General features: G+C 40.1%; 3 protein-coding genes and 1 long non-coding RNA gene across 7 annotated transcripts; 2 read left to right on the top strand and 2 right to left on the bottom strand.

Annotated features, from left to right (window-relative positions):
* Nucleotides 1–9675: 9675 nt before the first annotated feature.
* Nucleotides 9676–65545, top strand: NAB1 (NGFI-A binding protein 1). The gene is made up of 8 exons (XM_032222092.1): nucleotides 9676–9949; nucleotides 20926–21759; nucleotides 32455–32588; nucleotides 34001–34052; nucleotides 46369–46485; nucleotides 58622–58763; nucleotides 60254–60403; nucleotides 62533–65545. The coding sequence occupies exons 2-8, from the start codon at nucleotides 20941–20943 to the stop codon at nucleotides 62622–62624; spliced, it is 1506 nt and encodes a 501-aa protein (XP_032077983.1). The 5' UTR covers nucleotides 9676–9949; nucleotides 20926–20940; the 3' UTR covers nucleotides 62625–65545.
* A 73298-nt stretch (nucleotides 65546–138843) lies between these two features.
* On the bottom strand, nucleotides 138844–141861 carry LOC116520783. Its single transcript, XR_004256842.1, has 3 exons — nucleotides 141690–141861; nucleotides 141241–141309; nucleotides 138844–139210 (listed from the first exon to the last, which is right to left on the bottom strand). It is a non-coding gene; the product is annotated as an uncharacterized LOC116520783 (long non-coding RNA).
* A 13241-nt stretch (nucleotides 141862–155102) lies between these two features.
* On the top strand, nucleotides 155103–230243 carry GLS (glutaminase). Of its 3 annotated transcripts, XM_032217358.1 has the most exons (18): nucleotides 155103–155591; nucleotides 167555–167645; nucleotides 167987–168108; nucleotides 168427–168556; nucleotides 172390–172469; nucleotides 174387–174550; nucleotides 178448–178506; nucleotides 186953–186985; nucleotides 187463–187521; nucleotides 188671–188737; nucleotides 190174–190224; nucleotides 191117–191293; nucleotides 191648–191779; nucleotides 192505–192597; nucleotides 221415–221476; nucleotides 224219–224295; nucleotides 224385–224448; nucleotides 228284–230243. In XM_032217358.1, the coding sequence occupies exons 1-18, from the start codon at nucleotides 155236–155238 to the stop codon at nucleotides 228438–228440; spliced, it is 1974 nt and encodes a 657-aa protein (XP_032073249.1). In that variant the 5' UTR covers nucleotides 155103–155235; the 3' UTR covers nucleotides 228441–230243. The 3 variants fall into 3 exon arrangements, with proteins under 3 accessions (XP_032073249.1, XP_032073263.1, XP_032073255.1); XM_032217372.1 differs by lacking the exons at nucleotides 221415–221476; nucleotides 224219–224295; nucleotides 224385–224448; nucleotides 228284–230243 and adding an exon at nucleotides 197482–198693; XM_032217364.1 differs by lacking the exons at nucleotides 221415–221476; nucleotides 224219–224295; nucleotides 224385–224448; nucleotides 228284–230243 and adding an exon at nucleotides 194353–197571.
* A 1726-nt stretch (nucleotides 230244–231969) lies between these two features.
* STAT1 (signal transducer and activator of transcription 1) lies at nucleotides 231970–278216 on the bottom strand. 2 transcript variants are annotated; one of them, XM_032220111.1, is made up of 24 exons: nucleotides 278131–278216; nucleotides 276041–276169; nucleotides 274874–275018; nucleotides 273222–273320; nucleotides 272883–272972; nucleotides 272117–272195; nucleotides 269645–269736; nucleotides 266929–267080; nucleotides 266191–266349; nucleotides 264739–264831; nucleotides 262521–262580; nucleotides 260402–260431; nucleotides 260221–260311; nucleotides 257265–257303; nucleotides 255550–255633; nucleotides 249250–249348; nucleotides 247111–247246; nucleotides 245060–245109; nucleotides 242733–242827; nucleotides 240841–240980; nucleotides 237242–237427; nucleotides 235816–235888; nucleotides 233015–233111; nucleotides 231970–232383 (listed from the first exon to the last, which is right to left on the bottom strand). In XM_032220111.1, the coding sequence occupies exons 2-24, from the start codon at nucleotides 276166–276168 to the stop codon at nucleotides 232360–232362; spliced, it is 2241 nt and encodes a 746-aa protein (XP_032076002.1). In that variant the 5' UTR covers nucleotide 276169; nucleotides 278131–278216; the 3' UTR covers nucleotides 231970–232359. The 2 variants fall into 2 exon arrangements, with proteins under 2 accessions (XP_032076002.1, XP_032076009.1); XM_032220118.1 differs by lacking the exon at nucleotides 262521–262580.
* Between the last annotated feature and the right edge of the window lie 324 nt (nucleotides 278217–278540).

Here is a 278540-nt window from a genome sequence, read left to right as displayed (position 1 = left end):
TTTGTTTGTGTGTGTGTGTGTGTTTGTGTGTGTGTTTGAAAAGGCAACGTGGCTCTGCATGCAATCAAACTTTTTGAATTCCTCCCCCCTCCCCATACACGAACCTTTTCCAGAAATCCTCGTTTCAGCGAGGATTTCAACTCTGCTCTTGCCTGCCATCATGAAAAGGAAAAAAAACTGTAAAAGGAAAAAGGCATGAGCTCTGAGGTCAGACTGATATAGCTGCTCCTAGAGCCTCTAAAAAGCCCCCTCTACAGGAGGCAGGAGGAGGACGTGCCTCATTACGTCAGGAATTTTTCGGCTTTTAACCCTTGCTTAGCTCTGCTCAAGTGATCATAAAGTCAGACTAAATGAGGCATCTCATTCTCCTGCCACCCCCTGTAGAGGACACTTTTTTAGAGGCTTTTTTACAGTTAAGCACTAAGCAGAGTCATCCACTGTGACTCTGGCAGCAACTACCTCAGCCTTTTTCCTTTTACATTTATTTTTCTTTTCACGATGACGGTGGTGAGGCACTGCTTCCCCTGCCTCCCCTGACTGCACGTCCCTACTTAGGCTGTTTATAGAACCACACAGAACCACTCAATTGAAGGAACTATTCTAGTCTTTGAAATAGGGGTATCTCCAAGGGGTCTGGTCATGTGCAACAGTAGTCAACAAAATGGTAGTCACAACAGGGGTAATCAAAGCAGGGTATCTTAAAAAGAGATGGAGCTTTGTTCGCTCATTTGCACTTACCATTTTGATGCTGTTGGCTCTCCATGGACACTTCTGTCTTGAACTCCACAGGCTATAAATCTCTTTTGGATACAAATGGCATTTGATTGATTTCTCTTCTGGATCAATCCCATAGTAAATTGTCTTGAACACCAGTCTGACTTTTTATAAAGCACTTTCCGTTTATGGGACAGGTGCAAGTGCAGTAGAACTGAGAATTGCCCAACATAAACCCCTTTGTTATTAATTGTATTTTGTGATGTATGCTGGGTGGGAACTAGGAAGGAAGAGTACCAAGAAATATTAGGAGAGTAGACTAGACTGGGAAAGCAGAAGAAGACCACGGGGAAAAGCACTTTTATATTATTGCCAAGACTCCAACTTGACTAAAAGAGATTGGAAACTATGAATAGCCAACCAGTTTCCAACATATGCCAAGGCTTATGTTGTTTCATATGATGTTGCTTGGAAAGAGAATCTGGCATTGCAGGATTAAAAATACTGGGAAAAACTTGCTAGGAGTTTCATGGTGATGAAAGACATTAAAGCAAGGAAGCAGAAAACTTAGGACATTTTTTTAAAAAACCAAGAGGGAAAATGAAGATGAAACTCAAGTACAGCCAGTGTTCTCCTTAAAAGCATTACAATGTTTTTTAAATAAAGTATAGCCACAATTAACAAGAAGACCAATCCTCTCGGTATTTCTTTGATGCTGCCAAAAGCAGCATTCAGGAGACAAGAAAAATGCAATTGTTTGTAATGTAATATTTTTCTAGAAATATTAAATGTACAGCTGTACTTCAGAGAGTTTTAAAGAACCCCTATCCTCTTTTAAGATTATTTTTATTGAAAATTTTTAGAAAAAAAACTTTTGCAAATGTTTACCTCTCCCCCTGCCCCCCCAACCCTCTCCAACCTTCCCCCCCCCGACTTCCCAGAACAAATACAGGGTATAAATCTTTAACAAAGATGTTCTAAAATAAACTTAAAGAAAGTTAGTATCATCTTTCATTTGAGCTTTAACTCCTCTTTTGTTAGGCTAACTCTAAACAGATTATATCATTCCTTGTTTCTTCAGTCATAAACTATCTGGAATTTCTTAGTCCCATATTTATTTTGAATATAGTCAATCCATCTTCTCCACTCCACCCTCTTTTAAGATTTACTACTCATTTTTTTGGTCAGTGATAATTACTAAGAAAATTGTTCCTGGGAAAAGGAGTAACAGGGAGACAGGAGTCAGGTTACTCTCACAGAATATGCCCTGGATATGGGTGTTCCGGTGGTATATTCCAGCCCTCTGATCTCAATGCTACATCTCTATCAGTAGACCTCTGAGGAACTGAGTTCTTGGCTGTTGCTGTTGAATGCCAGTTCAGTCAGTAATAAAGCCTCATCCATGATTTGATCGGGGAGGGGGGAGACGACCCAACACCTGAAGCTTGGCTGGGCTTGGAGGGGGATATTTCTCCGTAGGAGTTATGCCTAGTTCTTCTCTAGGTGGCATTTCCCTCCAGGAAATATGCCTATGCGGTGGATGTGGCATCAACCATGTTCTCTGAGTGATCATCATGATTCTTCCAGAAGCTATTCCAGAGATTGTCAGGTGTAAGACCCTGTTTGCTAAGCTGGGTTCCAGGGTAAAGTTGGGACTGTTGCCAATGTACAAACCTCCAGGCTGGAATTTCCCTCCTTGGTGGTGCAAGGTCTGAGGAAACGTGAATGTTCATGGCCACCATCACAACCATGAACTTGTCTCAGGTCATCCAAGGCCTGATCTAGGTGTGAGAGTAGTGGTAATGTGATCTAGAATTGGGAGAGACTTGGTCCCATCATGGTCAGATGACTCCCTGGCGGCACTCTAGTTCTCTGATGCTTCCCTTTACTGCAGGGAGGTCAGACTCATCAAACTGGCCAAGATGACCAACAGACCTAATTGGGTTCCAGAGGGAACTTGGGCTTGTTCCCAAGAATCTGCTACCTAGTTCAGCTGAAGCCCTGATGGCCACCTGCAATGAATGGGCACTAGAGCTTTGGATTGGATCCCTAGGTGCTCAAGAAAAACAAACAAGCAAACAAATAAATCCACACTTTGCTAAGTGCTGTCATCTGCTGTGACACCGTGGCACGACAAAACCGCGCTGGTCAAAATCGCGGCGATAAAATTGCAGCGCTAAAGCCGCAACGTCATCGCCGCACGTCATCACCGCCACGACAACAGCACGGCAACAGAAGGGCGCTTTAAAATGGCGCCGCGGCAGAAAGCCGGCTTCATTTAAGGTAAGCGTTAGGATTAGGTTTAGGGGGTTGTTTTAGGGTTAGGTTTAGGGTTAGCGTTAGGGTTAGGTTTAGGGTTAGGTTTAGGGTTAGGTTTAGGGTACTAAGTGCTTGGGAATGCGCGATTTTGCCCTCCGCGATTATGTCATTGCGGTAGGGTCGCGTTTTCCTTAGCGCTTAGAACGGCGCGAATTAGTCTTCGCGCTTATGTCTCCGTGAGAAGGGCTTCGCAGATTTGTGGTGGAACCCTGTGACACAACCCTATCAGACAATATTCAGAAAATTGCCAATTGATTTCACTATGACTCTTGCAACAATTTATGTACAGTAGAACCTCTGGTTACAACCATAATTTGTTCCATAACTTTGGCCACAAACCGATTTGGTTGTGACCCGAATCTAATTGTGGAAATTTTGTGCTTACAAAAAAAAATGGCACAGAAGGGAAATTGGCCCTGAAAAATATATATGAATTCGTCAGATACAGTATAGATGGGATGCGCCATTTGGCATCATATTTACATTTGATAAGCAAAGGTACCGCCTCAACTCTGCATGGAAAGCCCGAGATTTTTATTATAATATATTGAAGGCCGGACACCCTGCACCATCTGGACCCAGAGAAAGACCACAAGAAGGACAGGATAGACAGCAAACTACACAACCACCAGACAAGATGGAGCATCTCTCTTCTCTAGAAGTGCAAGGTGCTATGGAACTAAGACCTAGCCGCATGACTACTAGACGTATGGAGAAACAAGCTAAAAAGCAACAGCATCAACAATCATCGGCCATCGATCAAGGAACTACAATAACAAATCTGGAAGCAGTGGGAGGAGCTAGACCTAAGGTTAAACAGGCCGTGCAGGAAGCTCTAAAAATGCTTCAACCAACCAAAGATGACAACTAAGATTTTAACATGGAATGTCAACGGACTGAATTCTCCACAGAAGAGGAAGAAAATATTTCATTATCTCAAACAGTTTAAGAACGATGTAATTTGTTTGCAAGAAACTCATATCAAGTCAACTGATCAAAAATATTTGATCAACTCAAAACTTGGTCAACATTTTGCAGCTTCTGCTATGGAAAAGAAGAATGGTATAGTTGTATACTTAAGAAAAGATATGAAAGCTGAATTAATAGAAGCAGATCCCTTCGGAAGATATATTGCTTTAGACTTAATCTTAGAAGGGAAAAAGACATTACTTTTGGGAATTTATGCTCCCAATCAACAGCAAGATAGATTCTATAGAAATCTTCATGCTAAATTAGTACAGTGGGACTATAGTTCCTGTATACTATTGGGTGACTGGAATGGAGTGATAGATACTAAGAGAGATAAGAAGATTTCCCGCCTAAATACCAAGATGCGAGCAAAGTTACCCAAATCTTTCTTTGACATTATGGATGATTTTGAATTGAGAGACATTTGGCGAGAAAGAAATGCAGAGGAATATGACTTCACTTTCTTCTCGGACAGGCATCAATCCCTTTCAAGGATTGATTTTATCCTAACCACTAATGATTTGCTTTCTAGGGTCAAGAAAACAAAGATTGCAGCTAGGGTCCTTTCGGACCACAACCCAGTTTGGATGGAGTTGGGAAGGGTAGTGCAGGCAAGAAGGTCTTGGAGATTGAATGAAAACTTATTTAGATATGAAAAGTATATTAATGATTGTAAAAAATTACTATCTGAATATTTTGTTTTGAATATGAATAAGGGTACATCTATGGAATTTGTATGGGACGCAAGCAAAGCGTATATGAGAGGAGTTTTGATGAATATAAATAAAACACATAGAAATAAGCAAGGGTTAAAACGAACAGAACTGGAAGAGGAAATTAAGAGAAAAGAGCTGGAGTTAACAATGAACCCAGACGATACAAAGGTTAAGGAAGCTATTAACATATTAAAATCTCAATTTGACATGTTGATCTCTGACCAGGTAGCTACTAATTTATTATATGCAAAACACAATACTTTTTGTAATGCAAACAAACCTGGCAGATGGTTAGCTTATCAGATTAGGAAAAAAAGGAAAACTCGAAATATATCTAAACTGATTTACAGAGGGAAGGAGGTGTTTCAACAGGAAGAGATTCAAAAGGCTTTCTGGGAATTTTTTACAGAACTGTATAAAGGGGATAAAATTAATGGTTTAGACATAGACAAATATTTAGACAAAGAGAAAATACCTTCAGTTAGAGAAGAACACAGGCAAAAATTGAATCAACCAATAACCTCGGGGGAAATCCTGCAGGTAATTAAGCAATTAAAGTCAGGGAAAGCACCAGGTACAGATGGCTTGACAGCGGTTTACTATAAAAACTTACAGTTAGAAATGGTAGAACCTCTTAGAGAATTATTTAATATGATTCAAACGGAAGGTAAAGTCCCTCCATCTTGGAAGACAGCGTTTATATCTTTGATACCCAAAGAAGATCAAGATACTACTCAACCCAAAAATTATAGACCTATTTCATTACTGAATGTAGATTATAAAATTTTTACTAAAATATTAGCAAATAGGTTAATGTTGGTCATTCAACAATTGATACATACGGACCAAACAGGTTTTATACAAGGGAGACAGATGAAAAGTAATGTTAGATTAATTATTAATGCATTAGAATATTTGGGAAAGAACAACCAGATCCCTGCTGCGTTTATATTTTTGGATGCTGAGAAGGCCTTTGATCGAGTTAACTGGCAATTTCTGCTGAAGATACTGCAAAAAATGCAGATAGGAGATAATTTTTTACAGTCAATTAAAGCAATATACCAACAGCAAACAGCACAAATTATAGTCAATGGAAATTTAACAGACTCTTTTCAAATTGGAAAAGGTACAAGACAGGGCTGTCCTTTGTCCCCATTATTGTTTATTATAACTTTGGAAGTATTGTTGAATAAAATACGGGGCTTGGATGGTTTAAAAGGGATCAAGATTAGGCAGCAAGAATATAGAGTCCGCGCTTTTGCGGATGATTTGGTCATAATATTGGAACAACCGCAGGAATCCAGTATGGTTTTAATGAATACGATTAATCAATATGGTCAAGTGTCGGGTTTTAAAATAAACTTAGGAAAAACCAAAATATTAGCTATAAATATGAATATTAAACAAAAGGAAGAATTAGGAGTGATGCTAGGATGTGAGGTAGTTAAAAAAGTCAAATATCTTGGAGTTAACATTTTAACTTCAAATGGGAAATTATATAAGCATAATTATGAACCACTTTGGCATAGCATACAGACAGAGATGAAAAAATGGGAGAAATTGCACTTATCTTTGCTGGGTAGGATAGCGGCAGTGAAAATGAACATTTTACCAAAATTTTTATTTCTTTTCCAAATGTTACCTATACTTAAAAAAGATGCGAACCTTTTAGAATGGCAGAAGGGTATCAACAAATTTGTGTGGGCAGGAAAGAAGCCGAGGGTAAAGATGAAAATAATGCAAGATGTACGTGAGAGAGGAGGATTGAAACTACCTAATTTAAAACTATATTATGATGCAGTGGCATTATCTGTAATTAGTGATTGGACTCATTTAACCAATGATAGAATATTGAATATTGAGGGACACGATCTGGTATTTGGTTGGCATGCTTACCTGTTATTCAACAAAAAATTGGATAAGAATTTTAAAAGTCATATTTTAAGAAATGCTTTATTGCGGGTTTGGAAGAAATACCAATATAAATTAAATGACAAGATACCCATGTGGGAGGGAGGGAGGGGCACACACAACAACAAAAAAAATTGTACTTCAATGTCTTAATGATTGACAAATGATGACATATTTGTGTTTTTTTTTAAAGAAAAATAAAAAAGTTCTGTTTTAAAAAAATATATATGAATTTTTTGGTCAGAACCCGATTTGGTCGTGGTCAGAAGCGTTCATGACCAGAGGTTCTACTGTATATGGATTGGAAGAGTCTCAATGGAATCACATAAAATCATTTGGAAAATACATTTGGAAAAACAGTGAAACTTAGCAGGTTCACATGAACAGGAGTTTTGTTAACGAACTCATTGTTTCATGGTGTGCTCTATAAATGACAGGTTATATTAATTTTTGGAATATATTTGTCATTATTTTATTTTAAACCAAGTTAATGAAAATCATCATTTTCTCTCTTTTCAAAAGGGATGTTTTTTTCAGATGCTGCAACTTTACTGCCCCATAAACATTTCTGCTTTAATTGGAAGGTGGTGGCTTTATGACTTTATGCCAGAATAAGAAGATAAGAATATTCAGAAACAAAATTAGAAAGAGTTGAAAGAAGCAACTAGTTAAAAATAAGAAACTGAAAGCTGGACAAATAACTGAAAAATACAATGCAGAAACAGGCACAAGCTTGAAAAGACCAAATAATATATTATCTGGGGTTAATATGAGCATAAAACCTTTAGCCTGTTGCTAGAATCTGTGCAACTTGTATAATTAGACATGTGCTACAAATGTATGCATTGTTGGATAAAGTGTTTGAATTCTTTCTCTGAAAGCATTCATAAGACGAGAAGCAGAGGGATAAAGGGGAAACGAAGAAGGAACTGCAATTCTCTACTCATTTTAGGTCAGCGGCCCCCAACCCTTTGGGCACAAGGGACCAGTTCCATGGAGAGAGGGTTTTTCATGGACCGGGTGTGTGTGTGTGTATGGTTTCTTGTGCTGCCTGCATCGCTGGATGGAGTTTCTCTTGTTCACGAGGCACAGTTTCTGGCATGTGGTGGACCACTGCCAGGGGTTGGGTACCCGTTTTAAGCAAGAATTAAAAATTCACCTTTGAACAGCCCTGGATAGGACTCCTCAAATAAATCAACCACTTATGTCTATTTTCTGGGAACAAATACTACTGACGTTTATTATTTGCATGAACATACTACATCTTAACTAACCTGCAGAGACACAAATGCTCAGAAAATTGGCAACTAAGATCTTTAAGAAGAATTCAATACATATGAAGGCCAAGCCAGTCGTGACCCGACAAATGCGCGAACGTCAAAAGCGCGCCGACAAAACCGCGGCGCTAAAACCGCGATGTCAAAAGCGCGCCGACAAAAGCGCGATTTAAGTTAAGGTAAGGTTTAGGGTTAGGTTTAGGGTTAGGGTTACAGCGCACTTCTGTCGGCGTGCTTCAGCGCTCATTCATCGGCGCGGTTTTGTCACCGCGGTTTAGTCAGGCGCGCTTTTGTCGTTCGCGCATTTGTGGTGGAATCAAGCCAGTGGGCAGTGGATCAGGGAAAGCCCTTGGAAACAATTTCTATGCCTTTTCTATGACTATAGAAAAGAAGCAATTGAATACAGATCTGCTCATTGGAAGAACCACCCAACAAAGAATCAAAACTTGAAAGAAAAAGAAAAGGTGACCACCACCACCCCCCCAAAAAAAATCCACCAGGGAGTTGGTTAAGATCAGGAGTGTTAAAAAAAGAAACTGAAGGCTTTATTTTAGCAGGTCAAGAACAAGCTTTGCCAATTAATTGCATAAAAGTGAAAATTCAACATGTAACGAACAGCAAATGTCAACTTTATAGTAAAAAGAATAAAGCAACTGTCCATTTGATCAGTGGCTGCAGCAAAATTTCACCAACTGAATTCAAGCAACATTATGACTAAAGTTACCAGAATTCTTCATTGAAAACTTTGCCTGAGGTTTGAATCTGAAAATGTCGTAAAACTACTGGGATCCATCAAGTAGGAAAGGTTTTGGATAATGAATAGGTAAAGATCTTATGGGACTTTAAGCTCCACATAGGCATCTTATTCATAACAAGTCTCATATCAGTTATTGAAATGAAGAATGCCTGGTTCATTGACGATGCTCTTCCAGGCGACCCTAGGATAGATGAAAAAATAATTGGAAAAAATGATGAACTACCAGGGCTAGCAGATTGAAGTTGAACACTTATGGAAAAAAGAAATCCGTTGTCATGAGAGCAATTGATATCTGGACGTATGGAATTTATCAGACCCAAACACCCTAATTTTACACACACAAAAACACCTTGCTTGAAACTGATTCTTAAGACAGTACCTTAATACTAATTCTTAGGCCCTTGAATTATTAAGTTTCCACCAGTCTTAGATTGAGAATCTAACTATAGAAGATTACCCACCCAAAATAATAATAGCCCTGAAAATAAAACCCATTAGGAAGCTGCGGTTCTGCTGGGGCGGTGACTCAACGCGGGCATCCAAGCATGGCCAAACTTTAAAACCGTCCCGCTGCTGAATGAGACCTCCCCCCATTCGACATTCTCCCACAGGGAAGAGGAGCCCACGCCACCGCCTCTCCCCAGAAGCTGGGCGTCCTTTCAACGCCCTCCCTGCTCCCCTGAAGTAGAGGCAGCCAGCCGCTTAGGGGCTGGCCGCCGGCCGCCGCTCCCTCCTCACTGGCGAGCCCCCTGGGGCCGCCTCTCCCTTTTGCTCGGCTGCCAAGCGCTTCCTTCGGGGCGGTTTCTGCCTTCTGTTCCAGGCAAGGGCCGCCGAGCCAAGGAGGAGCAGCCGCCGCCCCCGGCCCCGCGCTGCCCACGCCAGGATCTGCGTCACGCGGCCGCGAGTGGGAGGGAGGAGCAGGAGCAGGCGGGGAGCAAGAGCGGAATCTCCCCATGTGACGGCGCGCGGGAGGGGGCCGTGGATGCGCAGGCAGAGGAGAAGGAAAGGAGGAGGCGGCGGCGGTGGCGGCGGTGGAGGAGGCGGAGGCTGCTGCTTCTGCTCCCGCCGCCGCCAGAGCGGCAGCCATTCCCGCGCTCCGGGTTTGCGGGTCAGAGCGAAGCCTGAGAGGCGGCGGAAGCAGCACACCCACTGATGGAAAGGGAAAAGCTTGGCCGCAGGCGAGGGGGACTTCGGCCGTAACTTCAGACCAACAGCCTCCTCGGCCGAGACGTCAGTCAGGAACAGTGGCGGCGGCGGCGGCGGCTGCGAGGACGTCCTGGAGACAAGTAAGGAAGGACTTGGATCTCACCTGGTGCTTGGCGATCGCCCGGGAGTTTCCAGGCGGAGCGGCGGCTTCGCTCCGCTCCAACTCCGAAGGCGTGGGGCGGCGCAGTCCGAAAGCTCCGCCGCGGCGCACCCTTTGGCGCCGCGTGCGCTTTTTCTCTCGCTCGCCTGGTCGTTTGCCTTCGCGCGACTTTCCGAGGCTCCGGCGCCCGCTAAACACACAATGCGTTGTGGGGGTCGCTGCGTGTGCCGGAGGTTTCGGCTGGCATCTTTCGAAACGAGCATTGCAGGACCGGGCGGGGAGGAGGGGTGGGAAGAGCTCTTTTAAGCCAAAGCTGCGTTCAGTCGTTGCAAGTTGCTGGGAGTAGTGAAATTGCCCTCCCCCCCCCCGTGGGTTTAATAATGATGCACTCCGGAAGAAATAGCATGAAAATCGCAGATCTCGCTTTTCATGGTTTTTCAGCCGCGATCCTTACTTTTATGCTAAGCATCATGTTGATCGCTGGAGTAGGGGGCGTGTGTGCGCGCTTCGGGTTTCTAAACTGAAACGGGTTGTCTTGAATTCGGCGTCTCCTCCTGCAGCCCGATTTGCGCGGCTTGCAAACTTGCGCGCGTACTTCTTAACTCGCCCCGAGTTAAGTCAACGTCCGGTTAAAAAAAAAAAATGCGCGAACCAGCTTGGGTGGCAGGTGGGGATGAAACCTTTCTAGATGAAACCCGGACGGGCAACGTGCACAGGTAACATCCGTGCGAGTTTCTTTGAGCCGTGCTCTCGTATTTAATCAGAAGCGAAACTGATGGGGACAGCGGCCTGTCTGAAACGGGGCCGCAATTCCTCTGCGCATTTTACCTGGGAGCAAGTAACAGGGAGGCTAAGTGGGGGATTCCTTCTAAATTAAATAGGTGTATTAGGCAGAGTTGCGTTTGTAAGAGGAGGGGGGTGGGAAGGGCGAAGGGAATATAGAAGCGCCCTGCCTCTTTCTCGCCTAGCAGGCTGTTTGCACCACTCCGGCGCTGCAGTTGGTTCCTGCCGCTGTAGATTGCCGGAAGGAGAGCGAGGATGCGTGTGTGGGTGGGTAGCGTGTGGATAATTCCCAGAGAAATCCAATGCAAAAAGAAGGGGGGGGGGAAAGGGTGAGGGCGTGGGCGGAAAGTACTGAAACATTCTTGCATTGTCTTCACTAAAAGTTGGGAGAGATGGTATACAACCCAAACATTGCAAAATAAGGAGCTTTTACCACATTATGTAAATAGTATAGATAAGGATGTGCTTGTCTGTGATCCAATAAACCTTTGACTTGATATGGATAGCGAACCTTAGTTAGTTGCCGATCTGGTTAACATTTGTTTGAATAAGCTTTGAACATCTTCAGAATTAGGAAACTTACCTTTGGTGCACATTTTTATATATTTAAAACTTGGGGTGGGGATTGCTTTTGAGGCTATCTTCCCAAATATATATATATCTTTGCCTAGTATGCCTAGTGTGCAATATAGCCCAGGTTCAAATCCCAGTAAGGGTATGGCTAGCTGATGAGAGCTAAATAGCTTGAAATAGATCTATACTAGTCTCCCTTTATTTATCAGCACAAATAAAAAAAAAACATACATATATATATATATATATATATATATATATATATATATATATATATATATATGTGTGTGTGTGTGTGTGTGTGTGTGTGTGTGTGTGTGTGTGTGTGTGTGTGTGTGTGTTTATTTGTGCTGATAAATAACAGATTGACAGATGATGGAAGCAGTTAGCTTCCTCCCATAATTGGGGCTTACCAGGGGTTGTGACACTAAATATATGTATGTATGTATGTATGTATGTATGTATGTATGTATGTATGTATGTATGTATGTATGTATGTATATATATATATATATATATATATATAATATATTTGTAGGAACATCTTTAATTCAGTTTTAAAACTTCAGTTCCACTATCAGTATGGTACTCAGACATGTTTCAATAGGTATGGTGATACTGCTGTCCCCTTGCAAATCAAAACCAAGATAAAATGCTTTCTTGAGAAAATTCTGATTTCTTGCCCCCCCTCCCCTTCTCTCCCTTAAGTGTCTGGGGACATAGCACAACTAAAAGTGTGATAGAAAATGATATACACAGTTCAGCTTTTCAATTTAGGAGGTCTTATTTACAGTACTTGAATACTTTGAGTATTTGAAATATTTAAGGTAGGGACTCTTGGATATATTACCAAATTACAACCATAGTTGAGGTAATTGGTAGGTAATAGATATTTGAGCTGTATCTTAGTGCACGTTCAGGCATAAATATAGAAAGGTTATTACTGTATTCTGCTACAAAAATAATATTGCAAAAATATGCAGTGTACAAAAAATGTAATACAAATTTGGTAGACAGTTGAAACTATCATTACATTTAAAGATCTCTGGAGAATTGTCAGTAAATCTTAAAATTGCTTCATCCTCTCTTCATATTGATTTCATTTGTTAAAAGAATCTTATTTTTGTACTGAGTAGCTTGCTATTTTGTGGAGAGGAGGAACACTGGTGGAACCCAGGTTTAAATACCGTGTTTCCCTGAAAATAAGACAGGGTCTTATTTTCTTCCTCCTCCCAAAATAAGCACTTGGTCTTAGAGAGAGAGAATGAGAATGAATGGATCGAGATATCACTCTGACCCCTGCATTTGGAAATAAGTTTGATTGGTTTTAAGGTAAAGGTTCCCCTCGCACATATGTGCTAGTCGTTTCTGACTCTAGGGGGCGGTGCTCATCTCCGTTTCAAAGCCGAAGAGCCAGCGCTGTCCAAAGACGTCTCCATAGTCATGTGGCTGGCATGATTAAATGCTGAAGGCAAATGAAGTGCTGTTATCTTCCCATCAAAGTGGCTCCTATTTTTCTACTTGCCTTTTTTCGTGCTTTCAAACTGCTAGGTTGGCAGAAGCTGGGACAAGTAACGGGAGCTCACTCCGTTATGCGTGCTAGGAATTTGAACTGCCAACCTTTCTAATCGACAAGCTCAGAGTCTTAGCCACTGAGCCACCGTGTCCTTTAATTGATTTTAGTACTGTGTTTATAAGTTTAGAGGAAAAATATGCACACTGTTCTTTACATCTTGAGGCTGAATGAAAGGGCATGAGTTTAGCAATAAGATATCAGTGTCATATAAAACTGATTCTTGTCCGTTTCGGGGCCAAAAGCCCTTACATTAATAGTCATCCACTTGGAATATTTAATTCAAAAATATGAGGCTGCTGAAAGGTTGTTAAAATATGTAGCTTCTAATTATTGTGGAAAATAAACAACTGTCCAAAGCATACTCACTTTAAAGAGACCTTTTGGAGACATGTACTTGCTGAAATCAATATTTTGGGAAAGTTATCTTGGGAGATAATTACTCTTTTAATAAAGGTGAGAGGTTCTGATCTTGTGCCAGGGTAGTAAAGCTAAATGGCTGTGGGGAAATATTGCTGTACTATTCCTTCTGAAATAGGTTCAGCTCATTTTATGGAGAAATTATTCATTTGTATAAAACCTCATTGGTATTAGATTGGGAAAGCAGTCGGCTAGTAGGATTATTCATTATTAAAGCTTGGAATTTGCTCCCCTCTCTGTGGTAGTACCAAGAAATATTTATTGGCATTTGATACCTCTCCGTATCAAGTGGAATCTTCCCATAGCAGTCCTATATTAAACGTTTGCTTTCTAAGCACTTATAGAAAAATCTGTGTCACTTAAGCTATTGCTGTTAAGTTTTGCTTGTTATCTTCCATTTAACTTAAGTTTCCTAACTAAGGCGGGAGAAGTGAGCCAAATTAAAATGGAAATGAACTTTAATTTGTCAACCAACACCTGTACAGATCTGGGGGGAGGATGGGGGGGGAGATACAAACCTTTTATCTGTTTTGTTTCCTTCCCTTTCCCCTCTGTCCTCAGTCATTCCTATTACAGATGAATCAGAGGAGAATCTGATCTGAAACATCTTAACGATGCAAAGATTTGCCGCTGGAACACATTTGAAGACGGATGCTTTTATGTTAGCTTCTTTTTGTGGAGTTTGGGGTCAGGCTTCACCTTTTGAAAGGAAAAAAAAAGTCCTTTTAGTGGTATTTTCTTTCTGAACTTTGATGGCAAATTTTCTAGCATTTCAAACAGCATCTCTTGCCACCATGAAAGACTTAGAAGGCTGATTAATGTATGTTCATCCCACTGCTAGCAACCCACACCAAGAGTTCTTCTTCTCAATAATTCGCCCACATGAGCCACATCGCAGCAGAAACGCCTCCTCCCTCCAGTTTTCACACACAACATGCAAGCACCTTTATTTCCTACAGTCATCTTTTGGCTGAAAGAATTATTATTATTATCCTTAAAAATGGTCATGCTAGAGGTCTTGAGAAAGGATTGGTGGGAGGATCTCTTCTTTTCATTTGATAACACCAAGTATTTCTACCACTATTGGTTAGATAGCTCCTACCTGTCTTTTTGCAACCATCTACAGAACCTGGGATGTTCCAACTTAACTCTTTTAACTTTGGAATAGCCACTTTTAGGACAGTACTATCAGAATGTTACTATAACGTGTGTGTTATTTTGTTTTATTAATATTTGTCTTGTAACATAGTTTAGAAGCGTCCGATTGATCTTTGCACTTGACAGTCTGATTTAGACTAATTATTTCAGATTTTTTTTGCTCCTAACCTTATTTTTGCTGTTGCCTCTCAAAATCAGTAGAAAGACAACAAAATTAACAGCAAAAAGGTCATACAAATTGGGCAGAAGTAGGGCCTGGTATGTATCTTTTCATCTGGAGGAAACTATCTACTCAAAATATCTCAAATACTTGTTCCCCTCCCTCCCCCCCCTCTCTCCCTCCCCCCCCCTCTCTCCCTCCCTCCCTCTCTCCCTCTCCCTCTCAACAGAGTGAGAGGGGGGATTTTTCCAAAGGCTGATTTGACAGGATAAGCATGCATGTAGCAGAGTTTATCACTTCGTCTCTAAGGCAGTGTTTCTCAACCTTGGTAACTTGAAGATGTCCGGACTTCAACCAACTCCCAGAATTCGCATTCGCTGGGGAATTCTGGGAGTTGAAGTCCGGACATCTTCAAGTTGCCAAGGTTGAGAAACACTGCTCTAAGGGTTCAAGCAATTTTTTAAAAGGTGGCTTACAGGAGCATAAAATGGTGTTTGAGGTCCTGTGAATGTATAATTGATAACAGAGGTGGTCCCCCCCCCTTATTCTTATGACCCAGAGAATGTTCAGACAAGCTGCAAGGGCAAGTTTTTATTTATGCCCCTCTTGTGTTACAGCTTTTCCTGGATCCATCCTACCTTTATTCTACGAGACTTATCTTAAATGGGGAAGCTGGGAGTGGAGACATTTGCATGTGGTCCATTATTAGGAATTTGGGAATCTGTATAAAGGTTTTTAGTGTCAGGCAAAATCTTTATGCCTGAAAGTTTAAATGTAATTGCCTTCTTTTCGATCAGCAGAAACTGTTCAGCATCAGGGCAGCAGCTAAAGATAGGAGTCTGTTGCTCTTTTGAATGTGCTTTTCCCCCCCTTCATGCAGAAATGTGTGAAAAGAATTTGGATGACAGCTAATTCACACATACATGTAAGACACTTGATTGTTAATTATCAGTGAATCCTGTCATTGTCTTTGGTTGACAGGCGTTGCTCTTGAGAGATGAAAGTCTGCTGAGCTGGTATAGATGTAGGTTTCTTTCCAGCACTTTGCAGTTTAGAACACAACTGTAGAATAACACTTAGGTTCGAATAATGACTGCTTTTGTGCTTCTGAGCAGGCGATGAGTGGTGTCACCATGGGGTTTCCACTGTCAGACCTATATCTGACAAAGATAAGCCATGCCCAATCTTCAATGCAGCTATCAATAGTTATGCGAGGCGTCTTGGCATAGCTTCTTCCTTCGTGTTTTGGGAGTTCTATCTGCTCTGAGTCAGCCAATGGTAGAGATTTGGTTCCCAGATCCTGGCATGGCACAGCTTGACATTCTTGGAGTCATCCCCCCCCCCCACCTTATTGTATATCTTCTTCTTTTTCCATCAAGAAACTTTGGGGCGAATCACAAAGGTAGGCTGTGTTGTCATGAAATGAGGTAAATGATTACTTGATGTGTTAAATGTGGGCCCTTAGTTGTTAATCATATTTTCCTAGGGCATCTGGTAAATTCTTCTCCGTATTTAAAATTCTGAATTGGAACAACAGCTTAGCTTCAAATTTATTTGGCCAAAAATGTATTGCTAAAAAATTGCTGCTTAGCCTTGTTATACATACTGAACAGTGGTGGGATTCAAATAATTTAAGAACCGGTTCTCTGCCCTAATGATTTCTTCCAACGACCGGTTCACCAAACTGCTCAGAAAGTTAACAACCGGTTCCCCCGAAGTGGTGCGAATTGCCTGAATCTCACCACTGATACTGAAGATAGGCCTGAACCTAGAAAAGACAGAATAGCAAATCTACAATGCATATGACACTTGCAGTGCAATTGCCACAGTTATCATGAGGCCCACAACACACCTCTGTTGTATCTGCTGGACTCCCAAATTAGTAGAAATTAATCTTGAAGTAAGAGCTTATTTCAAATCCAGGCAGCCCTCATTTAATGTCTATTTATTCAGCACTGTAGTTTGGTCATCACAGTGTCCCTGTGATCATGGCCTGTGATTCTGATCTCGATGTGAGCTGTAGTCACATGATCATAATTTTCGACACTCCCTGCTGGTTTCTCACAAGCAATATCCATGGGGAAGCCTGCAGAAACTTGGGAGTCCCAGTCACATGCAGTCCTTGCTTAACTAGGTGTGTGGTCCTCATTTTGGCAACCAGAAACTCCTGGTTTCTGCCATTGCTAAGCAGTGTGATCATGTGACATTACAATTGCATTGCTTAGAATGGCAATTTCAGTCCCAGTTGTCATCACAACTTCAAGGTGCTACTTACCACCCATAAAGCCCTTCATGGTAGTGGATCTGGGTACTTGAGAGACCGCCTCCTGCCAATTACCTCCTCACGACCGATTAGATCACACAGATTAGGCCTCCTCCGAGTTCCATCTGCCAGCCAGTGCCGACTGGCAACTACGCGGAGGAGAGCCTTTTCAGTAGTAGCTCCGACCCTTTGGAACGACCTCCCCGTGGAGATTCGTACCCTCACCACCCTCCAGACCTTCCGCACAGCCCTTAAGATCTGGCTATCCCGCCAGGCCTGGGGTTAAAGATTGGGATCCGTCCCCACCCGAATGATGAATGAATGTTGCTTCTATTTTTAATTTTGTATTGTCTGTATATGTCATTACGTGTATCCCCTCCCTATAGGTTGTAAGCCGCCCTGAGTCCCCTCAGGGAAGAGGGCGGCCTATAAATAAAAGCAATCTAATCTAATCTAAATACTACCTAAACATCAAATTTATGAGACAAGCAAAAGTGGTTTGATTTAAAAAAAAAGAAACAACACCACTAGCCATCTTTCAAAACCTTCATCTATTAATTAGCATAACTAGGAGCTGAGATCAGTTAGAGTTGAGCAGTCTGGCGTAATGATTGAGATAACTGGTTTGGGACTTGGACAATACTTGAGCATGCTACTTTGCTAAATATGGTTGACTCAGTCACTCTCTCAGCCAAACTATGTCAGAGCACTGTGAGTGTGAGGCTAATTGAGAGGACTTTGAGTTCCAATAAGAAATGCAAGTTAGAATTGTAATTTTAGAAAGGAATTAAATAAAGATGATATTTGGTTTACGCTCTGGATCAAATTTAGCACAGTGATATAGTTAGTCCTCAGGTTATGAACACAGTTGAGCCCAAAATTTCTGTTGCTACGTGAGGTATTTGTTAAGTAAGTTGTATCCTATTTCCCCCCCCACCTTTCTTGCTACAATTGTTAAATGAATCACTGCAGTTATTAAGTTAGTAACATGGTTGCTAATGGTTAAATGGCTTCCCCATTGACTTTGCTTGTCAGAAGGTCACAAAAAGTTGATTGCCATGAGCAGAGGACACTGCAGCCATCAGAAATATGAGTCGGTGGCCAAGCACTTGAATTTTGAACATGGGGAATTTTGAACATGGGAATGCTGCAACTGTTGTAAATGTGAAAAATTACAGCTTCTGTGTTGTAACTACGAACTTGTCACTAAACAAACTTTTGTAAGTCGAGAACTTCGAGAAACACCATTCAGTCTACTTAGAATTTGAATAGACCCGTGTAGGTTTATATATTTAATCGTTTTCAAAGTTCTATTGATTTCAGAGAAAAATTACAGATGCTTAAATTTCTCTCATTTGCACTATTTTTTCTTCTGAATTTAAATAATCTACCTTTTCACACACATTTATTGATTGTCGGCAATAGCAAAAAGCCAGAATAGTCCCCTAATTTACTCACTTCTTCAATAGTTTCCAGTCTTTAAAAACCTTCAGCCAAGAGATACATACAGATATTGTTGCACACTTTTAAGAATAGATCTGTAAAAAGCCAATTTTTTCTTCTTCTGTAGTTGGGTTTGTCTTGTATAAAGAAAGAACAGAATCAAATAGGAACAGAGGGTGATGTTGCATTAAGTCTGATGTAAATGGCTTTAGGTTTGACCAGATTTTAGCCTCCACCTTAATTCATATTTGTAAAGGAGGATCTATGAATGTGGATGACTGTTCTTCTTTTCAGCACTATATGTAATTTCAATCCATTTTAAAGGAATGTCTGCACAAAGCTAAATTTGCTTTAATGATAAAGTTCTCCAGGTTATATATTTAATACTATGTACTATTAATAAAAGTCTTCTCTATTAGATTATTTCTATTTACAAAATGCAGAAATGAGAGTTAGAATGAAAATATATTATTTGCTCTTCCATCATCTGAGCAGTTCCCCTCTGTGTTTAAAATCCTACAATCGAATGCATATTAAAACTTAGTTAGCGTTATGCATTGCTCACCTCAGAGCCTATTTAATTAAATGGAATTTGTTACTAGATTAAAACCTTATTTTTATATGTAAGTATGTTTAGGTTTAATCTACCAGGATTTAAATTTTGTCAGGTGACACTTAGACGTATGCTCTTAATCCATCAGACACAAGTTGAATCTGGTTTTAATGTCTTATAAATGTATTTGGTTTCATTAACTTTTGTACCGGTTTTGAAGTCTTTTTGAAATTCTTCATTTTCTGTATTTAGATGAGTCTTTATTTAATTAGCTGATTAGGAGAAATAGATGGGAAAAAGGTAACGTTTTACAACTGTTTCTCTTCACTTTATAAAATAATACATTTTTATTCTTCAATTTTCACCTCTTTTCTTATCTCTAAGTGGCAACATGTTTATAGGGAAAAGTACTTGAAATAGTGGTTCACTGTGGCATACAGAACTGTAGCTATGCAAGCAGAACACTTATCACTACTAATTAGAGGGGATTGAGAATTTATTTATTTATTTATGTTTATAACATACCTTATTTTTCGGAGTATAAGATGCACCAAGATTTTGAAGAGGCAAATTAAAAATAAAGGGTTTTTGCATTCTGCAGACCTCCCCAAAATCACCCGTTTTTTTGTGAGAACGGGCCCGTTTTTTGTCAAAAAAAGGGCATGCATAGCCTTTAGGAGGCATATAGAGTGTTCGGGGGGGGGGGGAATTGAGCAAAAAACAACCCATTTTTTGCTCATTTTTGCCCTTCCCACCACCCAGGGGCACTCTGAAAGCTTCCTGAAGGCTATGCACAGCCATTTTGAAGGGGGCAGGGTTTCAGGAGGCCAAAATGATGTATTCAGTGTATAAGGTACACCCAGATTTTCAGCCTCTTTTTTGAAGGAAAAAGGTGCGTCTTATACTCTGAAAAATACGATATCTATCTCCTTCATAAAAGCAGTTTAAATAAATCTTTTCAAACATTGGTTACAGGTACTGGAATAGCTCTTTGGAAAGCTGGAATTAATATTTGGAGATTATTGAGAATTCTTTTTTTGCAGTGTTTTTATATGGCTATAATCTAGCGTAGCTGTATCATACCGGTACAGTATAATAGCATTGAAGATATAGTGAAATGGAAGGGAAAGATCCTTTTGGCTTCTACGATATTTGTTTATTTAATTTATAGATCATATTTGTATAGCTGTCCATCTCATAGAATGTGACTCTGGGCAGCATGCAATAAAACCATAAAATAATACTAAAGCAATGCCATTAAAGTATTAATGTTATTATTAACATCAATAGTAGCAAACTCTAAGGCTAAGCAAAAGTGTTAGATATTATGAACAGTGGAGTCATTTTAGGAGATCACAATAAGCCTTGAAGTTACAGTTTACACATTACCTTTACCTAATGTAATTTGGTAAGTTATTTATATTTTACAAATAATAGATCAGAGGTACAAGTGTGGGGAAAAGCCCTCTATTTCCCAATCTAACAGCTGTCCTTTTCTTTATATTTATGGGCCATACCTATTGTTAGATATTAGGGCTGTGCAAATCCTTTGAAAGAGTTGCTTTGCGATGCACCGATTCTCTTTTTGAATCAGTAAAGCAGTTATGTCATTTTCAAGGTTTGTGTGATTGTTTCATAAGCTACTGTTAGCTGGCTCTGCGGGTTGGTAAATATATATCCACTGCATGAGCCAGGCTGCAAATAAAAGCTGAGAACAATTTATGAAGTGGTTGCAGGAGTCTGCAAAAAGACAAATCTGCTTTAATGAGACACTTCACCATTTTTGAAAGACTTTTTACTTGCTTTATTTTGTTTTTCTTATAATTGCCCTGTTAAGTAGTCCCCCCCATAGATGAAAAATTGAGACATCAATTTGCCAAATACTACTTGGTCAGTTCAACACAACTTTAACCAACTTTAATCCTGTCCTCCTTCTGCTAAGCCCACCCATAAGGAATGCATTTACATTGAATAAAAAAGCCTATCTGGAAATTGGTATTCATTTGATTGCTCTTCTGCTTCTTTTGCAGGGCATTGGGTCCACAATGGCCACAGCTTTGCCCAGAACCCTTGGTGAATTGCAGCTTTATCGCATCCTACAGAAAGCCAATCTCTTGTTCTACTTTGATGCCTTCATTCAGCAGGGAGGGGATGACGTTCAGCAGTTATGTGAGGCAGGTGAAGAAGAGTTCCTTGAGATCATGGCCTTGGTTGGCATGGCTAGCAAACCTCTTCACGTCCGAAGGCTGCAGAAAGCTTTGAGAGACTGGGTCACAAATCCAGGCCTTTTTAACCAGCCTCTCACTTCCTTACCGGTCAGTAGCATTCCAATATATAAGCTACCGGAAGGATCACCAACTTGGCTGGGAATATCTTGCAATAGTTATGAACGGAATAATAGTACCCGGGAGCCTCATGTGAAGATTCCAAAATGTGCCGCCACAACCTGTGTTCAGAGTGTGAGCCCCGGCAAATCTGATGGAGTGGGGAATTTAGTGCCGCAAAACAGTAGCGAGCAGAGACTCTGGCAAGGACACCATGGAACCGAGAGCGAGCACAGCCTTTCCCCTGCTGACATTGGTTCTCCACCTTCACCAAAGGATAACACAGAAACTTTGGATGCAGCTGCAGCTCTGTCAGTCACCGAGTGTGTGGAACGCATGGTTTCCACTCTCCCCAAAAGTGACTTGAATGAAGTTAAAGAAATGCTGAAAATCAATAAAAAACTGGCTAAGATGGTTGGTCATATCTTTGAAATGAGTGATGAGGACCCTCACAAAGAAGAAGAGATTAGAAAGTACAGTGCAATATATGGGAGGTTTGACTCGAAGAGGAAAGACGGCAAACATCTCACCCTTCATGAGGTAAATTGGGGACTAATATTCTCTGCTAGCTTTTTTTCAAAATCTTTTTCTTTCAAAAGTTTTATTTCTTTTAAGGCAAACATTTCATCATTCCTCAATCAGTAAGACATCGAAGTACAATTTCTTGTATATCAAAATAATTCTAGTTTACCATCAAATTCTTGTCTAGCCTAATATATACCCCTCCCTCCCTCCACCCTCTCCCCCAACCCCCCTCCACCTTCCCCCCCCGACTTCCCAGAACCCGTACACGGTATGGATTTCTAACAAACACAGTCTAAAATCTATTGAGAAAAAAAAAGAAATAAAAAAATAATAATAACATTCTACGTTGACCTTAGCTGCTTCTTGCTGAACCAACTTTAAACAATTTAAATAATTTCTGATCTTAAGCATAGGCTAACTGGAATTTCTTGGTCCCATATTATTTTGTATATAGTCAATCCATTTTTTCCAGTCTCGTTTATATCTCTCATTTGAGTGATCTTTAAGATATACCGATATTTTAGCCATCTCGGCTAAGTTTGTAACTTTCAATGTCCATTCTTGAGTTGTAGGCAAGTCTTCCTTCTTCCAGTATTGCGCCACCAACAGTCTTGCTGCCGTTATTAGATGCAGAATCAAGTTAGTCTCTACCACTGTAAAGTCAGCTTTTTTTCAAAATCTTAAGGGTTTTTTTCACCACCACCTCAATCAAATTTGCTAGGGCTGCGATGGCAAACCCATGGCGTGCGTGTCAGATGCAGCATGCAGCGCCTTCCCTGTGGGCACGCACATCGTTGCCAATTGCTCTTCTGGTTTCAGTATGCACATATGCACTGGCCAGCTGGTCTTCGTAGGCGCCACAAAATGGCCTGAAAACAGCCTGAAAAATGACCAAAAACCAGGCATGCACATGATGGCCAGCTGGTCTTCGGTGCTCCGGCGTGCACACATGCATGTGTATGCACACACATTCCGATTTGGGCACTCGGGGCCAAAAAGGTTCACCATCACTGTGCTAGGGGAACATTGATACTAATCAGAATTTTATAGGCAGGAAGCACTTTTATTAAATTACTTTTTATAGATGTATTGTGAAATATTTTTAATGAAATGTAATACATTAGGTCCTTTCATGGAGGACGTATTAAAGAAAATAGTAATTGAAATGAAAATTGACTGTTCACATTTAAATTCACATTTAGATTATTTTAAATATCTTCCTTGAAAGCACGCGTGTCAAACTCACTGCGTCATATTGCCATCACGTCACATACCTTCGTGGAGCTGCGGTTGGCGTGGCCTGTGCGTGACGTGTTCAGCCTGTGGGCTGCCAGTTTGACACCCCTGCTTTAAGGAGATTTTATTATAAGGAGCTTGATTAGTAATTATCTATTTTCAAGTGTGCTCTGAAGTTAGTTTTTCATGCATTTAGATTTTTAAATATGCTGGTAAATGATGAAAGGATCTTCAAGAGTTTTGATTTCTCTCCAAACAGAACTTTTGTATTCCTAAGGAGATGGTCAGCTGTTCATTGTATATTTTTTAAGCTTTCATTCACTTCAGCTGTAGCTCTTTGAAACCATATGTCTGTATGATATATTGCAGCATTTAAACCCAAGTTCAAGATAATTACGCTTTGAAATACCTATTTATATTGGATGTTGCTGAACAGCAGTAAAACAATTGAGTAAATGTATATTGTTCAATTGTATAAGCACAATCTTAATGCATTTATTTCTCTTTGAGAATAAGAATAAAATATTTCCTTTGGAAAAAGCAAGAGAACAAATAATTGTAACTGTATCTAATAGAGTTAAATATGTCTATTGACATTGGTGATTTTGAACATGTTCAAGCGTTGTTGAATTTGTGAACAAAATTATGAACATTTTATATAAAAATGTTTCTCTTTCAGCCTCAATCTTTATCTTTACAGGCACCATGTAGTATATGTTAAAACACTTGAGGTTTTGATAATTTCCCGGTGTCTACTTAGCTTAACTGGCTTTCAAAAGCTGGCTTTTATTCATTTTTTTCATAGAGTGTAGTATGCTGTTGTACATAGTTACTTTGATTGTTTTTCATTAGCAGTACATTCATTTATTAATTGGCATAAAATTAATATTATTCTCAGTGTAACATTTACTAATTAAAGATACAATTTCCTATGCATTTTCTTGTGAGTTGGCATTCACTAAACTCAGTGGGGCTTAACTTCTGACTAGGCATATATAGGATGGCACAATTAAGAGTATTTCCTCAATTTTGGATAAATGACAGACTAGTTTACTAGCTCTTTTGATGATTATCTGCTCAATCCTAGTTAAATTTCTTGTAACAGTTCTTTTTGTAAAAGAAAGGGATATAGATAAGTTGATAGGTGCTGGACATTGGTGCATATTTTATGTGCATGAAACCTGTGGATTTGCCTATATAGGGCTTTTGAATATTGGAAATTTTATTGCTTGAATTTGTAATAAATGATCAGTGTTAAGGAAAGGCCAGCAGCAGAACTTCCTTGGATTTGTTTTGTCAGAGGGTGTTTCTTGCAGTTACGTCATTGCTAGTGAGCAGTAGTTTCAAGCTGATGGGGTAAACCAGGGGTGTCAAACTCAAGTCGTCATGACATCATGTGACATATTGGGACTTTCCCCCCCCTTCACTAAACCACGTGACGCATCTGGCCCAAGGGCCAGGAGTTTGACAGCTCTGGGCATAGGCCCTTCTATTACTTTCATGTGATCTCTATAAAAAATATAGCTTACTTCAGTAAAATAAAAATTCAGAGCCAACAAGCATTTGTTTTTCTGGTCTATTTTTTTTTTTATGGATCACAAAGCTTGAAAAATATGCCCTATTTTACTTGTTACATATTTTTCCATCACTTTACTTCTGAACAACAAACTTATCAGATCTTAAGATGATTTACAGTACTGCTTAAGTATGAAAAACATGGTCTTCCTTATTTACCATAGGAAGGATAAATAAAAGTAGCTGTGGAAGTAATACACACAATGCTTGTTCTTTAGCTCCTCCCTCACATTTAAGGTTATTGTGGAAGGATCTACAACATGGATTCTTCCTCTCAGACATCATATTTCCCTACTTTTAGCATTAATGAGCTTTTTCTAGTTATTTTGTTGACTTTCATTACAAATTTGTAGGGTGGATAGTTTTTCTGAAGTTATCTAAATAATCCAGTAATTTAATATGAATTAATATGGAGAATGAGGACTTTGTCTTGCATTAAATTTCTCTAACTGGCTTCTAACAAACTTTCCTCTTTCATTTCCTCTGATTTCCAGCCATTATTTTCTTTGTCCCACTAGTGATGGCTTCTGGTTCACCGACAAATGCGCGATAGCCATATGCGCGCTGACAAAACCATGCCGACAAAACCGTGACGTCAAAAGTGCGCCGACAAATGCGCGCCGACAAAATCGCGTCATCAACAAACTACATAGTGGGACGCGTATACGTACGTTATAACCCTAACCCTAATTGTGCTTGTCATCGTCCTTTTGTCGGTGCGCTTTTGTCGGCGCGCTTTTGTGGGAGCGATTTTGACATCGTGGTTTTGTCGTTGCGGTTTTGTCGGCGCGCATATGGCTATCATGCAATTGTCGGGTCACGATGGCTTCTCTGTAGATAGTTGAAGAGAACTCCATCTTTCTGAGGTTTAGAGTCATGTGCTAGAAACAGAGAGCTCATGTCAGATAATGATTGTTCAATCTTCTTGCTTAACTTTCGTCTTTAGAGACAAAGTTTGGGATATCTCAAAGAGTCATGGAGAGATATCTGGAAATTTCCAGTACCATGCCATGCATATTTTAGCTGGTGTTTACTTGTAGGATGAGAAAGGAACGTCTTCCTCCACAATCACGTATTTGCAAATTGAGAATAATAAATTTCTGCTATTGTGGAAAGCAGTTTATTATGTGTGCGTATGTAGCTAAAACCTATTTAAGCAGATTCCAGGATGTATGTGACACAGTTTTTACAATCCAAATTACCTCTCTTTATAAACATATGATTGTCCAATATTGGGGTAAGCTAGATTGATTTGAACATGTAGATATTTTTCATCTGATAGCCTAAATTTCTGCCCATTTGACTGACAGGAAAAATCTGTCTGGTTCTAAATGTAGGACATGTGAAAAAAAGGAGTTTCAAAAGAGTTGGCTGCCACAAATTCTGTCAATTACCATAGAAATTCTTCACTGAAGAATGTGACATACAAGCCCACACAATGTTTCTGTATTTTATATTAATGAAACGTTAAATGTTTAATAATAAATATATATTATTAAGTTTTATTTTGGGGGGAAATGGAATAATATTTTTTATACCTGAATGAATACATTTTAATCCATCTTATTAAAATCGGTAGAATGTAAATGGGAAGCGTTATTTTAAAATACTTCATTCTCATTTGCAAGAGAATTAAGTTAGCTAAGTCACAGTAATTATTTCCAACTTCCTGAGGACCACAGCATCTGTTTTAGTATGGGAGGATGAAATGACAGTTGGAGTAACGGTGTTCATTTGGTCAATTGTTGACAGCTTTAGAGTTTTAGAGTGAATTGGCTGACTCGGAATGCATTTCAGTGATTAGTGGCTTCAGGCTTCAGTTTAAAATTTCAGCTTATTGGAAATTTAATTGATCATGAAATAAACATTCTGTTTCTTGTGCTGGTAAAAACTCACTCTTAAATGATCTAAACACAAACACCTCTGTTACTTTATGTATTTATTTATCCACATTTATCAAGTTTATGTGGCTTCCCCTCTCACAAGAAATGACTCTAGGCAGCGAACAGCAAAATAGTATAAAAGATGTCAAACGCACTGATTTAAAAATGTTGAAGTAAAGAGCACAGATGAGATTTGATCAGTAATGGAGCCATTACTGGCTACTGGTCGCCTGAGACCCAGCAGGCCTGAGGCAGCAGGTTTTATTGATGAAAAAATAAGGGATTGAACTGACCTCACTTGGGGATGATGGGTGGGGGATAATGGCCAGGGGTGGGTTTCAAAACTTTACTACCTATTCTGTGGGCGTGACCTATTTTGTGGGTGTGGCTTGGTGATCATGTGACTGGTTGGGTGTGGCCAACTTGATGACACTCACCAGAAGATGTCGTGGATTGGGTAAAATGTGGTGAAGCTCACTTAACAATGTTCTGGCTTTGCAACCAAACTTTTGGGCTCAATTGTAGTCATAAATCAAGGACTATCTCTGCCTTCCTCTGCATGGCAGTCTTGTCCTAGTAAACTCCTCCTTTCTGGCAATTTTCCTCTCTGTTAGAGGCATCAAAATAGTCCAGACAATGTAAGGTTTCCTGCTGCAGCAGGGGTTGGATTAGATGACCACTGAGTAGCCTTCTAGCCCTACATTGCTATGCTGTCTTTCTTTCTTTCTTTCTTTCTTTCTTTCTTTCTTTCTTTTTTTCTTTTTTTCTTTCTTTCTTTCTTTCTCTTTCTTTCTCCCTCCCCTCTGTGGGAAGCAACCAACACCTCCCCCCCCCAAAAAAAACCTGCTGAATGTCACTTTGCAAACCTGAGCAACTTTTCAATTTAAAGCAGGACTCAAAAGTTTGCAGCTTTAAGACTTGTGAACTTCAACTCCCAAAATTCCACAGCCAGGCATGCTCAGTTCCAATTTAAAGCGACAGCATTTGTTTTTCTCCTTTGCTGAATCTTGTGGAGGAAAAGTGACTTTCCTTCCTTTTTTCTTTCTCTTTCTTTCTCCCTTCCCTTCCTTCTTTCATTCCTTCCTTCCTCCCCCCCTCTCTTTTTAAAGTGTTTTTAAAGCTTCTGATGGGAAAACAGGTTCGGGGGCATGGCCAAGCCACCATTTTTACTACTGGTCCTATCTGGTATGCCAGATTTTCACTACTCTTCTGGCATGCCAGACCATATAGGGAGGAAAACACCTCTGATAATGTCCCATGAGGTGGGTGCAGGGCAAAGAAGCCTCCTCTTTTGGGATATGCCAAGTGTAGTCCCTGAGAGACAAGAGCTGCAGCATGCCTCCCTTGCTAAATCTGATGGGATAAGCCAATGTAATCAAAAGAGAGACAGTGCCTCAGATAGCCCATTCCATGCCATGAAAGCCAGCACCTTGAATTGGACCTGGAAGCACACTAACAACTAAAGCAGCTCGCAGACAAGACGCATAACGTCCTGTTTTATAAGCACACATAACTGCTTGCACCATTGCATTTTGCATCAGCGGAAACTTTTGGATACCTTTGAAGGGCATTACGGTAATCCAATCAGGAGGTGACTAGAACATAAGTAACCCTAAGCTCAGCTTCCCGATCTAGGAATGGGTATAACTGATGCACAACTTGAAGCTGCGCAAAGGGCTTTCTAGTTACAATTGCCATTTGCTCTTGAAGCAGGAGTTGCGAGTCCAGGAGGACCAAGATTATGTGCTGGGCCAGTCCAGGGTTGAATAGGGTTAGATAGTCCTAGAACCGGAATGGTGAACCTATAGCACACATGCCACAGGTGGCACGCGGAGCCATTTGTCAGGGCACGCGAAGTGTTGCCCTGTTAGCTGGTCAGTGTGCATGCGTGCGCTGGCCAGCTGAGTTCAGCTTTTTAACCCCCCCCCCGCAAGGCTCCAGAGGCTTTATAGGAGCCTGGGGAGGGTGAAAAGAACCACCCCACCCCCCTGGAGGCCCTCCAGAGGCTTCAGGAGCTTTCCTGAAGCCTCCGGAGCGCAAAAATCCCTGGCCCTATGGGCAAACTGTAAGTTTGGGAACGGACTTCCAGTTTGCTCGTAGTGTTGGTTTAAGCTTTCTGGAGGCTTTAGGGAAGCCTCCTGAAGGTCCCTGAAGCCTCCAGAGGGCCTCGGGGGAGGAGACTGTTTTGGCCCTCCCTAGGCTCCTATAAAGCCTCTGGAGCCTGCGGAGGGCGAAAAAAGCATGCAAAAATGTGGGGGAACACCTCTCATGTGCGCATGTGCACTGGGGGGGGTCGCATGTTGCATTATGGGTGCAGCACGACTCCCCTGCGCTCCACCCTTATGGCACATGAGCCAAAAAAGGTTCGCCATCACTGTCCTAGAATCATCAGGCTCCCAGATCCGAACCTACTCAATCTTACCAGGGTTCAGCTGATAGCTGTTGTTCCCCATCCAAACTGTCACAAACTCCCAATACCAGATGTATTGACTAGGTTCACAAATTATGCTAAGTCAAGATTTGTTGAATTATGCATTACTAAATAAATTAGATCTGAAGTACTTGAATTACAGGGGATTCTTTTTGTGAGTCTATCTAGAACCAAGCAGAGGTACATTCTATTTATTAATTCTATGGAAAAGTATCAATAGAATGGAATATATGTAGCTCAGTGTGAACTGTGGATTCCTTGGTTCTCTCTGAGCTTGGTGGTTTACTTGCAAACATTTCTTTAACATCTTCGGTGCTTGTGTGTATGTACGTAGTTTTCTTTCTGGTAGCTCTTTGATTAGGGTATTGTTTTCTGCCTGTTTGTCTGGTGTTAATCCCTGATTATCAGGTTGTTGTTGCTGGCAGGGCATGCTACTATATATATACACAGAGAGCAAACCCACACTCAGTATATTGACAATGTTACCTAGTCAGGTAATGAAATAATCATTCTCACATAACACCAAGGTGAAAAGTATTTTCTGATTGGGAAATTACTTTCGGTTTGCGGCATTTTAAGAAAATGAGCCATTTCTTTGCTATCCAGCATGAGTCAAAGGTTTTTCTTCCTAGGATCAGTAAAATTAATTTAGCTTCTTCACATTCTATTTAGAGGGGGAAAAGCTTCCCCAAATTAATTTGTTTGTTACAAAATAAATTAATTGTGCACTGAAGGTCTTAAATTGGTAGTCTAGTCTTACTGTCATTTCCATTCCTGGTTAGATGCATCAGTTAATCTTAAGCATTTAACTTTTCTAAAACTTTATTTTTAAAAATAATATATTAACAGGAAGTATAACTAACTTGTTATTTTAGTGAGTCTTAATATAAAGCCATTTTACTCATCTATTTCATTTTATTAGCTCTTTCTTAATAGATTGTCAAATCGGCAATTGGAATAATTCTTTTGTCCATGCCTAATTTATACATTTGTGGCAGCACTGAAATTCCATAGACTATTTCTGGTAACATAGGTTAGATGTAAGATAGATGTCATTGCTTCCAGTTGCTTCATCTTTTCTTTTATATGAATTAGTGTTCTGTTGAAGTACTGGTTTTGAAAAGTAATGAGTACTTGAACATGTTGGAATAAAGATAAAAAATTAAAATGAATTATGTTTGAATTTGGGCAAAATATGACATATTTCTGGTTTCTTAGGTGTCAACAAAACATATTGTTCATAATAGAATCCTGTCTTTGCTAATAAACTCTTCATTTTCCTGGGCACTGCTCTGGAGAGTCCAAGCATCGGTTAAATACAGCCAATCTGCCCAGGACTGAATTGAAACTTTAAGCCACGCCTCTGGTGCTGACAATCTTCAGTTTTCTTCAATTCAGTCAGCCCAATGTATGCGCTTTAAATTTCTCTTCAATCCTTGCAGATAACTTGGACTTTCCATTTTACCATAAGAAGATTTTTTCTTGCCTTCGTTGTGAGCAGGCTGGGTGAGCAAAATTTCTCTGTTTCTTTAATTGGACGAATCACCTTTCTCAGCCTCCCCAATGTCCTGGGCATGCCTGGCTGCCGCGAGGCTGCAGGGAGCTGTTGAGGGAGGCACGTGGGTCGGAGTGCCGATGCTAGCATGATTGCAGCCCCGATACGATCATGCTCCCCACTGAGGTCTCCACTGCCTTTGGCCGTGCTTGTTTAAAGGAGCTGGTGATCGGCGCGATGCTTCAGGGCTCCCAAAAGTTCCGGTGGCCATTTTGGGTTGTTGGACTGGCATGGTGGCCATTTTGAAGAGGTCTAAAGTTCTGGCTGCCATTTTGTTTCCTACTTTTGGTTTCCTGTGCTTCTAGCCGCAGCTGCCTAGTTGCCTAGCTCAGCAGGTCGCCGCATGAAGCCTTTTTGTCCAGTTTGCCAGCGGCTTGGCTCCTTTTCCTCTTCTTGAGAGCAACTGAGGTGGCAGCAAAGTTTCCACTAATATCCAGGTCATTAGCCAAGAAAAGCTTTAAAACTGACAAGTAGCACCTTTGATCACACCTGGAAGGAAACTGGTAACTTCTGTAGCTCTCAGAGCAGAGATGTTGCACGGGCATTTTGCCTTGTTCCCATAACCTCTCAAGCCACTGCATTCTGAGCCAATCTCAGTTTCAGGATCTTCAAGGAGTAGCTTCATATAGAACAGGGGTCTCCAACCTTGGCAACTTTAAGACTTGTGGACTTCAGCTCCCAGAATTCCTCAGCTAACTGGCTGAGGAATTCTGGGAATTGAAGTCCTCAAGTCTTAAAGTTGCCAAGGTTGGAGACCCCTGATATAGAACACGTTGTAGAAATCTAAATAGAAGGTGTTCGAGCCTGATTAACTATGCACAAAGCTTCTCTCTGTGCAAGTAAAGCAGCAACAAGTGCTTAAAGTAGACCCATCCGAAGCTCTCCCTAACTATAGGTGCCACCTGTACTTCAAGCAGGAACTGTGAATCCAAGAACACAGATTACAAACCAGCACTGAATGGGGGTTATGCCATTTGGTTAAGGTACTCTATTTTGGGGGAATTAAATCCAAAACTGTTGTTTCCCATCCAAACCTCTGCAGTTTCCTGACATTGTGATAGAACATCCAACACATCCCTTGTCTGGGCTGGAGTTAAGATATCCAACTAAGTATCAGCTACGTATTGATGATATTTGATTCCATGCCAGTGAATGACCTTCACGAGTAATTTAGGCAGATATTAAATAAGTGGTAGGTAAGTGTCAATCTATACGGCATTCTGTAGTGGAGGGCTTGATTTCCCCCCCCCCAATTATGCTTGATTGGATCCACCTGCTTTGGAAGGAGGAAAACCCCTGAGAACAAGGATTCCCCACCCCAAATTCCAGCCTTTGCACATGGTCCAGGAGGTATTGAAAACTGCTAGGAGATAAAGCAGAGGGTTATTCTTTTAGTGATTCAGTACTAAAACCCTAACTCTAAACTCACATTACACTTGTTAAGATTTTGGGAATATGAATATTAATCTAAAGTAAAACTGCTTGGAAGTTTTGAAGAGAGTTTAAATAGTGAGTTCAGAGCTTTAGCCAAATCATTTCATCTCCTTCCCTAACTCTATCATTAATTGAACATAAGACTGCTTTGCACTTGGCTACAGTTGGTGGACAGGATTCTAACAAAAATTGGATCTCGAAAATCTGATTACTTCCCATCACTGCTTACTCACACACTAGCACATAATTAATATCAAGTAAGTCTGGACTTTCTTTAAAAAAAACCCAGCCTGTCTCAGTCAGAACTAGGTTTTAGTTGATATTGAATTGTTTCAGTAGGTATCTAGTTATTATAAATACTGATCTATTTTTTTTTTTTTTAAAGTAAACTTAAGACCTGCTGGGTGAGTGAGTGGAAGGACTGCTTCCTTCCATGAAAAAAGTTATTAGAAAATTGTAACAAAGCTGGACGGTGATCCAGCTTCCTATAGATACCACTAATGTTTTGAGCAGTGCCACGGGTATTACAGGCTGAGATAGCTTTTCCAGGACTGATGTGCTAATGAGTCAAATTTTTTTGTATGTTGTTTCTGTAGCTCACAGTAAATGAAGCAGCTGCTCAGTTGTGTGTCAAGGATAATGCACTATTAACCCGGAGGGATGAACTCTTTGCTCTGGCACGGCAGATTTCTCGAGAAGTTACGTACAAGTACACTTACCGGACCACCAAGTAAGCTACATTGTTTTAAAAACCACAACAATAACAACAACTTAACTTGAAATGGGTACATTACAAAGCATTAGAAGTCAGTTTCCAATCTTTCTGCCCTATGGGTGTCACAGGCCCGATACAAATATACAGTATGAACCAGATGGGAGGTGTGAAAGCTGGGGCATTCTTGTTAAGACTGAGAATGTTACCTGTTTGATATCATTCTGCGTCATATCTCAGCCTTTTTTTGAGCGCAGATGATTGGACAATTTAACTGTAGACAACTGCATCATACTTCTCTGTTGGGAACATGGAAACATTCACATATGGTTCAAGGTTCAAGGTTCATTTTATTTATATGCCGCCCTATTCCCGGTGGGACTCAGGGCGGCGCACAAACCCAAGGGAGGGGAAGGGAAACCCAAAGAACTACAACAAAAAAGTACAAGGGAATTTAAAACAACCAACAGCCACACGATTCGAGAGGGGAAGGGAACTCATCGACCCCAGGCCTGCCGACACAGCCAGGTTTTAATGGCTTTTCGGAAAGCCTGGAGAGAGGTGAGGGTCCGAATCTCTGCGGGGAGCTCGTTCCAAAGGGCCAGAGCCGCCACAGAGAAGGCCCTACCCCGGGTAGTAGCCAGATGACATTGACCAGTAGACGGAACCCAGAGGAGGCCTAATCTGTGTGATCTAATGGGTCTTTGGGAGGTAATTGGCAGCAGGCGGTCTCTCAAGTATCCACAGCACTTTTTTTAAAATCAGTGTTGTGGAGAGTTGTATTTTTTTTCCCATCGGAAGACTACTTGGGTATTCGCAGAGAGGGTAAAAATCTTTCTCATCTGTCATATGTTTAGGGAGTATGGCTTATAGGAACTCACTTTCTCTCCCCTTGTCATAGATGGTGCAATCCAGTGTTAGTGAACATATTGAAACATGTGAGCAGAATGGCTATGAAGGACAGGAAGGTGAATCCCAACCAAGAGAGTGTTTAGTTAAAAGAAACCCAAGTCCAGAGTAGAATTGTAACCTGAGAAAATGTAGACGAGACCTACCCTAATCTGGTCTACCTTGAAGTCTCAACGTGCTTCCCCCCCCCCTTTATCTTCATAAGAACTAGGGAGAGTTTTGTCTGAGATGTTTTCTCAAGTTAGAATTATATATCAAAGTTAGATTTTGTTTATCTGGCCATTGTCTTGGTAGCAGCTCTTCCTCTTGTCTCTCAAGGCCACTACATGTAATTTGCCCAACTATGAAGCTGCCTCAAAATTAAGAGTCCCAGATTGAGATAAAATTTCTGCAAATGAACAGACAAGCATATGAATAAATTAAATGAAGATAAATTCAGAGCAGCATGTTTTCCAAGGCAGGTGTTTTCCAATAGTTTTTCTGAACATATTAAAATATATATTATTATTTTCATTTTCTAGGTCTAAATGTGGAGAAAGGGATGAACTGTCACCAAAGAGAATTAAGATAGAGGTATTGTACTTTTAACTCATTCTGTCTAGCTGTGGCTACTAAAACTGACTTTTGTAAGAGGAAGCGAACAAATACATAACAGTCAAACAGGTCACTTTACCAAGATACCTGTTTCACTAAAATATTCCCCAAAATATTCTGAAGTAAATAAAATCCAATTTTTTCCTGGGCGCTGCTTTGGAGAGTCCAAGCATGGGTTAAATACAGCCAATCTGCCCAGGACTGAATTGAAACTTTAAGCCACGCCTCTGGTGCTGACCATCTTCAGTTTTTTTCAATTCAGTCAGCCCAGTGGATGCGCTTTAAATTTCTCTTCAATCCTTGCAGATAGCTTGGACTCTCCATCTTACTATAAGAAGATTTTTTCTTGCCTTCGTTGTGAGCAGGCTGGGTGAGCAAAATTTCTCTGTTTCTTTAATTGGACGAATCACCTTTCTCAGCCACCCCAGTGTCCTGGGCATGCCCGGGTGCCGCGAGGCTGCAGGCAGCTGTTAAGGGAGGCGCGTGGGTTGGAGTGCCGATGCTAGCGCGATTGCAGCCCCGATACGATCAGGCTCCCCACTGAGGTCTCCACTCCCTTCGGCTGTGCTTGTTTAAAGGAACCAGTGATCAGCGCGGTGCTTCAGGGCTCCCAAAAGTTCCGGTGGCCATTTTGGGTTGCCGGACTGGCATGGTGGCCATTTTGAAGAGGTCTAAAGTTCTGGCCACCATTTTGTTTCCTACTTTTAGTTTCCCGCGCTTCTAGCCGCAGCTGCCTAGTCGCCTAGCTCAGCAGGTCACCGTGTGAAGCCTTTTTGTCCAGTTTGCCGGCGGCTTGGCTCCTTTTCCTCTTCTTGAGAGCAACTGAGGTGGCGGCAAAGGAGGTCATGGCTCCCCTGGGTCATTCTCCAACTTATACTGACCTGTATAAGTTGGAGAGAAATAGCAACGTATTGATTTCATATCCAATCTTTTTATTTTGGACAAATGGCATATATAATGCATATATAATGCTCCTACCTACTATTTTCCACACAACAACCTTGTAAAGTGGGTTGCATTGAGAGAGAATGATTGATTCGAAGTCATCCAGCCACACTTTGCAATCAAGCTTTAATTAATGGCAATTAAGTTGACACTTGTTTACTTACCAGTATGTAGCATGAAAAGGACTGTTAAGCTATTGCAGGCTAATTCTGCTAATTGCTGACTGCCAGCAATTTGGCAGTTCGAATCTCACCAGGTTCAAGGTTGGCTCAGCCGTCCATCCTTCTGAGATGGGTAAAATAAGGACCCAGATTGTTGGGGGCAATACATTGACTCTGTAAACCACTTAGAGGGGGCTGTAAAGCACTTTGAAGCTGTCTGTAAGTCTAAGTGCTATTGCTACTGCTAAATTGGATTCTCATGTAGGCAGTCCCAATGTCTTGGGGCTGCAATTCCTAGAGGGTGAGAGTTTGAGAAAGCTGTGTTGAATGATGAACTGAGTTGAAGTATTGCTCAATAATCATATGGCATAATTGGAATTAAAGTTCTTTATTTTTCAGTGGAAATAAAACAACCTTGCTTTTGTTCAGATAATTCAAACAGCTGCATTTCATCATTCAGATTTTCTGAATTTTAGGAAACATTTTAGACCGCCTTGGAGAGAGTATTTCCTGAGTCCCTGAAGAAATACCGTATTTTTCAAAGTATAAGATGCACTCCCTCCCCCATAAAAGTGGGTGAAAATTTCAATGCATCTTATACAGTTGGGGTTGGTGCGACACTGATTAGCTGTTCTAGAATGGGCCATGGTGGCAAATGGGTTGCGGCAAACAGGCTGTGGTGGCTGCGAATGGGTGGCAGCGAACAGGTGGTTGCGGTGAATGGGTGGCAGCAAATGGGCCGTGGTGGTGGCAAACGGGCCAGATGAATACTGGATGGATGTTGGGAGGCAGAGGCAGATTTTTTCCCCCTTGTTTTCCTCCTCCTAAAAGGTAAGTGCGTCTTATAGTCCAGAGCGTCTTATATTCTGAAAAATACTGTACTTTTTTCTCTTTGGGACTTTTACTAAATATAGCAAGCCAAAGGAGATTTAGTCAGTATTTCTCCTTTAAGATTTACTTTTAAAGAACACTTGTTGATGTTAAATTTTAGAAACTGGAGTGCACAAATACAGAGATTATTTTATTTTCAGTAAAACTTCAAAGTGTTAGACTTGTGCCTGCCTCACGTATCAGGTGAAATGGACCAAATGTATGGTAAAAGGTGGAATGTCTCAAACATATCAAGACAGTGGCTCTGTTTTTTGAACTCTGTTCCTTTTTTTTGATGTCTGTCATATATGTATCAATTATGACAAACAAGGAAACATAATATAGCCCACAGCTAAAGTATCACAAACTGCTGATCTTGCTAAGTTTTTTTTAACATAAACAACCATTTCTGTCAGTAGCTACTATTATTTATTAATCAAATTCATGTAGATTTTTATGAATTAAATTCAGACCAATTTGTGCACACTCAATATTCACATTAAACGATATTCTTTTGACCCTCCTACTCTTTGAATAGTGGAACTTCTATACTGTATTATGAATTGGTCTTGAAAGTCTTTTGTTTTGCTTGTAGTATGGAAGAGGGATATACATGTTCTGAGAATTAATATATTATAATTAAAAATAATGGGAAGTGGGTTCAGCATTTTTGTTTTGTTTTTGCTTTTTAGGAAGGCATAATTTAATTTGATTGCTTTGTTCTGAGTGGACCTTTGAGAAAAATGGGCTAAAAGGAGTTGGGATGAAGAAAAATACATAGTTAAAACTTACTTATTTCTATCAAAGGTGATTTTTCAACAGTATAGAAGAGGTGTGTCAAATTTGCAGCCCGCGGGCCAGATGTGTCACATGCTGGCCATGTCCAGCCCCATTTTAGCAAGGGGGAGGAGTTGCAATACGTCACGTGATGACACAAGTATGACACACCTGGTATAGAACATCAGGGTTGGAAGGGACCTTGGAGATATTCTAGTCCAGTGTTTCTCAACCTTAGCAACTTGAAGATGTCTGGACTTCAACTCCCAGAATTCCCCAGCCAGCAAATGCTGGCTGGGGAATTCTGGGAGTTGAAGTCCAGACATCTTCAAGTTGCCAAGGTTGAGAAACACTGTTCTAGTCCAACCCATTGCCTATGGCAGGAGATCCTATTGCCCAGTCTCTAATTGAAAACTCCAGTGATGGATCACCCATAACTTCCAGAGGCAAGCTGTTCCACTGATTGTTCTCTCTTTAAAAGTTTTTTTTTTCATTTATGTACTCACTTTAAGGATTTACTCCAATACTGCACTGAACAGAAAGTCTTAAATATAACATCTATCTAAGTAATTGTGCTGTGTACAATGTTGCTTTCTAAATATATTTCCAGTGCCCCCTTTTTTTGTATTTTTTACAGTCACAAATAACAAATGTTGCCAGTAACATCAGTATATCGCCTCACATATATTTGATTTTAGTTTTGCTGGATGCATTTTGACTCATGTTTTTAACAGCTTATAATTATTTATACAAGCCTGAAATAGATCCAAATAGACATGCTTCAATTTTTCAGGCTTCTGATGCTTGGCAGCTGGCCACATGTGTTAATTCAGATACATCCCGCCTCCCCTCCCCTCTACCATTTGAATTTTGCAGGGTTTAATATGCTTTAAATGCATTACTTCCTCACCTCTAAATTTATTAATATAAGGATTGAAACTGGTAAGGCAGGAATCACTTAATTCTCAGGCCAGGGAGAATTGCCATACCAACATAGGATAAATACTGGTAAGTTTTCAACTTACAACTAGTTGCTTAACAACTGTTCAAAGTTACAAAAGACTTCTCCAGAGCTCCTTACAATCCTTTTTGGCAATATGATAGTTGCAACATACATACCAATACACATACACACTGCAGTTAATTGCATTTTGGATGCCTGGCAACTGGCATCTTTATAGCCATTTGCAGTGGATACAACTACAATTTGCAAAATTTTTTTTGCTGGTTTTCAGTTTAAAAAAAAAAAAGCCTATTGAGGAAAATGGATTTCCATAATGACTGTGGCATTCACTTCAATTTAAAGCAGGACATCAGATGAAATATGAAACAAATTAGTTTGTCAGGTCTCCCAGAGATTTTGATTTCAGGTCTGTTCAAATATCAGTGGAAAAATTGTACCAGAATATGGGTGGGAAGGGAAGATACCAGGAATATCGTTGTTCTTTTCAGTTGCCTCCTGCTCATTAAAGTTGAGCCTACATATCTGTTGGAGAAAAGTTGCAGCATTGTGCACAAAGCCCGTGTTTATATTAAGAATTGAGCCACTGTGCATCAATGCCAGGTTGAACCTTCCCTGTCCTGTTGCAAACCACACAGGTGTGCACGCACATCCACACCCACACACACCAGTTGCAAGGTGAGAACACCAATTTACTCAAGGCTGAGTATATAAGTGACAGAAAGGGAAAGAAATGTATAAATCAAAACAGTCTTTGGGAAAGAAAGCTTCCCTGGGTAGCTTTGCTTTCAACAAGAACAAGCAGACATGAAGTCAGAATCTTGTCTGAATTTCAAAGAAACAAATCAAGATTCACACAGTCTGAGAGTTTCAGAGGTTGTAAACAGAATTCACAGGAATGACATAACAGGAGATCGTACTGCTGTTTGGGACCAAGAAATGTGGGTTTAGGTTGCCTCTTAAATCAGTCTGCAACCAGCTAATTTTCATTAGGTTAGTTATTCCTTGCTTGGCAAGAAGCCTCATTGAACGTCTTTGTTCTGCTCTCCACTCTTATCACTGAGTACTCCAGTTACTCTGATACTGCCTCTGTTTGAGCAACCTCAGGTGAGTCGTAGTTTGTCTCCTGAAGCTGATTATCTACAGGTTCAGCTGGAGAAGCTTCTTCAGAGCCTGAATACTGGACCATGACATTTCTTTTCCAAAATATGAATTAAATGACATACTTCTGGGGAAGTGCAGAAAGTAAATGACTTTGATGGAGACAACCAAAGCAATGGGGAGTGGCAGGTGAAACACATCTTCAGTCCATAACAGATAGATAATATTGAGTGTAATGAGAAGGTGCAACATAATAAAATTTAACAAGTACCATATTTTTCGGAGTATAAAACGCACCTTCCCTCCCCTCCCCTCCCCTAAAAGTGTGGAAATGTCGGTGCGTCTTATACACCAAATACAGCCATTTTGGGCCTCCCAAATCCCTGCCCCAGCATCCCATTTTTGTGAAAAACAGGGTGCTTTTCGCAAAAATTGAAGCGTTTTGGCCTTCCCCCAGCCTCCAGGAGTGCTCTGCAGGCTTTAGCAGGGCTGGGGGAAGGCAAAAATGCCCCCATTTTTTTTGCAAAAATAGAGGTGTTTTTGCCTTCCCCCAGCCTTGCTGAAGCCTGCAGAGTGCGCCTGCGGGCCGGGAAGGACAAGAACTTTTTTTCCTTACTTACCTCTTTAAAATCTTGGTGCATCTTACAGTCTGAAAAACACAGTAGTTTTAGCCTCCTGAGGAGTTGATGTCCTGGATCCAGTCTTCTGAGTGAAGCTGACAGAAAGGGGAACAATTTTGAAAGTAAATGTGCCATATGCTCCAGATCCGGCCAATTGATAAAAAAAAGTTGGTCCCAGCTTCCAGGGGTTCAAAGACACCCAGAAATTAAATGGACCACACCTATCCAGAGTTTCATGTCATTCCTGTTACTCTACAGCTCAAGGTAGTTTTGAAAATACAATTGCAGGTCCAACTAGAATTTGGCATCTTTCATTGAGCCTCCTAAGATGATCAGGCATACTTTCTTCTCTTGCCTCATCTAAACTCATCTTTGGGTTTGAGACTACTCTGAATCTTTCTCTCTTACTATCAGCAATTGTCTGGAATCCCAGGAAATTTAATTAGCCTTTCTTTGTCATTTAGTCTTGGGAGTGGACTAGGGTTCATATTCACAATCTGGTTACCCTTGGGATGATACAACATTTGAATTGACAATTCAGTCCAGCGGTAGGGCCTTAGGTGCATCAAAATATGAATCCTACCTTGGGTGCAAAATATATGATCTTTTTATTATTTTTTTATGTTGCCCATCTCCTCTGCAAGGTGATTCTGGGTGGCCTACAAGTGATATGTGAATGGAGAAGGAAACATGGAGTCTCCCATAAATTTCTCTCTATGTCCCTGACCAGTGTTTCTGTCTTGTCCTTTTTTTAAAGAGAAAAGTAGTTCATTATTATTTCCTAATTAGGAATCTGTATCCCTGGTTTCGCAGCTCTTGCAGTGATGATGCTGAAGAAGGCATGCATATTTAGCTAATTAAATCTCAAGCAATATTAAAATCTGATTCATACAAGGAAGGGCATGTGTACTATATTGGATTGCATTATATATTGGGTGGCTTTGGTAACAAATGTTTGGATATATGGTAATGTTATTCAGATCAGGAATTAGTCCCTCAATTTTCATGCAATTTATTAAACTTTATTATTTCTCATTAATTCTGAGCTGATCTCTGCAGTAAACAAGTTAGGGCACTCCTTATGTGCCTTTGTGACTACAGTCTCTAGACTAAGCTAAAGAAATATGCCTTTTACCTGCCTAGTCTGTTTGGGATATAATCTTTTCTTGAAAGAAATTCAGGTGAATCTCTTCTTTTTGGGAAGGACTTTCCACCCGTACACTGCAAAGAACCTCTTGAGCTTTGCCATTTTTAATAGTAAATCTATTTCTACTTTACTGCACTGACAACATCATGCATTTATCTTACCCATACAGGGGCTTTTAAGTGGGATTCTGATGCACAATTCCCATTTCTTCTACTTTTTAATAAAGAAGAAGCACAGAAATAAACGAAGGAAGAAAGAGAAAAGAAAATACAGAATGAGAGAAAGAAATAGGAAGAAGCTCAGGTTTTCTATTCATTTTTCCCCAAATCATCAAAAAACACAAATCATGAGTGCATTTTTTTCTGTTTCATGCAAAAAGAGCTTTCCAGCCAGACGTAAATATAGATTAATTTAGCCATCTCTGCAAGTTCTGTCATCTTCACTAATTATTTCTCCACTGTGGGTACTGTTGAACCTCTCTTCATTTGAGCGTGCATCACTCGCTACGATTATCATATATAAAAACAAAGTTCCCCAACATTTTTCTACAATAGTCCCAAGAGAAAAATATCTGGTTTCAGCTGTACTTTAACCTTCAAAATAGTTTGGATTAATGTATGTATTTGTATCCAATTTTTAAAGCTTTTTGCATATACACCAAACATGATAAAAAGTCCCTTCGTATTGTTTGCCTTTCCAGCAAAGATTTGAAATATTTTTATATATTGTAGACAGATTTTTCTGGTGAGAAATACCAAACCACATTTTCCCCTTGATCCATTTGTACATTATAGCCAAAGATTTTATAGTACATTCATTTCACTTCTTCTTCTGTCCCATAGTTTTTTAAAAAAGTATACAATTAGCAACAACATGAATATCATTTGTAGATTAATTTTGTTTCAAACTCAGTCCTACTTTGTTTAAAACCATAACGTTTTGTTATCCACATTAAACCTTTCTGAATTGTACATTAGAAAACCATCGGCATTCTTCTGTTATCAGATCTTCCTGATTTCATTTTACAATCCTGCTGAGAAAATGATAGTACATCATGGTAAATTATCCATTTATATTCATCAAAGGCTGTGCCCTGAAAGCCACAAAGTGTTTTTGGGCAAAACCTAATTTTATATTTATTCCATACTCTTAAGCATAGCTATCAAACATGAAGATGTTTAAAGTCTATGTTCACCTTAGCTTTTGTTTTCCTCCTCCTGATAGAGCAACGGTGGTTAAAACCACGTGGCTTATTTTCTGTTTTTAAGGAGAACCTAGAAAATGAAAAAGGACATATTTCTCACTGAGAACTGGTAACTTGGGCATTTCAGCCTGTTCAAGGGGGAAATGTACCATTCTGTGGCAGGTGTCTTTTTAAACATTTATGTTCTGGGAAGTGTAAATAGCTGCTTGATATGTGCTAAACTATTTTTCTCTGCCTTCAGGAAATATTTTCTTTAGGTAAAGAGTGTGAAACTTGAAATCTAGGTTCTCACCACTTCTGATTCTGCTCTCTGCATTTCTACATTGGTGGGTGTAAAACATTGCCGTTTTGATCTTGCCAGGGCATTTTAATACCTGTTGGAAACGAATGCCTGAGGCACAATATGGAATTATTTTTTTTTTTACTAAAGTAACCTACACACACACACACACAAACATACACACACACAGTTCAAGTGTGAGGTGCCTTAACAGAACTGTGTAGGCAAACCTCCCAATGCATCGCTTCAGCCATAAACATGGCAAAGGTTTAATAAATGCAGTGGGAGCTCACCAATTACATCCAATTACTCCTGAAAGGCGCTCCTACTTCCTGCTTGCTACGCCTCCCTTTTTGTTGGTCGGTGGCAGGGTGGGTAGAGAGGTGGGCCATAGGAGGAAGGCAGGCAGGGAGAGAAGAGGGGGCGGGAATCTAGTCAAACAACAATCCCTGGGAGCAGAGGGGGGTGAGTGAAGGAATGCAAGGAAGGAGAGTTGGACTCCATGAGTGGGCGTCACTGTCAGTGCTTGCATTCCACACAAAAGCTGTCCCTTTTCCTCCAACCAGCTATTTTCTCAAGCGTGGGTGGTGAGGGGCTGCTTGTCTTTTGGAAGCGCCCCCTGTTCTCACCACACGTGAATAGGGAACCCTTCCCACAGCGTCCTCACCTGCGTGCAGGCTGTTGGTGAGGAGACATTAGGAGAAAGCAGAAGGAGTTACTGGCCATGCAGTGAAAGCAAGGGTTCCTGGGATCCACTTTATTTGTTTGTGTATCTGCTGTGTGGGTAGAGGTTTCCTTTCCAAATTTAGTGTTGGCAGCTGGGAAGAAGTGGAAAGGTGTGTGTGGGGGTGTGTGTGTATGTGTGTGTGTAAGCATGATTTGAAGGACTGGGGACTTCGGCGTGCTTGCCCTCCTATGGACTAGAGGTACAAAGGCATTGTGAAAACAGCTAGCTGCAGTGGAGGGGTGGGTGCGTGGGAATCTGATGCAAAGTTCAGTGCCTGAAAAGCTCAGTGGGAATAAGAGACCTAGAGGGAAATGGGAAAGTGAGGGGTGGGGGAGCAGGAGAGAAGCTCGGCATGAATGTCAGCCTTAGATAGGGTGGGAGAGAAAGGAAAGAAAGAAGGTACGAGCCTGCCCACGCCACTGTCAAGCCAGGCTGCAAAGGGAGAGTGTGGGATTTCTTTTGCTCCCTGAAGATTTTTTTTTTTAAAAAAAAGCAACAATCCAGATGCCCTGCAGTCTGGTGTGTATGCAGTGGGAGCAGGGTTAGCAGAGGAGGAAGAACAGCGCCTGTGGTACTGAGAACATCTGCTCTAAGAAATCGCTGTTAGAACAGCCAAGCTGGAAGGAAGCACGGCATGTGTGCATGTTTTCACAGGCCAGACCTTTAAGCACCCATAAGGATAAAGGAATGCTATGTTCATAGAGGCTCTCTCTCTCTTTTAGGTTTTTAAAAATTACCTTTGTTTATTTTAGTTAGCATCTCAGGAAGAAGGTGTTGTGCAGCAAAAGCCTGATAAATAGTTTCTACTGACAGCTAGGCCTGCCTCAATTTTATCTCTGAGGGAGAAGCCCAGGTATTTCTGTCTGATCCCAAGGCAGCCAAGAGAGCAGATGTGATGCTACAGCTAATAGTTGCAGTGGTTTTCTTCAATCAATCAGCCGTGTTTATTCATTGCTGCACTTCTCTAGCTTTACATATTTCTTGAAGGATGAAGTTCATCAGGAATTATAATTACCTGCATTCACACATAACGCCCTCAAATATTCAGTCACATTTTATTGAACAAAGTGGGCAGGTCTTAAATTGCGACGCACACATACACTGTCCAAAACGAACAAACCGTATTTATAATTTAGTGCAATTAATCATTTGTTGTGTATGGTGACCATTTCTGTTGGAGTGGAGCAATTTGAAACGGAAAGACGAACAGACATAGCATTCAGAAAAACGTCTGCTTGAGGCGTTTGCTATTTAGAACATAAAAATTTATAGATGAAGACAAAAGTTTAAAAATTGTGACCTATTTTTTTTTAAGAAAATAGTTGAGAGCAGGAGTTCCATGTAGTCCACATTTTAGAATGATGCCTATAATCATTTGATATTAAAGCTATGTTTACTTTTCTTTTTCTAAAATCATCTTTCATTTAATTATGGGGGGAAATTGCAGTGGCCTTTATGAATTAAGTTGACCCAAAAGTACTTTGGAGCCAAATTGGAAACCTATTTTTTGGTGCTATTATATCAATGTGCAAAATAACAAAATGGCTCCTTTTAGGGTTGTGGATTGGAGGGGGGTTGAAACATTGCTTTTGTTACAAAGTTTTTGAACGGGATTCGGTGAGAGTAGAATAGAACCTAACAAAATTTCTCTTCCATACCACTTTAAAGGTATTGCAGGAATGCTGTCTATTTTTAGTTCTAGCAATTTTCTATTTCCCCCCCCCCTCTGTCCTCCAAAATAAATCTCCTCTTTGCCAATTTACACCTTCTGTCCAAAGCACCTGGCTCTTTTCTTTCACAAGTCCCCCTCCTGCTCTTCCCGTAACTCGGTTCCAGTTGCTATGACCCCTTGTTTGGTTCGGACCCTTTTGGGGAGTTTCATTGTCTCCAGGCACTTGTCCATCTGTGGTTTCCTTCAAGACTTCAGTTCGTCCTACAGATCAATCCTTCTTCATAGATATTATATGTATATTGACGTTGACTTGTCTCCAAAAGTGGAAACCCTGCAGTTCTCCTAGCAGAGAACATATTGGGTGTTAGCACCAGTTGGTGTCAATGACATCATCACCACAAATGCAGGTACTACAAGAGATAATCAGCATAGTATTCACTTGAGAGTCGTACTTGCTATCCGTTTGAAGAGGCTCATTATAGCTGCTTCAAGGCCCTTCTTGAAATTCCAACAATCAGATCAATTTTTGAAAGGCTCTTGGCTGGTAGAACAAAGCCACAAGGTTTTTTCCCCCCACTGTAGGCTCTTACTAGTCTAGGCTCTTACTAGTCTAGCTATTGCCTTAAAGAAGGATGTTTAGTTCTTTTACTTTTGCTTTCAGCTTAATTGGTATGCTTGTTTCACCTTTTGTAGCTTCCTTTGTGTTTTCAAAAATGTTCTCTCTTTCTGCATTGCTCAGATATAAAGATATATTTGTATGGCTATTGTGTGCCTCTCAAAAAGATAAGACATTGTCTTATTTTTTTTTACCCTTTGCAATAACTCATTGGTACAGATAGTCCTTGACTTATGACCACAATTGAACCCAAAATTTCTGTTGCTAAGTGAATTTCCCCCCATTTTACTACTTCTCTTGCCACGATTAAGAGAATCACTGTAGTTGTTAGTCAAACTGCTGTTAAGCAAGCTGGTTTGCTTATTGACTTTGCTTGTCAAAAGGTTGCAAAAGGGTCTCATGTGACCCTGGGACACAGCAACCGTCATAAATACAAGCCAATTGCCAAGCATCTGAATTTTGATTATGTGACCATGGAGATGCTGTAAATGTAAAATCTTACGATTTATATTATTTTATTTAACATCCTAGTATGATTTATGTTGATTGCTTATTTAGTATCCTGTTGTGACTCAGCAGAATTTTGCTGTCAGTTGAGTCGGGATGCAGGAATAACAATGCAGCTGGGGCTCGTTAGTGTGGTCTTCTGGAGATAAAAGGACTGATGGTGCCACGCCCTGGTTGCAGAAGTCAACGTTCACTCGTTCGTTCGTGGTTCGTCGTCCATCGGTTGTGGTTTGTTTGTGAGAGGCACTTGGATAAGTGATTTGCTTTCTGTAACCTTGATTCAAAGAGACATTTGGAGAAGTGATTTGCTTTCTTTCTGTAAAACCTTTTTGTCGGAGACTTTATTTATGTTTATTTTTGGGCTCGCAGCCAGCGTGAGCCAAGACTGATAAAGTTCTTTCCTTTTAAGTCTGTCTGACTGTCGCCTGTTAACGAGCGAAAAGGGGGGTCAGAACAGTATCCTATGACTATCACTAAGTGTTGTATCTTATGATTTACGATGAATGTATTTTTATGATGACTATGATCATGATTTATCAATTATTGCTTGCATGTACACTGAGACAAATTCCTTGTGTGCCCAATCACACTTGGCAGTTAAGAATTCTATTCTAGAGCTAATATAGGGAACTGGTTTTTTTCTGTGTTACAAGTAGAAAACTTCTGCTGTACTAAATGCTTCTTTTCTCCATCTTCCATGTTGGTAGGTTGGCTTTCCTGATTTCCAAGATGCCATCCAGAGTTTTTATCAAGAAGATCCAGTCAAACTACAGCAAGCATTGTCAAAAGGGAAGTGTGAAGACCTAGCATCGCTTGGTTCCCAGGTAAACAAATGATGTGCCACGGGGAGTCTGATTATAGGTAGTCTGGCAGACTTACAACTGCAATTGAGCCCCAAATTTTCATTGTTAAGTCAATTGCGCCCCATTTTATTACCTTTGTTGCAACAGTTATTAAGTCAGTGTTTCTCAACCTTTGCAACTTGAAGATGTCTGGACTTCAACTCCCAGAATTCCCCAGCCAGCATTTGCTGGCTGGGGAATTCTGGGAGTTGAAGTCCGGAAGTCTTCAAGTTGCCAAGGTTGAGAAACACTGTATTAAGCAAATCACTGCAGTTTTTAACAGTTGTTAAGCAAATCCAACTTCTCTCATTGACTTTGCTTGTCGGAAGCCAGCTGGGAAGGTTATACATGATGATCACATGATCATAAATACATGCCAGTTGCCACGTGCCTCATCATGTAACCACGGGGATGCTGCAATGGTCATGTGTCATAATTATTTTTTCCCACTGGCATTATAACTTTGGATACTAAATGAAGGGTTATAAGTTGATGACTCCTGTTCCTTAACGGGACACTTCTTTCTTTAACAGGATATTCTGTCATAGAGCTGTACAAAAGATTTCAAATTCAAAGTAATTGAAATCCAAAATAGCTCAGACACGTCTGTTTTGACTCAGAACACCTACAGTGTAGTCACAATGGCATCAGTGTGTTTCTGATAAAATAGTAACAGCTGCTTTCAACTTAAAACAGAAGAGTTTGATCTTTGCACATCCCTATTATTCCCTAATCCTACAGGGTTTTTTTTTTAAAAAAATCCTTATGGTGGGCCTAGGAGCTGTTATTCCCAATGTAAGTATATAACTCATACAATTATTCTTTTTAGAAAGACGATCGGTTATGACTTCTAAATTGAAAGATGGGGGAGGAATCATATCTACTGAAGCCGAGGGAATGTTTAAATGCCTTTCATATTACATTTGGACAAAAAGGAAGCCTATTAAAACAGACATGGTAGGAGGTGAACCATTTTAGTCTACAGTGGCAAAAAATCTGAAGGAGTTTGGTATGACTTTTCCCAACTAACACATTTGGTTAAAAGGCAGACTCTTTTCATGCGCTGCAGCTCACAGTGCATCTGAAAAAGTTGGCTGTTACCAGATATTTTTTTTCTGATTTATTAAAACGAGTCTCCATAAATTGTCATATTAGCTTTTCTTGTCATGATGAACAAGTCTGCAGTGAGATCAAAAAGAAAAACAAATACAGGTAATCCTCATTTAATAACCATTCACTCAATGAGCATTTGAAGTTACGATGGCGCTGAATGAGGAGACTTATGGCTGGTCGTTGAAATTGCAGCTATTGTAACATTCCTGTGTTAATATGAGTGGAATTCAAGAACTTAACAATTGGCTCACAATTATAGTAGTTACAGGGTCCCACAGTCACATGATCATCATTTGTCACCTTCACAGCTGGCTTCCGACGAGCAAGTCAATGAGGAAACCAGCAGGAGGTTGCAAATGGCAATTGTGCGATATTGGACCTAACCACCACAACTGGAACTGCTGTCAGAAGTTGGCATAGCCACCTGACGTCATGTTTTACTACTGTGTCACTTAGCGATAGAATTGGCAGTCTTAATAACTGTTGTTAACAGAAAACTACCTGTAATCACTATTGCAGTATATACCATTAAGTATAAACTTGTTAAATAAAAATAATTTACTTGCTGGCATCTTTATAGAAGTAATGAGTAACTTGAGGGGAAAAAAAACCATGAAAACCTGGAATTCTGTAGTTCTAACACCCACAGAAGCTTAATTTCAAAATTGGGTCATATTGAAACTTCGTAATTCCTGTCCAGCATTCTCAATTTCCATAGCACGTGCTGTTGCAAAAAAGTGAAAGTGTGATTTAAGTGCCTTAAAATCAAATTCTTTCTGTAAATTCTGCCATGGGCCAGGGGCTGGACTAGAAGACCTCCAACCTCCCTTCCCACCTTATGATTCCATAATTCTAAATCAGAAATGATTGCTACAAATTCTTGAAGAGATTTAAGTGCATCCTTACTTAAGGACTTCAGAGTTGGGAAATGGACCAAATTCCCAGCTGCTAGATGTTCTGCCTGTCTCAGAGATTTAACACCATCATACATCTGTTCTATGGTACCTACATTCATAGTTGAAACCATGGACTCCCCAACTCCAAATGTCCTGTCCTGTGTAGCAACTGATGCCATTAATTTTCACCTGCTTTTTCCCCTTTACTCCAGTTTCATGAGCTCTCCAGTCTTGGGGGGGTGGGGCAGCATAAGGCTTCAGTAAAGTCAAGGTTGATGTAAAGTGATCAAACACAAAACAAGTAAACAACTGTGCAGGACAATCCTTCCTTCTAGCCAGGTTGAAAGTAGCCTACCAAATACTGTAAGAAGACTCTCTTTTTTCTTCTGATTAATCAGGTATGGAGCTGCAATGAGGCGTAATTGGGAAAATGCTTAATTTGGAGCTTGGGAATTCTCTGAAAATCAGTATAGCTGAAAATAACTTTCCTAACAACTCCAGATTAGGAGGGAGCTGGAAAAGATCAGAGACATTGCACTCGAGATCCAGCCTTCTAATTTGGGGACATCTCTTTGGCTGTTTTTCTGCCTGCAGAATTACTTCTCTTTTTTATCACCTTAATTTGTCAACGCCACCACCTCCAGATGTTGTGACAAACCATTTGTACCAACTAACTGTAACATGATTGGAAAAAAGTTAAATGAGAAATGGATAAAAACTTCACATAAATAACATTTTGAAGTTGTTTGCATTTGTAAAGTTCCTGGCTTTTCCTTTTGTTTTCCTCATTTGATGACAAAGTGGATTAGATGTGTTTATTTAGCTGTAATTTGAAGGGTAATGGTATCAAAATAAGAGAGTGGTTGAATTGTTTAAGCCTTTCATACTACTTTTCTGCACCTTCTTGAAGCATCTATTTGTATTTATTCATACATTAATTTATGAAACCTTTAGAGTGTGCAGTTTTCCCCCCTCTGACCTGTCCACTATATACCCTATTCATTTTTCAAGTGTATCCCAGCCTTGATTTCTCAGAAATACAAAACGTTGAATAAAGTGCAATCCAGGATATGTGTTACTGTGTGCATATAATTAGAGCTTAATATGGCAGTTAACACATAGTTAGTATAATGGGGCTTATACCTGAATAAATATATAGAGAAAATTGCTTTTACTTTCTTTGTTACATTTATACTCACCCCAATCTGATGAAAATACTTTGAAAGGAAACAGCTGCAGCTCCTTTCTGGATTTTTGAAATGTAAAACAAGATACTTACAGGTTCAGCTGACCTCTCTGGTTTAATAACAAATGATTACAGCGCTCCGTGGTTTTTCTTTGCTCCGCATTCTTTCAGCCATTCAAATCTAACAATCTCGGATGAATCAGTTGCAATTTAATTGTGGAGATGATCATATGTCCAACCGATTTTCTGATATACAGTCCTTATTACATGTATTGTTTAGATGGCAAAATTAGGAAGGGGGTCTAATGCTATCCTTGGTGCATTTGTTTATTTATAATGGGCGTATGCCACTTCAGGTTTTTTTTATTCTGGGTGGCATGTGAAATAATTAAACAATTAAAAACAATATAAGCAGGAAAAGAAAATTACATGGCAGCTCTTAATCTTCTTATCTGGAGGGGGGAGGTCCATGAAAAAACAATGATTTAAAACATTGCATTCCGTGTCCCTCAAAAGGTACACTAGTTAGATAATCTGCAACCCTATAGAGCACGGGTATAAAACTCCCCACATCCCGTTTCCATCACGTGATGTTTTTCCCATCCGCAGAGCTGGGGTGGGCATGACGCATCTGGCCTGTGGGCCGCCAGTTTGACACCCTGGTATATAGTAAGAAGAAATGGATGGAAAGAAGAAATCAATAACTAGCCACTGCACTCTTCAATAACTAGCTATGTGATGGCATTTACCCAACCTGAACTTGAAAAGCTAAGCAAGATTGGACTTATAGCAATAGCAATAGCAGTTAGGCTTATATACCGCTTCATAGGGCTTTCAGCCCTCTCTAAGCGGTTTACAGAGTCAGCATATTGCCCCCACAGTCTGGGTCCTCATTTTACCCACCTCGGAAGGATGGAAGGCTGAGTCAACCTTGAGCCGGTGAGATTTGAACCGCCGAACTGCAGATAGCAGTCAGCTGAAGTGGCCTGCAGTACTGCACTCTAACCACTGCGCCACCTCAGACTTGGTTTGTACTAGAATGGGAGATCATTAAAAAAAAATGACAGGGCTGCAAGCTAGGTTGGCAATTTGAAGGAAAAACAAAACTCCTGGAAAGGATAACAGCAGATTATTGTGCCGTTGCATAAATATATGGACATGTCCATGACAAATACCAGCAGCTGAAATGATCCTGCTTTTGTGAAGAAGAAAAGCATGCCAAGTCTTTCAGCCTGCATGCGGTTTGAGAGATTTTGACCTAGTGTGGCTGTTCGCTCACAGGCTGTGTTGTTAAAACTTGACTTTCCTGCATTGTAGACAAAGGAGGATCTTGGAGAGAGAGGCAGAATTCAGTAGAACAAGCAAAATTGGAGGAAATTTGCTGTTGTATCCTATTGTGATTGATTATTTGTCTTCAAGGGTTTTTTTTTTTTTTACTCCTAGCAACCACATAGATAGATTTTCTCCATGACAATCTGTCTCCAACTTGGTCTTCCAGTGGTGCCACTATAATTGAGTCCATCCACTTTTCTTCTGGTTGTCCTCTTCTTCTCTTTCCTTGCCAGCATTAGAGCCTTTTCCAGAGAGTTCGGTCTTCACGTAATATGTCCAAAGTAGGATAATTTGAGCCTGCTCATTTGTGCCACCAGTGCAAGCGCTGGGGTTGTTTGTTCAATATTTGATTTGATTTGATTTAATAAATTTATAGGCCGCCCAATCCCGAAGGACTCCGGGCGGCTTACAGAAAATAGATTTTAAAAAGTGAAAAGTTAAAAAAAAAACGGAGGAAAACAGATTAAAAAAACCACACCATGCACCCAGTCTAATCAGGGCTGGACCTCGGTCATGAGGTCAACAGCCTCAGGCCTGTCGGAATAGCCAGGTTTTGATAGCCTTTCGGAAGGCCATGAGAGTGGGTAGGGTCCGGATATCTGGGGGTAGTTCATTCCATAGGGTCGGAGCGGCTACAGAAAAGGCCCTCCCCCGGGGAGCCGCCAACCAACATTGTCTGGTTGACGGCACCTGGAGAAGGCCCACCCTGTGCAATCTTATCGGCCGTTGGGAGGTATGCGGCAGAAGACGGTCTCGCAGATATCCGGGTCCTAGGCCATGTAGGGCTTTAAAGGTAATGACCAGCACCTTGAATCGTGCTCGGAGACCAATAGGGGGCCAATGCAGCTCGTGGAGGATAGGTGTAATGTGGGTGTATCTTGGTATACCCAGTATCGCTCGCGCGGCTGCATTCTGGAGTAGTTGTAGACTCCGAACACTTTTCAGGGGCAGCCCCATGTAGAGCGCAATAACCCACAGCTTGCTTTCTTAGCTGCCTGAGGTATTCTCAGAAGTCTTCCTCAACACCAAAGTTTAAACATGGCAATACTCTTCCTATCCCTACTTTATTTATTCCTTTTATTCTAATTTATTTATTACTAATGAATTACCATGTTTCCCCAAAAATAAGACAGGGTCTTATTTTCTTTTGATCCCCCGAAATAAGCACTTGGCCTTATTTTTGAGGAGGTCTTATTATTTGTGAGGCGCAGGAGGCAGCAAGCATGGTCACCTCATGGCTGCTGCTGTGTTGCAATATTTTCAAGGAAGGCTTATTTTGGGGGAAGGCTTATTTTAGCACATGCGCTCAAAAGCCCGATTGGGCTTATTATCCAGAGAGGTCTTATTTTCAGGGAAACAGGGTGGAAACAGATTATCTGAATAAATTCTTATTAAAAATTCAATTTCTGTCCTTGCCTAATCCCATTTTGTATACTTTGTCCTTTTACATAAAGTCAGCAGAGACAGTGAAGATGGTTTACACACTGGTATAGAATATGACTATATAAGGAATGTTTACATTGAGTGGTTTCAGTGTCCATTACAGAAGAGTTTACATTACAGATACATTTCTAAAACACCTCGATAAGGGATATATACCTAATATACCCAGAGTTATACAAATACGGTCATGAAATCAAATTACTCCGGGCTCTTTAGTTCAAACATGCTTTTCACATTCTTCACAAAACTGTTGCCTTCCATATATATGGGCTTACAGTTTCCAGATCTCATGAAGGATAGCGCTCACAAAGTCTTCTTAGAGTTGTTCACAGCATCTGGCAGGGAGCAACTCAAGAGCTGTTGCTTTCTATCTTTAGAACGCAATAAAATATCTCGGGTGAGGAGTTCCACGTTTAATGCTATGAGCAGAATTGCAAAAACTCCATGGTGCCAGGGATGTGTTGATTTAGCCTGTTACGTTTAATGTGGTTGTGGTTAGAAACTGGATTTTTTTTCCCCCATTCCATTACTGTGTATTTGTTTTCTATCCATTTTCCTTCCAACATTGTGTGTTTCATTTAAATTGGTTGTTTTCTTTTCAAACTGATGAACTGTTCCTGTAATTAAAAATAGCACTATTTAGAATATAGTATTCTCTCAGCTCTGTTCATTTAGACTATATTCTAACAGGTTCTGTGCCCTCTTAATTATATTTTCCTTGTAGTCCATAAGGCCTGTTTCTTTATTCGGGCAAATTTTGTGCTTTATTATTATTCACAAGTAAACTGTCGTCCTACACTTTTCAGAATGACAGATTGTTGAGATTTTTTTATTAAGTGGATAGTACTGTATCCAGAAATAAAGCATGAGTGAAGTGTTGTCATTTTTCCTATGGTGGTGGTGAATTTTAAACATAAATTATTAAAATCCAATGATCCTTTTGAAATGATCCTGTGTGTATATACACAGAGAGAATATTTCAAGAGCAGCAACAGCATCTGATTAAAATAATTATTTAAAGAACAGAGAATTATGTCATGAATTATACCAGCCATATTTTTAGAAACAAAACTAAGTTTAGATAAACCTCAGGTGCTTTAGAATCAGTGTAGATTATTATGCTAATGTGGCATATTCTATTAAGAAAAATAGTGATGCTTATTGATGGACTTTCAGAAGTGTGAGGATAGAAATACCCCATCAGGATGTGTGTGTATGTGTACACTTTTGAGAACAGGCAACAGAATTTCATTTTTAACATGTGCCAGTGTGCCCACGCCAGGTGACTCAGTGGCTAAGACACTTAGCTTGCCGATCAAAAAGTTCAGCAGTTCAAATCCCTAGTCCGTGTAATGGAGTGAGCTCCTGTTACTTGTTCCAGCTTCTGCCAACCTAGCAGTTCGAAAGCACGAAAAAAGGGAAGTAGAAAAATAAGGACTAATTTGGTGAGAAGGTAACAGCGCTTCATTCACTTTCGGCATTTAGTCATGCCGGCCACATGACCACGGAGAGGTCTTTGAACAGCGCTGGCTCTTCAGCTTAGAAACGGAGATGAGCACGCCCCCTAGAGTCGGTAACGAGTAGTACATATATGCGAGGGGAACCTTTACCTTTTAGTGTGCCCACCATAGTAAAAAATGACAATAAAGGTTACCTTATCTTATTTCTAAGCAGTACTCAGGTTTTACTTTAAAGAGAGAGGGGAATGCTTTCAGGAGAGACAAAGGGCAATCTGATTAGTATTGAGAGAATAGTCAACAATTAACATAGAATAGTTAACAATTTTCATTGGATTACCTGATGTCTTCCTATTTTGCCTTTTGGCTTTCATAATTTCCCCAAGACAGACAGTTTGTTGTAGTAGTTAAGGCAGCAGGCCAGGGACCATAGGTTTTAGTTCTGTCTTTGGCACAGGGTCAGCCAGTGGCTTTGAATCACTCACTTTATCTCAGTCCTAGAAAAGATGCAGTAACAAACCACTTTTGAAAAATAATGCCAGGAAAACTGCAAGGCAGTTGCCAAGAGTCAGAATTGGCTTGAGAGTGCATGCATACGCATGCACGCACGCCCACACATCCTAAAGGATCAAGTTGTTATCTGGTGGGATGCTTGCGCATTGATCTTAAATGGCTTCTGGGGATTGAATCGCTTTTTAGCACCTTTGACAGGTCCATGATTCCCTAATTAGTTTGCTTCAAAAATACATGCCCTGGTCATTTCTAACTTGGAAGAGCTACTGTGTGTGATACTGCAGGAAATTTGTCTTATTGTAATCAGAGGGCTGCTTTGATTCTCAGTGCCCTTCAGAGCTTTGTGCTTAAATGATTCTTTTCCTCCCATTTATAGCTATGGCTTTAGATCACATGAAGGCACTTTTTCAACATGCCTTTGTAGGTGATGTTAAAACAGGTGCCTGTAATGAAAAGTTCCCTTTGGTATAGATTTCTCTGTTGTGGAATTTTACTTATTTACTTATTTGATTTTTATCCTGCCTTTATTATTTTTATAATTAAATCTAGGACATCTCCAAGGAAAGGTTTCTGACATTTCCTCCCTGGTTGGCTTTCCGGTGCCATCAAATTAATTTAATTTTCCAATAATTAATTTATCTCTTCGGTTTTGTTTGTCATTTATGTGGGATTTAATGTTGCATCTCATTTTGCACCATCATCATTATTGTGATGATGATGATGATGATGATGGTCATAAAGCCGCTAGATGTTTATATTGAATTTGGCATTATTCTCCAGCTTTAGAGCCCTTCCAAAGGAATTGAGATAGGCAGATGTTGTTGTTTAATAATATTAAACATATTGTCCCAGGATGTAAGCTGTTCCAAGGAAAATTGCCTTTTGTAATTGACTGATGGGAATATTGTCAATGCCAGGTGTTAAAGTGGTGCTCCAGATGTTGTAGGATTGCACCCAAAGTGCCTATTGCTGTTAGTACTATCTTTGCTTTTTCTTGCTGCAGTCATTTTATTTGTAGATCTTTGTATTTTGTGATTTTTCTCAAGACTTTCTCTTTTTCTTTTCTTCTGCTGTCTTTCGTTGCTCCAGCATACACCATCCAGACACCATCTTGTCTTTCTTTTCAACAATTGTTAAGTCTGGGGTGTTATTATTATTACCATATTAATTTATTTTGTGCTTTCAAATCATTGTCTAGGCAACTGCCTAGAGAAATCCCTGCAATTTTCTTTTCAAGGTTTTTCAGAAGTGGTTTGTCATTGCCTGCTTCCTAGGACTGAGAGAAAAGGATTAGCTCAAAGTCATCCAGCTGGCTTCATGCCTCAGGCAACACTAGAACTCAGGGTCTCCCAGTGGCTAGCTTGAAGAACGCCAAGATATTTGTAGTGATCTTCTTCATCCATCCTGTTGGTGTTATTTCCATAGGGCATCCTAATTCCTTCTGCATTCATCATTCCCTCTATTGATGGGAAGGGTGGCACATTTCTCATTGTAAATGTGTTTTTATTTTTCCATTTCATTTTCGTACAGTCACATATATACTGTGCATAACCGGGGCCATATAACATTAAACAATAAACACAGTCATTCCTCTTGTCGACAATACCCCCCAAAATAGAAACCCAATGTACCTCTTCGACCCTCCATACACCCTTTCTTTCGCCCCCCTCCAACTTCCCTTCTTCTTGGCACATTTCTATAGTCCAAAGTCCACTGTGGTATATTGGGTATGTATTTGGACAGTTTTAAGCAGCAATTCAATTTCAGACCCTGTTTTTCCATGCCGCTTTGGATCTTCTGTGTAAAGGGGGGGAGATAGTCTAGCAGATGTTTGATAGGCAAGTCATGAATTGTTCAGTATTGTTGACGGAGGAATCAGTGTAACTACAAACAGTAGTGGTGATAGTGAGCCTTTTAAAAAAAATGTCCTTTGTTGATATTAACCTCTCCCAGTCTGTCACCATTGTCTTCCATGGTGTTATTGGTCTTTGCACCAAGCTTCTGATGTTTCTGCAGACTCCTGTTAGCTTCTAAGCATTATCCAGTCATGTGGCAGGGAGTCGAATGTCTTCTTGTAATCAATCCAAGCTACATTTAAGTTGGTCTTCCTTCTGTTAAAGTTTTCCAAAATCATTCTGTCGATTAGGAGCTGATCTGTTGTCCCTCTGCTGTTTGGGCTTAGCTGAACAAAGAATTGCATTGTTTCTTCTTTGTCAGGTGTTGGTTGATTTATTGCACTCTCTCCGTTGTTGAATTAGTAGAAACATTTCTGATTCAACTGAAATTGGAGATTCTGCCTGTACTGTGCGGTCTGCTGATTTTCTTGGCTATGGCTGTTATTTGCTGCTTTATTATTTCCGGAGTTCTTTTGATCTTGCTTGTTTCTTGATTGGATAATCTTTGGTCCTCTTATTCTTCAGCTTTTCTTTCATCTGTTCCAATTTGTTTGCATCTTAGCATATTGATCATATTTTCCAACTTGATCTTTTGGTGATGCACTGCTTGATTTTTTCCCCCCGTTTTTGATTTTGCATCCAAAAGTATTCGGTTAAAACTATGGTCGTGCTATTACATTAGTTGGCTTGTTTCTTGCAATGTGCTGATGCTTTTATTTAATACTGCAGTACAAATAGTCCTTGACTTACAACAGTTCAATTAGTGACCGTTTGAAGTTACATCGGCACTGGGGAAAAAATGACTTATGACCATTTTTCACTTATTACCATTGCAGTATCCCCATGGACATATGATTTGACAACTGATTCACATTTATGGCGGTTGCAGTGTACCGAGATCACACGAATACCTTTTGTGACCTTCTGGCAAGCAAAGTCAAAGGGAAAACCAGATTTGCTTAACAACCATGTTATTAACTCAACAACTGCAATGATTCACTTAACAAATGGGGCAAGAAAAATCGTAAAATGGAGCAAAACTCACTTAATATAATTCTTACTTAGCAATATAAATTTTAGGCACAATTGTGCTCTACCTGTATGGGCATTTTTTAAATACTTGTAGGAGATTTTTTTTTTTTAAACAAGCTTCAGTGCAAGCAAATTTTGTTATTTTTCTGCTGTTCTAGATGCTCAGTTATTCTTTGTTTCACTTCCCATGATTATTATTATTATTAAATTCATTGCACAAGCATCTTTTTAGTGCAATAGCATATATTTGGAGTTATCATAGGACTGTTCCTTAAATTCACAGGTCTTGTGTCCTGTGTCCCAATCTGAAGAGTTTAAATAGCATGCAACTAACTAAAGCCATTTTGACGTAGTGGTTAAAGCACAAGGCTAGAAACCAAGAAATTGTCAATGCCTGTACCACAAAGCCAGCTAGGGTGGCTTTGGCCTAGTCACTTTCTCTCAGTCCTCCCCCAACCCACCACCCCAACAGAGTAAAAATGGAGAATAAAAACAGAAAAGAAAATCAACTAATATTCAACCAATTCACCGCAGGTGGCCGTTAGAAACATTTAATCCTGGTTAAAAGCAGAGGTGGGTTCCTACCAGTTTGCACCAGTTCGGTAGAACCGGTTTGTCAAATCTACCGAACAGGTTAGAAGAGGTTCCACCAGTGGACCTACAGAAGAGGTTCCAAAATTTTTTGAAACCCACCACTGACACACACACACACACACACACACACGCACACAGACTCACAGAGAAAGAGAAAGAAAGAAAGAAAGAAAGAAAGAAAGAAAGAAAAAAGTGAGAGAGAGATGAAAGAAAAAAAGGAAAATGGGACAGAGAGACAAAAGGAAGGAAAGAGAGAGAGAGAAAAAACACATGGCTGGCCACTCCCACTAGGTCACATGGCCGGCAAGCCACTCCCACAAAGGAGGCCACACCCACAGAGTAGGTTCAAAAAATTTTTGAAACCCACCACTGGGTTAAAAGCATGGCAAAACAGCAGCATTGTTTTAACAGGTTTATGAGATACCAGAAAGGAGGTTTGAAAATGGTTGAGTGTTCTAACCGTTGGAGCTTACTCTTTGATTCCTCTTGCTTTTGGAGATCCTCAGCAGAGATTCTGCCTCCACTGCTACTTGTCAACCTTTCAAAGTGCATGGCCACGCCCGTGCTGGTTTTTAGGCTCACAATTTCTGTTTGGCAAGTGGCTGGTGGTACAGTATAGTAATTCTGCTGTGTGCATACATCTCTGCTTCATTTCAGCCTGAAAAGATGATGGCCAAACAAATGGAGTTCCTTTGCAGCCAAGCTGGCTTGGAAAGACGACTCTCCACAGGTCTTTACAGGCAAAGTTCAGAAGAAAGCAGTCCCAATGGATTGACGCCAGATCCTCTGGATGGACAAGGTAATGTTGCTTTTCCAGGCAGATATTTGCCATAATGCATTTCATTTTGAGGTAGATGCGGCAGTGATAACTATTACTATTATTATGGTTGATTGAAGTGTTAATCAGATGTTTAGCATGGATTTGGCATTTTTATCCACCTGTCAGATCCTTCCCAAGGACCTGGGATTGGCAGATGTTATTTGATGATGTGAAAGATATTGTCCCAGGATGTAAGCTTCTCCAAGTAAAGCTGCCTTTTGCAATTAATTGATAACGGTTTTTGTCAATGCCGATGAATGGTGTTCAAGTGGTGCTCCAGATGTTTTGTGCTTATTACTATTGGTACTATTATTATTATTCCAACCTTTTTATTTATAATTCAAGACCGCAGACATGCCTAGTATTCCTACCTCCTATTTTCCTGACAATAAAACAGCGCTGTGTTATATATCATACAGTATAGAAATACCTCTGTATATAGAATGGAATTTAAAGAGTGATTCAGAGGGCACAACTGATTTTCCAATGTCCAACCTTTGCCTTAGGAAAAACAAGTTGTCTGAAGTTTATGATTGAATTTATTCAAAATGCTCTAGAGGCAAAGTAATTACAATTGTTCCTATTTTGTGTGTTTATGCACACATCCTATTCCCAAGTGCTTTAATTTGTGGGTCCCATGCTTTTGATGACTATGGAATCAAGAAATGCTCTACATGGGGCAGCCCTTGAAGAGCATTCGGAGACTTCAGCTTGTCCAGAATGCAGCCGCGCGAGCGATCGTGGGTGCACCTCAGTTCACCTACGTAACACCTATCCTCCGCGAGCTGCACTGGCTGCCTATTGGTCTTCGGATACGCTTCAAGGCGCTAATCGTCACTTATAAAGCCCTTCATGGTATTGGACCTGGGTACTTGAGAGACCGCCTGCTGCCAATTACCTCCACTAGACCGATTAGATCCCACAGATTAGGCCTCCTCCGAATTCCATCCGCCGGCCAATGCCGACTGGCGACTACCCGGAGGAGAGCCTTCTCTGTGGCTGCTCCGACCCTCTGGAACGAGCTCTCCATGGAGATTCGAACCCTCACCACCCTCCAGGCCTTCCGCAAAGCCCTTAAAATCTGGCTGTTCCGACAGGCCTGGGGCTAAAGAGCTGTTGCCCCCCGCCTCGAATGGTATGACTGCTGTGTGTTTTTAAATTATGTATTGTTATGTTTCGTCTTTTTTATTTCCTGTTTGTACCCCCTTCCCTGATTTGAATTGTGAGCCGCCCTGAGTCCCCTTCGGGGAAAAGGGCGGCATATAAATGAAATCAAATCCAAATCCAAATGGTTGAAAATGTGGTTTGGATGAAAGGCTTATATTGTGAAGAAGCAAGCAGAAAATAATCACTTGTGTAAATAACATCCATGTGATGCTACTTACAATGGGCTTGTCTCTTGGAAGATAGAGTTGTTCCATTTCTGTTATAACATGCACATGGTTTACACCTGTGCTGATATCTTTTAGGTGAAAGGCCTTTAAATCTCCGTATATCGGGTCTATCAAACAGACATATGCCACACATTTCATTAGATGGAGAAGCTCCTGGAATGAAACCCCTTTGCAGTGATCTGAGCCGACAGTATGCTGGCGGTGAGGCAAAATCACAATTGCCAGGTAAAGATTCCCCCCTCCCCTTCATGCTGTATCTTGAATGTTCTGGGAAACATATCTTTAAAATAGTCTATAATTAATTAACTTATAAATAGGGAGATTTATTTGGATTGGGACTGCAACTCCCGTAACTGTCATCCATGATGGTGAGAGAGGTCCCTTTCCAACAATCTTGTGCAGCTTAATGAAGTTTTGTACCTGATTGATAACTACCTAAGTAATATCGTATCCACTGATACTTAGCATGCTCAGAGTCAGCCTTTTAACAGGAAAATGTGTGGAATTCCAGCGTGACCCGTCAAAACCGCGGTCCACTAAAGCGCGCCCGATTAAAGAGCGTACCTGACGTCATCAGCAGCGCGACAAATACGACCGCGGAGAAAAAAGGGCGCTTTAAAAAGCGCTTTTAAAGCAAGCCGATTCACATAAAGGTTAGGGTTAGGGTTAGGTTAAGGGTTAGGGTTAGGTTTAGGGTTACGTTAAGCATTAGGGTTAGGTTTAGGGTTAGGTTAAGGGTTAGCGTTAGGTTTAGCGTTAGGTTAAGGGTTAGGTATAGGGTTAGGTTTAGGGTTAGGTTAAGGGTTAGGGTTAGGGTTAGGTTTGGGGGGGTTAGGTTTAGATTTACACTTTAATTTTAAGTTTACCGCTCACAGCTTGCTGTTTTCGTCGCGCTGTGATGACGTCACATACGCGCTTTCGTTGAGCGCGCTTTAGTCTACCGCGGTTATCAGATGACCATGCTATCTGAATTTAGAAGGAAGTGTCCCTGAGTTCCTTTATGCCCAGTAGGCAGTCTTCTGGACAACACAGTGTATATATTTTGTTAATTGACAGACATTATTTGCCAATGTTAGCCAATAGATACCCATATCTGCTGGTGCTTCATACCTTAAAATCCAATACCAATGCTACTGTTTTCAAAATATTGCCTTTTCTAGCATCATTATATATTTATTATATATTATATATTATAATTATATAATTTTAAAAAAGAAAAAAGAATGCACTTTTGAAAGTTAGAACTGGCAAGACTGGGTTAATTACTCTTAATGGAGAGTAGAAAGATTGACTTTATTCTGAATAGTTGTGAAAATGTTGCTTCAATCGATGCTTTTGGAGCTCGGCTTAGAGCTGAGAAAACTTGGCTTATAGCACTGTTTTTTTTATCTTGGCTTCCGATTATAGTGGTTTTAATATTTTTAATATTGTTATATTGTATTTGTTTTTTTATTTGCAATTTGCTTATTGCATTTTGGTGATTGTTGTGAGCTGCCCAGAGTCATATATGTGAGATGGGCAATTATAAAAATCAACTGAATGGATAAATAAATGAAAATGGTTGTTTTTTAATACAAAGTGAGCCAACTTAAGCTGCCTTTGGTTATGAAGGAATCTGGAGCTGTCATCTTTAAATCTCACCATCATTGTAATCTTTCCAACCATTTTAAGATCTCAAGTTAGAAGTTTGGATGTTTGCAGTTTTCACTACCAGGACTTGTTCCTCCAAAGACCTGAAGCCTAAGTTTCAAAGGTCACTGATTCTAAGAATGTGCTGTGACCTCTTTGGTCATAGAGATACCGTATTTTTCAGAGTATAAGATGCACCTTAGTTTTGGAGGAGGAAAATAGTGGGGGGGGGGGGAATTCTGCCTACCAGGTATCCATCTGGCTAGCATCCTTAATCTGGTCAGCTTCAGCATATATGTTTGTTGGTTTTGAGTGCGGGTGCTTTATATCTCCTAGTTGGGGATAAAAACAGCTTCTAAAGCACAGCTGATCATCGGAGGAAGCAGCAATGAGAAAAACAGGCAAAGCACGTAAGATCGTTTCACTGGTTTGTGCCTCATTAGGACTAAAAAAAAAGCTTCGAAAAAGCTACATTCGGAATATAAGATGCACCCATATTTTCAGCCTCTTTTGGGGGCGAAGAAAGTGCATCTTATACTCGGAAAAATATGGTATTTGCTCCTTTTCTCTCATAGTATCTCCACCATGGTGGTTTTAATATGCTTCCAATTTTTCGCTACTACAATATAGTAGGTAAGATGCTACCATGGTTTTATATGCTAGCCATTGGTTACCATTTGTACTGCTTTTCAACAATACTAATTTATTTTTTATGGTTATTGCAGAAGGTCTTGGTATTTTAAAAGATTTTCCTCACTCGGCTTTCAACAACTTTGATCGGAAGGTCATAAAAACCGAGCCAGAAGATACAATATAGACCTACTGCTGTTGGAAAAGAGTTCTTTCCAGATAAAGCTTTGAATGGAAAACAAATCAAGCCTTAATAACCAGCGTTGCCTCATTGAAAAAAAAAGGGATTTCATAGCCAAAGCCTAAGAACTGGAACCAGTCGTAAGTGAGGAGCTGAGAGACAAGCGGAACTGCAGCAGAAGCAGCCGTGGGTGCAGACCTGAGAAAGGAGATTTCTAAGTGGGAAAGGCTCACAAAGTAATACTGTGGGGCCTTGTTATTTAAGAATGTATTATACGTATGAGTAACGTAATGTTTTTTTAAAAAGTGTCACAATACGTATTATGTCGAGTAAAGGTGGCTGCCATTATTTTTACTTGAAACGTCAGTATCTACTTTCAATAGTTACAAGTCCAATTTTGTTTTTGTTTTTTTAAAAAAAACAACCTTAGTTTAGGTCATGGGTAGAGAAAGGTACGGGGAGGGAACATAGTGTAAGACACTTAAACCGCAGGTTCGACAAGTTTATTTTTTAAAGTGAAAAACAAAAGCAATTCCATAAAATGTTATAGGAATATAGCATTTCAAAGAGCTGACTGTATTATAACAGGAATTTTTATGCTCGGTGTGTAACATTCTCAGAGACTTCAGGAATGTCTATCTGTAATGTATTTATTTACACTGTATGCTTGTTTGCTATTTAGGGAGACGAAGAAATACAGTATTGTTTCATAGTATAAATTAAGCAGGGAAGGAAGAAATAAACAAAAATTCATCCCGTGGAAATTGCTTGAGTAGACACTGGCAGAGCACCTGAAATGTTGTCACCAGTTTTTGAACATTCCTTTTAAATAAATTTCTCTTTTAAAAGTTGGAATGCTTCCGATAAATATAATGCCAAAAAAGCAATCCAATGAATTTACATGCCATGTAATAATCGGAGAAAGAGGAATAGTGGATAGATATTCTGGTACAGGAGGATATAGGATCAACTTTACCAATCTTGATGACATTATTCATATATCATATCCTGCCTATCACAAACGGATACATTTTGTTTTGTATGGATGAGGAATTGGGGTAAGTATTTATTTAAAGAGGACTTCATTTGTATGAATGATGGTGCCCTATTTGGTTTACAGTAATGAAGAGACATCTATTTCTATTCCAGGCTCCTGCAAATTAAATATGCTACCAGTAGGACATCTGGATTTGCATAAGAAGATCTCTCTATTCAGGGCACATAAATTCTGTAGTTATATTAATGCAATTAAATAAGATTTTGTTCAATCTTCCCCAACCTAGTGTGTGATAGCAATTAGAAGCCAGTATTTCTGGGGGGCACAGAGTTGGAAAGATTACTTGGGTTTATAAAAAGCTGACTTTGTCTACTGTGGATTTGTTGTGAAGAGGGGTGTTGGTGGTTGGTCATGGAAGTGCCACATATTCGTGTTAATTTTCCATGATGCAATATTGCTCCTCATATGTGAAGATTATGATCTATATATTAGCAGTTACAGAATCATTCCACATACCATGTTGAAGCTATTAACGTTGTGCGAGGTGAACCTTGTCATTCTTCAATTGGGCTCAATTGTAAAACATGTTTTAGTAATTATCTGTTTTGATTTATGGGGAAAGGCTTCATGGTAGAAACATCAGCACACATTCCTATTTTGCCTCAAGAAAACCTTTTTTTAAAGCAAATGTTTTTTTGAATTGAGTTGTACCATTTGATAACAAAATATATTCCAATAAGAATGTGCATTTAATGGATCAAAACACTACATTTGACTTCAGTGGCCAGTTTCATTATTGCGTGAATTAATAACATTAATATATGTCCATGTTTCCAATTGTACTCCTCGATTTTAGTGACATCACAAGGTATAGCAGTAATAACAGGAGAATAAGCACATGTAACTATCAATAGGACATTCGTTCAATAAAAGCCAATATAATGTGATGTAATAGAGAACTTTCTTTTTAGTTGTATTGACCTAATGTAGTTATAATATTTAAAAAAATGAGGTATTTGCTTTTTTTTAACAGTTGAGCAAATCATTTCATGCCCCAAATACAGACAGTTTACTTTGCCTTTTTGTTTTTAAAAAAATGTGCAGTATATTGAATAGAGCCATGTTTATTTCTATGAAAGCAGGCCTAAGCATCTTAGTATGGTAACTGTGTTTACACATTGTTTTACATTATTACATGATTTGCTTATTTATGTCTTATGTAGTCTGTAAGAACAGCCATTGTGCTTTGTAAAACGTAGATAAATGGCTAAGTGTGATCTGTGAAACCAGACATTTGTAGTTTATTCAACCAATCATAGCTAACAATATTGTGGATTAGTGCAATGTAGGAATCCAACACTCAACTCTTTACTATTTGATGTATACTATTATAGAAATAAGAACTTGATTACAATACTCAGAACCCTCCACTCAAGTTTATAAAATCAGAAAGTACACGGAGACCTGTTTGTAAGCTCACTTCCCTCAACCCTAAATTTATCTTCCAGGAAGAAGTGTGTGTTATGAGTTCAACATGCACTTTTCTGAATGCATATATGAAAAGGCTCCGAGTCAGCCTTCCCCAACCTAATGCCTTCCAGATGAGTTGGACTAAAGTTACTTTTCCACCTGAGCAAACTGATTGGAGGTGATGAGAATGATAATCCCGCCTTCTAGAAGCCACTTGACTGTATTTTGTTTTTTTAAAAAAACATTTTCACCTTTGAAGCCAGTTGATAGGTTCTTTGTAGAAATTAAAAATGAAGAGATCGGTTGACGGCAATAGAGCCAAATGTCTTGTTTTTAAACTTTTTGACGGTGGTGGTGATGGTCGTGGTGGTAATGGTGTAGTATTAAAGAGATCTGGGGGAGGGGGGGTAAAGGAAGTGTGATCTATGTTTGTCTGCATTTGTATTCTTGTTTTCTGAATTTTTTTGTGCCTTGTTGATTATAAAATAAAAATCGCTTTGGTGAATTTTTTTTCCTTGTCTATTCTTTTTTTTTTTTAAAGGTGAAACGAACCAATTAGTGTATGTTTCAGGAATTTCAGATTATCATAGAAGACAATTGATGTCCTTCATCAAACAGCAGAATTTTCAACACTGTTTCATGGGGTGCTTATTTAAGTTGCCAAATGACCCCCCCCCCCCCAATGAACAGGAATTTGCTTACAATTTCCAGATTGATGAATTTTGGAAGTTCCACTTTCTGGTAAATGGAACTGCTTGTTTCAATATTGGTATTATAATGCAGCTTCAATGAATGAAACAGAAAAATTAAGAACACGTTATTAGATTTCCCTGGCTGTCTCGTAACATGCACATATATACATCCGCATTTCCAATATCCAGTCCACAACTGTTTCTTAATCGTAGCCTGAATTAATGAAAACTTCTATAAAGTATTTGATAGGTATAATTTAAATTATTGGCTTTTTAATACAACTATACTTTAAATTGCCATTGCTTGATTTACAGCAAACTCTCGTTTAGCCTTATATATACATTTTACTAACAAAAGGTTCCCTAAAAACCATTTTCCAGTCTAACATAACGGATTAGATTGTATAGCTTTTATTAGATGATGTTCTTTCTAGAAAATCCAGGATCATGTCTGTAGAAATGAACACATTCCAATTTGATTTAAATCTTTATTACTTTGAAGTTATTCTGATCTTTCATAATACATTAAAAATTCTTAACTCTTACGTGGCATTTTTGTCTGGTTAAGGAGCATGCATTTCATTCGATACTTCTTAAAAACACCATTTTTCAGGTGTGTACGAAAGACTAAAAAATAACAATTGCTTTAATTGATAAAAGAGATTCTATCTCTTGATCTATGGATCTATTCAAGAGCCAAATCTTCCCAATCATTTTTAAGCAGGTACAGTCCTAACATGTCTAATGAAAATAGCTGAATCTAACCTCACTTTTCACCCAGAGATCTGCTCACAAATCAAGGATTCTCTGCTACAGAAGGCAACTGTGGCCTTTCAGAAGTTGATGAACTGCAGCCTCAGGGAACACATTGCCAAGGGAGAGGAATGGCGTGGATTGAACATCAGCAACATCTCGGATGCAAGACAGAGCTATCCAGAGGCTCCAATAGTTTCATCAAAATAAGAGGCCAGGGCAATACAAACTTCACTCCTTTCACCCATGGGCAACATCACAAAGTCTGTCCAAGGAGGGCAGAGTTTGTCTCATGAGACCAGAGGTGGGTTCCTACCAGTTCGCACCTATTCGGTAGAACCGGTTTGTCAAATCTACCGAACTGGTTAGAAGAGGTTCCACCAGTGGACCCGGAAAGCAGGCCACACCTACAGAAGAGGTTCCAAAATTTTTTGAAACCCACCACTGCATGAGACTGATGTTGCTTTCGTTATCTGCTCCCCTTTGATCCTCCCGTAGACTTCTGCAGTGCCAGGTTCCCAAAATCCAAATACTGCTGCAATTAGGCTTACTAGTATTTTATGGAATTGTCCATACAGCTAGCTTAAGACATTTTGGCATCCAACTAAGGGATATAGACAGTCAAATATTCTCAAGAAAAGCATTTCCCAAAGCCAGGATTGCAGTTTATAGGAGGCAAGCGTAGCATATTTACTAATCTTAGCTTCCTAGCATTCCAAAAATCTGCTGTTTGAGGAAGCTGCCTTACACTGCTTGATTATTACTGCTCTTGGATTGCTGTAACACACACTATATGGGGCTGCTCTTAAAGACCACATGGAAATTACAGGTAGTCCTTGACTTGTGATTGGTCACTTAATGACTATTCAAATTCATAAGGGTACCTTGGGGTTACCTGAGTCCCCTTCGGGGAAAAGGGCGGCATATAAATGCAATAAATTCAATTCAATACTTATGACCCATATTCAAAGTTCCAAATTTTGGGTCCACCAAAGAGAGGGGGGAGAGAGAGAGAAAAGAAAGAAAAAGATAAAAAAAGAAAGAATTAAAAAAAGAAAAAAAGTAGAAATCCCTTAAGAGATCATTTGCATGAAACAGAAAAAAGACACGTGATTAGTGGATTTTGATGATTAGGAAAAAATATCCCTGAATAATAGGCACAAAATGAAGCCTCTTTTCCTGTAATCCTAGAATAAGAGATAATTTTGAATTGTGCCTACATTTGCTGCAAAGCTGTTTAGTAATTGGTGATAGTTTTTATGTGCTTTGTAAAACTTTAATAAAAATATTTTAAAAATAAGTATTATTTTTATATTGCATATTTATTTAAATGTATTAGCTCCCCAAGCCCAATGGATTCTAGAGGGCCTATAGTGTTATCGGCAGCAAAGGTAGTGATTAAAAAAAGGCAGTTCAAATCTGCCTTTGAAAGCCTTGTAAGGCTTAAGCATCTGCTCTCTCCGCGCCTGGGTTCCTTGGCTGCAAGATGGAGATAATCATCTCTAGATCCACATTATGAACCTTTTGTATGGCCTGTTGAAATGGTTCAATAAGAAAAATGTTCCAGCTCTTCAAAATACTCAGCAAAAGTATTAGTAGATTGCCCACTTTCTATAGATCAGTATCTGAGCTAGGCTGTAAACAGAAGCCAATTTAACCAACCAAACTCAACTTTCAAACTTTTTTCTCACGTCGCTAATTGAATTGTGGTGGCTGATATAAAACATTTATTTCTTAGGACTATTATGTCTTCAAAATGTATGTTTTAATTTTCTTAAGTAATGCAATTTCAGAGAAGCTTCTTTCTTTCGGTTACTTAAAAAATTAGAGATAATTGCCTCACTGAAAGAATGTGGTGAGGGAGAGAGAAGATGTTCTCCGTTAATTTTTCTCCCTTCAGCAAAATGTCATCATTTTAGTAGTAAATGGTCAGCTTTCCAAATCTCTTTAACTTCAGGAAGTCAGAGAAATTCTGGTTTAAAAAAAAAAAAAGCAAGGAATTCTACAGTACTGTATCTCAAAAGGTCTTTTTGGACTTCACACTCAGAAGACCTCCCAGGAATTAGCGTTGAAGCATCCAAGGCAAATTGAGTGAATTTGTGCACCATATTGACACATTTAAAAATCCTGCAATGATTCATTTATACTCCTTGAAAAAGTGTACACTTCTTACGTTTGGAGTTTAACTGCTTCAGAAATGCCATGTTACACCCACGGGTTTCTAGGAAGGCAGGCCCAGTCTTGTGTTCTTTCTTTGTATTGTCCCAACTGATTGCTCACTCAGGAATAAGTGCGTGGGACCAAGCTGAGTAATAGGCCTGTAGGCGGAATCTCACTGCTACCCACCGTCGATTTGTGCGGCCACACATAGCTGCTAACCACAATAAAACCAAGCAAGTTTAACTATAGGAAGAGGTGCGATGCTTTTGTCAATCTGTTTCTCCTGCAATCACAATCGCACTAGGGACCGTGTCCAACATGTTGGCAGTAGGGGTGGGAATTGCAATCCAACATTATTAAAGGTTGGGTTGTGGCAGAATCTGCTTAATGGATTTGTACATTGTGTTCTGTTTACCAGTTAATATGTGGGCATTAAGTTACAAAACATGCTTCAGCTGAGCAACACAACCATAACTACATCTGGGGCTGAATTTTAGGTGGGTTGCCACCTTGAAACTAACAAAAAAAGGAGGTGAAATAATACTATTATGATCTGTAGTAGAATACAGAAGTAGTGGGGTAGTATTTGATTGGTGGATCATTTTGTCCAGTCTGATCCCAAGTTCCGAAATAATTGACATTGTCTCTTTACTGAATTCAAGTTTCTCAGAATTTTGCCTTTAAACTCTGTAAAAGAAGTGTAAAATGAGAAGCATTTCCAGAAGGAAGAGTTTGAAGTGGGAAAGCAAAGGGCATGAAAGGGACTAAAAAAAAACCCTGAAGAAATCTCCAGAACTTTAGAATAAAATGAAAACAAATTTAAAATATGTTTCACTTTCACAAAGCTTTGTACAACAATGTCAAGAGCCACAAAATCTTGTGAAATGTGATAACCTTGTGAATTATAACTACATGCATAGACATAAATTATAACCATGGTGCCATTACAAAAAATAGTGTCTGATGTCTGAAAAGATGCCTGGCCCTGGTTTAATCCAGTGTGTGATAATGCATTGCACCATGCATTCATATAATACGATAATGAATTCATTGGTCATAAGCCTTTCTGTTATCTCTGTTGTCTGTCAACATCTTATAATGAAACCTGATTATGTCTTTTATTATGCTTATGCACAAAAGATACTTTGCAGCAAATATTATATTTATTTTGTATTGTTTCCTTACTTAAAAAACCTAAATATTCTCAGTATTTCCCTTTTCTATTTGATTCTCATCTCTTGATGGGGGAGTTTATGACTGACCTGTATGCATATATTATATGTGCATGAAAACATTTCCTTTTATTGCTTGAAGATAAGAGTTCAATTTTATTTTATAGCCATTTCTTTAGCATTCACAATAGAACCCAAAATCTATTTCTTCTATTTCTCATTTATTTCTTCTTTCTTTTTCATTTCTTGTTAAACTGGCAGCAATCAAAAGTCAAGACTGATTGCATGTTTTGACATGATGCAACAACAAATCTTTGATGTTGTCAGGAATATCTGAAGAGCTGGAAGCAGCAGCATTTCTCCAGGTCCAAGTTCTGCTGAGGTCATCCCTTTGCAAGTAGTTCTCCAGATTCATGTCTCATTGAGCATCTTCTCTCCTGTTTCAAAGACACACAGGGATGTCAATGAAGAACCAACGCAGAGAGATCACCTGCAATGGATGACCTGCAAAAATTAACTACTTAAAACTCTGCACTGTCCCCAGGAAGATTGACAGCCAAGTAGCATGATTGGTATGATTTAGAGAAGATGGGTGCTCTAAGTTTTACTTTTGGAGAACTTCACATAAAGGACTCTCCAGGACAGGACTGAAGAATGATTGTACGAATGTCCACGAATCAGTGTTTAGTTTTGTCTGCTTAGGCCAGGGGTGGGTTTCAACCGGTTTGTGGTGGTCCCCGCGAACTGGTTGGTCGGCGAACCAGGAGGTAAGTAACTTCCGGGAACGGCGAAGGGCCTACCCGCCCGCCCGCGCTCCTTACCGGTCTTTGAAGGCTTCTGCGCTTCCACGCAGGGGCATGGGATATACAGCACCTGCGCGATTCTCCGCGAGTAGCTGGAGCATCGCGCAGGTGCTACGGCGCATGCGTGAACTGCGCGCGTGCATGAGGACGCCGCTGGCCCCGTTCCAACCGAACCAGTTGGAACGGGATAAGCAACCCACCACTGGCTTAGGCACAAATATGCATCTCTTTTTTGCTATTCTGCAGGTAGCCAAAGATAGGCTTTGCTTGTAATGAAAAAGGCAGGGATAAAATATTTTCCTTGACACTGAGACTGTTACTCTGTTTTTAAAAGTGCACTGGGATCATGACACACTAAGAAAGGAAGAGGGGGAAGGAGAGAGCACAATTGTGATTACTCTACTGTGAAAGAACACCTGAGCCCTTTTGCTTACAGCAAGTTCATTCTTTCAATAGGATTCTTCTTTCAATCCTTTCAGCTTCTCCAACGAGTGCCTAACACAGCTACCAAACATCAGATGTGGAAGCAGATTCTTCCACCCAGGTGAAGAGGTGGGGAAAGATTGCACTGCCAAAATGTTATCTTCCAGACAGCTGTTAAATACCCAGGAGCACAGCCAGAAAAAGAATGGATAAACACTGTCTGTGCTATAGATAGGAAGGGTAGCAGCTCCCTGTTTGCTGGGCTGCATATGTGACCCTTCAAAGGACAAGAAGTTTAAGAAATGTATGGTGTTTCCCTCCACCCACCCAAAAAAAACCTATACACCTTTCCGCTGTTCACCACTCTGCTGCACTTATGGGATTGTAACTAGTTATGTATTGATTGTAAGCAGTGGTGGGATTCAAATAATTTAACAACTGGTTCTATGCCCTAATGACCAGCTGGGTGGGTGTGGCCATGGTAGGCGTGGCCAGGGGGTGTGACAGGCAGCTCTCAACCTCTTGCACGCCACTGGGAGCAAAAATGGGCCATGGGGGGGACGCTCCACCCCCTGCATCCCATTTTGAGCCTAGTAGGCCTCCCTGTACTTACCTGGGAGCCAAAATGGGGCATGTGAGGACCCCTGGAAGGGGTGGGGCAAGAAGGGGCGGGGCCATCCAGCAATTTAACAACCACTTTGCCCAAACCAACCCAAACCAGCTGAATCCCACCACTGATTGTAAGCATCCCATCAAAGAAGCGTTTCATTAACAGTGGCTCTGAACTTTTTGTTACTTTTCTTTTCATGTTAAGATCACAGTACCATAAGATCACAACAGGAAATGCCAGCTTCATGGTTGGTAGTATCCGTTCACAAAGAGTTAGTATGCCAGGGGGATTGCACATCGACTGGGAAATCTTTTTTGAATTAACACTACCACTAGATAACACCCTCTCCTCCCACTTTTCATATTCTAAGATGTAAATCTAAACAGAAAATAAGAAGTGTGAACCATTGTTTTGCCATAATACAGAATTCTAAGCATTATATAGTACTGTGCATTGTGTCTTTCTGTTTTGAGGACTATATAGATGCAGCATAAAGCAATGCTTGGATTTTCATTCACAGAATTTAAACTAGGAGCATCTGTGGGGAAAAAAACATTTCAATATTTCAGATAATATTAGGGAAGGTTAGTTCTAGATCAACTGCTAATCTGGCAGACTAGGTGACTTCTTCTAGAAACAATTAAGTGGTTACATGAAAAAGGGTTATAACCTCCTGTTAGGCCACTGCTTCTGCATGTAGAATTCTTCATATTGCATGTGTGCCAAAAATCCTAATTTGGCTGGACTGATCTATGATTCTCAGGATCCTATAAGACAGTGATGATGAACCTTTTAAACACCCAGTGCCCAAACTGCATGAGCACACATGCCCAAACTTAACATGTGCATGCATGCCCATGTGTGAATTGCGCATGTGCAGAAATGTGTGAATTGCACATGCATGGACATGTGTGAATTGCGCAGGCATGGACGTGTGAATTGCGCAGGCATGGACATGTGTGAATTGCATATGTGCGGACATGTGCATGCACTGACATGCATGCATGCACAGCAGAGACCTGAAGATCAGCTGGCTAGTGGGAGGCAGGGCATCCCAACACTGGCAGCACGGCAAGAGGTAAGATCTTTTTCTCTCGTGAGCTTCTGTTTCGTCATCTGCAGGGAAACAGAAACTCACAAAAGAAACACCACGGAGATCTGACCTGGGGTGATAGCACATGTGCCAGTAGAGAGTGTTACCTCTGGCAGGCTTGCCATAGATTCGCCATTATGGCTATAAGATCTGTCTATATGTGTTCATGAATCAGCATTCAGTGGCCTCTAAAATGTTCTGGGTGAAGATAAATTCCCCGTAGTGATGTAAAATAGATTTTAAAGGGCATAAAGTATTATGGTAATTCAAAAAAAGGTTTTCTTTTATGTTTACCACTTACCCGAGAGAACATTTTAAAAGTGTTTGCTGTCAACTTCATTATGCTGAAGTATAAAGTATATAAATTGACTAAAGAAATTATTGTATGATGTTATCTTATCCACTGTTGCCCCATTTACATGTAATATTTCTCAATATATTAATAAAAAGTTACAAAACTCCTTATGAATTAATGATGCAGATATATTTTTGAATGATATACCAAGAATGTATCATTGTACAAAGAATTATGAATTAACTGAGCAGGGAGTGAAACAAAAAAGATTTCTCTTTAATATTGGAAGGGCAGTGCTTACAAACTGAATTTATGTTCATTTTTGATACATGAATTGGTAAAACTATGATTAAAGCCAGGAAAAAACCAGGAAATCAAGGTTCAGTGAAGTATTTAAAACTTGGGATGAAATATTTTTCTTGATATGTGACATAATATGTTTCTGATGTTTTCTCAGTTTTAAGTGGTTTTTTTTTTTTTTTGCTTTTTATTTTTAATTTCTTTCATTTTCTAGAATACTATAATAAAGCGGCAAAATTAGAAGGAGAATTCAAATCATAAGAGAAAGACTATGCAATTAATGAAGTTTAAAAACACTCCATTTTGGAAACTGGTATGCAGGATTTGAATTTACACAACCCAGGGAATTGTGATTTAATTAATAAACATTGTGCAAATAATGTTTAGCTTGAAAACTTTCAGCAGCAAATTCTCTTATGGCAATATTGTGCCAATTGTGTCCTCATCTTCTTCATTTCTTTATGTATTGCTCATTTCATGCGCATACTTACATCAGTTTTGCTTGTGCAGCCACATGATTATATCCCTTCTCTTCTACCTGAAATAGATTCATACTTCTTAACACAAAGTTCTTTGGGTCAGATATGAATAACCACCTTCAGAAATGAGAGATTTCTACTGTTGGAAGAAATGTCCTTCTGGGTTCAGTTCCAAGTGGGCAAAAAGACACTGGATTCATGGAAGTTGCTTGGAAAGAAGGCTTATTGATGGTGGACAGGACCATGGTTTAAGGTCCAGGGAAAAAAGGGGGTCACATGCCTTGAAGATCTTGAAGAAAAAGGGAGTCCCTGGGTTTTATGCCCTCTCTGGGCTTTGAACTTCTTGGGGCACAGGAAGAATATCTTGATTGGTAGCTGTCAGAGGTTATAGCTAGCTTTGTAGGTTGTCTGTGTGCTAAGTTTGGTTGATACTTGGTGGTTGGTGCAATGAAGGGCAATGAAATGGCTCTGCCTGAAGTGGGGACATTTTTGTTATATAGAATTGACTGGCTCAGACCTTAATGACCCATTGACAAAGGTGGGGGGGGGGGCTATTAAGAGTGAGTCTGTTTCCTGCCTATAAACATGTTTCTCCATTTCTCATCCAGGGAAATATCATATTCTGCCTTTTTAATATTTCCTAGGATATTTCATTCTTCTAGGAGAGGGGTGGATGCTCACTTCCCACACAAAAAGGTCAAGAGAGCAATCAATCTTTCAATATGAAAAAAAAATCCCTTTTTGGTTGGATTTTTTTTTCAACACAGGTGAGTGGATCAAAGAATTTAAAGGAAACATGGACCCAGATTGCTTTATTAAATTTCTTTCAATTACATTTAGCTGTAGGATTTTCTTAATTGATAAAAAGGACAGCTATATTCTTTACCCAATATGAGACATGCAGGTACATACATGTGCTCCAAATATTTCTTGGGGCTGAAAGGTGTGGTGAAGGGAAAGTATATAATTTAAGGCAGGATATGCCTAGCTTTCCCCTGATGTTTCATTATATTTTCCCTTGAACTACTCCTTCTTACAAGTCTGGACACATCAGGATGCACCAACATATAATTAACACATATATAACGATTTTTTTTTCTTAGTGACTATATGGCTACCTGTTCAAATCATTTCTCCCCCAAATGACAGATATAGCTCTGTTCACTTGAATGTTCATCTAATCATATCAAGCCAGATTAGGCCAGTGTGGAAAATAATTAGATTTATTTTGCCTTTGTGCTTTCTTATTATAAAGAACTCTGTGAAGAAATAATCTATAGGATATTCTAAACACACAGAATACAAATTGGCTTGGCTAAACAAACGAGGGCTTGTTTTTGTCCGAACACTCCTCATTTTAATGCCATGAGAAAAAATCCACTTAAATTCTCATAGACACAAAGAAGAAAAGAAAGAACACTATGTATGGCTCCAGACCAATGGTGGGTTGCAGGCGGTATGCCCGGGACGTTCCGGTAAGGTGCTCCGAAGGGCCTGCCCGCCTGCTCGTCCTCCTTACCTGTCTTTAAACTCTTCGGCACTTCTGCGCACGAACATGGCACATACAGTGCCTGCGCGATGTTCCGCCAAGCAGCTGGAGCGTCGCAGAGGCTTTCTGAGGCGGTTCCACCACAAAACCGCGCTCGACTAAACCGCGGCCGACTAAACCGCGTTACTGACATCATCAACAGGGCGACAACAGCACGGAGACAGAAGCACGCTGTAAACCTAAACCAAAAATTAACCCCTAAACCGAAACCTAACTCCCCTAAACCTAATCCTAACCCTAAACCTAACCCTTAACCTAACCCTAACCCTAACCCTTAACCTAACCCTAAACCTAACCCTAAAGCTAACCCTAAAGCTAACCCTTACCTTAAGTTGAATCGGCTTGCTTTCAAAGCGCTATTTAAAGCGCCCTTCTTTCTCCGTGCTGGCTGTTGTCGCCCTGTTGATGACGTCAGCGACGCGGTTTAAACGGGCGCGGCTTAGTCGAGTGCGGTTTTGACGGGTCACGTTCTGAGGCATCGCTGGATGGTACTGGTTGCAACAAGGTCCGGAACCCACCACTGTTCCAGACCTTGGACTTTATTAAGGATAAAGCTCTCTTCACCTTCTTTTTTGTTAATATTCTTTTATTTTATAGAGAATTTTTTAAAAAAAAGCAAAACAAGAATTACCAACAAAAGAGATAAAAGTGTATACAAAAATATAATATTAAAATAAACATATGACCACCATCCCACTTGAATGCTGATACTGGTATCTCACACAAATCTAATAGCCTCGTTCCCCTGCATCATGGGTCTACAAATAGTTATACATTTTTCATTTATGCTTACTAAAATACTATCACCTTTTCTTAACAAATATCTCAAATATGCAAATCTATCAAACAAATTCACCCAATACCTGTAAAAGAAAACCTGTTATATTAAACTCCAAATAGCTATTGCTATTGCTTGACAATGGGCATATATTTATAGTGGTTGCAGTCTTCCTGCGTCATGTGATCACCATTTGCAACCTGCTGGTTTCCGGCAAGCAATGGATTGAAGCAGTGGATGGAAACTAATCAAGGAGAGAAGGAATCTAGAACTAAGGAGAATTTTCCCGACCATTAAAACAATCCGTGGAACAACTTTCCTCCAGAAGTTGTGAATGTTCCAACACTGGAAGTTTTTAAGATGAGACTGGACAACCGTCTGTCTGAAATGGTATAGGGTTTCCTGCATGAGAATGGGGTTGGACTAGAAGATCTCCAAGGTCCCATCCAGCTTTGTTGTTCTATATTCTATAAGTGAAGGGAAAGCTCAACAAACACTGATTCATTTAACAATAAAAGAAAATCTCCTAATGGACCTGGTGTGAAATTCTGGCGTGACTCACCGAACAACTGCCTTGCTTAGCAACAGAAATTCTGGTTGTAGTTGCAGTTGGAGGTTGAGGATTACCTGTGTCATCCTTCCTTGAGAAGGAAGCCCTGGTAACAGTATACCGTATTCTAGCAACTTCCTGGTTCAGTTCCTACAACACATGAGGCTGCTTTTGAAAACTACATGAATGCTTTGATTGACCCAAATACACCAGCCTATTGGTGGAGAGCTACTACATACCAAGCTACTATATACCACTCACTTTGATACTGCTCTTTAGATTCAAGGAGGAGCAACGGATGTTGTTATCATTAGCTGAAAGTTCCAATAGATGTAGCTATGATACAGAGGTGGGTTCCTACCAGTTCGCACCTATTCGGTGGAACCGGTTCGTCAAATCTACCGAACCGGTTAGAAGAGGTTCCACCAGTGGACCCGGAAAGCAGGCCACACCTACAGAAGTGGACCCAAACTTTTTTGAAACCCACCACTGCTATGATAGCATTAATTATGACTACAGTAGAAGAGCTCTCCCACTCCTGCCGCATGGAAAGCAGATTACTAAGGAATAACAGGGCTTCAAGGATGTGCTTCAATAATAAAGTGCAGGAAGTATACAGGGGCAGCATTCTACCAGTTTAATAACCGGTTTGCTGAGCGCATATGCCAGGACGTGCACTGCGTGCGTGTGCACTGTTCAGAGAATACTTACCTTTCCTATTGCTGCTTGGGAAGGAAAACAGTTGAGGCGCAGTACTCTGCTGTATGACTCAGCTGAGAAGATAAAGGTAGGTAAAGCGCAGGGGTGGGAGGGTGGGCCCACTTGATCGTCGGAGCTTCCGATTCGAGTGAACTGGTCTGAACTGGTAGGATCCCACCCCTAGAAGTATATCCTGAGCTCAAATTCCAGCTTCTCCTAGGAGGGTTGGGAAAATTTCCTAACTGAAAAGCTACAGAGCTACTTCAAAGTAATGTAGATCTTTGATAACGTTGGGGCAACTTGAATACGGTGCCATTCACATGGGGCTTCTTCCATAATATGGGGGTGGGTGGTTATCCCCATTATTGTTTATCATAACTTTGGAACTATTGTTGAATAAAATACGGGGTTCAGATGATTTACAGGGAATCAAGATTAGGCATCAAGAATATAGAGTACGTGCTTTTGCGGATGACTTGGTTATAACATTAACACAACCGCAGGAATCTAGTAAGGTTTTAATGAATATGATTAATCAATATGGCCAAGTGTCAGGACTTAAAATAAATTTAGGGAAAACAAAGATGCTAGTTACAAATATGAACACTAAACAAAGGGAAGAATTAGAAGGAACGACAGGATGTGAAATAGTTAAAAAGGTCAAATATTTAGGAGCCTATATTTCAACTTCAAATGGGAAGCTATATAAGTATAATTATGAACCACTATGGCATACATAGCATATAGACAGAGATGAAAAACTGGGAGAAATTACAATTATCTTTGCTGGGAAGAATAGCAGCAGTGAAAATGAATATTCTACCTAAATTTTTATTTCTTTTTCCAATGATACCAATACTTAAAAAAGATGTGAATTTGCTAGAATGGCAGAAGGGCATTAATAAATTTGTATGGGCAGGGAAGAAGTCGAGAATAAAACTAAAAATAATGCAAGATGTGCGTGAAAGAGGAGGCTTGAAATTACCCAGTTTAAAACTATACTATGAAGCAGTAGTTTTATCGGTAATTAGTGACTGGATTAACTTAACAGATGACAGAATACTTAATATCGAAGGGCATGATTTGGTATATGGTTGGCATGCTTACTTGCTATATAACAAAAAGGTAGGTAAGAACTTTAAAAATCATATTTTAAGGAATGCTCTACTGCGGGTCTGGAAAAAATATCAATACAAATTAAATGACAAGATACCCATGTGGGCAATTCCTAGACACGCAATAGAAAACATAAATATAGTACAAAAACAGGATGTAACTACTTACAGACAGCTTCTTACACTAGAAAGGGGTTGTACTACAATTAAAACCCTTGAATGTACTAAAAGATGAAAAGGAGCTTCCGATTCGGGTGAACTGGTCTGAACCGGTAGGCTCCCACCCCTAGAAGTATATCCTGAGCTCAAATTCCAGCTTCTCCAAGTAGGATTGGGAAAAGTTCCTAACTGAAAAGCTACAGAGCTACTTCAAAGTAATGTAGATCTTTGATAACGCTGGGGCAACTTGAATACGATGCCATCCACAGGAGGCTTCTTCCAAAATATGGGGGGGTGGGGGGGTGGGATGGATGGAAGGAGAGGCCATAGTATGGCAGTTGCCCTCAGTGATGTAAACAAGCTGCTTGAGAGTTTGGAAGTAGTAATATCTTGGCAACCATCTGGAGTAGCGGGGTAGGACAGTAGGAGGAATGTTGGTTGGATTGGATAACTATCATAACTTATTTATGTACCATGGCACTTCAGCAGCTTCTGTTTTCCCTTCTTCTTCTGGTGTTGGCCTCCTTGCTCAGCTAAGTAACAATTAATGGCCCAGAACACAACAAAGCTGTTGTGCAAGGGCACAAGCATCTTATGATACATTCTTACTGCAAACCTCTGCTCCCACATGCTTCTTGGCACCATTGCAAATCCTCCCACTCGCCTGCCCACCCATGCTCACAGCCATACGGCCACCCACGCACATATGGAGTGTTTGTTCCATCTTGTGGAAAGTCTCTCTGACTATGGGAAATAGTTAATCTTCACAATACACAGATATACATCGCGAGGCAGCCTATAAAATCTAGCATTATAGGCGCAGAGGGAGAGACAGGCACCTCTCGCAATCAGGCAAGTTGCACAGAAATGAACAATAACAGTTAACAAAGAAAAGGGGATTAGAAAAGCCATTCTTCTTTCTCTCTTTGGGCTCATCAGATTTTTATGTGGATTTTTGGCTAGAAATGGACTATGTGGAAGAAAATGTTTTAAGTCTGCACAGAGGCTTTTTCTTCCAGAGTTATGCTATGCTATGCTGACTCCATAAAACTTAAGTAAGGCTATCGGTATAATGAATGTACAATATATATATTCATGTTGCAAGAGACCTGATTTTCCTATTCTGTCTTATGAAACTGCTTTGTCCATTCTAAGGAATGGTGCTCATTCCTTCTTGGCATTCCAGTAAAGACACTTTTCTGAATTATTACAATTACAATTATATATAATTGTCACCATTGTTTTGCTTTGGAGTTTTATATACTGATATGACTTTATTTTTGGTTGAATTATACTGAGGATTGTTCCCCATTATCTCTTGAAGTAGGATTAGTTTATTTTGTATATAACTTGAGTTTCAACTTTGAATGCTTAAATTTTTAATTATGATTATTTGGATGTGTAAAACAATTTTCTATAAACTGTTATCTCTGTGGCTGATTTCGTGGATTGCTAATATGAGAAGTAAATAAACAATCACCAGGGACACTAGAAATGTTGCTTTCAAACAGGAGGTTTTCTCCGCTCTTGCTAAGATGATAGGAATTAAAAATAATTTCTTCTCCATTCAGGTATCAGGTTGACCCTACTATAATATCAATCTCTGGATGTTACCTGACACACGTCTATTTTTTGTGGACTTCAGACCTCCACTGATGTCTTTTCAGACAATAATGAATCAGTAACCAAGGCCTTGTAGCCAGTGGTGGGATCCTACCGGTTTAACAAACGGTTCGGTGACCATGCACTTCGCAGTTTTGAGACAATTTGGCTTCCACACTACTGCTGGGGAGAAAAACAGCTATGGTGCAGCAATCCACTCTGCCACGCGACTCAGCTGAGAAGATATAGGTGAGTAAAGTGTGGGGCGTGGTGGTAGGCTTAATCGTGGGAGAGAACCGATTCGCTCCAAACTGATCGTCAGAGCTACCAGTTCAGGCGAACCGGTCCTAACCGGTAGAATCCCACCCCTGCTTGCACTAAGATGATTGAATTGATTGATTGATTGATTGGGCATTTCACACAATGGAGCCAAAGCTATTGACTTCAGCAAGTCAACACTGATATCCGATAGCCAAGGTGGCGCAGTGGTTAGAGTGCTGTACTGCAGCCACTTCAGCTGACTGTTATCTGCAGTTCGGCTGTACAAATCTCACCGGCTCAGGGTTGACTCAGCCTTCCATCCTTCCGAGGTGGGTAAAATGAGGACCCAGACTGTGGGGGCGATATGCTGACTCTGTAAACCGCTTAGAAGGGGCTGAAAGCCCTATGAAGCGGTATATAAGTCTAACTGCTATATCAGCTGCAAACAAGAGGTGGGGATTGCTTGAATCTTGGTGAAATAAAACTTTGCACAGGGCTAATAGAGATTCTTCAATACTGTAGAGTCCCAGTGTTTCTCAACCTTGGCGACTTTAAGTCCCGTGGACTTCAACTCCCAGAATCCCCCAGCCAGAGCTGGCTGGGGGAATTCTGGGAGTTGAAGTCCACGGGACTTAAAGTCGCCAAGGTTGAGAAACACTGCTGTAGATCAATTAGTAGAGTTTCTTTATGTCTTCTGTTTGTTTTTGCCAAGTTGTCTCCCACATGACACCTGTGGGGTATACGGATTGGACTGTGGTAGGGGGTTACCAATGGGAGGGGGTTGGGTCATTTATTGATATCTATGATTACGCGCGCTTTTGCCTCAGATCTTGCTTTGCCTACTCTTAATTCTGCAAAATGGAGTTGAGTGGTTTTTTTCTTGGTTATTGAGAGAAGCAGCCCTGACAGCTATCATTGTACTAGTTGAATAGCTGAGGCCATAGGATGGAAGGCTGGAGGATACTGGGAGAAAGTTGGTTTGAATAACAGGACTTTGTTCTTTTCCCTCCCTGTTTCTAGTTTCTGACCAATGAAGTTATTAACATGAGAAGACAAGACTTTGTGGGACCTGTGACTTGACAGAGAGATTCCCAGAAGATGTCAGAGAGATTGAACTCTGCCATTATGTCCATTACATGCTGTTCTGATAGATTAAGATCACCTGATGTGGAAAGACCTCGGCGGTGTCTTTTGCCTGCCTGCCAAGGTGACCTAGAATAAACTCTCACTAAGGTGTCACTTTTCCTCTCTCTCCTTTTATTCTTACCCAAATACTTGCAACAGGATTACTAGGCTCTAGTACCTGAAGTTCTTTGCAACTCTGTTCATTTTATTTATGTACAGTATAATATTAGCTCATATGCTCACATGCTCATTCTATTACAGCTACATTTGGAACTGAATTCTACCATATTGTTACCATTATTACAGACCAATCACTCAGTTAAAACTCTTCTTGGTTACATCCAGTTCTCAGAATCTGTAAAAGACAGAGGGAATAGCCAAAATAATTATTTTAGAATATTAAACAAATAAATCTTTACTTGATTGGCAGGAATGGATTCCTGATATCTATGGTCTGTCAGGATTCTAGCTAAGATCAAAGAAAGGATTTGATTACTGTAGATTTAAATCAGTGGTGTGTTTTAATTTTTTTTAGAATCTATTCTGTGGGTGTGGCCTATTTTGTGGGTGTGGGTTGGCAGTCATGTGACCGGGCAGTATGGCCGACTTGACATCACTCATGCACACTCAGTCACATGACCACCACCCCCAAGCCATGTGGCAAAAAATTTGGGACTCCTATGGAAGGTGGGGGGCGAAGAGAGTGGAAAACCTCCCAAAAATAGACAACTGGTGGATTAAGGGCTGAAATTAGGGAGATCGGAGAAGGCAGGACAGAGAGGAATCCAGTAGAAAGCTATAACACTCTGGGGAAAGAACTTTGGGAGAACAGAGGAAGCATGACAGAGGGCAATCCAGTAGAAAGCTACCACACGCTGGGGAAAGAACAGAGGAGAATCCAGGACAAAACTATCACACTCTGGAGAAAGAACTTTGGGAGATCGGAGGAGGCATGACAGAGAGGAATCCAGTAGAAAGCTACCACACGCTGGGGAAAGAACAGAGGAGAATCCAGGACAAAACTATCACACTCTGGAGAAAGAACTTTGGGAGATCGGAGGAGGCATGACAGAAAGGAATCCAGTAGAAAGCTACCACACGCTGGGGAAAGAACTTTGGGAGATCGGAGGAGGCATGACAGAGAGGAATCCAGTAGAAAGCTACCACACTCTGGGGAAAGAACTTTGGGAGATCGGAGGAGGCATGACAGAGAGGAATCCAGTAGAAAGCTACCACACTCTGGGGAAAGAACTTTGGGAGATCGGAGGAGGCATGACAGAGAGGAATCCAGTAGAAAGCTACCACACTCTGGGGAAAGAACTTTGGGAGATCGGAGGAGGCATGACAGAGAGGAATCCAGTAGAAAGCTACCACACTCTGGGGAAAGAACTTTGGGAGATCGGAGGAGGCATGACAGAGAGGAATCCAGTAGAAAGCTACCACACTCTGGGGAAAGAACTTTGGGAGATCGGAGGAGGCATGACAGAGAGGAATCCAGTAGAAAGCTACCACACTCTGGGGAAAGAACTTTGGGAGATCGGAGGAGGCATGACAGAGAGGAATCCAGTAGAAAGCTACCACACTCTGGGGAAAGAACTTTGGGAAATCGGAGGAGGCATGACAGAGAGGAATCCAGTAGAAAGCTACCACACTCTGGAGAAAGAACTTTGGGAGATCGGAGGAGGCATGACAGAGAGGAATCCAGTAGAAAACTCCTGAGCTTGCTGCTGCTGTCTGGTGGATTCGTTCACCACCTCCACTCCCAGGTATGGGACTTGACACCGAATTGGACTAGGATAGTGCGGACAGGTGTGGGGAGCGAGCGATGGAGCAGCTTCCAGATGGGTGGGGGTGAGTGAGGAGCAACAGGGCCAGGGCAGGCATTCCAGAAGTTACTTCCAGGTCCACCGGATGAACCTCCTTTCACCGGATCGGTAAATTTCACCAGCCGGTTCTCCTGATCCGGTGCGAACCGGCAGAAACCCACCACTAATTTACATTGAAGAGTTCAAGGCAGTTTAACATTTCCCTTCATTTTACCTCAACAACAACTCTGTGAAGTAGATTGGAGAGAGAGGAAGATAATCCCAATCTCCCAGTAGGTTTCCATGGCCAAACATCCCAATACCATGGGACTCTGAACATCCTTCCTGCCCCTGCATATGTTAGTATTCCAACAGGTACAAGGAGGAGAGATGCCTTCTCAAGTATCCTAAACTGTTGGGTATAAAAAATTTATAATCTAATGAGGATTGTTTTATAGCACCAGTGTTATTAGGCTTCTGAAGGATATTCTTTGCAATAGTCTTACTCTTGTATTCTGCATTAGATGGGCTTGTTGCATTCAGTGGTAGACATACCCACAAAACATCAATCCAAGTAAAAGGTTATCAAAGCATGGACTATTATGGCCTGGCCATTTCAGTCCAGGAAGCATTGTAATTGGTCAAATGCACTCTGGAGCTTCAGTGGTATGAGTCAAATCACCCTATGAGTAAGATGAGTGGTTTCTAAATTGGATGGATGGATGGATGGATGGATGGATAAATGAATGAATGAATGAATGAATGAATGAATGAATGAATGAATGAATAAATAAATAAATAAATAAATAAATAAATAAATAAATAAATAAATAAATAAATAAATAAATAAATAAATAAATGAGAAACATTAACCTGAGCTCTGAACCTGCTACTCCAGAATCAGATCTACTCAGCTTCTGGATTAGTGAGGCAACAATCTATAGTGCTTTAATCCTACTGAGATTCAGCTTCAATTTACTGGTTTTCATCCAAAGATGGAGATATGAAAATTGGATACCACTAAAATACTGATGGTGCCTAATTCTAACCTCTCTGGTTATTTTAAATAAATATTAAAAGATATTCCTTGGAAAACCATAGCTTTGGTTCCATAGTGTCAACAAAATCCTGAAGATAGGAATGAAACCATTGTAAATAGTGCTTATTTCAGCTCCAAATAGTTAATTCAGCATGATTAATGGTTTTAAAAGATACTGACTATCAACAGGAGGATCAACAGAAATATATTCTCTCCATCTCTACTGTGGAACAGGTCCCCTGATGACCAAGGTAATTTTAGTGTCAATAACAGACTTGAAACACAATTAAAGTGGGACCAAACCAGGGGTGAAATTCAGCAGGTTCTGACAGGTTCTGGAGAACCAGTAGCAGAAATTTTGAGTAATTCAGAGAACTGGCAAATGGCTACCTCTGGCTAACCCCAGAGTGGGGAGGGAATGGGGATTTTGCAGTATCCTTCCCCTGCCATGTCCACAAAGCCACGCCCACAGAACTGGTAGTAAAAAAAATGAATTTCACCACTGGACCAAATAATCTAGATATTAATAGCTAAGAAATATAAGGATTGGAGGTTGGTATGATATGCCAGGCAGATGCAACCTTAGAATTAGAAAGTGAAATTGATCCCAGCAAACATGACCAACCAGTACTCTGGATCAGCAGTGGGTTTCAAAAATTGTTCGAACTGACTCTGTGGGTGTGGCCTCCTTTGTGGGAGTGGCTTGCCGTCCATGTGACCGGATATGAAGATGCGGACGACACTTGTCAGAACCACCTTAAATACCTCAAACACAGCACTGGCATGCATAAAAATATGATGTAAACTTGTTTTTTAAAGGCATCTTTGGTTTGCGTTAAAACAACTTCAACACACTCAATGCTCTGATTGCACCACAAACGCAGTAGTCATCCTTACCTTTCACAGAGGCACTGAGTTTTATAAATATGAGCATGATAGTGTAGAATAATCATATCCATGGACCAGTGGTGGGTTTTAAAACATTTTGGAGCCTCTTCTGTAGGTGTGGCCTGCTTTCCGGGTCCACTGGTGGAACCTCTTCTAAACGATTCGGTAGATTTGACGAACCGGTTCTACCGAATAGGTGCGAACTGGTAGGAACCCACCTCTGCTCTGGATCTTTCCTCAGATACTGGTAAAATAATGGAAAGTTCCACCCAGTTGTGACTTTTTCCTCAAAGTACTTAGAATATTCATCCCAGAAGCTCTTTAGGAGCTATCAGTACAATCAGGCACCTTACCAATTTATGCGCACATCTTATTGATATGTGGGAGTTGCTCATAAAGGACCAGTGACAAGTTCAAACAAATTGCCTAAATGAGCACATGTCAACATATGTCTGTTACACATTAACCCACTGTATCTAAAAGCAGCAATGTTTTATGGTAATTGCTGCTAGAAGTCATCATTTTAATTAGCAGTGATAGTCTGTCTAATATACTATGATGAAATTCAAATTCAAGCCTCATTGACTACAATGGGATTTTAAAATAATCATCATCCCACTCTGCTCCTTGTCTGTGATGTGTTGTGCATTACCCTAGCTAAGAAGTGACAGCTTGTGTTTTTATTGGCAAGTATGTTTGCAACAATGCTTCCTTTCTCTTTCTGTTTTAGTAATAGCAACATTTGAAATAATTACCTATTAAGAGATGGAACATGTCGGTAAGACAGACTGAAAGATTATTTATACTGCATTTATACTGCAGCCCCAAAATGCAGCCCTCAAAGTCTCTGATCTATTAAAAAATGATTTCTCCTTTGAGAATGTATTCACCAAAAAAACATAACCCCATATATACTAGGCTTGCTGCAATCTCTCCTTCCTTCCTTCCTTCCTTCCTTCCTTCCTTCCTTCCTTCCTTCCTTCCTTCCTTCCTTCCTTCTTTCCATAGCCCATCCCAATCCACAGAGCTACTCAAGGGGTTTTTTTTTGGACAGCTTTCTACTCAATGTATCTGCTAAGGAAACAATTTTCCAGATATTAGTTTTTGTGGGTAAAGAGTGCTGTTTTCTCATGTCAGCTTATCAGGGATTATATTGGAGATAGTTCTTTATCACTCTGAAAACTCCTCCCAACAATATTTTCTGGATATTAATGCAAAATTTCCTTTACAGCAAACTCTGCTTTTTGTGATAACATTGTTCGAAGAACCATGTATGTGAACATCAAGTCACCTAAATTTCTTTATACAATTTCTCTTAGAAATCAATGATTATAATGAGATTCAAATCTAATGCCACATCTTTTAAAAACTAAATTAAAACCAGAATCATGAATAGCTGTCATTAAAAACATTTAAAGTGGCCTCTTAGCACAAAAATGTTGCTGTTTACTGATATCTAGTACATACTGGGAAAACACTCTACTGCATTGAAGCCTGCGCACTGTAAGATTTTAGCAACATTTACATTCAGTGATCATGATAATGTTCTCTGCTTTAGATTAATTTTGAGAAGAATCCAGAAATTGCAATTGCCCCAAAATTGCCCCATATTAATGGCTGTTAATATCATGGTTCTTCTGGAACCAAAAATGTTGCTATGTGCATCGGTGTCTTTATTGATGATGCACCCTGGATAATGAGAAAGCCAAAGAACACCAAAGAAGAACACCAAAGAAGAACACCAAAGAAGAAGAAGAAGAAGAAGAGGTAGTCAATGATTGAAGCACAATTTGAAAGGCCTTTGATGGTGTCCATCATGTCAAACTGTGGAACATCATTAGGAAAATGGGAATCACAGAACTTCTCATTGTCTTTATGAGGAACTTATTTACATGGCAGGAAGCCATAGCATGGACAGAACACAATGAAACAGATTGGCTCCAGGTTGCCCAAGGAAGGAGACAAGACTGTACACTCTCTATTTCAGTGTTTCTCAACCTTGGCAACTTGAAGGTGTCCGGACATCTTCAAGTTGCCAAGGTTGAGAAACACTGCTCTATTTATTCATCTTTTATGCTGGGATATGGATATTAAGAGGTATATTAAGATGTTACATAGAAGACAATTGGCGTAGTTTTAAAATTGGGGGAAAATATATAATAGCCGGCACTATGTTGATGACAACTATCCTGATACTCTGAGAATGCAAAGGGTAGGGAATTTTGAGGGTTTTCTAGAATACAAATGATGCTTGGTGGGATTAACAGTGCCACTTTAGGTGAAGAACAATAAAGTATTCTTATATGCTTTGCGGTGTGTGTCCCACAGTGCGGTAAATTCAACCACTTGCAATATAGCCCGATTCGTGCAAAACATCACACATGTATCTTCTGCGTCCCCTGGATTTAGATCAGAGATGGATCAGATGACTCACATCAAAACATAGAAGGAGATTTAAAAAAAAACAAAAAAACCACATATCTGAGAACTGTGTTTGCATGAGGCAGGGAGTGGGGGATTTTTCTGACAACTATTTGGCATATGAGTCAGAATGGAGGTTAGTGTGGATGGCTTTCTGTGGGTGACTGCATCTGTGGGTGTCAGAGTGAGACAGACATGGATAGATGGCTGTAATTAAGTAGCTGGTGGAATGACTATAATAGTCAAACAAATGTAAAGATACAAATTTTAAATGGCGCACCATTAAAAAAAGCAGATTTTCAACAAATCTTGAGATATTTATTTTCAATGCATCAAAGACTGATTCCATTTTGCTTGAATCATCTGGCTGCAGATGACTCACTTGAAGTTCATTTTAATTTCCTTCTTGTTGTTCTTATTTTGGGTGGGGTGGGCAGGAGAAAGGGTCATTGATCAATGGTCCTGTTCTTTGGGAATGTTCTCCTTTGGCCCCACAATCTGGTTAGAAGAGAAGTAAAATAAGAAAATTAGAATAGAATGGAATGGAATGGAATGGGAAGGAATGGAATGGAATGGAACGAAACGGAACAGAACAGAAGAGAACAGAACAGAATATACTTTATTTGGCCAAGTGTGATTAGACACACAAGGAATTTGAAATGAGGTATGTAGATTTGGTAAGGTGACACATGTTCAGTTTTATTATTCTTCCTTTCCAGAAACTTCTGCCTGGGTTTAAGTCCCGTTAGTTTGGGATTGGGTGGGTGGAACAATGAAAACAATCTCTCCCTGCAGAGAGATTGCACTTGAAAAGCCTCTAGTTGAATCACCGTCTTATTCAGTCTTCATGCTCAAGGAAACACAAAATAAAACATTTTTTTAAAAAAAGCTAGAGCTCACGATATCTGAACAATAAAGGACCACTAGGCATATGCTTGCTAACAGCAGTCAAATGTAATGCAACAATAACAATCAAACAGGATTTTTCAGAATCAAACTTTTTTTCCCCCCAGAAAGTTATGGTTGTTTAGAGCAGAGCTTATAATGAGTAGAACGCCTCAGGCAACAGTACTTTCCTATTTTAGAAATGGTTTCATCAACCAGGATACTTCATTGAATTATTAATATTCGGTTCTGACCTGCTAAACGGAGAAGAAATGAAGAGCCTTATTCCATGACAACGGAACACATGGAATAGATTATTGAGTCCTATCACAGAAGGTGTTCTCTGAGCTTTCCTCATCCATATTGCCCTATAGAGATTGCTATGTTCTCTTCATCCTCTTAACTCAATGGCTTGAGTGGGAACAATGTACAATCTGCAGAAGATCTCTTCTTGCATAAGAACATTGGGAAGAAGAATGGAGAACAGTAAGGTCTGTAAAGGGCGTGCATAAGCGCACGAACGTGCCTACCCTCCCTGTCCTAATGTTCCCTTTTATTCGTATCCATCTCATGTATTCAAAATCATGCTTGTACTTATACTAATGCATCAGGGGTGGGTTTCTCGCCCCGTTCCAACCGAACCGGTTGGAACTGGGCCGGCGGCGTCCTCGTGCACCTCGCGCGGTGCATGCATGCGTACTAGCATCTGTGCGACGCTCCAGCTGCTCCTGGACGATCGCACAGGCGCTGTATGCGTCCTGCGCATGTGTGGAAGCGCAGAACTCGTCAAAACCGGGTAAGGACCGCGGGCGGGTGGGGCGGGGCCCTTCGCCGTTCCGGAAGTTACTTACTTCCGGGTTCGGCGACCAACTGGTTCGCAGGGACCGCCGCGAACCGGTTGAAACCCACCTCTGTAATGCATGCTCGACGAAATAAATAAATAAATAAAATAAAATAACAGTTCCTTCAAAGGGATGCAACATTGATGCCTTTTCCTCCCCTGAAATATCTAAACAACAACCACCACAAAGTCATTGTTGTATGCTTTGGATTTTGGGATTTGCAAAACTGGACAAATATTCCAGAAGAAAGGATTCTTTTTTTTAAAAAAAATTGGTTTGAAAGTTGGGGAATAAATATTTCTGGGGAAATTACAAGTCAGGCCAAAAATTACTTGACAGCACCAACTATAGTTACATCCGTTTGTTTCAGTACAATTATATACATACATACCCATCATCATAAACAAATGCATGACAGATGGTCTTACTGGTAAACAAACAGCAAAGAAATTAATAAAGCAAATATTTTGCATTTTTCAAAGCATTGTTAAATTTGTACATCCTTTGAAAGATAAATATGGCAAACCCAACCAATGCAGAATACAATATTCTGTGGGCATACAAGATGCTCCCAGTGACTTAACCAGAGATGGTGAGGGAATCTCTGAAATATATGGAGAGATTGTAAATTTTAAAGGTGAGAAAAGAGAGTTGACAAACTTAACGAACACATATTAAGAGATCATTTTAAGTTAACCTACATATGCATATATACCGATCAAGCTGTACTCTTCTGAGTAGGCAACATTACACAAAGGCAGAAAAAAGGAGGAAAAAATAATAAGCAAAGAAAATAAAGACATGAGTTAAAGGATTTTTTTGTTTAAATGAAATCTAAATCTAATCTATGCAGAGAGTCCCACTTAGCAACCATTCAGTGACTATTAGAAGTTGCAGAGAGACACTGAATAAGTGGTACTTATGGCTGGTCCTCAAAGTTCTAGCCATCACACCAGGGGTGGGTTTCTCGCCCCATTCCAACCGGTTAGGTTGGAACGGGGCCGGCGGTGTCCTCGTGCACGCGCGGCAGTGCATGCATGCGTACTAGCGTCTGTGCGATGCTCCAGCTGCTCCTGGAGGATTGCACAGGCGCTGTATGCGTCCTGCGCATGCATGGAAGCGCAGAACTCGTCAAAACCGGGTAAGAAACACGGGCGGGCGGGTGGATCCTTCGGCGTTCCCGGAAGTTACTTACTTCCGGGTTCGCCAACCAACCGGTTCGCGGGGACCGCTGCGAACCACCTGAAACCCACCCCTGCATCACACCATCCCACAGTCATGTGATCATGATCTGGACATCTGGCAAATGGCTCACACTTACAATAGTTTGCAGTGTCCTGCTTGCCATAGAATTGTCATTTGTGACTTACTCTGTTGGCTTCCCATGAGCAAAATCAATGGAGAAGCCAGGAGAGAAAGTCACAGGTTGCTTGGGTAACACTACTGCACTCAGCAGCAGTCCGCCCTGAACCTGAAATCACTTGAGCTCATGCAACTGCAAACACACACACACACAAAAAACACCACTCACGCACACCAGTGGTGGGCTTCAATTTTTTTTAGAACCTATTCTGTAGATGTGGCCTGCTTTGTGGGAGTGGCTTGGCAGTCATGTGACTGGGTGAGAGTGGCTAATTTGATGTCGCTCACCAGGAGATGTCATGCATTGGGTAAAATGTGGTGAAATTCACTTAACAATGCTCTTGCTTAGCAACCAAAATTTTGGGCTCAATTGTAGTCATAAGTCAAGGACTATCTCTACCTTCCTCTGCATGGCAGCCTTGTCCTAGTAAACTATTTCTCCTTTCTGGGCAATTTCCTCTCTGTTAGAGGCACCAAAATAATCCATACAATGTAGGCTTCCTGCTGCAGCAGGGGATTGGACTAGATGACCTCCTAGGAGCCTTCTAGCCCTAAATTGATGTGCTGTTTTTCTTCTTTCTGCTAACAAAGAAACCTGCCTGAAGCTTATTCCACATGCCTGCCAGATAGAGATAATGAGATAATGACCCTAGAGAAAGTTTGGCTCCATACACTAGCAGGGAATCATCCAAACCCTTTTAGAAACACAATGCTCATGTTGGACAAACCCCAAAACTTTAAAAACATAAAACCATTCAACATATAACCATATATAACCATATAATCAATTTGTTCTTTCCTGCACCTTTTCAATTTAAAGTTATTAAGACTTGTGGACTTCAACTCCCAGAATTCCACAGCCAGGTATGCTCAGTTCCAATTTAAAGCGACAGCATCTGTTTTCTCCTTTGGGAAAGAAGTTTCCTTTCTTCTTTTTCTTCTCCCTTCCCCTCCTTCCTCCCTCTTCCCTCCCTCCTCCTCTCTCAAAACACACACAGACAGAAGTTGGGTTGGATTATCTCTCCTACCACCTTCCCTCTCTCACTCTCTCTCTCTCTCCAACACACACACACACACACACACACACACACACACACACACACCCCTTCACTGATTACAAGTTGGATTGGATATCTTTTCCAATGGCTTGAAAGCAGCTCCTCTGCCATCCCCCCCATTCCCCCGTTGCCTTCCCCAAACACCTCCCTCATTGCAAATGCAGCCTGCTGTCTGGGTGGGAAATGCCTGGAACACAATAAAGCCCAACCACTCACCTCCTGCTGGCAGGCTGGGGTGAGAAGAGAGGCAGAGAAGCTGGAGGGGAGCGATCTGAGCCTTCCAAAAGAAGGGGCTGGAGGAAAGTGTGTGGTGCTATAGCATGCCTCTTGGCCTGGCTTCCTGCCTCCTCCTGTGGTCTCCTCAGTGCTCACTTGTGCTCTTCCTCCTCAAGTGTAGTTTGATTGCAGGCGGAGCCACATTGACCTTTTCAAAACTTGTAATCAGTGAAGCTGGGCTGGATTTTTACATAGCTTTATTCAGGTGTGGTGTGTGTGAGAGAGAGAGAGGGGGGGGAGAGGGAGAGAGAGAGAGAAAGAGAAATGGATCGGGGCCTGGGGAGAAGTCACTACACTTGGGATGGAGAGCACGAGCAAGCACTGAGGAGACCACAGGAGAGGCAGTAAGCCAGGCAAAGAGCCATGCTGTAGCACACACACTTTCCCCAGATCAGCTATGTAAAAATCAAGCCCAGCTTAACTGATTACAGGTTTGAAAAGGCAACGTGGCTCTGCCTGCAATCAAACTACACTTGGGGAGGGAGAGCACAAGCGAGCCAGGGGTCCTTCCCTCCAGGCTTGGCTAAAGCCCCGCACAGCACCAGGAGGATGAAGTTTGAATTACTCCCCCTACCTTCGACCCACACATATCTTTCCAGCTGCTTCAGAGAGGGCTTCAACACTGCTCTTGCCTTGGGTCCTCTGAAGAAGCCCCGCCCTTCCTTCCTTGCTTCCTTCTACAGCTGGAATGGGTTCTAACCGGCACGATAGATTTGTGGAACCTCTTCTACTGAACCCACCCCTGACACATACACACACGATGGTTGTGAAGTGAATCTGACTTCCCCATTGACTACCTATCATAAGGTCGCAAAAGGTGCTCACTTTAGCTGCCTGCCAGCCTGCTTCTGAGCCATCTGGTACTTGCAACTTCCTGCCGACTTCCCCACTGATTTTGATTGTCAAAAGCCAGCAGGACGTTGCAAGGAGTTCCTTGCTTAACAACCTGTGTTTCGTGCTTAGTAATGGCAATGGCACTTCTGGGATTGTCATTGCTAAGGGATGCAATCAGATGACATCAACTTTATGATTTCATCACTTAGCATGGAAATTCCAACACCAATGAACATTGTTAAGTGAGGACCACCTAGATCAGAGTGTCAAATTTGTATTGTCACAGCGTCATCACATGATGCATCATGACTTTTCCCCCTTCACTAAACTCGGCATGGCCCAGAGGTGGGTTGCTGCCAGTTTGGCCCAGTTTGGCCGAATCGGTAGTGGAATTCAGGCCTGGGCCATAGAATCAGCATCAACCCAGGTCTTCCACATCCTCAAACCAGTTCCCTCGCTGCCGTTTGGCTGCCGCCATTTTGGATTTTAGTAACTGCACATGCGCAGTTCACTGTAAATTGTTCTGCGCATGCACGCAGAAAAATTTACATTGAACTGTGCATATGTGCGCAGCATGCATCTGGCGAACCAGCAGTAATGCTGGCAGCAATCCACCCCTGGTGTGGCCAGTGTGTGATGTAGTGGTGGGTTTCAGGTGGTTTGTCCCAGTACGGGCATACCGGAGCCTGCCTGGAGCACTGGGTACCGTTCTGGTACGGTGCTCTGGAGGCCCCACCCACCCACCCGCCTGAGCTCCTTACCTGTCCTTTAAAGCCTTTGGTGCTTCCGCGCATGCATATGGCATATACAGTGCCTGCGTGATGGTCTGCCGAGCAGCTGGAGCATCACGGAGGCTTGCGGAGGTGTCGGTGGGAGGTACGATGCATGTGTGCGCCATGCGTGTGTGCACACACACCACGCATGTTCATGTGGAGGATGCCAGGCCCCGTTGCAACCATACCGGTTGCAATGGGATCTGGAACCCACCACTGGTGTGATGTATCCAGCTCATGAGCCACAGGTTTAACAGCTTTGACCTAGATCATTCACTATGCAAATAGCAGTATCTATGATCTCGTTGGTTTCATCTCAGTAAATGTTTAACTGATATATTCATGGTTTTCAGCCTTGATATCCAGCTTATTTTCTCATATAACAAAATGGACAGAAGTCTTATACATAGACACTCTTACTACTTTGACAAGTGTTCATACTTCACAACAGACCATTCATTATCTCTTTACAAGCAGTTCTTTGTCTTACAAATTATCTATCCATATTCCCATCTTTCGCAAAGCTTCTACAAGTTATGCAAATTTAACTACTTGCTCAGATTTTCTGTCATTTAAGTATAATTTGCAGTCACTCAATTTTCCTTATCAAACTCATTCTACTAATATTCAGAACACATTCCTTGTTGTATATTAAAGTTTCACCCAATATTTGATGCAAATGATTTGGGTTCTCACCCCACAACATGGCATCATGTACATTAGAAATATATTGTCATTGATGTCCCCAATCAATGCTTCTTTATGTTATTTCATTCATGATTTCAACTATTATAGTTGTATACTCACAAACATTCCTTATGTATTTATCTGTAAAATATTTATTTGCAGTCAATAGCATAATCCTTATCTTATTCTGTGCTCATTGCTGAAACATTCATTATTCTCTCAATAAAATGCAATACAAAAAGATTACTTATTTAAGGTTCTTTTTTTAAAAACTCATGGTAAAGAAGCAATAGAGCAGGAAATAAGAGGCAACTGCACAGGGGATCGAAAAATCAAATGATACATATAAAAAGTGGGTAAGGCTTCAGTCACTCATCATAACTTCCATTTTGACTTTTTGGAGCTTCCTACCTCAAAAAGATGCCTTCAAAACTGCAAGATTTCAGATTAAATATGTCTTGAATAGAAAAAGAAGGGCAGAAGAAGTATGTTGAGGTGGTTCGGTCTAGAGGTGGGTTCCTACCAGTTTGCACCTATTCGGTAGAACCGGTTCGTCAAATCTACGGTTAGAAGAGGTTCCACCAGTGGACCCGGAAAGCAGGCCACACACCTACAGAAGAGGTTCCAAAAAATTTTGAAACCCACCACTGGCAAGGATCTTGTAACATGACAGCTTTAAGACTTGCATGCTTCAATGCCAGAGTTTCTGAATAACTACTTGGACCGACCTAAGTACTAATTCATAATTTCATATCCGGTCACATGGGCGGCAAGCCACTCCCATTCAGTCACGTGGGTGGCAGGAGGCCACACCCACAGAGTAGGTTCCAACAATTTTTGAAACCCACCACTGGTTCGGTCATATAGATAGAATCAATAAAGGCCTCTGAAAAGGAAGGGGAAGTGGTAGGTGAATGGAATGGAGAATTTTAGAAGCCCAAATAACTAAAACAGACAAGAAACTTATAACTGCCTTTTAATAGGATAAAAGGTGGATGGCCTTTAGGCTATAAATCAGAAGGATAGACAATAATGATATCATCTTGTCCAGTTTCTTGTTCCAATTTCATAGCATATTGTGGCATAGTTCTGGTCATTCTTGCCAAAGATAAGAATACAAAGATCATTTCCTGCAATGAATAAAACATTTGAGATTTACTGTATATAACCAGTTATTACACAACCATTTACCATGAAAAGGTAAAAGGGCTGTTTGATTAAAATCATACACTTTGTATAACTCCAGCAAAATATCCTTTTTTTTAAAAAGCACAGGCTTTGGATTATTTTAGTACAATTGCCTGCACAACAATAGACATAACTTGCAGCTATCATTCTGACTCAGTTTGCTTCATTTTTCCTCCCCCACATGTTTCTGTTGCTGTGGTTTGATGAAATAAAAATATCACACACACACACACACACACACACACACACACACCAGAGGTGGATTCCAGCAGGTACAATTGCCGGTTCACTCATGTGCTGCGCCACTCGCGTGCTTGATGCATGCTGTGCGCACATGCACAGCACAATTAAAAATGGTTCTGCACATGCGCAGAACTGAAAAACAAGATGGTAGCACTTATGGGCAATCCAGGCCGCCAAACCACTACCGGTTCAGCCAAACCGGTCCGAACCGGTAGGAACCCACCACTGACACACACACACTGCTGAACCACAGCTTTTATAAGGCCCAATGGATACAACAAAGACACAATCACATATGTTTTAAATAGAAGCTGTCCTCGGTCGGACCCTTTTATAGATGCTCTAAGCAGGAACCTTGCAAATCTCAGTTTAACTTTAAACAAAGCCTAAAGCCAAATCCTCAACCAGTGGGAAAGTGGGCTACATTTCCCACTTTGTAAAGTTGAAAGTAGAACTTTCAACCTCCCCTGGAGCATTCAATAAGGGGGGAAAAAGTCAACTTCTAATTTGGAACAGATAAGAACAACTTTATTACCTGTATTACAAAAGCTGCAATCATACTGATCTACAGACTGTATCACTGTATATCACACGGATATATAAATTTTAAATAACACTCAAAGAGGTTTGTTTGACACTGACAATTCATACACAACAGACAAAGCTTGTTTCTCAATTGCGGAGTACATATATAAGCAGAGGTGGGATTCTGTATATAAGCTATGCGATTGTCCCCCTGTCATGGCAAAATGCCTACTGTAACTCCTATAAAAATCAAATGTAGCTGGTTTCTCTAGTGCTCTTTATTTGTTTATTGAATTTATTGGCTGCCAATCTAACCACAGGGGCTTGGAATATTACAACATTAAACCACCCAACCACTTCTCTTCCTGACTACTTCATCCCTCCTTTGTTCTCCCTCCCCCCATTCCCCAGCTCTTCAATTTCTACTCTCTTCTCCCAGCCAGTTCAATGCACTGTATCGTATCTGATGAAACTTGCCAGCTTCTCCACTTCATGCTGGCTGCCCACTGTCCCTCCTGAATCCTTTAAATCCTTCTCCAAGCTGCTTTCTTTCCCCTTCATAGCTGCAAAGAGTTGAATTCCAGCTGGGCAAAGCACTGCACAGGGAATAGATAGATTTTCCTCTTGTTTATTTATGAGTAAGCTTCCTACATTGGTTGGCTTAAAACACTGCCTCGCCCAACATCCCTACTTCTGCCGGTACCCTCTTGCCAGTTTGTGCATAATATTAACTCCTCTGCTATTTTATTTTATTGGTACATTGCCTCAGTTATTCCATCTCTGGGCTGTGACCCAAACACACACACACACATAAAAAGAAATAAGACAAACAACATAATATAAATAAGATTTCATTGAATTAATGTTTCATGTAATTAACATTCCTGTGACAGGGGTAATGTGCTTTTCTCTCATCATTAAGGTAAGAGGAAATGGTGCCTCCCCCCCAAAAAAGAAGAAACCATTGGCTCCCAGTTTATTATTCACCATCCCTCAGTAATAAGCCACAAATTGTTGCTTTCATGGGACAGAAATTCAGTCCCATGAAAGGAGGAGACAAGGGCGATGTATTTTGCAAAACTAGTTAAGCTGAACAGGGAGGGAGGGAGGGAGGGAGGGAGGAAGGAAGGAAGGAAGGAAGGAAGGAAGGAAATGAAAGTGATTCCAGAAAGTTAGCAGTCTTCTGAATTTCCTGTACCATGTTCAGATGAGTAATCTTCTGCTGTAATATATAGGAAAATACTCATTTCCTGCCAGAACACCTTGGACCAGCTCTACAATGAACTGGTATGAGATAGAAGCTATGTGTCAGGCATGTCATTGGGGATCAGAAAGTGGGATTTCTTTGCACCACAGAAAACAATTTGTGTGATCAAGTCTAGGGGCCAAAGGCCCATTAGTTTGCCAAATAAGCAGAAGAGGAGGAGAGGAGACTTCACTGGGGCTCTACTAAGGGTTGCAAGGAGAGGGGAAAACAGCATATTATATGTGGAAAGAAGGATGACCCATGGATCATGGCTTGTCTAGTTTCTATTATTAGCTGGATTTTTGAAAAGATGCAAAATTGTAAAGTTCTCTTTTTATTTGGTAAATGCATTACAGTAGTGACCGCTGGTTATTTTAAATCGTGCAAAGAACAAAGCTATGTCAGATTAATCAGAAACATTTCTACTTTTCTTTCTGGTACATAGTTATATTTGAATAAGCTCTCCCACAGTGTAAACCGAGTTTCATGTCTCCCTCTGGACTGCCAAGTATTTAGATACCTGGTTCTGCATCACCTCACATGCCTATAATTTAGAAGCTTCTTTTCAAGTGACACTCAGGTTTCCTTAATTACAATGATCATTCAATCTGGAATGAAGCTATTAAAATGTGACAGGGGCTCTGTTTCCAGCATCTGATCACTCTGAGTTGTGAAGCATCTTGTGAGTACAGAATATGTGAAATTGAATGTTGCTCATGCTTGTAATGGTTGAGTTGTTTTACCTTGCTTGACATGCACAGTTTTGTTGGCTATTCAAATGATGCCTCAAATCGTGACATTACTGCATTCTCTCTCTTAAAACTCCACAACACAAACATTGTTAATAACTAATAATTTAAATCAAGTCACAGTGCTGAATGATTGGATTTATACAGCCCACAAGATATTGTTAAAGGCTATATCCACAATTACAGTGCTGAACTAAATATATATTTCTATATCAGCATTTTATAAGCTATGTTTATTGTTATCTAATTATTGCGGAATAATTGAGACAGACAAATATTTGTTTCATCAATTATATTGATGTGTGGATCATTTCAAACTATGAAATGTTTCAAAGAATGCAACTTACAGAATATCTCATTGTTCTCATGAGAAACCTGTATACAGGAAGCCACAATACTGACAGAATTGCAGGATGGCAAAGAAAATGAGATAAGGCTGTGTATTCTCCACTTATGTGATTACTGTAACGCGCTCTACATGGGGCTGCCCTTGTAGAGCATTCGAAGACTTCAGTTAGTTCAGAATGCAGCCGCGTGAGCGATTGTGGGTGCACCTAGGTACACCCACATTATACCTATCCTCCGCGAGCTGCACTGGCTGCCCATTGGTCTCCGGATACGCTTCAAGGTGCTAGTCATTGCTCTAAAATGGCATTGGACCTGGTTACCTGAGAGACCGCCTCCTGCCAATTACCTCCCAAAGACCGATTCGATCGCACAGACTAGGCCTTCTCCAGATTCCATCTGCCGGCCAATGTCGGCTGGCAACTCCCCGGGGGAGGGCCTTCTCTGTTGCAGCTCTGGCCCTCTGGAATGATCTCCCCGTTGAGATCCGGACCCTTACTACCCTCCCGGCCTTCCGCAAAGCTACTAAGTCCTGGCTGTTCCGGCAGGCCTGGAGCTGTTGAAACATCCAGCCCCACTTTAATTGTGAATGTTCTTGTATTTTAAATTTTGTATTGTCTTATTTATTCCCCTTCCCTTTTTACTGTAAGCCACCTGGAGTCCTTCAGGAGTGGGCGGCCTACAAAACTAATAAACTAAACTTATCTATTTAATCCATATGCCTCAAGATATATTAAGGGAAGCTTGATTGGAAGAAGGTTTTCTAAAATTGGAGGAAGAAATATCAATTACCTGTGCTATGCTGGTGACGTAACCCTGATAGTAAAAAATGCAAAGAATCTACCAAGCTCTAGTAATAAAATTCAAACAGCAGAGTGAGAAAATGGGACTAAGATTAAATATGAAGAAGTCCAAACTAATGGAAACGGGTACAGTATCCAACCTTAAAATCAACAAAATCATCAACAAAAAAATATTGACATAGAAATATCTATCTACCATTTAGGATCAAGCATCAGTAGTAAAGGAACAAGCAGCCTAAATATACTCCACAAATTAGCACTAGGTACAAGTAGCCATGAAGGCCTTAGAAAAGGTATTTGGATGCCATAATACATCGACACCAGTGGTAGTCAACCTAGTCCCTACCGCCCACTAGTGGGCGTTCCAGCTTTCATGGTGGGCGGTAGGGGTTTGCTTGTAACTCTGCTTTATAAATTTTATAAAGTAAAGTTACTTCCCTACTTTATAAATCACTGTTACTGTGGAACCGGTGGGCGGTTAGAAAATTTTACTACTAACAGAGATACAAAAGTGGGCGGTAGGTATAAAAAGGTTGACTACCCCTGGTCTATACCTATAAAGATCAAAATAATGCAGGCATTGATATTCCTTAATGCACTCTATGGAAGAGAAAGTTGGACTTTAAACAAGCAGCATAGAAAAGGTATTGAAACTTTTGGAATTTTGGTGGAAGAAAATTGACAATACAAGAAAGCAAACCAATGGATCATTAAATCAAACCTGAGTTGTCATTCGAGTCACAAATGATCAAATTATGCTACTTTGGATACATTATGTGAAGAAGATCCACTTTTCTGGAGAAGGAGCTGGGAAAAATGGAAAGAAAGAAAAGGACACCCAACAAAAAATAAGATGAAGTTTCTCTTTTATTACATTTGCCACAGATATGGATTCTGGCAGATGGCCCCTACTGCTTTAAGTCAAAACATTGGGGAGCTGGTCCATCTTTCTCTTCTTCCTGCACTTTCTCTCATGAAGAAAAAGTTGGAGGAAATCCAGGCTTTCAAGCTAAACTGAGCCCAGAGTCCTGTTAAATGTCCATGTATGAAGCAAATCAACTATATCACTTGACATCTCGTTGTGAAACAGCTATGTTCTTTGCGATGTTGTCCATTATTATTTGGAACAAAAAATACACAATGAAGATGTCCAAATCATAACCTCCCTGAAGCTCTGGTCATCTTTCTAAAGTTGCTGTATCTTATCTGCTTTCCCCCAATAATTATCCTATCAGTAGTTAGCTGCAGGAATTAAAAAGTGCTCAGGCTCAGCTTATATTCACTAACTCCAGCCTGTTGAGGCATATGGATCCCTCACCCTCATCCCTGCACTCAATTTTCTACCTGGATGGTCCAAATAATTACATATAGAACACACAGTTCTGGTTGACCTTGGGGAAAAAAACCTGGAAAAACACCTGGGCAATTAAGGTTCTTTAGGATACCCAAGAACCTGGCAATCTAAAGCCAAAATGTTGCTTTGTTGATTTAAAATCTGCAATTACTTATTTGCTCATTTGTTTCTCATCTTACTCAACTAAGTTGGCCAAGTCATAGCTAGAGGAATAGATGTCATCAAACCTGGACTCTACATGTCTTAATGTGTAAGTGTTCCCTAGGTAGGGCCCTTTTTCACCCCTAAAAAGACTTGATCGTTGATTTGCAAATTCAGTAGCTGAATCCCCCCAATGGGATTGAGGTCCCCTTGGCTTCTAACCTAGCTTCTCTTTGTCTCTGATGGCACTTCTATTGCATGTCTTATATCACTTAACAACTTGGTGCCTTATCTATTTTCCAAAGGGATCTCTTTTTTTCATTTTAAGTGGTTTTGACCAATTTCTGACCTCTGTTCATTTTAAAGTTTTGGTTACAAATTTCACTTTGCTTATCTGTGGCTAATGGGTTGATGAAGCTAATGGTCAGGGAAGTAGCATTATTTAGTTTGGGAAGTAATCACCCAGCCCTCTCACAGAAAAATGAAATATCCTAGGAAATATTGAAAAGGCAGAATATTTCTCTGGATATGAAAAGAAAGAAACATGTTTTAAAAGACAGAATAGTTGCCTGTAGCTTCCTGCCCATCCCCATTGTTAATGGGCCATTAAGAAGGCCAAGCTAGTCCCTTTTACATAATAAAGACTTCTCCACTGCAGCCCCAGGGGAATGGGAGTAAAGGCATGATAATATTGGCCCTTTACTCAACTGACCACATGGCATCTGAGAACTCAATTAAACCTGGATTCAAAACACAGCCCAGAGAGTTGGCCCTATGGGAGTCTGACAACCAATCAGAATACATTTCTTACACAGGAACAGGAAACAGAGAGGTGGGACTGAACAGGCTATAAAAAGCCTAGCAAGCCCCTCCCTCGGCCCTTCTCTTCTTCTCCACCAACATTGAAGCATGTGATCACCTTTTCTGTTCAGGGCTCAAGCCATGTGGCCCTGTCCAACAATAAACCATCTTTCCAAGCAGCCTCCATGTCTCCAGTGTCTTTTTCCCCACTTGGAGCCGAACCCAGAAGGACATTTCTTTCATCATTAGGAAGAGAGGAAAAAGGAGAGTGGTTTCACTATTTTTCTTCTCTCCTACCCTTGAGCAGAGTTGCTGAGATGCAGGGAGAGATATGCCCTGTCACGCCACGCAGAAAGGGAGGCCTCAATATGGCACCAGCAGGGATCCCAAAGTTGCCTGCCTTAATATATGAGCAAAAAGGGAAATTTGCCAACATGTTACTCAAAATAAACCTCTCCCATTTGCATTATTTAAAATACTAGGCTGTGTATTTATATTTATAGGGAATGTTTACAGCAGTTTCAGTTTTGTATAGAGATATTTATAAGTGCATGTAACTAGAGAGAGAGAAGAGGTGGGCATGAGGCTTAATCATACTTGGGGTAGAAAATATTGGGATTTAAATTAGTCACCAAAAAGTGACTGATGTCCCATTTTCCCTGTTTTGAGATTCAGAGACGAGAAACTGAGGATGAATTCTGAAGAATTGGACTTAACCACCCTAATAAGCTTTTCATAAAGCCTCCCTAAGGTAAGCATTAAACAGATTTAAACTTAGCGCTTGGAAAAGATGCAGACCCTTTCAAAATAAGTAACAATTGAAGCATAAAATAAATAATAATAACAACAGTGACAGCAGCAATGATCTAGGCTATATTTTAAACAGAAAAAAGATTGCATTTATTCAAGTAATTCAAGGAATAATTTTCAAGGCGACCCACAGCTGCTGAATAACATCCCATTTCTTCCTCCTCTGCTTTGCTCTGAATGTAAATCTAATTTGCTGTTCTCTGGTGATACTCAGTCATAATAACCACCTACTTCCACTTGTGTGCAGCAAGTCCTTCTCACAGCTAACACCACTGCCTGGTCATACTGAATCATCCTCTTTCTTTGGGACCCATCTTTGTAGCATTTATTGTCACTTGTCACTTATAAAGCCCTTCATGGTATTGGACCTGGGTACTTGAGAGACCGCCTGCTGCCAATTACCTCCCAAAGGCCCATTAGATCCCACAGATTAGGCCTCCTCCGGGTTCCATCTACTGGCCAATGTCATCTGGCTACTACCCGGGGGAGGGCCTTCTCTGTGGCTGCTCCGGCCCTTTGGAACGAACTCCCCGCAGAGATTCAGACCCTCACCTCTCTCCAGGCTTTCCGAAAATCCGTTAAAACCTGGCTGTGTCGGCAGGCCTGGGGTTGATGAGTTCCCTTCCCCTCTCGAATCGTGTGACTGTTGGTTGTTTTTTAAATTCCCCTGTACCTTTTCTGTTGTAGTTTCTTTGTGTTTACCTTCCCCCCCCTTGGGTTTGTGAGCCGCCCTGAGTCCCTCAGGGAATAGGGCGGCATATAAATAAAATAAACCTTCAACCTTCAACCTTCCATTTATGTATGCGCACTTAGATGGATACAAGCCTAAACTGTGTGTGTAGCCTAAAATAACAAGGGCTACTTTTCTTGGGTTGGCCTGGGATGTGAAAATAGTATTTTGACTGTGGCAGGGACTATCTCCACCACCTCTGTTAAAAGCTTTAGATCTTGTTCTTTCAGTGGATGGATTCTAAGCCTTGAGTAGTTCCAATCTGCTTATGTTTTTTTCTTTCTTTGCGGAATTATTTTCAGCTCTTGATAACACCGTTGTGTTCTCAGAATAGGATGCTACAAGACAATGCAAAACTTCAGGCAACAGACTGGAGAGGTGGCAAATCACACATCTATCCATAGCCTGGCTTGCTCCTACTGTGACCATCTGCAGTGTTGAGCAAGGGTAATATGAGCCAAGTTGCTTACCACGATTTGCTCTGTGGGTTCTCAGCAGGAGACCTTGGGACACATCCTCACGGCATCGTTTCCATGTCTCGGCATTTGAAGTTGCTATATGATCGTTCATTCTTGCCTCTTTGGAATGCTGGCAGGAACCCACCCCTGTCCTTTGGAACAGGACAGGGGTGGGTTCCTGCCAGTTCTAACCTCTTCTATAGAAGAGGTTCCACAAATCTACAGTGCCGTTTAGAACCGGTTCCAGCTCCCTCCCCCACCCGTCCGCACATCATCACGATAAAGAGCAAGAGTTGAAGTCCACAAGTCTTAAAGCTGTCAAGTTTGAACACCCCTGCGTTTTTTTTCTAAAGGGTTAGGGGTGCAAGGGTCTTGTAACTTGACAGCTTTAAGACTTGCACACTTCAATGCCAGAGTTCCTGAGCCAACATGACTGGAGGAGAAATTCTGGGAGTTGAAGTCCACAAGTCTTAAATCTATCAAGTTTTAACACCCCTGGGTTTTTTTTTTCTAAAGGGTTAGGGGTGCAAGGGTCTTGTAACTTGACAGCTTTAAGATTTGCGTACTTCAAATGCCAGAGTTTCTGAGCCAACATTTTGGTTGCTAAGCAAGAGAGTTGTTAAGTGAATTTCACCACATTTTACAAGTTGGCCATGCCCACCCGGTCACATGGCTGGCAAGCCACTCCCACCTGGTCACATGGCCAGCAAGCTACTCCCACCCAGTCACATGGCCAGCAAGCTACTCCCACAAAGCAGGCCACACCTACAGAAGAGGTTCTAAAAAATTTTGAAACCCACCACTGGAACAGGAGGACACCTTAGCTGACTGTTACCTCCAATGACAAAAATCAGTATTCAGAGAGTGCTCCACCCCCTGAGCTGCAGAAGCTCCTGGAATAACAAAAATCATCATGTTCCACACAGAAAGAGGATAAATTCATTGCCGGCTTCTCTCCCCGTTCTTCCTCCTAACATTGGCAGAGATTCCTGCTTCTCTGAAGGGAATGGATATTGAGACTTCATTCTTCCAGCATATATTCCCATCGAAACCTGTGATGATGGCATAACATTACAGTTTTGCAGCCAGGCACTTTTCCCCAACAGCTACAACATAAGTTGTAGGTTGTAGTGTAGAGCCTATATGTACAGTTGATGTGAGAGTAGAGAATTATGATTTATCTCAGTCCAGTGCCAAAGAATAAATGTATGTTTAGAAAAGCAGGGAAATATTAGTCAAAGTCTTTAATTTTTTTTATTATAAGCAAGAAAAGTCAAGCTAGACATGTTTTTTTTTTCTTTTCCAAGAATTGTGAAACGACCTAGAAATGGGCTACAGGGATTTAAGATACATAATCCATCTATAAAATTTGCTCGAGAGCTCTGAATTCAGTTACCTGGGAGGCAAGAGAAGGGGAGAATTCCTGCAGATGAAAATGCTTCAAGCAGAGTGGAGGTCTAGTACAGTATTACTTCTCTAACCATTGTCAAACCATTCACTAAGGCTGCATTACTATTACTAGTCTTCTCACCATTCCTATCACCCATCTCCTCCCACTTATGACTGCAGGACTGTAACTTAGTTGCTTGTATCCTTATGATTGATATTGATAGTGACTGTTTCCTGATTGCTTATTTGTACCCCATGACTATCATTAAGTATTGTACCTTATGATTCTTGATGAATGTATCTTGTCTTTTTATGCATACTGAGAGCACATGCACCAAAGACAAATTTCTTGTGTGTCCAATCACACTTGGCCAATAAAGAATTCTATTCTATTCTATTCTATTCTATTTTCTATTCTATTCTATTTTCTATTCTATTCTATTCTATTCTATTCTATTCTATAGATATGTTTTGCCATGTCCAAGCTGAAAGAAAATTGTTTCAGCTATCTGGGGAAGATGACTGCAAAACATAGCATGGCATAGCATGCAATACATAGTATAACACAGTACATGTAAGTCAGCTACTTGAGTGAGACTCACAGACTCTTAATCATCCTGACGATTGTGGTTTACTCGATAAACTCATTATTATTGTCGTATCAATCTACTATGTAGATGAGGTTTTGTTACATCAGTGAAGGAGTTGGTTATTTAGTTATGCCATCCCACTGTACAAAATTTTGAAAACTATCATCCATTCCCCACCCACCCCCAAATGTCACATAGCCTCTTTTCCTAGAACTCTCCGATCTGGGCAGTAAACACCTAGAGGAGACAAGATAGCAACAAAGAGAGAGTTCTGTATCTCTTTATTGCTATCTAAATGATGTGCAATTTTTTTCAGCTCAGATGTGATAATGGGCTTTTATAATTATAATGTGAGGACTTTTCATTATGTCAGAAAGTAATTTCCAAAATTTCCACTCTATTCTGCTTTGATCAGATCCCTCCTTGGGAATTACATCAGGTTCTGCACGTAACTCTTTGGGAATAATTCAAAGAACCTGGAACAGATTTGGAAAAGGCAGCTGAAATAATCACGAGACAAGAAACTAAACATTCTGAAAAGTGATTGAAGGAGTTAGTTATATTTAGCCTTGAAAAAGATGGCTGAGGGAGTCATTAGGATAGCGCTCTTCAAGTAGATGAAGGGTTGTCATGTGGACGAAAATCAAGATCTGTTATACAGAAGAGCTCTCTTACGTTATAAGAAGGCAGATTCCAATAAAATGGGAGGAAAAAGCTTTCTTAAAGCAATTTGACAATGGAACTTATGACCCAGTACTCCATGGAAGTAAATGTATACATTAGATGTCCTTCAAAAGAGGCTGAGCACCTATCTCTCTAGGATGCCCTGGCTTGGATCCGTGCACCTAGTCCCTTCCAACTCAAGATTCTATGAAAATCCTAAAATGTATTTTCAAAATATGCAGCCATTGTTGAAAGGGTTACTGGAATTTGCCAACAGAGCACAGAGGAGCTCCACCTTCATGTCAGACATTGTGATGACTCCCAGTGGTGGGTTTGTACCGGTTTTACTACCAGTTCACTCGTGAGGTCTCTCTCTTGCATGCAACACTTCTGTTCATGCAGAAGAAGCGTCTGGGTGGGTGGGTGGAGCCTCCCACTGCCACCACTACCAGTTTGGCCGAACCGGGCCAAACCAGGAGCAACTCACCTCTGATGACTTCCCTGGATGTTTATAGCAAGCAAGCAATAGTTAGACTTACATACCGCTTCATAGGGCTTTCAGCCCTCTCTAAGCGGTTTACAGAGTCAGCATATTGCCCCCAACAACAATCCGGGTCCTCATTTTACCCACCTCGGAAGGATGGAAGGCTGAGTCAACCTTGAGCCTGGTGGGATTTGAACAGCTGAACTGCAGTCAGCTGAAGTAGCCTGCAGTGCTGCATTTAACCACTGCGCCACCTCGGCTCCCTAGATACCTCTAGATACCTTTCCCTAGATACCTCTCTAAATGTCACCTTGGGGGAGGATGAACCAGTTCCAAGCATGTCTGGAGGGGAGTTGGTCAATGGCTCCAGGCAGCCATCTGAGAGGGATTTGGCTGAAGCATAGCTGTAGCGGGACAGTCTGAAACGTCAGGTGGAGAAAGCATGCAGCTTCAACCAGTCAGTGATGAGTAAGAGGAACTGTCTTCTGCAACTAATCCATGAACACATAGGGCAGAGAAAAGACAGAAGCAGCCAAGGTCATCCACATACCTTGTGAGGAGAAAACCTCACCCTTCTTGTTGGGTTGCACCAGAAGATGGCTTTTTAGTACAGCAGACAGATGGAAGCAATGCTGGGAACAACATGTTCATTTCCTAGCTGTGTGTTTTCTGGTCATTGTGATTCCTCCCTTGCTTTGGATTGACACAATGCCTTGACTTGGATCATGCCTTGTGGACTTATTGGCCGTTGCTAGCATTGGTCAACTTGTGGCTCGACTTAATTGGGATAGTTCTGGGTTTTTGGTGAAGGGAGTGGCTGGGGAATGCTACGTGAGTGTAAATGGGACAGGACAGGACAGGACAGACATGTCCCATTGCTCTTCCTTCAGGCAACTATGTACACTGTGCATGGAGTGGCCCTTAGTGTACACATGTCCAGGTGAGCTGGTATGCCTCTGTTCCAGTGGTGGGTTTCAAAAATTGTTCGAACCTACTCTGTGGGTGTGGCCTCCTTTGTGGGAGTGGCTTGCCGCCCATGTGACCGGATATGAAGATGCTGACGACACTTGTCAGAACCACCTTAAATTACCTCACACACAGCACTGGCATGCATAAGAATATGATGTAAACTTGTTTTTTAAAAGGCATCTTTGGTTTGCGTTAAAACAACTTCAACACACGCAATGTTCTGATTGCACCACAAACGCAGTAGTCATCCTTACTGTTCACACAGAGGCACTGAGTTTTATAAATCTGAGCATGATAGTGTAGAATAATCATATCCAAGGACCAGTGGTGGGTTTCAAAAAATTTTGGAACCTCTTCTGTAGGTGTGGCCTGCTTTCCGAGTCCACTGGTGGAACCTCTTTTAACCGGTTCGGTAGATTTGACGAACCGGTTCTATCGAATAGGTGCGAACTGGTAGGAACCCACCTCTGCTCTGTTCTTAGGCTCTTTTCTGACTACACACTGTCGTTTGCATTTCATCTGCAGTCCTTGATTTTCATTCTCAACATATGAAGGAATGAGGACATTCCTGTACAGATGGTCAGGGTAAGTCGATAGGAAACTCCTGGAGTTCTGATACAGCACAAAGTCCTTCTAAAAGGTGTTGCATTTTTCATTAGATAGAGGGAGATACCTAACTTTGGGAAAACACCTTTTCTTAGAGTGGCAAACTAATTCTGTAACACTGCTTAAAAAACAGTGTGGATGCAGTCATCAAAAGTTGAACTTGAGGGAGCCTTTAGCTTTATACAGCCATTCCATTCATTTAATTAGCAATTATCTACATGCACTGAAACAACTGAAATTAAAAACATTGTTTGGTATGTGGGAGGGGGGAGGAATAGCTGATCCTCCCACTCCCACTAACCAATTTACCTTATTTGCCTGATTTATACTGCTTACTGGACTGGAATGAAAAAAACTCACACAGAGAAAATAACCTGCAAATAATACATGGGAATCTTGGCTCTTCAACCAGTTTCTATTTGAAATCCTGAAGAGGTGGAGGGGGGGCGGGATCTCATAGGCCTATAAATGTTAATAAACCTTCAACCTTCAAACCTTCATAGGATTTTAAATGACAGATACACAGTGATAACCCCACTGGATTCCTTCACTAATCATTGAAGATTTTAATTTTATAAACAGATTCTGAATTCCATTGTGTCAAGTCATATCAATCATTTTGAATGATTTCCCTGTCAGCTATTCATTAGAGAGGGATGCACACATCAGGGTGATACTCACTACAATAATGAAAACACCTTGGATGTCAGATCAGTAGTTTGCATTACAACCATATTACATTAACTGAGCAATCACGCCATTGGAAGCCCAGATACGAGTAGTAGAGTTCACAGTTTGCACTAAAGATCATGTGTTCGGTTTAGCAATGGAATTGAATTTAGCCAATTGTGGCTCGTGTACAGAAATCATGATGAAACAAGCCAAAGCTGAGCTTGCTGTGTGAATCAGGTCAAACATTTGGATAGAATCTTTTTGTGTGATACCTGCAAAACAAAATCTTCCCACGCTGACTCCAGCATGAATCTCCTGCGGGGCAAAGCCCCACTTTCACAATTTACTATAAATTTAATGTGCACCAGGGGTGGGTTTCTCGCGCGGCGGCATCCTCGTGCACGCGCGCAGTGCACGCATGCGTACTAGCACCTATGCGATGCTCCAGCTGCTCCTGGAGGATCGCGCAGGCGCTGTATGCGTTCTGCGCATGCATGAAAGCGCAGAACTCGTCAAAACCAGGTAAGAAACGCGGGTGGGCGGGTGGATCCTTCGGCGTTCCTGGAAGTTACTTACTTCCGGGTTCGCCGACCAACCGGTTCGCGGGGACCGCAGTGAACCGCCTGAAACCCACCCCTGATGTGCACGATCCCAGATTTAGTTCCTCAAAGGTGCTCTTAAAGGACCTCTAATCACAAAGAAGACAGCCTGTTTGATGTGGTTGTTAAGGGATCAGGCTAGAAACTGGGAGTCTAGTCCTGCTTTAGGCATAAAGCCAGCTGGGTCACCTTAGGCCAGTCACTCTTTCAGGCAAAGCAGGAGGCAGCGGTAAATCAGTGTGTGTGTGTGTGTGTGTGTGTGTGTTTATATTGATCAAATACTGGAGGTAACCTGTGGGAAATCTGCTAAAGGTGTACGTGAGAAATACCACAAGTAATACACAGCTGCCATAACTAGCCTTATCCCCATGAATTTGTTCTTATGCACTTTTAAAGACCTCCCAGCGGGGGTCCTTTTTAATTTAACAAAACAGCAAATAAAAGGGCAATTCGATACAAGGTAGTCCTTGACTTAGGACCATTTGTTCAGAGACCTTTGGAATGATGAGAGGGACCCAAGTCCAAAGTTATGGTTGTTGCCATTAAAAAAAACCCAAAACAATTATTATTTTTGCAGTGCAAAGACAGCCCTATACAGCCCAGGCGCATAGTGAAAAGGGGTGTTTTGGTGTGTTCCAGATAAAGGAAGGGCTACTTTATGCTTTTTTACCCCTCTGTCTATTTCGCAGCACTAAGCCTGCCCTATACATCACATGCGTGGTGCAAAGGAGCATTTTGGCATGGCTTTGGTCCCTTTAAGCTGCTTTCTGCTTTCCCCCCTTTTTGCCATGCAAAGCCATATCGCCATATGGCAGCGGGGATGAGCACACCTTGTCAGCAGCAGGAGCACAAAGTTAGTGGCAAAGGTCAATTGGGGTGGAAGAGAGCAAAGTGGCAAGGATTCTCTAGTGGAGGATAGTGAGAGTGGGAGGGAGTGGCTAGGACAGCCCTAAAGCTTTGTGGCCCTGAGGCTGATGGCTGTCTCGCAAAGCAGGGTGCAGGTGAGCCAAAAAAGCAGAGATGAGGGAAGGAGATAAGTTAGAAGGAATTGTAAGCAGTCTCTCCCATTGGGAGGTCTTTAAAAGTGTGTAAAATAAATTCATGGGGATAAGGCTAGTTATGGTAGCTGTGTATTACCTGCGCTGTTTCTCGTGTACACTTTTAGTAGATTTCTCACAGGTTACCTCCAGTATTTGATCAATATAATCCCCATACAATAGTAGAACGTATGGAAAGGGACATTAGATGAGGTATAGTTTAAACCAGGGGTCTCCAACCATGGCAACTTTAAGACTTGTGGTCTTCAGCTCCCAGAATAAGAATCTAAAATTCACTGTGCAGGAATCTATTGATTCAGAAAAGGGAAGGACATCGCTGTTCAGTTGCTTAACAACTCATCTTCTCACAAAGTCCTCCTAATCGCCACAAGCAATCTATGGATCTACCGACATGAGGAGGAACCAGAAAAGCTTCTGGACCGGACAGAATAATGTTAAAATCCCTCATTTCAATTACATTATTTATTTCTATCACATTTATGTGTCTGCCCATCTCGCAAAAAGCGATTCTGCGTGGCATATAAACAATTTTGAAGGTAGCTAATCATATTTTAGTCTTATAGGTTAGGAAAGTAAAATCTATTTTCTCTTATGACACATTTATTTGGGGGGAAATAAGATCATTACCCTTTATTAAGCATTAAGTAATGGTACCATGAAAGCTTTGGAGATTTTGTCCAAAGAATGCAAATTAGTTACAAAGACTGAGTGACAACGCATATATTAAAATATTTTTTACGTAAATGGTTTAATCCCAATGCCCTCAAGGTCTATGAAATTCTGGAGGCATTGAATATATTAGAGAGGACTTTTACTGAGACTAAATCAACCATTTATTGTTTTTTTCCAGTTTGATTATGGAATTGATCGATGATTTTTTTTCCCAAATTGATTATTTTAATATACTATAAGATGCAAATAATACAATATATTATTTAGGTGCAGTGGCATTTACACAATATTACTGAGAAATTTTAATGTTATAATTTTAGATGTATGTTATATTTATAGTAAAAAAAGGGTAGTTACAAAGAATGCAGTTAAAAGGAATAGGGCAGTGATGGCAAATCTTTTGTTGGATACTTGCTTACGGCTGCTTTGCTAAGCTTGCTTACTATCGGCTGCCATAGGAACAGGGGGGGCATAGTATTGGGGAAGGGAATAATATTGTACTGGAGGAGTCTTGTTCTCACCATCTTCTGCGCATGCTGGTGGCTGATGTTTGGACTTGGTCAAGGCCAACCATTTTGCATACCAACTTGATGAGGCTGTAAAGAGCAGAGATGGCGCAGTGGTTAAATGCAGCTGTCAGCCTCTGCTTTGCTGCTGCTTCGGCTGCCATTGAAACGGAGAGGGGGGGCATGGGATTTGGGAGGGGAATACTAATTGTGCTGGAGGAAGATTCTGGAGTTTCTGCTGCCTGTCTTACTGCACATGCGGAGGAGGTTTCCCGCCAAGGCCAACGGCAACGACATTCCATCTTGGTGATGCCTTTCAAAGTTATCTCACACCTGACACTTGGGAGAATTATGATTGGACTGTAACTGGGATGCCAAGGGGTGGGGAATGGGTTATTCTATATATCATTTGCTTTCGCGCCTAAATAATCAGTCTTCGCTTTGCTATGCTTCTGATCATTTATAATTAGTAAAAGTACACTTGATTTCTATCAATGGAGTCTCGTGGTTTTCCTTTCCTAATTATCTAATGGAGGAGTGCTGACAGCAGCACTGCAGGCTACTTCAGCTGACTGCAGTTCTGCAGTTCGGCTGTTCAAATCTCACTGGCTCAGGGTTGACTCAGCCTTCCATCCTTCCGAGGTGGGTAAAATGAGGATCCGGATTGTTGGGGGCAGTATGCTGACTCTGTAAACCGCTTAGAGAGGGCTGAAAGCCCTATGAAGTGGTATATAAGTCTAACTGCTATTGCTATTGCTATTTGAAGATGCCCCCCCCCCGTGACACCTTAGGGAGTTGCAGATTGGACACTGGGTTGGGGAATTGAGGGGAGGGTGCTGGGTAAACATTTGATAAGTATATGTTCCCTTCTTTCTGGCTCAGATCGTGCTTTCCTTTTTCACTTCATATCTACTAAAAGTACTTTATTAACATGGAGAGGTTTTTCTTTCTTGGATATAGAAGGAGGCATGCCTGACATTAAGCAAGATCTCACTTCGCACCTATCCCGGAGTTAAAAGCTTCTGTGGGAAGAGCACCCACATGTCTAATCCCTGCAAAAGGCAGGAGAAGATGATGGCAAGGGTCACAAACAGCCGAAAACCAGTTCTGTGTGCCTTTGGCATTTATTCATGCTAGCCACATGATCATGGAGACATCTTCGGACAGCGCTGGCTCTTTGGCTTTGAAATGGAGATGAGCACCACCCCCTAGAGTCGAGAATGACTAACACATATGTGCGAGGGGAACCTTTACTTTTACCTATGAAGATTGCATAGCTGTCTGATAATTGGAAGATCACTGTCATGGGGTTTTATACGAATAGAAAGGCAGCAAAAGTTAATGCAAAAATTGCAAAGGGAGGTTGTTTAAGTATGTCTGATATAATGTATTGTTGAAATCTGATTGAAAGAGTAGAAAAATTGAAAATGAGCAGTTTTCAAGGAGCAATAAGGTATAGGGGTAAAAATACCGCATTTTGGTTCTTAAACAGGTCACTGGGAATAAATGTGGACTGAATACAAAATCAAGTGACTAACACAAGAGAAGTATGTTGAAATAGTTGTTTCCTAAAGAAAGAATGAACGAGGATCAAACGACACAATAAATAGATGAAGGAAGAATGAATGGGTCAAGAGAAAGGGGAAATTTTAAAAAAGCTATGGTTTCCTAATTGATCTGTAGTTTCTTGGCCCAAGTCTGTTCTCATCTCTTTTTGGATACTTAACAAAGTGTGATCCAGGCAAGAACTAAGGAGAAATTTTTTGATTGCAAGAACGATTGATCAGTGGCACGACTTGCTTTAAAAAATTGTGGGTACTCCACAGGGGTGGATTTCTCGCCCCGTTCCAACCGGTTCGGTTGGAATGGGGCCGGCGGCGTCCTCGTGCACGCGCGCGGTGCACGCATGCATACTAGCGTCTGCGCGATGCTCCAGCTGCTCCTGGACAATCGCGCAGGCACTGTATGCGTCCTGCGCATGCGTAGAAGCGCAGAACTCATCAAAACCGGATAAGGACCGCGGGCGGGCGCGCCCTTCGCCGTTCCCGGAAGTTACTTACTTCTGGGTTCGGCGACCAACCGGTTCGCAGGGACCGCCGCGAACCGGTTGAAACCCACCCCTGGTACTCCATCACTGGAAATTTTCAAGAAGAGATTGTCTGGAATGGTATAGGGCCACTGGCTTGAGCCGTGGGTTGGCCTAGAAGACCTCCAAGATTCCTTCCAATACTTTTAATCTTCATACTGTGTTCTGGATATTGGTTTTGCTCTTCACTAATCCCCCCGTTTTCAAAGATTACAGTCAGCAGCAATAAATCAGAAGGAGACTATAGCATCTTTTCAAACTAACAAACAGCTAGTTTTTCGGCTGGTCTCAAAAAGCGCTACCAGAATCCTTTTGATTTTTGGCTATCCTAAACTAACATGGGCCTCCTATAAACTCACCCGCAGCATTGAGGTTGTCTGATTTTTTTTTTTTTTTTTTTGCTGAAGGTGCTGCAATTCCAGAGTGTTCCAGTGTGTGGCACTAGTGAACCACAGATGGAAATATCGCTTGCTTTTACGATTTCACTATTTATCTTACTATTATGGCATTTAGAAAATCATTGAAAATTTCAGAAAAATGAGATTTTGTAGACAATTAGATAACTAAGTAAGAAGAAATAAGACTTGTGATTCTATGGGAGAAGTGTTGACTATTCTGATGAAGGTTCTGCTGCTTTGCTGAACTATAAAGCCAGACCGTGTTCCAGATTAACTCGCTGTTTCCTCCTCAGTAGTTTTTTAAAAATTATTTATTATTAGATTTTTTTATACTGCCTTTATTATTTTAGAAGTAACTCAAGGTGGTAAATAAATGTACTATTCCCTCTCATTTTATTTTCCTCACAGCAACTCTGTAAGTTGGACGGAGAGAGAATGACTTGCCCAAAGTCACCCAGCTGGCTTTCACGCTTAAGGTAGGACTAGAACTCGCCATCTCCTCAGGCATTAATCAATAAACCAAAGTGGCTCTTCTTTAACTTGCTAAATTAATGTTGCTAAATTAATAGAAAACTCCCTCTGGGCCTATTCTTTGTTGGGAGTTTAAAAATAAATTTTGATTTGCAGTGCATTCTTACTGGCATTCTGATTCTTTTTTATATATATTTTTTTATTCTTTTTCTTAAAAGAAAAAAACAAAACAAAACAACACGTACAAAACAAAAGCAAGAAATAAAAATAACTTCCATCCATTTCATCAAGCATGTCGTTTGGTTACAGGCTTTTGTGCATCGATTCTTAAGATTAAGAATAACATCACTGGTTTTGCATTAAACATAACTGAATATTTCGCTGTCATTGAGCATTATGTGTTCAAATTGCAATTAATATTCTTTCATTTGTAACAATCCTTATTTCTTTGAATTCATAATTATTTATCAATTAACAATAAGTCTTTAAAGTATTATAAGTATCACCTATCTCCAAGGAGAAAAAGCAGAAATTAGAACAAAGAATTCCCATTAATTTGTAATATACATTCATATTTTCAATTGACCATAATGTCACCAATCATCCAGAGTTCCAAGAATAGTTTTCCATTGTTGGCATTCTGATTCTTATTTATAGGAGATGATATATTACAGGTTCCCAGAAATAGGAAATATTGTGCCTTTCTATAAGAAAAGAGACAGAACTGATCTGGTCAATTATTGCCTAAAACAGAGATATATGCAGCAAGCCAAATTTGGTCAAAATGATAAAACATGCATCGTGATAACGTGATGCAAATACTGTCCTTTAAACTTTGCATGGCAACCTTAAAACAAATAGAAAAGAGCTGGAATTTGCATTGCACATATTGTTATTTGTTCCCCATTGCCCCCCTGTGGACAGTTAAGGTTTGATGAGTTTGGTTACCAAATTAGACGTGCAGAATCTTTATTGAAAGTGGATAGAACGGATAAATATAGTTTTGTTGATTAAATGTATAAGTTGCCTATCTCATCGCTAAAGCAAGCAGGACACAGTGTAGAAAAATAGAAATCCGTGTCAAATATGTGTGTTATCCATCAACAGATTAAAGCTCACTTTGTGGCTTTTGACTTGATTCCCAGAGATAACTTTGGTGGAAACTGGAACATTTCTACATCTACTGACATCTGCTACTGTTAATTAAAATATTACAGAATGACATCTCAGTGTGAGTTGGATGTGTCAGTAGGATAGCTTGTCAGCTCCTATGCTTTTATAGACAGGAACAAGAAAAGGGTAGCTCTAGGCATATCTACTATGGACATTTTGTCCTGTCCTGGAAAATTGAAATCTTAATTCAGTCATACTTGTCTATGGTTGTTGAATTTTGTGTTGGGGATACAATTCCAAAGTATCCACTCTTTGAACCTTTAATTCCAAGGGATATTAAAGGTAGAAACAAACAAACAAAAAGGACATTCATTTTGTTCTTGTTGCAGTCATGTTCTCACTAACCTGCATGAAGCTGCCTCCATGATTGTTTCAGGATCATGTTCTCATGATATTTCCTCCTTCTGATACCCAACCCATTGAGAAGGCAACAAAAAGTTGTATTTAATTACTGTGGGGGTAAAGGGATGTTTTTCTGCCTGATCCCAACACAAATTCATTTGCTACAGGCAATCTGGTGTTGAAAATATCGAGAATTGTGAAGTCAGGGATTTGCTCTGCTCCTACTGACCATTTACATTGAAATGCCATCTCTTTCAGGCTGCATCCCATGAGGGCCATTTCAGATGGGACTGGAAGAAGAACTGAATGTTTGACTTGTGCTTCTGGTTCTTTTGTTATCCTACATCCATAATTGGCTTGTGGGAAGCTCCCACCCCCAATCCATAAGAATGAAATATTTTGGGAAATATTAAAAAAAAGGTAGGATAGAATATTTCCCCTACAGGAGAAATAGGGGAAATCTTAAGGGAGGCAGAAACCAGCACCAGTCTCCATGCCCCCAAGCAGAAACTGAGGAGGACAGCTATTTCAAAACACCTTGCAGCAAAGTTTGACAGCTAACAAAGGCAGAATGGTAGGATTAGAAAGCAGCCCCTCACCCAAGATCCAACACAGGACGGAAGCCATTAGCCACAATAGGAATTGGCCAACACCCTTTCAGAACACAAGACCCTTCATTGCACCACCCCCAGAACAGTCCAACTTCAAAGCAGAGGTGGGTTCCTACCAGTTCGCACCTATTCGGTAGAACCGGTTCGTCAAATCTACCAAAACGGTTAGAAGAGGTTCCATCAGTGGATCCAGAAAGCAGGCCACACCTACAGAAGAAGTTCCAAAAAATTTTGAAACCCACCACTGGCAAGGATCTTGTAACTTGACAGCTTTAAGACTTGCATGCTTCAATGCCAGAGTTTCTGAATAGCTACTTGGACCGACCTAAGTACTAATTCATAATTTCATATCCGGTCACATGGGCAGCAAGCCACTCCCATCCGGTCACATGGGTGGCAAGCCACTCCCACAAAGGAGGCCACACCCACAGAGTAGGTTCCAACAATTTTTGAAACCCACCACTGCTTCAAAGTCACAGAAACCTATAAAGATCCGTCTACTCATTCAACCATTTGGTCAGCTGCCCGTAATCACATGTAGTTGGTGGTTTTGCTTCGTCAATAAATGGAAACCTTTCTTTCCAATCAGCCTCCAGCCTCCATTTTATTTCCAGTGCCTTTCTCCCAGCTTGGAACTGAACCAGATGGATTTTCCTTCCAATAGTCTGGGTTGCATTCCTACACAGATGTTCTGCTAAATACAGACCTCAGAGAATGAACTGGAGAATTCTATCCAAGGTTACCTCAAAATCTGCCTTACAATTTGCTTGATGATATCTTTTCTTGACGAGTATAGAAAAGGTGTGGAAAGTAGCAGGCAATCTAGGTTTTAATCCCCCTGCACTGGTGAATTGACTAAGCCTATTTATTCAAAATGAACTCCTATAGTATTCTGTAGGGTTGATTCCCAGATAAATAGGAAAATGACTGCAACTTTGAAAGCTTAAAAAGCCTGAACCTATTATTTTCTCATACTCAGTATGGTACTTTTCTCAAAAATAATGTTTATTCAACGCATTTTTTTAAAAAAAAATGTTGTTTATCCAGAATCAGTGTCTTGTAATAATGTTTTCCAATAAGAACTGTGTCTTTTAGATACAAAAAGATGAATAGAAGATATATTTGGAGGAACAGAATTGCATTTGGATTTGAGGCATTAATTCTTAAAATTCTTATAGGAACCAGATTGAATGGAAACAGTTTGTGAAGAGACAGAGCTAATCAGCCATGTTGCCAAAATGCACTCTGACTTCCACTTCTCCTCCAGTGTATAAAGTGGTTGCTAACACACGAGAGAGTAAAGGCCACGTGGAGCTGTATACAAAATCTATGGGAAACATCTCTCTGGATTTCAAGATTTCAATAATCTTCACCTCTTTGTTTTTTTTTCTTGTTATTTTGAACTTAAGTTGCTTTGCATAAAGCAAAGCACTTAGACTTATATACCGCTTCACAATGCTTTGCAGCCTTTTCTAAGTGGTTTACAGAGTCAGCATGTTGCCTCCAAGAATCTGGGTCCTCATTTTACCAATCTTGGAAGGATGGAAGGCTGAGTCAACCTTGAGTCACTCAGAATCGAACTCCTGGAATGAGCAGTGAGTTAGCCTGTAGTACTGCATTCTAACCACTGCACCACCACGGCTCTATCTTAATTCATTTGCATTTTACAGTCTGCCGGGACTTCAAAGAGCTTCTAGGCCAACTCCTTGCCAAGAAGGAAATCCACCGCTTGATTTCCCCCCCCCCCAACCCTTAAAATCCTCCATTAGAGTTATCTCCCACTCTGTTTTTAATCTGCTGTAAACAGCTTGGACCATTAGGAAGTTTTCCAGAAATGAATGAATAAATAATCACATCTTGTAGCTTGAACTCATTTTTTGTTTGTGTAATATAACAATCAAAATTACTGGCATTAGATTTTTATCCCACCTTTTGTAAAGTACACAATAAATAATATTTATTTAATACATACATAAATATAAATAAAAAACAACTGAAGAAAAAGAAAATGATCCAGCTCCTTCACATCTTTCTCTTGGCATGAACTATGTGCACACTTAAGATTTCTGTAAAACAAAATATGTCAAAGGAAAGGGTGAATACATATTTTATGTAAATACACACCTTGGAACATAAAATATTTGAACTTCAGCTAACACACACACACACACACACACACACCACAAACACCACACACATTGAAGAAATGCTCAAATATAGCAATATTTCTATAAATTAATAAATTAATCTTGGTTGCCTTTATGTGATACTCTGCTGCCATGCAGTGGGGTAATGATGAAACTGGAGACTTGGGTTTTATATATTAAGCTATTGCATTGCTGTGAATTCATAAGTTACTGAGCAATATTATTAGAAGAAGTGGCTGACATAATGTAATGTATGGTAAACCTATGGGAGGGAGGATATATTGCTGATGACTATATCTCACATCCTCGGAGTCATACACCCTCGTGACCCGACAAAAGCGCGCCGACAAAAGAGCGTCGCTAAAACTGCAACATCATCACCGCGGTGACAACAGCGCGACAACAGAAGGGCGCTTTACAACAGCGCGGCGACAGAAAGCCGATTTAAGTTAAGTTAAGGTAAGGGTTAGGGTTAGGGTTAGGGTTAGGGTTAGGGTTAGGGTTAGGGTTAGGGTTAGGGTTAGGGTTAGGGTTAGGGTTAGGGTTAGGTTAGGGTTAGGGTTAGGGTTAGGGTTAGGTTTAGGGTTAGCATTATGTTTAGAGTTAGGTTTAGGGTTACGGTTAGCTTTTGAATGCTAGTAAAAGCATTTTGCTGACCGCTTCGGAAGGCGCGGATTTGCCCTCCGCGGTTATGTCAGCGTGCTACGGTCGCATTTTGCTTAGCGCTTCAGATGGCGCGGATTTGCCCTCCGCGGTTATGTCAGCGTGCTACGGTCGCATTTTGCTTAGCGCTTCGGATGGCGCAGATTTGCCCTCCGCGGTTATGTCGGCGTGGAAAAGGGCTTCATGGTTTTGTCGGTGAACCATACACCCTTCTTCCGCTCACTTTCTTGGAGTGGAATCCACTGGGATGCAGACAGAAATCCTTCAAATTATGAAACTGGATGGATGTTCATGCCTCCAAAATAAAGTCTCAAGAATTAGGGAGCTCTCCAGAATAGAAATAAAGTCTCTCTCCCTCCCTCCCCCCCCTCTCTCTTCTATCAATCAATCAATCAATAAGTGGACAATCCCAGATCCCACTCACAATTTTCTAATCTCCCAATGATATTTCTGAACATTTGGCAGCACCCAGGCTTTCTCTCAAATGGGAAAATGTAGAACACAAGGAACAACAAGATGCACACCACTGCATTTTGTATCAACTGCAGCTTCCAGATGCTCTTCAAGGGCAGTATCATGTACTAGTTACACCAAGGCCTTCCTGGCCATGGATGCCATATGATCTCTGAGTGCCACTCCTTCCAGGACCAAAGATGACACAGAGAAAGGACCAGAGGTGGTATTCAGCAGGTTCTGACCAGTTCTGGAGAACCGGTAGTGGAAATTTTGAGTAGTTCAGAGAACCGGTAAATGCTACCTCTGACTTCCCCTGGAGTGGGGAGGGAATGGAGATTTTACAGTATCCTTCCCCTGCCACACCCACCAAGCCATGCCCACCGAGCCATTCCATGCCCGCCCAGCCACGCCCACAGAATCGGTAGTAAAAAAAACTTTGAATCCCACCACTGGACAGGACCTCAGTAGCAATGCTTGATCCGCCTTTGTAAAACTGGAGATCATCAGTATATTGATACACCTCACCCTTATGGCAATGGAAAATCCCACCTGATAGCTTTATATAGATGTTAAAAATCAGTGGAGAAATTACTGAGCTTTGTGGAATCCTGCAAAGCAAAGCATGGGCTAGGGGCCGAAACGTTGTAATCAACACAGCCTGGAACTGATACCAGAGGAAGGAGGAGAGCCAGTAGAGTGCATTACTGTCTACCCCCACCTCCTGTGCAGAAGGATATCATGGACAATGGTATCAAAAGCTTCAGAAAGCTCAAGAAGGACACTACCCTCATCCCCTTCACACCAGGGATCATCCAAAAGCATGAATCCAATACTTGAGCCTGAAACCTGTCTGAAAGGGATCCACGCAATCTGTTTCATCCAGGGTCTCCTAAAGCTATTCCACGACTGCCTGTTGCATGATCACTTTCCAAAAAGGAAAGATTGGAAACTGGACAAAAATTGTCCAACGTAGTTTATTCTAGTGATGTTCTTGAGAATGGGATAAATCAACACCAGCTTCAGAGATGAAAGGGCAGCCTCCTTTCTCAATGAAGAAATAACCACCACTAGAACGTAGCTACATGTCATCACCTAGGAGATTTTCGCCATCGGGAGGACATGGATCTAATAGTCAGGTGGCTGACCTCACAGTCATGAGGACACTATCCACTTCCTCAGATCCAACAGGATCAAATTCATCGCAGATAACAGAGCGAGATACATCTTGGGCACTTCCAAAAACCTGTATTGACATCCAACTGGGAGTTGATCCAAGTCACTTATTATATGGGTAGTCCTGGACTTACCACAGTTCATTTAGTGACTGTTCAAAGTTACAACAGCACTGGAAAGAGTGACTTTTTCACACGACCAGTGCAGCATCCCCACGGTCATGTGATCAGAATTCAGATGCGTGGCAACTGCTTCATATTTATGACAACTGCAATGTCATTTGTTCAGCTTTTGTGACCTTCTGACAAGCAAAGTCAATAGGGGAGCCAGATTCACTTAACAACCATGTTATTAATGTAACAATTTCAGTGATTCACTTAACAACTGTGGCAAGAAAGGTCGTAAAACTCACTTTACAAATGTTTCACTTAGCAACATAAATTTTGGGCTAAATTGTGGTCGTAACTCAAGGACTACTTGTATTTACTAATGCAATATCTTGGAGTGTCCCTTAAATTGCCATGAGAACATAATTTATTGTACTGTTACATACCAATCTGTTCTGATCCCCTCTTCTCTGTCCAGGAACGAAAGCCACAAGCAAACGTAAATCAGAATACTTTTAATCAGTTCAGGCTCTTGTTGGCTGCAAACCCAAAATAAACAGAGATAAGCATTCTGGCAGCAAGTTAGGCAGCAAATGCAAAAACAAACTCTCACAGCAAACCACTTCTCCAAGTTGGTTTCTCTGAATCATGAACGTGAATGAGAACGTTGACTCCTGCAAACAGGGCGTGGCACAAACAGTCTCTTTTATAATCAGGAGAGGAACTTAATCAGCATCAGCTGCTCGTAATCATCTCCTGTAGTTACTCCGTTGTTCTTTACGCCGAGTAGCCCTGCGCCTGCATGCATCCTGAAACAACTCCCAAATGTTTTCCTGAACATTCCCTTTGATCCAATGCTCTGCCGCCACCTGGTGGCCAACCAGTCACTCCTCGCCCTGCTTGGAGTCGACACCCTGTCCAGGGTCCTCCACCTCCTCCAAGGCTGACTCATAAGACCCCTCGCTGTCGGAGTCTGGCGGCAGCTCCAACGGCACCTGCCGGGCCACAACACCAATCCCTTTAAATTTCTTTAAATATGCATGTTACTTAAATAGACAAGATAGAAGAAAAGAATCAAGTCTGGTTACTTGAATAGTTTTCCTAGCAGGTCTTACCTGGTGTCAAATCTACTATTGTTTGGCCCTGGCCAAAGCCATTTTACTTTTAACCTGGCCTTCTCTTTCAGTATTTTCTTTTCAGTTTTATGCTAATAGTTTGTACTGGTTTTATTTTCATTGTTACTTTCTTCCGTATGCTTTTTTTTTTTTAACTGCTCCAAAAATATTTTCATTGAGTTGCAGGCTATCAGCATTTAAGCAAGATCATTAGGGCTGGAATCGGGGCCTGATCTGAGCATTAGATTCTCAATTTTAGAGTCTCAACCCAGGAATAAATCTTCATCAACCATACAGTAACAAGGAAAACCGTAGCAGCAGCAACAGCAACGTAAGACTGGTCAGGGTACGGATGTGAAATTTTCATTTAGCTCTTCCCAGGTTTTTATAGGTCACTGTAGCTTGACTCAGATTAAAAAGTAAAACCCTTTACTCTTTTGGTCAAAAATTAAATTTTAATCTGATCTATGTATTACTGTGGAATATGGAGGCCTGTTACAAGAGGTGGATTAACTAAGGGTCAAAGCAGGACAGCAATAGGAAATCTTATTTTCTCAGATAAATTAGAGGTTACATAGCAAATATTAATATTCTCCGGCTCCCCTTTCCCAATGTAACACAAATAAGTGGCCTCACTCTGTCCTGCTTGTATTTCAGAAGAGGTACAGGGAGGCCCCAACCTACGAACACAACTGAGTTTATGTTGCCAAGTGAGAAATTTGTTAAGTGAGTTTTCCTCCATTTTACGACTTTTCCCACCGTGTTTGTTAAGTGAATCATTGCAATTCTTAAATTAGTAACATGGTTGTTAAATGGGTCTGGTTTCCCCATTGACTTTGCTGGTCATAAGGTCGCCAAAGTGGATCCCATGACTCCGGGACACTGCGACTGTCGTAAACGTCAGTCTATTGTCAAGCACCCGAATGTCAATCACGTGACCATGGGGATGCTGCACTGGTCTTCAGTGTGAAAACCGGTCTTAGGTCACTTTTTTGCCGTTGTAACTTTGAACAGTCACTAAATGAACTGTTGTATGTCGAGGACTACCTGTAGTCCTTGGGTTATGATAGCATTCGGGACCACAATCTCCATCGCTCAGCAATGCAGTCATAAAATATGATGTTATGTGATCATGTCACTGAGTGTCAGCAGTTTCAGCAGCCCCAATTGGATCACTGAATAAGGTCAGTGCAGGATGTTAGGTGAGGATCTCACCCAGTGGTGGGTTGCAGGTGGTATGCACCGGTACGGGTGTCCCGGTGGCTGCCTGGAGCATACCGTTCCGGTATGGTGCTCTGGAGTGCCCGCCCATCGTCCTTACCTGTATTTGAACTCTTGGGCGCTTCACACGCGCATGGTGTGTACGGCACCTGCGCGACGCTCCACCAAGCAGCTGGAGTGTGCCGGAGGTGTCGCTGGAGGGTGGGCCGCATGTGTGTGCTGTGCGCATGTACGCACACACTGTGCGCATTCATGTGGTGGACACCAGGCCCCATTGCACCGTACGGGTTGCAACAGGATCCGGAACCCACCACTGATCTCACCTGATCGTGACGTCTACCTACCGCCAGGTTCAGCTTTTCCATTGTCTTGTCTTGTGGGAAGCCAGGAAGAAATATTAGAAATCATGATCATGTGACCACAAGGACGCTTCTGTAACTCCAAGACCCCTTTGTAAGTCTCCCTTGTTCAGTGCCACTGCAACTTCGAAGAGTCATGAACAAATAGCCATAACCCGAGAATTACCTCTATTCCCCCCCCCCCCCAAAAAAAAAAACAACACAAAAACAAATGAAGAGTAGCAGCTGCTGGGATGGTACATTTAACTGGGTTAAGAAAAATTAGTCATATGAATCCTTAATCTAATCAACAAATCATGGGGGTTGCTTTTAGTGCCAAACCATCTCCCCTCATCGGTGTCATGTGACAGGCTAAGTCAATCAACAGAACGTTAATTTCATTCCTTATTCCTAGATTTGCACTCTGAAAATGGGACTTCTGTAAGATCCCTTAATCTTTCTTCTCTAAGATTTCTTAAGGTATATTGGTCTCTTTTCATTACCAAGCTGCCAAGCAAATCTTTCTTGTGACAGATCAGCTTGGCACCTTGGCCAGTGCTGAAGGAAATCCTCGCGAGGGCAACGGCAAGGATCAAAGGTTTTAGGTTTAGGTTTCGTTTTATTTATATGCCGCCCTATTCCCAGCGGGACTCAGGGCGGCTCACGAACCCAAGAGGGGAAGGGAAACACAAGAACTATACAATAGTTAAAATAACCAACAGACACACAATCAAGAGGGGAAGGGAACTCATCAACCCCAGGCCTGCTGACACAGCCAGGTTTTAACGGCTTTTCGGAAGGCCTGGAGAGAGGTGAGGGTCCGAATCTCTGCGGGGAGTTCGTTCCAAAGGGCCGGCGCTGCCACAGAGAAAGCCCTCCCCCGGGTAGTAGCCAGATGGCATTGGCTAGTAGACGGAACCCTGAGGAGGCCAGCCCTGTGTGATCTAATGGGTCTTTGGGAGGTAATTGGCAGCAGGCGGTCTCTCAAAGTAGCTTGAAGCGACACCTGCAATGGAAAAGCCAGCCCACGCTTCTGTGCTTTAAGTGCTACTACAAGGCCCAAGATCACTTATGAAAGAGAAGCTGTTGGGACACCTTGATTTGTACAGGCCTAATGTGTAGTTGCAACTTCCAACAGAGTGACAGCGTGGCCAGGTGGAGGTAATAGCAACTAAAACTAATCATCAGCAGGCAGAGGGATCGACCTATAGCTAAGCTTAGAGCTAACAGCTCCATCTACAGTCCCCAGCGCTTTGGAGCACTGTATGCAGTGCAAACTGGTGCCTTGGTATCAGCTTAATCTTTATGAGGTACTCTTATGATCTGTCTTCGGACAGAGGTTGCTGCATTCAGGGATTTTTAGGCTCTGAAAACTCCAGTTAAGGCCCTAGACATGCATATTTCTTTTGCCTGAAATAGTATTGCTAGTCTGACTAAAAATAATCAAATACTAGGACAGTGTTTCTCAACCTTGGCAACTTGAAGATGTCTGAACTTCAACTCCCAGAATTCCCCAGCCAGCAAATGCTGGCTGGGGAATTCTGGGAGTTGAAGTTCAGACATCTTCAAGTTGCCAAGGTTGAGAAACACTGTACTAGGACCTAAGGCACACTGAGTGTAATAAGCACTAATAAGATAAGTGGAAATGTTAACCTCAGGAATACAAACCAATGGTCTGCTAAAAATTAACAATTAGCGCTGGCAAACTCAAGGCTTTTATGATGAAAGGGATGTGTTATCTCATCCCCCCATTTCCTATTAAGAGTTTCCAACATCCATTTGAATGAACTCAATCCATCACATTGGAGGCTATTTCCTGTTACACGTTGTGGGAAGTTATCATCCAGCCCTCTCCCAGAAAAATGAAATATCCTAGGAAATATTGAAAAGGCAGAATATTTCTCTGGATATGAAAAGAAAGAAACATGTTTTAAAAGACAGAATAGTTGCCTGTAGCTTCCTGCCCATCCCCACTGTTAATGGGCCATTAAGAAGGCCAAGGTGGCGCAGTGGTTAAATGCAGCACTGCAGGCTACTGCTAGATCAGCAGGTCAGCGGTTCAAATCTCACCGGCTCAGGGTTGACTCAGCCTTCCATCCTTCCGAGGTGGGTAAAATGAGGACCCAGATTGTTGGGGGCAATATGCTGACTCTCTGTAAACCGCTTAGAGAGGCCTGAAAGGCCTATGAAGCGGTATATAAGTCTACTGCTATTGCTATTGCTATTGCAAGCTAGTCCCTTTTACATAATAAAGACTTCTCCACTGCAGCCCCAGGGGGGGATGGGAGTAAAGTCATGATAATATTGGCCCTTTACTCAACTGACCACATGGCATCTGAGAATTCAACTAAACCTGGATTCAAAACACAGCCTAGAGAGTAGCCCCTGCATGGCCCCATGGGAGTCTGACAACTAATCAGAATACATTTCTTACACAGGAACAGGAAACAGAGAGGTGGGACTAAACAGGGTATAAAAAGCCTAGCAAGCCCCTCCCTCAGCCCTTCACTTCTTCTCCACCAACATTGAAGCATGTGATCACCTTTTAGTTTAGTTTAGTTTAGTTTATTTATTTGTATGCCGCCCTTTTCCCTGGGGGGACTCAGGGCGGCTCACAATCAAAAGGAAGGGGGGGACAGACTTTTACATATAAGACAGTACATGATTAAAACGCAACATTCATACCATTCGGGCGGGTTACAATCTTTAGCCCCAGGCCTGACGGGATAGACAGATTCTAAGGGCTGTGCGGAAGGTCTGGAGGGTGGTGAGGGTACGAAGCTCCACGGGGAGATCGTTCCATTGGGTCGGGGCTACCACTGAGAAGGCTCTCCTCCGCGTGGTGGCCAGTCGGCATTGGCCAGCGGATGGAACTCAGAGGAGGCCTAAACGATGAGATCTAATGGGTCGTGTGGAGGTGATCGGCAGTAGGCGGTCTCTCAAGTACCCAGATCCACTACCATGAAGGGCTTTATAGGTGGCAAGTAGCACCTTGAAGCGTATCCGGAGATCGACAGGTAGCCAGCACAGCTCGCGGAGGATAGGTGTTACTTTTCTGTTCAGGGCTCAAGCCATGTGGCCCTGTCCAACAATAAACTATCTTTCCAAGCAGCCTCCATGTCTCCAGTGTCTTTTTCCCCACTTGGAGCCGAACCCTGAAGGACATTTCTTTCATCAACGTGAAGTAACTATTTCTAGTTTTTTTTATTGTAACCTTTAAAATGAAAGAATAATTTGCATATGGCTATAAAGTGGGCTTGTAACTCCACCCTCCTAGGCTTCTTCATTCTGCCTCTGGAACAGGATCTATTAATAAATCAATTTGTGCTTTAATATAATTGTGCCTGGAACGTCAGTTTAAAGGTACCCTGAGAAAATTCTCTTTCACCCACTCTTGCTTAGCTGGCTCCTCAATGAAAATCTATTGGTGTAGATTCTATCTTCGCTGTATGCCAGTACAGGTAATCCTCGATTTACGACCACAATTGAGCTCAAAATTTCTGTTGTTAAGTGAGACATTTGTGAAGTGAATTTTGCCCCATTTTCTTGTCTAGAAGACTTTTCTAAGTCTTCACTTAGAAGGGCTGTACAACAAGAACAGGAGAATCTGTCCTCTGAACTTTGTTTGGAAATTTCTAGGCTGGTTTGTCTGCCATTCCCATGACACCTCACTTCTGCATCTCCTGAGCTTAAATTAATGTGGAGTAAACATATTGTATGGGAATACAGCAGGACAGAGATGGATGGATGGATGGAAGGAAGGAAGCAGAGGCGGGTTCCTACCAGTTCGCACCTATCTGGTAGAACCGGTTCATCAAATCTACCGAACCGGTTAGAAGAGGTCCCACCAGTGGACCCGGAAAGCAGGCCACACCTACAGAAGAGGTTCCAAAAATTTTTGAAACCCACCACTGGTCCTTGGATATGATTATTCTACACTATCATGCTCATATTTATAAAACTCAGTGCCTCTGTGAAAGGTAAGGATGACTACTGCGTTTGTGGTGCAATCAGAACATTGCGTGTGTTGAAGTTGTTTTAATGCAAACCAAAGATGCCTTTTAAAAAACAAGTTTACATCCTATTCTTATGCATGCCAGTGCTGTGTGTGAGGTAATTTAAGGTGGTTCTGACAAGTGTCGTCGGCATCTTCATATCCGGTCACATAGGCAGCAAACCACTCCCATCCAGTCACATGGGCGGCAAGCCACTCCCACAAAGGAGGCCACACCCACAGAGTAGGTTCGAACAATTTTTGAAACCCACCACTGGAAGGAAGGAAGGAAGAAATGAAGGAAGGAAGGGGGAAGGAGGAAAGAAAGAGAAAGAGAAGGAAGGAAGGATGGACAGAAGGAAGGAAAGAAGGAAGGAAGAGGGAAGGAGGAAAGAAAGAGAAAGAAAGAAAGAAAGAAAGAAAGAAAGAAAGAAAGAAAGAAAGAGAATCAGAGAAAAGGAAGAAAAAGCACTGCCATCATTGGTCAACTAGCCAAGTCCTAAAATTTACCTGGGAAAGCAGGCCTCTTTTTTTATAAGGAAGAAGCAATGGAGACACAAATTATAGGAAAGCTGACTAATAAGAAATAAAATCAACCCTCGTCTTCCATAATTTTTATTCAAGTTTAGTTTGATAGACCCCTGGGAAATAAAATTTTTCATTGCTTTTAGGGGGCCTGTTTCAGTAGGCTGGATGTTACATGGTATTTCTGTATTTGCAGCTAACTCACACACTTTGATCTGCTTCCCCAGAAAAACCAGGTATTTTTCTCCTTGCATGCAGAGAAATCAAAGGAAAAGATGTGAGACCTTTCTGGCTCCTGATCAATCATCACAGCAACAAATCAAAGCCAAATCAACATTGATGCTGAGATCTGTTCTCTCAACCTCAGAGGTACATGTATATTTTGTGAAGCTCTGGAACATTTTATTTTTTATTTTTGTGTGAACCAAAATAAATCTCTTTTTCTTTTTGAACTACTTCTGTGGTGAGGAGAGAGAGAGAGAGAGAGAGAGAGAGAGTAAAGTTTATCTCTTTCCAACACCAAATTAACAAATATTCTACAAAGAAGGACAAGGTCAGGGCAGGAAATAAGTCATTCCAGAACAATGATGTGAAATATTATCAAAAAATAAGTCACAATAAGAAAAGGGCTTTGTTCTCTCTGTAAACTTTCTGACTGGATAATCTTACACATGTCTACTTAGAGATTAGCCTCCTGGAGGTAACATTCTGTCTGATTTATCAACAAAATTCAATAAACTGATGCTCAGACTTCATGATCAAATATCAGACTTCAACGTATAAATCAATTATGCCCTAACCAGTGGTAGGTTTCAAATTTTTTTAGAACCTCTTCTGTAGGTGTGGCCTGCTTTGTGGGAGTGGCTTGCCAGCCATGTGACCGGATGAGAGTGGCTTGCCAGCCATGTGACTGAGTGGGAATGGCTTGGCAGTCATGTGATTGGGTGGGCATGACCAACTTGTAAAATGTGGTGAAACTCACTTAACAACGCTCTTGCTTAGCAACCAAAATGTTGGCTCAGAAACTCTGGTATTTGAAGCACGCAAGTCTTAAAGCTGTCAAGTTACAAGACCCTTGCACCCCTAACCCTTTAGAAAAAAAACCCCAGGGGTGTTCAAACTTGACAGCTTTAAGAGTTGTGGACTTCAACTCCCAGAATTCCTCCTCTCGCTCTTCATCATGATGATGTGTGGACGGGCGGTGGGAGGGAGCTGGAACCGGTTCTAAACGGCACTGTAGATTTGTGGAACCTCTTCTATAGAAGAGGTTAAAACTGGCAGGAACCCACCCCTGGTCCCATATGGGCGTCTAGCGATATACATTATATTACAGCTATACTGTCACCCTCCTCTACACAGATGAATCAGGAGCAAAAGAAATATTGGCCAGGTTCACATATCACGGTACTCAGGTACTAAGTGTCATGTGAATTCAATAATTCAATATTTTTTAAAAAAAATTTTTTTTGAAAGAGCTGAGGTGGCGCAGTGGTTAGAGTGCAGCATTGCAGGCTACTTCAGCTGACTGTTAGTTACAGTTCGGCGGTTCAAATCTCACCGGCTCAGGGTTGACTCAGCCTTCCGTCCTTCCGAGGTGGGTAAAATGAGGACCCAGATTATTGGGGGCAATATGCTGACTCTGTAAACTGCTTAGAGAGGGCTGAAAGCCCTATGAAGCAGTATATAAGTGCTATTGCTATTGCTATAAAAAATTATTTTATCACAACATGAGATATCAATCATTTTTGTCCAGGTGTTCAGTGTGCATATCATCTCATCTTTCCGTCATTGTAGCATCTAATAATGTAATATTTTGTTTTGTCTGTCAACATTCCCTCGGGGAATCCAGTTGCTCTGTTTCTCTATCAGTCTAATTTTACACGGTGACTCACATTCTTCGGTGTTCGGTATTAAGTCTGCCTTTTTGACTCGGGAAGTCTCCCTTTCACCTAAATCATTTCTTTTTCTTTTTCAAAATTCTTTCTAGAATTTTGCCGAGTACCATTACGGAAACTTTGGCAGGAGGACTGAGTTGCAAAACCAGAAACAAAACTTCCTAGAAGAGCTCATTTTCTCTGCAGGCTAATCACTGTAATTTAACAGTACCGAGACAAGCAATAACAAGCAGTGGCAGTTTACTAAAAAATTGCCGTAAACTGTAACTTGATCTATTTAAAATATAGCATGTCTCTTTATATGTGTTTACCGTGTATTTTATAGCCACGATTAATCACAGTCCTTAAGCACAAGAGCTACTTATTATATTGTTATTAATTAGGATTAGATTTGATCGGAGTGTGGTGACTTTGAGATCAAAAAGAGGAATGTTTAATTTTCTGGAAATCTGTAGGATATAGTGGTTAGATGGGGTGCTTCATGCTTCAGCTCCCATTAGCCCGCAAGCTTGGTGCTTGATGTCAGGCTAATTATTCACCTCAGTCTAATTTCCCTCACAATATCTTTATGAAGATAAACTGGCAGAAGGTTCCATGCTATCTAATATGGAATGGTGTAACTATGACAATATACACAATCCTTTTCCTGTGTCAAGTAGAATATTTGAAATGATTAATACTTCACTGTAGAAGGAATCAGGGTCACATATCTGTGAAATATAAAATCTATACAGTTTCTTCCCAATGTCAGTTACTTGCTGGATGTTTTGGTTCCCACCTCTCAGAACTAATGAGATTCAGTGTGGGCACAAATGTTACAAAGGACAAAAGGAAATCACATTTCTTTACATTAATAGATACCTGTGGTCCTCAACGTACGACCACTATTGAGCCCAGAATTTCTGTTGCTCACTGAGACAGTTGTTAAGTGAGTTTTGCCCCATTTTACAACCTTTCTCGACACCAATGTTAAGTGAATCACTGTTAAATTAGTAACACGTTTGTTAAGTGGATCTGGCTTCCCCATTGGCTTTCTGTCAGAAGGTTGCAAAAGGTGATCACAAGACCCCAAGACACTGCAAACCATCATGAATAGGAACCAGTTGTCAAATGTCTGAATTTTTTTTTAATTGAAAATTTTTAGGAAAAAAAAACTTTTACAAATATTTACATCCCCTCCCCCGCCCACCCGACCCCCCCCAACCTCCCCCCCCCAACTTTCCAGAACAAATACAGGGTATAAATCTTTAACAAAGATGTTCTAAAATAAACTTAAAGAAAGTTAGTATCATCTTTCATTTGAGCTTTAACTCCTCTTTTGTTAGGCTAACTCTAAACAGATTATAACATTCCTCGCTTTTTCAGTCATAAACTATCTGGAATTTTTTATTTTGAATATAGTCAATCCATCTTCTCCACTCTAGTTTATATTTCTCTTCTGAGGGGTCCTTGAGATATGCTGATATTTCCACTAAGTTTGTTACTTTTAATGTCCATTCTTGATAGTAGGCAAATCTTCCTTCTTCAAGTATTGCGCCACCAACACTCCTGCTGCCGTTATTAAATACAAAATCAAGTTAGTCTCTATAACAGTACAATCAGTAGTTATACCTAACAAAAATAACTGAGGGGTAAACTTATCCGTTTTTAAAGAACATTTTGCATAATCCACCATATTTTTATCCAAAGTGCTTTAACCTTTTACAAGTCCATCAAATGTCTGAATTTTGATCACATGACCCTGGGGATTCTGCAACAATTTTAAGTGTGGTAAACGGTAATACATCACTTTTTCAATGCTGTTGTAACTTCAAATGGGCACTAAATGAACTGTTATAACTCAAGGACTACCTGAATTCAGAAATACCAGCATGTGTTCCTGAGTCTGCCTGTTGCTTCTATTCTTACTGAGAAAAAGGGGGGGGAAAGAGCTTGTAAACTAGACAAAAAGGTGGAAGGTCAAGATCAGGAAGGGATTTAGTTCCTTCCCTTTCTGCACCTCCTGCTCATATCTCAAGATTAGCATGTAGGTCACATCAGGAATTATTGTCAAACAAGAATATAGATAGAATTCTTTATTGGCCAAGTCTGATTGGACGCACAAGGAATTTGTCTTTGGTGTGTATATGCTCTCAGTGTACATAAGGAAAATAAAATACATTCATCAAGAATAAAAGATATAGATCTGAATGGTTGTCAGCTCCTAGCACAAAGGTTAAAATGATAACTCCAGGGGTTAGGAGAAGACATAAATGATGTGCTGGGTGGAGGGAGTTTGAGGCAGCTTGCTAGACCTGGAGAACAGTCAAAGAACAGAAATTGGGATGTTCAGGAAATCCTGTGGCAAAAATGGATGTGGGCAGGAATCTTTTGTACTGTTTATGCTACAAATCTCTCACCGTGTGCTCATCCTGGATATACCACCAGTCATCCATGATCAGAAATTTGGGTAGATACCTACTTCTCACTACTTGAAGTGGTTGCACATATGCAAAATAATTCAGGAAAGCCAAATAGAATCTAAAAACAGATGGAAGCCTCTTCAGTAAAAAAGCCACAAGAGGACAAGCAGCAATGTTAAGATTAAAGCACAGAGGAGTTTTTCAAACTGGAAGTCTTAAATATTGTACAGCACAGGCAAAATAGGATTTCATCTCCTGCAGACAGAAAGAAAGAGATCCATTCTGGCTGGTCAGAATATTTTGATTTTCTAATACATCCCTTCTGGTTTTGCTACTTACTGTGCTCTTGAAGCAGTGGTGGGTTTCAAAAATTGTTGAACCTACTCTGTGGGTGTGGCCTCCTTTTTGGGAGTGGCTTGCCACCCATGTGACCGGATGGGAGTGGCTTGCCGCCCATGTGACCGGATATGAAGATGCTGACTGACACTTGTCAGAACCACCTTAAATTACCTCACAACAGCACTGGCATACATAAGATATGATAGAAACTGTTTTTTAAAAGGCATCTTTGGTTTGCAGTAAAACAACTTCAACACACGCAATGTTCTGATTGCACCACAAACGCAAGTAGTCATCCTTACCTTTCACAGAAGCACTGAGTTTTATAAATATGAGCATGATAGTGTAGAATAATCATATCCAAGGACCAGTGATGGGTTTCAAAAAAATTTGGAACCTCTTCTGTAGGTGTGGCCTGCTTTCCGGGTCCACTGGTGGAACCTCTTCTAACCGGTTCGGTAGATTTGACGAACTGGTTCTAACCGAATAGGTGCGAACTGGTAGGAACCCACCTTTGTCTTGAAGTGATTATTTCTCAATACAGCATGGTCACTTCTAAGTACATATATATAGAAGGTTTTGATCTATCTTGGTCTTATGAAGTCATTTATCATGTTTTCAGATTGATTCAGACAGCATTTATTGGTTTGAAGTGTAAGCATGAGTGCAGAAAGGCATTCAATGGATGTATGTAGTGGTTTATGCCAGTGATGAAATTCAAATTTTTTTACTACCAGTTCTGTGGGCATGGCTTGGCGGGTGTGGCAAAGGAAGGATACTGCAAAATCCCTCTCCACTCCTGGGGGAAGGATATTGCAAAATCTCCATTCCCACCCCACTCTGGAGCCAGCCAGAGGGGTATTTGCTGGTTCTCCAAACTGCTCATAATTTCCACTATTGGTTCTCCATCACCTGTCAGAACCTGCTGAATTTCACCTCTGGTGTATGCACAATGTTCATGCCACTGTCTATTGTTCAAATAATGCCAGACAGTTTATGCTATGGGGAGTGCTTGAAAATTGCTCTCTAGTTTTGGTCACAAAGTGAATTCTGAGCTATTAGACCAATTGAGTGTTGCTTCTACACCAAATTTTCAAAAATGCTGATCCAAATGAGTGTCCTCTTAGTCTTATCCTTAAGAAATTGCAAATTGTGAATCTGGTTCCAAAAGGATCTTGCAGCCCAACTGAGTCTTTTCAACCTAGATTGATTTTTTTAACGAATTTGTTGAGGAGAAAGATGGAAGCAGCTGATTAGCAAACTATTCAGAATAAATTGGTACCAAACAGGTAATCTGTTACTTTTTTTTCTTCCTTGGGTCGTAAATTAAAAGCACACTTAATTCATAATTATAAGAAATCACTATTTGTCTCTTGAAGGCATCTGTAGATGGACTTGCCGCCTCCTCTTTGGATAATCTATACTGTTGTATGATGATACTCCCTCTCCCCACTGGGTTGTCATTGGCAGGCAAGCTCTGAGATCACAAATATATGTTGAAAAGAGCTTCCTGTATATAATTATTGCTAGAACAAGTGAAAACATAAAATCAAATGCGTAAGGGTGAAAATGTAAATAAGAAAACATTGACCTAGGAGTTAACTTCAGAAAATGCAATGGCACATATAATACTTATTTAGATTCAATGCTGGACTTTGTTGAGAAATCCAAAGTTTAAGCAGCTGATGATGTTTTCAACTATCCCGCTAAAGCATGAGGATGGTATGGTGGATACTGCCATTATTACTAATGTATTAATGTCAAGTTGACATTTCTATCTGCTTCATGAATTTGAGGCAAAGGAGTTTCATTGCCTATATGGTGAAAAGATTCTAATTAGTTAGATGTGATCCCTTAGCCTTAGTGCTCGAGTAAACCTTATTTTCTCAATATGACATTTTAAGCTTTTATTTGCAAGCGTCGATACAAAAATGCTATATTAGTTTAATGTGGCAGCTAAAACCCTTCGTTAAAAAAATACATATCTTAAATACTTTCATCATGCTCATTTAGATAGTAAGAATTTAAGCATTGTTCTATAATGGTATGAAGAAGTACCTTCAACCTCTTGCCTTTTCTATGCCACTTTACCAGCTTGTTCTCCTTCTTGAGTCTGTGAGTTGGACTTCAATTCTCACAATCTTATTCGCATGGCCACGATTGTGAAAGTTTGAATCATAGGGTAGTTCCAGACTTTCTGATGTCCAGATCTCTAATTTCACATTTGATTGAAGCAAGACATGTGAGGGCAGATCTAGAGCATCATTACCATGAATGTTTACACATGCATGAGGACTGTGAGTAGTGCCTACTGTGAATCAGCATGCAGTCAGAAGGGTGCCCTTCCTGGCCAATAATTAAGCAGAGATGTTTCAACTAATTTGTGTTGAATTGCTGCTACTGACTAATATTGTAATCAAATGTTTCACTCTGCTTATTTACTTTCTCATTAAAACAAATAGTAAAATATAGCAATCTACAAGCTTTTCCTTTGCTCACCATGATGCCACATACCCTACTCCTTTCTTGAGTCTTGTGTAATATCACTTCACCAGGAGACATGCAAGAGTTGAAAAGTTGATGTGTGAGGCCATGCAGGCCTACCCACTTAAAGAGTGCACTGTGAATGCGGCTGCTTTTGTGGGTCTAGGACAATGGGCTGCAGCTACATGGCCCAGGCAACTTCATCACAGTCTTCTCGCCCCAGCCAATCCACTGCAGCCCCCCACTTAAGCAATAGCAGTTAAGACTTATATACCGCTTCATAGGGCTTTCAGCCCTCTCTAAGCGGTTTAACAGAGTCAGCATATTGCCCCCACAGTCTGGGTCCTCATTTTATCCACCTCGGAAGGATGGAAGGCTGAGTCAACCTTGAGCCGGTGAGATTTGAACTGCTGAACTGCAGCTAGCAGTCAGCTGAAGTGGCTGCAGTACTGCACTCTAACCACTGCGCCACCGTGGCTCTCACTTCCTTCCTCAGGGCCAAAGCTGACCATCTCCTGCTGTATGGCCATAGGCTTCCAAACTTACTGCTTGCAAAGAGAAATTCTCCATATGTACACAGACATTCTTCACACCTTCAGCAGAAAACAGCTAGACTCAAGAGCAATAGTTGCTGGCAGCAAAAGCATCAGTATCAGCTGATTGGCATGGCACTCAAATTCATGCCATGTGAATCAGAAACCTTTGGGTGGATCTCAAGCTGGGAAAGGTTATCCTATAATCTACCATTCACAAACTATTTGGTCAGAGTTATTTAAAAGGATCATTTTCAACCAAACTACTTTGTTTACCTTGAAACTCTTCTTTGCTCATCTTTGAAATATGTTGATAGACAGAAGAATTTCTAATGGGTCGATACTTGAGGACCTACTGTATTTACGTCAAATTTGAGTCCTACAAAAGAGCCCATGTATCACATTAATTTCACTGGGTGTCTTCTCAAGGGTTACTTGATGGACATTCTTTTTTAGTGCATTAGTTTAATAATATTAATAATGTTTTATTGGAATTGATTAGCTTTGCTCAAAATCTATGGAGATTCTCAGTCATCCAGGTCATGGTTTCCAAAAGGTGCTTTTCAGGAGGCAACTGGACTTTCTTGGTTTTTCTTTAAAGTCATTTTGCTTCTCATCCAAGAAGCTTCTTCAGCTCTGACAGGATGGTGGGGAATGGGAAGGATTTATATCCCTTGCAGATAGCTGGTCATTTGCGTCCTTTTAGAGAGCCATTGAGGCACTTGGAGGTTCATGTGTTGTCCTCGGGGTCACCTGAGTAGTGCAAATGGTTCCTGTAGTCTGCAATTTTTTCCTGGAAATCCCTTCATGCTCCTACAACCATTTGAAGGATGTTCATTCCCAAAGGTGCACGGTTAAAAGTCAATGGACTTTTTTTTTCTTTGAAGACGTTTCACTTCTCATCCAGCTTCTTGAAGAAAAAACCAAGAAAGTCCATTTACCTCTTGAAAAAGCACCTTTGGGACAATCATGACATGGATGACTGAGAATCTCCATAGATGTTTAGCAGGTTCACTTGGATGAACAACCCTTTGTATGGTGAGGGAGTATGAACGGATTTCCAGGAAAAACTGCAGACTACAGAACATTTGCACTACTCAGGTGACCTTGAGGAACAAGATAAACCTCCAAGTGCCTCAATGATTCTCTAAAAGGTCGCAAGGAGTATAAATTCTTCCATTCCCACCATCCAGTCAGCTGAAGAAGCTTCTCGGATGGGAAGTGAAACGTCTTCAAAGAAAAATCAGAAACTCCAGTTGCCTCCTGAAGAAGCACCTTTGGGATATTAGCTTGACACTTAGCTTTTATTAGTTGATCATATTTTAGTGGATAAAGTTCATTTTTTTTAAAATACGTGAGCTGATTTAAAAAGGCTTTTATCTGATAACAGAGTTCGCCTACTTTTTAAAATAAAAAGTAAATTAAGCTTGATATTTTGAAGCTGGGAATAGACAATTCCCTCTGGATTGTGTGTGGGGGGGGGGGTTTCTGCTGCAGCCATCAATCTCTTGAGCTCTCAGTGTAATGGAATAATTATGTAGCAGTGTCAATGATTAATCAGGCCCTTTTCCTTGCTATAGCTTGGTCAATGTCATAAACATTCAGTCATTGACAGAAGTGCTCACACTTAGGCACGATTTGAAAGATCAGAATCTTATTCAACACAAATGACCTTATAGTGTAATGGAGCATTGGTGTTGCTGCTGGTAGCAAGCTAAAACAATAAAAAATAGGAGCATTTTTTCCCCCTACAGAGAAGAAATCAGTATCTTTTACAGCATCATTAGTCATTGTGGCTGTAGGCATCCAAACGAAAATAAACACTGGAAAGAGAAACAAGATTCATACTTGCAGTTTGTAAAATGATAACATTAAAGCCTGTATATTTTTATTCGGAGTTTAAAGGATTATCTACATTTCTCAAACTGATCATTGACTGAAATAAAATTCCTTCCTTCCCTCCCTCCCTCCCTCCTTCTCATATGATTTGGTAACTGTTATTTCTATTAATAAAATGTTGGTTTTTTAAAAAATGTCCAACAAGATGCAAAAAAAGTAGTTCCCAAAATTATGCAAAAGAGATATTCAAGTCATGCAAATGTTGTGTATTACGTAACTGATGCAAAAACTATTGCTTAATTGTAAAAAATTAACTACAGATAGATATGCTATTTCTTTAAAATTTTGAACCTTGATCAAGAATACCACATTTCCTCCTCCAGCCAAAGGAAGCCCTTGGAGATTCTCCAGAGTCCAGGCAATATACATTCTCCTTTATATGGCAAAGAAAGTCATTTAAGCTCATAAAACCTGGAGTTCAAAGGACCTACGAGATCATCAATTCCCTTCATGCCACAGGAGTCACTACACCATCCCTGATAGAAGACTAGCCAACCTTAGTTTGAAAACTTCCGTGAAAAAGAAGGAACCATTCCATGCGGTAATTTAGTCCACTGATTGACAGCTCCTGCTGTCAAGAGTTTCTTCTTAAATCTAATCTGTATCCACATCTTTGAAGTTTCATCCACTAGTTCTGTTATTGCCCTCTGGAGCAAGTGAGAATCTGTCACAAGGGGAGGAACAGGACAACCTGTTAAGTCCTAGTTAAGATTTATTGCTCAAACCTATAGACAAGAATTTAGTCAACTAATAGTCAGTACTAAATTGACACTAGATAAGAGTTAATGGAATTCAAGGGGTTGCTGGACTTGGATCCTTTGTGGGAGCATTATACTCCAGACTGATTCCTCCTTGACTCTGCCTCCTGCTCTGCCTCTTCTTCTCCTACAGAACCATCAACCAATGTGACTGCCTTTCAGATATTTGAAGACTGATGTCATATCTCCTTGCAACCTTCTCTTCTGCATGCTAAACATTTTTCATTTTATTTATTTAGTCATTTATTTGACATTTATAGGCCGCCCTTTTCCCTGAGGGGACTCAGGGCGGCTTACAATTTGTAGGAAGGGAGTGCAAGACAAAACACAAAAAAAAATGTGGAGTATAATAAAATAAAACGATAAAACACAACATTCGTTCAACATTCGGGTGGGGCGAGATTAGGGTCTTATCCCCAGGCCTGACGGGATAGCCAGATCTTGAGGGCTGTGCGGAAGGTCTGAACGGTGGTGAGGGTACGAATCTCCACGGGGAGATCGTTCCAAAGCGTCGGAGCTGCTACAGAGAAGGCTCTCCTCCGCGTAGTCGCCAGTTGGCACTGACTGGCGGATGGAATTCGGAGGAGGCCTACTCTATGCGATCTGATGGGACGAAGGGAGGTAATCGGCAGAAGGCGGTCTCTCAAATAGTCAGATCCACTACCATGGAGGGCTTTATGAATGGTAAGTAGCACCTTGAAGCGCATGCCTAAGTCTTTTAGTTGTTTCTCATATGATTTGGTTTCCAGTCCTTTCACTATCTTGGTACCCTTTCTCTTGATCTGCTTCAGTTTTATCAATGTATTTTTTAAAAAAATTGGGCTCTGCAGAACTAACACAATACTTCAGGTGAGACCTGACTAATGCAGAATACAGTGGGACCATTACTTCTTTATACTCCTCTTGAATCTCCTCAGAAGTATTGTGTTGGCTTTATTATCTGTTAAGTTGTAACTTTTGAGTCCTTGGACATACCGTGTTTCCCCAAAAATAAGGCAGGGTCTTATTTTCTTTTGACCCCTGAAATAAGCACTTGGCCTTATTTTTGGGGTGGTCTTATTATTTTTGAGGTGCAGGAGGTGGCAGGTGTGGCCACCTCATGGCTGCTGCTGTGTTGTAATATTTCCAGGGAGATCTTATTTTCGGGGGAGATCATTTTAGTGCATGTGCTCAAAAGCCTGATTGGGCTTATTATCCAAGGAAGTCTTATTTTCAGGGAAACAGGGTAACTATTCCTATAATTATTTCTGTATTATGGCGCAGGTGGTGGTTGATCAGAATTATGTAAACAGAATGTTCTTTTCAGACAACTTGCTAAGAACAAAGTTACAAATATTTGTATCTGAAAGTGTCATTACAATACAGCGGTCCGTCTTATCCCAAACAAAACACGCTTTTAGAGAAATGTTATGATAGGAAGGGCTTTTAAGCCCTAGAAATATCAGTATTACAATTTCTTTGCCATTCATGTAGAATTATATTTTTACATATTTGTCCACATAACAGGTGAACACTTCCTGTACATGTATGCATATGTATATCTGACTACATGGATCCCATCATGATCTCCCCCGTGATGTGAACATGACGCAATGGATTTTAATGTACTAAAATATATAAGTGAGAAAAACTCATTGTGCAATGCTGCTGTTTCTCAGCCACATACACCCCCCCCAAGCAATGGTATCCTGTCAGGTGTGGCAACAGTTGTAGAAATAGCTACTGATCCATGATTAATTGCCTTTCTTGCACTATTCATGCCCTTTGCCTCCAATCTGATTTTTAATAGAAAGGATTCTTTCTTTTCTGCCCAATAACTACCTTTTTTATCCCATGGATCACCACTTTTATTTTTTCTGGCTGGGAAATAGTCAGCTGAAAGCTAGCACAATCAGCTGGTGGAAACTGTACAACAATATATCTTTCCTGTACGTACCATGTATTTCCTTTGCAGCAAGCAAATACATCCGTAGAACTATTGTAATTTGCTGGAATGTTGCTACATCTGAGGAAGTATTGATAAGGGAGAGAGAGATGGGGAGAAAATGAGCTAGTAACCAAATACAATTTGGATAGGAAACCAAGTATGCCAAAAAGCCAATGAAATTCAATAACTTGAAAAAAGATATCAGTGCCAATCATCTATCTTAAAAAAAAAACCAGTACTTTTTCATCAGTTTTGTAAAGAGATCAAGAATCTATATTGCCATTATTACTGAAACATTCTGGCAGAGACTTGAAATTGTTTGAAACATTTTGATGAAGGGATGAATATATTCTAATATATTCTAATATTCTAATCATAAGGAATGCATGCACATTTGTGTAGCAGCTACACCAGTTAGGAAAAAGATTGCCAGAGTTTACCAGCTTAGCAATACATACAATACACGTGACATTGTGGATATTGGTGTCAGGGCAACTATTGTGAAAATCTTCATACAAATCTTCACTTAGCCATGAAACTCTCTGAATGACCTTGGGTCAACTTTTCATCTTCAACCGTAGAGGGTTGTAGTAGGGAAGGAGAACCATATATGCCATTGAACTTCTTAAAACCTAAAAGAAAAAGGGGAGGCATGTGCAGTTAATACTTAAAGAACATACTTTACACATTTAAAAAGCATATTTTGCACTGGAGTAGAGAACAGCTTGCTTTTCTGCTAAATCAGAAGTCAGTCCAAATCCCGTAAAGCTGCCCTATGCTGAATGGTATCCTACTAGTGATGTCCAATGAACCAAATACTCTGGTTGGCACAAAAATGCAAAATTGAAATGCAATATAAAACAACATGTTTTTATTTTAAGCATAGGCAATATGTGACCTCCAGATGTTTCTGAACTGCACTGAAGTCACCATGGCCAATGGTGAGGAAACACCAGTGTATAGAAGGCAACAGGTTTACCTCCCTCCCCCTTGACTTAAAATGAGCATTCTGCCCTGTAACGCTAAGTTTCATTTGGTTTAGATTATTTTGAAATGAAGCCATGCACCAGTAATTTCCTCAATACTCAAAGCAGAGTACTTATTTACCATTAAATATTATAGCTACATAGTCACATCAGCAAATTTTAAGGCAAAACGAGAGCTTTGAAAGGAGTGTCAAAAGATTACGCTTTGTCTACATACAGCGGCGTTTTGCAGGATAATTCATCCAGAACCAATGTTAGCTTACCAGATGTAATCTACTTTTATATACACATTTAAATCAGTCTTATGAGTACAGGCTATCAGGGAAGGTCAAGTCGATAAGATAAATTTATCAATGTTAAACGAGAACTTTCCCAATGAATGGACTGTGTGACTGTCTCGTGTGCGGAAGTGTTGCTACAAGAGTTACCTGTCATTGCTGTTCAATACTTTCTCAAAGAAATTTCATTGGATGGGATGTAGTTGGGATCGTGATTAGGGTTTGTTTATTTTTACTCATATCTGTTAATATTTTTAGAGGTTTGCAATGTTGGAAGTAATAGGATAAGCTTAGTTAAAGTATTCTTCCAAGGACTGGAGCTTCCTTATAAGTAAGAGATTTTAACTCCTTGTCGGCTGGTTATAACATCAAGATTGCTGAACCCAAAGAGGAAAAAGGCCAGCATAATGATCTTAGTTTGCCAAGTCTGATGAAATTAGACAGTAACCTAGCACTATTAGCTAATACAAAATATTCAGGTCTCCTCCCCTCCCCCCGGACTTGAAATTACTCTTTATTTATTATGTAAATGTAAAACAAATATGTCAGTGATTTGTCCCCAACTAAAATGGCATGATCTTAGCCCAAATAATTACATAATTCATGCTGACCACTAGCATACATCCAATAAAGATTGTTCAATTAAAATTACACTCAGAGAAAAAGTACTTGAGATGTTTCCAAACAAGTTGTTTATTATGAAAATGTTATGGGTCTTTGTGGAACTGAAGGCTAGGGATGTGTAGGAAGAAGTCATGACATTCTACCAATTTCACTGTTCCTTTTCTTGCCATAAAAATGGGAACAAAGATCAGTATAGCTGCATCATGGTTTGATTGGTGGGGCTCCAGTTGGAAGCATCCTCCGCCAAGCCAGCAGAACTATCTTTTTTTGTCCCAAAGCAAGAAACAGAAAATTAATCACTGTTTGTTCTTCTTCCCTTTGCCCAGGTTATAACAGTGTGATGAAAGCAGAAATCTCACTTTTTCCAAGACCATATGGTTATGGGCAATCTGTTATTATAGTTACAATTTAGAAAGTTATGTTAAAGTGTAATGACTTACACAGTCACCCACCTAAGGTACTTTTTAATCCCAGCTGTAGTATGCATTCCCTCACTTGAGAACCACTGATGCAACTTGGAACATGGGTCTTTGACCAACCTGTCAAACTCTAACAAATTTTTCAGACAAGTTAATATGGCAATTATTAATGTGTCCACAAATATTATTCAAGAGTGATTTTTTCTTCTCATTGAAGTAACTGTCTTGGAAGCAACAAGATTTCAACAATAAGGTTGCTTAAAAATAACTGGAAAGCCAAAGAACTGAATATGATTATGAACATGAAGAAAATTCTTAATTGTAATTGAAGTAATAAAACAAATGTGTTCGTTTAGACTACATCCACAGAGAGGTTGATTTAGATTAGAAAAAGTTTGTGATTCAGAATTGAACAAATAAATAATGGCATAGGGAATAAGGGTTGTACTTTTAAGTTTTTATTTATTTATTAATAAATATAATAATGTAGTTTGTTGTACAGTAATCAGCTGTTTTACTGGATTTGGCATTTTTATCTACCTATCGAATCCTTCTCAAGGTCCTTCTCACCTATCGGGGTTAGGCAGGTGTTGATGTTTGATGGTGTTAAATATCCTTGTAGGATGTAAGCTGTTCTGAGTACAGCTGCCTTTTGAAATTGACTGATGGTGTGCAAAACTGTATAAAATATTGATGAAAAATTATCAAATGATTCAAAGTATTGATTGTACAAAGAAACAGAAGAAACAGTAGATCATATATTCTCATGTAAAAAGATCACACAATTTTTTATAAACAACAACGTAAAACAGTTGCCAAAATTATTCATTGGATCATCTATAAAAATTATCACGTACCAGTAGTGAAAAAAAAATAGTGGAAAAACAGAATTGAAAAACTAGTAAAAAATGAGCAAGATTAAATATTTTGGGATTTTTGAATGCAGATTGCTAAATCTCTGCTCACAACACATTGGAAGATATATTTCAGAAGTCTAAAATTACATAATGGTTTCAGGGATTTTTAGTTTGTAATGAATGGTTACATTTTTAGAAAACAGTGCTATAGATTTTTTATAGTCTTAACTCTTACATTTCGCTGGAAAATCAGTATGTATGTCCACAAAAGAGAGCATATATTCAACAATAGCTGTATTAAATTTAAGCATGTCATCTAAATTATAACTCAAGAAAAAGAAAGAAATCTAGATAGTTATGGATTGTCTAGTATCAAATACAAATACCTTATCATGCTCTCTGGGCATGCCCATCCATGCCCCACTGGGTCACCATTTTAGAGACATTTCTTGACCTAAACAGCGAAAGAGAATGAGCAAGGACAGGGGGAAAAAACAGTGGGAGCAGGAGCAACTTCTGATTTCCTGTCAGTTTCCCCATTGAATTTCCTTGTGCAAATCTGGAAGAGATCATCAGAAACCTTTTTTCTTGCCCTGTGTCCCCTACCTCATCCCTCTCTCTGCCCTTCCCTTTGCAGCAGGCAGCTAAGTAATGCCTGGGAGTAATTTCTTGCCTATACACTAATTACTTTATCAGAATTATGCCATAAGTTGGGCATCTCAACATCTAGGGGCTGGTAGAACCACTGGATTCAAAGATCATGTTGTACTCTAGTAGGCATAATCAGTGACTCAATATCTATTTACTTGAGGACAAACTGGTATGTTGGCTCCCTGCCACCCCAGTCAACTTCCAAGTAGGCTCTTTACCATTCTGGGATATTGTTATGTTATGCACAATCCCAAACCTTGGACATCAAGATGCTTGGGGGCACCAGGACGGCTACAGAGGCATTACGGCTGATTTGTATTCCATGGGAATAGCAATAGCAATAGCAGTTAGACTTATATACCGCTTCATAGGGCTTTTAGCCCTCCTAAGCGGTTTACAGAGTCAGCATATTGCCCCCACAGTCTGGGTCCTCGTTTCACCCACCTCGGAAGGATGGAAGGCTGAGTCAACCTTGAGCCGGTGAGATTAGAACCGCTGAACTGCAGATAACAGTCAGCTGAAGTGGCCTGCAGTACTGCACCCTAAGCACTGCGCCACCTCGGCTCTATATAGCTTCTCAGAAATAAGCATGCAGTTGTCTTTGCTCTATGTGGTTGTATCTGGATTGAACTGCCTTGGCTAACAAATCATAACCTGAAGGCAGTGTCTAATGATACAACTTCTTTTTTTCTTCGTCAAAATGTTTTTCTAAGTTCAGCTTTTAACACATTTTAAAAACAACAAGAACTCCAGAATAAAGATGTAAAAAAGAAAGAATGTATAAAATCATAAGTTAAAAATGTTATGGAAATTTTTTAGTGCACATTATCCCCTTTCTTTCCATTGGTTTTCCTGACCATTAAACCACAACCTAAATATGTGTACTCTACATTGAACAGGGTCTACTTAAGTCATTTCATCAGCTATTTGTAGGGGTCTCATGGCTGTTTTCCAAGAATACATCTTCCAAATGTTTAAATTTGCTTTCCTGTGCGATGGGTGGCATGTACTAGAGTTATTCTGCTGACTACCGACTGCCAGCAGTTTGGCAGTTCAATTCTCCTTGGCTCAAGGTTGACTCAGCTTTCCATCTTTCCAAGGTCGGTAAAACGAGGATTCTGACTGTTGGGGGCAATATGCTGACTCTGCAAAGTGCTTAGAGTGCTGTAAAGCACTAGGAAGTGGTATATAAGTCTAAGCACCATTGCTATTGTTGCTGAAATTTCATTAGATTTTATTGTGGATATATACTGTATTTGCATTTTTAGTGTGTGCTTTGTAGAAGAAACACATTCTCTTCCATTCATATATCCTGTTTGAGTCTGGTGATCAGATACCTTTCCAAATGTTTGCTTCTGATATGTTTCGAGGTTAAAATTGCCATGGTACGTTGAGACTTCTGTTCTCTTTCCCTCTGAGGAATCTGTTGAAAGGAACTATTCCCAGAAGAACTGGAAGAATCCTGTCAGATAATTGTAATTAGTAACAGCACTGTGTGTAAGGTCTTTCTCTATGGGTGGATAGTGTTCACCATAGGAGACAAAACAACCTCAAGCATTATTTTAATATATCCAATCATTTACTGTCAAAGCCACCTTGATAAATTGATTTGACTAGTAGATTCATATGTTCTGAGAGCTACAGTTGTTTCTACCCTGAACAAGAGGCAGATTGCTTAAAACAGTAAAATAAAAATTTGTATACCTTTTTCAAGTTAGTTACTAGTTTCTTCAACTTTTTGAAGATTCAACAAATACATCTGATGAGAAGATTTATATTTTTGTAATATTATTGACTATGCCAGAAAAAAAACCCTTCCACTTATCTTCCAGATACATTTTCCACTAATGGATTAAAGTTTTTTCTGCACTGCAAAAGAACAATGAAACGCAACAAAGGATAATTTGCAATTGGATTGCGTGGGCTCATCTATGGATGATTATCCCAAAATCTTTTCCAGTTAGAAAAACTGCATTGCCCAGAAACTTTTGATCCAGTAGAATTGATTGAGGATCAGAGGTTATTTCTATGGTTAGGTTCCTTAGTGGCTAGCTGGTGCCTCACTAAATATTATTGGCATACTAGTATGGTGATACTGAAATGCAAAGGGGCACCAGCCTTAAGGAATATTACCTTATATTGCAATTTTTTACATTCAAGAACTGCTTCTGATGAGAGAAAAAATAGATCCAACTAGAGTGAAGGATAAATGTACGATTCATATTTATCAGCAATGGGGATTATGCTATAGATATTATGTTCTGGCTCTCATTAACATATAGGGGATCCAATAAAGTAGAATCATGACCAGTTGAATATATAGAACCAGATGGTGCAACAAATAGAAAGTAAGGATTTATAAACGTGCCTCAAAGAGGGTACTAATTGTACCTCAGAATTAGTTGAACCATTCCATACTGAGCAGAATAGAACATCTACTTATATATACATTTTCGCCCTCTTCCCTCTAAGGTGGACTGTCAGACGAGCAATGTCTGAATCCTCGGGGGGAGGGCACTTTTTATTCTGTCCTGCCCATGTGCCGTTGGCACATCCAAGTATAGGAGGTAGCACCCACCCCTATCTTAAAAGAATGAAATAGTCTAAGAATATTAAAAAGGCAGATACTTATGTTTTCCTGGATAAGAAATGGAGAAACATGTTTTTTTAGGCAGGAAGAAGACTCACTCTTAATACCCTCCCTCGCCTTCCCCAGATGTCAGCAGATGTCAGCACTTAAGAGATAAAGAGATAGCTAGGTCTATTCATAAGCAAATGCTCTCACCCAAGATCAACAAGATAGGATTAGCCCTCTCCCATCTAGCAACAGCATGGCACCTAGGGAGAATTACATCACCATGCAAGATTCAACCAAACTTGGGATCAAGGCACTACAAAGTTATCCCGCAGGCCCCATGGGAGCTGGACAACCAATCAGCATACATTTCTTACACAGGAACAGGAAGCTCCAAGGCAGGGGCCCAAATCTCTCTCTCCCTCCCACTATGTGCCTTTCTTTTGCCAGGATCTCAAACCATGTGATCCTGTCCACCATTAAGCCACCTTTCCAAGCAGCTTCCATGTGTTCCAGGGTCTTCTTCTGGAACTGAACACAGATGGACATTCTTCCAACACAAGTTCAGATGCAGCTTTTAGAATCTCGCTATGTATGAAGAGATGTCAAGGTTGCCAGTGAAGGTTGGGGGCGATGGATGACAAATGGAACACCATCAGGAGTTCTGCCCTTCTCCTGCCCTTGCTGGTTTTCCATAGTTTAAAGATAAACACATACATTGTTTTTCATATTTCACTTTTTGAAGTAATAATCATCTCCTGACCAGATTCACCTACTTGTTTGCCCTACCTGGCTTCCCAGGTTGGAAGCTTTGGCGGAACGCTACGAAAGCCTTCCAAAATGTTCTTAGAATGGCTGGAGCTTATTTTGCAGTAGGTGCCTCCCTTTGAGAAACTTGGATGTTCCATGAAAGTTTGCAATTTGGGCTTCTGCTAGTGGCATTGTCTATTTTCTCTCTGATATTTCTGCTTCATACCATTTAATTGCATTGGGGTGGTGGTGGCATTTTTTGACATTATTCTTCTGTCTGACCATGCATTGGAGATTATGGTCACTCATCTGGAGTAGTGGCCAATTGCCTTTCAACTCGTGAACTGATATGAGTATAGGATACCTAATAAAATAGCTATAATGACTAATCATAGTTTTTCTCTTTATGTAAAAGTGCTCAACTTTTTCTAGCAAAAAGGAAGTTCAATAGGGAATACAGGAAACATTTAGTTAAACATTAAGCTATCTGATGTAGCACATTATATTGTATTAAAGCTTCAATTGTCGTAGGTGCACAAAGCTAATGTAAACTATGCTCCAAGGGACTGAAGAACATGTGCTTATTCTTCCATGACTATGTGGTCTACTGATGCGGTAAGTATAAAGTACAAATGGTTTCTTCTTAACAAACAATCCGTGCTAAAGAGCACTATTATTTCACGTTACAATGTTTATATATGCAATGTTCCTCAATAACATCTGTTAATAACTAATTAAATGAAGATTATTATTTTCCTAACAGCACTGCCTATTTTGTAACAGACAAGACGAAATTTGCTAGATTAGCGTTCTACTGGCCAATACATTTCCTCTCACATTCTTACTGCTGTAATATAAGCCACGTCTATAGGGAAAGTGTTTATTCCATACCACACAAATAATATATACTACATGTACATAAATACATCTGTAATATTTGTATGTGTGCAGGGGTATGTATGAAGTAATGCTGTAAATTATTTTACAGAAGATTGCTAGTGTGAGGACAAATACTAATAGTCAATACTCAAAACTAAAAAAGTTTTCAGGCAACTTTAAAAACATTACTACATAATGCCTCACATTGAAGCAATTACAGAAGAATAAAGATTTATCTGAATTGTGCAGTCTAATTTTCAGAATCCATTCTTGACTTTTGCTTAATTAAGGAATACCCTCATTGCATCTTTTATGCGTCATATCATACACACCTTTTACAAAATGAACCTGGTGGCATCTGCTGACAAACTATGACTTTGTAATTGTTGGATTTTTAGGTTCCACCACAAAACCGCGGACGACAAAATCGCGGTTGACGAAAGCGCGCATTTGACGTCATCACAGCGCAACGAAAACATCGCGCTGTGATCGAAAAATGTAAAAATAAAGCGAAAACCTTACCCTAACCCCCCCAAAACCTAACCCTAACCCTAACCCTACCCTAACCCTTAACCTAACCCTAAAATCTAACCCTAAACCTAACCGTTAACCTAACGCTAAACCTAACGCTAACCCTTAACCTAACGCGAAACGTAACCCGAACGCTCTAACCTAACCCTAACCCTTAACCTAACCCTAACCCTAAACCTAACCCTTACCTTTATGGGAATCGGCTTGCTTTAATTTTATTTTTATTTCAATTTTTAATTTTTTTCGTTCGCGCTGTGATGACGTCAATGCGCGCTTTCGTCGATCGCGCTTTTGTGGACCGTGGTTTTGACGGGTCACGGGCTTTTTATCTTTGTATGCCATCCACAGTTACAGTTGTGAAACAGCTGGTCATAGCAATTACTTAAATCAATCAATCAATGGCATTTAGCATCAGAGGTGGTATTCTGCTGATTCCACCCAGTTCGGGCGAACCGGTAGCAGCACAGTGGGGAGCTCTGCCCACCTGCCCAGACATCATCACGGATGTTCTGCGCATGCAACAGTATGCATGGATGCACTCCCAGTTCTGAATGGTAGCAAAGGTAAGAGGATTTCATGCCTGGAGTCCATGCACATTTTACTCCACTGACCATTGCCGACTATAGGGTGGTGCTCATCTCCGTTTCAAAGCCATTGACCCCAGTGCTGGTCTGAAGACATTTCCATGGTCAAGAGTGGCCAACATGAGTTATGGGGCTTTGCTACCTTCCTACCAAAATGATACTTATTCATGTACTCTCATTGCATTTGTTTCAAACATGCTAGGTTGTTATAACTGGGATGAGGATGGGAGCTCACCTGTCACTTGACACTTGTCTCTCAAACCTGGCCTTCTGGCCTTTCTTAGCATATGATACCTCAGAATTTATATTGGTCTATCTATAGAATTCAAATGTAAACCTCTCCCTGACTTCCCCTAGCAAGTAGCATTGGGTTTTGTAAAAAATGGTGAACTGGTTAGAACCACTTTATTCAGAATTAATATATCATTGAGCTGAAAAAAGGAAAATGATAGGTATTTGAATCTGAAGATCAGCTAGCAATTTGGAATCCCATAACTGTTTGTTTATTATATTTATATGCGCCCTTTTCCCCCCTGAAGGGGAATCAGGGCGGCTCACAACTCAAACCAGGGAAGGGGATACAGACAAAAATTAAAAAAACGACACAATAACGATGCATAATTTAAAACACACGAACAGTCATACAATTCGAGACGGGGGCAACAGCTCTTAAGCCCCAGGCCTGTCGGAACAGCCAGGTTTTAAGGGCTTTGCGGAAGGCCTGGAGGGTGGTGAGGGTTCGAATCTCCACGGGGAGTTCGTTCAGAGGGTCGGAGCAGCCGCACAAGAGAAGGCTCTCCTCCGGGTAGTCGCCAGTCGACACTGGCCGGCGGATGGAATTCGGAGGAGGCCTAATCTGTGGGATCTAATCGGTCTAGTGGAGGTAATTGGCAGCAGGCGGTCTCTCAAGTACCCAGGTCCAATACCATGAAGGGCTTTATAAGTGACGACTAGCGCCTTGAAGCGTATCCGGAGACCAATAGGCAGCCAGTGCAGCTCGCGGAGGATAGGTGTTACGTGGGTGAACCACGTGCACCCACGATCGCTCGTGCAGCCAGCTGGAGTCTCTGAATGCTCTTCAAGGGCTGCCCCATCAAGAGCACGTTGCAGTAGTCCAGTCTAGAGGTCACAAGGGCGCAAGTAACTGCAGGATGCTGCGCAGCGTCAATTTGAATTGGTTGCCAAGAGCACAAATTGTCATCATGTTACCTCAAGGTAGTGTCTTAAGTAAGCAAAACAGGTTGTAAGTCATTTTTGCAAGGCCGTCATAACTTGAATAGTTGTTAAATAAACGGCTATAAATCAAGACTACTTGTAATCACTACCATTGTTTTGTCTTATTGAGCTAGAGAATAGTTTTTTGGCACATGGTATTGTTAATTACTGAATGTTATTAGTAATTACTGTTGTCAATGTCTATGTATCCTCAGTGTTAATATAAATATAGTGCAACTTATCAAGTTTCTCCTTGTCCCCAGAAGGTGGCAGCACTTTGAAAGTCAAACTGTAACTATGGTAACTGTCGGGTGACATTACAGCTGTTCATTCTATAACACATTTGAAATCAGAAATAGAAAGTGCTATATATGTAATATGTGCTCAGATTAAAACCTGCAGAAAACTGTTAACTCCTCTAATGCCGAGGACATTTTGAAAAATATCAGTTTCCACTCAGACGACAAGATCACAAAATCAACTCTCCAGGAAGATTCAAACCATGCCTTGAGGATAAACTATAATAACAGAATATAATCTACTGCAAATCTGTTTGTGTTTTATTTTCCCTCTTATATCCTGGTCGATCAAGAAGGTACCTGCCTAAGTGTCTTTGAATTCTAACTTTAAAAACACGTTTCAGTCTCCTGGTTTATATAATATTTCTTGCCAAGGTCATCATCTCCCTGACAAACCATCATGTGATTATTTCAGTTTGTCTCAACCTCTTCTCTGAAAGTCCTCCCCATTTATGCAATGGAATATTTTAACACACCTTATGCCTGCAAATTTTAATAAATTGTGCCCAGAATTATATTTTAAAAAAAAATGTGAAATCTAACATCTGTATTCTGCTTCTAAACCAGTGTTTCTCAACCTTGGCAACTTGAGGATGTCCGGACTTCAACTCCCAGAATTCCCCAGCCAGAGAATTCTGGGAGTTGAAGTCTGGACTCTTCAAGTTGCCAAGGTTGAGAAACACTGTTCTAAACGATTCTCTACCTTTGTTTCCATTCCAGACAAATTCTCATCATTAAAAAGGGGAGGGAGGTTTATACAATGTATTAATAGAAATGGATTCGGAAACAGAATTAGTCAAAGATTGTATGATAAAGTGGACACAAAATTTTGAAGAACCAATAATGTTGGATACATGGGAAAAGATATGGGTAAGAAATGTAAAATTCACATAAGCCCAAAATTTGAGAGAGAATTTTTATAAGATGTTTTATAGATGGCATTTAGATCCTAAAAAACTGGCCTGTATGTATCCGAATTTACAACCTAAATGCTGGAAATGTGATTGTGTTGATGCTACATATTACCATATAGGGTGGACTTCTAAAAAGGTTAAAGCATTTTGGATAAAAATATGGTGGATTATGCAAAATGTTCTTAAAAAAAGGATAAACTTTACCCCTCAGTTATTCCTGTTAGGTATAACTACTGATTGTACTGTTATAGAGACTAACTTGATTTTGTATTTAATAACGGCAGCAAGACTGTTGGTGGCGTTAATACTGGAAGGAGGAAGATTTGCCTACTATTCAAGAATGGACATTAAAAGTTACAAACTTAGCAGAGATGGCCTAAAATATCAGCATATCTCAAGGACCACTCAAATGAGAAATAAAAACTGGAGTGGAGAAGATGGATTGACTAAATTCAAAGTAAATACGAGACTAAGAAATTCCAGATAGTCTATGACTGAAGAAGCAAGGAATGATATAATCGGTTTAGTTAGCCTAACAAAAGAGGAGTTAAAGCTCAAATGAAAGATGATACTTTTTTTAAAAGTTTATTTTAGAACATCTTTGTTAAAGATTTATACCCTGTATTTGTTCTGGGAAGTCGGGGGGGGGGGAGGTTGGGGGGGTCTGGGTGGGGATGGTGAGGGAGGGGAGGCAAATATTTGTAAAAGCCTTTTTTTCAAAAATTTTCAATAAAAAAAGGGGAGGGAGGATTTCAGACAAAAAGAGAGATAATAAATGTTTTAAGTATTACCTTTGTCAACTCAGTACTTTGTAATATGGAATATTACACTTTTGAGCAATATTGCCTAACATGCCCCAATTTTGCTCTTATCCTTTATAGGATATAGGGACTTTATAAAGACTTAGAAACTATAAAGACTATAATCGGGAGACATTAACCAGTTGCTATAACAGTAATTTGATTCTGCAGTTGGATGCTGCAAGGGCCTTCTAGTGTGTCTGCCTGCCTGCAGTTCTCCTGCTGGTTTATTCTGCTGGTCTGACTCACTTTCTTGGTAGATTTCTTTCTAACAAACTGGTGAGAGTCTTCTCATTTAGGCTTTTTTTAAAAAATAATCAGGGCTTTGACCATCACTCTGCTCTGTCACAATTTTTCCCCAAGCTGATGCTCTCCAGAACATATTGCAGTACAATTCCATTATCCCCAGTCAGTTCACTTTGATGACTCAATAGCATGTGTGGAGATCTTTTACCTGCAACCAAAAATTAAGATTATGGAAGCCGTTCTGCAGGGAGACGTCTCAGGTGGCCTCTGAATGACTAATTTATTAGGGCATCAGCTTTCGTGGATTGTAGAAAAGCTGATGTCATATAAATCTAAGTCTCTGAGGCACCACGAGATTTTTCCGAGCTTTCACAGCAATAAATAGGCACAATTACTTATCATGGTAATCAAGAAAGGAAAGGAATGCATGGGACAGCAGGGGTCAGGTATTTTCCTCCTGACCCCTGAAACTCTTGCTGGCCCTTTCTGAACTATTTCTTTGGGCAATACTGTACTCTTCCGTCCCCCTTTTCTCCTATCTTCAGTGAATGCAAATGACTAGCTGCCTGCAAGTATAAATCCTTCCATTCCCCACCATCCAGTCAGAGCTGAAGCATTTTCTTGGATGAGAAGTGGAAAACAAGAAAGTCCAGTTGCCTCTTGGGGAAAAAAAGCACCTTTGGGAGTACGGTGACCTGGATGACTGAGAATTTCCATAGACATATATCCCCAGTGAAATGATGAGCCAGAAAGTGACCCGTGTACAGTATTCCTGGTTTTAGATTGGATGCAACTTTAATCAGGTGTTCATTGCACCTCCTTCAGAGTATGCTGTGAAAGCTATCATGCCCTAGAGCAGTGTTTCTCAACCTTGGCCACTTGAAGATGTCTGGACTTCAACTCCCAGAATTCCCCAGCCAGCATTCGCTGGCTGGGGAATTCTGGGAGTTGAAGTCCAGACATCTTCAAGTGGCCAAGGTTGAGAAACACTGCCCTAGACCACTACAGCCTCTCTGAAGGGATCAGCGGGAGCAAAGAGCAGCCCCCCCAATTCGCGGGACGCGTCCCTTAGCTCCGCTCTCGCTGCCCCCTCCCCTCCCGCTCGCTCAGCAGGCCCAGCTCCAAGTGCGCCACATCTTCCAGTCTCTGGGATGGGCGGAGGGAGGAGGAGAAAAATAAAATGCTTCTCTTAAACGGACATGCCGGAGAGCCAATCGCCTTGGAAAGCGCCCGACGGTTACAGCCGCCGCCGCCCAATGGGGTGGGTCTTGAGGCGGAGTCCGTGGGGTGTGAGAGCAAAGCGCGGTCGACTGGCGGCGGCCGAGGCACTTCCCTTCTTCGCCGCCGGAGCTGACGGACCGCCGCCGGGAAAGGCGGAGAAGACGAAAGGGCTATCATGATGCGGCTCCGCAGCCCTGCGCTGCTGAGGGACCTGCTCTGGCTCAGCCAGGCCGGCACCGGAGGACTCAGCTGTTGCCGTCGCTCGGCGCTGAGGTGGCTCCATCCCGCCTGGCCCGGCGTAGCCGCTGGCCGCTTGCCTTTGCGGCTCATGCCCGGGGCTACCTCCGCCGCCGCCGCTGTCTCCCGCTCCTTGTGCACCAGCTCCGAGGGCATCTTGGAGCAGACTGGCAAGGGCCCTCCGGCCCAGCAACCGCCGGCACCTACCGCGTCCGCCGTGATGCCCGTCTCGGCCCCCGGGCAGAACAGCCACAACGCGGCAGCAAGCAAGGAAGCAGGCGTCTTGGGGGAAAAGTGAGTGGCGGCGGCGGCGGCGCGAGGGGCGGGCCGTTGGCGGGACCGAAAGCCAGCCCTTGGGAGACAGAAGGAAGGATGCTCCTGCCGGCTGGTAGTAGGCGCATGCCTGCCGGCGCTGGCGTCTTCCTCCCCTTGACATGTGACAGGATGCTGCCTCGTAAATGTCAGGACAAGACAGGGCCATCATCCCACGTGCGGGGTGGATTTCTAGGGAGGCAAAGCCAAAGATGGGACTGGGAGAGGTTGCCCGCGACAACCACGGGGAGAGTGGGGGGAGTTTCTTGGCCATCCCTTCTTTCCTTTGATGCAGTTTGTCCAAAGGAGCTTTTTTTTCAGGAAGCAACTGGACTTTTTGGAGACATTTCGCATCTCATCCAAGAACCCTTCTTGAGCTCTGAATGGATGATGGGAATGGAAGGATTCCCCCATCCAGTCCAGAAGTTGTGGAGCTTCATCCCTGGAGGCTTTCAAGAAGAGACTGGACTGAAATAGTATAGGGTCTCCTGCTTGGGTGGGAAGTTGAACTAGATAACCTACAAGATATTCAGCAGATTCTGACAGGTTATGGAGAATCGGTAGGGGAAATTTTTGAGTAGTTCGGAGAACCGGCAAATACCACCTCTGGCTGGTCCCTGGAGTGGGAATGGAGATTTTGCAGTATCCTTCCCTGCCATGCCCACCAAGCTACTCCCATAGAACCGGTAGTAAAAAAAATTGAATTTCACCCCTGCGTACAAGGCCCCTTCCAACTCTGTTAATCTCTATCAGTCAGAGCTGAAGAAGCTTCTTGGATGAGAAGTGAAACATCTTCAAAGAAACTCCAGTTGCCTCTTGAAAAAAAGCATCTTTGGGACAAGCATGACCTGGATGACTGAGAATCTCCATAGACTTTGATGCATTTATTTTCCTGGAGATTAAAGTCGCTTTCATTCTCTATTCAAAGTAAAGTGTATGTGGTGGTGGGAGGAGCACTGTCTCTGTGGTGTTTGGGCCTTGTAGCAGAAAAATGACCATTGGAAGGATCTTCTGGGCACTGATTTGGGTGGGTTTTACTTAATCAGTGGATAATTCCAATTCATTTATCTCTTAAGTTAGTGGGGGTGAAATTGGAGTTTGGGATAGTGTCAGTGATGCTTTAGTCTTGCTAGATTTCATTTTTAAATTTAAATGCTACTATTATTTGAACATTTATATTCGAAATGTGACTTACTTAGAGATTTTATGTCTTTCAGCTAAGGGTCATAAGGTGATTCATGAATCAGGCCTGTGAAAGAGTTCTACTGTTTCAGTTTTCACTTATTTTATTGTAAGGGTTTATTAAATGATGTACAATTTCCTTTTTTTGGTACATATTTATGAAATGAGATCTAGGGAGGAGAAAACATTTCCGCTATGCAATGTGTAAAGGGAATTCAAGAAACAGCAATCTAAAAATACCATGTAGGTGGAGTTTTTTAGAATTTTCCTACCCAGCATTTATATCTAAGAATTAAAATCTAGGGTACATTAAACAGTTACAAAGGATTGTATCTGAAATGTTGAATGTAGCTTTTAAAAATCTTATAGTTGAATTACTCATTTATTAACAGTCTCATTTACAGAAGAGATAAGTAGTGAAATACACAGGTCATGTTAAAAGTGCTCAGAAGTTTTCAATTTTTCTTCCAGGAAAGCATTTTATTTCAGTCAACGTTTCTGAACAGAGGAATGTGCATTTTAATTATTTGTCCCTTCATATAAAACCACTGACAATTGACAACATGAATACTTGTGTATTGATTAGATTTTTTAAGGTAATACAGTTTTACATTTAAAAGCAAAACTGTTTTTACTACTTGCTGTGAATCTACTGAACTATGATTGCAGCTGCTATGGATATTTTTATGATTCATCTTTAAAATGGTTTTCAGGCCAATCAATGAGCAATGATCTGTCTGAGGGCGGTGGGGAGGAAGCTATTGACTCAGTTATTTCAGTGAAATTAATGTTAGAAAATGGTCTGCCTGCAGTTTTGGGAAAATCATAAGGTTTGAGGAATTAAGTTCTTTGATTTGATTTGTTAATTGGATGTAAAATTCTGGCAGGGGAACTTAGAATTAGAACTCAAAATTGGATATTCTAGCTCTCTATTCCATAATTCAGATATAAAATCAATGGTGGGATTCACTTACCTTCCCCACCGATTCACAAATATGAGTGCACATGCCACATCTGCGCATGCACTGCCTTCGCATGTGCAGAAGGCCGTGCATTACATCAGAGGTGTGTGGGCAGAGCCTCCCGCAGCCGCTGCTATTGGTTTGTCCGAACCGGAGAGAACCAACAGGGAACCTCCTCTCTATAAAACTAACTTTTACTTTTTAATTCTTTATAAATTAGATTATGAGTTTTTGTTCAAGTGCTGCATCTCTTGAACATTTTAAACTTGTTAGTACTTTGCTGCTGCTAAAGCAGCTGGGCCATTCTGTTTAATACATTTCAGTTATTATATTGCTCTGCAAATCTTGTAAAGAAATTATATTCAAAACACAACTCATTAGTAATCAACTGATTGAGAGTATTGATTTATTGTTTGGCCCAAGCATTCCACTAAAACATTTTCCTTCCTATTTTCAGATTTGGGTTATTCCACAGTAGTAGTTTTCATGGGATTTGGATCAAAATGTACCTAGTAAGCAATTATTGACCAGATGCATTTGGCAGTTTTTGAGGCCGGAAATGAAGATACTTGTTTGATATCCTTAAACCTAAATTTCAGAAGTGGTTTACCACTCTAATCATAAGGCAATCTCATATGTGCAAGGATATTCAATAGACCATAGCATACCGATAGAGGATAGAGGAGAATATTAGTAGCTCAGGGTTGAAATGAGGGATCCCTACTGCTTTCTGAGCTTGGTCATTTCATTACCCAAACTAGGTACCCAAATGAGCAGAAATTAACACCAAGATTAATGTTTAGACCAACAAAGAAGCAAACAGTATCCCAAACAAGGAACTGTCAAAGAAGCTAACAGTAAACAGCCTAATCAAAGAACCATCAAGACCACTCCCACCAACACTGATAAGGCAAGAATAGAACTAGACTAGAATATAAAATGAGAGTAAACCCCACTCCCTACTAGGAACAGATTTCATGGACAAAGTTTTGGCTTGAAAAGACTTAGATTTGGTGAAATGCAAACACTGTGCTCCAGCATAAGAACTGTATGCCCTCTATGAAACATAGTGCTGGTATCATGGTTTGGCCTGTTTCGCTGGCTCTGTCTCAGGGCGGCTTTGCCATCATCAGTGGACCCATGAATTCTAATTGTCTCAGCAAATTCTACAAGAAAGTGTTAGGCTATTTGTCTGTGACTATATACTCAACAGAAAGTGGATCATGTAGCAAGACCACAGCACAAAATACACAAGTCGTATAACCTAAGCATGATCAACAATTAAGAAAAAAGTTAATATTTTGGATTGGCCAAGTCAACCTCCTGACGTTTATCCTATAAAAGTGGAGAAGGACTTGAAGAAGGCAGTTCATGTGAAGAAACAAACAACATCCCTGAGTTAAAGCTATTCAGTTAAAGAAACAGGCTAAATTTCTTATGTACAGGCCTCATCAACCATTATCAGAATGTTAGTTGTATTATTGCTGCCCAAGGGGGGGGGGCACACCAGCAAAGATTATTTTTCTAACCTTTAGATGTAACTTTAGATCATTTCCTCAATAAGTAAATGAACAAGTATAATATTTTGACTCATTTGTTGAATAGGGTTCTCTTTATCTAGTTTTCAGAACTTGTGTGGAAATGACATTTTAGGATATATTTTAATCTAAGCAAGTATTTAATAGATATACTTGTTAAACATTAATCTCAAGGTAATACTCATTTTGGTAACTTTAAACTTGCCCCAGAGACTTAATGGAAGCTTTAAATATTGAATTATGTCTACTGAAATTACATCTATACATTTAAGCATGTTTTACTCAAACTATTAAGGTATTTTTGAGAGAGATATCAGTCCAATTAGTTTATACAATTTCTTAAAAAAAAGCATAACTGCTAATCTCTTGCAATAGTTTACAGATGTACTGTGTCATAAAGAGAGTAAATTAGTTTTGTTCCCCAGTTAATAGTACAATCAGGGTATAAACCATGTTATTGTATGACATAAATAATGGTAATGACATGAAAATATTCAGAATAGCTATAATATCATCAGCAAATAAGGGTAATTTATATCCATTGCCATGTTTCACCTCATCTTAACATCTTTAGGGTCACTAATACTGTAGAAGAAAATCAGGGAGGCAAGAGGTACAATTGCCAGGCCCCAATTTCACTTGATAAATTGAGAGTTAACTCTTACTAGGTGAAGATAAAAATTTGAAATCCTGTGAACAAAGATGCCCATATTCTTGAACGCTTCTATATAAGCCTCATAAAATGATAAAGGGAATGTGGACAGAAAATGATTGATTGTTGACCTGTAACAAGTCCTAGTTTATGAAAATTATGTACTATTCAACTGGAAATTTGTATCAATTTTTTAACATTGTTGTTAAATATAATATTGAATATCACTAATGCCGTTTTCAGCAGTTCAGTTCTTAGGTCACAGAAAAAGCTGTTTCTTGCAACATGGTATCAGGACTATTGTTGCACATTTGTCTCTTTTAAAAATCTGAATCAATTTACATACTGACTATTATAAGTATTGTGCCTTGTAGGCAAAATATTTTTCAAGGCTATTTTTCCAGGGTTACAGATGTCTGGAACCATAATAAGCTTCTTGAAGAGGAAGTGCACAAATGAAAAAAGGGATGAATATAGGTTTAAACTGAAAGAAGCTAAATGTCCAAAAATGAAGTACTCAACTAATTGTGCTAAGGTCAAAAAAAAAAAGTATAACTGTTTTGAATGTCCTATAAGGCTAGGGTTATTGACCTCCACTTTTAGCTTTTCAACCTTGGGAAGAATTACATAGAATAGAAATGCCCCTATGCTCGCATTGATTATTAGAGAAAAAGTAAGATCTGGATAAATCATGATTTTGAATCTATAGTATTTTCAATTTGATAGCTTTCTCAAAAGTTGTAAAATGGTCTATGATACTGGATTTCATAATTTATACATCCACCCACATAAATACATGCCTGTGAAGATTGTCGCTTGTTTTTAATCTGTAAGTATCCGTTATCACAAATTTAAAATCAACTTGCAATGAGAAGACTTCCTGAATGTTTTATTCCTTATAGTTTAACAAAACCTTCTGCCACTCAGCAATTTTGAAAGTAAGTTAATATTTAAATTATTTCTGGTCAGTTGCCCATGTACTTGAAGTGGTTCAGTTTGTAGAATAAAATGAAAGTCTTCTAAGGTCTTAATTCTGGATTCATGAAAAGTAACAAGGAGTCTCTTCAGGGTTTTCAGATCTTTGTCAAACATAAAACCTGGAGCTTTATATTTTAAAGTTACCATGTATTCCATATACACCAGTTTTTTAAATTTCAAATTTACTGTTGTTGGGAAATAGACTGCCGTTTCAATATTAATTCAACGTTAGTTAATTGTTACTAGAAAAGCAATACGTTGAAATTAATGCAGGATTTTTATCCAATCTAGTGGAGCTTGGAGGAGTAGCAGGAGGAGGAGTCTTTAGCTTTTCTTGTCTGTCGGGATAATCCATCTCCCCCCCCCCCTCTCCATTTCTGGAGAGAATCACCTTGAGGTGATTTAGAGAGAGCCGTCCTCTTCATTTTATGAGGCAGATGGCTAAAATATTACATCAGTGTTATTTAAAGTAACCTGTAAGTGTTTGAGCATAAATAATTTACAATTCAGCTATTTATATGAGTAACTCCATCCATAGGATCGGAGTGGGGTTAAAGAAAGCAAGTAACTAGAATGCCCTGAAAGCTGGAAGACGCCTATTTATTCCAAAGATGCTTTTTCAAGAGGCAACAGGACTTTCTGGTTTTCTTTGAAGACATTTAGCTTCTCATCCAAGAAGACAAAGAAGCTTCTTGGATGAAAAGTGAAGGGGACAACCATGACCTGGATGACTGAAAATCCCCATAGACATGCCCCCTAATTCTTTGGGTAGTTGGTTCTGTTGTCAAAGTCCTCTTGTTAGGGTTGCCCACCCCCCCATCCTCAAATTGGTTGCAATATGCCTTTTCGTATCTTAAATCCTTTTTTTGTGTATGCTGCGTAATGAGAGAATGCTGCAGGTTTTGACCTCCTTCTGTATGATCATTCTCATCCTCCCACACAGTTGACTTTTGTCAAGGCTAAATATTCCCAGCTCCTTTAATTCCGTCTTCATAGGACTTTGCTTCTAGCCCCCTAATCATCTTTGTTGTCTTCCTCTAAATCCCTCTTAAAGTGTTGTGGCCACACAGTGTTCTAGTTGGGGACTAGTCGAACCGGAATAAAGTATAATGATTAATTCTGCAATTTTTAACTTGTATGTTTGTAGGTGGTGTCTAAACTAGCACTTACCTTTTTACAATCACATCACACAAATATTAATCTGAGTACTTTTCACAAGTACTATGACGAACCTATATTTCTCATCTTACACCTGTGCATTCATTTTTTTACTAAATGAAAAACTTGGGATTCATATTCATTAAATGTAATTCAACTGGCTTCTATGACTTGTCAAGATTATTTTGAATATGGTTTCTGCCTTCTAATACATTCAGTTTCTTATCTAATTTTGTGCTGTGTGGCAAATATGATAAGCATTCCCCTATCTGTTCATTTATGACAGTGAGAAAAATATGAAAGAATGTTGATGCTATTCTCCATTGCAAAGAAAACTACTAATGAGCATTTTTGAGTATGATTTGAACCAGCTGCAAATTGACTGAACTATAATTTATTAAGCTGACAAATACATAAATGGCATTTTTATTGAAGTCCAGATATACTATTTCTATAGTACATTATCCACACCTTTTAAGGAAATTGGTAGCTAATTTGTCAGCAAGATTTGTCAGACAAGATTCATAATGATTCCTTTTATTTATTGATATGCTCTATTGATTATGATCTGTTCTAGAGTCTTCTCAAATACTGTTTGGATCGGGGTCCCCAGGTCACAGCCCACTATCAGGCCGTGGCCTATTTGCAATTGGGCTGCGTGAGCAGCCTGCACATGCAGAACTCAACTTGTGCGAGTGGCAGACTAGTGTGTGTGCACATGTGCGGACAGCTGAACTTGCACGTTCATTTGCTTGTGTGTGCGGGCCAATCCACCACTCATGCGAGTTGAAATGCACACATGTATGCGCTGGCCCAATGCACAGTGTGAGTTAACCCGTGTACATGCTGGCCTGCTGCTCGCACAGCCCTGTTCCTCTCTTCCATGCACCAGGGTGCCAAACTGCAAAGGTTTTAGACCTTTGGTTTAGATGTCAGGCTGACTGAAGAATAGTTTGCTGCATTTTCCTCCCCCCCTCAGCATCTTATTTGCATTTAAAATGCATTAATAAAGAATTGTATTTTAGATGTACAGATATTTCTAATTACAATGATTTTGAAAAAAATGAATTTTGAAATTTTACAGTTTAATATCATATCCATATATTGATGCTAATTTTTTGAAAAATTACACTTTTAGAAATTGACAAATTTCATTAGAATTTAATAGTACCAGTAAAAGCTTTTCAATGTCAGCTCCCTAGTTTCCTTTTCCATATGAATGTAGATGCAAATGTTGTGCCTTCTTTCTACTGTATCCTTTACTGTTTGGTTCTATTATGTTCCCCAGTGGCAGCATGTACTGTATATAAGAATAATCTTTGTTGTGGTTTGTGGATCTCTCGAAAAGATTCTTTTACACTTCAATTTTTGCTTTATCACACTTTTGTATGCACAGAGGCCCAATTTAATGAATGTTATATGCAATGGAACAAATTTGCAATGGATGGTTCTGTCTGTGCATTGGTGTTTTTTCTTCTATGTAACCCTGTGCTGCTCATCATCTTCTTCCTCCTGAAGGGAGAGATGGGAGAGAGGAAAGATCCTGAATTGTCCCTTAATGTTTCCTTTGTTCACATGCTCTGCTATTTCCATGCTGAACAGCTGCCCCTTTCTTCCAAATGATCTGTTGGATTGGGGTTTCACTTTAGCAAGTTTCAGAATTAGCCTGGATTGATATTTACATTAGAATAAACTATATCATAAATTTTGCAATATGGTAGTGTTTATGGCGCCAGAAATTTATTTAGCCTCTTTACTACAAAAGTTTTGCATGAAATTCTACATAGATACAGTAAATAGCTAAAATATTCCCATAAAAAGTATTTCAAAGTTTAAATATAACACCACCACCAGCAACCCTACTTGCTTACCATCAGGTGGGATCAGGAAGGGAAATTGCATTAAAAATGTTAAATTAATGGAAGAAAAATAAATTGGCTTCTATGTTTGAAAGCATATGTTTTCTAGTATTGAATATGATCCATGATTCTTTCAGTTGCATTCTTTGCAATTCCAATAAAGTAATACTAATCCTTCTAGTATTCCTTCATTTTAGTTTCATGTCAAATAATTAATTTTATGATGAAAGCCCACCACATTTTTTTGCAGTAATCGTTCTTTTGTATGCATTTTGTTTCTTATCAATCATTTCTTGCAGTTTGTCAGTCTACCAAATATCAATTTACATATTTCTCATTAATATAATGCCACCCACTTAAGTGACCCTCTTCATTTAATTATTTTTATGCTGGTCCAGGGTATTTTTATGTATTCATTACATCCTGTTTCTACTTGTTTTGTTGAAAATTGAATTCATCTTCCAATACTTTTTTTCTTTTGTATTTTTCATTTTTTTCTTCAAGATCCATTCGACATTGCTAAATAATCATCTATCCCACATTACAAACTCATTGCTGTAATTCATAATTCTTTCAGGGTTTTTTATCATAAACAATCACATTTATTTATTTATTAAATTTCTACACTGCATATCTCATCTAAGTCACTCTGGGTGATTTACAACAGAACAATAAAACTAATAGGTAAAGGTAAAGGTTCCCCTCGCACTTATGTGCTAATTGTTCCCGACTCTAGAGGGCAGTGCTCATCTCCGTTTCAAAGCCGCAGAGTCAGTGCTGGCCAAAAATGTCTCCGTGGTCATGTGGCCGGCATGACTAAACACCAAAGGCGCATGTAACGCTGTTACCTTCTCACCAAAGGTGGTCCCTATTTTTCTACTTGCATATTTTTTATGTGCTTTCGAACTGCTAGGTTGGCAGAAGCTGGGACAAGTAACGGGAGCTTTACTTTACTCATTACGTGGCGCTAGGGATTTGAACCGCCAAACTGCCAACCTTTCTGATCGACAAGCTCAGCGTCTTAGCCACTGATCCACCTCGTCCCTTAATAAAACTAATATAAATACATAAATAAAAGTATACCTTAAAACAGTATTAAGAACAAGTTAAAACTTAGAAGTAAAATTAAATCAGGTTAAAAATTCAAATGCTAGGATGTTAACAAGGCAGTGGGATTATGTACAGGTCACCAGCCATCCCAAGGGCTGTTACAACATACCGTATTTTATACCCCCATGCTAATAATAATAGGGAGTTTCCAAATGGCTTCATTGAGCTTTCATTCATTTCATTCTTTTGTCCTATCCAAACCCATCCATCTATATCACCTAATGCCATTTTTTTCTCCAAATTGTATATATTCAGAATGTTGCATATTTTTTCTAAAACGTAACTATGATTCTTTCATTATCATCATGCAACTATCACACCTCTGTGGATATATGCTTTTATATGCATCCACTACAACATTCTTTTTCTATTTCCCATAATGCTATATTGGTTTTTATTTTCTTTGTCCAGCAGACAACTGGAATGAGTAACAATTGTAGCAGTAAGAAAAGTAAAAAAAAAGACAAAAAGGAACATTTGTGTTATTTCACATTAAGGTTTGCTACTGTATTTCTTGTCTTTGTCTTCCATATAATGAAAAGGGGAAAAGAGAATGGGTGCTTTTTCATTTCATGTTTGCAGAAGTGTCATGGAAATGTGGGTAAGAGTAACATGGAATGGAGCGGGCAAAGAAAGAGAAGTTAAAGTTACTCAGTTGTTGCTGCCATTAGTAAAACCGGAGAAGATGGGAAGGTAAAGGGGTATACAGTGAGAAAAGACATTTGTCTTTAATTATAGTAATTGCAGTAGATAAGCTGGTCTATAACTGTAATAAATATTTGATTTGATGTCTACTTTATTAAGACATTAATAAGGTTACTCTCCTATGTAGCATTTGAGCCAGATATCTCCTTAGAATCCCCAATGTATTTATGAGCCAATGCAATTATCTAAAAGCACTCAGTGTGCATGTTGTTCAGTTGCTAAGTTGTGTTTGACTCTTTGCGGTCCAATGGACCATAGTTTCCGAGACTTTGTCCTCCACTGTCTCTTGGAGTTTGCCTAAATTCATGTTCACTGTAGCAATGACACTATCTTAACCATTTCATCCTCTGCTGTCCCCTTCTCCTTTTGCCTTCAATCTTTCCCAACAACAGAGTCTTTTCCAACTCTGTGTGCATAGTGTTTTCAAAATACAGGTCTGTATAGTTCCAGAATTTTTGCAGTCTTTGCTTTTAGGTAACCTTCGCATCTTACTTACAGATCTTGCTATCTCAGTATTAGTTTAATCAGTCTTCTGCTGCGGTCTTATTATAGGGCACAAACTTGTTACTTCTTTTCTAGCTAATGCCTTACTTCAAATGCTCTCAACTTGTTTAAGTAATGTTATTTCTTAATATAAGTCAAATTTGATATTTTGGAACTTGGTTTTAATATAAAGTGTTAGGGCCCAAACTTCATTCAGAACTGAGATTCAGAACTTCTTTAAAAGTCACTTTATGGCCTTGTAATAGATGTTTGAAGGCCAGCATTATCTTTGTTCTACCAAAATGACGTACCGTGCCTTATGGCTTCAAATGAGCTTCTCTCTTTATTTTTTCAGTACAGACTTTGCAGTGAATAAACACTCACTTCCACATAGTAAAGATAATGGTGACAATGCCATGTCCACTTTCTGTCTTAGTTCTTTTTGGTTATGCTGAATATGTATTTTTCTAAGTATTTAATGATGCTAAAACACTGCTCTTAGGCTAAACAAATATTACATAACATTATTGATCTGTGAAATAGAGGGAGAAAAGCTTATACTGCAGTTTAAACTGATAAGCTTTATCCAAGAATAGTCCATTTGAGATATTTTCTGTAAGTAAAATAAATGTTTGCCATGCTTTCTGTATCAGCTAGTTCAGTGCCATAACTAAATACTGGGCTAATCTGGTTGATTTAACTGCAACAGATGTCAATGATATATAATCTATGAAGTTATTTAAAAACTACTTTAAGAAGTTGAACTAAGCCTTAATGTTTGAACATTTTAAACATGCACATTTCTTAAAAGTATATCTATGTTAAATGTTCTATGGAATTTAAAATTTGCAAATTAATCTTATATTTTACTGATTTTTAGTCACAAATTACCACCTGTATCAGTTTTTTAAAAAATTCAAAGAAGAAAACTTTGCATACTTAGATTTTTTTAGTTATCTACCAAGGAGGCAAGATTGAAAGATTGAACTTGTGTATTAATTGGAAATTTACTATATAGCCAAATGTTGCTATATTGGCATATATAGTTACTTGTATCCTATTTTGATAGAAAAAAATAAATAAAAATGTCTATGGAAGAACAAATATAGTGTTTAAATAATAATTAATGACACTGTATATGTGAAACTTTCACTGTAGGATTTATATTTCATTGTGTGTGTATATATGAAACTATGTTTCACTCTAAGATTTAATTAAGAATAGATTTTCATAGGAGTATATTTTATAGAATTGCATTGATTTAAGATCGTGACAAACTAATACTTGATTTCTCCCCATATCTGTGTTCTCTCCTTAGTAAAGGAGGTTTGTTGCCTAGCTTGGAAGATTTGCTCTTCTATACTATTGCAGAAGGACAAGAAAAAATACCAGTTCATAAGTTCATCACAGTAAGTTTTTTATCATGTTTCTAATGAATGATGTGCTAGGTAAATTAGTCATCTTTTTATTTTTGAAAACATACAGGTTTGGTAATGATCAGTTTATGGGAAGGTTACTAAAACTGAGTGTCACAGAAATTTTAAGTTTTAAAGAAGGCTGCCTTATCATTTTATTCACATTTAGGGAGTGTGGTTATATGTATTTTAAAACAAAACACAGAAAACAGAAATGTCTGTGAACTATCTATTGCAGTCTATTGGAAAAGAAGATCAGGTGGGAATCAGAACCGATGTTAGGTGAATTAGTGTTCAGAAGAAGAAATATCCGTGACGCCTTTTTTATTTTACAGGCTTTAAAATCTACAGGTTTACGAACAGCTGATCCGAGACTGAAAGAATGCATGGATATGTTAAGATTGACGCTTCAGACAACATCAGATGGTGTCATGCTAGACAAAGAACTCTTTAAAAAGTAAATACCTTAATGTATTTGCTACAACTTGTTTATAGTATGGAATAATGAGGCTAGTACAAAATGTTGTAAATGAGTACTGCTCAGAAATATTTTTCAATATTCAATTCCCCCACATCTGATTTCATGGAAAGAGGAAGAGCACAAAGGAGACCAAAAGTGTGCATTATGTCAGTAGTTGATATATTACCTTCAGTAAATGATATCTTTGGATACAATACTATTATTTAGATTTTAGAAGCACTTGTATTATCTCTGTAGTGAAAGACATATGGTATTTGTACTCATGTTATAATATTTTTTTTTTGTATTTCACAGATGTGTCCAAAGCAACATTGTGTTACTAACTCAGGCTTTCAGGCGAAAATTTGTCATTCCTGATTTTGTGTCATTTGCCTCTCACATTGATGAGTTATATGAAAATGCTAAAAAACAGTCAGGAGGGAAGGTAAGTGTCTTATTAAAAATAATTGGTGGCAATATAGAGATGGCCAGCTGCAGTACATTGTTTGTGCCCTTCAAATCATCCTGAGATCATGCCACCAATCTTGGTAGAAAGATATAGAATGTTCTCCATATGATTTTCATTGATCTGTGGACTGAAGGATGGTTTTAAGTACAAATAGTCTTCACTTACCAATTGCTCATTCACCTTCTGTTCAAATTTATGGCAGTACTAAAAAAAAGAGAATTACAAGTGATTCTCAGAGTTGTTATCATTCTAATGTCTTGATGGTTATGTGATTGTGTTTTGGCATTTGGCAGCCAATGCATGCAATCTTTTCTGTATACTGTATAAAAGGCAAACATCACTCACTCATCACGAAATCTCCAGAACTGTAAAGCCTACAAACTTGAAATTTGGCACGTATGTTCCTCTTGGCTTCTAGGTGCTCGTTAAGAAAGGATTTTTCGAAATGACTATCAGCTTATTAGTATTTCTTGTACAGTAATTAACACACTCTGATGCTAACGAGTTCTACTCCCCCTCCCCACCTGAAAAGAACTCTGTTCCAACTGTCAGTTGCCTTATATTAACACGCGCTGAAGCTAAGCAGTTAAACATTCTACTCCCCCTCCCCACCTGAAAAGTCTGCTCCAACTGCCAGTTGCCTCACATTCCATTACCTCAGTTCAAACTGGCAGACATTCCACTGCTTCACTCAGGAATGGTCTGGCACTCCTTACAGTACTAAATGTCGGTACCTCACCAAATGATTGTGAACCGAATTTCTCCTGCATAGCCCGATCACACAGTTTTGTCACGAAGCATGAGTATCCAGCTAGTATCCCATAGTCATTATTTGCTTCTTTCTTTCTTTGTTTTTCTTTGGAATCCGTTGGAGATTAATGTTTTTCCAAAGAAAAACAATTACCAACCTAATCCAAAGGGAGACTCCCTCCAAAAACTGAGACACAGAACAGGACAACGGCATCGCCCTCTTCCCTTACATCAAAGGCACCACAGATAAAATCAGCAAAATTCTCCACAAACACAATATCAAGACAGCCTTCAACACTGACCAAAAAATAGCCAATCTCTTAAGAAACTCCAAAGACAAGATCCAGCTAGAAAACCAAGGAGTCTGTGAAATACCATGCAAAATCTGCCCTGCAACATACATAAGACAAACGAACAGGAGAATAAATGCACGCATCACAGAACACAAGAACACAGTAAGAAAAAAAGGAAAAACTTTCCCCCTTTTCCAGCACCTTAAAGCTACAGGACATGAAATTAATTTTGAAGGAACCAGGTTAATCTCCAAAACAGAACACTTCAACAAGAGAATAATTATGGAAGCTATCGAAATAGAGAAACACCCCCACAACATGAATAAACGTGACGATACCTCCCACCTACCAGACATCTGGAAACCAGCCCTAGTCAACAAACGAGCACCACCCACCACCCAGGCCGTTACAACACAAAACAACAATGGACACACAGTCAGCACCAATCTACCAATCATGATACAGCCACACATCCAATCAATCCACTTACTGAAACAACCCCAGCACTTCACACACTCCCATCAAGATTTATAGAAAGACGGCAGCTCCGATCACATTTTAAGCCGAAAACACCAGCCTGAGGATGGCGAGTGAGACCTCGCCGAAATGTTGCCAAAACAATCTCAATCTTACACGGGAAACACACACAAATACATACATACATATATACACACACGCGCGCGCACACACACACACACACACACACACACACACATACATACATATCCAATATGCACAGAGGTATTATTCCCCCCCGCCTCTCAATCATTTTGTTGTTTTTCTCCCTTATGTGTACAAATAATTAAAGCAAATCCAATAGAATATTGGAATATTTAAGACAGTAAGTTAATTTTGGTTATGTGTTGGATTTTTAATTATAACCAGTGAGTGAATGGTATTTTTTCCCCTTCTGTTTTTTCTAGAAGCAAATATTCTGTCTCTAGAATATTTTTATACTTGCATAAAAGAACAGTCATAATATTATGTAAGATGCTATCATCTGGGGAAAAAAAACCCAGACTACGTTAATCATTTCATATAATACCTTTCTTATGAAAATATTTTTATTATATAGTCATTTTATTAAAGTTTGCAAATTACAATAATTAAAAACTAGTGTAAACTAAAAAAAGAAAAAATGGAAGATGCAAAAAGAAGAGAAAAAAGGGGAAAAAATGGAATATAATAAACAAAAAATGACTTTTAATCACAAGTGTAAACAATTTTAGTAACTTATCACCTTCTTTTAAAATACAATAAATTGTCTCTTCTTCCCATACCCCTTCTCTTCTCTATTGACAAATCCATATAACTTTGTCATTTCAGTCTTTATGTCAGCAAAAGTCCATTAAGATAACAACATACCCATTTTAGTTTAGATCTAAAAAATCAATTTTCTATTCTTTCGTTTTACTTCTAATCAATTTTAGTCCATTCAAATAATGACATAGGTCTTGATTTCTTTTTTTTTCTTTGTCCTTTCTCACAAGAATCCTCAAAACTTTAACAAATTATCCCAGCCATTCTCTTGGTTTGTTATTTTTATATCATTTTTAATTATTACGACATCAGCTGGATTCTTTTCTAAAATCATTTTAAAGTCATTCATGGAGCCTATCATTTTAAAATATACTTTCAAATCAATCTTGATTGTGTCAGATAATACATGTTTCTTTTCTACAGCCTTTTTAAACACTATAGAGGTAGACACACTTAAGATTAATTTCTGGGTCCATTGTTCAAAAGTATTGTTCAATGTGTCCATAGTTAAAATATTTGCTTCATTGCATATTAGTCAAGTTTGATTCTTGTTCTTTAATTAAGTAATTAATTATTTAGCTAGTTTTTAAATTCTTTAATTAAATCCTCCCAGTTTCCTTTGGTGCGCAATTTTTAAAGTTTTATCTTGGTATGCTTTTTAAGCAATTCAAAATAAATGCAGTGTCCCAAGAAAAAGATTCTTCATAATTAATTTCAAAATCTTATTTCAAATTTATATGGACTGTTAGTCTCTTTGTAATTTTCAAATCAAAGTTTTAATTTTTTTGCTGTTTATTTCAGGAAAAATAAAGCAAGACCCTAAATTTGTATTTAAAACTTATTTCACTAAGGTTTGAAGGAAATTCGCCCGTGGTATAAAACCTGATGACCCCAAAGTATCTCATAGTTAGATTTCAAGCAATTTCCAAAAGTGATTAGAAAAGAAAGTATGCAAACTTTTGTCTGCATGATAACTCTGCAATTGATAATGTGTAGCATGCTACATTTTTATTATGCTTTTAGAAAGCTATTTTGGCTTATTCACATAATGTTGAATTATAAATCATGCCTTATAAAACATACTAGTTGGGATCAAATATTGACAGTGGCAGTATCTAACAACATTATGTGTACAGTAAAATTAGTCCTAGAGTGGCAGACCCAATTGGGCTGATAATAGAGACACCAGAGACTTGCAAATTATTCATTGATATATTTATGAAAGAAAAAGTGCAGCTAACCTTGAGTGAATTCTTAAAAATAGTTTCCATGAACTTTACAATTTTTCATATAAAGTGGACAGGAACAAAACCATAATGAACCTGTTTTTTGTTTTTGTTTGTTTGGTAGATTCTGCTTTTAAAAAATTGGGATAGTTTGGGGGAGACGTTAGATAAGTGTTTGTGCCTTTTAGTATTTTACTAGCTTTTTACTAGCTGGATTTCATGTATTCATTATTGGTAGCTATATAATCTAATTATTTTATATTGGATTTGTTTTGTGTAGGTTGCGGACTATATCCCACAACTGGCTAAATTCAGTCCTGATTTATGGGCAGTGTCTCTTTGCACAGTCGATGGGCAGAGGTATTGTAGCTTAAATATCTGAACCGATGAAATAATTTCAGTTATAGAAACAGAAGCAGAGACACCCTTTGAGGAGTTAAATTACAAATATAAGATAGTTTTGCATAATCCATGATGTATGTTTCTTATGGTACTAGAGAAAAGATAGGATTTTTAGTTCTGCTTAGAGCATTCCAATTTTTAGTAGAAAATAGGATGATGTTTCAGAAGTTAAGAGTTCCTTTTTTGAAATGATTCTATTACACCCCCTGTTCCTCAAAACAACGTCACTGTTGATAATTTACAGGCTTTTTGTGCATTGAATAATCCTAACTCATGCTATGCTACAATGTTATTAATTAGAGTTTTATAATCCATTCCTGGGGTCATGCAAAACTCTTCACTTTTTTCACACATCCCTATACAGATTGTCATGATTCCTTTCTTGATTTAGTGATATTATAGATATTACTGAATTTTATTGACATGCCCTGTTTCTCCAAGGCTAGAAAGCATAAAGCTACATTTTCACAAGCTAAAATCTAGTTTTGGACAAGAAATGGATTGTTGCAAATAATTATTGGAAAATGTTATTCTAAAAAATAGAAGATACAATAGTATTAGAAATTACTTGTTAATGAGAGTTATGACAGATTTCTATAAGCTATGAGAAATAAAAATTTATCTTGTCCACTTAATATTTTTAAATATGATCTGGTTCACAGACCTTAAGCATGTTATCTTGGATCATCAGAAAAGGTCTTGAAAATGAAAAGGGCATCAAATATATGTTTAAAGGAGAAATTAAAGTAGGAATTAACATGAATCTAATATAAATGCTCAGTGTTGTGCAATTCAACATATATTATGCAATTCTTGAATAGCCATTTTGAAACCACAAAGTTTTGTTTCCATAAAGATTTGAAGTAGTAGAAACTTTTTAGTTTGAGCAGATAATTTGTACAATTAGGAGAAAGAAATTCATTTTTTCTATTGGTTTTAATTATGCAAAGTGTCATTTGCTTATATTTGATCTTATTTGCACAATTTATTTAAAATGTTTTTAATGTTTGCTGCTCCATATAATATTGGCATGCATGCTTAGTAAATATAAACAACAAAACATTTACTGGCTAAAAGGAATCACTGTTCAGCTTTGTTGAATGACCATAGTTTCTGATAATATGATAAAGAATAATGACAATAATTTTTCTCTACATTATGCATGCTTCCATTGAATGATACAAATTGCTTATTCTGTTTACTAATATTTTGTTTTCTTTTGTTTTGTTTTATTACTGAATGTATACCTTGCCTTTCTATTCATACCATCCAAATACTTTGGATGTTGAAATATTTTCATATGATAGTTATCTCAATTCCTTGAACATTTAGTTTGTGTAGCTATTTAATATTAAAAAGATAACTTATTTATTTCTAAACCTATTTGCTTATGTTTACTCTGAGTATTGCAAGTCTCTCAAATAACTGTTCAGGATTTGCTACCATGCTTCCCCGAAAATAAGACAGGATCTTATTTTCTTTTGAAAATAAGTGCTTGGCCTTATTTTCAGGGAGGTCTTATTATTTTTGAGGTGCAGGAGGCTGCGAGTGTGGTCACCTCATAGCTGCTGCTGTGTTGCAATATTTTCAGGGAGGGCTTATTTTAGCACATGCACTCAAAAGCCTAATTGGGCTTATTATCCGGGGAGGTCTTATTTTCAAGGAAATAGGGTAAGTGGTTTTTCTTTTATTTTTAATGTGGTGGAATGTGTTTTCCACCATATTAAAGATGAAATAGACTCTTAGGTGATCTTTTGTACAGCAGTGGTTCATAATTCCCCCCCCCCCAAGTCTTTGCTTTAAGATACACATTTTTTTTATTTCTCAGGAAAAATGTGAGTGAATGCAATAAATAATATAGTATTTATTTTACAGGCATTCCATCGGAGATACCAAAGTCCCATTTTGTCTTCAGTCCTGTGTAAAGCCTTTGAAGTATGCTATTGCTGTTAATGATCTTGGTACTGATTATGTACATAGATATGTTGGTAAAGAACCTAGTGGACTAAGATTCAACAAATTGTTCCTCAATGAAGATGGTAAGTTATGTGTGCAATTATTATTTCTTAATATGATATCTAGTGAAATAGATTTGTGTGACAGAGGAGGTTAGTAGGTCTGGACATCACACGCTAAACTATTATTTTGTGCCTTACAAGTCAGTGTTGTGTCTTAGTCATTACCAGGACAAGTCTCTGCAGTTTTCTTGGTGAGATTTCAGAAGTGGTTGCTGTTGCCTGCTAACTAGGGCTGAAAGAGATTGATTGGCCCAAGATCACCTGATTGACTTTGCCTAAGGAGGGATTAATCTTCACAGTCTCTTCGTTTCTAGTCTGGTATCTTATCCAAATTGGCTCTCTAACCTTAAGAAGAATTCATCAAATTGCAACAGGTTCAGGAAGGATCATAAAGGATAATTGTGGGTCTAAAAATAAGTCCTTTGCTGGATATTTTCAGCTAGAAGCTAAATGGATTTCTGTCAGAGATGTTTAATATAGATTCTGAGAGAGATCAAGGGTTTGGACTCGGTGGCCTAAATGGCCTATTTTAGTTCTCATTCAGATTATGACAGTTATGACAACATACTATTTCAAAAGATGGATGGGAAGTCTGTGGCTGGTCATATGTTCCTAACATGCTCTTAGCAGCCCAGGGCAGAATGGCAAATGGTCGGGAGTGCTAGGTTATTTTGTTTATAACATGTGAGGAGGCAGACATAAATCATTCCAAATGAAACACAAATATACATTTTGGTAATGAGAACTAGCATTTGAGAATGCATTGTCACATAGCATATCATGTTGTTGCTGTTCTAAAATCAATGGGTATTATGCAGTGGTGGGTTACGTCCGGTACGCCCCGGTACGAGCTTACTGGTGCCTGCCGGGAGCACCAGCTACCATTTCCGTACAGTGCTCCGGAGGGCCCATCCGCCCGCCCACGCTCCTTACCGGTATTTGAGCTCTTTGGCGCTTACCTGCGCGGAGCGTACTGTGCCTGCACGACACCCCGCCGAGCAGCTGGAGCATCGCAGGAGGTAAAGATGCATGTGCGCGAATTCATGTGGTGACATCGGGTCCCATTGCACCGTACCGGTTGCAACAGGATCCAGAATCCACCACTGGTATTATGTATATAGTGTGTGGTGCTGACCTATATGTTCAGTGCAAGATATATATTTTCCTTTATGAAGAAAATCATATTTCTTTTGAATTTTCTTATTGTCAGCACTTTCCCCCACTAATTCATCCACTGCAGATAAGAGTACCAAATCAAAGAATTGCAAATGTTTTTGCAGTTGTTCGGAAACTGGTTCTGCTGTTCTGCAATTATTTCATAAAGTTAATTTGTGATCTCATTTGATTCTGTTCAGTATAATTCTGAACAGTATATTGAATGTATGGTGGAAAAGTGTGCATATTTCCAATTATTTTAATAGGATAAAATTAAGAGACTGCTTTGGAAGATTATGCAGTGTTCCACCATGCAATTGATTTCGTTGTATTTAACAGGAAATACTGCTGATTCAGAACATTAAAATGACTTATATTAGGTATTCGATTTAATAATAAAATTAATTCAATGACCTGCTACCTGCATTTTACATCAATTTTATTTATGCTCTGTAAATACTGTAAAGGCTCAAGAAATGTTTTTGGATATTTAATGGATGTGTGGCATTAGAAATATTTTCTTCCTTTCATGATATCTTTCTCTTTGTGTGTGAAAGATTTTTCCTATACTTGAAGTATGGTATGTATAGATTTAATGAAAGATAGGAAATATTCATGAATTAGCTTCCAGAGATATCCCCAGAATTGTAAAATGAATCTGATACTTCTTTTTTTTTGTAACACTATATACTCTTGGCAGATATTCACTAGTTCTATATTTTTTTTCTTTTCCTTTATCCCATACCTACTCTAAGGGTGTCATTAGCTGTTGAATATAAACAACTGTTCCAAGCTTTGAGTTCCAAACCATTAGCTTCATATAACTAACTAGGATACAGTGGCACCCTTGGCAAGATTCCATGTGTGCAAAGGTTTGCAGTCTGTTCCAAAAGACATGCCTCAAATGTTATGTCTAAAAATTACTACCACATGCTAGCTCATAATTTCATTCAGATTAGCGTGCATATGCTTTTATTGACCAATGCTAAATAAAGTATACTGGTATTTCTATATCAAAATGTCATCTTTGTTTTCAAAATACTGACCAAGAATGCAATTTTGAAAGTAGCTGAAACTCAATATCCCTGCATTTGAAACCCTTTTAAATATTTTTGAAACCTTTGATATTTTTTTCAAAGATCCTTGAACCCATTTTGTACATGTTCTCTTAACCACTGATTACCAGCCTTTTTATAGGCAAACTAGAAGACAGTAACTTTTGTACTTGATATTGTGTCTAGGTCAATAGGAGCTCTTTTTTTACATACAGAATCATGTCTAATTGGTACAATAAAGCCCTTTCACATTGTACCTTAACTGGCCTTAGCAGACACTCCCTAGTTGACTGGGTAGGTACAGGCAGAAACAATTCATAGAACTATTGATCCTCAAGATACTCTAAGCCACATACAAATAGTGACAGCACTTTGGATTACATTTGGAAATCTACAAATCACCAATGCAGTTCCTGCAGCAGAGTTCTGACGGGGCAGTTCTGTGACTAACCAGTGAGCACTCATGCCAATGCATTCTGGATGAGCTGCCATTGCCAGGTGATTGTCAAGGATAGACTCATGAACAGCAAATTGTAGTAATCTAATCAAAAGTTAGCAAGGGTATCTTGTACCATGAAAGGCTATAGTTGGCACACTAGCCAAAGGTATGCAAAAGCCCTCCTAGCCATGACCACCATCTGCTCTTTCTGAGGGAGCACAGCTTCTACAAAAGACAGGTGGCCTCTGACTCAACAACCTTTCCATCTTATTTGGGCTGAATTTGTGTAAAAGATAAACCAAAAAATCTATTGAGTTTTTAAATAGCAAATTTTCATTGTTGATATCAGATGATTAATGTTAGTAGAAATTTGATGGTCAAAATTGCCAAACTCTCTGATTTCATCTTTTAAATGAGCCTATAGAATCCTGAACGTATGTGCTTGCATAACAACGTGCAAATGCCTAATGTAATGGAGAAAAAAAATGCAGATATTTAATTGTCTAAAGGTGAAGCATTATTAAATTGTCTGCAAGAAAATGTACATCTGGGAAGTTGATTAACTGTTTCCCTTCACATTTGTGATTTCAGTTAAAAAAAACTTAGTAAAATATGGGATAATATGTGGAGATGATTTAGGTTAGTGACCCCAAACCTTTTGGGCACCAGGGACTGGTTCTGGGGAGAGGGTTTTTTCTACTGAATGGAGGGTGTGTGGTTTCATGTACTACTGCATCCCGCAGATGGGGCTTCATTTGTTTACATGATCTAGATTCTGGCATGCTGTAGACCGTTGCCGGTTTATAGACCGGGATTGGGGAATCCCTGATTTAAATTGCCATTACCATGACCTGAGTTTTATAACAATCTCCCTTATTTTAACCAAATGACAAAATTAAAAGCATAAAAATGTATGAATTTGAAATATTTATCAAATCCTTAATTGGATTGAAGTTGTCCAACTAATAGTTATTAACAATCATAGTTGCTATTTCATTTTGGGATTGGATATACAGTAATATAAATGTTAGAATAAAACTGGAGGAGGATGTAAATAATGGGCAGAAGTTAATGCGATATTGGAAATCAGGTTAGTATTAAGCAAAGAAAGAAAACATCAGGATTCTTCATCTTAATTGGATAGAATACGTATCTTTCTGTGAGAAAGATAGCTATGAATAGTATGACTAATTTGTGCTGAAGCTTTGTTCATTTAATTTATTGGGAAGATACATTTTTGTGATTAGATCCTTTTTTATTATTTTGCAGACAAACCTCATAATCCTATGGTGAATGCTGGAGCAATTGTGATCACCTCTTTGATCAAGGTAAAATATGTACAGTGAATTATTTCTGGCTGTACTGTAAATAGTTTGTAAGAAATTATAAGCAGAATTAGATTACATATAGACATGGGATTTTTTTCCCTATATTGCTTCTTGCAGCCCATAGAAGCATGTAGTCATTAGCACATGTGTGCCTCTGAAATTGTTTTCAGTGCTTGTTTTTCAGCTGCCTGTTGCTCCCCAAATTCAAAAAGGAGTTTTGGGATACGGAGCAAGATAATGTTTAAGGGGGAATGTTGCTGGTATGTTTCTATTTCTCTTTCCCCACCTCTTTCCCCTTTACAGTTTGAGACATTTTAATAAAATCCCAAGCTGCTTTTGAAACGGGGTTTGATAAAAGTTTCTTTCTTTGAAAAAATTAATATAAATATACCTTTTTAGATTGTGGAATGAAATATTTTGATGTGAAAATATTGTATTAGACAAACTTGAGAGGTTTTTTTTAAATAAAGAATACCACTCACTGATAAAGTTATAAATTAAATCTTTTAGCAGTTTTAATACATAGTTTCATGTTTTGGTAAATTTATTTAAGAATGAGTTAGAGTTATGCTTCTATTGAGAGAACTATTTTTTCATTAAATAATTCATTTTATATTTCAATTTATACATTCACCAGATATAAAGTTAAATCCCTTGGCACTTCTTTAATATTAAATATTGTTACTTTTGGAAGTAATACTTTTTTACTTAGAAAAATATATATTTAAAATGTTTGGCTTAATAATTAACAGTGTAGAGCTTTTAGACAGATTTCCAATTAAAGAATACATACTTTGAATTGCAGGTTATTGTTAATCTTTAAAAGTATATATTTACCGGTGTATATATTTATATATCACTAAGCTATCTCAGAAAGAGTTTTAAAGAATATTGTCCCTTCTCCTTAGTTTTGTAGTAGAGAAATCAAAATTGAGATTTTAAGTATTTGATTATGTCATATCCTTACAGTTAATTATGAAAGGCTATTTTATTTTTGGCTCATGATTTTCTGCTTCTGTGTAAAAAAAATTCCTGCTTTAAACATTTATCTTTAATAGCTGTGGGTGAAGGAAAATGGCCTTAAATTCGACAGGTAAATTTATTCATGCTTATTTTTTTTTCTGGAGGTTTAAATAACTTAAAATTCAGTTTGGCAATAAGATTTTAAAATAAGTGGTAGATAGTTCATCAGACAGCTCAGTGCATTTCTTGTTCTCACAATAGCCTTTTATACAGTAACCCAAGAAGTGCACACATATTTGGAAATTCATTTTATTAAAATTAATGAATTGCCAATCAAATGCATATTTTATTGACAGCCCAAAACTCACTTTAGGTTTCAGGCCAGTAGAGTATATTGCAGTTTTCCTTTTTACTGCATGCAGTCATAATATAAAAAGACAGCAACAATGTTACAAGTCAGTATTGATTGCATTAAAACTTTGCATGTAGTATCTGCATGTCTAGCAGACATAAACCACCATATTGCATCATTATTTGTTTATAGTGATTGTAAGACATTTATGTGTTATATCTTCTGGGAAGCTATTTTATAAAAGTAGAGTAAATTTCCAAGAAATTAAATTAAAATTAAAGTTTCTAATCTTTCCTTTAAGTTGATTTAAATCTTACTCTCATAAATTAAATATATTTTGAAGTGCTGTAATGTGTGCGACATTTTAACAGCCTCACAAAGTTATAGAACCTAGTTGTCCATTTTCATAGGAAACACCTTTGTAAATCTTCTCTTTTTAATTAATTAGTTGAAAGCATTTCTGTCGTGCTCATGCACTGGTCAAATAAACATTTATGTGCATTTTGCATCTTCAATTGAAGATTAAATCGTAGAAATTCAGTAATTTACCTGGAAGAAAGGCAATCCTGAATTTATAACAATCCTTCCCAAAAGAAAGAGTAGACTCCGTGTATGTGTATACATACACACACGTACATAAATTCTGTGCAATATCCTGTTTTCTCATTATATCAACCTAAGGTCCATTTTAATGTGACCCTCCCTCCCTAAAGCCTTATTCCAAACAAAGGTCTAGATCCAGGACAGAACAAAACAAAACCCTTCTAATTAAAGTTAATTATTTGTTTAAAAAAATGGGTATGTATAAAATTCACTTATTGCCATCTGCATATAGAACCATTTCCTCTCACACTGAAATTGTGCTTATATATGCGAACAAAATTTAGGTGAGGTGAACCTGTGCCAGAAAGCAAAGACCTCCCCCCATCCTCTGCAAGCAGGGGATAAATTTTAGGCTAATCTCCAAAGGTATTAATGTTTTTAGCAGGAACTTCTGCTATTATTTATATCTTCAGCTTTTCATATTTTGTTCTGTTCTTATTACTCGAAAGTTGGAACATCCCCTTAATTGACAGATTTGCAAGTGCATGTCACAAGTGCAGATGAAATTCTTAGGTGTGCACAAATATTTGATAATAATTCTTACCATATTAGTGCAACATATTTTTTTACTTCAATGGTAGCCTTTTCAATGAACTGATACTTTAAAATAGCAAAACAAAGCCTGTTTAATCCCACTCATTTTGAATTGCAATCCAAATAGTTATACAAAGACTTAAAACGTGAATAGCTAAATTATACCCACCTATCTATAGCTCTTTTATTTGTATTCCATAGTGTTGCTAAAGATAAAAATAAGAATAAGTTATTTTCTGGAGCACGGTTCTCATTTTTGGATTATGCTTTCATCAACTTCCATAGCGACCAAGGCTAATAGGAGTTGGAGAGCCATAGGTTACCCCTACTGTTCTATAACATTTTTCTTGTCTGTTAAAGAGGGGTTTACGTGCAGAGACACATCTTCTCCCTTACATGTTTCTTGCTACTATTATGGAGTTTAAGATTTCTTTCTGGCAGCTTGCCAACTAGCTGGCTGGCAGTCTTTCGGTGAATAATATAACTGGGGAATGATATCACTGGGATAGCGGTACTAAACTTCTTATTAAGGCTACAGCAGAAACCTTCTTTTTCCAATGCAGTTGGACCCAAAATACCAATTGCAATTGGCATGTGGAGGAGGTCCCATTGGCGCCAATAAGCATTGCTTCTGTTTAGAATTGTAGCTGAGGCAGCTACAAAGTGCCTCTTTTTCTATGTGCTGTAGTATAAGCGAGAATTGTGCTGCTCCCTTCCTCACGGCCAATGGCAAATAAAAAATTAACCAGCTCTGAAATGTAAGATCTAGTCTAATGTATGGATGCAGCTATATTGAGGTTATAAAATAAGAAGGTGGGGTAAATTAATATGCCAAATCCAATCTAATCATCTGGCTGACTATGCAACAACCAATCATAATAATACCGTTGGCATTGACAAAATCACCACCAGTCAATTGGAATAACATACATCCTACAATGATACATTTAATATTATTATTAAACAACATTTCTCTATCCCTTAATAGGCAGGCAAAAATGCCATAGCCAGTCTAAATATCTGGATCACTATGCAATAATGGCAAGGGAGATTGTTCCATAGTGCAAGTGCTATGGCAAAAAAGATTCATCTTCTGGTCCCTCTAATTGTCATTTGCTGACCGATGGTAACCAGAATATGCCCATTCTGCTGAAAAACAATGGGAAAAAATGGCCCCATGAATAATGTGGTCCCAAGCCATCAATGACTTTAAAGATGACAATGAGTACTGATATATTTGGCATATCATTGGGTTTTTTTCTTTATCTCTTACTAAATAAATAAAGTTGAGAATATTTAATATTTTTAGTTTTGGCTTCTTGGCATATAATTATGGTATGGCCATATAGTTATGCCCATTGCTACCATCTCAGAATATAATTTCCTATATTTTTGAACAGGGCGTTTAAGTTTTTTTCAGTCTGTGGAACCTGTAAAATATCTTTCTTGTGATCAAAGATTAGTATAAAATAAAATCCAATAGTTAAAAAAAGCAGATTGCATATAAAAAAGAACAAGTTGCAAAATCAACTGAGCTTATCAATTGGTCATCTGCATATTTTGCATATGAGGTAGCAAAATTTAGCTACATTTAGGGTAACAGGGGTATCCAAAAGGAGAATTTTTAATAAAATTGTGGAATGACCATTTAAGCAGCAAATACACTTAAATGTGGGGTTATGAATATGGGCTATTTGCCAGGAAAAATCAGGTAATATATTATAGTTTAACCCTTTGCTACATGGACAAAATCTTAGAAAATCATGCTGTTTTTTAAAAAAAATAATCCAGAACCTCTGATCAAGAGGCAAAGCTCTATTGATAGAAGATTAACTGTGCTCATGCCCTTAGTCTCTCAAAGAATCCATCAAGTTTTCGTGGAACCATATAGTACTATGGAACAGAGTTTGAAAAAATATTATTTTAAGATGTTCACTTCTTAATTCATATGTGGAATCCCAAGCTATACACTGCGTGTATATGCCCTAATCAACTTGTGCTCTCGGTGAATTCACTGTGTTATATCTAGATATATACAGCTTAAATGAATGTGAAATATTGACTAGCTTTAAACATAAATGCTGTATTTAAAACCAGCAGTTGGATGTAAACCACTGTTGTTAAACTTAACACTTTCTAAGTTAGATTGTGGAAGAACTTGATGACTAAATCAAAGTATCTGAAATATGGTGGCATAAAAACAATTTCTTGCAGTGTTCTGCCATGGTATTCAAATATGATATGACATAGTATATAAAAATCATGGGATATATGATGCTATTAGAGAATAAAATTTCAGCACTTTCACTAAATTCATAAAATATGATGACTCCATATACCTATTTAGCTTTCTTGTCTATTTAGCTTTCTTGTGATAATAAGGAAGTTGGTTTGCCATTTTTAGAATTTTTGTCTCAAAATTATGTTAATAATAATATTTGATATAGTAAATCCCTTTAAAATATATTACCAATAAAGGTATTGTTATATATAAACCAATAAAGGTATTGTTACTTTACTCTACAGTCCAGCCCTTTATTTTTTATATAGATGTAAGCACATCTGTATAGAATTGAATCAAATGGAATGATAGAAATTATATAATAGGATACAGGGTTTTAAAGCAGTGCTCCATTGAACAAATCATCATGGTTCTAATATAACAAGTCATAAATAATAATTTAGAAATAACAGGAAATAGATACATAGCTGAAGTAATACTCAACCTAAATTTAGACACACAAATTTTAAATGCATGTACAAAAAGTGGTAACAGTATTAAAGGTGAAATACAGTACAAAAATGAGACAGTGTAGTCCTGTGTTACTGAAATGTAGCCCATAGCTACAAAACCATTTTCTAATTGGATTTGAGGCTTATTTCTATCCTTTAAATGTTCCAGCCAAATCCTGAACATAGGTCACCTTATATAGTACATGATAAAATGTTGGTGTCATTTTTGTGGAAAACTCCCAATACATATACTGTCTTTGTGACAATCTTTTGATACTGAAATACTGCCATATAACTCCAATATGACTTTTTATTAGAGTTGTATTTAAAATACTGATAGGATAGGATATACACTATTTTACTATAATAAAACTAATTCGTTGAATAACTCTTCAGAAATAAGTTGACAATTTAGAAAATCCACACAAATAAATCATATGAACTGCTTAAATCAGCAGTTCTAAGCACAAATTTTAACATAATTTGATATTTGGTATGTCTCTATACTATCTTAAAATTGAAACATATACAATTATTTTATAATTTTTAAGTTCCGATTGCATGCTGGTAGACTTTGGTATACATAAAATATGATCCCTACTCCTTATTTAATATTAATATGAGTATAATTACATAAAATATGCATGCATGATGTGTCATTGGATGGTTACAGTCTTACAATAGTCTGTATTATAAGGCTTTTATTTTGTATATACACAATAGTGTGCATATACACATAAATATACATGCAAGCATGCACACTATATTGTAAGTGTGTATATGTATATATTATGTTTGTGAAGTTAAATATTGCATGGAACGTTTGTAGACAAAATAATTGCTTGTAAGTTTATAAGTAAGTCTCCACAGATTGGAAAAGTAGCCTTTCCAAAATAAAAGTTGCTTTTGTTCTTTCCATCTTCAAACTGAAGACATATTTTCTATATTGTTAAAGCGAGGATGTGGGAAAATAACCATTGCAGTATTTAGTATCTTGTTTTAATGCTGACTTTACTTTTATGTTTTCTTAAAGAAAAATGTGTCATGACCAAATGAAATGACATTGTTGGGAACATGGACTTTAGATGTTATTGGAAAAATCCAGTATTTAAATGTTTAAATATGCTTATTTATACTTGTATTAATGGAATTGTAAAAAATATTGTTTTCTTGGGTATCAAAATACTCTGGAGCTTAAAGCCAAGAAAATTCTGAATATGATAAATGCTGAAATAAGTTTGCTTTGCTTATATGCTCAGACTCTTGCTTGGTTTATTGATTCTGCTAATGGTGTCAAAAATTTTATTATTCTGGGGTTGTTTTTTTAGGGGTGGGGAGAGAATGAGATGTTACTATTGTCTTGCATTAAGCATCTTTCTCCTTTTGTCAGATGTAGGGGAGAAATGCAAAACTTGTTTCAGTTTAATTGTTTTAACCATGCAACAATGATCAGTATAGCATCCCATAACTAATGCCGACCCCCTCCCAACTTTCCCAAGCAACATTCACTGTGCATTTAAAAGGTTTTTGTGGTTTAAATGTTGTTACATATTTTACAGCATTAGGATCTATGGAATATTTTGACAACTGCAACAGTTCAATGAAGTTGGTAATTTCTTCTTTTAATTATTTTTCATTGAACAGATTTGGAGTTACACTTTTTTTTAAAAAAGTTTGTTTTTCTAATGCTTTTCAACACATTGCATAATCTTTTAGCATATGAAATAGCCTTTGACTCTATAGGTAGCAGCATTTTAATTTGATTGATGTTGACACAATAGTATGGTATTCTTTCAGCTGGTGATCATACGTGAATGACTGTACATCACTAGATGAGCTGGTGCTTGTGGCTTCACGGATTGTCTGCAAGGTCCTAATCCACTAGAATGGGAAATGAGGCTGGCTTTATACATTTCATTGAGTAGAATGCTGGTACATACAGGCTTCAAGGTTCCCCCACCCCCTTAAACTAACATTGTGAAAGTAATGTTTCATGGATTGTTTAGATGGGGCCTTTAAACTTGAATTTGTCTGCTTTAAAAAATGGTAATTCCAGTAAATGTTTAAATATCTAGCAGCTTAAACATTAGGGATACAGATAAAACTGCCAGAATATTGATACAATAATAAACAAAGTTTGTTTGCAGTGTCACCTTAATCTCATTAAAAAAAACCCACATCTGCCCTGTTTAGTCTCATCTCTATGAGTCTATAGAACCTTTTAGCTATGATTTCATATTACTTTTTTAAAAAAAAAATGGATCTGGAAACCTAAACGTTTCTGAAATTAAAATACCAAATATAGGGGGATGGAAATTACACATGCTTTTTAGGGTATATTTTTTACTTGAAGAAGTATCCTTTTCTAGGTACAAATATAACAAGATTTTGATCCTCCGACCTCATTTAAGCCCTTTCCCACTTTGTGTTAAAGGCTTGCTCCCTCCCCGCATATTTTATATGCAGACTCTTTGCTTCAGTCAAGGTTCATTAATACACAAGCATGCCTATGTGCACGCAGTTTTAAACTTTACACGTTTATTATAGCAATATAAGTTTGTTATGTTTTCTTAATACAATCCTTTGAATTTAAGAGCAGCATTATGTTTCGCAGTCTACCAGGCTCTGTGCTACCAAACTGGGAGTCAGTAAATATTCATTATTTTGTGATATTCTTTCTACTCTTAAGTGTTGAGTTTTGATAACTAAAAAAATGAGCATTTTTGTTATCCCAGTTTGTTAACACTGATGGCTGAAATATAAAGATACTAATAGGAGGGGTTTTTTTTAAAGTGAGAAGCATGCACATGCAGCTGCTTCTATCAGCACATTTAGTCATACCCAAACTTTATTTTAATGCAGTTGTCTTTTTATTAGTTCTACCTAGCATTTAAAATTGTTCTACCTAGCATTTAAAAGCTACCTCCACAAAGCAGTATTAACAGTATTAATTACAATAGCTTGTAATTCAGCAAAAAAATAATAATCATGGAAAATTAATGGATTTACTGATTACATTTCAAATAAAATTAGGTTCAGCTCTACTGTTGTACATTGGTAATGTTTTTAACAAGCAATGTTAAAGTATTGTAATGCTTTGTATAACAATTCAGTAATCTAACTCTAGGCATATAGACTAACAAATAAAACACTAGGCTAATAATACATAATAGCATTTAAGTAACAATGAAAATAAATAAATCTATAATTAAAGTTCCCTTGTATTAATAAACTTTGTAAATATGTCTTCTTTCCTTTCAGCAAGGAGTAAATAATGCTGAGAAGTTTGACTATGTAAGCAAACCTTTTAATAGTTACAATTTATTTTCTGTAATTTTACAAAATATTTATAAACTATAGTGTAGCATCACTGGAGGCAAGCCTCACTCATTTTTACAGGTGTTTTTTTTTTTCTCTTCTGTGAAATTTAGAAGCATTTGCTTTTCAGTTTTAAACTAACCGCAGAATGTCATTGAATTTCAACTAGACTAATGTCTCAACTCAGAAAATGTATGTAGTATTTTAACTGAAGTTAAGATAAATAAATATTAATTTTTAATTTAAACTAACTATAAGTTTATTTTAGACATTGCAGTAAATAGTAATTTATATTAAAGCAGAAAATCTCTTCCTTCTTTCTTGTGGAATACATTTGTTCTTATAAAATGACAGCATTGCTTAATATCTAAATCTAACTTGGTTATTTGCACTGAATACTTACTATAAAGTGCTGTTTGATACATTTTGAAAAAATAATCATGCTTTCTTTAGGTGATGCAGTTCATGAATAAAATGGCTGGAAATGAATATGTCGGTTTCAGTAATGCCACGTAAGTATGTTTCCTATATTAATTTTGATACTATGAGCAATAGTTAATATTAATGTTGTACATAACATTTTATTTTATTAGTCAGATCTTTGCTTCAGCTAGGACTTTGGGTATAGGAAAAATATTTTCCTTTATGCTGGATTTCTTTTTTTCTCTCAGAAAAGTTTTATTTTTTTATTCTCTTACATACCATTTTAAATATACATTCACATAATTCTTCTTCTTTACATTTATCATTCTCATACATTTATTATTTCATTTAATAGGTTATAATATACATATACAGTTTGGGTTTCTTTGTTTACCATCCCTTCCTGTTGCAACACCACTTTATTTTCCCTTTCTTTTCTCTCTCTCTCCCTTCTCTACTTTCCTCCTTACTCCTCTGCTTTCCCTTCAACTAGGACTTTGGGTATAGGAGAAATATTTTCCTTTATGCTGGATTTCTGTAGAAGTACTTCACCTTATGGCACTGTCTGTTCCAAAAACCAAGGGAAAGGGGAAGAAAAAAAATCTTCTTCCTTTCCTCCACTAAGAGTTGAGGATATAGGAGAAAGAGAGGTTATTTCTCTTCTACAAGTTTGGTGAAGACATCAATTTTGCCTCACCATTGTTGCCCCCTATAAACAACCGCAGCTCTCTGTAGAGAGAAAGTAAGTTCTTTCTTCCTCTCAAAACCTTTTTCCAGAAGCAGCACAAGGCATGCTTTTCTGTAACAGTTCAGCTTATAACACAGCAGTATGAATTTGCTGTGTAATTTCTGTCTATTGGAGTGATGATGGATAACTTTCTGACTTATATTGCATTCCTATGTTTCTCTTAATATCTAAATGATTTATATTGTATTCTCAAGTAGTTATAACAGATATATTATCAATATTTTAGTTCCATTACTGAGTTGTAACTATTTACAAAAATTATGTAGTTTAATACTGAATAGTGAATGCAATGTCTTGCATTGAGGCTTATAATATGCTACAGCAGTAATTTGTTCTTTTTAAGGTAATTTCCACACAAATAGTTTGTGCCTTCCCAAACTACACACACTGCTAGAGTTAACAACAATTAAAAATATATATATCCTACCAACTGCATTGTTAGTAAGTATTTAGTGTTTTGATGTCCATTTCTGTTCCTTTTCTCCCTTAGATTCCAGTCTGAAAGAGAGAGTGGAGACAGAAACTTTGCAATAGGCTATTATCTGAAAGAGAAAAAGGTATGCTTTTCAGTTATATTTACTCCCCTCCCTTAAATGTATGTAATGTCAATTGAACAAACTACAAATAACATTTTATTTCTTCATAATTACAGTTAAGGTAAATACAATATTGATATAATAAAAATGCAGCGATAGTGTAATCCTTCCATTTTGGTCTCTGTGATTTACACAAATTGATTGATGGGACCTGTACAAAGCCTCATTTAAAGTGTATATCACTTCTTGCATATCACGTTACTTAGCATGGCTTGCACTGAAGCCTTCAGTTTGTTTTCAAACAATGTCTTTCCCAGTCTTTCTGCATAGAGTTGTTTTTGCACCTGGTTGCAGGTTCTCTATGTTCAGCATTATGATATTTAGCAACATCTTTATAAATGCTGGTGCTGCGGGAGTAAGCTTTCCTTTTCAGATGGCATAAATTGTGCCTTTCTGCTTCAGCAAATATCTCTTGTTTTGGATATTCCTTCAAGAGAGATCTTGTAGCCAAAGTTTAGCCTGAGTCACTATTCTATCTCAGAAGTATCAGCATTCTCTGGCAAATCTACCCAACTTTCCTGGTTTTGGTGACTATGAGGAAAAGGGCAGGAATCATAACCTGAGTCAAATGCAAATCTAAGTAAACAACTACCACATTTTTTGGGGTATAAGACGCACCAGAGTATAAGACGCACCAAGGTTTTGAAGAGGCAATCTAAAAAAAAAAGTTTTTGCACTCTGCAAACCCCCCAAAACGGCCCTTTTTTTGTGAAAATGGGCCTGTTTTTTTTTCAAAAAACGGGCATGAATACCCTTTAGGAGGCTTGTAGAGTGCTCTGGGGGGGCAAAAAGGAGCAAAAACATCCATTTTTTCATGAAAACTGGCCTGTTTTTTTGTAAAAGAAAAAAAGGGAGAGCATGGATAGCCTTTAGGAAGCTTATAGAGTGCTTCTGGGGGCTGGGGGGGATTAAAATTGAGCAAAAAAAACCAGGCTGTTTTTCACTCATTTCTGCCCTCCCCAGCTCCCAGGAGCTCTCTGAAACCTTCCTAGAGGCTATGCACGGCCATTTTGGTGAAGGGGACGGGATTTTGGAAGGCAAAAAATGCTGTATTCAGTGTATAAGACGCACCCAGATTTTCAGTCTCTTTTGAGGGAAAAGGTGTGTCTTATACTCTGAAAAATACAGTAAATAGATTACCTCTTTAAAAAAATCACAATTACAAGCAAGCAACTTGTCATATATCTACAAAGAAAAATCTGTGGGTGATTCTTTTTAATATGCATGCATGAAACAAAAGATGGATATTCCCATTAGGTTCACAGAGATAATTACTGAAATCCTTGTAACATTACTCATTATATTCACAGTAGTTATCTTCTTTATCAGTTTTAGTATACATATGATAACCTTTATTGCTGTATCATGATGTACTAAAATATTCTATTATTTTGAAGTGTTTTCCAGAGGGAACGGATATGGTTGGCATATTGGACTTCTATTTCCAGGTAGCTAATTAATCTCTAGAATATTTGTTATCCTTGGAGAAGAATATATAGGTTAAAATTTTATTTATATAAATATTTTCACAGCAGAGGATCCAATCTTTTGTTTGGGCCAAGTATGTTAACTAAATGATTTTCCAATTGAATATGTTTTAATAAATCAGAATTTCTCATTCTCTGATCTTAATGCAAATTAAGAGTTGATTGCAATCCCTGACCTAAGAATTATATATTTTTGTAGTGAGAATGTAATATGTTTTGCAGCCAGTTTTGTAGTACTATTCAGAGAAGAAATTGTTAATCATATCCTTAGTACTTTTACACTGGTTAGGTTAACTAAAACATACTTTCTTATCATTAATGTTGTTTCTGATTAAAATATGATATTTCCCCCCCTACTCATTAAGTTAAACATGGTAGCTTTGAATTTTACACACTAGTAAATAATATAAATTGTCCTGGTTCTGTCACATTATTGTTTGTACTATTCATCTCTGCAGAAACAGGAATACATAGGTTTTTTTAATGTTTCTTTTAAAAATATCAGTCTTTTATCAATACAAGCTTCACTGATTAGCTTGTACTGATTAGAAGACAAGTTTTTTTTAAAAAAAAATTTACGAAGCTGTTTTATGAGTTAATCTTGTACCATGATAATCACTATTATGAAAAAACGTTGCTAACATCAGATGCCCACTTCAAGCTCACTGAAATAGGCCTTAATTCCCTAATCTGGAAACAGTCTATCTTCACATGCTGTATTGTTCATAGGGTAATAGGCTCTTTATGGGTTCAGGCTCCCTTTTGTAAGGTAGTCCTTTCATCCATTTAATTACATAGCCTTCTATTTGCATAGGTTGATCAATGTTTCCTTGTTCTCTTCATTTTTCCTAAGCTGTGCTCCATAGAAGTGACTTGTGAATCTGCTAGTGTCATGGCAGCCACCCTTGCCAATGGCGGCTTTTGCCCCATCACTGGTGAGAGAGTCCTAAGTCCTGAAGCAGTTCGGAACACTCTAAGTTTGATGCATTCATGTGGCATGTATGACTTCTCGGGACAGTTTGCCTTCCATGTAAGTGTTTGTTTAGAGAGATCTGTTATAAAAAATGTTTAGTTGTTCTTTTTTAAAAAAGAAAGAAATAACTTCTTATTAAAACCAGTGCTAACAGCAATTAGCAAATTCACCATGGGCTGTAAAAGGCATTTCCTGTCATATAGGCTAGTTAGAACTCAAATGACAGAAATGAATCCAGAAAAACAAAAGTATTTTGAGATATCACCTAAATAATCCCTGGGATGTAAATGTACGCTAATTAATACATTTTGAAAATCTATTGTTACCTTGACAGATAATATGAATATTCAGTGAATGCCAACTAAGTATTAATAAGTATATACTAACGGTTTTAATTGTGTGTTCATTTAGGTGGGTCTTCCTGCAAAATCTGGAGTTGCTGGTGGCATTCTTTTGGTTGTTCCTAACGTTATGGGCATGATGTGCTGGTCACCTCCGCTAGACAAGATGGGCAACAGCGTTAAGGGGATTCACTTTTGTCATGTGAGCAAGCCTCCTTACTCAAATTGTTACTAGTCTGTAGCTACAAGTATAATGATCATTAACATTTACACCTATCTCAGTGAAGGTAGGGAGGTTTGCGTTTTTCTTGAGCAGAAATGCTTATGTGTTCATTGTTAGAATCAAAGCAGATAAAGATGGAAGATTTTTAAAGCAAAAGGATGGATAATTACACATCCCAACAAGCTACACACTAAGCAAAGATAAAAAGTAGGTGCATTTTGAAAGTGGAAGAAATGTTGACAAAATGCATGCATTTCTTTTCAATCCTGATTGCCATTTTCTTTTTCTTTTTGGTCCCCCTAAATTTATAAGATACTTAGTAGTCATCTTGACAAAGGACTTTACTTAGAGTTATGTGTAATCAGTAATATCAGAGTGTAGCTGAATGAAACAGTCAGTTGTAAATTATGATAGCAATAGCAGAACAATAGCATTTAGACTTATATACCGCTTCCCAGTGCTTTACAGTCCTCTCTAAGCAGTTTACAGAGTCAGAATATTGCCCCAACAATCTGGGTCCTCATTTTACTGAGCTTGGAAGGCTGAGTCAATCTTGAGCCAGTGAGAATTGAATTGCCAAATTGCAGGCAGCCGGCAGTCAGCAGAAGTAGCCTGCAGTACTGCATTCTAACCACTGCACCACCACGGCTCTTGATAGTGGACATGAATATAAATATAACATAGTGATGTTTTTATTATTGCAGGAACTGGTTTCTTTGTGCAACTTTCATAATTATGATAACCTGAGGCATTTTGCAAAGAAGCTTGATCCTCGGAGGGAAGGTGGTGATCAACGAGTAAGTTGAAAGTATTTTATAAAAGTAATGTGTAACATGTACATTATGCATAGCAACGTCCAAACAGGATTGGTCAATGACATGTATTATATCAATACTCTGAGTTGTGTGTGTTCAGATACAATTCAGACCATATTTGGCATATCTAGAACTAACTACTAAATACTAAGCGCTAAACTATATTACATTATTCACTGGCTTTTACTGGTTTGTTTACTTACTGGTAGTCCTCAACTTACAAACCATGATTGAGCCAGAATTATGGTTGTAAGTCATGCCAGTCATTAAGGAACCTATCGTGTGACTGCACCCAATTTTACAACCTTTTTCGTTGTTGTTAAGTAAATGCCGTGGCCATTAAGCAGATGCTGCAGCTGTTAAGTGAATCCATTGTACCCAATGTGCTTTTTTCCCCTTGGAAACTGGAAGTAAATGTTAGTTTCTGGCAAAAATCAGAAATTGTGGTCATGTGACTGCAGGACCCTGGCCAATGGCCATGAATGTGGGCCAGTTGCCAAACAGCCAAAATGCAATTCTGTTGCAACTTTGAAACCTTGTTATAAGTAGAATCTGGGGAGATCTGCCATAACTTCAGATGTAAGATGAAGACTACCTGTCTAGTAATAATTTAACATTTGACTGAAACTTTAGCTTAGTGAAATAATTGGCATTATATAACATACCTGAACGTAATATATTTAAAGTATCCTCAAACAAATCTGAGAACAGTCCATGTATCCTTACTAGATGGATTTAAAATCATTCTGGATTAAATGCGATGACGCAAAGCTAGCATATTCAGCGGTACATTTTCACTTCATAAAAATTTTGGGACAAAATTTTTATTACAGATTTTGATCTTAGACGAAAAATAAAAATGTATATTTAATACAGATTACTTTTATTTTGGTAACACGTTTGATCCACATATTAGTGAGAAAATATCTCCAGTACTGGTCTTGACTCTCAGAGTAGCAGTGGGTAATCTCTTGCTTGTTGCTGAAAGGCTTCTTGGTCAACATTTTTTTAAAAAGTGTACTGCCTGAGATACAGAGCTTTGTATTAACTTTCAAACATGTCAGTCAGCTTACTGGTCTGACCATGGCTCTGATCCTCATTGGGAAGAAATCTGTATTTTTGAATGGCATTAATACCATTCGAAATACCAGCAGTAGTCATTATTTAGACTTTGGATTTCCATTTGCACTATAGAATGTGTAAGTTCACAGACAAATTTTATGTTTTGCTTTGGATCGAGTTTGGGATGGAAAAAAGATTGAAACTTAGAATTTTGGCCTTGTACCATTAACATGTTTCAGTCTTTTACTCATTTCTCTAACATTTTTGATAAAGCTTTGGCATAAATAATTATTGCCATAGTAGTTTGAAAACTATATTTGTCTAAGATAGAGGGAAGGCTGAATTGTCCAACTTGAATTAAATTGGGAAAAGCTGGATTGTAGGAGTGCTATTAGCAACTCAGGAATTCTACTAACATGAAAGTTGCTATATGGCTAATTAATACAATCAGCATCCTGTTATGAATGAATTGGGTTAAAGAAGTATTTCTTCCCTTTCACCAAATTAAATAAATTATTTACTGTAGTTTGAAATTAAAAAATGTGTGGCATAATAATGTCAGGTTGAGAGAGATCTCTGAGAGCCAGCAACTGCTAATTGATAAATAAAAATAATGCTAGAATGTTTTATTTCATTGATAATTTAATGCAAACTATATGTTGCTTAAACAATTAGCATTCCTTTGGACCACTGGACTATGAGAGTCTTCAGCACGAACTTGCATTAAAAGAGACTGTGTGGAAAAAAGTGTCACCCGAATCAAATGAGGACATCTCCACAACTGTAGTGTATAGAATGGAAGGCCTGGGAGAACAAAACTAGTGCACTGGGCTCTAGTTTCAGAGAGTTTGATTTCATTTTTAAACACACTCCAGTTTGTCTAGATTACACTCTGGTTTGTCGAGATATTAGATTTATTATTTTGACTTCGGTCAGTTGTAAATATGCTTGAGTTACCCCAAACTGGTATACCAATAATTTTATACTAATTGCTTTAATATATTTTTTTTTACAATTTGAAACAAAACTGAATGTCTGCTATTTAAACCTGTGTCATACTTAAGGAATGAATTGTAAAATGGGAATTTAAAGGGGTGCTGTAAAAGTGAGAAATCTTGCAATGCAATCAAAATGCAAATAGCATAATTGTTAACCAAGAACATGACAACCAAAGATATAGGAATATTTAAGTCCTGGATCATAAGTAGATATTTCTTTTTATTGTTAATAATTCTAAAAATTACCTTTCATCTTTTTCATGAACAGTGTAAAAACTTGATCCCATTTATTCCAATTAAATTCAGTTAATTTCAGTGTAACCGACTGTAAATGAAGTTAAGTGTTCATGTGCTGCTTTGCAACACTAGCAAAAATAATTTTTATATAAAGCATATTTGTAAACTTATTAAGCTTGTGTAAAAATATCAGCATTTTGTTATAAGGTAAGAAAGTCATGTTGGATTAGACAAAAATTCTAATTCTAGGATTCTGTTTTTTCAATGGCCACTTAGCATTCTTTTGCTATTTTTCACTAGCAGTTGATATTGTAAGTCATTCTACTTCTGATATAAAAGGTAGTGTATAGCAATTAGGACTAGCATCCAGCTGATAGCCTCATTCTTCATGAATGTTTCTCATTCATTTTTAAAAACATAAGTTTATGACCATCCCTATATCTTAAGAAATAAATCCCATAATACAACTGCTCTGCTCTGTGAGGAATCAATTCCTTGTGTGATTGGTGATCTTGGTTTCTGATATTATAAAAAGGAAGAAATAAATTTTTATTTCATTGATTTTTATACTCTCTTTATTTTTACTTTTCTAAGCTAAAAACTTATATTAATATAATATTTTATACATATTAAACTATTTCTACTAAATCTAGTAGTGTGTTAGAAAAACGTACTTTTATTGAGCCTTCAGCTTCTGAAAATAATGATTGTTTGATTTGTTTTTGCATCAAAAATCAGCTACAAAGGCTAGTTTACCCTACTCAGTCATGTGTAATTTCAGTAGCCTGCAACCCTAGAAAATTAGCACCCAACTATAGATGAGGTACAGATATGCTCAGGATCCACTGCCAAAAACCTCCATTTATTTATTACGTTTATATGCTATCCATCTCTTCATGGGGCAGAATTTTAATACAGTTGCTTCTGTGTTGGAAGCGTATTGTGCTGTTGTAGGATATGTTTCCTCTGTCAACCAAGCAAAATATAAATTACTGGGTCAAACTTTAATTTCAGCACAATTTGAGAGAAGAATCATAAATGCGGTAGGCTAGAAAAGAGATTTTCTTCCCCCACTTCCTAGCATTTTTCCACAAATGCAGGGATTGATTCCCCCCCCCTTTTTTTTCTTTTGCATCAACTGAATATTGATGCATTTGGTCATGACAGAGTTGACCAACTGGCTTGTCACTTGATCCTAATGTGGACTGAGAGAGAATGAATGGCTCAAATTCATACAGCCTTATGTTTTCATGCCTAAACCAGGATTAGCACTCATAGTCTTCTGTTTTCCACCCTGGTGCCTTAACCACTAGATCATACTGGATATCATTTGTTTAGAAAACAAGTAACACTCAATATAGATAATGCTGTGTTATACGGACCAACAGTCTTGATATGAGTAAATATTCTATATACTCATATAATAAGTGTTATCTATTCTCATGTCAGGTTCTTTCTATATTTACTGACAAGGTTTTTAGTCAACAATATTTTCTTCTGCAAATGAAAACTTGTGCTCAAGCTCAGTATTAATTACTGGCTTTAAAAAAAAATCAGCATGGTTATGGTATTTTCCTTATTTAGACTACTAAATATCTCAGAAAATTTTTAGGAAGGAAAATAATATTAGCGTGTTCTAAGCCAGGAGTGGGGAATCTGTGAACCCTTTAGGTGTTGCTGAATTATAACTTCAACATCCCTTACAATGGATAATGCTGCCTTTGTTGGGGGAATTGTAAACCAGTAACTTGGATGCAGCAAAGTTTCTCTATTCATAGCATGATAGATTTGGAAGGGGAGAAAGATCCCGTAGTCCAGGTCTTGCAGTGTACAATTCCAAGATCCTTGAGAGAGGGCTGTCTGACTAAGAGCTCAGAACCTTCATAAGCAGATCATTCCATTATTGTACAAATTCTATTTTCAGGAATTTTCCCCTTACATTTAAATAACAGTTGGAAGTGCAACTTCTACCTAGCCCTGATTTTTGTGGCAGTGGACCATCTTCCCTAAAGCAATCTAGAGCAGGGGTCTCCAACGTTGGCAATTTTAGGACTTGTGGACTTCAACTCCCAAAAGCAAAGCTGGCTGAAGAATTCTGGGAGTTGAAGTCCACAAGTCTTAAAATTGCTAAGGTTGGAGACCCCTGATCTAGAGTACTCTTTCTTGAGGCTGCCCTAATAGGAATGTCCTCCATTCCTTGCATTGTTACTTTTGTTGTTCTCCTCTTAATATATTTGAACCTCTCAGTATCCTGGAAATATGATGTCCAGATTTGTACACAGTAGTCAGATTGGGTTCGTACCATTGCAGAGTAGAGGAGAATAAGGATGCCATGTGCTTTGAGTACAATGCTTCTTCTAAAGTACCCAGACCTACCTTGGCCGTTGTAACAACTGTCTCACACTGTTTTCTCATGTTCATCCTGTTTTCAGTTACAATGCCTAAGCCCTTTTTGATAGTGCTCTTCCAAGCCATGAATCTCCCATTGTGTATATGTGCTCTGCATTTTTATTCCCCGAATATAATAACTTACATTTTTCACTATTGAAGGGTATTTTGTTCATTTCAGCCCAGTCCTCCAGCCTGTCCAGATTTTGCAAACTCCTTCTCTCATCCTGGGTGGTGGCCTATTTATGACATCTGGAAATTTGATCTACATGAGGAAAGTTTGGTCAATACCAGCACTAGAATGTGCTCTTGAAGCACTGAGGAATATAGGAAACAAAACTGCAGTGCTAAGTTACATTTAAAGAAGTTATGATTTATCAATCTCTACAACTCGTGCTCTTAGAAAAGTATCCATATTATAATGACTGCAATGTTCAGATTATCATGTCATTGGATTGGAAGTGATCCAGATAGATTGATAAAGATGAAACTGATCTGATTGGTTGGTTTTGAGTGGTGTCTTCAGTGTAATTTTTAGAAAACTGCTTTTAAACAGAATGAAGCTTATACTGACATATTGCTGCCCCCATAAGACTTTTAATGTGTTGCTTTTGTATTTTGGATGTGGTGAAATAATTTATGAATCCTTGTTTTAAAAGGCATGGTAATTGGGGGTGGGTGGGCATTGTTAGTATCAAACTATCAAAATGTTATTTATGGTCCAAGGCCAAAATCAGAAAGTGAGAAAACAGACAATAATTAATAAAATGTGGACATTATATTGGACTAAGATGGGCAAATGATTTTGGCCATTTGATGTTACTAAAATTCTGTCCTCATAGTGCTTATGTAGTGACTTGGCTAAAAGTGGGAATGGTGATAAGAAATAAGTACTGTTTTTCTTGAAATGAGAAAACCTGTCTGAGTTTAAAATTAAAGTACTCCATTTTAAGCTTGAAAGACTTCCTAAGCTAGTAAAAAGTCTGTTTCAAATTTGATATGGGGTGTTTTGAATTCAGAGGAGTTCAGATTTGAAACAATCTACATCTTTCAACTTAAAATCTTCTGAATTATATCCACCAGAGAAATTACTACATTCCAGGAGAAATCAACATTAAGGGCAAGACCTCAAAAATTGACAGAATATTATTGTGTTTATTCTGTTATTAGTACAGCTTAATGCATTTGTGTTCATAGCAGTATCAGTTCTTCGTATTCAAACATTTGTCTTGTATTCTCCATTCTACCCTATGACATACTTAATATTTCATTAAAAATACAATGTATTTAAACTTGTTTGATCATCTTTCTATTATTTTTTTTCTTCTGAGTTTAAATATTTGTTACGTGTTCCCATTTTTCATTTAAATTGTATGTTATTTATGTACTTTGAGCCAATACGCTTTGTATTATAATAAATTTTTATTTTAAGCAGAATATTTTGCATTTTTGTTCTTTTACATATGCAATCTAAGACATAATTTGATACCGAGAATGAAAAGCATTCTTGTAGATTTTGAATAAAAAACATAAAGGGACACTTACTGTTTGCTTACATTATGTTTGGGTGTTTTATATAAATTGAACAGATTTTTGTTTTTCTTTTGGCAGTGCCTGCTGCCTTTCTTATCTTGTCACCTTTCATCAGCTTGGAGGGTGACTTGAAAACACATTTATTTGGGCCTATAGCACAGCATGCTCTTGCTAGGTACACAACTCCCCATCCCCACTAACTGCTGCTGTTCCCTGGACATGAGCAGAATATTTAAAGCATATCCAGGCAGAGAAAAAAAATACCCTTGCAGAGGATTAGAGAAGCATATTTACACACACACACACACACACACACACACACACACACACACTCATACTATCACATGCTCAAGTAAAAGTGCCTTGCATACAGGTACCGATTGAACACTTTATATCTGAACCTATACATTGATCTTGATTCATACATTTATACATGCTTTAGGCCATCTTTGTAAGATATGATTATTTGAAGGCATTTGCATGAGTAGATAAGAGCTAATCTCTCATGGATAAGTTCCTTTTGTTTTTAACCAAGTGGTTTCCAACTGCTGATTTTCTCTTTTTGGCAGTGAGTTTCCCTTTGTAAATCTTTTTTTTTTTTAAAGATTTTGTCTGCCTGTATATTTTTGTGTATAGATACAGTTTGATTCTTTTGAATCATAATCTTAGAACAAAATAAAGAGAGTTGTCAATCCTTTGAAACTACTCTAATAGATCGGTGTAATTGCAGTTAAATTTGAATATGACATATTTTCTGCATGAAATATTCTGCTTTTTGTGGCTTCTTCATAGCTCTGTCTTTTAATAGTGGTTTACTTTCACTTTGGAAAATATAAGGTCTAGAAAAAGAACGTGGGTGGTGGTGGATGAAAAGAAGTCAATGGAAACACCTTGTAGCAACTACAGCTTATCTTTTTCATGTCTTGATTCATACATGTCATTGATATTACAGTCCTCTACCCCCTTATCCAGGAAAGTCTATGCAGTTTTATAACTAAGAAGGCAATATCAATTATGACACAGAGTATTTTGTGATATTACTCTCTTTATTTCAATAAATACTTGAATTCACTCTATATTAGTTTAATAATTTGTTATTTTGGTTTCTTGAATTAGTTGTTTGTTACAATGAGAAGATATTTATGAAATGTTATAAACACAGAGAAAGATCCAGTATAGTGTAGTGGTTAAGGCATCAGACTAGAAATTGGGAGATAGTAAATTATATTCCTATGTTAGGCACAAAGCCAATTGGGAGATTTCGGGCCAGTCATTTTTTCAGCCCTAGGAGACGATGGCAAATCACTTCTGAAAAAATGCTTTACAAAGAAGACAACAGCAACTTATCCAGACAGCCTCTAAAAATTGTGCCTAACATAGGACTAGACATAAATGTACAGAAAAGGGGAATCAAAAATCTAGAACTCTTTCCCACAAAAAAATTTAGTTGTGATAAAACAAATGAATATTTCTTAAACTTTTGTACTGAGATCATTGTTGATTTACTTATTTACTTATTACTTATTTATGCTGTGTCAAGTGCAACAAGATTCATTGGGTACTGATAGTATGCCAAGAGATTGGGGTAAAGAAGCAGGATATAATCGGTATAATCATTGATTTGCAATGCAGAATTCCATAAATAGAAATGCACATTGCTTCCATATGCTGGATTTCCATCGTTATTCAAATAGCAAGAATAGCTGCTGCTTGGAAAATGTTGGGTGTATGGCAGAGATTTTGTCAGGTGTTTTCTTTCCTTCCTTTGGTTTTCCTTTGTTGCTACTTTATTTAAGAGACAACTCATGTGTCACAATATTTAATTTTTAACAATAGTCTTATTGAAGACAAAAGTAGGAAAAATTATCCCAAATCAACTTTAAATCATATGACATCCAAGGATATTGGCTTAATTACTGGATTCAGGTTTAACATTAAACTAGGCAATGGTTGCAGCATATATTTTTTATGTTGACATTTACCTCTGGAGATGACATCTGTAAAAGTCCAAAGAGTTTTCAGCTATTTTATATAAAAATATTAAGCATACTCTTCTAAGTAGTCAGCAAATTGCAAATTCAAAGTGGTATGTAAAGCACTGCTTAGCACATTTAATCAAAATCATAGCTACTTGTTTGACTTAGGCAAAGAACAAAAAAATTGCATATTCTTAGTACCACAATCATTGCATTGAGTTCCCGACAAAAAAGGGATGTGAATAATCCTAAATAATTATAGCATCATCAGAATAGATTTCTTTCAATACAAAGTACCAAATCATTTTTGAATAAAAAATAATGGAATTATATTTGAAAATAACATATATCTTTATGTGTTTGTTCACTTGAACAATTCTACCATATTTTAAGAAAACTTTTAACTAAAGGAAGTCCATTAGTTTCCCCCCCCCCTTGGGGAATTACGGATTCCTGCAATGCAGAATAAATTGTTAAATCTAATAGTTCATATTCAGTTAGACATTTCACCTATTTCATTAGAGATATGTGGATGGTCATGTCTGAATATTGCTTGCCCAATATATCTCTTATGTGTTTAAGGTACATGCTGCTACATTAAATTGATTCTTGCTTTTATTACCAAAAGCTATATTTCTATTCTTGCTTAAATTGCCAAAAACAATATATATCGCTACATATCTTTCTTTATTAAAAATTTTAAGGAAAGATAAAAATTAACAAGAAGTGATGTTTAGAATAAAGGAAGAGAAAAAGATAAAGACAAAAATGCAGAAAAAGAAATAAAATATAAAAATGATTTTATTATTTTCTTTTACAAAAGTTATAAATGTATATTAACATCTTACTTACATTTTCTATATTTTTTTTCTAATTATGAAAACCATATTTCATTTTTTTGTTTCACACAAAAAGTCAGGAGTTTTTAGTCAACATTAAACTTAGACAATATTTTGTCTCTAATTAAAGTTGTCAATTTTGGCCACCTCAGCAAGTTTCATCATTTTCACCATCCATTCCTCCATTGTGGGTAAAATTGACTCTTTCCACCTTTGTGAATATAATAATCTTGCTGCAGTTGTCATATATAAAAAAAGACTCCCATGTTTTTCTCCAGATATTAATCAATTGGTCCTAAAAGAAAAATTCAATTCAATTGCATATTAATCTTTACAATACCCAGCCTATGGGAAACCATAGCTGGTCACAAGCCCGGATAAATGGGGAGTGTTGGTTCCCGTGGCGACGGAACCGTGAAACCTTCGGTTCTGCCACAAAACCGCGGAGGACAAAATTGCGCTCGACGAAAGCGCGCATTTGACGTCATCACAGCGCGACGAAAACATCGCGCTGTGATCGAAAAATGTAAAAATAAAGCGAAAACCTTACCCTAACCCCCCCAAACCTAACCCTAAACCTAACCCTTAACCTAACCCTAAATCTAACCCTAAACGTAACCCTTAACCTAACGCTAAACCTAACGCTAACCCTTAACCTAACGCTAAACGTAACCCTAACGCTCTAACCCTAACCCTAACCCTTACCTTTATGTGAATCGGCTTGCTTTAATTTTAATTTTAATTTAATTTTTTTCGTCGCGCTGTGATGATGTCAAATGCGCGCTTTCGTCGAGCGCGATTTTGTCCTCCGCGGTTTTGACGGGTCACGGAAACCAGCTGAGAATCCAATGGCAGGACAACACACGGATAAACAACTCTGTAATCCGTGACGTTCTGCCTTTGGCCTTCACAATGCAACGGTCACTGCCTTGTGGACGTTGACATTTATGAAGATTAAGTCCAAGTAAGTCCAATCTTTACAATCTTCTGTATTTAATACATATATTGTCTAAAAGTTTCTAGTTTTTTTGCACTGAATGATAAAACATCTCTTCTTATATTTTCATTTCCAGCATAAATTCATAGTACCTTTATACATTCTATACATTTTCTCCAGTATCATTTATCAACGATACATCATTTTATAAAAATTATCTTTAAGCCACATATTCTCCCATTGTTCTATTTGCAACCTAAATGTTTAGCCCATAGTTGTCCAACCATTTGACTTGCCTGGGCCGGATTGAATGAATTGTCTTGGGTTGTAAATAAAATATACAATCTAGTTAATGTGTATAAATAACAAACTTCCTTTATTTTTTAAATATTTTTTTTTAATTTTCTTGTGGTGCTGCATTACTAGCTGCCACATGCAACACATTACCATATGCAGGCCACGGGTTGGGCATATCTGGTTTAGCCCATTTTATCATACCTTCTTTCATTTGTCCTTTTTCTGTTTCAAAGTTTAATAGAAGTTTGTACGTTTTGTCAGTAATGTGTTCGTTGTTTGTATACATTTCTCTTCCAAATTCAGTCTTATAATGTTCAAAACCAAAAGTTCTTTTATCGACTTTAAATCTTTCTAATTACTGTACATAAGAAAACAATTGACATGTATATTCTTCTATCTCTAGCTGTTCTTTTGATTTGATTTTACATTTATCCTTGTCAAAATTCTATTATAGCCAACAGTCAATATCTTCTGGCCAATGAAATTGTATTCCTTCATGTGGCCTCAAAAATTGAATTAACCTTTTATATTCACGTCAGTGGTTTCACATTGATTAATGCCATCACTTGCCATATGTTCACTTGCATTTATATTCACCAAACAACTCATTTCTGTACTCTTTAGAATTAGGTGGAACTTTAAGCACAGAGGCAAACACAATACACAAATTCAGCTGCTGAGGAAACGAACCAACATTAATTGAAAGTACAAAATCATTTAAATAATGTCAGGGAAACCCAAAGGTTTCAAAAGTAACTGGACTTTTTTTTTTCTTTGAAACATTTAGCTTCTCATCCAAGAAGCTTCTTCCATTGGGGAAATTTATTGTGGATTGGAGATACAATTATGAGAGTTCTTAGAAAGTGCTTTAAACTGCAAATAGGTAAGAGATCTGTAGTCTGTTAGGAAATTCATTCTCTCCTCACAAATCATCACACATGTATAAAACGTTAGCAATAGCAATAGCAGTTAGACTTATATACCGCTTCATAGGGCTTTCAGCCCTCTCTAAGCGGTTTACAGAGTCAGCTTATCGCCCCCACAGTCTGGGTCCTCATTTCATCCACCTCAGAAGGATGGAAGGCTGAGTCAACCTTGAGCCGGTGAGATTAGAACCGCTGAACTGCAGATAACACTCAGCTGAAGTGGCCTGCAGTACTGCACCCTAACCACTGCGCCACAAACACTCCTGAAGTCCTGAGACGATCTATGATATTGGTATGAGATAGCAGGTATAAAAATATTTGCAAGCTAAATTGAGGCAATAGACCAAACTTGCTCATCACAACAACAACTGACGTAGTCGGGTCTGTAAGTTAGAAATGAACTAGGTTAGGTTTGATCTATCTCCTGCTGAATCCTAAATTACATATACAGACGTGTACATAATCTTTTCAGGTTCCCAGCTAGAGAATAATTATTTCAGGAAACAGCAGTTGATTTATAACATAGCTGGCCATTATAATCTGGACCAAACTTGTTTTCCAAACAGAGTAAAACTGAATGTTTGCAGTGTCACCAGGTATTTCTCATGCACTATCTTTGACCTTAGTTTCCTTACATAATTTCTTAAATTCCAGGTTTTGATTTAAGAAGTTTGGTAGATTTTATTTGGGGGGGGGTTCTTTCTATCGTGCTTGACTAAGCCGTGCCCGATTAAACCGCGTCGCTGATGTCATCAACAGGGCGACAACAGCCAGCGTGGAGAAAGAAGGGCGCTTTAAATAGCGCTTTGAAAGCAAGCCGATTCAACTTAAGGTAAGGGTTAGGTTTAGGGTTAGGTTAAGGGTTAGGATTAGGTTTAGGGTTAGGTTAAGGGTTAGGTTTAGGGTTAGGTTAAGGGTTAGGTTTAGGGTTAGGTTTAGGGTTAGGTTTAGGGGGTTAGGTTTAGGTTTAGGGGTTAATTTTAGGTTTAGGGTTTACAGCGTGCTTCTGTCTCCGCGCTGTTGTCGCCCTTTTGATGACGTCAGCGACGCGGTTTAGTCGAGCGCGGTTTAGTCGAGCGCGGTTTTGTGGTGGAACCTCTTTCTATATGGAGGTATTTTAAATCACAACTATTCTTCCAGATTTGCATAAAATTTAATGCTAAAACTGTATGTAAAGTAATAGTTTTGTCTTTGTCAGTATGTTTAATAATCAACAACTTTCTTACTTCACCTGCCTTGAATATGAAAGAAACTGGTTGTCCTGTTTGGTACCACAAAATAATTATGCATTTTCCCTTCGGCTAAAGGGACACTTGTTTTTGTGCTTCAGACCTATATAAAAACATAGTGTATATTACTCATTTACATATGTTATTTTGAGGATATTTTGTCATATTTACATGGAGTAATTCTCCAGGGGATTATTTAGGAATACAAAAATTGGGACTGATCAGCACTGGAGACACCCTGCTGACCTATTCAAGAGATAAGCTTTTCCTGAAGATGTTCACAGAGGAAATACAAATGCCTGCAGAAGAAAAAGCTTTAAACAAGCATACATGCATTAGGACCGTTTGCAGCACAGTAACAGTCATTTGAATGACGTTATTTGAACTATGGCCTAAGCCATAGTTAATTGTGTGTATTCATACATAAACGCTCACTGAACATTTGTTAAATTGATTGAAACACTGACAACTGGGATAGCTACAATATACAGTAAAATGAAAAAAACCAAAAAGTAAAATCAAACATATTAAAACTAATGGAAATGAATTAATTTGTTTTTTTAAAACTCTGTTCCTTGCCTTTTTAAAAGACAAGTTAAAACCTTCAAACAGATAAGTATGGTCCAAAAAGCAAGATGGTGGCCACCATTGTGCAGTTGAAGCTCCACCCACTTTTTAAACTGTAGCTATTCTCTTGACATTTTTAGTACACTGTGGACACCCACACTCTCAACTTGATAAAGCATACATTACAAAAAATTCATAGCTAAAAGGAGTCTCACCCCTAAGTTGGGAGATGAACTAATAAAGGGAAACCTCCTCAGATAATCTCAAACAGCAGGCAGTGGGACCAGCGGGTGGAAGGGGGGGATGAGGGAACGGGGACTAATTGGTAGACAATGTTTGTAAGACAAATACATATAATCTTACTATTTATTCATATATATGTGAAATGCAGAAAAGATTTTGGTAGCTACGAGAGAGAAAACATATTTCTTTGCCTCATATCTAATAATATCACACTAGTGAAATTAAGGGGGCGATGATAAATGTAAATTATTTCTAGATTTTATTGCTATTCATTTCCAGACTTAGAGGCCACCTAAGGTCTTGAAGACTCTGGATGGGTTGCAAATAAAAAGGATCAGAGATACTATAAAAAATAATCTGTCTGACAAGAAAAATAGTCCACTGGGTCCGTTCAAGAGATATAGTAAACCAGGGGTGGGTTTCAAAAATTATTCGAACCTACTCTGTGGGCATGGCCTCCTTTGTGGGAGTGGCCTGCCAGCCATGTGACCTGGTGGAAGTGGCCAAGACGATGTTATTACTAGATATTACTAATTACTAGATATTATTAATATTACTAGATCATTATTAATGCGTAGATACCTGCGGGACATTACACACCCACACACAAACTATGACAGTGCCAGGAAAACACCAAAAAATAAGCATCAACCCCCTCCCCCCCCCCCAAAAAAAAGACTGCCAGTGAAACCAGTTTTTTTCCCCTAAGCCTAAGGATAGGAAAGACAAAGTCACTGGAATAAAAACCATCAAGGCAATGTGGAAAATTATAAAGGACAGGTGCTCACAGAACCATCAATCACCTCAGAATTACCTAAACAACGAGGGTGAAACACACTAAATCTGGTAAAGCTGCCTTGCAAGAAACCTGACCTGCCCATAGAAAAGCAGCCACTTTGAGAGACATAAACCTGGTCTGAACACTTAAAAGCAACATATTGCATCACAAATAAAACATTTGCAAAAAGGAATAACATTTCTTGTAATAAACATTCTATAAACAATAAATAAATAAAATTTCCCTAAAATAATTAAAAACCACCACCTTCCGAGAACACCAAAGGACCCCACAGTCCTCTCCCTCCTTATCTTTTTCTTTTTTGTCCTAACTTTCTCCTCCTTCCCCCTCAACCCCACTTCCTTCTAGCACTGATGATGTTACCTAGTTTGGTAATGAAATGCCTGTAAGAAAACCACCAAGCTCAGAAAGCAGCAAGGATCCCACTATCCCCCACCTCCTCTTTCTCCCTCTCTTTCTCCTGTTTGTCCTTTAACTTTCTTCCCCCCCAACCCCACTCCCTTCTAGCACTGATGATGTTACCACTAGGAGTGCTTCCCGCTACAGGCACAATCTATCTGCAGCCGTAAACGACTGCAAGGAGCAGCTTCAGGCACCTGCTCGCAGCTGACAGTTGCGTTTGGAAGCGGAGGTGGCGGCAGCGGAAGCGGGCACAGCACGGGATGTCCCAGAGCCCAGGCACTTTTGGAACCTTTGCAGGGCTAGGAACGACTGGAAAACAAGCCACTTCCGAGTGCCACATCTTCGTTCCGCAAGCGGCAGACGTGCTTGTTGCGAGGCCATCCCATGCTCCAGCCTGGGCAGGGAAGACAGGAGCCCTTCATACCCGTCATGCCTCCAGACGTGCCACCTCGGTCGCGCCAGGGCAATCTTCCACCCACCCACCAGCCTGCCCACTGAGTGGTGGCTGGGTGGGCGCCGGTGAGCCCCGCTGCCCCGGCCATGTGGTGCCCACTGCTCACCTTGAAGGCAACATCGTGGAACTCGCCACTGCTGCTGGGTGAGGACTGGCTGGGCAGCACCCCCCGTTAACCACCCTCTCCTGGGCCATGCCCACGCTCCTACCTGGCCCGCCTGCTGAGTAGAAGGAGGCGGCGGGGATGCGTTGCTAGGCGGCCGGCAGGGCGAAGGTGGGTGCAGCGCTTTTCTTATGGACATGTTGGCTGGCGCTGCTTCAGGGCGCCCCAGTCGCCGGCTCCTCTGAGTGCAGCCCATTCCCCCTCCCAAGAAGACCGTTTTCTTTTTAAAAATGCCTCTGCAGACGATCTTGAAAACCTGCGAAGCTGCTTTGGGAGGGGGAAAAGAGGCAGCATTCCCCCCACCCCATCCCTGGTTGCCTGCAGCAACTTGCACAATAAAGGCAATTAAGAACTTCTCTTGCTCGTGAGATTTTCTTTACTGTGCTTTTCTTTCTTTGCTTTAAGGCTGCAGGCTCCGAGGCTGCAGGGACCCAGGGAGGGGGTCAGGGGGAAATGCTGCCCATCTGTCCCCTTCCAAAGCAACCTTGCAGGTTTTCAAGATCACCCGGAGAGGCGTTTTTTAAAAAGAAAATCCTGAAAAGCCACAAGATCTGGAGAGACAGGCAGCCGGTCTTTTTGGGGGGAGGGGGGAATCCCCAGAACCAGGAGCGCAACCTGCATGGCTTGTTCAAAGAGCAAAAGAAAGGGACAGGAGAGGAGTTTGGCTGTTTGAAAAGCCCTGCTTGGAACTCCTCTCCTGTTCCTTCTTTTGCTGTTTCTACATGCCGAGTGGGTCGTGCTGCTTTGTCGGCAAGGGTGCTTTGCAGCAACCGGCCAGGAGCGCTACCGGCGTTCCGGGTAGTTAATTACTTCCGGGTTCACTGACCATCCGGTCCGCGTGAACCGGGGCGATCCGGGAGGAACCCACCCCTGTAGTAAACAATGAAAAAAAGCCCACACCCTCATAACCTACCCTAACACGAGGCCTGGAAGAACAACCAGGTTTTAAAACATTTTCTAAACATGACAAGGATGGGGATTATCAAACATAAACTTACTATGTATTTCTGGACAGATCTGCAAAAAGTAATGGTTGTAAAAAAAAAATCACAGAGATGCTTGGAACTCTCATCTGTTGGGAGGGTGATTTTACCTAAATTGACTTCAAGAACATAAGCATTGATAAAACTATAGACCAAAAAAATGACATGCTTTGAGAAAGAGATATTTCAGTTTATCTCTTCGAGACCATCTGTCAAATGTGAAACAGATAACTTTAAGTGAATAATGGGATTAAGGAAAGGAAGTTACCCAGAGCTATTTCAGGAATCTGAAAAGGAAAGCTCATTCTTATTCTCACGCACTTGTTCTAATGGTCCTTCGTAGTCGATTAATTACTTAACTGTGTGAGGACCAGTCGAAAAATTAGTTTTTCAGTGCCATTATACATTTTAACAAGGCAGTTGTTAAGTGAGGATTACCTGTATTTAGCTTGGGTAATGGACTAAAGATTTTCTTGTAAAAAATTGCATCCAAGATCCCTGTCCTAGAGAAGTACCACATTTGTCACATTCTTTGTAAGCTAACAGCTTGACTAAAAGACATACATACTTTTGGATAAAGAACAATAATTTCCAAGGAGGGAGGAGGTGTTATGGGAAGAAGCATTGAAATAGCCTGGGTCCAACTTTATAGGTTTTAAAATCTGCAGTTTATTTCATCACAAGCAGCTTGATAGGCAACACAGCACTTTTAAGATTATTTGTAATGGGATATCTGAGTTCTCTTCAAGAGATCATTTTATAGCAACCGGGTTTTAAGAAAAGGAATACATCATATCTATCTGGAACTGTGGCTTCTGAATCTAATTCCAATTTCATCCCTTCCATTATTGACTCCAGATAAGTAGATATTCAGGGAGGCACATGACACAGAAATAGACATATTGACGACACCCTGACTAATCTCATGATTTTCTTGTAGAGACTTAAGTACCATTTGAGACAAAATGAAGCTCTGAGGGACAACATCTTAATGCCTGTTTAAAACAAACTCCACCCTGAAAGATAGAAATGGGACCACTCAAAGCAGTAGCTCCTCTTATCTTGAAACCTTTCTCAACAGGAAAGCTGTTGAGAAAATCAGAGTTACCAACTCAGACAGACAATCCATCAGGTCAGTCATAGATACTTCAGTCCTGAAACCCACAAAGTCAGTTTGAAATGGATCAAGATAATCTGCCTTTTCTAGCCCTGCCCACAGCTCACAAGACTAACCCTCTTCTTACTTTACCTAGCCATGGATTTTTAGATGTTTAGAACATTGGTTTATCATTTCCTGGCTCTGAAATATCCAATGTAACTGCTATGGAAGAGAACTAACAATTGCCTCAAATATGCCGTCTCTTGATTTCTCTTAGGGAGGGGTTTACGATAGTATTACCCAATACAACTGTCATAAATCCCTGGTAAGAACCTACAAGTCAAATTAGAGCCCTACAGGACGAGTAATCAAAAGTATGGCTCTGTCCTTACCTCGCCAAATTTGAATCCAGTGCAACTATACAATAGTTGTGAGGTTAGCCCTTGAATTAACTATTCATTGGTGGCATCCAAACTGACTCGCCAGTCTCAGTTAGATAACAAATCTGTACCAGAGGTGGGTTCCTACCAGTTCACACCTATTCGGTAGAATTGGTTCGTCAAATCTACTGAACCAGTTAAGAGTTTCCACCAGTGGACCCAGAAAGCAGGCCACACCTACAGAAGAGGTTCCAAAAATTTTTGAAACCCACCACTGGCAAGGATCTTGTAACTTGACAGCTTTAAGACTTGCATGCTTCAATGCCAGAGTTTCTGAATAGCTACTTGGACCAACCTAAGTACTAATTCATAATTTCATATCTGGTCACATGGGCGGCAAGCCACTCCCATCCAGTCACATGGGTGGCAAGCCACTCCCACAAAGGAGGTCACACCCACAGAGTAGGTTCCAACAATTTTTGAAACCCACCACTGATCTGTACCAACTCACAGACATAAGGCTCTGGAAGAAAAATACAGAGAAAAATGCTTTGTGCTGCACATTGTAATGTGAGATTCCCCAAAGTGCTAAATTTTGGGAATACAAGGGTTAATGGGACTATCTGAGGGGTCAATTATTGTCATTGTTATTGATGGCACTATTAGTTAACCTAGTATTTATTAATACTATAATGCTTTCATGTAAATGTTTGGGGGTTTATGAACAATTTGAAACTTTATAAGGGGATTGATAAACTGAAAAAAATGGAAATCCCTGCTCTAATAACATATACTGTACCTTCAAAAATCTTTGTATTGCACCTTAACTAAATGCATGGTAGTTCTTTCTCCATTTGCAATCTTTTTGTAAGCCTTGCTGTTCCAGTTCCTGAAGCTCATGAGGCCGTCTTTAGTGCGGGTCAGAGAGAGTGCTTAGAAACAATAGTGTAGCAAATCCTTTAAAAAATCCTCCATTTTCATTTATCAACCAGGGCAACTTTACTGTAGCTGTCCTGCTTGCACGCCCACCTATTAATTCACTGGTAAACATTTAATATTTGTCTAAACCTCCACAATAGTGAGACTTGTATTTCTAACACATTGAGAAGACAGATGCCATAAATACCTTTTTTAACATACTATTTAAATCTGCAGTTATTATTGGAGATACAACATTGTTTACAGTAGCTTTTGCTTTTTTGAGAGCAATGGCAAGCAGTGGTTTGGCTTACAGGCTATTTGTATTCATTTCTAATTGCTATTTCTGTGGCTGCCCAAACATGTTAGATTCTATGTGCCAAAAAGAATTAATATCAGCAACATGGATAGTTAAAACAGTGCAAGATCAGAAGATGTGGAGATATCTGGCCCATAGAATCACCAAGAGTCGGACACAATTGAATGGATAACATCATCATCATGGATAATTAAGACAACCAATAAAGATGGCGAGATTGGGAGATAAAACCACAAAAATACACAAGAACCCATTCAGATTGAATAGTGGTCTCCCTTGTGTCCAGGGAATGTTTTCTCAGAAAGCAGACACAGCAATTGTGACAGCTTGTGTAATAGGCACAATATATAACCACTTGTGTTGGGTATTTTAAATTGTAAAACATAATTTCTTACTCAGAAAGTCCAAAAGCGAAAATATATTAATGTAATGTATTGAAGAATATGTGAGGCTAAAGGCATTCACTGCAATGCAAAAATGATATATTATTTCGTGACCTGTCAAAACTGCACTCGACTAAGCCGCGCCCGATTAAAGCGCGTCGCTGACGTCATCAACAGGGCGACAACAGCCAGCGCGGAGAAAGAAGGGCGCTTTAAATAGCGCTTTGAAAGCAAGCCGATTCAACTTAAGGTAAGGGTTAGGTTTAGGGTTAGGTTAAGGGTTAGGATTAGGTTTAGGGGTTAATTTTAGGTTTAGGATTTACAGCGTGCTTCTGTCTCCGCGCTGTTGTCGCCCTGTTGATGATGTCAGCTACGCGGTTTAGTCGGACGCGGTTTAGTCGAGCGCGGTTTTGTGGTGGAACCATATTATTTAATAGTTGCAATCAGCCATTTGCAAGGCAACATAATGCACGGTCTAACCATAGAGATCTTAGACTTCCAATAGTCAAAGCTCTAGATTGGGTCTGTCCAAATGACAGACCATTGTCTGCCAAGAATCTCTGTGTGGCATATTAGTGCTCTTTAAAAAATAAATCTGCTGCTGCCAATCATCAGCACTATCAAGAAGCATCTACTGCCTTGAAAACCTGCCAATTCCTCCAGGCCTCATCACAACACTGTCAGCTCCATCGCTCTTGCAGCACCACTACATCTGATCAGTACTCCATTCTTTGTGACCCACAGTTATTTTTAATTTGTCATTGTGTCCCTCTTTTTCCTTTATATGTTGTGAAAGCTTGTTTTAGATCAGTGTTTCTCAACCTTGGCAACTTGAAGATGTCCGGACTTCAATTCCCAGAATTCCCCAGCCAGCCAATGCTGGCTGGGGAATTCTGGGAGTTGAAGTCCGGACATCTTCAAGTTGCCAAGGTTGAGAAACACTGTTTTAGATGGTCAAGAAAAACCGGACAAGATAGAAAGGAAGTTAAGTGAAAAATGAGAGCTTTTCGAAGAAGACAAATTCATTAGGAAACCTTAAGAAATTGACATTCAGGGAAGAACTTAGTTTCTGCCCCAATCTGCTTCAGCTTCTTTTGATTTTGGAAGAGTATGTATGTCCCTTCTGAAATTGAATTTGGTAAATCGGTAAGATGTCAGCCAATAAAAGGGGGAGGGAGAAAATCTTCCTGGACTGGGGGATAATCACACCTGATTGAGAGACTAGGATCCCTTGCTGGATATTAAAATCAAGAATATTTTCCCCACAATTCCCACGACTCTAGTTATTCCTGGGTGCAGACATTTTGCATCAATAGTGGCAATTCTTCTTGATACCTTTGAAATTCAACCTGACTTTTTTCCCTTGATGATTCCGAGTATATGTACTGAGGATCGCATTAACAATAACAGAATAGCACTGTATCCGTATTAATGACCCAGATTTTACTTTGCTGCTTAAACTTCAAAGACCTCTGGAAAAGCCATACTTGGGGGAATCAGCCATTCCAAAGAAGGGCAATGGCCACCAGAAATGATCACCTGTCACCTCCTTGCCTTGGTTCCACCACAAATGCGCGAATGACAAAAGCGCGCCTCACTAATCCGCGGTGACAAAACCGTGCGACGTGTACAAAACAAATAGACCAATGAATACTAGAAATACACCGAAGCGAGGTGTAGAGGGAAAGAAGAGGGGGGAATTAAGAGGGAGTGAGAAGGGAATGTAAGGAGGGTGAGATGGTGGGAAGGGGAGAAAGGAATGGCTGAGGGGGAGGGGAAGTAGAAGAGGGGATTGTTGGAAGGGAGAAATGAAAGTTGGAGGGGTAGAAGGAAGGGTGTATGTAGGATAGAAGTGTTATGAGTTGTTTATTGCTTCTTTTTTTTAACTGCACAGTATTGAAGGAGCGACGAATGAGCCCTGAAGCGCGCCGACAACAGCCTAACCCTAACCCTAAACCTAACCCTAAACCTTACCTTAACTTAAATCACGCTTCTGTCGGCGCGCTGTTGTCGGCGCGCTGTTGTCGACGCGCTTTTGACATCGCGGTTTTAGTGCAGCAGTTTTGTCGGCGCGCTTATGACGTTCGCGCTTTTGTCGGGTCACGCCTTGCCTTCTACCATTGTATATATGCATAAGACAGGAATTTCTCTAGTCACTTGGATCAAACAAAGTTTTAAGAGTGACCTGTGCAGAAGTCTCAAGTACTGTAGCCTATTAATTCCTATGCTGTGATTCCTGAAGTATCTAATAGCAACAGCTTTCATTCTAATTGATGAGGCAGACACACATGAGGATGGAGCTTCTTTACATGAATAAATGGGGGCTTGCTTGTCCCTCTAAACCATGCCATCTTCATCCTCTCATCATTAGTAGTTCATCAGTTTTCAAAAGAATTTGGAACGAGCAAGAAAAATGTTACCATCTTCTGGCCTTAATAATTAACATTCAAAGAGATTTAGAAATCCAAAGTGTTGCAATATCATCTTCCTGTCAGATATTCTTGGCTTCCAGAAATTCTGCTCTACTTTCATTAATCTTATTGGACTGAAGGCCAGAAATAGCTCTATAATCTACTGTGGCTGATTTTATTGCAACTGGCTTTCTGTTTTCAAAAACCACAGTGAGCTAAATAAATTTTTCTCCTTTTCTGACTGCCAATGCACGGATAAATGCTAGACAAACTTAATTTCCAACAAACTGTTTTTAAAAAAAACTCTAGACATTTCCAGCAAATTCTGAATGTCTGCTTCCAAAATATTTCCTCCTGAATAGTGCAGCCAGCAATGAGAAATAAAACTTGCCCCCGTCCCATCCCCACACAGCATTTTAAAGTGATATCTAGGCCATTTGTAGGGAAGCTGAGGGGGAGAATCAGACTCACAGCCCTTATTGAGAGTCTCTGAATAGATGTCACCAGGCCAGCAGAATGTCAGAATCCCACCAGACCACTGGAAAGGGCTCGGGAGCCTTTCCCGGTTTAGCATTCATTCAGCTTCCCCAACTAAACAGTCCAGGAATGAAGAGATAGTGTACGCAAATCCCTGCTTTAGACAGCCCATTGAAACAATGGAGGAAAAAAATACACCCCAAAAGCCTTTTGGATGAAGTCATTGGTTTTCAATGAACAGACAGCAAAGATTTTCCTGTTTTGTTCTTCCAATCTTTGTAGCGTTGCAAACAAATCCATGCATGAAGAAGCTGAATGTTAGGCTAGCAAGTTTTCTTTTTAGCTACTCTGACTCCAAGCATGGATGAAACGTAATCCAGGTTATTAAATGTACTGGAAGATAAATTCTTTCCCCCTTTTTTTTTTAAAAAAAGAAACCCACAGTAGGTATGTATTGCTGATTAAAATCCTGGACTTCTTGGGGATTGCCTTTATTTCACTATTGGATGGAAGGACTTAATTACAAATGTGGAATATTCATAGCCAGCCCTTTGGTCCAACTCACAGGAAACACATTCATCTCAGAAAGGATAGGATCTATTCTTTGCATAGCTGAGTTAATCCCACTTTGAGCTGGATTATGGAAGGCATCTCCTGTTAATAATAGGTGCAAAGTCCTTGAGAGGGCACCAGCTGTTGAAGCATTTTCTACTTCTGGTTGCTTGCTCCCAACCGAGTTCACTTGATAGCTTATGAATTGGGCTGTGGGCTTCATATGCCCCTGAAATCAAGGATGGTTTTGTGGAAGCGATGCCTTTAAAGAAGGCCACTGTTTTAGTTAGAGTCAGTCTCTGTTTCCCCAGTTTTTCTACCTGGGTTTGTACCCCAAAGAGAAAGTTAAGGATGTGTAACCTACAGCAGCCAAGGATAAGCAAAGTGAGGCTACAGTCTGCTCTCTTATCATGCTTGGCTTAAGTTTTCAAAAGAGACTTTTTAGACTTTTTTTTAAAAAAAGGAAATTCGAGTCTGCAAAACAAAATAGTAACTTAACATTGTATTGGTTTACAAGCTTTAGGGACGCGGTGGGTCAGTGGCTAAGATGCTGAGCTTGTCAATCAGAAAGGTTGGCAGTTCGGCGGTTCGAATCCCAAGTGCTGCATAATGGAGTAAGCTCCCATTACCGTATTTTCACGACCATAAGCCGCACCGGATTATAAGCCGCAGTATCAGTTAACGTTAATTTTTCAAACTTTTTCCATATATAAAGCGCACCGGGTTATAAGCCGCACGGTTTTTTTGCAATTACTAACGAAATCGCAACCTGCCACTCCTCGCACTCCGCACTACATGATACCCCCCCCGCACCGTTCGTCCAGTAAGGTCGGGGAGGCGTTGGGCAGAATTGGGAGGGAGATTTTCAAAGAAGCGCACCAAATATCTCCCGCGAACTGAATCGGCTTGAATAAAGCAATTAGCTGCTCAGCTTTAGTTCCCTTTGTGAAAGTTAGAATCCGCAGCTTGAACCCGAGAAACTATTAATCCTTCTCCCATTAAGCGCTATTCCATCGGACCTCCCCATTAAAACCAATCGGAGGAGAAAGCCTGTGCGCTGGGGAGGGAAACTGCTCAGATGGTAGAAGGGACGGGAGGCAGGAACGGAGGAGAAAGCCTGTGCGCTGGGGAGGGAAACTGCTCAGATGGTAGAAAGGACGGGAGGCAGGAACGGAGGAGAAAGCCTGTGCGCTGGGGAGGGAAACTGCTCAGATGGTCGAAGGGACGGGAGGCAGGAACGGAGGAGAAAGCCTGTGCGCTGGGGAGGGAAACTGCTCAGATGGTAGAAGGGACGGGAGGCAGGAACGGAGGAGAAAGCCTGTGCGCTGGGGAGGGAAACTGCTCAGATGGTAGAAGGGGCGGGAGGCAGGAACGGAGGAGAAAGCCTGGGCGCTGGGGAGGGAAACTGCTCAGATGGTAGAAGGGACGGGAGGCAGGAACGGAGGAGAAAGCCTGGGCGCTGGGGAGGGAAACTGCTCCATATATAAAGCGCACCGGGTTATAAGCCGCACTGCCGGTTTTTGATCAAATTTTAGGATTTTCAGTGCGGCTTATAGTCGTGAAAATACGGTACTTGTCCCAGCTTCTGCCAACCTAGCAGTTCGAAAGCATGTAAAAATGCAAGTAGAAAAATAGGAACCACCTTTGGTGGGAAGGTAACAGTTCTCCGTGCGTCTTCAGCATTTAGTCATGCCGGCCACATGACCATGGAGACATCTTTGGACAGTGCTGGCTCTTCGTATTTGAAACAGAGATGAGCACTGCCCCCTAGAGTCAGGAACGATTAGCACATACAGTATGTGCGAGGGGAACCTTTACTTGGTTTACAAGAATGCTTCTAGAACCCACAGATGTGGATCATAAGCATCCATGAAGGTGTCAACAAAGACAAGAAAGCAGCTGAAACCCCACAATTGAAACCGTGCCTCTTTTTTAGATATATTGTGCATGCAGCATAGGTTTAACAGGGTTAGAACTTTGACTGCATGGCCATGGCCATCATCTTCATTGTTCCTCCCTGCAAAACCCTCTTCCCACTTGTGTTGCTGAGGAGCTCCAGAGGAGCTAGTTCGCCTTCTGATAAGTGGTGTTGTGATTCACTACGCTTAGATCCCAATTGTTTTGTGAATAGGTAAAGCAGCTCACAGCAGCCATTTTGGAATCGCAGCCACCAGATCCTTTTTAGGATTCCCAAAGGTGACCCAACCCAAAACAACAGAATGTGCTTACTCAATGAATTTAGTAAATTGGGACAAATTATAAATTATGAATGTTCAGGAACACCACACTTTCTTATTAATATTAAATATTTGGCGTGGATTAGGATTCCTTTGTATCAAGAAAATTCGAACGAACGCTATGCCAGTCTGTGAGATAAGTATAAATCCCTCTAATCAGACATTTATTTGTTCTGCTTCCCTTCATTTGACAGAGTGATGAAATGGAAAATCTAGTTTCTGTGTTTAATCTGAAATCTAAAGGACTGGAACATTTTCTAAGAGCCAAAAGAGCAGTTGGCAAGAAAGCAAAGCAAAGGTTAAATGGCTGAAATGGCAGACATTAAATTGTTAGAAAAGTAATTCGGCTTTAAGGAAGACAAATCCATACTAAGGATTTCTTTTTATCTGTGTAGAGCTTCAGGTTGGGGCAAAGAAAGGGATAATTCAGTTTTGAACACAACAAGGAAATGTGTTCTAAAGACATTTATAAAGACTAGCCGACCACATTAGGCATTACAGTCATATCTTGACACTCGACTGCTTTAAAACTCATCAGATTTGCTACTGGACTCATTTTGATGTGAAAACTTTGCCTTAGTACTTGTCATTTGTTTGGTACTCGACACGCAAGGTAGACACTTGTCAGTGAGAGCTTCCTCATGACTCACTACCATTTTGGTGGAAACCAAAGATCATGCGGTTTGTTTCGTACTTGTCGTTTTTAGTACTTGTCATGTCTCCTGGAACCAATTAACAGAACTAGTTGAGAATTTCTGAGCAGCTTCTTGGAAGAAAGTAACAGGAAAAACTAGTGCTTTCTTGGATCAATGTAGTCTGCCTTATTTATTTAATTCTGTTTATTTAAAATATTTATGTTGCCATCTATCTTCTAATCTCCAAAGAATCCATATTATGAGTTATAACATCCATTAATTTTTCAAAAAAAACATCTGTGCAGTAACTATATCATAGCAATATTAAGAAGCGGTATATTGAAAAAGCAAGAAAATTAACTCGCTGATTGATAATTGGCTTTGTATATCATGCTTCAGTAACTCAGTTTGTCTCAATTTCTTGTTTAACATGTTGTTTTTCCATATCTTTTTGAACTCCTTTTTCTGTTATTCTCTTGCAAATTTAAGTAGCCTGCCAGGCAATTGTTTTGGTTCTTCTGTGCATGTACAAATTCTGATTTTCAGAGGTCAATGCGTTTCTGAGTACCATTTCAGTTGAACTAATTAACATTAATTCTGGGACTAATTTAATCCTGAGTTTTCAAATAATAATATTCAAAACCTGCCTCCTTTTATAGCCTACACATTTACCGTATAGCATTTTTAATATTGTGGGTTGGTTTGAATTTCTTCATTATGGGTTTGTTCAACATTATTTTATAATGTCCTAGATGAGATGATTCCTATAAGATTCGTGTTTCATAGAAACTTCAACTTTTTATAGCTTCTATTCTCTGAGCAATGTAAGTAAAGAAACTGCTAGGTTGCTACTCCAGAAGGTTAGAAAAGGTTGAAATTCTGGGCCAATTTTATTTTAATTAACTCGGTCTCTGGGAAACACATTGTGAATGTAGTGTTATCTCATCTGCCTCTACTAATTTGTCCTTGACTTTGGGTATCTAAGGAAAAATGGACAAGGGCTGTTTTATCTCTTATCTCCCCATGCAAATAAATAAGCCACATTTTGAATCATGTTTACAAATATATCCCGTTTTGGTAGTGACTGTAATTTCCCACATCCTTGGATTTCATTCATGGTTGCAAATTCTTCAATATATGAGGTATAAGACAAAGAACGAGCTGTTTAGGAGCTACAAATTGTTTATGATAGGAGCTGATTGCAGGCCTTAACAACTGGCAATTTGGCAGCAATACATGTAGCATTTTGTAGAAATGCCAGGAAAAAAAGACCAGCTCCAAAACCAACTCATTAGAAGGAAGATTAGGACAGAATTCTTTCCAGCCTCTCTTGTCTCCACATTGGGGTAGATAGGCAAATAGATGTCCCAAAGGTGCTTATTCAACAGGCAACTGGACTTTCTTGTTTTCTTTTGAAGACATTTTGCTTCTCATCCAAGAAACTTCTTCAGCTGAATAAGCTTCTTTGATAAGGAGTGAAACATCTTCAAAGAAAAAAAACAGTTTCCCTCTTGAAAAAGCACCTTTGGGACAACCATGATCTGGATGACTGAGAATCTCCATAGACATTTAAGCAAATAGATATTATTTATTTGCATGATCATGATTTTTATGGGAAATATTGGAGTTTCTCCGACAACCACAGTAGACTCTATAAAATATATAATAATGGAGGTGAGCTCAATCACAGAAAAAAATGGCCTTTTTCATTCTCAAACTCCTCCACTCAGTCTAGATGGCTTCATGTCTCTTTATATATGGAGAAGGGGACTGTCCCTTTGTGCAAAAGAGAAGCAGGGAGTGATTTGGCATGAAGGACAAGCTTCACAATAGGGAAGGAGAGAAATCAGGAGAGCATGAGTTCTAGTCCCACCTTTGATATGAGAGCCAACTTTGGGCCTGTCATTTTTTGTCAACCCAATCCACCTCACAGGGCTGTTGTTGTGAGAAAAATTGAGGGAGGAGGATCGGGTATGTTCATTTCCTTGAGTTATTTTTTAAAATAATAAAAGGTGAGAGAAAAAAACACAAATAAACCAGATGTTTCTGACCTCACAAAGAAGTTCTACAAGACCGTTTTTCCAACCTTGATACCGCATAGGACTTTAAAATCCCTCACCTGGAGCAAAGGTCTCAACTGATTTTCATAAGCTTATACAAGCTCTCAGACGAGTTAATGAACTCTCACAAGATCATTTAAAGATATTTGGTGATTCAGCATGTGATTTTTTAATGCCCAGGCCATTGCTGGATGTTATCTAGGAACGGGAGTAGTTCCTGAGGGTGGGAAACTCTACTTGCATAAAATATTTTATTTTGTGAAAGGAATAATCTTGCCATAATTTAGACCATAACATTGTTTTGAAGCACAAAATGGCCAAAGTTAAGTAGCAGTTAGACTTATATACCGCTTCATAAGGCTTTCAGCTCTCTCTAAGCGGTTTACAGAGTCAGCATATCGGTCCTCATTTTCCCCACCTCGGAAGGATGGAAGGCTGAGTCAACCCTGAGCCGGTGAGATTTGAACTGCAGATAGCAGTCAGCCGAAGTGGCCTGCAGTACTGCACTCTACCCACTGCGCCACCTTGGCTCTCTAGTAGATCAGTTGTCATCATAAAAAACAACAACTACTGTAGACCTAAAGTTTACATCCTGTCCCAGAAACAATTTGCATTTGAAGAGTGAATTATCTCTTGGCTTCTGTTTTTTTCATATTTAGGGGAAGGTAGAAGTGAACAAAAGATGACTACTTTGTATAATTTATACATAGCTCTGTATCTGAAATGCTCTTTACCTAATCAGATGGAACTATGACAAAGTTCATCTACATCAGGCATTTCCCACTTGTAGCCTGTGGGCTGCATGAGGCCCTGGACAGCTAGTAATGTGGCCCCGCAAGATCATAAACTTTTAATATCATTATGTGATTTATATACATTAAAGAAAGTGTGTATTTTATATGTGGCCCAGGACAATTCCTCTTCACTCAGTGAAGCCCAGGTAAGCCAAAAGGATGGATGCCCATGCTCTATGTATATGCAAGGAGGTCTTTTGAGATGTATCATTTTCCGAAACACTGTAGCAGAATATGTATAAGCCTAAATTGGCCTTTAAGACCCAATCAGGTTGAAGAACGGTTTTAGGTATAACAATGGTTATATTATATCTTCTTTCAAATCCCCCCCCCCTCAAAAAGCCTGCCCCAAATCAGAAGCCTCTGTAACAAATAGAATGACAGTAAAATGACGCACCTTTTAATGTAAGCCACAAACCTTTGGGAAGGACATTATCACCCACACATTTTCCGCCTATGCCAATAACTTCATAAATATTTTTTTCCTTTCCTTTCTTTCAGGTGAAGTCTGTCATCAATCTTTTGTTTGCTGCATATACAGGAGACGTGTCTGCCCTTAGAAGGTAAAATCGATCTTAGAAGGAAATGTTTGCTTGAGACGGTTACACTTTGAAAAAAACATCTCTGTTGCAATTCTGTGTGTATGTATCAGTCTTTCTCAATTCATACATACATGTGCACTTGTCAAAATAAATATGGGATCAAAAGGACCTTTCCCCCAGAATTAAAGCAAACCCCCCCCCCAAAAAAAATTCTGATTCACTAAAGTAGAGACTCCTTTCCTCCCATGGAGAAGATTAATCCAAACAATTGGTCAGAATAAATAGGAAAAACTTTATTTTATCCCAGTTCCCTTGCAGAAGAGAGTTGATTTCTTAACATGCCCATGTATCTCCCCTGCTCCTCCAAAGTTTTCCTCCATTGTGAAGACAGAAAGACTCCCCAAGTCAAGCTTGATTACTGCTAACAGCGGGACACACACACACACAACACACACACAAATACACACACAATTGTGGGGCATTTTAATTTATTTCCCAATTTACTACCTGGCTCAAATTGCCTAGGGCTTTTCCATTCAAGCACTGTCTGGATTTGATCTGCCTTGCTTTGGAGGAATCCTGTCAGCCTTAGTCTAGACAGAAAGCACAACCAGATAGATTAATTTTACTTTATTGCAATTCTGTTACATTAACAGAATCCCGCGAGTCTCAAAATGCATCTCTCTCCCTCCCAGCCCTAGCCCCATTTTTACAGACCAAGAAACTCTTCTGAGATGTTTGCCCTGCCCACATTCCTTTTGCATGCTAAACTGCTTCTTGTCTGGTTGTGGCTCTTCCTCCTGTCTTCTAAGGTCATTCCCACATATTATCTCAAACCTGCCAAGCAGAGGTGGTTTTCTACCGGTTTAAGAGCCGAGGTGGCGCAGTGGGTAGAGTGCAGTACTGCAGGCCACTTCAGCTGACTGCTAGATCAGCAGTTCAGCGGTTCAAATCTCACCGGCTCAGGGTTGACTCAGCCTTCCATCCTTCCGAGGTGGGTAAAATGAGGACCCGGATTGTTGTTGGGGGCAATATGCTGACTCTGTAAACCGCTTAGAGAGGGCTGAAAGCCCTATGAAGCGGTATATAAAAATCTGCTATTGCTATTGCTATTGCTATTGGACTGGTTCGCCCAAACCGGTAGCGGAAATTGTGGGGAGGCTTGCCCACCCGTCCTGGCTCCTATTTAGGGACATTTTTTTTCTGAGCAAAGCGCATGCGTGGAAGGCCGGGCACATTTGTGGACATTTGCAAACTGGTAGGGAAGGTAAGTGAAAACCAACCCCGCTGCAAAGGTGATTTAACCATTACTACCTGCTGTCCATAGACTGCTTGCCTAGTGGGGAAATCAGTTCAAAATATATGTCAACTGCTCTCAAAGCTGGAGGTGGGAAGTGGGACATTTGAGGAGCAGAACAGTCAGATCAGAGGAAAATCTAAGGAAATGGGCCATAGTAAAAACGATGTGGTTGTTCTGCCTTTATTTTAGCACCTTAGTTGATCAGGCTGCCTCTGTATTATCCCAGTGATTGAAATAAATAAAAATGGATTGCTTGGTTGCTCTGGAATGCTTGGAAACTTACTGTGAACTCAGTCTGCCCAAGGCCCCCAGATTTTGCTGAGTTCCAAATAGAGTAAACGCCTGTAAGCTGTCTTTCTATATATGGCTGTCTGATGGCTGGGTAAGCCATTATTAGTTAAAGAAAAAGAGGATTTGATACAGTGGTGGGTTTCAAAAATTGTTCGAACCTACTCTGTGGGTGTGGCCTCCTTTGTGGGAGTGGCTTGCTGCCCATGTGACCGGATGGGAGTGGCTTGCCGCCCACGTGACCGGATATGAAGATGCCAACAACACTTGTCAGAACTACCTTAAATTACCTCACACACAGCACTGGCATGCATAAGAATATGATGTAAAGTTGTTTTTTAAAAGGCATCTTTGGTTTGCGTTAAAACAACTTCAACACACGCAATGTTCTGATTGCACCACAAACACAGTAGTCATCCTTACCTTTCACAGAGGCACTGAGTTTTATAAATACGAGCATGATAGTGTAGAATAATCATATCCAAAGACCAGTGATGGGTTTCAAAAATTATTGGAATCTCCTTCTGTAGGTGTGGTCTGCTTTCCGGGTCCACTGGTGGAACCTTTTCTAACTGGTTCGGTAGATTTGACGAACCGGTTCTACCAAATAGGTGTGAACTGGTAGGAACCCACCTCTGATTTGATAGCAAAAGGAGACGTTGAAAAAAGGAGAATTTGTAGATAGATGATAGACACAATGGGAAGGGGAAAGAAAGCATAAGAGAGAACTAAAGAACTAAAGAACTAAAATTAATTCAGTGCTTGATTCAGTTTTTCCATTTTTCTCTATTCCAGCTTAACCATAGTTAAGCATAATCCTAATTCTGGAGTTCTAGCATAACCTAAGAGTGAAGAAGACTTCCAATTTTAATCAGGGCAGAACGATAGTCCAAATATTGTGACCGACGACCATGCTACAATGCAGTTCCCACCATGGGGCCAGAAGAAAGAGATTTCCTTGGCATCCTGTGGGCTCCATGCCCACCTGGCATTTTTGGTTTGGTTGCTGTCTCTAACAACGTGGCAATTCTTTTCCAATGGGCAAGCGCTCCATCTCATGGCAACCAGCTTTAAACAATCCTGATGTGTCGTCGGGCCAAATGTTTAGGGGCTGCCGATAGTTTATCTCTATGTTATTTGTGATCAGGTTCTTCTCCTTCCATTTTTTTTTCCAGATTTGCCTTGTCGGGTATGGATATGGAACAGAGAGACTATGATTCTCGAACAGCATTGCATGTAGCAGCTGCAGAAGGTTGGGACCATGAATATCTAAACTAGCTATTACATTTGGTATGGGGAATATAATGAATTTATGCACTTATATCTCTTTTTGTATTTTAGGTCATGTAGAGGTAGTTAAGTTTTTGCTGGAAGCTTGCAAAGTGAATCCTTTCCCCAAAGACAGGTGAGCATCTGCATGAAAAGTATAGTAGATAATTTTTTACGGTAGTTTAGTTAAAGTGATGCGTGCTAGCACTGACTTCATAAGCAGCATGCTCCAAGAAATTCATACCCTAAAAATCTGATGTTTTTCACAAAGTGTAATGAAACTTCTGCCCCTTTAAGTTAGCCATCAATTAAATCTCCTGGGTCAAGTTGTGGAAATGGAGCAAGCCTCGGGCTTCTGTGCAGAGCAAAACATGGAGTCCTTTGGGTGGGAGATGTGAAGCGATCAAAGCAACAGTAAAGTATATGTGGGCCTGTGTTGACTCCTGTCAGCTGCCTGGATAAGTCTCTGCAGTTTTCTTAGCAAGATCTCTGAAGTGGTTTGTCATTGCCCTCTTGCTAGGGCTGAGTGAGAGTGACTGCCCCAACGTCCCCCAGATAATGTAGTAGATCTTAAATAAACATACTCCAGAATATTATTTTGTCAGCATGCATGCCTCTCCTTGCAAATTAACAGTTACCCCGTTTTTATTGAGCTACAGGAGGCAAGTCTGAACCGCCTGAGTTCACTGGATTTAAGTTCATCTAAATGAAACACTGAGTTGGAGTGCCCCACAGTTAACATTCCTGAGATGCGTATGTGCAGTTACACCATTCTTGGTTTACCAAAATTAATCATTAGCTTTAATTTGAATTTCTCCTTTAGTTTTATGGCTTTTCAAGACTGCTGCAGACGGAACAGTCTCGTCTAGCATCAATTCATTTAGCAAATAGGAGTTAAAATAAACAAACCTGGAGACCTTAGAATTGGGTCATATTAAGTGATATTAAGACTTCTGTTGGGGATAGAACACCACCTTGGAACAAAAATTAATCGGTAGTGGGAATTGGGCAGTGGGATGTTCAGGCCTGGTGAAGTTCACTTTTCCCCTCCCCTCTCTCTCTCTCTCCCCCCCCCCTCTCTCTCTTTCTTTCTCTCTCTTTCTCTTTCTTTAGCACAGGAGCTATTTCTTAAATGCCTGCTTCCAAATTATATATCATAATTTTCCTAGAAAGGCAAAGTATTTTAAGAAGCTTCTATTTTAAGCTCAATTGCCATTTACTATTTAAGAATATTCTTCTTGTCCCTGTTCTAAACAAAAAAAAAAACAAAAAAAATATATGGATAAATTAAAAGGAGGTACTTCTTTTGGTTTTGCAAAAATAGTGAATGCCAGTTCAGATATATTCTAAGACTAGTAATTCTGGCCAATTGTCTTTGTCAAGCCAACCAGCTTAGGTTTCTGGATAGGATGACAATCATTAAGCTATCCCAAATAATTTCTGGAGCCAGTTTGGTGTAGTGGTGTAGGCTAGAAACTGGGAAACGATGAGTTCCGGTCCTGCCTTAAGCACGAGGCCAGCTGGGTAATTTTGGGCCAGTTATAGCAATAGCAATAGCAGTTAGACTTATATACCGCTTCATAGGGCTTTCAGCCCTCTCTAAGCGGTTTATAAAGTCAGCATATCACCCCCACAGTCTGGGTCCCCATTTCACCCACCTCGGAAGGATGGAAGGCTGAGTCAACCTTGAGCCGGTGAGATTTGAACCGCCGAACTGCAGTTAGCAGTCAGCTGAAGTGGCCTGTAACACTGCACTCTAACCAGTGCGCCACCTTGGCTCTTCTTCTCGCTCAATCCTAGGAAAGCAGGCAATGACAAACCACTTCTGAAAATCTTTGCTAAGAAAACTGCTAGGACTTGCTCAGGCAGTTGCCAGCTGTTGACAATGATTCGAAGCTACAAAATTAATTAATACTAATACCCCAGATTTAATAAGTTGGTAAGAAAGATTTTAAAAAAAAAGTCTAGAAAGCAGATGTCGCAGTACCGAATGACAGCAAAAGAGAAGAGAAAGAACTGGAGAAAATCCCAACGTACAAAGACCTGCAAATAGAAGTACAGCAAAGATAGTACTAAAAATAATGGACATCTCGGGTGCAATTCCATATCATCTGAAGCACCACTTGAACACTATTGGTACTGACAAAATGCCCATCAGTCCATTGCAAAATCAGCTTTACTTGGAACAGCTTACATCCTTGTGATGATACTTTTATCCCAGGTTCTGGGGGAGGATTTGATAGGTGGATAAAAATGCCAAATCCAGTCTAAACCTCTGGTAGTATTATCTGGCTTTGTCAAATGACAGGCAACGTTGTTGATTTGCTTTATTGTCCAGGAGAGGAAGACAATGATCTAGGTATAGAAAGGCAATATGGGGTTGGGTAATAGATCTGTTAGAATAGGCTGTCCTCAAAATCAGAATCAGATAGTTTTCTTGGCTGATGTGGGGCTTTTTGATTCACAGTCATTGATATCATAGAAACCCCGATAGATATCTGGGGTAGAGAAATGATGTGAGTAACTGCTCCTGCTTGCTAAGTCAAATGCGTTATTTGATTTTCCGAGGGATCGAGACCATAAAGCAGCAAGACCAAATAATAGACAGTAGAATAAGATTCAGAGGAATCCAGTCAAGCAATAAACAAAGCTCATGTTAAAGCCCGTGCTTTGTCTTTAGGGAAGAAAAAACAGTTGTTCTTTGCTGTTACCATTGTATCCATTAATCATCCCATTGTAAGAAGTCGCTTACATCAAAGTCCTAATAAAGCTTAAGAAGACATTGCAGTTGTCTTCAAAATTGAGATTGAGATGCTTTATTTGTATGCCGCCCTTTTCCCTGGGGGGACTCAGGGCGGCTCACAACTCAAGGGGAGGGAGGACAAACAAATCACAAACATGAGAAAACAATACATCATTAAAAACACAACAGTCATACAATTCGAGTGGGGTTAAAATCTTTAGCCCCAGGCCTGTCGGGACAGCCAGGACTTAAGGGCTACGCGGAAGGCCTGGAGGGTGGTGAGGGTACGAATCTCCACGGGGAGTTCGTTCCAGAGGGTCGGAGCAGCCACCGAGAAGGCTCTCCTCCAGGTAGTTGCCAGCCGACATTGGCCGGCTGATGGAATTCAGAGGAGGCCTAATCTATGGGATCGTATCGGCCTAGTGGAGGTAATTGGCAGTAGGCGGTCTCTCAAGTAAATTGCATTTGCTAAAGCCTGAGATAAAATTGTTCCAGTTTACTTCAACCTGGACTGTTTGGTAATAGCAATAGCACTTAGTCTTATCTACCGCTTCACAGAGTCAGCCTATTGCCTCCAACAATCTGGCTCCTTTTACTGACCTTGGATAGATGGAAGGCTGAGTCAACTTTCAGCCAGTCAGAATCGAACTGCCAGCAGTCAGCAGAAGTAGCCTGCAGTACTGCATTCTAACCACTACACCACCACAGTAATAGTGGTTCTTATGGTATACCTATGAGGTTTGCTTGCCCTTCCATCACATTAAAATAGGACTTGACATGCATTCGTTCAGACTGAAGATGAAGAGAGGATACTTGGTAGTAGCACAAAACAAATTAAGTATGATTTACCCTGATTAAGCTACCCAAGACTGGCCTGGCCAAGTGACTCCAGAGTATTTCATTGAAGGAAGGAGCTGAATCATCAGATTTTAAGAGATCGACTGTACTGAAGCCCATAAAACAATGTTAACTTCCAGTCAGTCTCTACTATGTAGGAAGACAAGCTTAGCTGAAACTCCATTTGGGGGAGCCAGATGGGCACCCACTTTTCAGGGAGGGGTTTTCTCTACAGGCAGCATTCATTTTAGAAGCTAAACAGAGAGAGGTGTCTTCATTAGAAGGGGAGGATAGAAGTCTTTGTATAAAATACATCACCGTGTTAATTTACAGCCTGTTAGAGATTGAGATGCCTTTAACATACCTACCACCTCGTTACATTTTCTTCCAGATGGAACAATACACCTATGGATGAAGCTTTACACTTTGGACATCATGACGTCTTCAAAATTCTTCAAGAATATCAAGTTCAATACACCCCTCCAGACAACTCTAGTAATGGAAAAGAAAGTCAAACTGTACAGAAAAACCTGGATGGCTTACTATAACACTCTTCTGACTGAGATTCCAAGTGAATGATCTATTTAATTGTGGGAAATGATTATGAAGAGTGAGAGTGTTTCTGTTGGATAGTGATGTATATTTTCCAGAGTACTGCTTTGTTCCAATGTTACAGCAGCTTTCTTTGTTGCACACAAAAGACAATAGTTTCTTTTTCAGAAAAAATAACTATTCATAATGTGAGCAATATTACCTTGTGCTACGTGCAAGTGATAGAAATTATTGTCGGCTATACGCACAGGGGTTCTTTTGGGGGTGGCGGGGAAGGGATATCTCCGTGAAGCTTTACTCCATGGTCATACTCATGAAGCACTCCAAATATTTCCCCACCATACCTGCTTACATCATGTAATTTCGTATATATGGACTGACAGATGCTGCCTAGGCTTAACTCTTGTTCCAAGTGTGTTTTTATCAGGGAATCTCTTCCAAGGTTTATTTGACCAAGCAATGTAGGAAAATGTAAGGCAAGAATACTGCACCTGTAGACTCTTTGCCCTGCTTCCCATCCCACCACCCTTCCTCATTCAACTGGTTGAAAGGTTTCCCCTTGGTGAACTGTGACCAATGGCAAAACATTGTGATCACACCTCATTTGGTTTGGTCGTAAACTGTATGTATACATGTTAAGCTGGATGTTGCTTTGTGAACACGTGCTAAAATTCATTTATGCTAAGACGATTTTTTCAAATGGGAATTCACCTTTTAAGTAGATGGCATCTCAAGGTCATTTTGTGTGTGTGTGTGTGCCTTGTGCCCTACCATTTCATTCACAGGGATACCCTCCTTCGCATTTGTCCTTTCAGTTAAAAATTTGGCCATATTGACCCCGTTGGATTAACCTTCACTAGAAAGTTCATTTGCAGCTGACCAGATTTTTTGCTAGAGCAGAACATTGGCCACCCTTCATATCCCAGGTGCCATTATGGAAAACTCATTAATTCATACCTCCTGTGGCCAAGCACATAAATAGTTATTTTGAAAAAAAATGTTATCTATATTGTGCAAAGTCGGGAATGTTGCTCCAGACACACAGCCCCATTGTAAAGTGCTAGAATGTATGTTGACCAGTCAACGTTTTAGTACGTTGTATTTTACTTTATTATTTTTGCTTTAAAACCAAATAAAAATGGTGAAGAATATAACCAACACATAAAAAATGGCCATATTACCCAACAGCTTATTTTTCCCTTAGCCATTACCAAAAAACAAACAAACCCCACCACCACCCAATCCTTACTTAGCACCTACCAATCTCTTGCAACTATAGTATAGCTTTTCCTTCTTATGATTTGTATTTCATAAGTCATTGTAGCTCCTGGAGTTAGTTTATATATATATGTGTGTATATTTACATTATCTTCACTTCAGTTCTGCTGTTGCCTTTCATGGTTTCATTCCAAAAATAATGCAGCGGTGAATTTTAAAGATTTTATTTATTACATCTACAAGTGAGCTTTATTTGTACCTTAGTACTACAGTCATCTTATTCGACTATCTATCTCATTTGTGTGTGCGCGTGTGTTTGTGATGCAGTGGACTGGCACCATTTTTAGCTTCAGGGCAGGATTATCAGTGACTTTACTGACCTGATGAGCAATTGTGACTGATTTGGCTTGACATTTGGCTTTATTATAGGGAATAAACCATGATGAATGTATTCTTTGCTTGTCACCATTTTCCCATGACTTAAACTTGAGTGTAACCATTCTGAAGGTAAGATTTATTTTCAGGATTACAAATCCAAATGCGTTGCATTTTAAAATAATAAATAAGCCAAATAAAATAAAGTTTAAAGCTTGCATTTTTTTTTCATATTCAATCTGCATTTTGTGAAAACGTACTGTGTTGTAAGGTTGTCAATTGTGGCACCATTTCCCTAAAACTTAGTTAAGTCTACCCTTTTGTTCTTAATATATAGGTGGGCAATATTTGTTTTTCTAAAGAAGCATTTGATAAATTATGGGAGTTACGTACACCGTGTTGCGGTTAATGGGACCAGCATGAAAAAAGTCCATAGAAGACTGCAATAAATGCCCTTTATTAATTACTTAGTAATACTTATGATCATTACAGGCAACATGACACAAAACATACCCTCTTGAATTTCCTAGCACTTCGATAACATTTGTGTGCAGAACCTTCTTTCCTTCAACAACAAAGACCACATTACACACAATTTAATACTATAACAAACACCAGCGGTGTTTACTCGGATTGTTTTAGCCAATTTCTGTAAAAAGCATGGGAAGCAGTTGCTGGGGTGCCTAGTCTAGGAAAAAAATATGTTAAGCCTACCAGTTCTGACCTGTTATTTATTTATTTATTTGTCTTGTATGCCGCCCACTCCTGGAGGACTCCGGGTGGCTCACAAAAGACAAGGGAAAGGGGGAAAACGAGACAAAGACAACATATTAAAAACAAAAACCAACATTCACAATTTCCGTGGAGGTAAATGCTTCTCAGCCCCCCCTCCCCCCCCAGCCTGCTGGAACAGCCAGGACTTGGTGGCTTTGCGGAAGGCCGGGAGGGTAGTAAGGGTCCGGATCTCAACAGGGAGCTCATTCCAGAGGGCCAATGATCTGAAGAGGCCAAAAAGATTCAGGGACACTTCGCTTCAGGATTTATATTACCTCTAAGGAACAGGTAACTGCTCTGGTTAGACCTTGCCTTTAAAATCATAATTATTTTTGTGCACGTGAGAACCCTTTATTCTCTTATCCCTATTCTCTGCACAAGTAGGGCTTTCTGTGCAGCTTCAGAGATTTTAAAAGTTGCTTTTCTCTTTCAATATTTCTTGGGAGCTAGTAACTTGACCAGCAGTCTTTCTCCTGAGATCACTGATTACAGTGAGCCAGCACCATCTTATGATCTGACAAAAGAAGTGCAGGTGTAAGCTGGAATTAATTACAGTGTTTGAGAGTTACTGTTAAAAGGAATGTTAACTTAGACTTTAATATTTGAGAGAGAAACAGGGGCAGAAGGTTGAAATTATTACAGTCTTACAGAAATTACTTCGTTTTTACCTTTTATCCATCAGGACAGCAGAAATTGTTGGACTGTACTGACCAACTAGAGTAGGGATAGGGCCCAGCAACTCCTAAAAGTTGAGTGGTATAGCAGCAGAGGTGGGTTGCTCCCAGTTCAGCCCAGATCAGGCGAACTAGTAGTGGCGGCAGCAGGAGGCTCCGCCCACCTGCCCAGACGCTTCTGCGCATTCACAGAAACGTTGCGTGTGCGAGTATAAGCACGAGCGAACCAGTAGTGCCGGGATTTGTAGCCGAGGTGGCGCAGTGGTTAGGATGCAGTACTGCAGGCCACTTCAGCTGACTGTTATCTGCAGTTCAGCGGTTCTAATCTCACCGGCTCAAGGTTGACTCAGCCTTCAATCCTTCCGAGGTGGGTGAAATGACCCAGACTGTGGGGGCGATAAGCTAACTCTGTAAACCGCTTAGAGAGGGCTGAAAGCCCTATGAAGCGGTATATAAGTCTAACTGCTATTGCTATTGTTATTGTAATCGACCTCTGTGTGGCAGCAATAACTACCAAGCATCTACCCCAAGATAAAAAGATAATCCTAGATTGTTCGGACTCAGAGGCTCTCCAGAGGAGTTGGAGACCCGTACCTTTTCACACATGGGTCCAATTGAACCTAAGCAAAATTATATATAAAAGCTGAAAATATTGTTGAACACAACACCATGAAAACAGCTATGTACAGGATTACTAGATAAATATTTTTAGTAGCAAGTAAGCATTTCTGAAGGTTCAAGCCACTTTTGCCATACCAGAGTATACAACAGAACAAGCTATAGAGCCCCTTAAGAGACTTAAGTGATGAGATTCCTATGGGTTCTAGGTAAAGAGGACACACTCGGATTTTATGCCAGCTGGCCTGGCCAGGGTTCATGGTGTACATTCTGTACACATCTGTAAGAAAGAAAACATAGATGAGCTACCAGGTTAAAAAAATCCTCACCACTCCATGCAATCAGCGTTGCAGACAAGATACAAGCTTTCAGGATAACTTAGATCACAAGTGCACTTAACATACAAGCTGGGTCGTTGTAATTTTGACTTCAGGGTGGAAGGTCCTAACTGGCAGGAAGAGATAGAGGGCTGAAACCTCTTAGGAACAGCCGAGGTGGCGCAGTGGTTAGGGTGCAGTACTGCAGGCCACTTCAGCTGACTGTTATCTGCAGTTCAGCGGTTCAAATCTCACCGGCTCAAGGTTGACTCAGCCTTCCATCCTTCCAAGGTGGGTGAAATGAGGAGCCAGACTGTGGGGGCGATATGCTGACTCTGTAAACCGCTTAGAGAGGGCTGAAAGCCCTATGAAACAGTATATAAGTCTAACTGCTATTGCTATTGCTAAATAAAGTACCTGCAGAATTCATCAATTGCTTTGTGTCAAGGAGGACATACCTACATCATAGACTGTACTATTCATCAAGGATAGCCATAGTGCTTATGCATCTCTTGGTTGGAGATGACAGGCTTGTTACAAAAGCAGCTTAATGCATTGTTAGACCATAAAGCAACCCAAATGTCATTTACTCACCATAATTTCCGCAGAAGATACCTCTTGCACTACTTGATCAAATTCTTCTGGGGACATAGGCAGAAGAGCCTCGGGGCCAGGCAGTCTGGAAGGGTGACTGAAGGATAGCAAAGGACAAAAACAATTAGTTTCTAATGAATTGGGACATGATCCATTAGTCCTGGCACAACAATTGTCTCCACATCCCTATTTCTAGGCTTAGCCTGTGGATAACCATCACTATCGCCTACAAACCATTTTCATTTCAATCAGAGCCTTCTCGCCACACTGAAACACAAATGACTTGCTTTGAGCCAGCAGCCTATTCAGCCTGTTAATCGACATCAAACCAGGTTTCTACCGGAATCTATTGAATGTTTATTAAAGGAGCAGAGCAGGCACACTCGCATTTCCTGCTTGAGGCAACACAGAACTTGTGCTTTAGGATTTTCGCAAATAAATTCAGCAAGGAGGCGGCAAGGATAAAGTACCTTTATTCCAGCGATGTCACTATTTTAGCCAATTCAATTTTTTTTATAAAAAAAAAAACTTATGTTTGTGAATATTTTATCCCCAAAGGCCATCATGTGGAAAACGTACAGGTGAAGACAGCTGGATGCTAAGGTTGCTACATTTGTGATAGAACTTATCCTCCCTGCTAGCTTAAAGACACTGCAATACTAAACCTGCCCATGACTTATAGCAGTGGTTCCCAAACTTGGCAACTTTAAGACTTGTGGACTTCAACTTCCAGAATTCTCCAGCCAGCTCTGCTCTCTCTGGCTGGAGAATTCTGGGAGTTGAAGTCCACAAGTCTTAAAGTTGCCAAGTTTGGGAACCACTGACTTATGGGGTTGCGTTACCCCAAAGGAGCTGCAAAATAAACATTAAATGCATGATTCCATAAACCTGCTTAGGCTTTTCCCTTCACTGTCACATAGCAAAAGGTTCCTTTTTTTTCTAAAACATTGCCGACTGTAGATTCTTCATACAACCCCTTCCCAAATTAAAAAAACCCTAATCTTTGTTCTCTGAACCAGTTAAAATCACATGCAAATTTGATACGATTAAATTTCCTTTTGGTTTTCCTGGCAGATTCAGAACAGGTGGGATTTAAGGAACATTCTTAACTGAAATCTCTCTGCCCACCTACAGCCAACAAGGTCATCCAAGGCCTGTAAAGAGCTATTCTTTCTTCTTCCACCCCCCCAAATCCATACGATGCACATGATTTCCTGTACAGGTAGTCCTCGCCTTAACAGTTCATTTAGTGGCTGTTCAAAGTTACAATGGCAGAGAAAAACGTGACTTCACACCATTTTTCACACTTATGACCACTGCAGTGTCTCGGGGGTCCTTTTTATAAACATCTGACAAGCAAAGTCAATGGGGAAGCCAGATTCACTTAACAACCATGTTACTGACTTAACAACTGCAGTGATTCACTCCCAACAAATGTGGCAAGGAAGGTCGCGAAATGGGGCAAAACTCAATTTAACACACATTTCTCACTTAGCTACAAGAAAGTTTCAGCTCAATTGTGGTCTTAAGTTGAGGACTACCTGTATACTAGTCCGATTTATTTGCAGGCCAATTGTTTTAAGGATCTTTTACGATAGAAAACCAGCTTACAATATTATGATCATTACATACAAACTGGGCAAGGTACAAATGCGTAAGCATTGTACATAAGCCCTGTCCATATGTTTAGCATCTAATTTAGGGACGGGTTTAAAAATATTTGCAGGAAGGGAATTGATTTATTTGGTTGTCGTGAAGAGGACATTGCAAAAAGCCAGGGATGATGCAGCATAGAAGAAACATACAGCCAACAATTGAATTGAGGGGGAAACGAATAGAGACTTGACATGGGAGGCTAGCATGTAGCAGTCAAGCAAGAGTAGAAAGTAGAAAGGAAGGCTATTGAAAGCCGTGGCACGACATAACCGCGAAAGTCAAAAGCGCGCCGACAACACCGCGGTGCTAAAACCGCGATGTCAAAAGCACGCGACAACACCGCGCCGACAACACCGCGCTGACAGAAGCGCGATTTAACTTAAGGTAAGGTTTAGGGTTAGGTTTAGGGTTAGGTTTAGGGTTATGTTTACAGCGCGCTTCTGTCGGCGCGCTGTTGTCGCGCGGTTTTGACGGCGCGGTTTTGTCACCGCGCTTTAGTGACACGCGCTTTAGTCGACCGCGGTTTTGTGGTGGAACCATTGAAAGCAACCAGCCAGCCTTTTCACTGTGAATGCTCTGCTCACCATCCTCCTCCTCTTTAAGGACCCTGACCTGGGACAACTCCTTGCCATTTCAATCCCTTCCCTTCACCCTCCCCACAACCCACCTCTTCCTCCAGCTAGTAAATTATAATATCGCTGCCAACCTTATCACACACTCAGCTACCCTGAGGAAGTATATAAATAAACTGAGGAAGTAAAAAAAACAAACCTCTTATTAAAAACCAGAGGCAAATTATATCTTATCCAAAATCCACAACTTTTATTTTGACATGTGATGCAAGAACAAAGTGTGGGCAAGCAGAGGTCATGCCCTGCAAACTTGATTATCGGTGCTGGTGGTAAGGGGGGGGGGGGGAAGGGAAGGTGGTCCAATCGTAGGTTGCAGAATCAGTACAGGCATAAACCAAGACCACCGTTTGGCTATGCTGGTTCCCAGAGGCCACGCTGAAGGTACACGACCGTAGCACCTGAGCAATCTTGGGAAGAATGCTTCTATTCTGTCACAGTGTGATATTGGTCAGTGCTAAAGGTGACACCCCAGTACTTTCAAAGTGTACTCTGTTCTCTTCTTGGCAAACTCACACTTCAGATACAGAGATTAGTTCAGTTTTGATGTATCCTTTGGCTCCACTAATGACATCCATGGGCTCCGAAGCTAGGGAGAAGCACAGAAAAAGTTTATTTTTGCATCTGGAAAACAGAAAACACTCAGACTTAAGCTAACGTCTAGACCAGAAGTTCTCAACGGGGGGCCATATGATCCTTCGATATTTCAAGTGGCAACTGGTGAAAAATATATGTCTGTCTCTACATGGGGCTGCCCTTGAAGAGCATTCGGAGACTTCAGCTTGTCCAGAATGCAGCCGCGCGAGCAATTGTGGGTGTAGCTCGGTACACCCACGTTACACTATCCTCCGCGAGCTGCACTGGCTGCCTATTGGTCTTCGGATACGCTTCAAGGCGCTAGTCGTCACTTATAAAGCCCTTCATGGCATCGGACCTGGGTACTTGAGAGACCACCTGCTGCCAATTACCTCCAATAGACCGATTAGATCCCACAGATTAGGCCTCCTCCGAATTCCATCCACTGGCCAATGCCGACTGGCGACCACCCGGAGGAGGGCCTTCTCTGTGGCTGCTCCGGCCCTTTGGAACGAGCTCCCCGTGGAGATTCGGACCCTCACCACCCTCCAGGCCTTCCGCAAAGCCCTTAAAACCTGGCTGTTCCGACAGGCCTGGGGCTAATGAGTTTTTGTCCCCCCTCGAATGGTATGGTTGTTGAGTGTTTTAAATTGTGGTATTGTTTTGTTCGTGTTCTTTTTTCTTATTTATTCCCCCCCCCCCCCCCAACTTGGTTGTGAGCCGCCCTGAGTCCCCTCCGGGGAATAGGGCGGCATAGAAATATAATAAACTCAACTCAACTGTCTGTGTGTGTGTGTGTGTGTATGGTGTGTGTGTGTACATAAAGTGCCAGGGGACCCTTAGACAAGCGTGTATTATACTGGAAATAGTCTTGTTGACACCAGAAAATGCACCTCTTACTGTCCTATATCCGTGGAGGTGGCACCGATGCAATGATTGAGAAACACTGGTCTACACAGCTCTCCCAACTTCCATTTATATTAATTTAGATGAGTGCAAAAAGTAAAAGAAAAAAAGCTTCATAAAAAAGAATTCTGGCCACGAGGCAAACATCTTTCCAACTTTTATCAATGTAGACATGAGCCAAGCCCACTTTTGAACAACAAAACTGAAAGCAGCTTGTGTGGCAAGCAATGCTTTCAAATGAAGGTCAGTGGATGTTTTGCATGGCAGCAATCGTACTCCTTGCCCACCCCCCCATGTCTAGATTCCAAAGAACTCTTGTCGGATTCAGGCGTAGAAGCAGGGAAAACTGAGATTCCTAATGTGGTCTCCGAGGGTATGCCAAAATCGAGGCACACAAGCATGCACATCTGGACGTGAGACCGTTTACCCTTGTGAAAAAAGAAGAGAGGAAACTACTCACACTCTTTGGGTCTGGAGTAATATTTTCCGAATGCATTGTCTTTGAGAGTGCCTGGATACAGGTACTTCAGTGGGTTCTCGGGAAAATTCTCCGCAGCCATCACTTTGTAATTGCGAATGATATCTGGTAGGCTGACTGCAGAGAGTTCCTTTTTTGTATAAGGTTCCACAGAGTGGAAGGATTGATCTGGGGCAAGGCGAGATGCATTGGGGGAAAAGAAACAGGAGAAGATAAATGTTACAAGTTTTTCAATGTACAACGAACATATTTTTCAATTGTCCCAAAGATGCTTTTTTTTCAAGAGGCAACAGGAGTTTCTTGCTTTTTCTTAGTAGACGTTTCATTTTTCATCCAAGAAGCTTCTTCAGCTCAATATTTTTCAATTGTTTTATTTGGGGTTGCTTTTAACAGAAGCTTGACAATGTAATAGCAATAGTAATAGCAGTGGACTTATATACCGCTTCATAGGGCTTTCAGCCCTCTCTAAGCGGTTTACAGAGAGTCAGCATATTGCCCCCAACAATCTGGGTCCTCATTTTACCCACCTCGGAAGGATGGAAGGCTGAGTCAACCCTGAGCCGGTGGGATTTGAACCGCTGAACTGCTGATCTAGCAGTAGCCTGCAGTGCTGCATTTAACCACTGCGCCACCTTGGCTCAATGTAGAAATTTTATCAAAAACTTTTGCCAGAATTAGAGCAATGAAGTTGCTAGAAAGTCTATAGATGGAAGATGGTAAAATTACAGGATTACCACTGTTCCTTCTAGTTCCTGATTCACACTTTATATTCTCTTGAGAATTTCTTGTAATCTGTAATAATTTGAATCCTCTCCAGGATCTTTTCTGAAATTCTTTCAGAGAGCTATTTGTCTGTAGCAGACCACTGCCATCTTGTGGCCTGTCCAGAAATTGAATTTTCTTTTTAATTAATTTGCCATCTATTGTATTACTGTGATCTGAGCAGAATATATTTTATATCCTTGGGCAATGGAATTGTTTGCATGTTAATATTTAGGCAGAGTTTTATTTTTTTTAAAGAAAAAGTTGTATTTAATTTATGTTTTGGGAGATGTGGCCATCTTCCTGGGGGAAAAGGTAGACAAAGTACTGAAACTTACTCATCAAACCTCAATGCCATAGAACCAGGGAATAACTATACACATTACTGTATTTTTCGGACTATAAGATGCACCAGTGTATAAGACGCACCAAGATTTCTAAGAGGTAAGTAAGTCCTCTCCAGCCCCCAGAAGCATGCTGCAGACTACAGCAGGGGGAAGGCTAAAATGTCTCCATTTTGGGATGTGGGGGCGGGGCTTTGGGAGGCCAAAAATTGCCGTATTTAATGTATAAGTCGCACCAACATTTCCGTGCTCTTTTAGGGGGGAAAAGGTGTGTCTTATAGTCCGAAAAATACAGTATTTAAACTTCTGCACTTTGACTTTTTAATGGCCAGAAAGGCATAACAGAATATCAGTCCAATTTCTTTTCTTATAACTAGGGTTCTCAACTGGGGTTCTCAATCTCCCAGAAATGGCGGTAGCAGGAACAACAAAGTTGGTACTTCAGTACAGGAGGTGAAGTCAATGTGAAGACCAAGAGGACTTCTGACCAACAAAGCTCTGAGATCTCCAACCCTTCACCACAGTGGTGGGTTTCAAATTGTTTTGGAACCTACTCTGTGGGTGTGGCCCCCTTTATGGGAGTGGCTTGCCGGCCATGTGACCTGGTGGGAGTGGCTTGCCAGCCATGTGCTTTCGCTCTCTCTCTCTTTCCTTCCTTTTGTCTCTCTGTCCTTTTTCTTTCATCTCTCTCACTCTTTTTGTTTCTTTCTTTCTTTCTTTCTTTCTTCCTCTTTCTCTCTCTCTCTGTGTCTGTCTGTCTGTGTGTGTGTGTGTGTGTAGCAGTGGTGGGTTTCAAAATTTTTTGGAACCTCTTCTGTAGGTGTGGCCTGCTTTCCAGGTCCATTGGTGGAACATCTTCTAACCGGTTTGGTAGATTTGACGAACCGGTTCTACCGAATAAGTGCGAACTGGTAGGAACCGACCTCTGCTTCACCCTATGGGTCCCAAGCATTTTACCGCAATCTCAAACATTTGCTTAAACATATATTTATGCAATTCAGGCAACCATGAATTGAGAATAATTTTGGATTTATGCAGTTTACACGCACAAGCATACACTAAGGACTGCATTTGGGATTGTTGCAGATTTCCTTCCTATACAATATTCTATTAGGGAAGCCTCAGTACCCAGTAGTATTTTCATTCAAAATGATATGATTAATTAAGTAGCTCTGTGGATTTTAATTTGATGCTTTTCCTTCTGTAGTTTTACTTCTGTTCTTCCTTCAGTAAGTATTATGAGGTTGTCCCTGCTACTTTTTTTTTTTTTTTTTAAACTGGATCCATTCTCTTCTGTTGAGGGGTTTCTGGAACTCAAATTGTCATGGTAACATCTAAAACAGTTTGTTGGTCTGAATGCTTTTGAATGTCCACCTAACCTTTGCCGGGAAAGCAAGGTTGGGCTCTCCTAGTGCTCCTGTCCTTCTTGTTGGCACAAAGTAGGCCAGGACAGCATCCCTGCCTGAATTGTTAGAAGAAAGTTGCGTTCCTGTCATAGCCTCTGCCAGTCATTCTTGAGAGCTCATGGGCCCTGGCCTGACTCAATATTTATTTGATGGATTTTTATGTATGAGTAAAATATGTGAGAGAGAGATTGAGGGAGAGAGAAAGATGAAAGACACCAAATTTACCTTGCTTCCCCGAAAATAAGACCTCCCTGGATAATAAGCCCAATTCGGCTTTTGAGTGCATGTGCTAAAATAAGCCCTCCACGAAAATATTGCAACACAACAGTAGCCATGAGGTGACCATGGCCGCTGCCTCCTGCACCTCAAAAATAATAGGACCTCACGGAAAATAAGGCCAAGCGCTTATTTTTGGGGAAACACGGTAGTTATCTCCAATTCCATCCGCCAGCCAATGTCGGCTGGCGACCCCCTGGGGGAGAGCCTTCTCTGTTGCAGCTCCAGCCCTCTGGAATGATCTCCCTGTCGAGATCCGGACCCTTACGACCCTCCCAGCTTTCCGCAAAGCCACCAAGTCCTGGCTGCTCCAGCAGGCCGGGGGGGCTGTGAAACATCCAGCCCCACGGAATTTGTGAATGTTGTGGTTTTGTTTTTAAAGTGTTGTTTTTGTCTAGTCTTCTCCCTTCCCTTGTCTATTGTGAGCTGCCAGGAGTCCTTCGGGAGTGGGCGGCATACAAAACAAATACAATACAATACAATAATACAATTTTATACAAAGAAAATCTACTCATAACCTTGAGTAGATAAAGAGAATGCTATTGCATTATTCCGCTATACTGAATAATATGAGATTTTCTTAAACAAAGGCAACTATGTTCTTATCCCATAGAGTTGTGGAAATTAATAGGGATTTAAACTTACTGGGAGAAACCAGGTCTGAGCTCGTTAAACTGTGAAATTTTCCAAGTCGGAGACAAAAATTTCCTTCCTAAAAGCACAAGAGCTCCAAGCACAAAGGGGATTCGCAGACTCGTCACAACACAAAGTCTTTCCTCTAGGTTTTACTTACCGTTTGCTGGTCCTTCCACCCAGGTGAAAGTGATTGCTCCGTCTCGACTACTTTCACTGAACCTCAAAAGAAACGTCCCAGTCTCCATATCCTTAAGCAGCATGCGCTCTTGCTCCTTGCTAACAAAGCCCATGATGTGCCTGCAACATGGGGAAGAACATTATTCCTATCAAAGGAGGGCCTCTGCTTTTTAGAGCCGAGGTGGCGCAGTGGTTAGGGTGCAGTACTGCAGGCCACTTCAGCTGACTGCTAGCTGCAGTTCGGCGGTTCAAATCTCCCCGGCTCAAGGTTGACTTAGCCTTCCATCCTTCTGAGGTGGGTGAAATGAGGACCCAGACTGTGGGGGCAATATGCTGACTCTGTAAACCTCTTAGAGAGGGCTGAATGCTGGCTGGGGAATTCTGGGAGTTGAAGTCCAGACATCTTCAAGTTGCCAAGGTTGAGAAACACTGGCTTAGTGACTGTTCAAAGTTACAACACTGAAAAGAGTGACTTATGACCATTTTTTCACATTTACAACCTTTGCAGTATCCCCATGGGCGCGTGATTTACATTCGGATACTTGACAACCGACTCATGTTTATGACGGTCGCAGTGTCCCGGGGTCATGTGATTCCCTTTTGCGATCTTCTGACAAATCAATGGGGAAGCAGGATTCACTTAACAACCATGTTGCTAACTCAGCATCTGCAGTGATTCACTTGGCAAGAAAAGACGTAAAATGGGGCAAAACTCACTTAACAAATGTGTAACGTAGCAACATAAATTTTGGGCTCAATCGTAGGTCATAACGTGAGGACTCACCTGCAACAGTTCTACTTTCAATCTAACTAACCTTGCTACTGCAAGGTTGCGCCAAGGTGGCGCAGTGGTTAGGGTGAAGTACTGCAGGCCACTTCAGCTAACTGCTATCTGCAGTTCGGCGGTTCAAATCTCACCGGCTCAAGGTTGACTTAGCCTTCCATCCTTCCGAGGTGGGTGAAATGAGGACCCAGACTGTGGGGGCGATATGCTGACTCTGTAAACCGCTTAGAGAGGGCTGAAAGCCCTATGAAGCGGTATATAAGTCTAACTGCTATTGCTATTGCTACTGCTACTGGAAACTCTGCAAGATTAATTCTGGGTAAAATAATTTACTTTTCCTTCAGGCAGCTGCCTACATCCTGGCAACACATTTTATGTTGTGCCATTAAAAAAGCATTTGGCCATGCTTGTGGGTTTCATAATAGAGGAAGATTGCTGTTAACCTCATTAGAAAATGGTCTTTTAGGCTTTGCAGAAATCTAGAGGCACTTTAAAAGAAGAGTGGAAAAACACTATAATGGTTCTTTCATTGTGACGTTAACTTTATAATCCATCCCAGATTAGTCTGAAACTCCCATATCGTTTCTCTACTTCTTCTTAAGCCTTTCTACATGCAGCAGGCATATGGAACAATGCTCTTTCTTAAGAACCATCATAACATCCCACATTGACACTGCCCAGGTTCCAAGTATGGAAGAACCCTGTAAGTTGCCATTAGCGATGTAGTTTCTATTAAAGGAAAGAAAGCAGAAGAAATATTTCCTTTCCTGGCAACAGCACTGCAGTCTCCCTAAATCTGCCATGAAGCCTCAAAGTCTGAAGAACAGATTTTCAAAACTAACAGGGATATGGAGGGAAAGAGAAAGAAACCTCATTGTGCAGAAGAAAAGAAAAACAGATTCCATTCAGACACTACAGGATTCTTCCTTTTAGGGTTCTAAAGTTAATAAAAGTCCAAGGGAGTCTCTCTTTTTTTTTGATATTACTGGCTATAAATATTGTTTGACTTCAATATGCTGTGAAGTCCATCTGAAATCAATGCAGATTTGTTTGGCTTTCTTTTCGGGCCCTGAGCAAAACACACTTACCCATCGTTCCAGAGGCAGATCAAGTGTTTCCTGATCAGTTCAAGGATCCCTTCAATCCACAGCCAAAAGGCAAAATTTTTATCATTCAGGTTTTCCTGAAATCAAGAAAGACCAAAAGCTGAAGTGGTAAAAATTGCCCACGGATTTAGCATCAGTCATCCCAAGGGTGTCAGTTTTTAATTTAATTTTCATTTCTTGCCACTTGCTTGGTGTTTTCACATTTGTTTGGTGTACTCATTTTTCTGAATATTTAAGAAAGGGGTGTCCAAATGATTAATAAGTTGCAGCTTCAAGGCCTCCATTATCCCAAAATTCCTGTCCTTCCATTTTTTCAAACCATGCTTCCTACAATGAATATTAGACTGTGGAGTCCTTGGTGCTCTCCGAGTTCAATTGCTTTTTTGCAGATTTTTTGTTACTCGAGTAGATAACATCTTCATTGAATTAAACCACCCACACCCCCACACACACCCCGAGTGCATCTAGAAGCTAAAAGCTTCCTTTGTTTTCTGTTTGCAAGAGAAACCTCCTATGCACTCTTATTTTTGTATGTGAGTTGGTTGTTTCTCCCGAGAAATCCTCAAACAGCAAAGGCTTTATTAACATGTCATGGGAAACATCTATTAGCCACATTGAAGGTCAAGTTGGACACCAACGTCTGTTCTAGGTATCGTCTTCCATGGCAAGCTAGAGTGGAAGACAATTCAGCAGTCCCAACGGAAGGGCTAGGAAACCAGCGCTCATCCAGATAGTATTAGATTCCCATCTCCGATCAGCTCAAGTTGGTATGGATGCTTGTAAGGACTGCTAATTGTGATAGCAGTTCCTCCCCATTTCAGCTCTGTTCTTTTGCCATCCATTAAGTTGTTCCAGAGACAGGGTCCCATTTCTTGCTGTTGACACTAAACCGCAATGGGTGGATCTATACATCACATGAAGCCTAAAGGAAAGTTCATCATAGACTGTACATAAACTGGAACAGCCCATAATCATGTCTACATCAGGGATGTGCAGTCAGGGGAGGCAGAGGAGGCAGAGCCTCACCACTGTCATCATGAAAAGAAAATAAAATGTAAAAGGAAAAAGGTAAGAGCTGAGGTCAGGCTGAGCTAGTTGCTGCCAGAGTCACCGTGGATGACTCTGCTTAACTGTTTAAAAAAGCCTCTAAAAAAGCGCCCTCTACAGGAGGAGGCAGGAGAACGACGTGCCTCATCTAGTCTGACTTTAGGCATTTTATGATCACTCGAGCAGAGTTAAGCAAGGATTAAAAGCCGAAAAATTCCTGACTCTGGCAGCAACTAGCTCAACCTGACCTCAGCTCTTGCCTTTTTCCTTTTACATTTTTTTTTCTTTTCGTGATGACAGGCAAGAGCAGAGTTGAAATCCTCTCTGAAACAGCTGGAAAAGGTACGTGTGGGTGGGAGGGAGGGGGAGGAATTCAAACTTCATCCTCAAGTGTAGACTCCCCCCCCCAAGTGTAGTTTAATTGCAGACAGAGCCACTTTGCCTGTTCAAAAACACACACACACACAGTTGGATAAAAATATATAAGCCCAGCTTCACTGATTACAAGTTTGAAAAGGCAACGTGGCTCCGCCTGCAGTCAAAGGCTCAGATAGGCTCCCCTCCGGCTTCTCTGCCTCTTTTCTCACCCCAGCCTGCAAGCAGGAGGCGAGTGGGTGGGTGGGTGGGTTTTATTGCATTTCAGGCATTTCCCACCCAGACAGCAGGCTACATTTGCAATGGTGGAGGGGAATTGGGGGAAGGGGTATGGCAGAGGAGCTGCTTTCAAGCCATTGGAAAATATATCCAATCCAACTTCTGTGTTTGTGTTTGTTTGAGAGAGAGAGAGAGTGAGAGGGAAGGGGGTAGGAGACATAGTCCAATCCAACTTCTCTGTGTGCGTGTGTCTGTTTGAGAGAGGGGGAGAGGGAGGAAGGAGGGGGAGGGAGAAGAAAAAGAATGAAGGAAACTTTTCCGCAAAGGAGAAAAACAAATGCTGTCACTTTAAATCGGAACTGAGCATGCCTGGCTATGGAATTCTGGGAGTTGAAGTCCACAAGTCTAAAAAAATTTGAAACCCACCACTATGTCAGTGCCTCACCAGCCATAAACCTCACCGCACATCACTGGTCTACAGTGATGGAATGTAAACGCTCCAAACTATTCAAGAACAACATTTTTGTTCTTACCCCAGGTATGATTCAGCCAGAATCAAGAATAATTCAGATGCACTCTTTTATAGTAGGAATAAAATCCAACGAGCAATGGTTTATATTAAGTTACATTGATTTCCATAATATTAGCTGAGGAACAGCGACTCATACCTTGCAGAATCTTGCCCATGAAATAAGGCCATCTGGAGTACATCCATTTGCTAAAAGAAAAAAAACCCAAGATATTTCCATCAGGTCACTGACATGTTTGCATTTATACTGTACCAACGTAGAATGCCATGCTGAGATTAAATCCCATGCAAACATTATATTTTGAATTTTAAGTATTGCTATCTAGAAAAGGTCTGAGGAACATGCAGCTTAAGGACCGCTTTCCTAAACTTGTTCCCATCCAGATGTGCTAGCCTACCCAATACCCAAAAGCTGTAAGACATCTATTCAATTATGAGTGCATTGTTCATGATTGATTTTGAAGAATGTATGGAGTTGGATTTTAAATTTATGCTTCATAAATGTGGAATCTTCACTTCAGCATTTCCTTGGCTTATGGGTTTTGTTTTATTTTGTTATTATCCTGAGAGGAGGTCTACACATTCTCCATCCAAAAAGATTAAATAAAATTAAAACCAGAAGCCAGGGAGAGCTAAAATCTCTCATCACCATGCCTTTATGCCAGGGGTGTCAGAGTCAATTTCATTGAGGACTGATTCAGGGTTGGGTTTGATCTTGGGGAGCCGTGGCCACCTCGATGTCACGCAGAACTGATGTGGTGCAGTGGTTAGAGTGCAGTACTGCAGCCACTTCAGCTGAAGTTCAAATCTCACCGGCTCAAGGGTGACTCAGCCTTCCATCCTTCCGAGGTGGGTAAAATGAGGACCCAGACTGTGGGGGCAATATGCTGACTCTGTAAACCGCTTAGAGAGGGCTGAAAGCCCTATGAAGCGGTATATAAGTCTAACTGCTATTGCTATGTCAAGGGCAACTATGGTGGCCCAAGCGCTTTGCCAGCGAAAATGAGCTTGGGAGGGCCACACATGGCTCTCCCGAGCTCTGCTTTCACTGGCAGAGGGTTGCAGGAGGCCGTCGCATCTGAAATCAGAGCTCAGGAGGGCTGCGTGTGGCCCTCCTGAGCTCTGTTTTTGTTGGAAGACGCACCATGGGCTGGTCCTTTGCTGTTTCCAGGGCGGCCCCATGGGCCAGTTCTAAGCACCCCATGGGCCAGATTCAGCCCGCAGGTCTTGAGTTTGACACCCCTGCTCAATGCTATGTAGCCAAGAGGTTCCACTACTGAAATTATTTCCATCTTTTGCATTTTGACCTTTTAATCACTCAAAAATGAACAAAAGATGAGAGGCTAATCATTAATCATTGCAAAATGGACAAAAGATGAGAGGCTAGCTGAAAGATAGGTGGTGGCGGCAGGAACAATCAAGCACTAACTCTAAAACCAGAGTCAATGTGAAGATTCAGAGGGCTTCTGGAAATGATGATTTGAGTCTCGTTCCAGTTTTCACTCTATAGAGAATTTATAATGCCACTTACCGGGAAGAAGAATGAGGTAAGGGAAGGTGGGTAGAGGGGAGAGAAAAAGAAGAAGAGGAGGGAGGAAGTGAAAGAAAGAGAAGGAGAGAAGGCAGGAAGGAGAAGAAAAAGGGTAGGAGTAGGGAAGAGATAAGGGAAAGAAGAAGGGGATGGAGACAAGGAAGGAAGGAAGTAGAGAAGGAAGGGAGGGAGAAAGAAAAGAAAGAGAAAACAAGGTGGTGTCTTAGCAGGTGCGAAGGATGGTAAACAAAGCATTCTAAACTATATCTTATAACCTTCCAAATGGGATAATAATAATGTAAGAATGGCAAAGAAAAAGAATAATTATGTGAATGTATATCTATAATCTGTATGTAAGAGAACAAATGACAGTAAAAATATATAGCATAATATAGGTAAATAATATCTGGTCATAAGTAGCTAAGTTTAAATAAATAAAGAAATGTACATACAAATGGATAACAAATAAGGAGATAATGAATGAAAGATAGAAATGTATAGTAGGAAAAACACTAACTGCAAAGAAACCGATTCAGAACTGCTGTATGATATACGATGGAACTTATTGTTCCTATGTTGTTTTTAAGTTATGTGTTTGTTTTTGTTGATGTGTTTATGTGTTTAAATAAAAAAAATTATCACCCTATAAGGCCACTTACGAAGCAACTTCTCCCCGATCATTTCCAGCTGATCTGTACTGAGTCCCCTTTTTGTGACAGAGGAAAACTGCCAGCTCAGCACTTCAGAAAGCTGTGACCATCTTGCACATGGTGGATTAAGGAAGAAGGACAAATTCTAAAATGGAAGCAGATTAGGATACGTGGAGCAAATATCTCTCACCTTTCTTTTAAGGAGTTCAGGTGACGTTTCCACTTTCCTGCACTTCTGTGAGGTGGACAGATTGTCTACTGAGCTTATGTTTCATAACAAGGAGAAGGCCTTTTTTTGGTAGCTGTGTCTGAACCCAAGAAAAACCTATTCCACCTGCTTACCCATAAACCCTCCAGAAGCTACTTTTTAAGCGTGACCCGACAAAAGGGCGAACGACAAAACCGTGTCGCTAAAACCACGCCATCATCAACGCGCCAACAACAGCGCGTCGACAACAGCGCATCGACAGAAGGGCGATTTACAACAGCGCGTCGGCAGGGCGATTTAAGTTAAGGTAAGGGTTAGGTTTAGGATTAGATTTAGGGTTAGGATTAGGTTTAGGGTTAGGTTTAGCATTACGCTTAGGGTTAGTGTTACGTTTAGGGTTAGGTTTAGTTTTACAGCGCGTTTCTGTCACCGTGCTGTTGTTGGCGCGATTCAGCACTCATTCGTCGGAGCGCTTTAGAACACGCGGGTTTGTCACCGCGGTTTAGTTGGGCGTGGTTTTGTCATTCGCCCTTTTGTCGGTGAACCCTTTTTAAGAATGTCTTTTGGAAAGACAGTTACTCACTTAAATATGGCATCTTTAACAGCTTGATGTTTGTAATAGGTTTTAAAGCAACTGCTTTGAACTGTCCAGATCTGAATGAAGAGGAAGCTGGCTATATAATGTTTTAAAGGAATAACAAAATAAATGGGGACACTAGAAGGTCATTTAATGAGCTTCAGGAATGAGATGGGATCTGAATCTACATCAGCACCATCCTGCTCTGAAATGCTGTGAGACATTCCCAACTGACAATCTCCAACATCTCTGGTTTTTAACTTCTGTCGTTTGGAAAAAAAACAACAACAGATGGGCAAAGGCATTCTAAATACCACACAGTGGCGCTTGCGACTGGCTGAGATTTGATGTTTAAGTAGGAAGTTTTGCCACACAAAATGCGGCACTCAGATGCTACAAGGAGCACTGTTAACTTGGCAAAAAACAATCTAGGATTGCATAAAAAAACTAAGAAGTATGTTGGCCACTCAGTAAGTCTAAACCAGGGGTTCCCAACCCTTGAGTCGTGGCCTGGAACTGGGCGGTGGGCAACTGGGCAAGTGCACATAATTCTATTTGTGCACGCCCACCACTTGTGTGGAACCATTCCCCTCCCCCCCGTCCGCCACTGGTCCGCAGAGCTGGAAAGGTTGGGTGTGGACCGCTGGTCTAAACCAATCCATGATGCCAAAGCAAGCAGTATTAACAAATCTAAAACCAGATACTAACACACTCAGTAATCAGACAGTTGTACTTTACTTGTAGAAAAAAAATCAGTAGAAATTTCTAAAATTCCTTGTACTCAATCGCAAAATCAGAAAACTCCACTCTTATTAAACAGTTTCAAAGATATGAAGGTTCCTGTATTAATTTTCATTTCCCCCCCTCAAACAGAAAACCAAAATATTTTTGTTCTCTTTTTTCAAAAAGTGGAATATTTTGGAATATTCCAAATTTTGGAAATATCAATGATTTGATAGGAATAGGCATGCTATCTCCCCTCTTTCAGAAATCAACCATTTTTATCTATATAATTATAAATCAAGACGTTTTTCAATATCTCCTCAAAAAGCCATATAAACATCAATTTTGTAATAAACAGATGAACATAATAAGCTGGATTTCTTTTGGTGAATAGCAACTATAAAAGCAACTATAGCAATAGTGCATCTATTTGATCTGATTAGAGAATTCATATTTTCCTACCAAATATTAAAGCATTTTATGATATAAAATGCTTCCAGTGCAATATCATAAATTCTGTTATGTTCAACAAGACTAAATTCCTTGTAAAAGCATTTATGGCAGAGACTTTAAAGGGAGCCAGTCTGAATGCAGGGATTCTTAGCAATTTCAATCTTAGAAAAGGTGCTTGTTAAGTTACCTTTGGTTCATTCATCAGCATATTGTACCATAAAATGGAAGCCCATCCACTTGGTAATTGACTGACATTTGAGATCACAACAATTGGAAGGGAATGGGTCTGGGAAGGGAAAATCACAGAGACAAGTTAAGCAAATATTCATAAATGGCAAATATTCCACAGGCAGAAAAAATGAAGCTAGATTCACATATCACATGGTCATGGCTTTTTAAATAGTTTTGAATATGCTAGGAGTGCAAAACCACTTTATAATCTGTATACGTAAACTGTGGATTCAGCCAAAACTTCTATCCAGCCTCTCCAAGTATTTGGCTTTTAATTCCATCCTCCTCTGCCATACAGAGAATGACCATTGACTTACCTGAACGGCCCTTCTATGTGCGCTGCAAGGGGAATCCAAGCATGGGTTAACTTTGTCCATTAGCCTAGAGACTGAGTTACGTAATTGTTGACCACGCCCCCTCTGACTAGGGTAGTTCAGTTTTGTACGAAGGCTCAGCCGATCCAAGAGAAACAAAGGAATCAGCAGACTAGAAGGTAAGTAGGTAAGTAAACACAATACGTTTGTGTGAGATTGAAACAGTGCCAGTGCCTGGACCAGCCGAAGCCAAGGGTGGGTTTGGATTCCCCTCACAGCGCGCATAGAAGGACCATTCAGGTAAGTCAACGGTCATTCTCCTGTGCGCTGGTTGGGGAATCCAAGCATGGGACATGCCAAAGCAATGAGTTTCAAGGGTGGGACGCAGGCTGGTCAGGGGCCATGGATGATGCTACAACCCTCTGTAAGACGCGTCACTCAAAGGAAGCCTCCGCCGAGGCATACATGTCCACTTTGTAATGACGGATGAAGAGCGACATTAATGACCAGGTCACCGCCCTACATATGTCCTCCTCTGAGGCCTGTGTTGCCCATGCTGCCGTGGTGGCTGCACTCCTGGTGGAATGGGGAGGGTGCCGGTCGAGATTGGGATTCGTATGCGAGGGCAATGCACGCTTTCAACCAGCGCCCAATGGTGTTTGAGGACACCTTCTGTCCCATGGATGCCGGCTGGTAAGACACAAAAAGCACCTCTGATCTCCTGAATGATGCCGTGCACTTCACATAGTGACGGAGCACCCTGCGACCATCAAGATGGTGCCACTTCCATTCCTGAGGGTGTGACGGATTGGGACAAAAGTCTGGAAGGATGAGTTCTTGCGCCCTGTGGAACAAGGAGTTAACTTTTGGCAGGAATGCCGGGTCCAATCACAAGATGACTCTGTCTTGATGGAATATACAGAGATCCTCCCGTACTGAAAGTGCTGCCAGTTCTGAGAGTCTTCTAGTGGATGTAATCGCCACTAAAAAAATGGTTTTGAGAGTCAACAATCTAAGACTGATGGTACGAATGGGCTTGAAAGGCTCAGCCATGAGAGCTCTAAGTACCAGGAGCAAATCCCATGTAGGGTAACGGTGGACTACTGGTGGCTTGAGGTTAGATGCGCCCTTCAAGAAGGACTGGACCCTCGGATGGTGAGCAAGGGAATATCCCTGGGCGCCTCCCACCACAGTCGATAATGCCGCAGTCTATGTAGACTGCTGGACATTAGCCCTTTATCCAAACCCAATTGTAAAAAGTGTAAAACCCGTGGAACAGGAGACTTAAGTGGGTCCACAGATACTGTCTGGCACCACCTGCAAAAGGACTGCCAAGTAGCTTCATAAATTCGTGTCGTGGATGGACAGCGAGCAGCTTGGATCATGGTGATGACCTTGTCAGAGAAGTGCTGACACATCAGGATCGCCCGCTCACGTGTCACACGGCTAATTGTAGCAGCTGAGGGTTCAGATGGATGAGAACCCCCTGCAAGAGCGTTATCCGGTCGTCTGGTATTCTCCACGGTCGGGAAATTGAAAGATGGACCAGGTCGGCATACCAAGGGCATCTGGGCCACATTGGCGCGACCAAGAGAACTTCCGCCTGCTCCAAAAGAATCTTCTGGATGACCAGCGGTATAAGTGGGAGAGGTGGGAAGGCGTATAGGAGACCTTCCGGCCAGGGGCTACAAAGGGCGTTGGTGCCTTCTGCTTCCAGAACATAATACCTGGTGAAGAACCTCGGCAGGTGTGCGTTGTACAGTTGAGCAAAGAGGTCCACCTGGGGCCGACTGAAGCAGTGAGCCAGTTCCTGGAATAGAGTCGGATGGAGCTGCCACTCCATCTGGTCTACTGTGGTTCTGCTCAGCCAATCCGCCTGTACACTGGCTGTGCCCGAAATGTGCTCTGCCCGGAGGGATAACAGGTGAGTCTCCGCCCAATGGTGAAGACGTTCCGCTTCCAGCATCAAGGCCCGGTGGTTGACATGTACCTTGGAAGCTACATTTTCTGTGAGAACCAACACGTGCTTGGTCATCACCAGGTCTCGAAAGTCGCAGAGAGCTAGCAGATCACTCGAAGCTCTAGCCAGTTGATGCTGTTCCTCAATTCCTGGGCGCTCCAGCGACCCTGTGTCACTCGGCCCGAGGCATGGGCTCCCCATCCGAATAGACTTGCGCCTGTTGTTACTACAACGCGATCTGGCTCCTTGAAAAGGCACCCCTTGAGGATTTTGGAAGAAGTCCACCAGCGTAGCAAATGAAGCACCTTGGGAGGCAAATGGACCCTGGTCTGTGAGTTGCTAGTGTGAGCCCTCTGAAATGGGAGCAAAAACCACTGGAGAGGACGTGCGTGAAACCTCGACCATGGGACAACGTCTATACATGAGATCATCTTCCCCAGCAGCTGGGAGAGGACCATGAGGGCATTTGCACCTGACTCACCAGGGTCTGAAGGCTTTGGCGTCTTTCCTGGGAAAGCGAAACCATGCACCGTTCAGAGTTGATGACGGTCCCGAGATGGAGGAGGGACGTGGTTGGGTGCAAGTGGCTCTTTGGAAAATTCAAGAGGAGCTGTGGAGTTGTAATGCTTCGATCGTGGTCTGCAAATCCTGTCTTGCCATATCTGGGGATGACAATAGGATCAAGATGTCATCTAAATAACAGTTGACCCTTATCTGGATTGACCAGAGGGATGCTGCTATTACCGCCAAGAACTTCGTGAAGGTCCGCGGGACCGATGAAAGGCTGAATGGCAGGGCACGGTATAGGAAATGGCGCCCCAAAACTGGAATTGCAAGAACCTTCAATGTGGTGGGTGTATCGGCACATGGAGGTATGCCTCCTTGATGTCCACAGAGGTCAGTAGGTCGCCCTGCCGGATACAGGCCAGAATGCTCTTGAGCGACTGCATTTTGAACCTCTGGTATTTCAGGTAGAGATTGAGCCATCTTTCCCCGTCTGGAGGGGAGGGCAGAATGCCAGCAGCTGAAATGACACAGCTGACTCACTCAGAACTGTGCTGCGACGCCAAGGCTCCCAAAGCTCTGGAAACGGCAACCCATGCCTAACAATTGTGTCCACTCCCGCCGGAGGCAAGGTCGCGCTGCCTTTCTCGGCAGCAAGTGAAGAGAATGGGAGGCAGTACCAGCGGGTTGTTGAGTCCCGCGCTGACACGAGAGCAGCGAACCGACTCTCACCACGGCCACTTATTAGGGAAGAGAGGTTTTTTGCGTCTCTCTAAGGCTGGACTGAGTTAAAAACTGGACTACCCCAGCCAGAGGAGGCATGGTCAACAATTATGTAACTCAGTCTCTAGACTAATGAACAAAGTTAACTCATGCTTGGATTCCCCAAGCAGCGCACAGGAGAAGATGAGAGTTATGGCTCTAAACCAGAAGTATTGAACTCAATTTTATTGAGGGCTACATCAGGGTTGTGTTTGACTCGGGGGTCGGTGGGGCAGGGCATGGCCAGGATAGGCATCTGGGCTCTGTTTTCAGCTACAACAGCCTCCTGCAGCCCTCTGCCAGGGAAAATGGAGCTCAGGGAGGCTGCACACTGTTTTTGCTGGCAGAGGGCTGCAGGAGGCCATCGCAGCCGAAAATAGAGCCTGGGGGCATTGCACGTGGCTCACCCAAGTTCGGTTTTCCCTGGCAGACGCACCATAGGCCAGTCCTTCACTGTTTCCAGAGTGACCCCACGGGCTAGATCTAAGTACGCCATGGGCCGGATCCAGCCCACGAGCTTTGAGTTTGACACCCCTGCTCTAAACCAACGGAACTGAAAATTTGATATCAGACTGTTAACTTCACAATATACAATGGCGTCATTTCATCATTAGAGCCATTCAGGATTTAAACAAAACACTTTGCATCATTCAAAGATCTGAGCAACAGCCACAAAGAATAGGGTAATGAAATAATGAAAACTAATTAGAAGGTCACATTAAACACCTTTAGCCTAGCCCCCAAAGAAGAAAAAGAGGTTTAGGCTTTAGTTCCAAAACATCCTATACCAATCAATACAGTAAGCCAGGCAAGGACAATCTGACTTTAGATGTAAGGCTGCTTTAACCACCGAGGACCATTTTTCCCAAATTACCACATGCCATACTTTTCTTAATTCTACTTAAGACTTGTGTCAGCATCATAGAATACAGCAACAAGGACTGTGCATTGAAGAAGCAATGATTATAGCCACTCTCACTTTCCATTTATCAATTCAGTGAAATAGACAAAAGCAACCAAAGTGAACCAAGAGTAGCCATCCAATTGCTTTTGAGGTATGACAACATCATCTCACAAACATGACCATTAATCGGCACCATTTATATTAAGACATTTGACATAATAACTTCTCCTGTCCTTTGTATGGTAACCCTGACATGCACACCATCACTTCCGGTAATAAAAACAGCCTCCAAAATATTGCATCCAAAGGTACACTGCAGCAAACATTTTGGTGCTTCTGCCATGATCATGTGATGAGTCCTGTCATTGGACACTGCAGACCTAGAAGGGCAGCCTTTCCTGCTGTGGCACTCGCCCTCTGATGGGCACTCACCCATCTTATTGGTTTTTAGAAGGGTCTAATGATGGGTTTGCTATGGTGCCTGGGGATCTGGTAATGGAATGCAGCCCATGGTAACAACACTGTTTTTAAGATGGATTGCCCTCGCCTGCAGAGGAGGTCTTGTTTTAATGGTTTTTAGAATAGAATTCTTTATTGGCCTAGCGTGATTGGACATACAAGGAATTTGTCTCTGGTGCATACTAACAACCAAGGGATAAGTCACGGATCATAATTTGTTAAGATCCAATCATTTTCATTTCATTTCATTTATTAAATTTATAGGCCGCCCAATCCCGGAGGACTCCGGGCGGCTTACAAGGAAAGAAGAAAAAAGAAAAGCAAAATAAGTAAAAAAATAGTTTAAAATTCACAACACACATACCTTCTAATCGGGGCTGGAACTTAACACTAAGGTCAACAGCCCCAGGCCTGCCGGAACAGCCAGGTTTTAACAGCTTTCCTGAAGGCCATGAGAGTGGGTAAGGTCCGGACCTCTGGGGGTAGCTGATTCCACAGGGTCGGAACAGCCACAGAGAAGGCTCTCCTCCGGGGGCCCACCAGCCGACACTGTCCGGCTGACAGTATCCGAAGGAGGCCCACCCTGTGGGATCTTATCGGCCGTTGGGAGATGTATGGCAGTAGGCGGTCTCGCAGATAGGCTGGTCCTAAGCCATGTAGGGCTTTAAAGGTAATTACCAACACCTTGAATTGCATCCAGAGACCAATTGGCGGCCAGTGCAGCTCGCGGAGTAATATGGGTGTATCTCGGTACACCCAATATCGCTCGCGCGGCTGCATTCTGGATTATAAGTCATAAATCATAAGATACAAACCACAATTGATAAATCATAATATACCCATAGGAGAAGGTTGTAGGAAAGATGAGTGGTGAGAAAGGTGCAAATTTTAATTATTATTTTTTTAAATTAAAAATAGTTTGAATTGCTTTGTTTGTTTGCATTTTTACTGTACGAGCCACCCACAGACAAAAATGTGAGATGGGCAACTATACAAATTGAACAAACCCGTGGCCGTAAAGCCTGCACACTGCGTTTTGCAGCCCTTGAAAACTCTTTTGACTAAGAGTTTTGACTGTTAATCAAAACTGTTGACTCTTTCTGACTGTGAAAAATTGGTAGCGCAGCTTCCTGGTATTTTGATCTTAGAAACGAATAAATGTTGTAATAATCCTAAAATAATTCTATTAGAGATGCGTCACCTGCAAGTGAAATGACCATCCTTACTTTGTCATCTTTGATCTTCCTTCAAATGTCAAGTGTGGCCCCTTGGCCACCAAAAGATTACCCGCTTCTTCTGAAATGAAGTTATTGATATGCTACTTTATGCCTTTAATTTTTTAAATCTACTTACTTCCAATTCAATTACAACTGCGTTCTGTTCCCATTTTGTCTCAAAACAGAGCGAATGAAGTTCTTCGGTTACAATGAGAGGGCCCTTAAAAAATAAGAGAGGAACTTTAGTTTAATGTACTTTACTAACTTTAGCTATTTGACAGCCTTATATTTTAGTCTTTCTAATATAAATAGCTTATTTATAAAATAGCTTATCTATAAAAAGAGAAAAATTGCAATCCCAACTGAAATTAATTACAGAAATTAAACAACCCCTTCTAAACTATTAAAGCAGCAGTTATAATCTGGAACTTTAGAAAGAAGAATGAGACTTATTAAGAAGGAACCTTTGCTAATAAATTGACTTTTAGGGCTTTCTTTAAGCACTAAAAGCACCAATATGGTCTGATAGCACCAAATCAATTTCAAATAACAAGGCATTCTGTTACCTATGGGGGTCATTAATCAGTTACTTTGTTAAAATTTATTAGATGTGGGGTCATTACAGGGAAATCCCTTTCATTTAATGCATTAGGTACCAAAGAAAGTAAGAAAGGGTCACCTTGTTCCTAAAAACTGTGAACAGGGGTTTCCAAATCGGCAACTCTTAAGACTTGATGACTTCAATTCCCAATTTCAACTCCCAGTTTCTCAGCCAGTCATAACTGACTGGAAAATTCTGAGAGACTTGAAGTCCACAAGTCTTAAAGTTGCCAAGTTTGGAAACCCCAGCGCAGAATAAGGATTTAATCTTATCTGTTTTGAACCTGTAAATAGGTTAGAACCAGGGCTGGGTTTCAACCGGTTCGCACCGGTCCCTGCGATCCGGTTGGTCGCCGAACCCGGAAGTAAGTAACTTCCGGGAACGGCGAAGCCCCCCCCCCGCGCCCGCGCGCGCCCGCACACCCGCGCCCGCTCCTTACCCGGTTTTTTTGAATTTCGCGCTTTCCACGCATGCGCAGAACGCCTGCGCGATCCTCCAGGAGCAGCTGGAGCATCGCGCAGACGCTAATACGCATGCGTGTGCCGCGTGCGTGCGCGAGGACGCCGCGTGCGTGCATGCGCGCGCCGCGTGCGTGCGTGAGGACGCCGCCGGCCTCGTTCCAACCGATCCGGTTGGAACGGGGCGAGAAACCCACCCCTGGTTAGAACAGAAGCGATCAGTGATGAGGTTTGCAGGAATTCTGAGGTGCGTCTCAGGAAGGAGATGACAAATCTTAGTACTCCAGATGGCATAGAGTGAAACTGATAGGTGGAATTCTCATCTGAATTAAGGCAAACCCAAGATCTGATGTAGATATAAATTCTTAGCCAATTTGGAATTGGGATTCCTTTTTATCCCATTTTTAAAAACCATTCAAGTATCTTTAAGTGCATCTTAAGGGATTAGTATCAAACTGTTCTATGTGACAAGTTGAAAAAAAAAAGAACAGGTGAATCTATTGCTATTAACACAATTAGTAGTTGATTGATTTAGTTTGTCCAACAGGTATGAGATAACAGGTATAAGAATAAACATGGACATGAGCACATGAAATGAGTACAAATAAATTTGGACAGTAGGACAGGGATGGTAGGCACACTGATGCGCTTATGCATGCCCCTTGCAGACCTCTGATGCACATATTGGCTTTTGTTTCTACAGCATGGAAGTCTAAAACACAGAATTCTGATTTAGGAGTTTTTAAATAAGCTATACAGATTCACTAAAGTGCTAAGGCATATTTTCCTTACCTCATTAGATCTTGAAACATTCTTCTGCTCTTTTAATTGCTACAAAAGAACAGAATTTGGTTAAACCACATACCTTTCAACATTTTTTTATGCACAGTTCAAACATTTCTTGCTCAGTGTAGCCCCTTTCACTATCTTCCATATGTTATGGGTCCATTTCTTCATATAGGACAGTGATAGCTAACCTTGTTGTCATCGCGTACCAAACGTGTGTGCGCCCGCACCCATAATGCAGTATGAGTGTAACCCCCTCCCCATACTCCTCCTGTGCATGTGCACACGTTCCCCCCCCCCCGGCAACCCATTTTGGGCCTAGTAGGTCTCCCTGCAACTTCCTGGGAGCAAAAATGGGCCATGGGGGGCAGGCGCACCCTCTGCATTCATGGCAGAAACCTGAAAATCAGCTGGCTGGCGGGAGGGGCACATGCATGCGCAGTGTGTCCACAGAGAGGGCTCTGTGGGCCATCTGTGGCATGTGTGCCATAGATTTGCCATCACGGATATAGGAGTATCCCACATAAATCCATTCCAACTATATAGGCAACTTTTAACAATTTCCCTATAAACCCACCAGGATGAGATTCACCAAAAGGCTTCTGATAGAAAACTGAACAGCAGATTGAATCTATCAATTACTGGTATTATAAAAGTGTATCGTGGAGATTTTGATTTTTAAACTTTTTAAACTGCAGAAAGAAGAATGGGAATTATTTTGAGAGTAACTCACATTCTCACTATTTGAACTGGCAGATAATATTAATAAATCAAATTCTTTTCAAAAAGATTGTCTTTTATCTCAAATAATTAATTTGTTCAACCCTGGGAGTGGTCTGGGTATGGATTAAACCCCGTTTCCTGAAAGATTAGATGATGCCTGGCTGCTATATGTTTTTAATCTTTGTTTTATATTATGTATGTTGTGTTTTTTTGTAAACTGCTTCAAGCCACATAAAAGTGAGGAGGACAGCTATATATAAAGTAAATAAATGTCACACACGAGATATGAATTGTGCAAATGACAGTTAAAAAGACTACATACAGGAGTCTTTATCTATTATCTCAGCTATCCCCTTTGCTTGTAAATATTAGACCTGCTAAGTAATTTTTAAAGTCACAATATAGAAAATGTGAGCAGTTTGATTATCTGTGCATACACTGCAGGGGTGGGTTTCTCGCCCCGTTCCAACCGGTTCGGTTGGAACGGGGCCGGTGGCGTCCTCGTGCACGCGCGCAGCGCATGTATGCATACTAGCGTCTGTGCGATGCTCCAGCTGCTCCTGGAGGATCGCACAGGCGCTGTATGCGTCCAGCGCATGCGTGGAAGCACAGAACTCGTCAAAACCGGGTAAGGAACGCGGGCGGGTGGGCCCTTCGCCGTTCCCGGAAGTTACTTACTTCCGGGTTCGTCGACCAACCGGTTCGCGGGGACCGCCGCGAACCGGTTGAAACCCACCCCTGATACACTGCAACAACCTATCCTTATAACCTTTTGGTTTTACTTCAAACTATCTCTAAACTATAACCAAATTGTAAGTTATCAAAAAGAAAGAAAGACAATTTCATTTAGAGAATGATTAAAAGATAAAATACTACCCATTTCAGACACCAGGCAAAACCTGTTCCCAAAAAGGTTTGACAGAGTACTTAAAAAAAATAACTGCAAATGTGTCCAATAACTGATAAATTGCTAAGAGAATCATATTAAGAAATTTTTTGAATCTAATGAAACTCACAACTGATTACTTTAAAAAGTAAAACATCTCCAGTAAATAATATTACTCCTACTCCTACTCCTAATAATACAAGAATGGATATGATTCAAGAACAATGAATTCTGAACCAAAACAAATTCCCACTATTAGATCGCTGGGTTCCATTACAAATGGTCGCTCTGGGTCTAATTCTACAAAATGGTGAAAAGTACTAAAACTAAAGACAAAAGGAAGGAGGACAAAAGGATAGAGAGAACTTGAAATAATCTTTGAGTCCATTCAAAGAAGGATAAACTGTCATCCCTATTCAAAGTTACCGTATTTTTTGGACTATAACACTCACTTTTTTCATCTCCCAAAAGGGGGTGAAAATGTCTGTGCATCTTATAGACCCAATATTGCTGAAGCCCCGCCCACCCGCCAGCCATTTTTTTGGCCTCTGCATGCCCCTTTTTCAGGCCTTTTTTCGACCTGTTTTTGAGGCTTTTGGGGCCACTTTTGAGGCTTTTTTCAGCCTGTTTTCCCCCCAAAATGGGCCCCAAAGTCTCAAAAATGGGCCAATAAAGCCTCAAAAACAGGCCAAGAAAAGCCTCGAAAATGGGCCAAGAAAAGCCTCAAAAACGGCCCCAAAACCCTCAAAATGGGCTGACAAAACCCTCAAAAATGGGCCAACCCCCCCTCCAATACATGCCAAAAAAGCCTTGAAAATGGGTAGAAAAAAGGCTGGAAAAGAGCCGGAAAAAGGGCCAAAAATGAGGCGCGTGGAGGTCAAAACCATTTTTTTTGTTTTCCTCTTCTAAATTTAGGTGCGTCCTATAATCTGAAAAATATGATATAGGACACTGCACAAAATAGTTCTTACTTCAGAGCCAAAATCTTAAATCATGAACATCTCCCCCATGTCCTAATGAATGGAAATCATGGTCAGAAACCATTTGTAGCATAAACTGACATCCTTGTCTCAGTCAGGGATCATAAAGTGCTTTTAACTGGAGTTGACTATTTAGTTGAGTTCATTGTAGGTTATTATTTTTCTTATTACGGTTTTTATTTGTTGCTGTTTCTCTCTATATTTATATTATTACGCTGCTCAGTGCTATCCAGAGTCTACAAGATTGAGATAGGCTTCAAAAGGTTTAAATAACTCTATAAAAAAGCAACACTAAGTGCAAAAAAGATAACTAGCAAGGAGACAAAACAACTTCAGCATATCAAATAACACAGAGATGCCAGAAGCACCTTACCAGGTGTCTAAATTCTGCTGATAGGCTCCCATTTGACTCTTCCATGTTCAATACTTTGGTATTTGTTCCCAAGATGTTGAATTTTCTAAATCTATAAATGAGACAAGTAACAAACCAATGATATAACCCTATTTGTTGTTCAACAAAAAATGCAAGAACGGGCAAAACTGATTGAACGTACCCTTTCACTGTGACTTTCTCACTGACGTCTCTGCAAAAGAAAAAAAAAACCTCAGTTTATAAAGTGACAAGGCAGCCATTGTTCTATAGCAGGCAGCCATTGTTCTATAGCAGGAGTGTCAAATTCAAGGCCTAGGAGCCATATCCAGCCCTCAGGGTGCTTAAAACTGGCCCATGGGGCCACCGTGGGAACAGCAAAGGACCGGCCCACGGTGCCTCTGCCACCAAAAATGGAGCTCGGGAGGGTCGTTCACAGCCCTCCTGAGCTATGTTTTCACTGGCAGAAATTTGCAGGAGGCCATCGAGGCCAAAAACGGAGCTTGCAAGGGGCATAGGGGACCCTCCCAAGCTCCATTTTTGCTGTTAGAGGGTTGCAGGAAGCAGTCGCAGCCGAAAATGAAACTCGGGAGCCCGTTTTTGCTGGCATACTGTTCAAGCCATCACAGGCACCCCAGACACAAGTGATGTCCAGCTGGCCATGCCCCCCCAAGGTCAAACACAACCCTGATGCAGCCCTCAATGAAATTGAGTTTGCCACCCATTCTATTTGTTGTTTGTTGTTAAGTCGCAAAGTCGTGTCCGACCCATTGCAATGTTCCTCCTGGTCTTCTTGCCTTTGCCACCCACCGTTCCATAGAATTTCACAATTATACTTCAGCATTCTCAAAAAATAATTCCATCAAACTTTTTATCAAGTTATCTCTATGTAATCTGGAAAAATCTCCACCTTTTTCCTTTCATGCTTAACTGCTCCGATTAAGGACAGTGAAATCTGCAGTTGTAAGAATTTTCTGTAAGCCAATTCACGCATCATTCTCACTTAAAAGCTTGATGTGAAACTGGAGCCTCTTTCACTTGTCTACAAGGGTCATTTTTGAAACATTTGGCATCCAGTACAGAGTGTGGTTACTTTTAAATAAATTCATGAATTCCTTAGCTCACTGCAATCAGAATGAGAGCCACAGGATCTGTAGCTATTATTGTTACATTAATGGGTGAAATGCTATTCCTGTTATAGTTTCCAAATCACATAGCATATATAAAGGCATTTTTCTTCAAAGCAATGGAGTCATCATGGCACCTTAATTCTGAGCAGCAAATATTTTATTTTCATTTAAACAATGGGAAACAACATTTTTATGGGACATCATGAAAAAGGTTAAGAGCTGTTCAGCAATGCCTTGAGAGTTAATAGATCTTCCTAAATGGATGTATTTAAAAAGAGGCTAGAGGGACATCTGCCAAGAATACTATAGTACTGAATTCCTTAACTGAGCTGAGAAGGTACTAGGTCAGGGGTCCATAACCTGTGTGCTGTGGCCTAACGGCCACTTGAGCAGCCAGCTGATGCACACATGTCTGCACATGTGCATGGCCCCAGAGCCGAGGTGGCGCAGTGGTTAAATGCAGCACTGCAGGCTACTTCAACTGACTGCAGTTCTGCAGTTCGGCTGTTCAAATCTCACCGGCTCAAGCTTGACTCAGCCTTCCATCCTTCCGAGGTGGGTAAAATGAGGACCCGGATTGTTGGGGGCAATATGCTGACTCTGTAAACCGCTTAGAGAGGGCTAAAAGCCCTATGAAGCGGTATATAAGTCTAACTGCTATTGCTATTGCTAAGTGTTGCATGTGACTGCAGTCCACCTCGCGTGAGCCTCGTCACGGACATTCAGGGTCCCACACGTACAAGTCTTGTTGCAAGCACTTGTGGCCCAACTCACACGAGCCTCATCAGGAACATCGCAGGCACTTGCCTGTCTGCACATGTACCTACCCATCCCTCAAAATCATCCCCTCTCTCCCCGCCCTCCCACCCCAGGTAGTCAACCCAGAAAGGTTGGGGAACTCTATACTAGATGATCTCAAAGCTCACTACAAATCCTTACTATCAAGATTTTTTCCCAGATTCTCTTGTTTAAAAATAAACTAAAAGTATTTAACCTTGATGAAAGCAGGTAACCAAAAGCTTTAGCTACTATAACTAACTAAATAAAAACTGTACAACTGTAAGAAATGGAAATCATAGGAGTTCGCTACCTGCCAGATATAGGTTGCAACAGAGTGTAGTGTCTAAGTTTGGAAAGTGTGGAAATCAAAGATCAGGGATGAAGATCACTTACTTATCAAACTGAACTTGCACTTTCAATTTATAATTCAGCTCTTGGAGCTTCACCAGCAATCTGGAAATTCAAGCCACACAAAGGTAAGAATAAAGAAAAAATATGTGTCCTGTCCTGACTATCTTCCTTAAGCCCTTCAAGAAAGCATTTTCCTTATGTACAGCATAAGGTCTCATTTGGATCTTCGCAACAGAAGATTCTCTGATTCTTGAAGATCACAGTAAACAGAAATGGGAGCAAATGAAATGATCCTTTGGGGGGGGGTTAACAGATGGTGAAGATTATGGGGAGGGCTAAGTGGTGGGATTCAAATTTTTTTACTACTGGTTCTGTGGTGGGATTCAATTTTTTTTACTACTGGTTCTGTGGGCGTGGCAGGGGAAGGACCTTCTCTGGGTGCCTTCAGTGGGAAAATGCCGGCTGGCGACGCCTAGCGGCATTTTCCCGCTCCAGTCCTATGGAATGAGCTGCCCCCAGAGATCCGGGCCCTGCCCACTCTCATGGCCTTTCTCAAAGCCATTAAAACCTTTCCGGCAGGCCTGGGGCTATTGACCCCTTGATTGAAGTCCAGCCCCCTTTCGATTGGATGTTTGTTGTGTTCCTTTTTTAAACTTTGTTGTGTCCCATTGTTTTTTAAAATTCTTTTAAAAAATTTTTCATTTCTGTAAGCCGCCCGGAGTCCCTCGGGATTGGGCGTCATAGAAATTCAATAAATGAAATGAAGGATACTGTAAAATCTTCATTCCCTCCGCACTCCAGGGGAAGGTTACTGCAAAATCCCCATTTCCTCATAATCAGCTGGGACTCGGGAGGCAGAGAATAGATGGCGGGGGGGGGGGGGGGCAGTCAGAGGTGGTTTTTACCGGTTCTCTGAACAACTCAAAATTTCTGCTACCGGTTCTCCAGAACTGATCAGAACCTGCTGAATATCACCTCTGGGAGGGCTGCAGAAAGATTCCCTGTCCCCTTCTGCTCAAATTCTTACAAAATTAAAAAACGTAATAGAAGAGACTCTTTGTAGCTCAGGGTTGACATGAGGGGGTCCTTGGTGTTCTCTGAGCTTCCTTGTTTTCTTGCAGACGTTTCGTTACCCAAACTAGGTAACATCTAGCACTGATGGATGTTATCTAGTTTGGGTAATGAAACATATGCAAGAAAACAAGGAAGCTCAGAGAGTGCCAAGGACCCCATAAGATTAAAATAAGCATCTGTCATCAGTGGAGGCACCACTGAGTTGAAAAGCCATAATGTGCACACCAACCTAGTATTTTATTTATGAGATAACTGCAGGAGCCAATCCTAGTTTGATTAAGCATGGGTATAAAAGCTCTGCACACAAACTCATTCAATGCAATCCCTAGATGCATCTGCTAAAAACATATGGAAGACAACTGAGTCTTGCTCCCATATAAATAGATGAAGAATTGTACGGATGAGATCATATGAAGCTATAGTATGTTTCATTTTGGCTTCATGTGTTTTGCAAAATCCAGCCTTTCTGATTCCAAGTGAAGATCTATGAACTATCTCTGCTTGAGGTGTGGAGCCAATCACGAAATGAGCCTAAGAAACAGAACTTGAGTTCCTCAATATCTTCAAGAGAAGAAACAGCAGAATGCAGAATCAGGTCTGCAGCAAAATCTACATCTAAGTAAATGTTAGCATGCCCTAAAATATTGGCAATTCGATTTAAAATGATATTCTGCTGAGAAACACTTTTTCCCCAGTATGTTGTTAGGATGCCGCATATTTTTTCTTCCTAATTGACTAAACTAGGAAATCATAAAAATGTTCTGAAAGAAAGCAGTACCAAACCATTTCGGTAAACTTGCATGGATCAAACTTGACTTAAGATTAAGATTTAAGATTTAATTTATTTGTATGCCGCCCTTCTCCAGGAGGGACTCAGGGCGGCGAACAACTCAAAAGGGGAAAGGGGATACAAACACAATACACGTAATTAAAATACACAAGAGTCATACGGCCATACAAGTCGAGAAGGGAGGGGAACTCATAAACCCCAGGCCTGCCAGGTTTTGACGGCTTTCCGGAAGGCCTGGAGAGGGGTGAGGGTCCGAATCTCCGCGGGGAGTTCATTCCAAAGGGCCAGGACTTGAGGGAATCTTCCCTCTTACTTTAGTTCGGAATTAATCACTCCCTTTAAAGTTTTTTTAAAAAACCACCATACATGAATCACATCAGGTATAAAACAATTTACCTCAACTTTACTGTAAATTGTACTCCAGTCTTCAGAACCAACGGCCTCTGAGGATGCGTAGGCATGCATGGCTGTCTTTCTACAACAAAGGAGCTGGACAGAGAAACAAGAAGTACTGTTGAATTGTTTCAAAAAGGGAATAGAACATTATGCCAAAAATGAACAGATGCTCAATCTTCTATAATGCAAATGTGAACATTAAACAAATAATTCTTTTCAAATTATTTATTTGGAACAAACATCTGGCATTCTAGGAACAAAATTTATATAAACAATAATCTCTAAATAGTTAAAAATAAAAATATAATTTTAAATCAAATTGTATTAATACATTTCCATGGTTCTCTAAACCAGCTGACCTCAACCGTTGCAGCTTGGTGGCTCAGTTTGCGCGGGTAGGGGATGAGGGGAACCGAGCCATGCCAGCAGGGACTAGCCCATAGGTGCACACAGCTTGACTCTGTGAGGTGTGCTGATGCGCATGCACATGCAACTGAACTCCAAGTTGAGCTGCCTGCACATGTGTGGTGGCCCATCAACCACGTAGGTTGAGCTGAGCATGCGCCCATGTGCACTGGCCTGTCGCCCATTTGCGAATAGTCCACAGCCTGGTAGTGAGCTGCGGCCTGGGGGGGGTTGGGTACCCCTGCCCTAAACAAATCTTCCCAATCCACAAATTTTTGTCTAGGTAGGGGAAGCCTGGTCCATCCCTTCACAACTCTTTGGCATTTTTCTTCTAGTCTTCTAGAAGACTCTCTGTAGTTTGCAAGGAAATCACTAACCATAGGAGACACCTTTCAATTTCTTTTAAATTTGATTCAAATCTAAACTTATCTAAGTGTCAACCCTGAAGCCATTTTGGAGCATCTTCATGGCTGCCACAGCTATGCTGGTTGGAGCTGTGGGAATAGGAGGGGGGAATAGAGATAGCTGGAGACATGTAGCCAAAATAAAATTATTTCTCCAGGGGACCAAGGACGTTCTCACCAGGTGCTGGGGAGGCGTAGACTGAAACCAACTGGAGTTGGATCTGTGACTGGATTGGACCATGTGCTGGACATGTGGACTGGGGGAAAGGAAATTGACTTAATTTGGATGGGGAAAACTGCAGGACTTTCGGAGTCAGGTTTTCATCAGATGTGCCAGTACGACATGCCTAATAAATGTGTACTTTGAGGAACACCTAGGCCTCAGAGGTCCGACTGAGTTGGATCTGTTACTTGGACCCTGACACTAATTTAAACAAAACTGCATGATTTCAAACAAAAATCATTTCTCTAGATAGGTCTGCAAAGACTTTCTGGGAATAATGTGACTGCTCACATTTCAACCAAATAATGTAATCAGCAAGATAAAAGGGACAGATACTTCAGTTTGGATGGCAAGATGAAATACGCTTTTCTAAACAAGGAAATGCCCATTCTGACCCATCTAACACAAGAAGAAAAATACCTTTGAATGAGTTGCTTGAAGAGACTCCATGTCCGCTCAATAAGCCCTTTCTTCTGTTGGGTAATGGGATCGGCTTCATAGGTGAATTTCTGCTCCAGCTCCTCCAGTTTTTTAAGCTGTTGAAGAATCTGCTGAAGACTCTCAGCCACTGAGGTAAACCTATCATTGCAATGATTGGATATGAAGATTGCTACATTTCTCCTTAGGTTAACAAGCACAGAAACCAGCAGTCTTTAATTGTTTAGGGACAACACTAACTTTACAAGGCTCTTGAAGCACATATCTCAGAGCATTCATGGTATGCTTGAATCCATATACAACTGTTTGGACCCTGGATTCCACTTCTGAATCCCAAGCCTTCCAACCATTAGTAATGTCCACTTCTTAGGGACATGAGTCACTTAAGGAGTTTGCCCAGATGTAGAAATGCAACTGTTGGAACATTTGCTGAGAAGTTATTAGACCTGGTACCATTGGTAGTGTTGGAATCCAAGTGTCATAATTCTCAAACAGCACAGTCAACGCAGTGCATTTTATCAACAGAAGAATATAAGCACATATTTTAAAAATGTGGAAAACATAACAAGAAAAGAGGAATAGCAGAATTCTGACACTTCAGGAAGGTACCAGTTTTCAGAACAGAAAGTTTTCTGTGAAAATTTTCGGGTACTTTCCCCCCTTCTGGTTGAATTAATTCTGAAAATTCCCGATTGTATTTGCCATGCTTCAGAGACCTACCAGTTTTGAAGCTGATCTAGACAAGCGTTGGGTGGGCCGCCAATGCAAGCCATCTGTTGTCGACGCTTCCATTCAACCAGCTCTTCTGTTATCAGAGCATTTTGGGTATTTTCAATCACAGGCAACGAAGAGGATATCAAGTGTAGCACATCCTAGAGAGAATCCAGTAATAAACATATTCAAGCTATTACCCTACTTTTAGATTGATCCTGGCAAGTTCCATTTGAAACGTCAAGGAATGTATATCTTCAATTTTTTTTAAAAAGAGCTTTAACATTCACATGATGCATAGTGGGAATTTCCTAGAATATGGGATGATGTTGTAATCTTTAGCCAAGGGACATACTTGTGTTGCAATAAATGCATCAAAAAAGATGCAAATGCAACCCTCCACACCCTAGACTGTAGAAATAACTACAACTTATTGGTAGAATTGAATAGGTAGAAACAACACAAGGAAGAAGCACCATGCACAATTTATGTTCTAAGTTCTTGACTGAATTGGGGAATATATAGCTAACAAATAAGAGGAACTAGAAATCAACCTACAAAGTAAGGAACCTTTCAATTATTTTAAAGCCGTGGCAGCCAAAAGCAGCAGTGGATAGTGCAGTGGCATCAATAAACAAGGCAGGAATTGAAGTCAGAGGGAAGACAAAATGAATGTTAAATTTTTACTTGTCAACCCTACCATGTAGTGCAAGAAATCAATGCCACAGGAAGGCTACTACTTTTTAAAATACTAGCTATAGCTAATAGAATACTGTAAGTCTGATTGAGCTTTATTGCCCCCGTCTCCATGTTCAAATGAATTAGGGAGCTGAACAGCCTGAAGTACTTTTACATTACCTTCTGCTTTGCTTTTTTTACTTAAGCCCTGTTTTTTTCACTTAAATGTTGCTTACATCTGGCTTATCTCAGTCAAGGACAATTTATCCTCTACACCAGTGATTCTCAGCCTGTGGTGTGTGTGTGTGCGCGCGCGCATGCACACATTATCATCACAGGGAGGTCTATGAAGGTTTGAAGAAATGTTATGATTTAAACCTTGAGTTAATCTTGGGGGTCCTTGGCTATGGACTATGACCACAAAAGGTGTTTACAAGGGGCGGGGGCGGGTCCGTGGTGAAGAAAAAGTTGACAACCACTGCTGTACACTAAAATGGAGAACAGCAATGATGGTGTATATTGCACTACTGTGGCATATGGATTTTAGTGACCTGAAATAGCTGTTTTGCTAGTGTGAGTGAGTACAAGGGGAGAAGCTGCTGGCTTTGAATGGCAGCTGTAATATCACAAGGGCTGATGAACCAACCTTGCTGCTAGCCAGCACTGTTGTGGCAGTCCCAATGATCAAGCCTGCTCCTCTTTAGATTTTGGGGACCAGATACGGTACCTGAGGGGGAACCCACCTCCTCAATTGCTGGGGAACATGCTGTTGGCCTGACTAAAAACTGGAATGGGAGAAGAGGATTGCATGGAGTGAATCAAGAGACTATAAAATAAAGATGGAGAGAGAAGTTAAGTGTGAAGAGGAGTTTTTGGTTCCTGGTTGGGAAAGGGAGAAAAAAAGATTCACAGGTGGCTTCGAAAAGGAAAATGAAAACCCAGAGGGGTGAGAACTCTGCCCCAAAAGGGAAGGAGACCTGGCTGTCCCTGGGGAAGGATTAGGCAGAAGACTCAGATAAGTTTTTTCCCCTCTGTGGAGAGCCAGTAGATGTTCTACTGAGCAGAAGGTCGAACCAATGGAAGCCCAAATTCCAGCCCATCCTTTTTACCTGCTCTCTTGTTAAAACACAGAAGAGGGGGAGAGAGTTGGAATGAAAGGGGAAGAAAACAAAACAGCTAGCAGGAGAACTACAGGGAGACCTCTGTCTCTGGGAGTGAAACCTAGAAAAGCTGTTATCAAGTGAACACCAAAACTATATTGTAAAAACTTGTGATAAAAGCCCACACTGTAGTAATTAAAAAGGCCTATTTATTTGTGCCCTTTGCCAGCCTTTGCAAGCTAATCTTCAGTTCAAAAAGAACCCTGTTACACTGTGACAACTATCTCTGAATGAATTTCCTTGTATGTTCTCTTTTTCCTTGAGTTGAAGGTGACAATCATGGTACTACATCCTCTAAGACAGGGGCATCAAATTAGATTTCATTGAGGGCCACATCAGGGTGGTTTCACCTCGGGGAGTCCTGGGGGTGTGGTCAGGGTGGGCATGTCCAGCTCGACGTCACGTGTGTTGGCGGCGCTTGTGGTGGCCTGAGCGCTCTTCCAGCAAAAACGGGCTGCCAAACTGTTTCCAGCTGTGACGGCCTCCTGCAACCCTACTGAGCCCCGTTTTTACTGGCAGAAGGCACCACAGGTAGACCTTTGTTGTTTCCGGGATGGCCCAGCGGGCCAGATTCAAGCATCCTGCAGGCTGAATCTGGCCCACGAGTTTGACATTCCTCCTCTAAGATCATCTTTTCCCAATAATGTTTAGGTTGAATTGACAGGCAATGACTGCTTTAAAGGCTCCCAGTAACTTCCAAAGGTCATGATAAATTAGAATTTCCCTGGTCCTATCCTCTAACTATTATACACCACTGTCTCACAAACACTTTGGACTCCAACCATCGGTTCTTCAAACCCTTTAAAGGGAAGGGAAACAAAACAAAAAGTGCCTGCTATTTAGACCAACGAACAATCATAGCTCTCCAAAGAAACTCGCTGCATCACCTGTCTCTTATTGTGAAGCTGCAAATACATGGTGTGGAGCTGTACTTTTTCCTTTTTATAGTCATCCTGGGTCATGTTGTGGGATTCACATTCTGCAAAAGAGATCATGTCAGAACTTTATATGTCTTTTATATGTAAAATAGCAGAACTGTAAAAAAAAAAAAGGAAATAATCCAATAAACCGTATCAAAGTCCTCTCTGGTATAAAGGGAGTGAGGCATCATCATGACCATACACAATTTTCCTTTTCTTGGCCAGTCTTTAGGCAAGACACGGTACAATCATTACTTGATGAGCCGAGGTGGCGCAGTGAAGAGCCGAGGTGGCGCAGTGGTTAGAGTGCAGTACTGCAGGCCACTTCAGCTGACTGTTATCTGCAGTTCGGCGGTTCAAATCTCAACGGCTCAAGGTTGACTCAGCCTTCCATCCTTCCGAGGTGGGTAAAATGAGGACCCAGACTGTGGGGGCGATATCTGACTCTGTAAACCGCTTAGAGAGGGCTGAAAGCCCTATGAAGCGGTATATAAGTCTAACTGCTAACTGCTATTGCTACTTGCCAGTTTCACCATTGATTTTGCTTGCTGGAAGCTGGCTGGCCAAGGTCGCAGATGATAATTATGTGATCACAAGATGCTGCAATTGTCATGTGAGCTGGTTGCCAAGCACCCAGAGGTGGTATTTACCAGTTCTCCAAACCAGGTCAAATTCCCATTACCAGTTCTCCTGAACCAGTCTGAACCAGCTGAATACCATCTCTGGCTGCCAAGCACCCAGATCACAACCATGTGACTGCAGGGATGTTGTGATGGTTAAGTGCAAGGATTGGTCATAAGTCACTTTTTCGGCATCATAACTTTTAACAGTCACTAAATAAATGGTCAAAAGTCAAGGAGTACTTAGAAGGCTACCTGGCCAAAGGACAAGACACTAGGAATGTCTATGTGAAAAAGCAAAGCATTAAGGGAGAAACATACTTAAATCTAGGCCAAGAATAGGCAATTTGCAGCACTTCAGATACTGATGATCTGCAACTCCCAGAGGAGGAATTAAAATATGGCATTCCAAATATTAAAGAGCCAAGGCTTAAAATTTGCAACAAGATCCCATGGATTCTGACAATCTGGAACTAGGGATTAGATATAATGTCTCCCATCATGGTAATGATGAGAGCCAAGGCTTTGCAGGGCGATACCCCACCAAAATCCAAGCTACAGACCATCAACTGAAACTGGAGGGAGATGGAATACAGGAAACTACTGAATTCAATACTGTTCAGAAGGCTTACACCTTGCTGGTTAACTTTTCATAAGAATGTTACTTAGGTCTACCGCATTCTGCTTCTTCTCTTTGCTGGCATCCTGCCATAAACGCAGGGGGGGGGGAAGGAATTTGGGGTAGTTCGGTATGGGAATAAGAAGACAAATGGCAGGGGAGATACATTGATAAATATAAGAGGTGCCAAACCGGAACAAGCCAGCCACCAGGACACCTGGCCTGGGAACAGAATGTGAAGCTACATCGAGAGGCACCAAGCATCCAAGCAGTTCCCAAAACATCAAAATGGCCTATCATTGGTCAGGTCAAGGGGGGGAAGAATGTAACCTTTGCACAGGAATACTCAGATCTAGCTTTACTTTCATTGCAACCACTAAACTTTTATAAAAGAACCTATCACTTCAACCAAATGGAGTCGAGGGTCTTTCTTTCCTAAAGACCTAAGTTGGGGTAGGTCTGACACACCTCACTCTTTGTGCTTAGATTATTTTGCCTGTTTTATGTTAATCAAAACCTGGTCGTCCTGCATCAAAACCTTTGGGGCTTTGATGAGAGAATGGATGCTGTAACTCTGAATGGTACTTTTAGCTCTAGTAGCACTAGTGAAATAGTTTGAACCTAACTCTGATTTTAAAACCTGGATTTTCCAATATGTAAATTTCTTCATTGCAACTCTAACTTCTTAAGCAATGAAAACATTCAACAAAAAGAGCTTAGCTACTGCTTCCATTGTTTGCTTTGAGCTCAGAATGAAAAATAAATGAACAGCTTATTTGGAATTCTCCATGAAAGAGTATTAAGAAGAAGTCAAGTTTCATTCCAGTTGACCATAGAAAACTCAAAATTGGGATGTTTTGAGTTGTTTTGTTCTAAGCTCGAAGGGAAATGTTGGGAGTTTGTTTCAAGTCTAGTTCAGTCAATCTATCCCCAGGTAACATACAGCTGGGAGAGGATGGATGCTGTAATCCAACACAAGTGGATGTCGAGAGGAACCAAGTGAGGGAGGATAATTTGGGTTAACATGAGCGCAAGCAGCAGATCTTGATGTTTGTAAGATCTGGACTTTCACAAAACCAAGTCTGTAACAAATGTTTAACGGACTAAGATTTCAACTGGACATAATTTCATTGTCAGGGAACAATGTCTAACATAGGAAACAACAGATTTCATTAAAAAGTCTAGAAACTGGCTCCTCACCTCTGACTTGAAAGGTTTTATATTTGAAATCATATTCATCTTGAACATCCTCGAGATTTTTTATCATTTGCTCTATTTCCTAGAAAACAAATAAGCTCATCAGACATTCAAAATCACTTAAAGCAAAATGGTGGCATTTATGAAAAGAAATGTAATGACTTCAATGATTTATTTTACTATACTGTTATCAAAATAGGCCTTTGCTCCCCTATTTTATCTTTATTACAAAGTCTTCAGATAGGTTCAATCAAAAAATATGGCCAAAGCAAGGTTGGCCAGTGAATTTCAGGCTTATCAGAGTAATAGATATGAACCAAAGGATCCTTTGTCCCAGTTAAACTAGAATATTCACTGGAATAGTCAGGAATAGAAACCTGCTGCTGTCTAAATATCAACCACTGATTATACTGAGGTTTGGATAGATTTAAATTCAAGATGTCTGGCAAATGCTACCTTGTAATAGGTATCAACTAAGTTCATCAGGCTGGAGAAGGCTATGTTACATGTATCCCTTTCCTACCTCGGTGAGTGTCCCACAATCAACTGGTGCTAAAAAATATGACTACTCAACAAGTTTTGTCATGTGACAATAGCTTGGGAGACTAAAATCTGTCCATTGTTCCCAGACAGCCACTCAATCCTTCTTCAATGCAGCTTCTCTTTGCACATTCCCCAATCTCTGCATCTGAACCAATAATGCATCTCCCTTTGGGTTATGATATGGCAAAAATTAAAAAAATTTCAAGGACCAACTCTTTTAACGTACTATGACACGGTTCTTCACATTTGTGACTTTAGCGTCCAACTCTTTCACTTTGCTCAGCATCGCAGAATTTTGTACGCTGTCTATTTGCATCTGGAATTTGAAATGAGAAAAAAAAATTATCAAGAATTAAATGTATCATGATGTAGAATCCGTCCTAATAAGGAAAATCTCCACAGCAGGAATATTTCATGACCTTTCTTGGGTTAGTTCCTTGCTTTCCATTCTGAGGAAATGCTAAGTTTGGGAAGACATGTTAATATTTGAAAGTGAAGTCCATCACAACATTGCACAATGTTCAATACAGGATGCTCTCTTCCAGGCATACAGAGGATAACCTACCTGATCTGTGGCCTCTGCAGCTTTAAGGATATTCCTTTCTTCTTGGAGACATTTGGAGATCATCAAGGCCATATATGTGGGTTCTTCCACAAAGGTATTCTGGATTATAGCATAAAATATAAGTGAGGGATTTATAGGGTGGATAAAAATTGATGATTTTTTTAAAATAAAAAAATTAGGTTTATAATTTTTTTTATCAAATTTATTTTAATAAAATGCTTCTAAAGTAAAAAATCTATCTAAAGATAATTTTCTATTTAAGATACATTAATAATTTAGTATATTCAGCATGACATGGAGCTTAGTTATGTAGCATGAGGCTGTATGTTCTGCAATATTTACATTTTTGGTAAACTCATTCAATGAATCCAAGCTCTGAAAGCTGAGATAACATGCACCGCATTGATGCATTCACACAATTTCATAGTAACCATGAGATAAATCATAAAACAAAGTTCAGGAATATTCCTTTATCCCATTTTTTGCAAATCTATGTACACTACAAACTGTACGATTGTTTGAAGAGAAATGCATCTATCTACCACCAGGCTCTTAAGTGTGAGGAGGAAGGGCAAGCAGTAAAAATCAAAATGAAACCTTCTAAGCAGCTTATAAATATAATATTAAAGAGCACCTGTCATTTCAAATCCATCACGGCAGCGCCTGTTAGCGGACATCCACTTCCTGCCTGCCTAACTTGTTGTGTCACTGCCACATCACCAGCTGTCCCACTAAAGTGAATGGGACTGTCGGTGAGTCAGCAGCGGATCAGAGGAGAAACAGCTGTGGGACAGAGATGACAGTTGCTCTTTTAAAAAAATGTGATTTAAATTGAGTTGATTTAAATCAAGCCTTTTTACTAGTGATCTAAATCGTGATTTAAATCAAAAATCACCCTGTGGACTTCCAATATTTTTTCCATATGCTCACTATCCCAGAATACCATGAAAGCAGGCCTCGAGCCTACACTTTCCGTTATTTATTTCCATTAAAGATATGAGAGTCAGAATCCTATCACAATTCACATATTTGTAAATCCTAGTATCACTTTTTTCACTTCTAAGCTAAGACATCCTTCAAACCTCTGAAGGGATACTTGATATTCAACTGCTGCATACTAAGAAATGCTTTCTGTTACTGCATTTATTAAAAAGCAGCTCCTCAAATTTAAAGCTGAAAAAGGAGTGTGTCCGTCACACCAGAAAAAAAAATTAATAAGAGACAAAGGCCCTGTGTAAGATCTAGCTTCCCACCATCCAGCCGAAATTTCCTTCTTCGTAATAATATATGCATGTATCACACATGGAGGTATGGTTATTAGACGCTATACTACAAAAATGTCAAACAAAAATGACATAAAAGAATACAATACTGAAGACTCAGAAGCTTACAACTGTAACAAACAGTTATAAGCTATATGAACATACATTCCCTTTCTTCTTTAAGGAAAAATTATGATGGAAGATAAAAGATAAAAGAAAGGGGAGGACTCATTCATGGGCTCATTGTTATATTCTGCTTAAGGATGGCACAGCAATTAAAAAAAAACCAGTTCCTTTCATTACACTGTAGAAATAATCCTCGCACTACCAACAGAATTATTCTAAAATATTTTCACAAAGGCAAATTAGAAAATGCTGTTGTACACTGACATGGAGGTTTCGTTTACTCTTTCTGATGTTGTGTTGTAATAAGAAATTGTTCTCCTGGGTAAAACGGCTATATTGATCATCCAGCTGTGAGAGAAGATTCTGGAAGAGCAGCGTAGCCATTGAAAAATCTTCAGCAGCATGGTCCCTAGAGGAGGAAGCGTGCGAACAATAGCATTAGCATATCTTCCATCTCTTTATATTGCACAAACCCCAACATGCTTGAAAAACCCAATTTATTTATTTTTTGCCCTTCTGCTTAGGTTAACAGTCACAAACTGACCCAACTTTCCAATAGTCCCCAAAGTACTCTACAGGTGAAACTCGAAAAAGTAGAATATCGTGCAAAAGTTCATTTATTTCAGTAATACAACTTAAAAGGTGAAACTAATATATGAGATAAGACTCATTGGATGCAAAGCAAGATAGTTCAAGTCGTGATTTGTCATAATTGTGATGATTATGGCATACAGCTCATGAAAACCCCAAATCCACCATCTCAGAAAATTAGAATATTACATGCAATATTCAATAAATATCGGACCTCTGAAAAGTATAAGCATGCATATGTACTCAGTACTTGGTTTGGGCCCCTTTTGCAACAATTACTGCCTCAATGCGGCGTGGCATGGAAGCTATCAGCCTGTGACACTGATGAGGTGTTATGGAAGACCAGGATGCTTCAATAGCGGCCTTCAGCCCTTCTGCATTGTTCGGTCTCATGTCTCTCATCTTTCTCTTGGCAATGCCCCATAGATTTTCTATGGGGTTCAGGTCAGCCGAGTTTGCTGGCCAATCAAGCACAGTAATCCCACAGTCGTTGGAACCAGGTTTTGGTGCTTTTGGCAGTGTGGGCAGCTGGAAAATGAAGTCAGCATCCCGATAAAGCTTGTCTGCGGAAGGAAGCATGAAGTGTTCCAAAATCTCCTGGTAGACGGTTGCGTTGACCCTGGTCTTAATGAAGTACAGTGGTCCAAAGTCCTCTTTTCTAATGAGAGCAACTTTTGCCAAAAGCACTAAAACCTGGTTCAATGACCGTGGGATTACTGTGCTTGATTGGCCTCTCCATTCTTCCTCCATACTCTGGGTCCTTGGTTTCCAAATGAGATGCAAAAGTTGCTCTTACACAAAGCTTACACAAATTAATCGATCTTGGCTTTCTAGCCTTACCAATCTTGGCTTTCTAGCCACGGTGCCAAGTATTGCCTGATCTCCATGGGAAAGTTATCATCATAGAGCTGATGCACATGTTCCAAGAATTTAGAATCCAGCTGTTGCAGTTTGCACCACTGACTCATCCTGTGGAATCAAATGTAATTAAATATAGGTTCTATTTATTATTCCATGCAATCAGTAAAATTTTCAATTAGTTAAGAAACTCCATTATCTGAAAGCAAATTTCCTTCTTTCTTATTTACATAACCCCACACTAACACACAAATCCTCTTTCATTAATGTTAATCAGTGTGTGTGTGTGTGTGTGAGAGAGAGAGAGAGAGAGAGGGAGAGAGAGGGAGGGAGGGTGGGTATGTTACCACTACCCATCATTTGTTCCCAGAATTGTCCTATTTGGAAATAAGACTAAGGACTCAGGGTAGCAAATTAGCTCTGAAAGTTCTTATTAATAATACAACAGAAATGTAAGATATAGGAAAAATAACTATTAAAAATCCAATCAATGTAATGTTATTCTCAGTGGACCAAGAGCAAGCCATCATTACAACTGCCAAAGGGGAACCAGTTGGTCCAACAGTTGGTCCAACAGTCATTACGGTAAGTGCAAAGGCTATAATCAAATATCAGGTTTTGGATTCCCCTTAATAGCTACTCCTAAACAGCACCAAATGTTACCAAGCTTTCTCCCAAATTATTCTAAATGCCTTCTCTTCCCCCACCCCCAATGCCACTTTCAAAAATAATCTGCAAAATACAGCTGCAGGATAGCCTGGTGAAAAGCTTGGGATTTCACAGTTCACAAGTGACCCAGTTATTTCAGGTAGGCAAGAATTTTTTATTTTTATTTTCTGGGACTCCATGATCACGCAGACTGGGACTGCAACATGAAATTAAAGGATAGATTGCTCCTTGGGAGGAAAGCTATGGCAAACCTAGACAGCATATTAAAAAGCAGAGATGTCACCTTGTTGACAAAGAAACATATAATCAAAAGCTTTTTCCCAGCGGTAATGTACGGCTGTGAGAGTTGGACCAAAAGGGAGGCTGAGCCCCGAAGAACTGAATTATGGAGTTGGAGAAGACTCTTGAGAGCCCTTTAGACTCCAAGATCAAATCAGTCAATCCTAAAGGAAATCAACTCTAGCTGTCCTTTGGAAGGATTCAATTCTGAAGCTCAAATACTTTGGCCACCTAAATGACAGGAGGGGCTCATTGGAAAAGACCCTGATGGTTGAAGGCAAACAGAGAAGGGGCCGGTAAAGGATGAGATTGTTAGATCTCATCAATGCAATGGACATACATTTGGGCAAACTCCAGGAGACAGTTGAGGGGGGGGGGCATGGGATGATCATGGGATGAATCAAACACCAGGCAAATCGACCCTCCTGTCCTGTTTGGCAAGGAGGCGTCTAAACTCTGGCATGGACAGGGGGTTCTTCTCCACAGCCAGCATTTTTCAGCCCAGGCTGCAAATCGAGTGCAAACATTGGCAGTGTCGACTATCGCAGTGGTCACCAACTGGTGGTCCGTGGACCACTGATGGTCCGCGAGAAAATGTCGGCGTGGTCCGCAGAAAAATTATTTGCAGTTTTTAAACATTGCACTAAATACTATTTATCTTTTTAAAAACTTCATATTAGTGGTGCAGGGGATTTAAAATTATGAATTTAGTGGTCCCTGAGCTCCGAAAGGTTGGTGACCCCTGGACTAGCGCACAACCGTCTGCACCCCTGCCCTAACCAGCACCAGCCCATCTGACGAATAACAAGCTTAGCGATCCTAACAGAGAAAGAAAGAAAGAAAGAAAGAAAGAAAGAAAGAAAGAAAGAGGCAGGGAGGAAAGAAGGAAGGAAAGAAGAAAGAAGTAGTTAGGAAGGAAGGAAGGAAGGAAGGAAGGAAGGAAGGAAGGAAGGAAGGAAGGAAGGAAGGATGGATGGATGGATCACCTGGCGACCGATAATAGGATTTTGAGATCTTGAGATTCCAGGTCTTCAGATGCAACCCGGGGAAGATCTTGCAGGGAGGCATGCAAAGCTTCCTGCACGAAGGCTACACCCAAGAACGCCGACTTAGGGCAGACCTACCTGGCGCGTCCAGAACCTTCAAACGAACCGGAGACCCCGAACTCTCTCCTGCCTACTTGATTTCCGATAAAACGAAAGTACCTTTAAACGGGAAGTAGCGAAGCACGACAGGAGGGCTTGGACCAATCCGCGATAAGCTATTTGATGGAGTGGCCAATCAGAACCACTCGGTTCAAAATGGCTGTTACGGGGAGGTGTCCTCCTCCCTGTTTTCTATAAATCGGCACTAGGAGGGGGGGGGAAGAAAAAGAGGGGGGGGTGAGAAAGTCGCGGGCTTTGTAACCTTTGAGGCCAGCGACCGTTTTCATTTTCGTTTGAGAAATAAACAGTGTTTACTCGATTTGAAAAGGTCCCCGGCCTGCATTGTTATTATATGCCCCATTAGCTGGGCATGAAATCCTATTGAATGC

Source organism: Thamnophis elegans, chromosome 1, assembly GCF_009769535.1.
Source record: "Thamnophis elegans isolate rThaEle1 chromosome 1, rThaEle1.pri, whole genome shotgun sequence".
Lineage (NCBI taxonomy): Eukaryota > Metazoa > Chordata > Lepidosauria > Squamata > Colubridae > Thamnophis > Thamnophis elegans.
Note: the sequence above shows the minus strand (reverse complement) of the source record. Positions and strands in the feature narration are given on the sequence as shown.

Excerpts from the sequence above, each read along its gene's own strand:
- NAB1 (XM_032222092.1), top strand. The coding sequence starts at position 20,941 with ATGGCCACAGCTTTGCCCAGAACCCTTGGTGAATTGCAGCTTTATCGC. Across the intron at positions 34,053-46,368 it reads CAAAGAGAATTAAGATAGAG|GTTGGCTTTCCTGATTTCCA; the intron begins GTATTGTACTTT and ends CCATGTTGGTAG. Across the intron at positions 60,404-62,532 it reads GGCAAAATCACAATTGCCAG|AAGGTCTTGGTATTTTAAAA; the intron begins GTAAAGATTCCC and ends TGGTTATTGCAG.
- GLS (XM_032217358.1), top strand. The coding sequence starts at position 155,236 with ATGATGCGGCTCCGCAGCCCTGCGCTGCTGAGGGACCTGCTCTGGCTC. Across the intron at positions 168,109-168,426 it reads GACAAAGAACTCTTTAAAAA|ATGTGTCCAAAGCAACATTG; the intron begins GTAAATACCTTA and ends TGTATTTCACAG. Across the intron at positions 168,557-172,389 it reads AAAAACAGTCAGGAGGGAAG|GTTGCGGACTATATCCCACA; the intron begins GTAAGTGTCTTA and ends TGTTTTGTGTAG.
- STAT1 (XM_032220111.1), bottom strand. The coding sequence starts at position 276,168 with ATGAGTCAGTGGTGCAAACTGCAACAGCTGGATTCTAAATTCTTGGAA. Across the intron at positions 269,737-272,116 it reads TAAAACCTTTCAAGTCAGAG|AATGTGAATCCCACAACATG; the intron begins GTGAGGAGCCAG and ends TCTCTTTTGCAG. Across the intron at positions 267,081-269,644 it reads AGCTTCACAATAAGAGACAG|GATGTGCTACACTTGATATC; the intron begins GTGATGCAGCGA and ends GATTCTCTCTAG.